The 288,358-nt window shown below is 45.1% G+C and overlaps 1 protein-coding gene across 2 annotated transcripts; it reads left to right on the top strand.

Annotated features, from left to right (window-relative positions):
- Nucleotides 1-98,969: 98,969 nt before the first annotated feature.
- On the top strand, nt 98,970-287,520 carry EGFR (epidermal growth factor receptor). 2 transcript variants are annotated; one of them, XM_030871307.2, is made up of 28 exons: nt 98,970-99,113; nt 225,038-225,189; nt 226,298-226,481; nt 229,559-229,693; nt 233,209-233,277; nt 234,035-234,153; nt 235,433-235,574; nt 236,940-237,056; nt 240,471-240,597; nt 240,698-240,771; nt 241,526-241,616; nt 243,918-244,117; nt 245,129-245,261; nt 247,022-247,112; nt 249,008-249,165; nt 252,834-252,872; nt 254,876-255,017; nt 255,772-255,894; nt 256,519-256,617; nt 262,063-262,248; nt 271,583-271,738; nt 272,574-272,649; nt 275,670-275,816; nt 277,202-277,299; nt 278,764-278,931; nt 279,329-279,376; nt 280,063-280,165; nt 280,803-287,520. In XM_030871307.2, the coding sequence occupies exons 1-28, from the start codon at nt 99,026-99,028 to the stop codon at nt 281,162-281,164; spliced, it is 3,627 nt and encodes a 1,208-aa protein (XP_030727167.1). In that variant the 5' UTR covers nt 98,970-99,025; the 3' UTR covers nt 281,165-287,520. The 2 variants fall into 2 exon arrangements, with proteins under 2 accessions (XP_030727167.1, XP_030727166.1); XM_030871306.2 differs by having other exon boundaries at nt 280,060-280,165.
- The last annotated feature ends 838 nt before the right edge of the window (nt 287,521-288,358 follow it).

Genomic DNA, 288,358 nt, shown 5'->3' with positions numbered 1-288,358 from the left:
ATTTTCAACTTACTTTGAAGTACACCAAAAAATAAGATGAATTGATGGACAGGTAGATTTATTATATATGTGGGTTAGCTAGAACCCGGGAAATTCCTTTGGGCCACATCCCTATCAATTTCCACCCTATATACTTCCTCCCTCCAAAAGCAATCATGGTTCTGATTTTTTAATTTTACCATATATTATTTTTTCTATTTTAGAACTTTGTATATATGGAATCATACAGTAAGTGCCCTTTGGTAAATTTTACCTAAAACATTAGGAACCAGAAAAAAAATATGATAAGACAGTTGAAATATTTAAAAGTAAAGCATACTGTTATTTGCAACTTACTTTGGAGGAGCAAAAAAATAGGATGGATTAATGGATGGAGAGATTTATTATATATGTGATAAAACAAATGTAACAAACTGTTAGCAATCATGGGACCTAGGCTGTGGGTATGTGGATATTCATTATTCAGTTATTTCAACTTTTCTGCAGAGTTGAAAATTTTCAAAATAAAATATGAGGAAAATATCTTTGGGCACACTTCAGGGGCAGCCCGATGGTGGACCCCTGGATGAAGCCTCGCACCATAAGCAGAGGTTGAATGACCTGGACTTTAAGTGGAATGAACAGTTATGAAACATTTAAGAGGCAGGCTGTCGTGTGCTTCAGTTTCCAGTAAGCACTGTCAATAGTGGAGGAACCGAAGGTTGTTCACGTAATGCGCATGATTCCCCATAAGCAGCCCCACCGCAACTCTGGTCTCATTTGTGTATCACTTGGTGTTTTAATTTGTTTATTATTTTGCAGTTCATGACCTAGTATTGTCTTATGATTTGGATATGAAGAAGATGAAGTACGAAATTAGTTTTTAATAACTTATGATATGCCCTTTAATTCTTTAAAAAAATTTAGGTCAGAACTGAAATACCTCACAAAATGGTAAGAAACAATAAGCATGGGCTTATTGGTTAATATTTTGTCCATTGTATAATGGTTCTAAACACCTCTTAAGATGTTCCAAAATATTCATAAGACACGATTTGATGATTCATACATGAAATAGTGTAACGTAAATACTTATTTAGAAAGATCAAAAACATTTTTAAAGTGACTAAATACAGTGTTTTTTAAAATTCTAGAAAAGTTCAAAAGTATACTAATAGGAAAAAGGTACATCAAGAGTGCAAAAATAGTCTAAACGGATACACCAAGTTTTTAATGTGACAGCAGCTAAAGTACGATTATTAATTTTTATTTAAATCTTAGATGGCAATGCCTTTAGAAAACTGGCCAAAATATCTTTGAAATGTTCAGAGGTTAGAAAAATATAAATAGGTATATTTAAAAAAACTTTCAAAAGAGGTTAAAACAATCCTGTTACATATAAAATAAGAATAGGTAATAGTATGGGGTAAATATAAATTTTAGGTAAATGTACCAGTCGCCTAAATCTGCTTTAAGTGAATGGGTTTTTGGCAAATTAGCCTCAGGCAAATTGGTTTACTCCTAGTTTGGTCACAGTAGGAATTCAATAAAGGTTTGTGGGAAAAGGCAACTACTGAATGGGAGAATTGGGAGTATTTGCAAATTATAAGTCTGATAATTAATATCCAAAATATATAAAGAACTCAAACAACTCAGTAGCAACAAAACCAAGCAACTTGATGAAAAAATGGACAGAGAATCTGATTAAACATTTTTCCAAAGAAGACATTCGGATGACCAACAGGTACACAGAAAGGTACTCAACATCACTAATCAACAGGAAATGCAAATCAAAACAATGAGATATCACCTCACACCTGTCAGAGTGGCTAACATGAAAGAGACATGAAATAACAAGTGTTGGTGAGGACGTAGAGAAAAGGGAACCCTTGTTCACTGTTGGGAATGTAAATTGGTGCAGCCACTGTGGAAAATGGTATAAAGTTTCCTCAAAAAATTAAAAATAGAGCTACCATATGATCCAACAATTCCAGTTTTGGGTATTTATCTGAAAAAAATGAAAAGCATTAATATAAAAATAAATATGCACCTCCACGTTCATAACAGTGTTATTAACAATTGCCAAGATATGGAAGCAACCTAAGTGTCCATCAATGGATGAATGGATACAAAGGATGTGGTACATATATATATATATATACAATGGAATCCTATTCAGCCATTAAAATGAATGAAATTTTTCCATTTATAATAACATGGATGGACTTTGAGGTCATTTTGTTAAGTGAATGTCAGACAGAGAAAGACAAGTACTGTATGGTCTCACTTGTATATCGAATTTTTAAAAAACGGCAACAATAAACAAGCTCATAGATACAGAGAACAGATTGGTGGTTTTCATAGGTGAATCATTACGTTGTTCACTTGAAAATAATATAATGCTACATGTCGATTATACCTCACCTTTTTAAAGTAAATAAAAAATTTTTTTAAATATCTGTAGCAAATTGCAGAGAAGGAGCTAAGCTAATTTTTTTCTGTTACTTTTATTTTAAGAAAATTTAACACGATTCAAATCCCTTTATATCACAATTTGATAGTTATAGTACCTGAAATCATGGGGTTTTAGTCCATAATGTTCATTAAAACAGATTTTACTGAAATGCGAATTGGAACAGTGAAAAATCACTATTGCTGTATAATAGAGTTTAGCAATTAGCTTAAACAATAGTTTCACAGAAAGTATTTTGCTCCTGGTCACAATTCAAGAAAACATATTTCAGTGATTTGCCAGGCACTATCAGACATAAAGATCATTAAGAAATGGTTTTAAGCTTCAGTGAAGTTGTGATTGAGCAGGGGGCAGAGGGGCATGGAAGTAGACGGCACACTTAGGTACCAATTGGGATAAAGCCAACCCCAGCATGTGTGATGGTGGAGATACAACAGAACAGGGGGCGCCCAGAGAACAGAGGAAGGTCATATAATGAGAAAAAATTCATAAAAGAAATAACATGTACATCTGACTTTGGAAATGCGACGAAATTTCACAGGTGGAAATGGCAGAGACATTCTAAGAGATAGGGCTGAAAACCTCAGAATTAATGAAAACAATCCTCTCATTCAGGAACTATATTAAACACCAAATAGGATAAATAAAATTAAGTCCAATACTTGACACATTTCAAATTATACTGAAAAAAGCCAAAGTAATAAATGATCTCCAAAAGACCAAGTGTGAGAAGAGAGAGTACCTGCAGGGCTTGACACACTGAACTGACCTTGGGTTTCTGCAGGGAAACATGAGGTCCTAGGAGACAGGTATCTGAGAAAAAGTAACTGACTCCTTGGAATTTTACATAGAGCCACACTAGGAGTCAAAAAAGAGGATGAAGTTAATGTATTTTCAAGCAAAACTTGAGTTTACCACCAACAGACCCTTTTAAAGGAATTTCTAAAATATGTAGTTTATTAAAAAGGAAAAGGTGATTTAAAGTGATATCAGTTCTTAGGAAAAAGACTTAGATGCAAAAAGTAATGGTAAGCAAATGAGTTATAAAGCATGTGGGTAAATCTAAACAAATATTAATGTGCAACGCTTTAGGAATAATAATTATTTGCAAAGAAGGTAGAGGTAGAAATAGAGTAACTTTAAACTATGTTAAGTGTGCAAGCTACATTTAAAGGTGACCAGTAAAACAATACGGTAGAATACATAAACTGCAAACTAGTATGATGAAATTGGAACTTCAATCAATCAATTCAAAATAAGAAAGGGAGAAGGCAAAAAGAAGAAAGATCTGGGCAAATAGAAAGAAGATGGTAGAAAAAATGCAAATATACCATTAATCGCAGTAAGTGTAAATGGGGTAAACTCAAATTAAAACCCAGAATTTGTAGGATGGGATTTCTATAAAGTCTAATTAAATGCTACTGAAGAGAGACATTTGAAATTACTATACAGAAAGACTGAAAGTAAAACAATGGAGAAATGATAACTAGGCAAATACTAGATAAAAGAAAGGTTAAGCAGTAAGAAAGTCAGATAAATTAAATTTTAAGGCATAGCCTTGCTGAGTTGAGGAGACAGACATCGGCATTCAGCAAGTCTGAGACAGCTAGATTTGCACACTATAGTAGAAAAGATGGAGAAATGTAGAGCTAGAGTTCCAGAAGTCTATATATAGTCTCCTTAAGTCTTTGGCTGAAGAGAAAGCTGAACATTCAGAGAGTATGGTTCCATGAGACTAAACAGAAAACTACCGCAAAAAGAACAACTACTATAAAGTAAAACCGGACAACCACTGGAGCTTGCACAGGGCAGACCAGTCAGAGTGTAGAAAGCTCATTAGACACCAAAGACATCCAGTAGAGAGCCCAGGAAAGTCGACCTGAATAGCAGAACTAACACGGGGTTGCTCTAAACCTGCCCTAACAAAGGATCCAGCTGATCCAGAAGAAACATAACTGCCTGCCAAAAAAATTCTGTACTCTTTTAAAAAGACAACAAAATCCAGACATGAACAGCGTCTGAAATCCAGTTCATTATTTAAATCCAGTTCATTTAATTAAAACACACTGAGCATGTGAAGAAGCAGGAAACTGTGACCCATAACCAGCAAAACACATCAGTGAATCAACACAGACCCATGAGGGACAGAGATGATGGAAGTGACAGATAAGGACCTTAAAACAACGGTTGTGTCAAGGTTTTAAAGGAAAATATGAACATAATAGCACAATAGAATGAGAATTAATATCGTGGAATCCAAGCAGGTCAATGCATACACGTGAATGTATCTGTCAGGGTGCACATGTCAACATTAGAAATGAGAGACATTTATTCTCTAAATCTGAAGGAAAGGAGGATAGGATGGATGATAACTGGGGGGAAATGTGATTGTATCCAAGAAACAGTAAGAAAAATTCACATCTGATGGCCTTGCTCTGAGTGTAAGCTTCACGGTAAAATTTTTAAAACTCTGCTGGAATTAAGAGGAATAAAGTAATGGGCTGGGAAACAAATGATAGCACAAAACAAACAAATATATGATGATATGAAAGATACACACTACGTTGGACCTTGTTAATTTCCAGCAGAAAAAGCTAACATATCACATGACTTTCATCATCAGGGTTTTAAAATCGGCCAATATGGTGCCAGGCTCATCAATAAACAGAATCAAGGGTGTTAGTCAAGGCAAAAGCTATGTGGGAAAAACTCAGGACACAAATGGTGTAATGGAATACTAGAAAAATATCAAGTTCTTAGAGATTATAGAAATGGCAGAGCTGATTCAAGAAAATTGGGGGAAAGCCAACAGGACAGATGACTGTGTCCAAAGGAGCAGACCCACCTCAGATAGGTGATCTAGCATATAGGTTATTGATTAGAAGTGACATAAGGTTGGATTGAAGTAAGAAAATAACGGAGCTGATCAAAAACATGGCAAAGTGTCAGGGTAGAGACAAGTAGAGGAACTCATGTGCTAAAGTCTTTGGGGGATTCTGAGGACCTTTCTTTCTGTTGGTGAGTGTGTCATAAACAGGTCACATGTTGCTCCTTGGGAAGGAGGGCAGGGAGAAGACCCTCACTGAGGCATGAGATACACAACCACTCATACTTGCCTGAGAAAGGCATCTGGGTGTTAGGGTAACAGGAAGGGGACACTAGCCACAAACCACACTTCTCATGTCCCCAGCCTGTCCTACTCGCACGCCAATCTATTAGGAAATCTTCATCTTTTAGCTTAAGGTTTACTTTCCTGTTAAAATTTAAAAAGCTCTTGAAAGGGGTGTTCATTCAACCTGATCCTTCATCTTTTATGGAGCTGATAAATTTCTCAAATCTTTTTACTGGAAGCAGTTTTAATAAAAAGAGAAGGAGAAATGCTAGTTAATAGAGAAGTTCCAATGAGAAGAAAAGAGTGCAGCCAAAAGGAGCCTGGGAGCATGTCATTTATGATTTCAGCTGAGATTGCTCCTGCTGCCACACCTTGTACATACCTGGGCGTGCAACTCTAATACAGGTGTGGCACCAGTGTCCCAGGATGTGTCCAGGCAAAGACTTTTCCTGAACCCCTGTCAAATTTACTACACAAAAAACTTGGGTTTAATCCAAATCCCCTAAAAGAAAAGACGTCATTCACTCAATAAACTCAGTTTCCCCCCTTTCTCAGCAATTGCCCACAGAAGACTGAATGGAAAAAAAATGACTACATATAATCTCTGGGTGTGTCTGGGAGGGAGGCTGGGGGAAAGGTGGGAAAGAGAAGAGGAAGGATGCCTGCTATTTGGTTGACTGTATCCAGGGAGTTAATCCCTTTCTTTGAACAAGTCAAAATGATTTGACAGCTATGATTAAAAAATAGGCTCTGTCCTTGTTTGAACTGAAAACCAGATAAAAGTACATTTCCAACTTTCCTGCTTGAACATAAAATATCACTACCTGTCCTTTATTTTCATCTGTGTGTGAGTTTCCATAAATGAAGTAACAAAATTTTTAAAACTCTCCCTCTTGTCCAGAGTCACATAACAATGGGAGGCAGTAACTATGTCACAGAAGAATCTTGACCTTCATCAGTTGCTCAGAGTTCTGAAGCTCACCCTGTACTTGTAGGGGCAAGGAATGGCCTCCTCATTGCCTCCTAAACCTTCATCTTTGTCCTAGAGAGATTAGAAGAGGGGTGCGTGAAAGTGAGATTAGGTGTCGGGAGTGTGTGGCATGCAATTTCCAGCTCACTGGTTTTGACAAAGCTTTTCAATCATCCACATCAGTTGTGTTCCACTTGCCATTTATTATGTTATTGTAATGCTTCAAACACCAAGACTTCCTGAGCACAGTCTCTAAAATTATGTGACTTCATACAAATAGTAGTTTAACTATGTAGTAATCTATGGCATTCAAGATTTAGACTTAAATGTTTATTTTTATAATAAAAAATAAATTTAGTGAGTGATGTCGGTGAAAATGGCAGAGTAAAAAAATCCCCCAATCCTCCTCTCCATAAAAGCAATGAGAACACTGACAAAAATTGCCAGAATTGACGTTTTCAGAACTCTGGAAATTAACCAAAATTCTTTCAGCAATCTCGGAAACATTTATTCTTCATGTAACTGCTGAATTTCAGGAAGAACAGCAGGATACATGGCATTTCAGCGTGGCCTGTCCCCATCTCCTTCCCCAACTCTGTAGTAGCCTGGAACATGACAGCCTGCAGTCACCGTGGAAACCAGTAGTCTGGCAGCCAACAGAGGGAGAAGAACATGGTTAGAGCTCCTTCAGAGTCCCATTTCCAGATTATTGTCATTATTTGACCTTCCTAAGTTTCTTGGAAGACCCTACTCATACCCTCTTTCTTTCACCTGACTTGGAGATTGTGCACTGCAAAAAGCCTTTTCTCCACAGATGTGTGTCAGAAACAGTCAGAGAGAGAGAGAGAGAAAGAGAGAGATTGAGAGCAAGCAAAGACTCACATTACTAGAAAAAGAAATGAAAGAGGGGACATTACTACCTAACCAACAGGGGAACGAAAGAATTATAACAAACTACTATACAAATTTATATGCTAAAAATGAGATAATGTAGATGAAATGGACAGATTCATAGAAAACCACAAACTACCAAAACTGACTCTAAAAAAAATAGACAATCTAAATAGACTTATGGCAAAAGAAAGGAAATTGAGTTATTTGTAGTGAGGTGGATGGACCCAGAGTCTGTCATACAGAGTGAAGTAAGTCAGAAAGAGAAAAACAAATACCGTATGCTAACACATATATATGGCATCTAAAAAAAAAAAAGGTTCTGAAGAACGTAGGGGCAGGACAGGAATAGAGACACAGACATAGAGAATGGACTTGAGGACATGGGGAGGGGGAAGGGTAAGCTGGGACAAAGTGAGAGAGTGGCAAGGACATATATACACTACCAATTGTAAAATAGCTAGCTAGTGGGAAGCAGCTGCATAGCACAGGGAGATCAGCTCAGTGCTTTGTGACCACCTAGATGGGTAGGATAGAGGGTGGGAGGGAGACGCAAGAGGGAGGGGATATGGGGATATATGTAGATGTATAGCTGATTCACTTTGTTACAAAGCAGAAACTAACACACCATTGTAAAGCAATTATACCCCAATAAGATGTTAAAAAAAAAAAAAAGCTATTGGAAGGAGTACTCTGCTAAAACAAGAGTAAATCAAGAAAAAGGAGGACTTGGGATACAGGAAATACAAAAGCCAGCACAGGAAGGAGTAGCAAGCTGTGTGCAGATGCCCGGGGCAAGTGGTCCAGGAGAGAGTATGAAAAGTTCTCCAAGGAGACGAATCAATACCTAATGTGTCTGAATATATGAAGGAAATTTAGGCCACTGGAGATGAGTTTGGAGTTGAAACGATAATAATACAAAACTAAAAATGTAAGGCAATTATTAACACCAGGGAAAACAAAGAGTGGTGCAGGGAAGGAGAAGTAATCATCATTAATCATCATTAGTTCAAGGCTCAGCTATAAATAGGATTTATATAATCACAGTCAGAGAAAAGGGATCTAACCAAAATTATGATATATCTATCTTGAGAGTAGCAGTGGGGACAGAAAGGGTGAATGTGTTGTGAGGAGGTGTGTGGGAAGACAGACAAGGGTTAAATCTTCATCTTCTCTAGCAGGAAGTCATTAGCTAATTCCTCAAGCTCCTAAGTCAGAGAGCAGCAAGATACTGTGTTATTTTAAAATTTGAATGTAGGGCTTCCCTGGCGGCGCAGTGGTTGAGAGTCCGCCTGCCGATGTGGGGGACACAGGTTCGTGTCCTGGTCCGGGAAGATCCCACATGCCGCGGAGCGGCTGGGCCCGTGAGCCATGGCCGCTGAGCCTGCGTGTCTGGAGCCTCTGCTCCGCAACGGGAGAGGCCACAACAGTGAGAGGCCTGCGTACCGCAAAAAAAAAAAAAGAAAAAAAAATTGGATGTAAATACCAAAAGAATGTGACGAAAGAGTTTAAAGTGAGAGCCACTGGGGAGTGGAGAATGAAAAATAAGGGGATGGAAGACTGCTGGAGGGTTTTTTTGTTTTTGTTTTTATTTGCGGTACGCGGGCCTCTCACTGTTGTGGCCTCTCCCGTTGCGGAGCACAGGCTCCGGACGCACAGGCTCAGCGGCCATGGCTCACGGGCCCAGCCGCTCCGTAGCACGTGGGATCTTCCCGGACCAGGGCACGAACCCGTGTCCCCTGCATCGGCAGGCGAACTCTCAACCACTGCGCCACCACGGAAGCCCTGGAGGGTTTTCTTGGTAACAAATCTTTGATTATGTACATGCATCTATAATTTATTTGTATATATAACTACTGAAAATAAAATACATATGCATAATTTTAAAAATAAATAAATAGACTTCTGACAAGTAAACAGATTGAATGAATAATTTTTAAAAACAACACACAAAGAAAAGCCCAGGTACAGATCACTTCACTGCTGAATTCTACCAAACATTTAAAGAAGAATTAATACCAATTCTTCAAAAACTATTCCAAAAAAATAGAAGAAGAGTGAATACTTCTCAACTCATCTTATAAGGTCAGTATTGCCCTCATACCAAAACCAGGCAAAGACATCACAAGGAAGGAAAACTCCAGGCCAATATCTCTTATGAATATGTGCACAAAATTCTTCAACAAAATAGTAGCTAACCATATCCAGCAACATATAAAAGGAATTATACACCATAACAAAGTGTGATTTATCTCAAGTAAGCCAGGCTGGTCTGGAAATCAATTAGTATAAAGCATCGTATCAATAATTTTCTTCAATGACAAGATCATCTGAATCGATGCAAAAAAATTTGACAAAATCCAACATCCTTTCATAATAAACACACTCAGCAAACTAGGGACAGAAGGGTGTACTCTCATCCTGATAAAAGGCATTTACAAACACCCACGGCTAACATCACACTTCATGGTTCAGGACTGGATGCTTTTTTCTTAATATTAGGAACAAGACAAAGATGCCCTTCTTGCCACTTCTACTCAACATTGTCCTAGAGGGATTCTAGTCAATACAATTAGGAAAGAAAAAGAAATAAAAGGCATCCAGACTGAAAAGGAAGAAGTAAAACTATCTCTAGTCACAGATGACACATTCTTGTATATAGAAAATCCTATGGAATCCACTAAAAAACAATTAGAACTAATAAATGAGTTCAGCAAAGTTGCAGGATATAAAAATCAATTATACGTCTATATACTTGCAATAAACAATCAAAAATTAAAGAAGCAATTTCACTTCCAATAGTATCAGAACGAATAAAATACTTAGGAATAAATTTAACGGAAGTGCCTGAAAGCTTATACACTGAAAACTACAAAACAGTACTGAAAGAAATTAAAGAATATCTAAATAAATGGAAAAACATCACATGTTCATACATCAGAAGACTTAACACTGTTAAGAGAAACACTCTTCAAATTAATCTACAGATTCAACAGGCAATCCCTGTCAGAATCTCAGTTGACTTTTTTGTAGAAATTGACAAGTTGATTCTAAAATTCATATGGAACTGCAAGTGATCTAGAGCAGCCAAAACAATCCTGAAAAAGAATAAAGTACAGAGACGCGCATAATCTCAAAACTTACTACAAAGCAATGGTAATCATGAGAGTGTGGTACCAGCACGAGGACACACAGGTAGATCAGTGCGCTAGAACTGAGAAGACGCAAATGAATCTGTGTCCTTGGCCAACTGATTTGCCATTGAAAACCATTCAATGGGCAAAGAATAGTCCTTTCCACAAATGGATATCCACATGCAAAAAAAAGACGGTTGGATTCATCTCACACCATATACAAATTTTCTTTTAAATTAGATCAACAGCTTTATGGAAAGACAAAGAGAGCAGAACCCCTCCCCTCTACCCACAGTCCTAGGGCCTTGGCCTCAGGCTCTGAGCATTCAGCCATCCTGCAGCCCAAGAGGACTGTATACGAATTTTAATGCAAAATTTATGAAAGACCTAAGTGTAAAAGCTAAAACTATAAAACTCTTAGAAGAAAACATAGGGGTAAATCTTCATTACCTCATATTTGACAATGGTCCCTTAGATGCAACACTAAAAATGACAAAAGAAAAATAGATAAATTGAACTATTAAAATTTAAAAATTTTGTGCATCAGAAATACAATCAAGAAAGTGGAAAGCAACCCACAGAATAAGAGAAAATATTTGCAAATCATGTATCAGATAAGGATCTATTATCCAGCACATAGAAAGAATTCCTATAATCCAACAACAAAAAGACAAAGAACTCAATTTAAAAAATGGGCAAAAGGGGGCTTCCCTGGTGGCGCAGTGGTTGAGAATCCACCTGCCGATGCAGGGAACACGGGTTCGTGCCACGGTCCGGGAAGATCCCACATGCCGCGGAGTGGCTGGGCCTGTGAGCCATGGCCGCTGAGCCTACGCGTCTGGAGCCTGTGCTCCGCAACGGGAGAGGCCACAACAGTGAGAGGCCTGCGTACCGCAAAAAAAAAAAAAAAAAAGGGCAAAAGACTTAAATAGACATTTCTCCAAAAAAGATATACAAATGGCCAATAGGCACATGAAAAAATAATCATCCTCATTAGTCATTAAGGAACTGCAAACCGAAATCACAATAAAATACCACTTCACACCCGCTAGGATGAGTATAACAAACAGGATAATGGAAAATAGTAAGCATTGGCAAAAGGATATGGAGAAATAGGACCCTAATACATCGCTGGTCGGAGTGTAAAATGGTGCAGTCACTTTGGAAAACAGTTTGGCAGTTCCTCAAAAGGTGAAACACAAAGTTAACATATGACTTGGCAATTCCACTTCTAAGTATATACCCAGAAGAAGTGAAGACCTATGTCTACACAAAAACTTGTACACTAAGTTTTTAAACACTTGTGCATTGCAACATTGTTCATAATAGCCTCAAATTGGAAACAACTCAAATATCCACCAGTGGTTAAAAGGGTAAACAAACTGATATATCTATATGATAGATTATTATTCAGCCATGTAAAGGAATGAAGGTCTGATTCATGCAACGATGTGGATGAACTCTAAAAACATTATGCTAAATGATAGAAGCCAGACACAAAAGGACATGTATTATATGATTTCATTCACATGAAATGTCCAGTATAGGCAAATCCATACAGACAGAAAGCAGAATAGTGGTTGCCATGGGCTAGGGACAGGAGAGGAATGGGGAGTGACTGCTAACAGATAACGGGTTTCTTTAGGGGATGATGAAAATACTCTGGAATTAGATCGTGGTAATGGTTGCGCAACTTTGTGAAAATACTAGAAACCACTTATCGCAATTTAAAAATGAGTTTAGCTTTTAAAATATGTCCAACTAATATTATTAAAAATACATGCTACACTCTCTCTTGCTCTTTAAGTTATCGTCACTTTTTGCCAAAATTGATTCCTAGGCAAAATCTTTATCCCTGGACAGGCAACTTCCTTTCACCAATCCTGGGGTCGCTGATTCTATTTTAGAACTGAAAAACAAACTTATCAGCTGGATAAGTAAAGGCATCTAAGTAAAATTCTTTGGCTTTAAATATTTTAAGCTATTTCTCAAACCATGGCTAAAACTACTACTGGTCTATTTGGGTTCATATCTTAGAGTCAGAATTCTCTTTATATGATTTATTTTCTTTCTTTTGGGGGTGTGAATTCTAAAAGGTGACTCCATAAATCTAGGAACTTACATTTTTCTCATCCATTTGTTAGGTATCCTTAACTATACAGATTTTGCCCCAGCAACAGTGGATGTGCTCATCTTTCATGTTTTCCAGAATGGTTACATTTTCATTGAATTCAGAGTTTCATTTCATTCATGAGAATTTGAGAGGCAGGTAAGGCAGCCACATGTGCCATGGTTACCACTCCAACTTCTGTGTCCAGTCTTTTACATGGACTCCTTCTACTGGACAAGATTCCTTCAGTTGAAAGTGACAGACAGAAGCCAGTTTTAGGGGGAAAAGGCAGAGGTGGGAGAAGAAGATGTACGTATTCACATGACTGGGAAATCAAGGCACAGCTGGATCTGAAGATTGGAACACTGCCTTCTGATCTCTGTCTTTCTCTTTTCCCTTCTGCTTGTCTTCATTCTCCACATGGCAACAGGATGGCTTCTGGCAGCTCCAAGCCTATACCAGCATCACAGGTCATGATCCCGAGCCCAAAGAGAGACCCTCTCTCTGGCAGCATCCGTCTTCCATATCCCCTTAGGAAATTCTGGCTGCCCGGTGTTGAGTCATGTGACTCACCCTGAATCACCAAGGCCAAGGAGATGGATACTGTGCTCGTGTTCACAGCTATGGGCAGTATTTGGGGGCTGGGAAAGTTGAAGAAGGGCCAACCCTATCCAAATACACAGAATGGGTTCCCCTGTTGTAATTATGAGTTCTGAATCTAGAAAAAGAACAGGATGTTGGACAAGTATTCACCTGTAATTAACAAAACCATGAGTTGGATCACAATATCTAGAGTCTAGAACAGACTATCAATGAAATACATAAGTTTGTAGAAACAAACCAGCTGCCTATAAGAAAGTAAGCATATTATAAAAGCAGTATTTCTAATAAATGGGGAGTAGCTAGAATGTTAAATTAATGGTGCTGGTACAAATGAATATCTGTTTAAAAGAAAAAAGTTAGAATTTCTCTTCACTCATTAAACCAAATATACCATGTGAAACCCAAATTGTGATGAAAAAAGAATGAGATTTTAGCCTCAGCGTGGAGGACTTCCTAAGGATCTCTTGAGTCAATACATATCTACTGAATATCTTCTACATGCCAGGGACTTTTTAGTTATTGGGATACATCTGTCAACAATGTAAAAAACCTACCCTAATGGAGCTTACGTTCTAGCAGGGCAAACACATGATTAAAAGAATAGACAAAATAAATAAGTTATGCAGTGTGTTAAGAGATGAGACACACTATGGAAAACCAGAACTACAGCAGGATAAGAAGGTGATGTTTAAGCAGAGTTGAGGGAGGTGAGGGTCAGGGATTGGGAAATGCAGGGGAAAGAGCCTTCCCGGTGGACACCACTTGGGCAAAGTGCCTGAACAAGAATGTCCCTGGTGTGTTGAGAAGCAAAAAGAGGCCAGGATGGCTGGGAGGGAAGGAGGAAGAAGGGCAGGGGCAGGAGGTGGGGTCAGAGAGTACGGGGAAGAGATTACAGGTCCTGCAGGCCACCGTAAGACTTGTGCTTTCAGTCTGAGTCGATGGGGTCGGCTCCAAGCAGACAGAGAAGGAACCCTCTGACCACTGCGTCGGCTCGACCTTGAGGGGAGGAGGGGAGGAGGGGGAGTGTGCCCAGTTAGGGGCCAGTGCCGGATGAGAGAAGACGGATGGCTCAGAACAGGGTGTCTGCAGCAGAGATAGGGAGGAATGGCCAAAGGTCGGGTGCAGCCGAGGAGAGAGCCAGCAGACTTCCTGAGAGACTGGACTGGGGGTTGAGAGACAAGGATAAGTAATGATGAATCCTGCTTTGGCCTGAGCAGCTGAGATGGGGAAGCGGACGGCGGTGCCGGCCTAAGGAAAGATCAGGAGTTCAGACATTCTAAGTATAAAATGCTCGTTTGACAGCTGAGAGGGGCTATCAAACAAACAGCTGGCAATGCAGCCTGGGTGTGGGAGACAGGTCTGCCCAGAGTCACAGATGGGGCAGACGTGGCCACACAGGTGACACAGAGCCTGAACTGGATGCACGATAGAGACGGCTCGGGGCTGAGGGCAGACAGAGGAGTTTGGGTAAAGGAGGACACAAAAGTGAACAACATGAAGGAAAACTTAAGAACTTGCCTGCTGAATAATGTAAAACTTCTTTGCATTCAAAAAGTAAAATATAAAACAAAATGGAAAATAAATGTGAACCACATATGACAGACATAGGATGACTTACCTTACTATACAAAAATGACTTAAAATCATAAGAGAAGGACAACTACATCACTAGAAGAGTGGGCCAAAGACACCAGGGACAAATGATTAAAACCAATAAAAGAAAGTGATCAACAATAAGATTTGATGTAATCCTAAATAATAAACAAATAAATGCAAGTGGAAACAGCCATATATTCTATGCTTCTATTATCAAATGAGACATTAGTTTTTATGATAAAGCACTTGGAGAAGACAAAATAATCTCCATACTTTGCAAAGTGAAAAAGCAGGTTGCAAAGCAATATGTACAGAATAACTCATTTTAATAAAAAATAAATATCTATTTATACAGTGTTGACCCATCATAAGATATGAAGCTACATATACCATATGATATAAATTGTAAAGGGGAATGTGTGTACACACACACGCACACGCACACACACACACACATTTGTACACGTGGAAGGAGACAGGCCAAAATGTGGATAATGATTGGGAAGCCCAGGGTTTTTTTTTTTTATATCCTATAACATTGTGTTTCTCAAAACGTCAACCATTAGCATGCATATTTTTGGTAATCAGGGAAACAGGTGTTTGATAAAAATCACTGAAAACAAAAATTCCAAATAAATACACAGCTTACAAAAGCATGACAAGGGGCTTCCCTGGTGGCGCAGTGGTTGAGAGTCCGCCTGCCAATGCAGGGGACACGGGTTCGTGCCCCGGTCCGGGAGGATCCCACATGCCGCGGAGCGGCTGGGCCCGTGAGCCATGGCCGCTGAGCCTGCGCGTCCGGAGCCTGTGCTGCGCAACGGGAGAGGCCACCGCAGTGAAAGGCCCGCGTACCGCAAAAAAAAAAAAAAAAAAGCATGACAAGGCATTAGCTGAACGTAAAAACAAATAGTAGTGAACAACGCAACCACAGTTTAAATTTTCTCCTCCAGCTACAGATAATGTACTTCACCCAGATTTGCAAGGCTGTGTTATTTCTGTGTGTCATTGTTATATTTATACAACTAAATTCGTTTAGGTCTATGATATCGTAGGGACTGAATGAACAGTATCGTTCCATAGAGAAATGGTAAAATAAATTGAGCAAACTGTAATCTACCCATGTGGTTTATAAAGCCCCCATCCATTTCTTTTTCTTTTTTTTTTTTTTTTTTTTTTTACGGTACGCGGGCCTCTCACTGTTGTGGCCTCTCCCGTTGCGGAGCACAGGCTCCGGACGCGCAGGCTCAGTGGCATGTGGGATCTTCCCGGACCGGGGCACGAACCCGTGTCCCCTGCATCGGCAGGCGGACTCTCAACCACTACGCCACCAGGGAAGCCCCCCCATCCATTTCTTGTTCAAATATACTTGCCTCTGTCTCCTGAAACTCCCATTATTTGGGTCGCTCCTTTGGATTACATGAAGCAGAAGCACATGCTTCTGGATGAGGGGGAGAAGCCCAGGACCTCTCATTTGCACAGTACATGGGTTAGTCCCTGAGCGTAACTAACTGCACCTACAGAAGGAAACACAGAATCTGGCCTGAATGAAGACCCCAGTGCCCACGTTCTGGGTAAGCATGGTGGACTGAAACTGCAAATTTATCTTCAGGCCTTTCTGTAGTCCCAAGAAGTTTTTTAAGAAATTGAAATTTTATCTCTGTCTAAATCTCTCCAAAAGGAAAAAGAAAATGAGAGAGGGGAGAGAGTAACTGAGAGACACTGAGACCTATTCGGATGCGGAAGGCCTGAGACAATGGTCACCGGCTCAGTGTGGGGAGGTCCACCTGCAGTGGGGTAGAGGCACCAGCGAAGGACACACTGGTTGGTGGCCCAGGCCCTAGAGGCTTAGCAGTTGACAGCAGGGCTGCCTCTAAAGGCTGGGTTCAGAATGTGGTTGAAAATGAAGGCTTGATTAAAAGTCCACACGAAAAGCACTCAAATTCCCAGATTTCCAATCCTGATTCCCGATCTCAGCCTCCACAGCGAAGCCTGCTCTCTCTCCATCCTCAGGAGTGGACAGACCACCTGCCACAGAGGTTCCTGAAGCAGCATAGAAGGAGCTGAGAGGTTTATCTTAACACAATCTCTCTCTTATAAATCAGACGGGTCCAACGAACAAGGGTGCTGTGGAAGAATTTCAATCTAAAATGGAAACACCAAAAATCAATAGGGACTTCCCTGGCGGTCCAGTGGTTAAGACTCCGCACTCCCAATGCAGGGGGCTTAGGTTTAATCCCCGGTTGGGGAACTAAGATCCCACATGCCGCACGGCGCCGCCAAAAGAATAAAATGGAAATGAAGACATGAGTTGGGAAATCTCACACGTGTGTCCTCAGGAAAACAAAACTTCAGGGCTGAGAGATTGATTTTCTGTAAATGCCTGATTTACCAAAAAAAAAAAAAAAAACCCTGATAATATTCAAATGTTCTTATTGATATCACCTCATATCAATCCTGGGAAGTTTTGCTTATGGTTTTCAGAGGCATGAACAAGAAGTGACCCAGATCGGGTTGTTCTGACAAAGTAAGCTGAATTGAGCTTTGCTGTTGCTGCTGGACTGGTTTTGTCTGCTCAGGGAATTTTCAAAGCTGGTTTCCGTTTGTTTCTGATTTTAGTAGATTGTAACTGAACTCTCCCTTCTTTACATTCCCGGCCCATGTATGCAGCGCCCCGAACTCTCAACGGACGCGCTGCAGCTCGCTACACTTTGCTGTCTCAAATTGCAATTCCCCCCGTTATTCCCAAATAAACTCATCTTTCTGACCTTTTGAGCTGGCCTCATTTTACCTTTTTATGTAGGTGGACAGTGCACAATCCTGAGATTCGAGATACCGAAAGAGATGACGTGTGCGTGGACACTTGAAGCATTTTAGAGGACACTGTTACATACTGATCAACAAACCTCCAGGCTTTATGACCTCGATGTGTCAAAATGAAAGAACAAAACCAACCAAATGAAATGGACCATGAAGATGCTTGAATAAAGCAGGACATAGAATTGACTGAAAATTTATACAAAGCCCTTGAATTTATTAGTTGCACTTTGTAACAAAGGTGAACACGTGCCACATTGCCTTCACTTATTTCCTTAATACCAAATTAATTTTAGCAAAGAGGAATGAAATTCCCAGCAAGTGTCTGGTACGTACTGGTACGTACTCTATCTGAGCCAAATTATTTAGTCTTCCTGGACCTATCAAATTCGTTTACTTTTTTACTGGTGTATTCATAGTCCTAGCTGTTTATTCATCTTACTACACTAAATGCACTGAAAATATCTTCAAATTCTGAATAATATTACAATAAGACGTTGTGTGTGTAATCTTGTATCAGTATTGCATATATGGCAGAGAGAGAGAGAGAGAGAGAGAGAGAGAGAGAGATTGATTCATTCCACAAGTATGTTCTGGGTTTGGTTGGGTGTCTGCCTGATGCTACCACATAGCTGGCACATAGTATATAAAATACTTTTCTCCCACCTTTTCAGTCATGCCACCAAATTTAGCCCTTTTACAAATAATGGTTATACTGTCTGCTGATGTATTCTGGTGTGGATAGAAGAAAATATTTTATTTTATTATTTTATTTAATTTATCTTATTTTATTTTATTTATCTTATTTTATTTTATTTTATTTCCTGAGACTTGAAAGTAGCCACACCAGGCTCCCCTGGTAAGAGCGGATTCCGGGGTAACTTTGAGAAGTCAGTTGACAGGGAGATTGGAGGAAGCAGTGTCTGCCGTAGCGCAGAGGAGCAAGAAGCAGCCGGGAAAGTGCGAGGCTTGCCAGTCGTGGGTTGTGCCACTCCGGGATGCAGAAATAAAAAATTAAAAAGGCCAGTCCCGGCCCCTGTGATTTCCTTTTCTCTGGGTCCAACACTTTGGACTCCAGTCAAGGCCAGCAGCTGGCACCCCAGACGAGTCTTAGTAGGTCAGGTTAGAAGGCTGGCTGTTCCCACTCAGCCCTTCATCTGTACCCACCACACACAAGGGGCATCTGAATGAGCACTTAAGAACCAGAGCTCTGCCTATTCTTCATTTGGGGCTAGATTCATCTTTGTGCCTCAAGACAATGGCTGTGCTCCTTTCCCTCTCGCTTGAACTCTTGGCAACCTACAAAGAGCAGGGCATCTGCCTCTGTGGTCTTAATTTCCCACTGAACACACTTTGTTCCGCTGCATACATCAGGTCTCCAAATACATCTGAAATGTATTTGTAGCTCTTGGATGAATACCGTGAACTTCGTAGCCGATGTGCATGTCCCCCCATCGGCCAAGTGGGTGTGGGAGCTCATGGTAACAGCGTGGGTCCATCATGAGAGGCTGCAGGACCAGAAGCAGGGATTCCAATCAGCAGACAGGCCGTGGCTGCCGGCCACTCTGAAGCAATTTTCCTCTCCCCTCACCTGGTTAAAGTGAACATTGATTAGGGAGGAAATATTTGGTGGGCTCCAATATGAATCAGGACAACGCATGGTTGCTCTTGTAAAGTCAAGTAAGACGTGATCCTGGCCCTTGAGGATATTTCAGTTTAGTGAAGAATATATTAGTCTGTGACGTCCACTTGCTCACTGAAGAAATGTATATTGCGCTCTGGCCACGGGCCAGGGTTAGGATAGGTCATCTAGCCCTTGCTTCTTATTTTTTTCTCACCCCCAATCCTATCTGCTTTAGATCCTGTCAGCTCTACCTTCAACATACAGTCAGAATCCACCCTTCTCATCACAACCACCATCTGCCTCAAGCCATCAGCATCTCCCGTGTGAATTATTCGGAGAACCACCCAGACACACATACTGGTGGCCTCGTTCTCCACACAGCAGCCCAGAGTGCCTCTTTCAGACATGAGTCAGTGATGAGATACCCTTGTCCAGAACACTTCAAAGGCTCCCAGATAGACGAGAAGCAAAAGCCACGTCTTCTCACTGGCCCGCGAGGCCTTAGGAGACTGAAATCACAGCTGTGCGTCCAAGATCATTTCCCACGGCTCTCGCCTCCCTGCCCTCCGGCCACCCTGCCTTTCTTGCTGTCCTGCAACGTGCCTTCGTGGCAAGTCCCAGCTCAGGGCCTCTGCACTTGCCATCCACCCCGACCCCACCTGGAACTTTCTTCCCACAGACAGGCACACAGGCCACCACATCAACTCCTTCAAGTCTGTGTTTAAATATCACTTTCAGGGACTTCCCTGGTGGCACAGTAAAGAATCTGCCTGCTAATGCAGGGAACACGGATTCAAGCCCTGGTCCAGGAAGATCCCACATGCCGTGGAGCTACTAAGCCCGTGCACCACAACTGCTGAGCCCGCACGCCTAGAGCCACAAGAGAAGCCACAGCAATGAGAAGCCTGCGCACCACAACGAAGAGCATCCCCCACCCGCCGCAACTAGAGAAAGCCCACGCGCAGCAACGAAGATACAACGCAGCCAAAACTAAGTAAATAAAATGTATTAAATAAATAAATATCCCTTTCACAAGGAGACCTTCTCCGACAGCTTCCAAAATTCTCATCTCATTGCCAATCTTGTTTTACCCATATCCCCAGCAATAGATACCCTAACCTATTACTATTTTGAACTAAATATCAGATACCATATCTCTTTACCCATAAATGTTTCAAAAAGAAAGACACTGTTTTAAAAAATAACCACAATATCTTTATCACATAAAAAAAATTAGCAATGATTTCTTAATGTTATCCAATATCCAGTTGGTATACAAACTTCTCCCAATGACCAAAGAAGAATCTCTCTCAAGGCTTTTTTTTTTATCCTCTCTCGCTCTCTCTCTCTCTTCCTCTCTCCCTTCCTTCCTGCCTCTTTCTCAATTTATTTGTTGAAGACAGTGAGTGATTTGTCTTGTCGAATTTTACAAACTCTAGATTCTGCTGATTGTACACTATCCTCTATATTTCTGCAAACTGGTAATCAAATTTAGATGTGTGATCAGATTCAAGTTCAAATTTTAATCACACAGGCGATGTTATATATTTCCATCACGAGGCACCAAATGTCTTCTTGCCTCCCCTTTTTTGATCTTAGTGGCCACTGTTAGACTCAGCAATGCCTGGACCTATGATCTCGTTAGAGGTGAAAAGATGCTGAAATTCAGCTCTATCAATCCTTCCTCATGGAAGAGATAACAGTAAGTCAGGAAATCATTGTGCCAGGTTTGGATGAGGTCATCCAGGAAAAAAAAACAGAGAGAGAACTCTGGGGAATGTCAACATTTAAGGAGAAAGGAGAGGAGAAGAGGCGAAAGGGACTGAAAAATAAAAATCCTGAAAGGGAGGAGAATGCCATCAAAGAAGCCAATACAGAAGAAACGTCTCAAGAAACAAGAAGGAAGCCACAGTGCCAGAGGTCACAAAGACATCAAATAAGACAAAGGATGGAACAAGGACCACTCAGAAACAGCAGCATGAAATTATGCTTCTTACCACAACTCCCAGTGTTATATTTGAAGACATGAAAGGAGATTGACACTTATTTATCACCTGATTTGACACCTCCCACTTCCAAAACTGACTTCCAGGTGAGGTCTCTACCACGAGGGGAAGTCGACTTATCAGGCTAGCAGATACAGCTGGTGCCACTTTGGGAAAACTTCTGACAGTTTTTCTAAAGCTAAGCCTACAAGTACCCTTGACCCAGGAATTTCAATTCTGAGTATTTATCTAAGACAAATGAAAATTAATGTCCACAAAAAAACTTGTACACAAATGTTTGTAATAGCCCCCAACTGGAAACAGCCCACGTGTCAATTTGTAGGTGAACCAATAAATAAATTGTGGCCTATTTCTAAAATAGATTACTACTCAGGAATAAAAAAGAACAGATTACTTACACACACACACAATTGTTTGATTTCATTGACACGAATATCTAACACAGGTGAAAACTGTGTTGAAAAATGCAGAACAGTGGTTGGCTCTGTGTGGGGTTACAGATTGGCTGGAATGAGGCATGGTGATGGTAATGGTCTGTGTAATCGCAGGGATTTGGGTTGCATGAGTGTATGCATTTGTCAACCTCAAATCATATACTTCAGACTTATTCATTTCATTGTATGAAAATTTTACCTCAAAAGAAATAAAGGAACCACAAAAAACACCAAACTCTGGCTGATAATGCATGCTGAAGTAATTAGGAAGAAAGTACAAACGTCTTCAAACTATTTCAAAGTGTATCCAAATATTTGTATCCAAATAACAAGATAGATTGATGGACGGATAGAAGGATGCATAGATGGATAAATATGTGAAAAAGCAAGTAAGGTAAAGTGTTAAATTCAAATCGAGGTGGTGGTGTATAGTGTTCACGGTCCATTTGTTCAAATTTCCCATATGTTTAAACATTTTCATAATAAAATTGTGAAAATTTTGCTGTTACGTTGAAAAATTGTGTCACAATATAGCAGCAAAAAGATGAAGATATAACAAGACACCCTTTGCAAAAGCATTGAGAAACATCAAATACCTAGGAATGAATCTAACCAAATATGTACAATACATCTATAGAAAAAAAACTGAAACATCATTGTTACAAAATAAAGAACACCTTAATATACCAAAGAACCCATTATAGTCATGGTCTGGAAGGTAAAATATTGTAGACACGTCAACTCACCTCCAGCTGATCTGTAGATTCCACGAGATCTCACTCAGTTCCCCAGAAGGTGTTTGTTGTTGTGTTGAAGTCGACAAGCTGATTCCAAAAACTTACTTGGAAATACAAAGTAAGACCCCTCCTGGGTCAAGAATAGATAAGTCAATCTTGAGAAATAAAAACAAAGCTGGAGGAGGTTTAGGAAAGATGGCGGAAGAGTAAGTCGCGGAGATCACCTTCCTCCCCACAGATACACCAGAAATACATCTACACGTGTAACAACTCCTACAGAACACCTACTGAACGCTGGCAGAAGACCTCAGACCTCCCAAAAGGCAAGAAACTCTCCACGTACCTGGGTAGGGCAAAAGAAAAAAGAATAAACAGAAACAAAAGGATAGGGACGGGGCCTGCACCAGTGGAAGGGAGCTGTGAAGGAGGAAATGTTTCCAAACACTAGAAAGCCCCTTCGTGGGCGGAGACTGTGGCTGCGGAGGGGGAAAGCTTTGGTGCTGCGGCCGAGAGCGCAGCAACAGGGGTGCGGAGGGCAAAGGGGAGAGATTCCCGCACAGAGGATCAGTGCCGACCGGCACTCACCAGCCCGAGAGGCTTGTCAGCTCACCCGCCAGGGCGGGCGGGGCTGGGAGCTGAGGCTCGGGCTTCGGTCTGAGCGCAGGGAGAGGACTGGGGTTGGCGGCGTGAACACAGCCTGCAGGGGGTTAGTGCACCACGGCTGGCCGGGAGGGAGTCCGGGGAAAAGTCTGCACCTGCCGAAGAGGCAAGAGACTTTTTCTTCCCTCTTTGTTTCCTGGTGCGCGAGGAGAGGGGATTAAGAGCGCTGCTTAAAGGAGCTCCAGAGACGGGCGTGAACCGCAGCTAAAAGCACGGACCCCACAGACAGGCATGAGATGCTAAGGCTGCTGCTGCCGCCACCAAGAAGCCTGTGTGCGAGCACAGGTCGCTATCCACACACACCCTTCCGGGGAGTCTGTGCAGCCCGCCACTGCCAGGGTCCTGGGATCCAGGGTCAACTTCCCCAGGAGAACGCACGGCGCGCCTCAGGCTGGTGCAACGTCACGCCGCCTCTGCCGCCGCAAGCTCGCCCCGCACTCCGTGCCCCTCCCTCCCCCCGGCCTAAGTGAGCCAGAGCCCCCGAAGCAGCTGCTCCTTTAACCCCGTCCTGTCTGAGCGAAGAATAGACGCCCTCAGGCTACCTACATGCAGAGGCGGGGCCAAATCCAAAGCTGAGCCCCTGTGAGCTGTGAGAACAAAGAAGAGAAAGGGAAATCCCTCCCAGCAGCCTCAGAAGCAGCGGATTAAAGCTCCACAATCAACTTGATGTACCTGCATCTGTGGAATACATGAATAGACAACGAGTCATCCCAAATTAAGGAGGTGGACTTTGAGAGCAAAATTTATGATTTTTTCCCCTTTTCCTCTTTTTGTGAATGTGTATGTGTATGCTTCTGTGTGAGATCTTGTCTGTATAGCTTTGCTTCCACCATTTGTCCTAGGGTTCTATCCATCCGTTTTTTGTTTGTTTCTTTGTTTGTTTTAATTTTTTTCTTAATAATTATTTTTAATTTTAATAACTTTATTATATTTTATCTTACTTTGTTATTTTACTTTATCTTCTTTCTTTCTTTTTTCCTTCCTTCCCCCCTCCCTCCCTCCTTTCTTTTTCTTTCCTTCTTTCTTTCTTTCCTTCTTTCTTTCTTTCTTTCTTCCTTCCTTCCTTTCTTTCTTTCTTTCTTTCTTTCTTTCTTTCTTTCTTTCTTTCTTTCTTTCTTTCTTTCTACTTCTACTAATTCCTTCTTTGTACTTTTTCTCCCTTTTATTCTGAGCCGTGTGGATGAAAGGCTCTTGGTGCTGCAGCCAGGAGTCAATGCTGTGCCTCCGAGGTGGGAGTGCCAACTTCAGGACACTGGTCCACAAAAGACCTCCCAGCTCCACATAATAGCAAATGGCAAAAATCTCCCAGAGATCTCCATCTCAACACAGCACCCAGCTTCACTCAACGACCAACAAGCTACAGTGCTGGACACCCTATGCCAAACAACTAGCAAGACAGGAACACAACCCCACCCATTAGCAGAGAGGCTGCCTAAAATCATAATAGACACCCCAAAACACACAGACACCCCAAAACACACCACCAGATGTGGACCTGCGCACCAGAAAGACAAGATCCAGCCTCATCCACCACAACACAGTCACTAGTGCCCTCCACTAGGAAGCCTACACAACCCACTGAACCAACCTTAGCCACTGCAGACAGACACCAAAAACAACGGGAACTACGAACCTGCAGGCTACAAAGAGGAGACCCCAAACACAGTAAGATAAGCAAAATGAGAAGACAGAAAAACACACAGCAGATGAAAGAGCAAGATAAAAACCCACCAGACCTAACAAACGAGGAGAAAATAGGCAGTCTACCTGAAAAAGAATTCAGAATAATGATAGTAAAGATGATCCAAAATCGTGGAAATAGAATAGACAAAATGCAAGAAACATTTAACAAGGACCTAGAAAAACTAAAGATGAAACAAACAACAATGAACAACACAATAAATGAAATTAAAAATACTCTAGATGGGATCAATAGCAGAATAACTGAGGCAGAAGAACAGATAAGTGACCTGGAAGATAAAATAGTGGAAATAACTACTGCAGAGAAGAATAAAGAAAAAAGAATGAAAAGAACTGAGGACAGTCTCAGACACCTCTGGGACAACATTAAATGCACCAACATTCGAATTATAGGGGTTCCAGAAGAAGAAGAGAAAAAGGAAGGGACTGAGAAAATATTTGAAGAGATTATAGTTGAAAACTTCCCTAATATGGGAAAGGAAATAGTTAATCAAGTCCAGGAAGCACAGAGAGTCCCATACAGGATAAATCCAAGGAGAAATATGCCAAGACACATATTAATCAAACTGTCAAAAATTAAATACAAAGAAAACATATTAAAAGCAGCAAGGGAAAAACAACAAATACCACACAAGGAATCCCCATAAGGTTAACAGCTGATCTTTCAGCAGAAACTCTGCAAGCCAGAAGGGACTGGCAGGACATATTGAATGTGATGAAGGAGAAAAACCTGCAACCAAGATTACTCTACCCAGCAAGGATCTCATTCAGATTTGATTTAGAAATTAAAACCTTTACAGACAAGCAAAAGCTGAGAGAGTTCAGCACCAGCAAACCAGCTTTACAAGAAATGCTAAAGCAACTTCTCTAGGCAAGAAACACAAGAGAAGGAAAAGACGTACAATAACGAACCCAAAACAATTGAAAAAATGGGAATAGAAACATATATATCAGTAATTACCTTAAATGTAAATAGACTAAATGCTCCCACCAAAAGACACAGATTGGCTGAATGGATACAAAAACAAGACCCGTATATATGCTGTCTACAAGAGACCCACTTCAGACCTAGAGACACATACAGACAGAAAGTAAGGAGATGGAAAAAGATATTCCATGCAAATGGAAACCAAAAGAAAGCTGGAGTAGCAATTCTCATATGAGACAAAATAGACTTTAAAATAAAGACTATTAGAAGAAACAAAGAAGGACACTACATAATGATCAAGAGATCGATCCAAGAAGAAGATATAACAATTGTAAATATTTATGCACCCAACATAGGAGCACCTCAATACATAAGGCAAAACCAAAACCAAAACAAGATACCAAAACCAGAAAAGGATGTCACAAAGAAAGAAAACTACAGTCCAATATCACTGATGAACATAGATGCAAAAATCCTCAACAAAATACTAGCAAACAGAATCCAACAGCACATTAAAAGGATCATACACCATGATCAAGTGGGGTTTATTCCAGGAATGCAAGGATTCTTCAATATACACAAGTCAATCAATGTGATAAACCATATTAACAAATTGAAGGAGGAAAACGATATGATCATCTCAATAGATGCAGAGAAAACTTTCGACAAAATTCAACACCCACTTATGATAAAAACCCTCCAGAAAGTAGGCATAGAGGGAACTTTCCTCAACATAATAAAGGCCATATATGACAAACCCACAGCCAACATCGTCCTCAATGGTGAAAAACTGAAAGCATTTCCACTAAGATCCGGAACAAGACAAGGTTGCCCACTCTCACCACTCTTATTCAACATAGTTTTGGAAGTTTTAGCCACAGCAATCAGAGAAGAGAAGGAAATAAAAGGAATCCAAATCGGAAAAGAAGAAGTAAAGCTGTCACTGTTTGCAGATGACATGATCCTATACATAGAGAATCCTAAAGATGCTACCAGAAAACTACTAGAGCTAATCAATGAATTTGGTAAAGTAGCAGGATGCAAAATTAATGCACAGAAATCTCTGGCATTCCTATACACTGATGATGAAAAATCTGAAAGTGAAATCAAGAAAACACTTCCATTTACCATTGCAACAAAAAGAATAAAATATCTAGGATTAAACCTACCTAAGGAGACAAAAGACCTGTATGCAGAAAACTATAAGACACTGATGAAAGAAATTAAAGATGATACAAATAGATGGAGAGATATACCATGTTCTTGGATTGGAAGAATCAACATTGTGAAAATGACTCTACTACCCAAAGCAATCTACAGATTCAATGCAATCCCTATCAAACTACCACTGGCAGTTTTCACAGAACTAGAACAAAAAATTTCACAATTTGTATGGAAACACAAAAGACCCTGAATAGCCAAAGCAATCTTGAGAATGAAAAACGGAGCTGGAGGAATCAGGATCCCTGACTTCAGACTATACTGCAAAGCTACAGTAATCAAGACAGTATGGTACTGGCACAGAAACAGAAATATAGATCAATGGAACAGGATAGAAAGCCCAGAGATAAACCCATGTACATATGGTCACCTTATCTTTGATAAAGGAGGCAGGAATGTACAGTGGAGAAAGGACAGCCTCTTCAATAAGTGGTGCTGGGAAAACTGGACAGGTACATGTAAAAGTATGAGATTAGATCACTCCCTAACACCATACAGAAAAATAAGCTAAAATGGATTAAAGACCTAAATGTAAGGCCAGAAACTATCAAACTCTTAGAGGAAAACATAGGCAGAACACTCTATGACATAAATCACAGCAAGATCCTTCTTGACCCACCTCCTAGAGAAATGGAAATAAAAATAAACAAATGGGACCTAATGAAACTTAAAAGCTTTTGCACAGCAAAGGAAACCGTAAACAAGATGAAAAGACAACCCTCAGAATGGGAGAAAATATTTTCAAATGAAGCAACTGATAAAGGATTAATCTCCAAAATTTATAAGCAGCTCATACAGCTCAATAACAAAAAAACAAACAACCCAATCCAAAAATGGGCAGAAGACCTAAATAGACATTTCTCCAAAGAAGATATACAAACTGCCAACAAACACATGAAAGAATGCTCAACATCACTAATCATTAGAGAAATGCAAATCAAAACTACAATGAGATATCATCTCACACCAGTCAGAATGGCCATCATCAAAAAATCTAGAAAGAATAAATGCTGGAGAGGGTGTGGAGAAAAGGGAACACTCTTGCACTGCTGGTGGGAATGTGAATTGGTACAGCCACTATGGAGAACAGTATGGAGGTTCCTTAAAAACTACAAATAGAACTACCATATGACCCAGCAATCCCACTACTGGGCATATACCCTGAGAAAACCATAATTCAAAAAGAGTCATGTACCAAAATGTTCATTGCAGCTCTATTTACAATAGCTAGGAGATGGAAGCAACCTAAGTGTCCATCAACAGATGAATGGATAAAGAAGAGGTGGCACATATATACAATGGAATATTACTCAGCCATAAAAAGAAACGAAATTGAGCTATTTGTAATGAGGTGGATAGACCTAGAGTCTGTTATGCAGAGTCAAGTAGGTCAGAAAGAGAAAGACAAATACCATATGCTAACACATATATATGGAATTTAAGAAAAAAAAAAGTCATGAAGAATCTTGGGGTAAGACAGGAATAAAGATACAGACCTACTAGAGAATGGACATGAGGATATGGGAAGGGGAAGGGTAATCTGTGACAAAGCAAGAAAGAGGCATGGACATATATACACTACCAAACGTAAAATAGATAGCTAGTGGGAAGCAGCTGCATAGCTCAGGGAGATCAGTTCGGTGCTTTGTGACCGCCTGGAGGGGTGGGATAGGGAAGGTGGGAGGGAGGTAGACGCAAGAGGGAAGAGATATGGGAACATATGTATATGTATAACTGATTCACTTTGTTATAAAGCAGAAACTAACACACCATTGTAAAGCAATTATACTCCAATAAAGATGTAAAAAAAAAAAAAAAAAAAAGCTGGAGGGCTTACCCTGCCAGTTGTCAAGACCTTTTATAGAGCTGTAGTAATTAAGACAATGTGAAATTGGTGTAAAGACAGACAAATTGGCCAATGGAATGAACAGAGAATCCAGAAGCAAAACCACACAAATACAGCCACCAGGTTTATAATAGTACATGGGGCTGGGCCAGCAGGAGAAGTCTCTTATGAAAAAATTTACCCTTGGCGCCTACCTCACACTATACACAAAAAAGATCAATTCCAGATGTATCATAGACAAATATGGAAGGCAAAACAACGAATTTTTTTTAGAAAAAAGCAAAGTAGGACATCTTCAAGAACTTAAAGAATGCAAATATTTCTCAAACAGGACACAAAAAATACGAACCATATAAAAGAGAAAAATAATATATTGGACTGTTTTAATTTAAGAAAATCTATTCATCAAATATACTATAAAGGGTATGGACATGAAAGCTGCAGAGGGGGGGAAGATGTGTGTATTGCATATTTCCAACAAAGGGCTGTGTCTTGTTCAGCTGTAGTATAAAGAACTACAGCTCAATAATGAGCTGTAGCATAAAGAACTGCAACTCAACAATGAGTTGTAGTATAAAGAACTGCAGCTCAGTAAGAAAAGAGAAATCCAATTTTTTAAAAAGAGGGTAAAACTTGGTCAGATTCAACATCACAGGAATTTGACTCACTTTCTTTTCCTCCTCCTGGGCTTTTTTTTTTTCCCTCCAGTTTTACTGAGATATAATTAACACATATCACTGTATAAGTTTAAGGTATACAGCATAACGGTTTGACTTACAAATATTATGAAAGGATTAGCAATGATTACCAAATGATTATTAAGTTTAGTTAACATCCATCATCTCATATAGTCACAATAAAAAGAAGAAAAAGGACTTCTTTTCCTTGTGATGCGAAATCGTAGGATTTACCCTTTTAATAAATTTCGTATACATCATAGAGCAGCGTTGTCTACAGCAATCATGCTGTACGTTACATCCCTGGCACTTAGAGAAACTTCTCTAGCAGCGAACAGTAGAAATGATCCCTGAAAGTATAGCCTTTCCAGGGCTTCTTATACTTACTCACGCTTCTAGGTTATTTGAAATTGCACTAGGAATTATCTTAGATATTACTATCAAAGTTCTCTTCTATCTCTTCCATCAGTTTTGTTCAGTAAAACCCTTCTATTCAGAGACTCCTCAGTTGTGTTGTAATTTTTTTTTTCCATCCTATCCACTCATAGGGGTTTCCTCTCTACCTGTATAGGTCAGATGATAAACTGTAAAGCAGCCTGAAAACTTGGACCCTTCAGATAAAGTGTAGGGAGTGTTTGTGGGTGGAGGAACCTCACTGTTCTCAAGTTCTCTGGGCACAAAAAGAGAAAGGCAATCCTCTGATAATCACCTGATCAAATAGGAATTCAACTCAGTGCTGCAGTTCCCTTTAACCTGCTGGGGCCAGCAGGATGAGGGTACCACACTACTTAAAGTATTCCATACAACAAACCCCTTTCCCCAGTCTACTGGTTGGTATCTCTTGGGAATCTCTAAAATATGAGCTTTTCCAGGGTCTCCCCCTAAGAGGAAAGCCTTCTCCCTGATTCCTGGATCCAAGTGTGCACCCTGGGACCACAGATCCACTAGAGCACTTGGGCCTCCAGGTCTACTGCTTGTGCAAGCATGGAGTTTGGAAGGAGATGATGCCACAGGTGTGTGTTTGGGGTTGCGTCTTCCCAGTTATCTTCCATGACAAAGGCTGACCTTCAAGTGCAGACTGATACTTCCCACCAGCTCCATTCACAAAACTCTTCTCTCAGCTCTCCCACAGGTGTCCCCTCCATCCACATGAACTTTCTGCCAACCTCCATTGTGCCCTTTGCTGTCTAAATACGCAGCTCTGTCCTGAGTCCCACAATGTTCTTGGCCTCGACTTTAATAACCCACCACATTTACTGTCACCTACTAATTTGAGTCCTGCTTCAACCCTAATTGACACTAAAGCTGAGATCTTGCTGCTGGTCCGCAGAATGAAGAGACCCTCCCCCCTTTACACCAGGATGAAGCTTAATGCAAGTTGACCTTAAATTATGTGTGCTGTTGGGTCGCCCTCTTGGAGTCCAGTCCATCCTAAACCTCATACTATTGCCCTACTGCTCTGTCCCTCTTGGTTTTGAGATGCCCCTGGGTAGAGCCAAAGCACATTCTAGTATCTATGACTTTTTGCTTTTAACTGAGAACCTAAGGAGGGCGCCATAATTGACTTTTTATTGTGATAAAATATCTACCTATATATATAATAAAATTTGCCATTTCAACATGCATAATTCAGTGGCATTGATTGCCTTCACAATCTTGTGAAACCATGGCCACAATTTATTTCCAAAACTTTTTCATTACCCCAAGCAGGGATTCTAGACTCATTAATCTACTACTGATTTTAAGTGATAAAAACTTTCATTTCCTGGATTACTGATTTGAGATAAGGTAGATTCAGCAATCACTTAGTTAAAACATTTTCTTATAGTCCCTTCTCATGGGAAGGGAGGAATGACAATTAATTTGAAACCTGCTGCAGTGATCTTCCTGTTCTGGAGCTAACCTTGTCTTCAGAAGGGTTAGATCTCCTCCAGAACCATGGCATGAACTGCATCCTCTATTTCATTATAAGGTTCCTTGGACACAAAATCTATATTCCATCCACTGGGACAGATAATGAAACAGGTTGAGAAGATGTGTCCAGGGAAAATATCTCATGGCATCTCAGCAATGCCACTCAGCCACTGACACACATATATACCCTGTCCCTTTAGTAACATCATCACTACCTAAGCAATGTGAGGCAGGTCGGAGGACAGAGCAAAATGTAGATACCATGAGTGAGAAAAGGGTATTTAGTGCTTTGATGCCAGGATATCTGATTTGACTTTTCAAAGTTTTGTTTGTTTATGTTGGTTGTACACCACACAGTGCGGTGTTTAAGTACCCAAGTGGACCCTGGAATTAAGCTACCTAGGTTCAAATTAGAGCCATGGAATTTAATAAGCCTTAGAAGTTCCTAAGACTTTTACTTACTAAGGCAAATTAACAAGCCTCTAAGTCTCAATTCTCTAAGCTGTATAATGCACAAAGAAATCGTAACTAAGGCTGTCATGAGGAGTTAATGAAGTATACCTTCTAAATTGTTTAGCTCAGTATCTGGCCCATACTTAGAGCAATAGTTATAATATTGAAAGTATAAATGAAACAGATCAACAAATAATTTTCAACAAATGAAATATTTAGGTACTGCTTTTGAGATGCAAAAACATGACAGAAAAGATATGAGGGTTTTAATTAACAAGACTGTTCAAAATGTCAACTTTACAGATTATCAAACTGTTTCTTTAAATAATATTTGGATGTCAAGTTTCTTCATGGAGCAAATTAAACATTCTTTTCATAGTTTTTCCCTTTCGGTTCCAAGATGTCAACTTTCAGACAAGCACCCGAATTCCAAGTAAAAATCTAACATAGCCCCGGTATAAGGTGCCTACATGATTACTCATCTATAACCTGGATTTAGTCCATTTGTTTTTTGTGGGGAGAGGGGTTTGCATTCAATAGTTATGTGGGGAGTCCAGAGAAAATGTCAAGTCTGTGAGAAGTTTGTACTTTGTACTGCTTGATGTTATTCTGATTCCAGCAGAACATCCTATTTCTGTGTATTGCAACAGCCAGGGTGATTGCACACCTGAACGTACCCTTGGAATGTGCCGAGCCACAAACAGATGCCAACTATTCCAGCTATGTCTCCGTAGCTCAGCACACGTATCTTTTCACAAACAAGAACCGAAATAGCCCCTGGTCCCATTGCTTGAACGTGTTCGGGAACCTCATGCTCTCAGGTCATCATCTCCCATCTCAGGTCAAGCAGTAAACATCCATAAATGAGGATGACTCAGACTGAAAGCTAAAAAATAAATGAATAAGTTACCCAGGAGAAGTCACAGTATCCAGTGCAGAGTTTTTTAGAGATGGTGGACAGAACAGTAATTGGGTCTATTCCTAACTAGATCAATGATTTCCAAAAACCTAAATATTGTATATCTAACGGATGTGACAAACTGTAGACCTCTATAGACTGGGCAGTCAAGAAATGTGATGACAAGTGGAAGAGGAGAGCTCAGTAGCAGTTCTTGACATCTGGGGGGGCAGCCACAGTCCAGACTTGATTCCAGACACAAGAAGAATCTAGCAGATTCTTGATTCCAGACACAAGAAGAATCTAGCAGAACTTACAGAGCTGAAAAAACAAACAAGAAAACAAAATGTAGTTCACCGACGTGACCTGGAGTGTAAACCAAGACCTAGAACGTGGTAGGTTGGTCATATAACCTGACCACACCTGGTGATGGGGATAGACAAGGCTGACCTTGTCTCCTGCAGGCACTGCCAACCCTATTCCCAAGATTTGGCAGAAAACCATTTGCAGCCTTCATTTTGCAAGGGGCAGCTGCCAGACACCCAGGTGTGTGTATTGTAGGCTCAGAAGGGCTGAAAGCACAGGTGGCAGCTTGGGGTTGGGAGAGACAGGGACTGACAGTCACAAAGCCTTTTAATACCATCAGTACCAGTGATAAGGAATTAAAGTTTATTTACTATTACATATGCCACATTTAATAGCAATTCATTTAATACATGGATGTTTGCTTCATTGTTGTTAAATTAAGTTGATGCTGCTATCCCATTATACCATATTATTTCCATTTTTCTGTTGCAGAAGAAAGGAGAAATGAGTTTATATTTTGCTTTTATGTCAAGCATTTTCATGTGGCATAAACTCTATAATTATTATTTTAAGTTCCTTTTTTTTTTTTTGATAAGTAAGAAGTGGACTTATTTAGAGAAAAACACATTCCACAGACAGAGTGTGGGCCATCTCAGAAGGTGAGAAAGGCTATTTTAAGTTCTGCATCCTATAATTCACTTCCATTTTAATTTTTTGTGGACTATTAAGGTTGATGCCGATATTTTGTATCAACATCTATTGTGCATAAATACTACAGTAATGATCTTTATACTTTTAGATAAAGTCTTTAGTTTAAATTCCCAGAAATAGGATTCTGATCAAAAGGTATTTTTTACTTGTCATTATGTATGTTCATTTGTTTGTTATGTTTCTCATGATAGATGCTGTTAAATTAATGGCAAGAAGCATTGTGTTAATTTACATCACACATATTACGGGTGAATGTACCACCTTCATCTCTAACACACCAGCCATTTTACCATCTCACTAAGCTTGAAAGACAACTCCAAAGTCTTTAAAATACAATCTCATTCATAAATAACCATGCTGACCACTGTTTTACATTTGCATATTAAAAATATTTCCTACTAGGTAAATTTTCTGTACTCAAACTCAGAGATTTCATTTGATTCCTACTCGTTTGAATAACACTTTCCCATGAAAACTGAAAACAACACAAATGTCTTAGAAGTTCTGGAGGTCAGAAATCCAAAAGGGGTCTGTATCTGTTGGCAGGGCTGTGCTCCTTCTGGAGGCTCCATGGGAGAATCCATTTCCTTGTGTTTTCCAGCCTGTAGATGCTGCCTTCATTCCTTGGCTGGTGGCCACCTTCCTCCATCTTCAAAGTCAGCAACAACAGGCCAAGTCCTTCTCAAGCTGCCATCATTCCACCCTTCTGACCCCCTTGACCACTTTTAAGGATTTTGTGATTACACTGGGCCCATCTGGGTAATTCACAATGATCTCGCCATCTCGGCATCTATAAATTAATCAAATCTGCAAAGTTCCTTTTACCATGTGAGGTTAACACACTCATAGGTTCCAAGGATTAGAATGGGAAAAATATTGGGGGGGACATTGTTCTGCCTACCATAGTCCCTAAATCTGAGGTACTCTCTAGGGCCCGACCAAAAAGGATGAACAGCCTCTCTAGATGAACACATCCTCAGTCTAAGTCCACAGGATTTACACAGAGGAAGACCAAGCTTTGAGCCCACAATCAGTGATCAGTAAATACATGAGGAAACAAGTCACCATGAGTGAGAGACAGCAGAAACAACAAATAGAAGACTTAATCCCCAATGAATTAGCATAAAGAGATTATCAGGAATCATCATAAATAGTAAGAAGACTCAAAGAAAGGAAAAAACAATTGTTGAAACGAAACACCCTGCACCCCCCCCACACACATATGTCAAACTGGAAGATAGAGTAGAAGACACTACCCAGGATGCAGCACAGAGGGGCAAGGATATGAAAAATATTTTTTTAATTGAAGCTACGTAAAGAAAAAATTAGAAGTTCTAAATCCTGTCTTATCAGTCACAGAGAGAAAGAAGATAAAGGGGTAGAGAATAGAGAAAGGAGAGTATTTGAAAAGATAATTGTGGTGCTCCAAAGACAAAGAACAAGATAAACTGGAAGAGCCAACATTGCTGGGACAGAGAATTACTGTACTCTTATCACTCTGTCCCTAGCAACCATTACATTATCCCTGAGCCCTCCCCAGCAGCATGCCCTGTCCCTTTCCCGTTCCATATAAGGAAAGCTATTTGCCCTGTTCTCTCGTTCAACACACTGGAAGTATGCATACCCTACCCAATCAGCAGATGATTTGCTGGTTCCCTTGTTCCCTGGCTATAAAAACAGACCAGTAACCCAAGCTCGGGGTCGACTCTCCCTGACTACCAGGAAGTCGGCCCACTGTTCCGGCAGTGACACTTCCCTTTAATAAATTCTACCTTCTTTATATTCTGCCTGGTGTCTGGAAATTCTTTTCCAACCCGCGTTCGGACCACGACAGTAATAGCTGAAAATTTTCCAGAAATTCTGAAAAACAAAATCCATAGATTCAGGATATATAACATACATAAAACTGAAGGAACAAAAATAAAATGTGTAGGACACTTCTTGTGCCTCATCTCACATTTTCTTGGCCACGTTTTACCCAGTCATTGCTGTAGCAACCATCTTTCTTCAGGCATAACTGACAGCATCTTGCCTCAGGTACAACTCACAGCTTTTGCGTTCTGTTCTGGCACTTCTCTGGTACAGGTGCGAACCTGACAGAGACCCACTTGTGCATCAGTCCTGAAATTGCAAGGGAGTGTAACGCTTCATGGAATAATCCTTGACAAGTGAGGAACAGGAACTGGTGGATAAATGCTCCCAGGTGCATCTCCACACAGCCACTTCAGAGGCACATTCTAAAACCTACCTCCGAAAGTCCCAGAGAGCTTGAGTCCCAATTTTCTATAGCAGCAACCAGATCGATAAGGTGCCCTTGCACTGGCTCTCCCTACATCCTTGTTTCATTTTTTTTTCTACTCCCACTTTTCTTTTCCCTCTGATCAACTGAATAAACAACCTACTCAAGTCTATATCTCAGGATCTGCTTTCTGGGGGGAGGAAGAGATCAAGGTTCATAGAAAAAGTCATCTCCAGGTATATCGAAGTATAACTGCAAAATAACAAAGATAACAGAAAATCTTAAAATTATCCAGAGAGAAAAGTGAAATAATATAAAAAGAAAAGACAATAAAACTGACATCAGATTTCTCAATGATATAAGCACAAAAAACAGTAGAATAATACTTCAAAAGGCTGGGAGAAAGCAGCTATTAATTTACTCTGTACCCAGCAAAATCATATTTTAAGAGCCTGGGAAAAATAAAGAAATTTATAGATAAATAGAAACTAGAAATTTTGCCATCAATGTGTCTACTTTAAAGGAACTTTTAAAGAATGTTCCTCAGGAAGTAGAAAAATAAACTCAGAAAAATGTTATGAGATGCAAAAGAATGGCAGGGGAAAAATTGGTAAACATGTATAAATCTAAAGAAATATAACTCTATGACATAATAGAAATAATGTCTAATTTGAAGGCTAACAAATAAAAAGAACTTAAATTCTGGGAAACAATAAAATAAGGAAGAAGTATCAATCAAAGCTAGTATGTTCCAAGTTTCCTGTAGCATTTGGTTGGGAAGCTAAGCTATTAATTTTGAACTTAGTTAAATATACATGGTAGCATTTAAAAATTTAGCACAAAAATAGAAATAGAATTTTAAACTTCCAACACATCAAGGGATAAATGGAATATAAATCAAGTAAAAAGAAACAGCAAGTGTAATAAATGGAGAGCAAAAGCATAAAATGAGAGAGACTGGTAATAAATCTGTGATCATAATAAGTAAAAATGACCTAACTCTCCCACTAAAATACAGAGAATTTTTTGACTTCCCTGGTGGCACAGTGGTTAAGAATCTGCCTGCCAGTGCAGGGGACAAGGGTTGGATCCCTGGTCCAGGAAAATCCCACATGCCATGGAGCAACTAAGAGCCTGTGCACCACAACTACTCAGCCTGTGCTCTAGAGCCCCCCAAGCCACAACTACTGAGCCCACATGCCACAACTACTGAAGCCCGCACACCCTAGAGCCCACACACCACAATTGCTGAGCCCACACACCACAACAGCTGAAGCCTGCATGCTCTAAAGCCCACATGCTCTAGGGCCCGCATGCCGCTACTACTGAGCCCGTGAGCTGCAGCTACTGAAGCCTGTGTTCCTAGAGCCCATGCTCCACAACAAAAGAAGCCACCGCAATAAGAAACCTGCACACTGCAATGAAGAGTAACCCCCACTCGCCGCAACTAGAGAAAGCCCGTGCACAGCAACAAAGACCAAACGCAGCCAAAAAAAAAAAAAATACAGAGAATTTCTTAACAAATAAAACGGCTTAACAAATAAAACCACAACAAGCCCATCTGTGTTGCTTGCAAAAGCCTTACCTAAATCATAAGAGCACAGAAAATTTGAAACTAAAAGGATTAAAAATTTTACTACGCATATACTTCCCAAATGTTTATCTCTAAGTGCTTACAACAGAAGAGAATAAATCCAGAGAAATTTAAAAGGAAAAGAGATTAAGATTAGGAGAAGAAATCACCTAAACAGAAAACAAATATAAAATGGAGAGGATATGCAAAGCCAAAAAAAGTAGGATCTTAGAAAAGACTCATAAAAGAGGTAAGATTTTGTTGAAATTGACCAAGAAAAAAGGCTCGAATAGAATATTAGAGCAGAAAAAGTAGATATAACTTCAGATAGATCAGAGACTAAATTAGTTAAAGTACTAAGAACAAACTTATTCTAATACGGCTGAAAAAAATTAAATGAACAAAGTTCCACAAAAATATAACTAACCCAAATCAAGATGAAACAGAAAATCTTAATATTACTGTAACTGTAAAGAAATTAAATTATTTAAAAATATTCCAACAAATAAAACCACAGGTCCAAAATATCCTACTGATAGGTTCTACAAACTTTCAAGGAGCAGATTATTTCAATCTTATAAAACTTTTTCCAGGAAATAGAGAAGGAGGAAATACTCATAGCATGCTATGAAGCCAATAAAATTTTATAATAATACCAGATATGAACAGTATAAAAATTCAAAATTAATCTTTCTAGGACTACCCTGGTGGCACAGTGGTTGAGAGTCCGCCTGCCGATGCAGGGGACACGGGTTCGTGCCCCAGTCCGGGAAGATCCCACATGCCGCGGAGTGGCTGGGCCCGTGGGCCATGGCCACTGAGCCTGGGCATCCGGAGCCTGTGCTCCGCGGAGGGAGGGGCCGCAGTGGTGAGAGGCCCGCGTACCGCAAAAAAAAAAAAAAATTAATCTTTCTTTATAAACAGGAAAAATAAATTTTAGCTAAAATTATAAATCTTTATTAAAACCATAAATAAAATATTAGCAGCTAAAGCCAAGAATATAGAGCAATGATAATAAATATATCATGCTCCAGTTGAAATAGGCAAGAATGCAAAGTGACTTTAGCGTTTTTTAAAAACTATAAATATCACTCAGCACATTAAATGCTTAAAGAGTAAAAATTATATAACTACCAACAAATGTAAAACAAATATTTGACAATTCATCCAACAGGTACATGAAAAGATGCTCAAAATCACTAATCGTCAGGGAAATGCAAATCAGAACCACAATGGAGAGCACCTCACATCTGTCAGAATGGTTATTATCAAAAAGACAAGAAATAACAAGTGTTGATGTGAAGAAAACGGAACCCTCATACACTGCTGATGAGAATGTTAATTGGTGCAGCTACTATGGAAAACAGTATGGATGTTCCTCAGGAAAGTAAAAATGGAACTACCATATGATCCAGCATTTCCACTTCTGGGTATTTATCCAAAGAAAACAAAAACACTAATTTGAAAAGTTATCTGCACCTCCATGTTCACTGCAACGTTATTTACAACAGCCAAGATATGCAAGCTAAGTGCCCACCAATAAATGAATGGTTTAAGAAGATGTGGTATATATATGTGATTGACTACTACTCAGCCATAAAAACAGAAGGCAATCCTGCCATTTGCCACAGCATGGATGGACCTGGAGGGCATTATGCTAAGTGAGATAAGACAGAGAGAGACAAACACTGTAGGCTTTCTTACATGTGGAATCTAAAACAAAAATAAAAACAAAAAAACCAAGGCCATAGGTACCGAGAACAAACTGATGGTTACCAGAGGCAGGGGAGAGGGAGTGAGTAGAATGGGTGAAGGGGTCAAAGGGTATAACAAACTACCAGTTATAAAATAAATAAATAAGGCAGAGGATAATATGTACATAATGTACAGCATGGTAAGTAACCACAGTTAATAATACTCGATTGCATATTTGAAAGTTCCTAATAGAGTAGATCTTAAAAGTTCTCATTACAAGAAAAAAAATTTTGTAACTGTGTAAAGTGACAGATGTTAACCAGACTTACTGTGGTGATCATTTTGCAATGTGTGCAAATATTGAATCATTACATTGTACATGTGAAACTAATGTAATATGTCAGTTATACCTCAATCTAAAAATATTTGATAACGCATCACTATTCACAATTTTTAAAAACTCTTAGCAAACTCAAAATAGAAAGGAACTTCCTTAAGCTGAAGTGTTAGTTACAAAAAAATTATACAGAAAACACCAGCCTTTGATGGCAGTATGTTTGAAAAACCTTTCTAAAATCAGGAGCAAGATAGAGTATCCATTATCACAATCCCACTCAACACTGCACCGTAGATCTTACCTAGGACAATAATGCAAGATATAGAAATGAAGCCATAAAAATTGGGAAGAGACAAAGCTGTCATTATTTACAGATGATTTGCTACATATAAAACCCAAAAGAATATATGGAATATTATAAATCATAAGAGCATTTACTAAGTGGCTGGCCGGTAATTGCATGATGTGTGCCATCAACAAGCAAGTAGTATTGCTTAAAAGACACAATTCTTAAAAGCGTGGTTTATATACATATACATTTATAGCTGTATAAATTTATATTCATATATACATATTAGAAATATTAAAATCCATAAGATACATAGGAAAATACTAAGACGTACAAGACGTGCAAAATTTATATTGAAAAATTTTCAACACTTGATTTAAAACATTAAAGAGGGGTTTCCCTGGTGGCGCAGTGGTTGAGAGTCCGCCTGCCAATGCAGGGCACACGGGTTCATGCCCCGGTCCGGGAAGATCCCACATGCCGCGGAGTGGCTGGGCCCGTGAGCCATGGCCATTGGGCCTGCGCCTCTCCCTGTGCTCCGCAACGGGAGAGGCCACAACAGTGAGAGGCCCGCATACCAGAAAAAAAGAAAAAATTAAAGAGGACAAGTAATGACCACGTTTCTGGATAGGAAAACTCAGTATGGTAAACGTTTCCTTCCTTCCCAAATTGAAATACAGATTCAAAGAAATGCCAGTTAAAATCCCATAAGGTTTATTCTGAAACTTGACAAGCTGATTTTAAAATTTACACTGGAAAAAAAAAAAGGCAAAGTAAAATTAGCCAACACTCTCCTGAAGGAGGAGAAGAAGAAAGAAGAGAAGGTGGGCAAGGGGTAAACTGCTTCAACTGATTTCGGGGTTTTCTGTAAGGGTCTGGCAATTAAGATAGTGTGGTACAGGCAGGAATAGAAACATATACCAGCAGAAAAGACTAGAGATCCTAGAAGCAGATCCAAAAATATACAGGAACATTATATATGAAAGAGTTTGAACTGCAGACAATTTATAAAGAAGACTGTAGAATTAATAGACCTGGGAAAGTTAGCTATCGATTTGGGGGAAAAAAAATCAATGCCAGCCCAGATTTACTCAAAAATTTTTTAATAAATTAAGGACTAAAACATGAAAGGCGGGCTTCCCTGGTGGCGCAGTGGTTGAGAGCCCGCCTGCCGATGCAGGGGACACGGGTTCGTGCCCTGGTCCGGGAGGATCCCACGTGCCATGGAACAGCCGGGCCCGTGAGCCGTGGCCACTGAGCCTGCACGTCTGGAGGCTGTGCTCTGCAACAGGAGAGGCCGCAGCAGTGAGAGGCCCACGTACCGCAAAAAAAAAAAAAAAAAAAAACACCACGAAAGGCAAAATTTAAAACCTTTAGGGTGCAAGCATCATAAAAAATTTGAAAAGATAAGTCACAGTCTGAGGGAAGACATTTGTGATATATACTGCACAAAGGGTTAACAGATTAAATATATAAAGAACTTTATAAATCAGTAGGAAAAAGACCAAAAAAAAAAAGCAGTAGAAAATGGGCAAGTGACATGAACAGGCATTTCACAATAGATGGACTACTAATGGCAAAGAGAAAAATAGTGAAAGGGAGGGAGGGAGGGAGGAAGGTCAGTTCTCAATGGTGAAAAATTGTCCCTCTCTGGTGGGGAAGGTGGACATAGTGGAGGCTGTGTATGTGTGAGGGCTGAGAGTACATGGGAATCTCTGTACCTTCTTCTGAATATTGCTGTGAACCTAACAGTACTCTAAAAACAAAAGTCTACTATTTAGAAATAACCTGAACAGTTAACCAAAACAAGTTCACAGGTAATTCGTGAAGTAACTCCTTAAATAGGTTATGCATAAGGTAAAGACTAATCACTGAACAATTCCGTTACAATATGGGCCCTAAATTCCAGACGACATCACCAAATCTGGTAAACAGAGAAAGAGGATGAAAAAGCACACTAAATACTTCCTTATGAAGCTTATTATCCCCTTAAATGCTAACCCTTCACAATCCCTCCACCAAGCATCTCCTCTCCAGACAGGCAGCTAGTCCAATTACTCCCACAAGGACCTACTTCTGCCCTCATTGGGATGCCCTGTCCTGACCTACCGGCCCTCCAGATGTCCCCTTTCTTGACTTTTCTCTTTATTCCATTTGATTCCTTGGGCTATCATGTCACTAGCATTTTTGTTACTACCTTAAAATGTATTTCCATTATAATCACCTGGAAGAAACAACATAGGATGTACCTGCTTCACGTGAGCCTTTGCTCAGGGAACAGGGCACAGAAGAGTCCCACAGAGATTCACATCGGTGTGGGTATCAGCTGGGCCCTTGACTGTCACTATAGCTACTAGCATCACACTTTCCGCTATTTCAAATCTGTCCCTCTCTTACCAAACTTCTAATTCTGCTCTTATCCCCAGCACTTTCAACAAATTCTTTCTCTTTTTACTTTAAATAAAAAATGGAAGATATCAGCTATTACTCCTTTATCATCAAAACCTGAAAGGTATAAAAGTAACCTATAGATTCGTGCATCCTTTTCCTTCCTATTGGAGAAATTATATATCCTCCCATCAGTTCACCCAGGCTTTGTAGCTACTCCATCAGAAATAATTAGAAGCCCTTGTTGCTTTTGTATATTAAACATTTTCCTCTCAACAGGGCAGGACCAGCTACATACTTTGCTCATCCCAGTGCAAAATGAAAATATGGGATCCCTGGTTCAAAAGCTATTAAGAGTTTCAAGATGGCAACAGCAGATTTCATCAAACCAGGTGCAGGTCCCTACAAAATGCAGGACCACCCCAATTACATGGGTTTCCCATCCACAAAGTCAGCCTTACAATCAGATCTTTCTCATCACATCTTATATATGCTCCAATAGGATCCACTTAAAAAACAACACTTGGTTGAGGATTTTATTACCAATGGCATTTTCACAGAATTAGAACAAAAAATTTTACAATTTGTATGGAAACACAAAAGAATCTGAACAGCCAAAGCAATCTTGAGAAAGAAAAACAGAGCTAGAGGAATCAGGCTCCCTGACTTCAGACTATTCTACAAAGCTACAGTCATCAAGACTGTATGGTGGACTTCCCTGGTGGTGCAGTGGTTAAGAATCTGCCTGCCAATGCAGGGAACACAGGTCTGAACCCTGGTCTGGGAAGATCCCACATGCCACGGAGCAACTGAGCCTGTGTGCCGCAACTACTGAGGCCACACTGTAGAGCCCGTGAGTCACAACTACTGAGCCTGTGTGTCAAAACTACTGGAGCCCGCTCGCCTAGAGCCCATGCTCCACAACAAGAGAAGCCACTGTAATGATAAGCCCGTGCACCACAATGAAGAGTAGCCCCCACTTGCTGCAACTAGAGGAAGCCCGCATGCAGCAACAAAGACCCAACACAGCCAAAAATAAATAAATTAAATAAATAATTTTTTTTTAAAAAGACTGTATGATTCTGCCATAAAAACAGAAATACAGATCAAGGGAACAGGATAGAAAGCCCAGAGGTAAACCCACTAACCTATGGTCACCAAATCTCTGACAAAGGAGGCAAGAATATACTGGAGAAAAGACAGCATTTTCAATAAGTGGTCTGGGAAAACTGGACAGCTACATGTAAAAGAATGAAATTAGAACACTCCCTAACACCATACACAAAAATAAACTCAAAATGGATTAAAGACCTAAATGTAAGACCAGATACTATAAAACTCTCAGAGGAAAACATAGGAAGAACACTCTTTGACAAAAATTGCAGCAAGATCCTTTTTGACCCACCTCCTAGAGAAATGGAAATAAAAACAAAAATAAATGGGTTCTAGTTAAACTTAAAGGCTTATGCACAGCATGGGAAACCATAAACAAAACAAAGAGACAACCCTCAGAATATTTGCGAATGAACCAACCAACAGGGACTAATCTCCAAAATATGCAAACAGCTGATGCAGCTCAATATCAAAAAAAACAAACAACCCAATCAAAAAATGGGGAGAAGATCTAAATAGACATTTCTCCAAAGAAGACATATAGATGGCCAAGAAGCACATGAAAAGATGCTCAATATCACTAATTGTTAGAGAAATGCAAATCAAAACTACAATGAGGTATCACCTCCCAGTCAGAATGGCCATCATCAAAAAATTTACAAACAATAAATGCTGGAGAGGGTGTGGAGAAAAGGGAACCCTCTTGCACTGTTGGTGGGAATGTAAATTGATGCAACCGCTATGGAGAACAGTATGGAGATTCGTTAAAAACTAAAAATAGAGCTACCATATGACCCAGAAATCCCACTCCTAGGCATATATCCAGAGAAAACCATAATTCAAAATGATGCATGCACCCTAATGTTCACTGCAGCACTATTTACAATAGCTAGGACATGGAAGCAACTTAAAAGTCCATTGACAGAGGAATGGATAAAGAAGATGTGGTACATATATACAATGGAGTATTACTCAGCCATAAAAAGGAACAAAATAGTGCCATTTGCAGAGACATGGATAGACCTAGAGACTGTCATACATAGCGAATTAAGTCAGAAAGAGAAAAACAAATATCATATATCTCTTACATGTGGAATCTAGAAAAATGGTACAGATGAACTTATTGGCAAAGCAGAAATAGAGTCACAGATGTAGAGAACAAACGTATGGTTACCAAGGGGGGTTAGTGGGGGAGACATGAGCTGGGAGATTGGGATTGACATATATACACTATTGATACTATGAATAAAAATAGATAACTGATGAGAGCCTACTGTAGAGCACAGGGAACTCTACTCAGTGCTCTGTGGTGACCTAAATGGGAAGGAAATCTAAAAAAGAGTGGATATATCTATACACAAAACTGATTCACTTTGCTGTACAGCAGAAACGAATACAACATTGTAAAGCAACTATACCCCAATAAAAATTTTAAAACATCTGTCACAAACAGAAATAAAAAATGAAGGCAACAACAACAGCAAATCAGCCTCTATCATCCTATTCCTGTCCTGCTATGAAAGACTCTCCCCTCCTCTTGAAAACCTATCTAGTTTGTCTAAATTTGTCATCTCCAGTGTCTCACTCATGCCTCCACCCCTCCCAGCTGGCTTCTCCCATGACGTCACAGAAAGGGTCCCAGCTGCTCCCTCCTCCTTCATGCTCTGCCCTTGGCTTCCATGAAGCCACAATTCCTGTTGTTCTGCTGCCTCTTCACCAGCTTCCTTTTTTTCCTTCTTTGCAAAATCCTCCTCCTCTCCTAGCCACTTGGCAGTAACACCGTTCCATCGACCTGCCCTCTTCTCTCTTCTGCGTGTGATTTCTTCTGCCATAGCGCTGAGCCTGCACCTTCAGTTTTGACTTCCCTTATGGTGATCTCACGACGTAGAATTTGTGTATTTTTATATAGCTAAAACTGATTTTTTTCCTTTTTTTCAATAATTTGCTGGCCTGTTTAGGAAGCCCTCTACACCCCAAACATAGGAACAGCCTCTTATTTATTTTTTACTACTTTCATGGGTTTTTATCCTTTTTTGTTTTTTTAAAACATTATTTCAACAAAATTTATTTTATATGTGATATCTAACATCTTGATAAATTATCTGTGGGTTCCAACATCATCTCCCTAGTAATTTGAAATCTCACTTAATCATCATTTTTTACAATAAACATATTTTTATCAGAGAAAGTAACAAATTTTAAATAAGAAGATAATGTATATAATCAAACTGGTTTTTCCTTTATAATTTGTTTTTTTTCACTTACAGTAAGAAAAGGTAGAAACTGATTAATTCTTCATTATAATTTCTGATAGCTTTTCAATCATTTTATTTTCTATTAAACTTTTAAATAAATTATAAAGTTTTTACATTTTTCCCCACTTCAGAATATAAGCTCTGTGAAAGCAGGGGTGTTATATCTTTTCTTCAATGCTATATCCCTACTCCAGTGCTTAGAACAGAATGGCAGGAAGAGTTTAATATGTATTTGTTGAGTTAATAATTAAATAAGTAATTGAACAAATTAACTATTTGCTAACCAGTCTCTCCACACCTGTATTTTTTTTTTATCTTTTGAAGTGTTTTAAATGGCCTTCTAGAAGTCAATTATTAAATTCTAAAGTCATTGGTCTATAATTACAATGGTAATCCCTATTGGTTCCACTAATAGAAACATGCCGTATGCCTGCATCCCAATTACTATGCCCATGTATTATGTTTTGGCTAAGATCTATTTAAACTAATCTTTCAGGACAGTTTTTGATAGTATCATAATTAGATAAATGTGAGAATCAGTTCGCTGTGCTGGACAAAAAATATTTTATGACATATTTGACTCAAATCTATTAATTTGTAAAAAATCCATTTTTTTACCCTATCCATCTGTACAGTTGACATTCCGGGATCCCAGGTGTCTGCCAGGAGCAGTGTTGGGGAGGAGCCTCAACAAGAGAGAAAAGAGCTGAAGTCCAGTTAGCTGGGAGGGGTTTCTACCCAAAAACCCCCTCCCACAGCATCGGTGTGTTCCAACTAGAAATGGTTGTTGAAAGCAGAGCCTCACAGGAGCCAGGAAGAGAGAGTCAGACTGCATATCTAAAAGGCAAAGCGGGGGGCAGAAAGGGGAGGAAGAGCAATGGATTAAAAGTTGAAAGCAAGAAATAACTGGCATCAAAATAAAGGATGAGGGCTTCCCTGGTGGCGCAGTGGTTGAGAGTCCGCCTGCCGATGCAGGGGACGCGGGTTCGTGCCCCGGTCCGGGAAGATCCCACATGCCGCGGAGCGGCTGCGCCCGTGAGCCATAGCCGTTGAGCCTGCGCGTCCGGAGCCTGTGCTCCGCAACGGGAGAGGCCACAACAGTGAGAGGCCCGCGTACCGCAAAAAAATAATAATAAAATAAAATAAAATAAAGGATGACAAAAGGATTTGAAGGGATGTCAACCCTTCAGCAAGAAGACAGGGAGTATGGGAAGAAGGAAAGAAGAAGGAGGAGATCCTTTTCCATTTCCTTGTGTTTTCTGATCAGAAATATTATGTTTAGTGTAGGGAAAATAGAAAACAAAGCATTATGAGAAAGAAAATACAAGTCACCCATAATGGGACAAAAGAGGAATAATAACTTTCTAATATATTACCTTGTAACCAATAAAGTCAAATATATTTTTGTTTATATTTTTATAAATAGGTTCGCCCTTTCACCAGCCATTTCCTGGATATAATATGTTCATCTCTTTTTTCCACCTTTCTTTATCATATTTTAGATCCTTCCTTAAAACAGAATATAGATACGTTTCATTATCTTAACACAATCTGATAGTCTTTTATGATCGTCAAGTTTTTTTACACTTAGTTGTGACATATCTGTTGCTGCTCAAAAACTTACCCCAAAATGTAGTGGCTTATTATCTCACAGTTCCTCTGGGTCACGAATGTGGGAGTGGCTTATCTGAATGCTTCTGGCTAAGGGTCTTTGACAAGGCTCCAGTCAAGATATTGGCCAGGGCTTTCGTCATTACTATGCTCAACTGGGGAAGACCCACAACAGACGCTTCAACCAAGACCCCTGGTTTTTGGCAGGACTTGGGTCTTTTCTGGCCCTTGGTGGTGAGACACTGAGTATAGAAACAGTCAATGCAAGACCATATGTAAAAATAGAGCTCTGACCCCCCACCCGCTGCAGCCCGCACAGGGAACCGACCTCTCATCCAGAGTCCTCCACAGGAACCAGCCCAGGAATCAGCCTGCTGTCTCTAGTGACAATGCAGAAAGTCAAACAGTAACCTTTGCAACATTCAGCCCCAAATGCCCAGGACCTGATGAACGAGCGACAGCACACTTTTGTCCCTACTTCCAACTTAGGACCAACCAGAGGAAGCCAAATATGTCCCTCTGACAAATCGCATAGGATGCCCCGTCTAGTAGCCACCTCCAGCCAGGGCACGCCTGAAACCTTCTACTTCTTCCACTATAGAGCTTTCCCCTTCCTCTGCCTGCCTTTGGGTCTCTGACAAAATGTAAGGGAAGATGGTTGACTCTTTTGCTGCAGCCAGCTCTGCGTAAATAGCCTTTCCCTGTTCTCACATGGGTGCTCTTCATATATTTTCACGGTGGGAGACATCAGTTCCTTGACACATGGCCCTCTCCACAGGCAGCTCACAATATGGCAGCTGGCTTTCCTCAGAGCAAGTGACCATAAGAACGAGAGAGGGCAGGCCGAGACAGAAACCACAGTCTTTTTGTAACCTAATCTCCAAAGTGACATCCAACCACTTCTATTCTTAGAAACAAGTCACTTGGTCCAGCCCACATTCAGAGGAGGAGATTACACAAATATGTGAATACCAAGATGCAAGGGCCATTGGGGTCCATTTAGAGGATGCCCGCACTTAGTGCAGTGACTGAAGTACTTAATACCATCCCGTAAGTCATTTTTATGTTATTCTTTTTTTGTCTTTTTTTATGTTTTTAATACCATTTCCACATGACTGTTTTGAATTTTCACTGTACATCTCCATTTCATTAATCGTAATTTTCCTTTTCTATGCTCTCAGAGATACATATGATGCTATTTTTTAAAAACAAGGGACAAGCTATTTCCCTCCATGAAATTCTAGTTCATCACTATCTCATCACAGAAGCATGAGGGTTCCTTTAAAGTAGATCCATTTCCCCACCCCTTGAGTCTCATCCTATTGTGACCTTTACAACATGGTGGGGGGGGGTGGGGGGGGATGAAATGGGAGATTGAGATTGACATATAAACACTATCGATACTATGTATAAAACAGATAACTAATGTGAACCTACTGTACAGCACTGGGAACTCTACTCAGTGCTCTGTGGTGACCTAAATGGGAAGGAAATCCAAAAAGGAGGGGGTATATGTACATGTATGGCTGCTTCACTTTGCTGTACAGTGTAAACTAACACAACATTGTAAAGCAACTATACTTCAATAAAAATTAAAATAATGATAATAAAAATAAAACATGGTCATATGCCCCTCTCTCTGCCCCACCCCCAGGCAACTCTAGTGTGTTGCTAGAATAATTTAGTACTTATTCAGGTTTCCCTCAGGGGTTGTCTCTTTGTTTCAAGAGTTGTCATTTATGCCTCTATTTCCTCTTCCTAAGATGCATAATCTTATCCACTTACACATACACAAATACACACACACACATACACATGGTTGCCAGGTTTATTTTCCACTGCTCTTTCCCCTGTTTTTGCAATCTTCCATCTGAAAGTCTCTGTTCTGATGGTTTGTTTTTATATGTTATCAACTTTTCATTGAGGTATATGACACATACAGCAGAGCACACAAATCAAAAGTGAACAATTTGATGACTGATCACATCGGTCACTCACATCACCTTCACCCAGGTCAGGAAATAAGATTTTGCCAGCACTCCAGAAGCTCCACCCAGGCCCCGGCCAGTCCCTACCCTCTCCGTCCACTCAAAAGGAACCACCATGCTGACTTCTAACACCAGAGATTTGTTTTACCTGGTTTTGAATGTATATCAAAGGAACAATGCAATATTTATTCCTCTGAGCCTGGTCTCTTTCACTCAACATTATGTTTGTGAGATTGAGCCATGTGGCTCTAGTTCTTCATTCATTTAAATTAATAGATAGCATTTCCTCATATGAATTACCACAATGTATTTATCCATCCTACTCTTGGTGAACAATTTGGTTGTTTCTCATTTGGAGCCACTACAAACAATGCTGCTATACTTTGTGCGTCTTTTGGTGCACACGGGCATGAATTTCTGTCAGGGCTATATCTAGACGTTAAATTTCTGGTTCACAGGGAATGCATTTTTCACCTTTAATAGATAGTTCCCATTTCCAATGGTTGTACCACTTCAATTCCCACCAATATTGTGCAAAAGTTCCTTGGTTAATTTGTTTTGTTTTGTTTTAGTTAACATGTGTTAAGTTTACTAAACACTTATTGAATATTTGCACCTAAGACAAAAGGATTTCAGAACACAATTCTACACTTTGCAATTATTTACCATGATTCTACCAGTATCCTCAAAAAACCAGACCGGTGCTATTGTACCTTCTGTGCCCAGTCCTGTGTTAAACACAAAGAATAGGGTCAATCAGAAAACCCAAAGAACCTGATGCTATGGTGGTCAGATTATTTTTGCCACCTGGAAGTTCATTTATTTCTTCTTCCCCATGAAATTTCAATAGTAATTACAATAGTTAAAATCTGGCAGCCCTAGAAGCTTAATGAAGATAGCTATATTCTTACAACCAGAATTACTGGACTATAATGATCCATTTATTTCAGCAATTTTCACAGTGAAGAGACATTATTAGTGGTTCACTTACTTGATGTATATATGAGCAATTCAGGAAATGATGAAAACATCAAATAAATTCTTTAATGGGTCACTCAGCCATGGTTGTCAGAGCCAGTCTTGGTTATTCTTTTAGCTGATTGCGGACACTATCATTTTCTGAGACTTCTGCTGAGTAAAGAAAATAATTTATTTGTTAATTTACTCATTTGTTCAGTCATTGAGGAAATGCTGTCTGCTCATAAGTGGACCTGAACTTCAAACCCATGTTGTTCAAGGGTCAACTGTATTTGACTATATAGATTAACCCAAAATAAACACATTCAGGAAAATCCACAGCAAGATACAGCCAGTGAAATGACTGTATTTCAATAATAAAGAATTATGAAAGTATTCAGGTAGGAAAAACAAGTTACATTGGGCCAGTTTCTATAATAACTAGAAATGCCAGAAGAAAATGAAGCAATGCCCATCAGAGTTGATGCCCAAAATATTCTCAACCATGTAAGACTATAGGAACTACTACATCGATATGATTCTTCTTAAATGATTTTTAAACACAAGGCACAACAACAAAAGTGCTTAACAAAATCTATCCACCTATCTAAATGCAGCATTCACGGGTGTTGAGTTTTCAATCTATTGAAGAATACAACTACAGGAAGAAATAATTGTGGTGAATAGTGATTATAAGAAAAGATATAAATGTTATTGCCATGGACATCCAAAAATACTATATGATAATAACTAATGCTTGCAAGGATGCAAAGAAACTGCATCACTCACATATGGTGAGTGGAAATATAAAATGGTACAGCCACTCTGGAATATGGCAGTCTCATACAAAACTAAGACACGTTGCCTACCATACAAACAAGAAATTCCTTCTTAGGTGATTTCCCAGAGAAATGAAAACATGTTCACTGAAAAACTTGTACATGAATATGCATAGAATTTTAATTTGTGATAGTCTAAAACTGGAAATAATCCAAATATTCTTCAGGGGGTGACTGGTTAAATAAACCGGGATCCATTCATACTATGGGTAGTAGTGATACAGAGAGTAAACTATGACACACACAACAAGTTGGAAGTATGTCAAGGGGATTATACTGAGTGGAAAACAAAAGGCAACATCAAAAGTGTACACAATGTATGGGTCCAATCTATGTTATATTCTTGAAATGACAAAATTACAGACATGGAGAACAGATTCTTGGTGCAGGGGTTTGAGGGATACTTGTGGTGGAGCGATTCTGTGTCTTGACTGTTTTGGTGGTCACGCAGATTTACACATGTGATAAAATTACATAAAACTAAACACACACACACAAGGGCATGGAAAGCTGGTGAACTCTGAATAAGATTGATGGATTGAATCAATGTTGATTTCCTGTTTGGGATATTGTATATATATGCAAGATGTTATCTTTGAGGGAAACTGGATAAAGGGTAGACAGGATCTCTCTGTATTGTTTCTTACATTTCTTTGTGGATATGAATCTATTATTATCTCAAAATAAAAGTTTTCAAAATTTCAATAATAATAAAAATAAGAAAAATTTGGAGTATGGGAGAATAAATAACTAAAACCTAATGTTGAAACATTTATTTAACTCAAATAATCACTTTGGTCTTTTAAGGCTTTTTACAACCTTTCTTTAAGTGTAAAGAGATTATTTAGAATTATTAGAATTTAGACAAAAATAAATTTCAGTTCTTTCTATTTCACTTAGTTTCTTTTAAGTTCAAATAAAATTAAATGTAATGTAATTTATTTTGAAATAGAATGGGTAATTTGATTCTATTTTTCTAAAATTATTTCTGTTCGTTTTTTCTATCTTTATATCTGCAACTACACAGTGAGATGTTTAGAAAAATGTGCATCTAGTGCCAGAAATAGCTACTTCTCATTAATGAGATTTGAGGTAAGTGTTTTTTAATTTCTTTTTGCATTCTTGTATGATTTTTAAATTGTGGATATGTGCCATTTTTAATCCTAAACAAATAGCAACCAAAAAAAATTTTTCAAGAACAATAAAAGCGCAGTCCCTGAGCTTGAAGAGGTTATCGTCTTGTAGGATGACAAGCAAGTAAACGAAAGATTTAGAAGGAGGGTCAAAGTTTCCATGAGAGACACAAAAGGATGAAACAAAAGCTGCCTTAGCTCCAGAATGAAAGAAGACTGCCCAGGAGTGATGAAGCATTTTATCATATTGTGTTTTAAAACCTTCATTCCTTGGTAATTTTATAAGTTCTGTCTGGAAAAGGCACACCATGGTAAAAACTGTTTCAAGTCAGGCTTTCCACTGTAAAATCCACTTTGGTTAGTTTTGATAGTTTATTGACAGGACTGTGTAAAAGATGAGAAACTGCAAGTGGAACAGTATGGACTTGGAGGCCAAGGTGTTGTTTATTTATTTTAATGAAGAATAGTCTAATAATTAGAACCTCACTTGAATTTTTACTCTTTCAAAAATTCATTTTCACCAGTTAAACCATCATTTTCTTTTTATCTTTGTAAAAGATGCTATTAAAGCCAAACACTGCAGTGTGCTAGTAACCTACTGTTTTCATTTATATATGAAGTAAAAAAGAGCATTCAGATGTTTAATTTTCACAATTAGTTGGGAATTTTCCCAATAATTAAGGAGCTGGTATTAATTTGTCTCTTGATTTTAATCTCTGAACACACAACTCGTGTATTTTTACTCTGGCCTTGGTGTCGCACCAAGAACTCTTGTACTAGCAGGGAGACAGGCTCTCCATCTTTCACTGAATCTATGTCTAATATTTGTACAGTTGACTGTGTATATCACCATCTATTTACATGTCTTAATTGTGTAATAACATAATTGGCCATCATAAAAACATGGAGTAGGGCACTCATCAGGCCAATCTTGCCCACAAGCCTAGCTACCCTGACATATGGTCACTCAGCTCCTGCCTAAACACCTCCAGCTTCAGGAAACTCACCATCCACCAGGTGCTCAATTTTCACAATTGCAAAGTTCTTCACAGTCCAAATAAAAGATGTTTGTGGTATTACTCATTACTCTATAGGCAGACCTTGTATATTTTATACTATTGTATGTACTTTAATCTTGCTAATTCAATTGATTTTCCCTTTTCCACTGTTGCCTAGTGGACTATTGGCCAGACACAACTATTGCTCGTAAGCTGCTCACTGGCAACGCCTGTATTATACTCACAATTCTCGGTCAACACAGTGCACATGTAGTCTCTTCATGCCATTTTGTATAACAATGAAAATGTGGTTTGAATCACTTTCACAAGTTAATAACACACGAGCAACATATAATTGCAAAATTGTCTACATACCACACAAAAGAACTGTCATTTTGAAGACCAGATGTGATGATGTTTGTGGAGTACTTAACTCAGAATACATATCACACGGCCGAGTAGTGTTTATGAAAGCCTCATGTTGTATTTCTCAATGTGTGTATTAAATGTGTCTGTATTTTGGAATGTACATGTTTTCATTTCTTTTATAAAAAATAGAGTGGGGTAGGGACAGGAACAAGGACCTATTTCACCTTACAGTGACTGGTTGATGAAAACCACATTTTAATACAAATATTATTATAGAAACTCAATGTGTTTGTTCATTAAGGAACAATATTTGAAGTTCATCATCACAAGGGGCATCCAGACGTGCTCAAGAACAAGCAAATGTCACATCAATGTCAACTTTTCCATGTCCCTGGCAGCCTCTGCTGTTTTTCCTGGGTACTCACTCACTCACTCCCCCACCTCCCTGGGTCTCACAGCTCTTGCCAGTCCTAGGTCCCTTCTCCTCTGAAAGAATGTAGCCCTGACCAGGGTATTTCCCCAGGACTTCCAAAGCCACAAACCATTTCAATACACTCAACCATTTCTACTCACTTCAGGCATTTCTTTCTGCTTGCCCACGCTCCACACTGCCAGGGAATTATTTTATAGAGTTACCTTTAAGAGTTAGAGTCAATATCTCTCTTATTTCTTGCAGTGACAGAACTCATGTAATATATACAAGTTCCTTAGAAAGGATACGCACGTCCATCAGAACACAACCCTTGTCTTCCTCTCCAGCTGTATCTACTGCAACTTCCCTATCCCTAGAAACTTATGGTCTAACAATACCAAAAACCTCACAGGCGCTTCCATCCCTCTTTCCTTTGTGCATGCTACTCTTGCCCTATCTCCAACTCTGTTCCAAAGGAAGGGCTGAACATTCACCTCCTGCATGAAGACTGAGAGGATCCTGGAGGAAGATTTAATCTTTCCTTCCTCTGGACCCTATGGTTTGTCTATGGTACCTAATCAATTGCATTGTTTATTTTGCTTTGTTTTTAATTTAGATCTTTCATACTAGCCTTCTCTTCATATGCTCAGCCAATTTTAAAATTCCTTTGGAAATCCCTACCACCTAGCAGGGTGTCTGACACGTAACTGACATTCCATGAATAATTGTTTTTGTTTTGTTTTGTTTTGTTTTGATAATTTCAAGCCAACATTTATTGAGCACCTATTTTATTCCAGCTAGGTGTTGGAAATACCACATTGAATAATACATGGATTTTTTTGTTTTTTTGTTTTTGCGGTAGGTGGACCTCTCACTGTTGTGGCCTCTCCCGTTGTGGAGCACAGGCTCCGGACGCGCAGGCTCAGCAGCCATGGCTCACGGGCCCAGCCGCTCCGCGGCATGTGGGATCTTCCCGGACTGGGGCACGAACCCGTGTCCCCTGCATCGGCAGGCGGGCTCTCAACCACTGCGCCACCAGGGAAGCCCAACAATTGTTGAATGAATGAATGAACAAATGACATTCATCAAAAGAGCTTGGTCTAGAAGGGCCCATCACCATGGGGCTCTGTGTGGACTGAGCTGAGGTTGCTCTTTAGACCAGCACTGAGATCTCTGGGCATCATGGATGTAACAAATGACTTAAGAGGTAAGAGTGCCTGGAGAGGCACAAAGAGCAGTGTCATAGGAGCCTGCCATCAGCCTCCGTCCTCTCAGTGCTTATTCATTGCAGGTGCAGCTGCTCACGACCTAGTTTCATTTGTGCTTCCATCCTCAGTGGTCTCATTAGCTCCTGGCAGCGGTCATACCCCGGAGCATCTCTTTCTCCAAATGCTCTAATGAGAAGGCCCAGCAGATTTCATCATTTGGAAATTAACAGAAGCATTGGATGCAGAGCAAGTGCCCACCCCCTCCCCAAAGGCATCACCTCAGCCATCTCTCAGGGAAAAGAGAGAATGTTTTCAATATACTCCCCGTCAGAGAGCGAGAAGAAACATTTTCCCACCAGCAAACCAGGGAGCGAGAAGATCTCACTGGGGCATTCAGTGGGCAATTGAAAACTTGAAATGAAATCCAGCCTTCATATTTTAGTGGTGGGCAGTAGCAGGAAAAGGGTTAGAGCTAAAATTAGAATAACAAAAACTAACTTTATTTGAAATATAGAGTGAAAGAAGTATTGAATAAGAACCACTGTAAATAACAAAAAATGAGGAATTTCAAACCAAAATGAGAGTTTAATGACCCTTTTACTGCTAAAAAGAACAGAGTCTTTTTTTCCAATTTCTTATCCTACAGAAGAAACTGGTATGTGGAATATCCAATGCCAAAATTCCAGCAAATCATTTTAACTGCTGAGTTTTCTAAGTGTAGAGGATGTCTTTTCCAAAAGGCTATTTCCTAAATTCTGCTAAATAGAAGAGTTTTCTTATTTTCTCTTTCTGTTACCACTGTGGCCTACGAAATTCAAATAACTCACCTAGATTAAAAAATTTCTGAAAAGACTACAAAACTGAATGCTGCCTTTGCCTCTTTCTGTTAAAAGCAAGTTTTTGCATAGAAATTAAATATCTAATGCAAATTTTTAGGGATAGATGTGAAGCAGTTTTCAAGATTCCTTAATTTGGCCCAGACGCCACAGTACTTTTGCTGCTATTAATGTTGGGCATAAAAGATATTCACCTTGTGCTTCAGTACAATATGTTTCAAAATACTAATCACGGGGATAGCTTCAAGATGGTGGAGGACTAAGACGTGAAGATCACCTTCCTCCCCACAGATACACCAGAAATACATCTACACATGGAACAACTCCTACAGAACACCTACTGAACACTGGCAGAAGACCTCAGACCCCCCAAAAGGCAAGAAACCCCCCACGTACCTGGGTAGGGCAAAAGAAAAAAGAATAAACAGAGATAAAAGGATAGGGATGGAACCTGCACCAGTGGGAGGGAGCCGTGAAGGAAGAAAGGTTTCCACACACTAGAAGCCACTTCGCGGGCGGAGACTGCGGGTGGCAGAGGCAGAACCTTCGGAGCCACAGAGGAGAGCACGGCAACAGGGGTGCAGAGGGCAAAGCAGAGAGATTCCCACACAGAAGACCGGTGCCGACCAGCACTCACCAGCCCAAGAGGCTTGTCTGCTCACCCACCGGGGTGGGTGGGGGCTGGGAGCTGAGGCTCTGGCTTCAGAGGTCAGATCCCAGGAAGAAGACTGGGATTGGCTGCATGAACACAGCCTGAAGGGGGCTAGTGCACTACAGCTAGCCGGGAGGGAGTCCTGAAAAAAGTCTGGACCTGCCTAAGAGGCAAGAGACCATTGTTTTGGGGTGCGTGAGGAGAGGGCATTCAGAGCACCACCTGAACGAGCTCCAGAGATGGGTGCAAGCCACAGCTATCAGCAAGGACACCAGAGACGGGCATGAGATGCTAAGGCTGCTGCTGCAGCCACCAAGAAACCTGTGTGCAAGCACAGGTCACTTTCCACACCTCCCTTCTCGAGAGCCTCTGCAGCCCGCCACCGCCAGGGTCCCGTGATCCAGGGACACCTTTCCCAGGAGAACACACAGTGCGCCTCAGGCGGTTGCAACATCACTCTGGCCTCTGCCACCACAGGCTCGCCGTGCATTCCATACCCTGCCCTCCCCCGAGCCTGCGTGAGCCAGAGCCCCTAATCAGCTGTCTGGGAGGGGAACAGATGCCCTCAGGTGACCTACAAGCAGAGGCGAATCCAAATCCAAAGCTGAACCCCAGGAACCGTGTGAACAAAGAAGAGAAAGAGAAATCTCTCCCAGCAGCCTCAGGAGCAGCAGATTAAATCTCCACAAGCAACTTGATGTACCTGCATCTGTGCAATACCTGAACAGACAACAAATCATCCCCAAATTGAGGTGGTGGACTTTGGGATCAACTGTAGACTTGGGGTTTGCTTTCTGCATCTAATTTGTTTCTGGTCTTATGTTTATCTCAGTTTAGCATTTAGAGTTTATTATCATTAGTAGATTTGTTTATTGATTTGGTTGCTCACTTCCTTTTTTCTATATGTATATATTTTCCTTTTTCTCCTTTTGTGAGTGTGCATGTGTATGCTTCCTTGTGTGATTTTGTCTGTATAGCTTTGCTTTTACCATTTGTCCTAGGGTTCTGCCTGTCCATTTTATCTGTTTGTTTGTTTTAGTATAATTTTTAGTGCTTGTTATCATTGATGGGTTGCTCTCTATTTTTTTTATTACTTTATTTTAATAACATTTTATTTTATTTTTTCATTCTTTCTTTTATTTTCTCCCTTTTCTTCTGAGCCGGGTCACTGACAGAGTCTTGGTGCTCCAGCCAGGTGTCAAGCCTGAGCCTCTGAGGTGGGAGAGCCAAATTCAGGACATTGGTCCACCTGAGACCTCCCGCCCCCATGTAATATCAAACAGCAAAAGCTCTTTCAGAGATCTCCATCTCAATGCTAAGACCCAGCTCCACTCAACCACCAGCAAGCTGCAGTGATGGACACCCTATGCCACACAACTAGCAAGACAGGAACACAACCCCATCCATTAGCAGAGAGGCTGCCTAAAATCATACTAAATTCACAGACACCCCAAAACACACCACCAGATGCAGTCCTGCCCACCAGAAAGACAAGGTCCAGCCTCATTTGCCAGAACACAGGCACCAGTCCCCTCTACTAGGAAGCCTACACAACCCACTGAACCAAACTTACCCACTGGGGGCAGACACCAAAAACTATGGGAACTACAAATCTGGAACCAGAAGAAAGGAGACCCCAAACACAGTAAATTAAGAAAAATGAGAAGACAGAGAAATACACAGTAGATGAAAGAGCAAGGTGAAAACCCATCAGACCAAACAAATGAAGAGGAAATAGGCAGTCTACCTGAAAAAGGATTCAGAGTGATGATAGTAAAGATGATCCAAATCTTGGAAATAGAATGGAGAAAATGCAAGAAAGGTTTAACAAGGACCTAAAAGAAATAAAGAGCAAACAAACAATGGTGAACAACACAATAAATGAAATTTAAAATTCTCTAGAAGGAATCAATAGTAGAATTATTGAGGCAGAAGAACAGATAAGTGAGCTGGAAGACAAAATAGTGGAAATAACTACTTCAGAGCAGAATAAAGATAAAAGACTGAAAAGAAGTGAGGACAGTCTCAGAGACCTCTGGGACAAAATTGATTGCACCAACATTCAAATTATAGGGGTCCCAGAAGAAGAAGAGAAAAAGACAGAGACTGAGAAAATATTTGAAGAGATTATAGTTGAAAACTTCCCTAATATGGGAAAGGAAATAGTCAATCAAGCCCAGGAAGCACAGAGAGTCCAATAAAGGATAAATCTAAGGAGAAACATGTCAAGACACATATTAATCATACTATCAAAAATTAAATACAAAGAAACAATATTAAAAGCAACAAGGGAAAAGCAACAAATAACACACAAGGAAATCCCCATAAGGTTAACAGCTGATCTTTCAGCAGAAACACTGCAAGCCAGAAGGGAATGGCAGGACATATTTAAAGTGATGAAAGAGAAAAACCAACAACCAAGATTACTCTACCCAGCAAGGATCTCATTCAGATTTGGCGGAGAAATTAAAACCTTTACAGACAAGCAAAAACTAAGAGAATTGAGAACCACCAAACCAGCTTTACAACAAATCCTAACAGAACTTCCCTAGGCAGAAAACACAAGAGAAGGAAAAGACCTACAATAACAAACCCAAAACAATTAAGAAAATGATAATAGGAAAACACATATTGATAACTGCCTTAAGTGTAAACAGATTAAATGTTCGAGCCAAAAGACATAGACTGGCTGAATGGATACAAAAACAAGACCTGCATATATGCTGTCTACAAGAGACCCACTTCAGACCTAGGGACACATACAGACTGAAAGTGAGGGTATGAAAAAAGATATTCCATGCAAATGGAAATCAAAAGAAAGTTGGAGAATCGCAGTGCCGTGAAAAACACTGCTGCACGGAGTGTGTGAGATGCAGTGTCCCACGCGGCTGTTTTGCACCAGGAGGGCCAGAGGAAAGGCCTCTGCTCTGGGCCCCCTATGAGCAAGGAAAATTAGACAAAGCACAAAGGAAAAGAAAAAAAAAAAAAGAAGTGTCTTGGTTTGGATGATAAATTATATGGCGTCACAGATGCTTCATTCCACCCTTGAATTCCTGCTGACCCTATTGATATTGTTACACAAAAGGATCACCTGGAAAACTTCTTTAGATGCAAATGCCTGGGTCCTGCTCCAAGATATCCTGCTGATTTAACACAGACCAAGAAACTTACTAAAGAGGACTCTTCAGGAAATTCTGAGGATGTTGACCCAAATGGGAATCTTTTAGGCTATTGATCCAATATATGGTATTTTGTATGTAAGATGCCATCAACTATACAGTGCATTTTTCAGTATTTCTAAGAAAGAAAAAAAAAGATTTCAGTTATACAATCTCATTGATTATAAGATACATCTTAATTTTAGAGAAGTTAAAATGCATTATTCATCTTGGATTGCTGTAATACTATATCACTAATCTATACCAAGCTTTTGACATAATTGGATAGCAGTTGATTCAAAATTAAAAACTCTAATAAATCTCTACTTGAACCAAAAAAAAAAAAAAAAGAAAGAAAGCTGGAGTAGCAACTCTCATATCAGACAAAACAGACTTTAAAATAAAGACTATTACAAGACACAAAGAAGGACACTACATGATGATCAAGGGATCAAGCCAAGAAGAAGATATAACGATTTTAAATATTCATGCACCCAACATAAGAGCAGCTCAATACTTAAGGCAAATGCTAACAGTCATAAAGGGGGAAATCGAAGGTAACACGATCATAATAGGGGACTTTAACACCCCACTTTCACCAATGGACAGATCATCCAAAATAAAAATAAATAATGCACATGAAAGAATGCTCAACATCATTAATGATTAGAGAAATGCAAATCAAAATTACAATATGATATCATTTCACACCAGTCAGAACAGCCATCAAAAAAATCTACAAACAATAAATGCTGGAGAGGGTGTGGAGAAAAGGGAACCCTCATACACTGTTGGTGGGAATGTAAATTGATACAGCCACTATGGAGAACAGTATGGAGGTTCCTCAAAAAAGTAAAAATAAAACTACCACACAACCCAGCAATCTCACTACTGGGAATATACCCTGAGAAAACCATAACTCAAAAAGAGTCATGCACCACAATATTCATTGCAGCTCTATTTACAATAGGACTTGGAAGCAACCTAAGTGTCCATCGACAGATGAATGGATAAAGAATATGTGGTACATATATACAATGGAATATTACTCAGCCATAATAAGAAACAAAATTGAGTTATTTGTAGTGAGGTGGATGGACCTAGGGTCTGTCATACAGAGTGAAGTAAGTCAGAAAGAGAAAAACAAATACCGTATGCTAACACATATATAAGGAATCTAAAAAAAAAAAGAAATGGTCATGAAGAACCTAGGAGCAAGATGGGAATAAACATGCAGACCTACTAGAGAATGGACTTGAGGATATGGGGAGGGGGAAAGGTAAGCTGGGACAAAGTGAGAGAGTGGCATGGACATATTCAGTACCAAATGTAAAATAGATAGCTAGTGGGAAGCAGTCGCATAGCACAGGGAGATCAGCTCAGCGCTTTGTGACCGGCTAGAAGGGTGGGATAGGGAGGGTGGGAGGCAGGGAGATACAAGGGGGAAGGGATATAGGGATATATGTATATGTATAACTGATTCGCTTTGCTATAAAGCAGAAACTAACACACCATTGTAAAGCAATTATACTCCAATAAAAATGTTAGGAAAAAAAAACAATGCAGCCAAAATAAATAAATAATTTTTTTTAAAAAAAGGAAAATAAATAAGGAAACACAAGCTTTAAATGATACACTGAACAAGGTGGAATTAACTGATATTTATAGGACATTCCATCCCAAAACAACAGAATACACTTTCTTCTCAAGTGCTCATGGAACATTCTCCAGGATAGATCATATCTTGGGCCACAAATCAAGCCTTGGTAAATTTAAGAAAATTGAAATCATATCAAGCACCTTTTCTGAACACAACACTATGAGATTAGAAATCAACAACGGGAAAAAACGTAAAAAACACAAATACATGGAGGCTAAACAATATGTTACTAAATAAACAAGAGATCACTGAAGAAATCAATGAGGAAATCAGAAAATACCTAGAGACAAATTACAATGAAAACACAATGATCCAAAACCTATGGGATGCAGTTCTAAGAGAGAAGTTTATAACAATACAAGCCTACCTCAAGAAACAAGAAAAATCTCAAATAAACAATCTAACCTTACACCTAAAGGAAGTAGAGAAAGAAGGACAAACAAAACCCAAAGTTAGCAGAAGGAAAGAAATCATAAAGATCAGAGAAGAAATAAATGAAATAGAAACAAAGAAAACAATAACAATGATCAATAAAACTAAAAGCTGGCTCTTAGAGAAGATAAACAAAACTGATAAACCATTAGCCAGCCTTATAAAGAAAAAGAAGGAGAGGACTCAAACCAATAAAATTAGAAATGAAAAAGGAGAAGTTACAACAGACACCACAGAAATACAAAGCATCCTAAGAGACTACTACAAGCAACTCTATGCCAATAAAATGGACAACCTGGAAGAAATGGACAAATTCTTAGAAAGGTATAATCTTCCAAGACTGAACCAGAAAGAAATAGAAAATACGAATAAACCAATCACAAGTAATGAAATTGAAACTGTGAATAAAAATCTTCCAACAAACAAAAGTCTAGGACTAGATGGCTTCACAGGTTAGTTCTATCAAACATTTAGAGAAGAGCTAACACCCATCTTTCTCAAGCTCTTCCAAAAATTTGCAGAGGAAGGAACACTCCCAACCTCATTCTATGAGGCCATAATCATCCTGATACCAAAATCAGACAAAGATACTACAAAAAAAGAAAATTACAGACCAATATCACTGATGAATATAGATGCAAAAATCCTCAACAAAACCCTAGCAAACAAAATCCAACAACACACTAAAAGGACCATACACCATGATCAAGTGGGATTTATTTCAGGGATGAAATGATTCTTCAATATATACAAATCAATCAATGTGATACACCATATTAACAAATTGAAGAATAAAATCCATATGATCATCTCAATAGACGCACAGAAAGCTTTACACAAAATTCAACACCCATTTATGATAAAAACTCTCCAGAAAATGGACATAGAGGGAACCTACCACAACATAATAAAGGCCATATGAGACAAACCCACAGCCAACATCATTCTCAATAGTGAAAAATTGAAAGCATTTCCTCTAAGATCAGAAATAAGACAAGGATATCCACTCTCACGACTATTATTCAACATAGTTTTGGTAGTCCTAGCCACAGCAAGCAGAGAAGAAAAAGAAACAAAAGAATACAAATTGGAAAAGAGGAATGAAACTGTCATTGTTTGCAGATGACATGATACTATAGATAGAGAATCCTAAAGATGCCACCAGAAAACTATTAAAGCTACTCAATGAATTTGGTAAAGTTGCAGAATACGAAATTAATGCACAGAAATCTCTTGCATTCCTATACTCTAATGATGAAAAATCTGAAAGAAAATTAAGGAAACACTCCCATTTACCATTGCAACAAATGGATAAAATACCTAGGAATAAACCTACCTAAGGAGACAAAAGACCTGTGTGCAGAAAACTATAAGACACTGATGAAAGAAATTAAAGATGATACAAACAGATGGAGAGATATACCATGTTCTTGGATTGGAAGAATCAACATTGTAAAAATGACTCTACTACCCAAAGCAATCTACAGATTCAATGCAATCCCTATCAAATTACCAATGGCTTTTTTCACAGAACTAGAAGAAAAAATTCTTAAAATTTGTATGGAGACACAAAAGACCCCAAATAGCCAAAGCAGTCTTGAGGGAAAAAAACGGAGCTGGAGGAATCAGGCTCCCTGACTTCAGACTATACTACAAAGCTACAGTCATCAAGACAGTATGATACTGGCACAAAAACAGAAATATGGATCAATGGAACAGGAAAGAAAGCCCAGAGATAAACCCACGCACATATAGTCACCTTATCTTTGATAAAGGAGGCAAGAATATACAATGGAGAAAAGACAGCCTCTTCAATAGTGGTGCTGGGAAAACTGGACAGCTACATGTAAAAGAATGAAATTAGAACACTCCCTAACACCATACACAAAAATAAACTCAAAATGGATTAAAGACCTAGATGTAAGGCCAGACACTGTAAAACTCTTAGAGGAAAACCTAGGCAGAACACTATGACACACAACACAGCAAGATCCTTCTTGACCCACCTCCTAGAGAAATGGAAATAAAAACAAAAATAAACAAATGGGACCTAATGAAACTTCAAAGCTTTTGCACAGCAAAGGAAACCATAAACAAGACGAAAAGACAACCCTCAGAATGGGAGAAAATATTTGCAAATGAAGCAACTGACAAAGGATTAATCTCCAAAATATACAGGCAGCACATGCAGCTCAATATCAAAAAAACAAAGAACCCAATCCAAAAATAGGCAGAAGATCTAAACAGACCGTTCTCCAAAGAAGATATACAGATTGCCAACAAACACATGAAAGGATGCTCAACATCACTAATCATTAGCGAAATGCAAATCAAAACTACAATGAGGTATCACCTCACACCAGTCAGAATGGCCATCTTCAAAAAATCTACAAACAACGGCTTCCCTGGTGGCGCAGTGGTTGAGAGTCTGCCTGCCAATGCAGGGGGCACGGGTCCGTGCCCCGGTCCAGGAAGATCCCACATGCCGGGAGTGGCTAGGCCTGTGAGCCATGGCCGCCGAGCCTGTGCGTCTGGAGCGTGTGCTCCGCAACGGGAGAGGCCACAACAGTGAGAGGCCCGCGCACCACAAAAAAAAATCTACAAACAAAAAGTGCTGTAGAGGGTGTGGAGAAAAAGGAACCCTCTTGCTCTGTTTGTGGGAATGTCAATTGATACAGCCACTATAGGGAACAGTATTGAGGTTCTTTAAAAAACTAAAAATAGAATTACCATATGATCCAGCAATCCCACTACTGGGTATATATCCTGAGAAAACCATAATTCAAAAAGAGTATTATACCACAATGTTCATTGCAGCTCTATTTACAATAGCCAGGACATGGAAGCAACCTAAGTGTCCATTAACAGATGAATGGATAAAGAAGAAGTGGCACATATATACAATGGAATATTACTCAGCCATAAAAAGGAACAAAAATGAGTTATTTGTAGTGAGGTGGATGGACCTAGAGACTGTCATACAGAGAGAAGTTAGTCAGAAAGAGAATACAAATACTGTATGCTAACACATATATATGGAATCTAAAAAAAAAAAAGTGGTTCTGAAGAACCTAGGGGCAGGACAGGAATAAAGACGCAAACGTAGAGAATGGACTTGAGGACAGAGGGAGGGGAAGTGTAAGCTGGGACGAAGTGAGAGAGTGGCATGGACATATATACACTATACACTACCAAATGTAAAATAGATAGCTAGTGGGAAGCAGCCACATAGCACAGGGAGATCAGCTTGGTGCTTGTGTCCACCTAGAGGGGTGGGATAGGGAGGGTGGGAGGGAGACTCAAGAGGGAAGAGATATGGGGATATATGTTTATGTATAGTTGACTCACTTTGTTATAGAGCAGAAACTAACACATTATTGTAAAGCAATTATACTCCAATAAAGATGTTAAAATAAATAAATATATATATATATACTAATCACAAAATAGTCAATACTCAAAGAAAAATATAAAAATTCAGAGCAATAGAAAAAAGAAAAAGCACTTCTTAGTTCCGTCCTCCAAATATAACTGTTTTCAAAAGGGTACATTTCCTTTCTTTCCAATCTTTTTTCCTATGTGTAAAGGAGTCCTCTTTTCATAGCTATCATCACCTCTACGTACTGTATGATTTATGTTACGATTTTATATGAAATACTTTCATTTCAATTTTAAACATAATGATAGCAATAACTAAGACTATCAGCTGGGAGAATTTTCATATGGAGGCCACATTGCACATGCCACCTCTAACCTACCCAATCCTCTAAACTACTTAATGCTGTATTGGCTTCGACATCCGTATGTAAAATATCTAAATGAATTTTAGAACTTCTGTAGGGTCACTGTAGATTTAGATTGACCCTAGTAATGCCTTATTTTTCCACATAATCAGGTTTTCCAAGCTGGAAAGTCCATAACAATTATTAAAGTGCAATCTCATTTTTTAAAGGAGGAAATCAAGACCAAAAGAAATTATATAATTTTGTTCAAAGTTGCACGAATTAGTTCCAGGGTCAACCATTGCCCCTGGGCCTCTTAATTGCTCTCTGCATTGTCCTTCCACAGCACTCACTGCCTGTCAATCATTTGTCACCAAAATTAGTGTCCAGAGGGTGAGGCTCCCTGAAGCTCTCCCAGTCTCCCACACCTCTTTCTCAATTCTTGGGCTAGGTTGGCTTTTCAGAGAGTTGTAACAGAAAGAGTACATAAATACTACATTTCTGTCTTGAATTCACCGATAGTTTCTGAGAACTTGTCCTGTAACTCTTGAGTCCTCTCTGGGGATGAACTCTTCATTTTCTGAGAGAGAGACATACTCTGTAATTCAACTACAAAGTCAAAAAGTTCATTTCAATAGTGAGAATAAAATCCCAAAATTGGATCTATCCTTTGTTCTTCTGTCTCTCTCATTGGCCCTGACTTGGAGTTATCTGAAGCAGGGCTGGTATTCTTGGAGTAGAAGAGATTCTAAAAATAAGAAAACACTATCCTGCGTGGGAGATGTTGTAACAAAGGGGCAAGAAACACAGTCATTCCCATTTCTCTTTAAGGATAGAAAATCATTTTAGGACTTGCTTCCCTTTTTCTCACCTCCCCATCACCAAGCTCTCCTGTAGGAGGGGAAAGTTAATGCCATTTGAAACTGTACACCCTGGAAGAGAGGGTGCTAGAAAAACACTCCTTCTAAGACTTTTCTCCAAAGAAGAAATACAGATGGCCAATAAGCATACAAAAATATGCTCATCACTGCTAATTATTAGAGAAATGCAAATCAAAACTATAATGAGGTACCACCCTACACTAGTCAGAATGGCCATCATTAAAAAGTCTACAAATAACAAGTGCTGGAGGGGGTGTGGAGAAAAGGAAATTCCTACATTATTGGTGGGAATGTAAATTGGTGCAGCCACCTTGGAAAAAGGTATGCATGTTCCTCAAAAAACCAAAAATAGAGTTGCCATGTGATCCAGAAATCCCACCCCTGAGCATATATGCAGACAAAACTATAATTTGAAAAGATAGATGCATCCCTGTGTTCATAGCAGCACTATTTACAATAGCCAAGACATGGAAGCAACCTAAATGTCCCTTGACAGATAAATAGATAAAGATGTAGTGTGTATATATATATATATATATATATATATATATAAAATGGAATATTACTCAGCCTTAAAAAAGAATGAAATAATGCCTTTTACAGAAACATGGATAGACCTAGAGATTATCATACTAAGCGAAGTAAGTCAGACAGAGAAAGACAAATACCATATGATATGACTTATATGTGGAATCTAAAATACAATACAAATGAACATATCTATGAAACAGAAACAGACATAGAAAACAGACTTGTGGCTGCCAAGGGGGAGGGGGTGGGGGAGGAAAGGATTGGGAGTTTGGGATTAGCAGATGCAAACTATTACATATAGGATGGATAAACAACAAGGTCCTACTGTATAGCACAGGGAACTATATCCAATATCCTGTGATAAACTACAGTGGAAAAGAATATATATATATATATATATATATATATACATATATATATACCTGAATCACTTTGCTGTACAGCAGAAATTAATAAATCAACTATATTTCAATAATTTTTTTAAAAAACAACACTCCTTCTATTCTCTCTTCTATGTGCCTTTTCAGACTCAAGTTCAAATATATAACAGGCAACTCTGAGCTTCTAAAACAACGCTTAGGGTCTTCCCTGGTGGCGCAGTGGTTAAGAATCCGCCTGCCAATGCAGCGGACAGAGGTTCAAGCCGTGGTCTGGGAAGATCCCACATGCCGTAGAGCAACTAAGCCCATACGCCACAACTACTGAGCCTGTGCACTAGAGCCCGCAATCCCCAACTACTGAGCCCATGTGCCACAACTACTGAGGCCCATGTGCCTAGAACCTGTGCTCCGCAACAGAAGAAGCCACCGCAATGAGAAGCCCACGCACTGCAACGAAGAAAGCCCATGCACAGCAACAAAGACCCAATGCAGCCAAAAATTAAAATAAATAAATTTATTAAAATAATAAAAAAAATAAAACAACCCCTAATGATCAGCCTTGAATGTGACTTAGGAGGTGAGGCACTTGGGCATTCCTCTCATCCTTTTTCCTCTCACTCCAAACACAGTTCTCAACTAAGAGGAATGCAAAGATAGAGGTCCTAATGAGAGGACATCTTATCATGGGGTGGAAGAGACAGCCACTAATGGAGGGACAGAAAAACCACAAAATCAGAAAGGCAACTAGTCATTCTATTTGCCCAGGGCCCTCCCAGGTTTAGTTAATCCTTTGCACGCTAGGGCTCTATGCAGATTCAACTGGTCACCTAATTTACAAAGATAACATGTCATAATTGCTTATGGTTGCACAGCATCCCTTCTCTTGCCCAGAAGTCACCTTCTCTGAACCCTACTTGTCAGAACTTAGCCAAGACTCCAGAAGAAAGACTGGCCCCCAAGACACTTGATGAGCTGCTGCAAAGTTAAGGCTCTGAAGTTTAGGTACTTTACTCATAAGAGAGGACTCATCCAAAGCCAATTTCATTTTCATCTTTGTGTGTTTCTAACCAGCATGATTCTAAAATTTCTCAGCCCACAAATAGACTCGAAACAGCAAATATTTAAAAGGTGATTGACTTGATCAACTGACAGATGGTGAAGGAGAAAGAAAAATACTACAAGTTAATAAGGCATAGCCGCCTAGATGTGGATTCCGCGTAGAGGCTAATGTACAAACACACTTCATTAGTTCCTCGGGGACCTCTGTGTTATAGCCCAGGCTCTCAATGAAGGTCAAAATGACAAATGTCCTTCGTTCCTTCATGTCCTTCAGATGGCAGCTTACACATCAAAGGCTAAGAAAAACCTCCTTCCAATGACTCCACTTGAAGCAGCCCTAACCCACCATTCTGTTTCTCAGCACCTTTTATATTTCCTTCCCAGCACATATCAAAATTTACAATCATGTTATTTATGACTTTACTATCTTGTTACATTGCCTACCTGCTGCACTAGATTATGAGTTTCATGTGGCAAAGAGCCATGTCCTTCTTGATCATCACTGACTGCCCAAATCCCAGCTCTGTGTTTGTCACATAAAAGGGTCTTGACAAGTAAATGTTGGGTGAAGAAAGCAATGTCACCAGGGAAGCAACTACATTCCCTGATTACAATATATCACTTTAGAAACATTTCTTTAAATTTAGGAATACTCCTTAGAAAGATGCTTAAAGGGATATTATTTCCTGAAAGGACAGAAAAGTTGGGGGAATGTAACTACCATTTATTGAGCAACCATCATGTACCAGGAATGCTAATCCTCACAACGACACAGTAGAATAGGTATGATTAGTCCTCACTTCAATGATGAGGAAACTGAAGTTAAGCAACTTTCCAATTCTGTGCAATTAGTGGTAAAACCTGGATTCAAGCCTGAAGTCCACATCTCATTACTTTGATGGGTAAAACTTCAATTATCTTCACTTAAGGAATAGCTTATGTGTTGTCTGGGATGCTGGCTGGAGTAGAACCAAGAATTGGGTTCCAAAGGGACTATTAGGAAAGAAGGAAGGTCTTGTAGATTGGGGCTGAGTCAAGTCTGATAGTCAAGACAGGGAGACCAGGTTCAAAGGGCAGACAAGGAATTATAAATGGACAGAATCAAAAGTCGGGAGTCCTATGAAAACAGGATCTGAGTCATGCTTCAGCCCACGTAAATCTGGCATCCACCCCCACCCCAGACTTTCCCAAAACAGCTGTCACTAATGTTACCAATGACTTTGACATCACCAGATCCAATGGGTAATATTTACTCTTTATCATGCCTGGCTTCTCCGTAGCATTTGGCATTCTGACCATTTCCTCCTTTGTGAATCATTGTTTACCTTTGGCTTCCCCACCACACTCTCTCCTGGTCCTTCTCTTACATATCTGTCTGCTCCAAGTCTGTGTCATTTGCCACTTCACCCTCCTCCCACTTGGCAATAAATGTGGGGTTTTTTCAAGATCAAGACGAGACCTCCTTCTCCTTTGTCTCTCGGTCTCTACTGTCTTCCCTCTGGGTAAACTCACGAATTTCCATGGCTTTAAATATCATTGATATGTTGACAACTTTTCAGGCATTTATTTCCAATTCTACAATACATTTCTGAACTTCAGGCTTGATTTCCAAATTTGCCTACTTGGCATTGCCGTTTGGATATTTTAAAAGTAGCTCAGGGCTTCCCTGGTGGCGCAGTGGTTGAGAGTCCACCTGCCGAAGCAGGGGACACGGGTTCGTGCCCCGGTCCGGGAAGATCCCACATGCCATGGAGCGGCTGGGCCTGTGAGCCATGGCCGCTGAGCCTGCGCGTCCGGAGCCTGTGCTCCGCAACGGGAGAGGCCCGCATACCGCAAAAAAAAAAAAAAAAAAAAAAAAAAAAATGTAGCTCAAATGTAATATATTCAAATACAAATTCATCAGTTCAATCCTGATGATTGAACCCATGTATCCACTCAAGCAATGCAGAAACTTGGCATGATCTTTTTTTTTTTTTTCCTGGAACCACAGCTAATTGGTCTCTCCACCTCTACTCTTGTTCTCCTCCAATTCATTCTCCATGTTGCCACCAGAGACATCTTTTTAAAATACAAATCTCACTACATCATACCACTAACCAGGGTAAAACTCCATGCTTATACGGGTTCTATATATCCCTGAATAATCAGACTTCTGCCCGCCTTTCCTGGCCCACGTGAATCTATACCAATTCTCTATTTCTGGGTTTCAGCCACCAAGGATCTTCTTTCAGTTTGTAGAATCCACGATGCTCCCTTTGGCCTCAGAGCTTTGATGTATTCTATCCTTCTTTCTGGAACATTCTCAGCCCTGTGATCACCCCTCGTCTGGTCATCCTTAGGTCACAACTCACATGTGACTTCCTCAGGAATCCCTGTACCTTTTGGATCCCACCCCCCCCACACACACACCCCGACACACTGGATCAAGTTCCCCTAATACCTAATATTCTTGTTCATCGGTACCTACACATTGTATAATTTGATTAATGTCTCTCTTTCTCAATGAAATGTAGGTTCTGAGGGGGCAGGGGCTGTGGAGATTGCTCATCACTGAATGCCAGGGGCCAACACAGTGTTTTGCACAAAGATGATTTACAAGTATTTGTAAAATGCAGGAAGGGAGAAAGCAGGGAAGGAGTCCTGAGAGGACCTGGGAGCATCCACAGCTCATATATATCAGGCAGTCCCTAAGCAGCATCCAGGTGTGTCCGGCTTAAAGTAAAGGTGATTTGGTGTTATCAGTGGAGAAATCGTGTAATTTATTTATAAGGCAATAAACATTTTACTTCATCTTTAGATTGTTTTGACTTTACAAAGTTGAATTGTGGCTAACACATTTTTATTGTTGGGACTGTTGCTGTTTTGCTAAATCATATTTCTCCATTAACTTTTAATTCCAAATTTAAGATATATTTCCATTATAGCAGTTTGCAATAAATTTTTCATTTGTTAATTTTTTTCAGGATGCATTTTATTTATTTCTTTACATATTCATTTATTTTTAATTGAAATACAGTTGCTTTACAATATTATATTAGTTTCAGGTGTACAATATAGTGATTCAATATTTTTATAGATTATACTCCATTGAAAGTTATTATAAAATATTGGCTGTATTCCCTGTGCTGTATCCTTGTAGCTTATTTATTTTATACATAGCAGTTTGTACCTCTTAATCCCCTACCCCAATCTTGCCCCTCCCCCATTCCCTCTCCCCACTGGTAACCACTAGTTAGTTCTCTCTGTATGTGAGTCTGTTTCTTTTCTGTTATATTTATTCATTTGTTTTATTTTTTTAGATTCCACAGATAAGTGAAAACATACAATATTTGTCTTTCTCTGTCTGATTATCTCACTAAGCATAAAAACCTCCAGGTTCATCCATGTTGTTGCAAATGGCAAAATGTCATTCTTCTTCATGGCTGAGTAAGAGTCCATTGTTTACATCTACCACATCTTTTTTTTGGCCACACCACACAGCTTGTGGGATCTTAGTTCCCCACTCAGGGATCAAACCCATGCCCCCTGCAGTGGAAGTGCAGAGTCTTAACCACTGGACCACCAGGGAAGTCCTATACCACATCTCCTTTATCCATTCATCTATTCATGGGCACTTAAGTTGTTTCCATATCTTGGCTATTGTAAATAGGGCTGCTAAGAACATTGGGGTGCATGTATCATTTCTAATTAGTGTTTTCATTTTCTTCAGATGTACACCCAGGAGTAGAATTGCTAAATCATATGACAGCTGTATTTTTAGTTTTTTGAGGAACCTCCTACTGTTCTCCATAGTGGCTGCACCAATTTACATTCACATCAACTGTGTACAAGGGTTCCCTTTTCTCCACATTCTCACCAACATTTGTTATTTGTGGTCTTACTGATAATAGCCATTCTGAAAGATGTGAGGTTATATCTCACTGTGGTTTTGAAAAACCACAATGATTTCTTTTCTAAAAATCAATTCTTGGTTTCATTGATCTTTCCTATTTTGGGTTTCTGGGGCTTTTCTTGGTCTCTATTTTATTTATTTCCTCTTTTATCTTTATTATTTCCTTCCTTCTGTTGACTTTAGGCTTGTTTTTTCTTCTTTTTCTATTTCTATTAGGTTGCTTATTTGAGATTTTTCTTGTTTCTTGAGGTAGGCTTGTATCACTGTAAACTTCCTTCCTAGAACTGCTTTTGCTGTGTCCCATAGATTTTGGAAAGTTGTATTTTAATTTTTATTTATCTCAAGGTATTTTCTCATGTCCTCTTTGCTTTCTTCATTGATCCATTGGGTCTTTTTTAGAAGTATGTTGTTTAGTCTTCACATGTTTGTGTTTTTCCCATTTTTCTTCCTGTAATTGATTTCTAGTTTCATACTGTTGTGATCAGAAAAAATGCTTGATATAAGTTCTGTCCTCTTAAATTTGTTGACACTTGTATCGTGGTCTAACATGTGATCCATCCTGGATAACCTCCTATGTGCAATTGAAAAGAATGTGTATTTTGCTGGTTTGGGATAGAATGTCCTGCAGATATCTAATAAGCCCAACTGGTCTAATATGTCATTTAAGACTACCATTTCCTTATTGATTTTTGGTCTGGATGACCTGTCCATTGATATAAATGGGTGTTAAAGACCCCTACTATTATTGTGTTATTGCCAATTTCTCCCTTCATGTCTGGTAATATTTGCTTTATCTACTTAGGTGCTCCTGTATTAGGGACATATATGTTAGCAAATGTTATATCCTCTTCTTTTATTGAACTCTTTATCATTATATGTTGCCCTTCTTTGTCTTTTGTATAGACTTTGTTTTAAAGTCTAATTTGTCTGATGTGAGTATGGCTACTTCAGCTTTCTTGTTGTTTCCATTTGCATGAAATACCTTTTTCCATTCTCTCACTTTCAGGCTGCATGTGTCTTTAGCTCTAAGGTGAGTCTCTTGTAAGAAGCATATAGATGGGTCTTGGTTTTTTTTTTCCATTCAGCCACCCTATGTCTTTTGTTTGGAGCATTTAGTCCAATGACATTTAAGGTGATTATTGATAGGTATGTACTTATTACCATTTTGTTACTTCCCTTCTGTTTGTTTTTGTAGTTCTTCTCTGTTCTTTTTTTTTTAAACATCTTTATTGGGGTATAACTGCTTTACAGTGGTGTGTTAGTTTCTGCTTTATACAAAGTGAATCAGCTATACATACATATATATCCCCATATCTCCTCCCTCTTGCGTCTCCCTCCCACACTCCCTATCCCACCCCTGTAGGTGGTCACAAAGCACCAAGCTGATCTCCCTGTGCTGTGTGGCTGCTTCCCACTAGCTATCTATTTTACATCTGGTAGTATATAAAAGTCCATGTCACTCTCTCACTTCATCCCAGCTTACCCTTACCCTTCCCTGTGTCCTCAAGACCATTTTCTAAGTCTGCGTATTTATTCCTATCCTGCCCCTGGGTTCTTCAGATCGATTTTGTTTACTTTTTATTTTTTTTAGATTCCATAAATATGTGTTAGCATACAGTATTTATTTTTCTCTTTCTGACTTACTTCACTCTGTATGACAGTCTCTAGGTTCATCCACCTCACTACAAATAACTCAGTTTTGTTCCTTTTTATGGCTGAGTAATATTCCATCGTATATATGTGCCACATCTTCTTTATCCATTCATCTGTTGATGGACACTTAGGTTGCTTCCATGTCCTGGCTATTGTAAATAGAACATTTACAATGAACAATGAACATTTTGGTACATGACTCTTTTGGAATTACGGTTTTCTCAGGGTATATGCCCAGTAGTGGGATTGCTGGGTCGTATGGTAGTTCTATTTTTAGTTTTTTAAGGAACCTCCATACTGTTCTCCATAGTGGCTGTATCAATTTACATTCCCACCAACAGTGCAAGAGGGTTCCCTTTTTTCCACACCATCTCCAGCATTTATTGTTTGTAGAGTTTTTGATGATGGCCATTCTGACCAGTGTGAGATGATATCTCATTGCAGTTTTGATTTGCATTTCTCTAATGATTAGTGATGTTGAGCATTCTTTCATGTGTTTGTTGGCAATCTATATATCTTCTTCGGAGAAATGTCTATTTAGGTCTTCTACCCATTTTTGGATTTGGTTGTTTGTTTTTTTGATATAGAGCTGCATGTGTTGCTTGTAAGTTTTGGAGATTAATCCTTTGTCAGTTGCTTCATTTGCAAATATTTTCTCCCATTCTGAGGGTTGTCTTTTCATCTTGTTTATGGTTTCCTTTGCTGTGCAAAAGCTTTGAAGTTTCATTAGGTCCCATTTGTTTATTTTTGGTTTTATTTCCATTTCTCTAGGAGGCGGGTCAAGAAGGACCTTGCTATGATTTATGTCATAGAGTGTTCTACCTATGTTTTCCTCCAAGAGTCTGATGGTGTTTGGTCTTACATTTAGGTCTTCAATCCATTTTGAGTTTATTTTTGTGTATGGTGTTAGGGAGTGTTCTAATTTCATTCTTTTACATGTATCTGTGCAGTTTTCAGAGCACTATTTATTGAAGAGGCTGTGTTTTCTCCACTGTATATTCTTGTCTCCTTTATCAAAGATAAGGTGACCATATGTGCATGGGTTTATCTCTGGGCTTTCTATCCTGTTCCATTGATCTATATTTCTGTTTTTGTGCCAGTACCATACTGTCTTGATGACTGCAGCTTTGTAGTATAGTCTGAAGTCAGGGAGCCTGATTCCTCCAGCTCCATTCTTCTTTCTCAAGGTTGCTTTGGTTATTCGGGGTCTTTTGTGTTTCCATACAAATTGTGAAATTTTTTGTCCTAGTTCTGTGAAAAATGCCAGTGATAGTTTGATAGGGATTGCATTGAATCTGTAGATTTCTTTGGGTAGTAGAGTTATTTTCACAATGTTCATTCTAAAAGCAACTATATGCCAATAAAATAGACAACCTGGAAGAAATGGACAAATTCTTAGAAATGCACAATGTTCCGAGACTGAACCAGGAAGAAATAGAAAATACGAACAGACCAATCACAAGCGCTGAAATTGAAACTGTGATTAAAAATCTTCCAACAAACAAAAGCCAAGGACCAGATGGCTTCACAGGCGAATTCTATCAAACATTTAGAGAAGAGCTAACACCTATCCTTCTCAAATTCTTCCAAAATATAGCAGAGGGAGGAACACTCCCAAACCCATTCTATGAGGCCACCATCACTCTGATACCAAAACCAGACAAAGATGTCACAAAGAAAGAAAACTACAGGCCAATATCACTGATGAATATAGATGCAAAAATCCTCAACAAAATATTAGCAAACGGAATCCAACAGCATATTAAAAATATCATACACCATGATCAAGTGAGGTTTATCCCAGGAATGCAAGGATTCTTCAATATATGCAAATCAATCAACGTGATACACCATATTAACAAATTGAAGGAGAAAAACCATATGATCATCTCAATAGATGCAGAGAAAACTTTTGACAAAATTCAACACCCACTTATGATAAAAACCCTCCAGAAAGTAGGCATAGAGGGAACTTTCCTCAACATAATAAAGGCCATATATGGCAAACTCACAGCCAACATCATCCTCAATGGTGAAAAACTGAAACCATTTCCACGAAGATCAGGAAGAAGACAAAGTTGCCCACTCTCACCACTCTTTTTCAACATAGTTTTGGACGTTTTAGCCACAGCAATCAGAGAAGAAAAGGAAATAAAAGGAATCCAAATCGGAAAAGAAGAAGTAAAGCTGTCACTGTTGCAGAAGACATGATACTCTACATAGAGAATCCTAAAGATGCTACCAGAAAACTACTAGATCTAATCAATGAATTTGGTAAAGTAGCAGGATACAAAATTAATGCACAGAAATCTCTTGCATTCCTATACACTAATGATGAAGAATCTGAAAGTGAAATCAAGAAAACACTCCCATTTACCATTGCAACAAAAAGAATAAAATATCTAGGAATAAACCTACCTAAGGAGACAAAAGACCTGTATGCAGAAAATTATAAGACACTGATGAAAGAAATTAAAGATGATACAAATAGATGGAGAGATACACCATGTTCTTGGATTGGAAGAATCAACATTGTGAAAATGACTCTACTACCCAAAGCAATCTACAGATTCAATGCAATCCCTGTCAATCTTCTCTGTTCTTTTCTTCTTCTTTTAGTTTCTCCCTTATGGTTTGCTGATTTTTTTAGTGGTATGCTTGTGTTCCTTTCTCTCTTTTTTTTGTTTATCTATTGTAGGCTTTTGATTTGTAGTTACCATGGTGTTCATAGGTCTTGACCTAAAACTATAAAACTATAACTACTTGTTTTAAACTGATAGTCACTTAAGTTCAAACACATTCTAAAATATCTACATTTTTTACTCCGTTCTCCCACATTTTGTGTTTTTATGTCATATTTTATGTTTTTGTGTTTATCCCTTAATTGTTTATTGTAGTTATAGTTGATTTTGCATTTTTCTTTTTTAATCTTTATACGAGCTTATTGAAGTGGTTAATCCATATCCTTTATTATATATTTGCCTTTTCTAGTGGGATTTTTCCTTTCCTATAGATTCTTACATCTTGTTGTAGCCTTTTCTTTTCCACTTAGAGAGGACATTTTAACATTTCTTTTAGGGTTAGTTTAGCATTGATGAATTTGGTTTTTGCTTGTCTGAGATGTTCTTTATCTGTCTTTCAATTCTGAGCGATAATCTTGCTGGATAGATTATCAAGTTTGTAGTTTTTTTCCTTTCACCACTTTAAATATGTCATATTAAATATAGCATGCCACTCCCTTCTGGCCCGCAACGTTTCTGCAGAAAAATCAGCTTATAGTTCTATTGGGGTTCCCTTGTATGTGACTCTTTGTTTTTCTCTTGCTGCCTTTAGAATACTTTCTTTAACTTTTGTCATTTTATTTATGATATGTCTTGATGCAGGTGTCTTTGGGTTCATCTTGTTTGGGACTCTCTGTTCTTCCTATACATGGATATCTGTTTCCTTCTTCAGGTTCAGGACGTTTTCAGCCATAATTTCATCAAATACATTTTCAACCCCCTTCTCTTTCTCTTCTCCTGCTGGGACCCCTCTAATCCAAGTGTTAGTATGCTTGAAGTTGTCCCAGAGGTCCTTTAAACTGTTCTCATTTTTAAATTTATTTTTCTTTTTTGCTGTTCTGATTGGGTCATTTGCATTATTCTATCTTCCAGATCACTGATGCATTCTTTTGTATCACCTAGTCGGCTCTTAATTCCTTCTAGTGTGTCTTTCAATTATTGTATTCTTCAGCTCTGACTGGTTCTTTTTTATATTTTCTACTTCCTTGTTAAAATCCTCACTGTGTTCATCTATTCTTTTCCCAAGTTCAGTTAGCATTCTTATTACTAATGTTTTCAACTCTTTATTTGGTAAATCATTTATCTCTGTTTCATCAGCTATTTTTTCAGGGTTTTTTCCTTGCTATTTCATTTGAAAAAAAAATTCCTCCATCTTCTCATTTTGTTTAACTTTCTCTGTCTCTAGGAAATGCGGTGAAACAGTTACCTATCTTGGTCCTGAAAGGATGTCCTTATGTGGGAACATCCTTATACAGACTGCATGTGCCCAGTGGCTTTGGTGGGAAAGCTGGATCTGAAGTGAGCACAGGTCACATTTTTCCCCAGGGTGTCACCATGGTGGAAGGTGGCCCTTGAGATGGAAGGATTGGAGCCCGAGCCAGGAGCTGAGGCTTCTGCTATGCTCAGTGTTGTTACTGCCCTATCAGGAGTGGGGTGCCTCCCTAGGTGCTGGAGCAGAAGCCCTGAGGGTCAAGTCCAAGCTGGTTCTGTTCCTTCGAAGTGTGTGCTCTTCCCCAGAAAATGCACCTTTGCCCCAGTTGAAGCTGTGCTAAAACAAGTGGGGCTGGAGTGGGTGTCCAGTGCCAGCTAGGGTGTGAGCACTGGGTTAGTCCCAGGATGCCAGTCAGAGCTCAAGACAGCTCCCCAACCAGCACCTCTGCAATCACCAACAAGGTGCTCACAGCTGGGTCAACACAACTGTGCTCTCTCCACAGCAACAGCAGCTTCACCCTCGTGGGGAGCTGTGCCGGAGCTGGAGGGGTTAGGGCACAGGTGCTCAGCACAGGCAGGGAGTACCCTGGGACAGTCTTCGGAATCAGGCCAGAGCCCCAGGCAGTTTCAATCTGCTTCCTCCACCTTGTTTCAGGAGTGAGCAAGTGTGCACACTCTTCACAAGTGGAGTTTTGGTTTCCTACAGCCCTCCTGTAAGCCCCACTGGTTTTCAAACCAGCTAAGGGGGCTCCCCTTCCTGGTGTTGGATGCCGGGGATGGGGTGCCCAATATATGGGCTCGAACCCCTTGCCCAGGGAGGATCCCAGAGCCTGTATAATCCCTTCTTCTTCTGTGTCCTCTCCTGGGGTGCAGGTTCCAACCTCATCGCTTCTCTTCCCTTCCTACCGAGTCCATGTAGATCTTTCTTACAGCCTTGGTTGTAGCAGAGACTTCCTGCCAGCCTTCAGGTTGCTTCAGTGAGAACTGCCCCACGTGTAGATGTATTTTTGATGTGTGCACTGGGGGAGGGGAACTCAGCATCTGCCTACTCCACACTCTTGATCTCCTCCAACTTTTAATTTTTTTTAATTTGGGCAACAGTGGAGTTAAAATGTCTGACAATTGTGGGCTAGATGTAGGGCTGGAAGCAATTTTGTGTAGATCTAAGATGGATAATTTGATCAGCTCCAGACTGTCTTTCCTATTCTTGCCCCTAACTTTTCCTTTCCCCATAAGAGAAGTTTCTTCCAGACCTGAAGATCACCTACAGTGGATTCAGATTGCTTGGGTTGGTCCAATATCCAATGCTCTTTCTGATAACAGCACCTAAACACACTGTCTCAGCATACCAGCTCTACTCGATCTACGTGCTTGGGGTGGGGCAGATCCACCCCAGCTCCACGGGTGGGCAAGTGACCCAAGTCTGGGCAGTCAGAGCACATCCCCTGGCCAAGGTGACTGACACACAGATGGCCACAGTCAGGCCAGTGGGACTCAGTCTGGTTCATTGGACTGCATGAGAAAGAGAAACTCTTCCTCTTTCCCTGGCTGAGAGAATAGGAAGTAAGTGTGCTTGGCTTTCTGCCCTTTGTCCTCACAAGATGAAAATGTAGCCACACACAGAAAAGAAATAGTGGGAGATAGTGAGATGATGTCAGTAGAATAATTTGAGTGCTTCCAGGGCAGGGGTGAAAACTTCTGGAAAAGGGCTAACTAGTAAATAAGTTAGGCCTTGTGGGCCTGTGGACTGTACTGTGACTACTCAGCTGCCCTCACAGCACAAAAGCAGCCAAGGACAATACGTAAACTAATGAGCAGAGCTATGTTTCAAGACACTTTTATTTACAGACACTGAATATAATTTTTTTTTTTTTTTTTGGCTGCATTGGGTCTTCATTGCTGGTACGGGCTTTCTCTAGTTGTAGCGAGTGGGGGCTACTCTTCGCTGCAGTGTGCGGGCTTCTCATTGAGGTGGCTTCTCTTGTCGTGGAGCACAGGCTCCAGGCATGCGGGCTTCAGGAGTTGCAGCACGCGGGCTCAGTAGTTGCAGCACATGGGCCCTAGAGTGCATGGGCTTCAGTAGTTGTGGCTCGCAGGCTCAGTAGTTGTGGCTCACAGGCTCTATAGCGCACGCTCAGTAGTTGTGGCACATGGGCTTAGTTGCTCCACAGCATGTGGGATCTTCCCGGGCCAGGTATTGAACCCGTGTCCCCTGCGTTAGGAGGCAGATTCTTAACCACTGCCCCACCAGAGAAATCCCTCACATAATTTTTATGTGCCCCGAAATATTATTCTCTTTTGATTTTTTCCAACCATTTATAAAGAGCAGAAACTGTTCTTAGCTTGCTGGCTTTACAACAGGCCATCAGTCAGAGTTGGTCTAGACTACACTTGCCAACACACACTCAATTTTTCAGTAACCCAGCCTGTAAATTCTCTTTTTTGCCTTAAGTTATTCCAGGTTTGAGGGGTTTTTGTTTTCTGGGTTTTTTTTCCTGATATTTGCAAGTGAAAGAGTCTTGAACGTCTTATCCCTTGTTTGCTACGTGGGCTTTAGTTTCTGTCCTTCTGAGCCTGAACAAGTGAGAGGTCTGAAAAAGCGAATAGAAGTGCTGTCTGAGAAAGTCTTTTCACATTTGCTAAGGCAGAAAAAAATGTTTGATAACATCTTAGCCATAGTAAAGCTGGGACTGAATGCATTGCTTCGACATCAATACAAAAAATTCATTAATAAAAATAACCAAACAGTTATAAATTTACTAAGTTCAAAGTCTGACATTTAATGAAAAGAAATTAGTTGAGAACGGCATATGAGTGTTTGACTCTTCCAGATTGATCTCCCATGATTAGAAAATATATTAGACTTTAATAATTTTTGTCATTGCCTCAGGTGGAATTTATTACCAACCCAGAATATAGTGTTTTTAACAATACCTCATGCGTTTATTCCTCATTTAAGTTATCGAAGTCAACCCTCCATTTGTCTCTCTTTCTGCTCGTTACCTCTTTATTAGTCATTAAGTTCATTCTTAGTGTTTTAAAAACTGACCTTTTAATTTAGAGGAAAGTAGCAACAAAGACAGATGAACAAATAATTCTAATAAACTGATCTCTACGCCAATAATTAACCCAATATACTCTACAAACTTGAAATACTTGCTTATAATTACCTTTGAGAAGAGGAGGTTGACTTTGCTGCCACAGTGCACACCTTAAAGTTGACACTTTACTCAGACGTGCAAACTAATGATCAAAGGAGATTTGAATCATGCACTGAAACACTGAGGAAGTCTTAACTTTTTAAAAAATATCTAATAATGATATGGTACCCTCTGTTCCTCTACCCTAACAAAATCACTACTTATATGTTTGCATGTCATCTCCTAAGAAGATAACTTTTACTCTTACGTTGTTGTAATCATTGCATCCAAATTGCTGTGTATGTTTCTATTTTAACTGGCACTGAAATTTTGCATTGCCTCATGTTTCTACACAGTCTCCATAGTGACCATTTAATCGGCAACATTATATTACAGCACAAAATATTGCAGTTCCTTTATAGAGCAGGCAGAAAGATTGTATTTCCTTGATGTTATAGAAAGTGCATCACTGAATGTGTGTATTTCTTGGGGTGTCTGAATCCATTCAGTCTCTGAAAACCTCTAAAGAGCTCCTTTCCCATTTCCTTTCTGGATATTACACATTTCCTTCTTGATTTAGTAACTGCCTTATTGTCTCCCTTCTAGATCATATAGGTTTGTTCATCCACTTTATGTGTATACCGAAAACAAAAGTAGTAATTCCATGTCCCTTAGCTAAACATAGATTTACTGCTTTCAACTGAGTGCACTTGTTACAGCCAGAGCAGCGGGTGCACAGGGAAGATGGCCTCCAGTTCGTGGGAGACTGAGAGCTCTGTGACTTTGCAAGTGCATCCTCTTCTCCCTTTCTCTCCCCTGCCCTGCAGTCCAGGTTGTTCGGACGTCCAGCCGGGAGGGCAGCCACTGAAGCAGCAGCAGCCTTGGTGATCTGATGTCTGGAACCAGAGTCCCTGAACCTCGTAAATACCACGGTTTCTTTCACTGGGTCACTTGTAAAAGTTTCTGTGGAACTAGAACACTGTTCAAGCTCCTCTAGGCTCTAAACAGTCAGAAAGGAGTTGTGAACAAGCTCTAAGCATCAGGGAAATGAGACTGAGGCTTCATCCCACACCAGGAAGGACAATCAATGCCCTCCCCACATCTCTGCATAAAGGCCAGCTTACTACACTGCAGACTGACGCTTCTCCCTGAGAGGTTAGAAGGCAGAGGGAGGACGTTGGAGTGTCTATTTGTCCCATGCCTTGGAGGTAGCATTTGGATGACTGCTACAGAATGAATTCCTTTAAGAGTAAACATGGCAGCCCTACCAAAATACATCAGCTTTATGGTGGACATGACTCAGCAACAGAAGAGGAATAAAGAGCAGGACAAAATGCATTTGCCCTTCAACTCAGCATTCTCCTCCTGGGTATTTACCCAAGTGAGATCAACACGTCTGTCCCTCCAAGGACTTGTACGTGAATATTCATAGCAATTTTATTGATATTGATAATAGCCCCAAATTGGAAACAATTCAATGTCCAACAACTGGTGAATGGGTAAAAAGAACGTGGTATGTCCATATAACGGAGCACTAACTACTAACTCAGCAATAAAAGGACCTACTGATAAAACCAACAGCATGGATGAATCGCAAAATCAATAAGCTGAGTGAAAAAAGCCAGACACAGAATACGGTTGACCCCTGAACGTTGAGAATGGACTTGAGGACACAGCGGGGGAAGGGGAGGCTGGGATGTAGTGAGAGAGCAGCATTAACATACATACACTACCAAATGTGAAATGGATGGCTAGTGAGAAGCTGCCGCATAGCACAGGGACATCTGCTTGATGCTCTGTGACCACCTAGAGGGGTGGGATAGGGAGGGTGGGAGGGAAGCTCAAGAAGGAGGGGATATGGAGATATACGTGTGCATATAGCTGATTCACTTTGTCGTACGGCGGAAACTAACTCAACATCGTGAAGCAGTTATACTCCAATAAAGATGTATAAAAAGAAAAGAAGAACAACACAGGGGTTGAAAATTCACATATAACTTTTGACTCCCCAGAAATGTAATGACCAATAGACTATGGTTGACCAGAGGCCTTACTGATAACATAAACAGTTAATTACCACATATTATATATGTTATATGTATTGTACACTGTAGTCTTAAAATAAATTAAGCCTCTGGCTTAATATAAAATCTTAAAATAAAATCTTATTAAGAAAAAAAATCTTATTAAGAAAACCGTAAGAAGAGATAATACATTTACAGCAGTGTACTGCATTTATCGATACCCTAAGTTTACGTTGCCTGTTTACAAGATGAATCATCTGTCTGTCAGTACCTACGTGATACTGGCTTATGCAATAAAAAACACTGTAGATGTTTTACATATCACTAACACTAGACATCAAAAATAAAAAGATAATGTAGAAAAGAAATTCATATGTATTTACAGGTAGAATGATTCATGCATTGATAATGAAACAGCAGCAATATGATGGCTTCCCGGTCGCCCAGTGTAATCAACGTCAATTGCTTCATGGTAGCCTAGTCTATACACTAATGAATGAGTTGTTACCAAACTTTTATGGCATACAGTAGTACAGTCATATTCATAATGCAATATTGGAAATGTTGTTACATTTTTTAAAAAAGACCCTTACCTGTGATGATAGACTGATACATAGTTTCTCTGATTGTAAGAGAGAGAGGCATGCTGTGTGGTAATGTAATTCTTTGAAAACAATGTTATAAGACTGTAAGAAAACCAACACATCATTAATTTTGTATTCATTATCTCTCACCTTCTGCTTAGGTAAGGATAGCCTATCCACTTCATTACAAGTCTTGCACGTGATGTTCTACACGACGAATACTCAGGCGTTGATGATGATGACACAATAAAAGTCTCATATAGTTCTTGCTGTACAGTTCTTAGATGTTCACACAAAGACACACATACATAGTTAATAAACAGATAAGTTTATTAACTGTGTGATACGATGATGATTTACTATTCATTAAGTAGAAGTGGGTCCTCATAAAGGTCTTCATCCTTGCCGTCTTCACGTCGAGTAGGCTGAGTGGGAGGAAGAAGAAGAGTGTTGGTCCTGCTGTCTCTAGGGGGCGGCAGAGGTTGAAAAGGTGGAGGAATTGGGAGCGGAGGCTGAGAGGCAGGTGCACTCGGTGTAGCTTCATGGAAATTCGTCGTAATTTCTGTCTGGCGTTTTTGCTTTTCCACTTCTCAAAAAATGTTTCTGGATAATATCAATCCTTCTTTCACCATTTGCTTTAGTTTCAGTGCCCATATCATAGAGGGTCCAGGCTGTAAAGTGTTGAAAGTGGTCCTGAGTAATCAGAGCCCTTCTGCCCTGTTGTCCAGCATCAACTTGTTTCTGGGCGCTGCTTCTTCCTCGTCTTCTTCCTCATCGTCTGGCCCAGGTTGGGAAGTGCTCTTCTCCATCTAGTCGTCTTCTGTCAATTCCTCTCACGTGGTGTCTATTAGCTCTTGAATATCTCTAGGATCTCTGTCTTGAAACCCTCCACCTCCCACCCTTTTTGCCATATCCACAATCTCTTTCATGGTTTCCTTGATTGGCTCTGTCGTTAATCCTGTGAAGTCATGCACAACGTCTGAACGTGGTTTTCTCCAGCAGGAATTTATTGTTTTAGGCTTGATGGCTTTCATGGCTTTTTCTATAACAGCGATGGCATCTTCAGTAGTGTAATCCTTCCAGACTCTCATGACGTTCTTTCTGTTGGGTTTCTCTTCCATAGCTTGACAATCCTTTCCACAGAGTACCATGTATAATAAGCCTTAAGGGTCCTTATGACCTCCTGACCTATAGGCTGAATTAGAGACATTGTGTTTGGGGGCAAGTAGACCACTTCAATGTCTTTGGTGTTGAACTCATGGAGTTCTTGGTTGTCAGGGACATTGTCCTATATCAAAAGAACTTGAAAAAACAGTCCCTTACTGGCAAGGTACTTTGTGACTGCAGGGTCAAAGCATCGATGGAACCAATCCAGAAAAAGTGTTCCCACCGCCCAGGCCTTCTTGTTGTACAACCAAAAGCCTGGCAGCTGGTGTCTACCTTTTCCTTCAAGGCTCAGGGGTTAGCAGATTTACAGACAAGGGCCGTCCTGATCATACACCCAACCGCATTTGCACAAAACAGTTGAGTTAGCCTATCCCTTCCTGCCTTAAACCCTGGTGGCTGGCTTCTCTTCCTTACTAATAAATGTTCTTTGTGGCATCTTTTTTTTCCAGAATAGGGCACCTTCATCTGCATGAAAAACCTGTTCAGGCAGATATCCTTTCTCTTCAGTGATTTTCTTAAAAGCATCTGGTAACTCATCTGCTGCCTCTTGCTGGCAGATAGATAATAGGTTTTTCCTATTATCTTGACATTTTTAAAGCCAAATATCTTTCTAAAATTATCAAGCCATCCTTTGCTGACATTAAATTCTCCAGCTTTAGATCCTTCACCCTCCTTTTGCTCTAAGTTTTCATATGACTTCGCTTTCTCTAGAACATATTAGAGTCTATAGGTATGCTTTTTTAATAGCAATCCTGCACCCGCAGAAATGCTGCATTTTTCAGTACAAGATGAAAAGGTATTCCACAAAAAGTGTAAGGTTTTTGAGCCTGCTGGAATAGCAGCAGTGAGAGCTTCACAATTTTTTTCCTCCTTCTTCCTTTTTTTTCTCCCCCACAATGGTCCTTACACTGGATTCATTTGTCTTGAAACGGTAGCAACTGTAGCTGCAGACATCAACCTACCATACATATCAAGCAATTCAACCCTTTCTGTATGTCCAGCATCACGAGTGGCACTTCATGGGTCCCGTTGTGTTGTTTAAGGTTTACGGCATTGCACTAAACATGATGAAAAACACAGGAGAACCCTGAGAGATCACTTTTTACTGAGATATCCAATTTACTGGAGAGACACACTGCTCAGGGGGAGCTAATGGGCGTCACAGGGAGTTTTAAGCAGATACAACACTTGAGCTCACATGAAAGCAACAGAAGGGGCTCCAAAGTATTACAGTAGTACAGTGTGTACTACAGTTAATTTTATTCAGCTTTGCTTTAATGCTGCATCTTTACATTTGTTTACGTTTCTCTTAACTGCAAATGGTGCCTTGTGTGCATACATTTTGTTAGACTTCAACAAAACTTTTTACAATAGAGTTGCTTATATTTCATGGTAGTAAATGATAAAATAGACTAGCATCTACAGATATTTTATGCATTCATGGCATACCTTTTTCTTAATTGATTTGTCTAGGCTACTTGGTTTGTCTGCAAGTTTTTACAAATTGTTGCAAATCTCAAAAAATTTTTCTGATGTATGTATTGAAAAAAATCTATGTAATATAAGTGGACCCACAAATTTCAAACCAGTGTTGTTCAAGGATCAAGTGTACTTCATACAGTATAATTCCTTTTGAAATTCTAGAAAATGCAAACTAGTCTATAGTGCTGTAGGGGTAGATCAGTAGTTGAGTGGGGCAAGGGGCAGAGAGCTGGGGTTTGCCAAGGAGCATGAGAAACCTTTCGGGGTGATAAAAACGTTTGCGTCTTGACTGTGGTGGTGATTCACGGGGCTTGTATTGTACACTTTGAACAGATGCAGTTTATTATATGTAAACAATACCTCAATCTAGTTGATAACACTTTTTTCCTTTTCTAAAACTTTTATTGGAGTATCGTTGACTCATAATGTTGTGTTAGTTTCAGGTGTACAGCAAAGTGAATCAGTTATACATATAGATAATACATTTTTTTTCATTGGCAAGAGACTTAAAACAGATACTTCACAAATGGCCAATAAATACATGAAAAAAAGCTCAATACCATTAAACAATAGAGAAAGGCAAATGTAAACCATATAAAACCATAAAAACGTGCATTTCATTTCATGTAAATTATACGTTAATTTTTTAAATGCAGATCTTAAAAAGAGAATTTAAAAAATTTTATTTTTAAATCAGAAACAAAATACTCAGAAATTTCACTTACAAATGCATAAAACCAGTGCTATAGGTTATTCATTGTTTGGAAGTATTCAAAATGTCCTTCAATAGGGAACTAGGTAAATGAATTATAGTACAAACGTAAAAGGAAATACGCTACTATGGAAAGAAAGAATGAGGAGATGTTAAATACTGACGTGAAATAGTTCCACAATGTATTATTACATATACTTTTTTTTTTTTGCGGTACGCGGGCCTTTTACTGTTGTGGCCTCTCCCGTTGCGGAGCACAGGCTCCGGACGCGCAGGCTCAGCGGCCATGGCTCATGGGCCCAGCCACTCCGCGGCATGTGGGATCTTCCCGGACCGGGGCACGAACCCTTGTCCCCCGCATCGGCAGGCGGACTCTCAACCACTGCGCCACCAGGGAAGCCCTACATATACTTTTTAAGTGAAGAAAGAACACTGTGTATACTGAGAGTATTGGAAGAACCATTCCTGGAAGGAAAACCGCCTGACTGGGAGGACAGGGGTGGGACAGATTTTCACTCTACACATTTTTAATCCTGTTTAGTTTATTTATTTATTTTTTTAATTTTAGGCTGCGTCAGGTCTTTAGTTGCATCAGGTGGGATCTTTGTTGCGGCATGCAGGATCTTTCGTTACGGCGCGGGCTTCTCTCTAGTTGTGACGCGTGGGTTTTCTCTCTGTAGCTGCGGTGCGCAGGCTCCAGAGCGCATGGGCTCTGTAGTTTGCGGCATGCGGGGCTCTCTAGTTGAGGCACGTGGGCTCAGTAGTTGTGGTTCGCGGGCTTCGTTGCCCCGTGGCATGTGGGATCTTAGTTCCCCGACCAGGGATTGAGAACCCGCGTCCCCTGCATTGCAGGACGGATTCTTTACCACTGGACCACGAGCAAAGTCCCTAATCCTATTTAATTTTGAACCATGTGAACTTATTTACTCAAAGTTTAAATTAAGTTCACTTAATAAGTAGACACAAACAGCCCACCAATCTTCATACCTAAGTGTATCAAAAGCCATTGCCTTTTGTCAAGGGTCCTTGGAACTCTCACCTCCTTCCAAGCCAAGCCAGTGAGCAGAGCTCACCCGCCCCCCTCCTTTCTCCTTCCCCCTCCCAGCTCCTTCTGATGCTTGGATCTGACACTTGTTCTCTCCCAGACCTTCTGGCTTCCATTTCCTCCAGTAGTTGCCCTGAAGGAGTAGCCCGGCCCCTCCCTCTGCCCTCCTTCCACAGATACCTTTCAGATCCCGGCACAGCAAAATCATCACTTGATGTCTGCCTATGAAATAAAGGGGGGGAGAAAAGACATACGAGAGGGAAAACATTATTTTTCCGAATGTGAAGATTTAATATTATCAGCAGGTGGAGAAAGTATTTTAAAGAGGTCAGTACTTCTTAAATATTCCTATAAATTTAATAAAATTTCAATCAAAACCCCACTCCAATCGGACTCTCACCCCACCACTCTAGTGAAACTTCTTCCTGACAAGGACACCAGTGACATTCCGGTGCCAGATTCCACTGAGGAATCTGCAGCTTTTGATGGAGCTGATTAAAGTCTCCTCTTTGAAGCCCCACTTGCCTCCAGGACAGTAGATCAGGCCACTCCTTCTCAGTCTCCTTGATTTCTTCCTCCTTATCTCCTGTGTCTTCACAATGGAGGCCCCAGGGCTACTTGCGGTTTATATTTTCTTCTAATCCCTTTATGACCTTATTCAATCTGAAGACTTTAAGTAGCATCTGTATATGGATGATCATAGTTTTTATCTCTTGCCTGGACCTCCCTCCTGAAGCTCAAACTCATAAATCCAACTACTTCTCCAGTATCTAAAAGTATCTCAGACATAGCAAGTCCCAAATCAGACTCTCAGATGTTCCCTTCTAAAACTCTCCTCCCATCTCAGTAAACACTACCATCAACCCCTTGCTGACCCTCGCCTTTCTCTCACACCCAGATTCATCATTATTTTGTGCCAGCTCTTACTGCCTGCCCCTCCTCCGTGCACTCAGGGGCTACCTTCTCAGGGAGCACACGGCGCCCCCCACCCCCACCCCGGTCACCACCACCATCTCATTTCAAATCCATGGATCTTCCTGCCACTTCCTTCCTTCCTTCATTGTTCTGCACAGCACTTACCCTAGAATGCCTATGTTTACTGGCAGTCTTCCACCCACTGCAATATGTGTGCTGAGCCCGGTCCTAACAATTGGAAGATTGAGCAGTAAGCGGTGCCCAGCACACAGCAGGCTCTCAAATAATGCATGCACGCAAGTATGGTGACCGAGGAGTTTACTACACAAACCAGACAACTTCACATTTAATTGGGGCTAGCTGAAGGCCATCTTCCACTCACTTTTCTCCTTAACCCCAAACAAGTGTGGAAACAAGGGCAAAGATCAAGTCTTCCTACCTCCGTGTCCCACATCTGGTGAAGAAGTGACAGATCAATGGGCTGTCTTGGGAGGTGACCAGAGCACATTCTGGTTATCGCTGGAGAGAAAGAACTTGGCGATTCTGTAAACGGCCTTGGAGAAGGCACAGCCTGCTGGAGCTGGTCCTGGGTTAACCCAACAGTCTGTTTGGTTAGCAGTGGCATAATTCCCTGCCTCGGGGTCAAGTAACATTTCCTAGCTGGAATTCTATGCCCAGGAATGCCTGCAGGGGCTACGAGCAGCTGGAACTTGACATGAAGCAGAGGATCTGCTTTTTCCAGAATATTTTATACCCCTGGAGGCCCCCTTAGGTTCAGGAGAAGGTACTCACTGACCAGATTGGTGCATGAAAGCTGATGCCACAGCTTACTTACTCCTTATCTTACTCCTTATCTAGAACTTGAGGTCATTAGGTGTCCTAAGGCTTGGTAAAAGTGTCCCATCCAGTAAACACACTGTCAGCTGACCTGTGGGAGGGCTTGCAGTGTGGGAACTGCCCCGACTAGATGACAAGGACCTGGTGAGAGCTTCTGCAGAGGTGTTTGTTTCCTTCAGAAGATGTGGATCTCTTTAAGGTAGTTCCAGCCTTGGTCGAATAACAGTCGGTTTAGAGGGACTGTGCATGGGGGTGACCAGGATACTAAGGAGGGAAGAAAGCAGGGCACAACCTTTAAAAGGATGACAAAGCCATTAAAGACATGACACAAACTGGTTAAAACCAACTAGGTCCAAGACGCTGGAAGATTCGACTTCCAGTAGACCTTGAGCCTCATTATACAGTCATTGTAATACATTAGCATCTAAAAGACACACCCACAGGTGCCATGACAGTTCCAGGGAAGACGGTGAAAGGCCAAAATGTGGGCAATGGCCCAATTCCTGGAAATCCCCACCCTTTCTCCAAGATAGCTGTAATAACCCTCCCTCCTGTTAGCCTATGAATTACCCAGCCCATCAAAAGTAACCACATCCACGCCTCCTGCTTTTCGCCTTTGGAGACAGACCATGTTCTGTGTATGGACCGTGCATCCCCCAGGGCCGCCTCTCGCCTTCTGGGCAGGCCCACACCCTGTCTGTGGAGCGAGTATCCCTCTAAATAGATCTATTTTCACTTTACTAGGGTCTCCCTTTTGAATTCTTTCCCGCGCAAAGCCAGGGACCCTCACTTGGCGCCCGTCGCAGAGACCTGGTACAGGAACATTCTCTTGAGCCCCATTTTCTCCTGCAACACTACCACGTGGCACTTCCCTTGATAGGACTACGTCCAAAGGACCAGGTCTGTCCCATCACACCTCTAGGAGGAGGAGTTGAATTTGCTCCACCCGGCGGGGCTGGACGCTCGGCGCTGCTCCTCCCTTCCCAGCCGCCGGCAGAGCGAGCCCAGCCAGGTTCCCCAGACCTCGGCGGGTCCGGGCGGGCGTCGGGTGTCTCTGTGGCAGATGCCGGGCACAGACATCGCGGGAGACCTCGCTCACTGTTTGTTTGTTTGTTCGTTTTTTCTTTTTTTTAACATCTTTATTGGAGTATAATTGCTTTACAATGGTGTGTTAGTTTCTGCTTTATAACAAAGTGAATCAGTTATACATATACATATGTACCCATATCCCCTCCCTCTTGCGTCTCCCTCCCACCCTCCCCATCCCACCCCTCTAGGTGGTCACAAAGCACCCGGCTGATCTCCCTGTGCTGTGCCGCTGCTTCCCACTAGCTATCTAGTTTACGTTTGGTAGTGTTTGAACAACAAACTTGAGGATCTCCGCAAATCTCAGAAAAGAAGGGATAACAAAAGCAGTCAATATTGCCCTCCCTCGTCCTGCTGAAATCATGGAAAACCCAATTCTCCCACTAGGCCTGCTTCCAATCCCTCATTTAAAAGTTAAATGTTTTTTTTAAAAGCACACAAAAGTTTGGATAAGGTGGGGGGAGAGGGCAATATAGTAAAAACACGCAGTTACAATGAAATCTTTACCCGCAAAATCACAATACAGGGTCAGACCATCATCTCCGGTCAAATCAAAGAGCGCCGCACGGGCAGCACATCCCAAAGCGGCCCAGACGCAGGGCCGGGAGAAGCCGGAACAACTCCAAGGGCGACCCGCCCCGCCGCGCGCTGCCGAGCTCCGCGCGGCCTCCCCTCCCCGAGCCAGACCGCCGCTGGGTGGCCGCGCGGGTCTGCAGTCGGACGGCCCTCGGCGCCGCCACCGCGAAGGGGGAAGCGGGCCGCAGGGCACCCGGGAAGGGAGGCGAGGGGAGCCGCTGCGCGGCGCCGGCGCCGGTGCACCTGCACGGCCGGCTGAGCGCACGGCGGGCGCTAGCTCGGAGGGTCATTGCCCGTTTCCCCCTGCACCTGCCGCAACCAATAGCAGTTCTTTGGAAGGCAAGGAACACCACTGGTCGTCCAAGTTCATAATTAGAAATCTCAGGGGAAAAAAAATCATTGTTGCTAACGTGTGCCGTGGGGAGGCTGAAGGGGTCTTTTTTTTTTTTTTAACTTTTAATGACGAATTCTATGTTTAGATTGTTTATATGACCGTGAAGACTAGCTGAAGGATAAATCTAATGGGCTGCGCTCCACCGACTGGGCTCAGAGCTGAGCCCATTAACTGTGTTTGTTTACTGCTCTGTCTGCATATGAGGAAGGCTTAGAAAATCTCCAGGGAAATGAAAGAACGTTATATATACAACCCATAGCTCACATGCACACAGTGTATTTTTTGTCATTTGCTATCTGCTAGGTGCCTTACCTACATTAATTCAAGTCATAATAATCCTATGTGGCAAGCATTAATGACAATTTACAGAGACAAAAACTAAGGATTTTGGTTGGAAAGACTGAATAAATAAAACATGCTCAAAGTCACATTTAGTTAATGGCAACTTTTAGATCGCTGTTCATTTGGTTACTTCACACCCACCCCCCCCGGCCAGTATATATATTTGTGTGTGTGTAAGTGCGTGTATAATATATATTATACAAAACACACATGTATAATATATATGTATGAATACTTATGTATCAAATGTAAAATAAATAATTTAATATAAATGATTCATAAAATATATCATTTAAATATTTAACTAGGGGTTTAAGTCCTTCTTGTATAAATTAAGTAATGCCAGGGTATAACGGAGTAAGAAACAACCTGCACATCCAGGTAGCCGAACAAAGGTGAGTGTCTCTTCCACTCTTCCTGTGCATCGTGTAGACGCGACCAGCTGAAGGGTCTGCTCCCTGCCGGCAACCTTTCTCCAGGCCCAGCCTGAGAAGCAAGCCACTCTCTGGACCATTACCGACCAAGGTAGAGGAAAGGGCGTCATGGGGAAATGTACCCCACTTTTGAGAGTCTGCCCAGAAGGAACATGAATCCCTCCATTAACATGTTATACAAGTCGAAGGCTGATTTCCAGGGGACCAGAAAGTACCATCCTCCCATGGAGGTGAGGGCAGGCAGACCCTGCGGGACTGGGCTACAATGAACTGGTCTCCAGTGAGACTACTGAAGAGGAGAGGCAGCAGTGCCCTTGCCAAATGATCTCAGCGTGTGACAAAACTAAATGCCACCCTCAGAACAACTCACCAGTCTCCAGTGACACAACAGTAACTTCCCTGAATGCAGGCATTGAGGATTCTAGTTACGTCTGACATTTATTTTTATAGTGGAAGAGTAAAACATCCTATTATTTTGGTGGCATTGAAAAATCAGTGAAATTGGTGAAAACTAAAGAATAGAAAGGTTTCTATTCGTACATGCACGCAAACACACACACACACACACACCCCTAGTTAGTCTAACTAATCTTTTACAGGCTGATTGTAAGTTCTATGAGGGCAGGAACTAGTAGCTGACCTCTGTCTCCCAGCCACTTTGTACTCAGTAAGTGAGTACTTAGTAAATGCCACTTATTCCAATTCTGAAGATTAATAAAATTGCTAACAACCCTGAAAAGTTCTATGTGGTTTATTTTATTAACAAGGTGTTTTTTATTATTCCTTTCTCTCTCCCTGAAACAATTCTTTTGGACAAGGTGCTTACCTGTCACCTATAAAATGGCAGGGCCGTATCTCCAAGGTCCCTCTTACCTCTAAGCTTCAACCTCAGGCTTTCCTGTGGCTCAGTTCTACGAAATTAACACGTGCAAGAATTTCTGATTTTCCATTCAATTGCAGAAACAGAAAAGCAATTTACCTTGGATTGCTCTAGCCCTGTTAATCATTTTTAACCTACAATATTCTCCCCCTTGCAGACCCTCTAGATCTACCATCACCTAAAATGCCACTTTGAATCTAACTTCTGGGGACTTTCTCAAAAGTGACCTGCTCCCTTTCACAGTACTTCTCTTACTTAAAGACAATCTAAAGGAAGTAGTTTTCCTGGCCCTTTTGAACTCTTCGTACACAGTGTCCATTTGTTTGGGGTGGGGGGTGAAATCTCAACTAAAACACGAGAGAACACTTTAAGACTTTCAAAAAATTTCTCTGCATCTATATTCTTTGTGAAGAAAAATAAACTGATACCATTCTCTCTCTTTAGTCTCTTTAGTTGTTTCCTAAGAAAGCACGCATTCTATCATTTGTTACAGTTTACTATGGACAAATCGGTCAGACAAAACTTGTTGACCTCCTAATGCTCCACCCCCTTCCCTGGGCTTCCTCCATCGCCAGCTCAGGGTCTGTTCATGCTCATCACACACACGTCCCATAACCGAGAGGTAGAGCCTTCTCTCTCGGCTCTACGACAGGGCTGCATTTCTCCCCAGCAGTTTTTAATTGGTTAAATTCAATTCTATGCCTCAAGAATGTCAACCATAATAATGATAGGGTATAATCATGAGCTGTGATAAACATCTGTCCTTTTACATTATTCCATATTTGAAATATACTAATTTAACATAAGGTCTATCACGGTATTCAATGCATTATGACCTCTGGACCAAAATCTCTCAACAAATAGATATGCACACACAAACCACGAGCCAGAATGAGTTGGATAGAGAAAGGAAGGGAGAGGTGAGAGGAAACCACACCTAAAAAGTGGCAGTAGCACTATTTAATCAGTGCTGCATAGGCTAATGCCTATAGTAGCCACGCAGGCCCCATGAACTGGTGGGTCAGGCTTGGTGGTGTCGGCGTGAGCTGAAGACCCAGTGTCCTTTCCGAAGGGGACAGGGATCACCCCGCCAAATGCCAGCTTGCATGAAAGCACACCCAATTGGCGAGCACTTTCCATTTTTCAAAAGAAACACAAAATTCACATTTTATATATGAAATCTCCTGATTTTTAAATGTTGCTATTAACTCAAATAGAAGAAATATTAAATAAGCCCCACAAAACCACATCTGTATCCTGAACTTGGTCTGCCGGCCACCAGCTGAAACCTCCAGGCTAGTGTTTCTAGTTATAACTATTCCCTGAGACAAGTGGTGACACCTTGGACAAAATATTTAGTGTCAGTTTTAAACCCTTAACATAGGCAAGGCATTGTACAGAGTCCAGAAACCTCCTACAGGATCCCTGTGCAAAGTAATTAACAAACATCTCAACAACGCCAGAAACTGGCATTCAAAACGCGATCCTGCTTTTTGAGCATTACGTAACCCTCAACCCTAGAGATAAGGAAGAATACTAATAACATATACTACTACTAAGAATACTAATGACAAACGAAGGCCTCAGCACTTTGGTGTCAGCGTACGATCCCTGAAAAAGAAGCTGCTGTTTTCTATTCTGCCAGAGATAGGTCTCAACTCAGAGTCAAACGCAAATAACTCGACTCAAAGAGAGAGGAAACCTGGAAAGCCTGCCACCAGCACCGCCCAGGAACCTCGACAGGCTTTCTGAGGCCACTGACTCCTACGTCTCAGAAGCAGGTAATGCCTGCTCACAGCGTAAAATTGTAAGTGTGTAAAAGGACAGACATTTGAAAGACAAGTCTCCTTCTAATTCCTGACCCCCAGCTACCTAGCTCTTCCCCACAGTGACAATTCTTGTGTCTTCTTAAAATATATCTTTAGAAGAGCTGTTGAGTGCATGTACATTGAAATGGGAACCTGTTTTAGACATGCATGTCCTTAGAGAATTTTAGGATTGGAAGGGATCTGGTTCAGCCCTTAATTCACAGCTTCCCTTCGCACTCTTTCTGCATACAAACCTCTCTATGGATGGAGAAACACTTTCCACTTGGAGGCAGCTCATCCCACTTTTAGATAACTCCAGTAGTTTACAAAAGACATTTAAAAAAATTCTGAAATCTGCCACTCTGGTGTTTCTTCCTCTTCAATTCCTGCTTTGACCTCAAAGGCCAGAGAAAACAGGTGGTCAAATGCCTTTTGCCTAAAATGGAACTTAAAATATTTGAAGCCCTCCCACTGTCACCCTGCCAAATAACCCCGGCTTCTCCTCCCCTTCCACAGGGTGTGTGGTTTCAGGGGATTCACTGCCATGTTCCTTCCAGAAAGGATTAAAGTCTTATTTAAAATACTCAGAAACTTCTTCAAAGAGGAGAACTGCTCATTAGAGGAGGGAAAAAAATTTCCGATTTGCGGCTAGCAAAGTAATGAACAGCCTGTGTCATGAAAATGGGTGGACCACAGAAGATTTAATACGGGATGTACTACAGTCTCAGTGCATACTTGGTGTGCACAGATGCTTTATGTAGGAATTTGGGGGCCAAGTAGAAATTTTGGTTGTACCTCCTCTAAAAAGTTTCCAAGATATTCTGAAATAGAATTTGGGGGCCTCAAGTCTCCATGTGTCTCAGGTCTGGAAGAGTGGCAGTATGAGAGTGACAAAGGACGTGGCCAGGGTTTGAGTTCAAGGCTGGCCTCATGACTAGCAAGGATGCTTTGGGACTTTGGACAAGTTATTTACTTAACCTTTCCCAGCCACAGCATCATCTTCCTATAAAAGGCAGACAAAAGCGTAACCTAGCTCATTGGTGGTCAGATAAGCTAATTTCTGATCAGTACTTAATACAGTGGAGTCAAGGTTGCTCCTGCTATGCCTGTGGTGGTGGTAGGGGCAGCTTTTGCTCGGGATATGGCCCAGGATGTGACGTGGGATCACTTTTTGCAGAGGCTGGGTGGTCAAGCATCCTGTCTACAGGGCCCAGTCTGGGCAAAGCTCCGTTCTCTCAAGAGGATGTCCTTTCTGTTAGCTCAGCCACACAGGTTTTTTTTTTAACAAGTAACACATTCATGAGTACACTCCACTCCACGTACCTGTCAAAGAGCATAAAGTCATCCTGAATGTCACCCCTCACATCACAAGCTCAGAGGAGAAACGGAACCTTCACATACATGTCCCAGGAGGATGCTGAGCCTCCCCATTCCTCTCCAGTCACTGGGACCAACCCCGTATGGGTTCGTGTGCCTGAAGTGGCACCCTGCCTCTTCAAGTAATTGTTCTCACAAAGCTCTGCTTCTTGAGATGCCATCAGGTCGTATGGAAGGATGTACTATGAAGGTTGTTGCTCTCTCCTTTTGGGAGAGTCATGGGAGAAATCCCTGTGCGGTCTTAAATATTTGATGTAGCTTGAATAGCTTGGTGTTTTAATGGAGAGTATTCACGTGCTACCACACAAGTGTTTCCTTGACAATGGCTTAGGGCCCAGTCTGTGGCCCTTGTGGAGTAAGCGCACAGAATTTCTGTGAGCAGATCTGCTACGAGACGCACCCTTGGCTGCATTCTGTGCCCCCACTGCTGTGTGCCTCGGTGTCCTTCTCTAGCAGGTTGTCCTTTCCTGAGGTTGTTTCTTTACAAACCACTTTAAGTCCTCGTTTGGAGCGTGTGGAGTGGACCGAAGCCACAGACTGCAGAACGTACACAACCCTCTTCATCCAGGGGCTGGATGAGTTCAGCAGGCTCAGTGGTCGTCCTGATTCATTAAAACAAAGAAACAAACACAGATGACTCCAAACTTAACAGAAGTCTCAGGTTCCATGGACTTGCTGCCTGGGAAGGAAAGATGCAAAGTTCTGCTCCTCTCACCGTAGGAAAGGTCCTGCTTTAACTCCACTTACTGTAGGTTTGTGATTCCTGCTTAAACAGCAGGGAGACCAGAGCTGAACCGCCTGAATGTCACAGTGGACCTGGTGAGGAGAGGGAATCTGGCTGTAGACAGGCGGAAGACATCTGTCCTGCGGGCTTTGCTGAAGGAATTTAGCTTAAAAAGTTCCTGCAGGGGCTTCCCTGGTGGCGCACTGGTTGAGAGTCCGCCTGCCGATGCAGGGGACGCGGGTTCGTGCCCCGGTCCGGGAGGATCCCACATGCCGCGGAGCGGCTGGGCCCGTGAGCCATGGCCGCTGAGCCTGCGCGTCCGGAGCCTGTGCTCCGCGATGGGAGAGGCCACAGCAGTGAGAGGCCCGCGTACGGCAAAAAAAAAAAAGTTCCTGCAGCCTGAGAAAGCCAAATTTCTTCTAGCCGAGTCCTTAGTGGTCTCCCTGGCTTTTCTCCTGCCTGAGTTACAGCGTGGTTGTCTCTGGGCAGAGGGGCACCTAGTTAGTGTTTGTGCTGAGCCTTGATTCTCAGCGCTTGACTTTTTGAAGTGATTTACTGCATGCATTTGCTTTTCAGGTACTCCTGGCACATGAAATGCTGCGGGCTCCTTCGGTGCCCACGCACTCGTTCAACACACATTTTTCCAAGGCTAGTCTCTGTGTCAGGAGTTGGGTGCCTTTATTTCAGATGACTTCGAGGGTGCCTGACGGGATCCGAAGGACCCTCGGACTTGAGAGCGCATCTCAAGAGGCCAGGCACCCACCGCATCCACGCGGGCGCGGCTAACTGCCTTCTTGGAGGCCAGGCCGCCGCTGACCCCCCCCACTGGGATGCCGGGGTGCTCAGAGGAGTTGGGGGCCAGAATAAATCGGTGGTTTCCCCCTAAGTACCATCATCCGGCCTTGGCCTAAGGCTCGGCCAGTTTGCCCGGAGCTAGAACAAGTTTGCTCGGCAAGTTGAAGGGAGGAAGAAGGGAAACGGGAACCCTGGCATAAAAGTGGCTCGCAGTAGGCTGGGTCAACGAGACAGCAGGCAAGTCCGCGGGGACGCGTCCCGAGGGACAGCGCGAGGAACGCCCGGCTCGGCAATGAACTCCCGAGGCCTCGCTCGGCTCCGCACGCCCCCTCCCCGGGCACCCGGCTCCCGGGGCCGCCGCTGTCCGCCTCCCGCTGTCCTGCCGGCCGACGCTCCTCCCGCCGGTTCCTCCTCCGCTAGGCGCGCCGTCCGCCCCTCCTCCCGGTCCCTCCTCCTTCGGCTCGGCCTCCCAGCGCCCCCGCCCCCGCCCCAGAGAGCTAGACATCCTGGCGGCCGGCGCAGCGCGCAGCCTCCGCCCCGGCTCGGTGCGCACGCCCGCGGCCCCGCGCTAGCCCCGTCCGCCCCGCGCCGCCGAGTCCCGCGCCCCCTGCACGGCCGCCGCTGCGTCCCGACCGAGTGCGGAGCCCGGCGCGATGCGACGCTCCGAAGCGGGCCGCGCCGTGCTCCTGGCGCTGCTGGCCGCGCACTTCCAGGCGAGTCCGGCGCTGGAGGAGAAGAAAGGTAAGGCTGCCCGCGCCGCCGTCCTTCCCGTCCTGGGCGGCCGCGCTTCTGCCGGGCCGCCGAGGAACGCGCGCCTCGGTTCCGGGCGGCGGGGCACCTCGGGCGCGAGGCGCGGCGGGCCGAGGAGCCCGGAGCGTGGCTTTCCCGTCCGCTCTCCTGTCCTCCGCCGGGTGGAAGCCCCGGCGAGCGCTTGGTGCGGGGCGGGTGCGTCCCGGCACGTGCGTCAGCAGTCAGCCCGGGCCCGGGGGCCGAGAAGAGGCGCGGGGTCCATCCCGCCCCCTCGGACCTCCGGAACGGGAGCGGCCCTCCGCACCCGCGCCCCGCCCCCGGGCCGGCTCTCCGACCCAGCGAGCCCTCCTCCCGGCGCACCCTTGACCCTGAGAGCTCGTCCCGGACACCAGCCACCTGTGCTGCGCGGCTGGGAGGGCCGCCCCTCCCTTCGGCACGGCCCGTCCGCGGCCCCCCTGCCGCCGCGAGCTGCCCCCGGCCGTCCGCGCCCTCCCAGACGGTGGGCTCTCGTGAGTGGTGGCTTCCCGGGACTCCCGAGACTCGCCCCCACCTGCAGCCTTTGGGCCGCGTGTCCGCGCTGCGCGGTGGAGTGGACAGAGCGGTGGGACCGGCCTCGGCGCGACAGCCGGGTCCTGGTGCGAACGCCCCAGGGGCGGAACCCTTCCTGGCCGGGGCCCCGCGGTTTCAAAACAGGACTCACAGCAAGCTTTCCTCCTCAAAATCCAGAGATTTTTCTCTTTGGGATGTGTCTTCTAGCTTTTTGAAGAATTTGACATTAGGCCAACCAAAATATTAAACTTAACTAAAAAAAAAAAAAAAAAAAGGATTGATGTCCATGGTTCATGTGTGCCCTGCCCAGACCCAACATGAGCGAGTCTGGCTTCGTGACTACCGACCATAAAGTCGCTTGACGCGAGAAACATGCCTCAGAAGGTTTAATTGCACAATTTGAAGATCGAGCAGCCCGGGTTCCGAGAGTCAGGTCTGTACTTGCTGTTGATGTCATTGGCACAGGGAGTTGGGTTTGGGGCTGAGCGCCTTTGCTGTGGGAGCGCTAAGGCATAAAGCAGTGGTTCCCAAACTTGGTTGCAAATTAGAATCACTTGGACTTTAAAACAAAACACAACAAATGATGTGTGGCTCCCACCCGCAGACTTTCTCATTTCTCTGGGCTGGGGTGAGATCTGGCATCTGTATTTTAAAAAGCTCCTCCGGTGCTTTTGTTGGACAGCTGGGTTTGGCAATCACTGGCAATGGAGGTGGAATCTCTGGAGAGATTACCTGCCCATTTACAAAGCTCTTTTGGAACATCTGGAGTTTTAACAGTCTTGCAAAAATATGGGAACGAGGACGTGGGGGTGATGTCAGTAATAAGGGATTAGTCTTTTCACTGACGGGCTCCCCTACTCCATGCTGTGAACCCGGGAGGCTGTGGTCCTGCGCCTGAATCAGTTGACAATAGGGTTCTTCTAGGCAGGTGGCAAGGGGACCCCATCCTTATTTTAAGTGAAACTCTTGGAGTGCCTCCAAAGCATGGTTTTTCTCACTCCAGAAATGTTCCCAGCTCCTTGCCGTTAGCCCTTTGAACGCTACTGTTAGTGCTTGGCGATTTGTTTCTAAGAAATATATAAATACCACTTAATTTGCCTGTTACTCCCGTGTTTGTTGAAAACAGAATCCTCCTGGATAGAATAGTGAGAGTAGGTGGGCAAATGTCATTGGGTTAAAGTAACATAAAAAGACCAAAGTGTAAGGGGCAGATTATTAACAGAAAGTGTGAAAGACCCATATCAATCAAATTTGGTCAGTTCTGTTCTAGAAAATTTACTCATTTTAGAGAGATTTGTTTGGTTCTAAGATATGGTGTCTTTTGTTCTTCCTGCACTTGGTCCTGTCAGACACCGTTTTAAGTGTCCTCTTAATCCTTACATCGACCACACGAGGTGGGTCCTCTCATTATATATGGGGAAACTGAGGTACAGAGAAGCGACTTTCCCACAGCCAGCAAGAGGCAGGATTCAAACTCAGGGCTTCCCCCAGCCCCTGCCTGTGCTGTCCTGTGTGAGTTCTGGTTTCGGGGGAGCCCTGTTGGTGTGTGTGATGTAGGAAGCTGGCAGGGGAGGAAGAGGACCGGGGATGGGGAACCCACCTGGCGCGTGGCCTGGATTCCTGCTGCCCATCCTCAGGAGACACCTTTTGTGGAGGAGCTCGATCACCAAGTAAGCAGTGACCGTGGAGATTGCTGGACGGATGTTGAGCAAGCCCCTTGCTCTCGCAAAACGGAAAGGTGAAGGCGCTACTCCGGAAGTGATCCTGGGTGGTATTCCCAGCCAAGCCAGCCTGCCTGGCCCCTCCTCTGAGGACATCCTTGGTTCAGTAGGTCTGGGCTGTATTGAAGAGGACAAACTCAGGGATTCCAAATTGTATCCAGAGTGAACCCTCCTTCCTCTAAGGAGACCAGAGGACTGCCACTCAGTACTGGCCTGGAGGCCAGGAGCCTGTGTCCTTATTCCCACTCTGTGTGAAGGTGGACATGTCCCTTGCCAGCTCCAGGTCCTTGAGCCCTCATTGCTCAATTCAACAAATATTTATGGAGTGCACAGAATGTGCCAGGGACTCCCGAGACTCCTGGGCAGGGGTAATCTTAATGGTTTCTGTTGTTGCTTCCAGAGTGGTTCTTTGGGCCACTAATTAAGTATTAGTAGATTGCTTTTCAGATCTGAAAAGGAGACCAGTGTCTGTGTGTCTGTCATCTGTCCACACCCGGGTAGCTAGCAGTAACAGGCTGATAGCTCCCATCGGCTTTGGACTGCCATTTCAGGCTTCATATGTTTAGTTTTATAGTCCATAGATTTTCAGAAACTTATTCTGAAGTTGGAAGAAGGCGGTTGCCAGAATCCATTGTGCTGTGTAATTAGACTTGGTCCATGGGATGGCACTAACATGTTTTAAAGTGTTTTTAGAGGTAGTGTCAGTAATGAGGAAGAATTCTGCCCTGTTTGAAAAGAAAATACTCTTTGTTTTTCCGTTGATCAAAGCTCCAGGACCAGCAGCTAGTGTCTGAAACTTTCTTGACAGGAGTGGCAAGCCAGCTCTAACATTAAATTGATGATCATGGTGTTTAAGAGAAGATAGCCCCATGCCGGTGCCCCAAGCCCTGATACGGGAGCAGGATCAGAGTGTTGCGGACACACGGCTTGTTGAAGGACACCTAAGAAATCGGCTGGCACTCGCCCTGTGGCTTGCTGTGAAAGTTGTGCTTGTGTGTGTGTTTGTGTTTTCATTTGGACTTAGTATAGTAGAAACGGGCTTATGGTTTTACCAACAGAGGTATGTTTTGAGAAAAGGTCCAAGTTCTAGAACATGGCTCACCCATGTGTTGTTTCCTTGTGGACACAATTTAAAAATTATATTATGCCCCTCAGATTTCTGCTGAACAAGTCCCATTTTTGTTTTCTTCTGTCACTTGTGGACATTCAAAATTATGATAAGAAACATTTTTGGTCTCAGTTAATTATTACTGGCTTATTTCTGAACCATCCACACACATGGAACAGAACTTACATCTTAGCTTATTCTCGTAGGTCATTCCTGTTTGCATCAGAGCTTCTGCCCATACCTTCTTTCTCATCTCCCTTCTAAAAGCTTGTCTTTTCTGAGAAAATTCCGACAGTTGTCTCTTTGCACAGCATCTAAGGATAGTCTGCCATCCAGCCCATGGGCGTAAGCAGGTGAGCTTGAATTCGGGCAAGGATCCAGGCTTTGAGACTTACGCCAAATAACCGGTTTGACGGAAATTTTCACATTTTCAGAGTCATCAGGTCCAGCCTCCTTGCAACAGGTTTAGATAGAAACACTCGATTCAGTTGTCTAGAAAGTTCCCTGAGCCAGCTGGGGCAGGAGGGGTAGCTGGGGCCGGCGAGCAGTGGTGGCTTGTTTTCTTAGCCTCATTAGAAGCTAAGAACTGGATTTGACATTTTAATCTCCGAAGACGCCGAAGTATAAGATCAAATGTCTGACCCTGCTGACTGAGCATCTGTGAGTTGCATATGCTTAAAGTAAACTTTACTCCTACCAAATTTCAGCAGCTTTTGCTTAAGAAAGTCGTCTGTGAAAGCTTGAGTGTGGGGTAGAGTTTCCTTCTCTGCCCCACATTATATCCCATTTTGGTGGGTTCTCATGGAAAAACCCAGAGTCCAAGTATCTTTTCTGGCTCTATCTGGAACTTGTCATTATCAAGAGTCTCAAATTGCAATTGAGTGGACTCAGGGTTAGGTGAGAATGCCTTGTACACAGTTCTTGTTATAGCCACAATTGCACCTGTTACTAGGGGGCCAGCAAACATGGCCTTGATTTAGTTCATTTAATTGCGTTTATTTAATTATTATTACATAAGTTAACCACTGTTGTTTTTCCTTCGACTAAAAGGATGAGTATTGCTGTGTATTACAGCCTTGGCTTTTATTTGCTTTTTGTTCTTTACGTTCGAGCCATGGTGACAGTTTGTGCTGCTCCATCCCCATTTTGAACTCTAGGAATGAATCTGACTGGATACTTGCCTTTAAGTGTCTAGAAGTCAAGTATGGGAAGAGAGATCTATAGATACCAAGTGTGAAGATGTCACAGAAGCGATGATAGAATTCCATGCAGGATAAAGAAGTCTTCTGGCATTTAGTCCTTGCTTTGAATTCTACCTGGAGAGGGGGCCAGGTATAGCCCCAAATGGAAGGGATTACTCATTTGAGCCTGCAAAGAGCTATGGGTATTTCCCCAGAGACTATGATGTATGATGTGAAGGGCATTCCGAGAGAAGTGCCAAGAGTGGCAGAGTCCTGAAGAGCCCTGGTGATTCAGCGTGATGGGAGGGGAAGGGAGAGCTGCCGAGCCTCCAGTGCGCGGGGAGCTATGTGTGAAGGGAGGGGCACCGTGGAGTTCGAAGCTAGGAACTGGTGTGACGTGTTCGGTGTTTCGGAAAGATGAGTCTAGCAGGATTGTGGGGGATGGATTATAGGGGCAACGGTAGCACTAGGGAGATGGGTGACTCCTGCAGGTGAAATGATGTCGCAGGACCAGTGAGGTTGCAGAACAAGAGACTCGGGCAGATCTGGAGGTAGAACTGATGGATAACTGTGTGTAACGAGTGTAAGAAATGGAGAATCCCAGGATGCCACACAGGCTTCTGACCCGGAAGCCTGGACAGATATAAATCCGTTCACGGAAGCTGCAAACGCTCCAGGCGGGATGGAGTTGATTGGTGGGATTTGCAACGCTCAGGTGGGAAAAGTCCAGGAGGCAGTAGAGCATACGGGTCTGGAGCCCAAGGGAGCCGTGTGGCCTTGAATTGTTGTTTTATTAGACGTTTCGATTGCAGGCATTGTCTTTGGCTGTAGGACAGCTCGCCCCAGCCTGCTTTATGCTCACTGTCACCGTCCACACTGAGCCTGGCCAGGTTGTAGATCACCAGCTGCTTCTCGGACTAGGCTGCCATGGTGAGCAGCCTGACCGGGGCGGTTATCAGCAACTGATGAATAATATATCGTGCATCGAAGTACGGTGGGAATTGTATTTGTGTAGCACTGCACATCCTCAGATGGGGATCCGCCGTGTCTTATTTAGGACAGCATCAGATTACTTGGTTTTGTACGTTAGTGACTGAACCAAAAAGACCAGGAGGTGACTCCTTTTTTAAAAAACACAGCAGCCTTTCCACTTTGAACATTCCTTAGAATCACCAAGGAGCTTCTGAAAAAGAGGATGCCTTGCTGCGCCCTAGGCCAGTCCAGTCAAAATTTCTGGAGGATGGAACACCGGCACATACTTCTGAAAACTCCCTAGGGGGTTGTGATGAGTGGAGTAAGTGGTGTGTATAGCTTGCAGCAGAGAAGAAATTTTGTCTTTGTTCTCGGATTCCCATGTTTTACTCATTACATCAGCTTCCTCAGGAGTGAGGGGCTGGTTTATATTTCGTTAATAAATGAGTCTCTGAGTTGCATTTTTTTCATGAATTGATACATGAGAAGTCTACTACAGTGGCTCTCAGAGTATGTCCCAAGACAGCGGTAGTAGCGCCTTGAACTTAAGAGAAATGCACATTCCTGAATCCCCAGCCCGGACCTCTGAATAAGGTACTGGGGGTTGGGGCCAGGGTTCGAGAACTGCTAACATGCTGCCCGCAGGCCTCGAGCTGGGTTCTGGGTACACACTCGAGGAACGCAGGAACTGTGCTCGGCCTTACTGGATACACAGTTTGCAGGGCTGAGCTGGGGGAGGGGCACGTGTAGCACAATGTCTCATGATAGACGTGATGGGGGTTTCGGTGGGAGCCCAGAAAAGGGGCTGCGTCTATCTCTGGGACAGCGGCAGTGTCTCAGCAAGAGGACATTTAGCTGGAGCTCAGAGAATGAGGTTTTTGTCTGGTCTCCATGCGAAGGGAAAAGAGAGAGATGATCCTGTGGCTGGTAGTCCTGCAGCAGGCCCGCCATGGCTGGCCACTTCATAAATGCACAGGTGAAGGCTTTAGCATTTCCTGCTTCCTTTTCTGAATGAGCATAAGGAAACTTACAATGTCAAAAGTAAAGTGCCCGAGAGCTGACACATTTTATATTTAAAAAATAAAATGGTCATTTGGTCATCTTCTTAAAAATTAACCAGATGTGAAGGATTGAACTAGAATCTGGATTATAGTTCATAGTTTTAACATTCTCCCCAATAGCAGGATTTGTCCCTAAAACTTGTTGTGAATAAGAAAAATGACTTCGTCCGATCCTTTATTTAACTCCTACTACAGAAAGCAAGGAGAAAATGGCAACAAAAGTCTGCATAATTCTAGACACAATAAACACGTGTTGCATCACATTGAACTCAGAAAATCTCTCAAATTAATCGAGCCACTATCACTTACGAATTAGAAGACATCTATTTCCTGATTCACTGTTGAAAATTGCACAGGTCTACCTGTTTATTTGCAGAGCTCATTTGGAAACAACCAGGCAGATTTGGAACAGGGGATTGATGACTGCGAAATGCTCCCTTGTGCACTCATGCCTGCCTTTAAGTGGAAGGAAATATGGAAGTGGTTCTAGACCACTGTTTACTTAGCAGTTGTTGTAAGAGCATTTCTGAAGGATTTTATTTTGATCGCAGAAATGTGATACCTGAAGGTTTTACTGCTATGGACGTGCAGGCCTGCACATGGTAGATGATGTCATGATGGCCTTAGCAGTTGTAGTCCTTTGCACATGCTATCATTATGACCACTTGCTGAAGTTCCTTTCTTTTACTCTAGGTTTTGGAGAAAACTGATGCATTGCATATAGTCTCTCAGTTTGACAAACTGAATGTATGTGAAAAACTGCATGCTTTAGTTTCTTTGCCCTCAGTCATAAATTCATCTCTACTTTAGTGTCTGGAATAAAAACAGATCATTTATTGAATCTGTGCAAGTCCTTAAGGACAGGCAAGTGTTCCCAGAAATCTCTTATAATTGTGAATGGGATTTCAGAAAGTTTTGCAAAAAAATTTTTTTTATATCAGAAACCTGGTTTTACTTATTTACCAGCACATGTGGAATACCTGAAGTCTGTAGGGAGATTTTATGGCCATACCCCTTCTGCATTTACGTAGTCTCTCTTAGTTCATTCGTATGCATCATAAGCTAGAGTAGATGGCTAAAATTGTGCTGAACAAGATAAACCATTTTAAGTTTCTTCCAGTACTAACTTGTAAGATCCTTTCTTTTTTTTTTAACTAAAGTATACTTTAACATAATATTAGAAAGTTAAAAAATTATCGCCTCTTTTCACAAGAAAAGAAAAAAACACCCCACTACTTTTGATTAAGTCCAGATGAATGACAGAAAAGCAAACGGTGGTGGTCTAGTCGAAGCATTATTGTATCACCTGTTGGTATTTAAGGTATTGATTTTTAAATACAATGCATTTCAGACTTTTTCTTGGCTTTGATTTGCTACAGAGTTAATAGAGAATCAGAAACCTTTCCTTACAGTTACTTCCTGATTTCTTTCTCTTGCCATTTCCTGATACTTTAATAGACTTTATGCATGGAACATATTTATGAGTGAGAATCATGTATTACCTTAATCTGTCCTCCCTCCCTTGCCCTGTTTGCGTCCTTCCTTTCCTCCTCCCTTTCTCTCTTTCCCTCTTTTAGGAAGTTGTTATGAATAAGCGTTTGCAGAGAAAGAAAACTTCGACAAAAGATTGCAGTGAAAAACTTTGAGGAGTGACTGCAATAATACACTATGTAATTTTTTTTTAAGTTAGAAAGTATCAAAGACATTCAGTATTTATGATTTTTTTGTACAAATAAGCATATTCTTGTATCATTCCTTAAAAGTGGTGTTGCTAAAGTTTTCCTTAGTATGTAGCTTAATGTATTTTCCCCCCAGTAATCTGTTGTTAGTTACAATAGGAAGAGAAAACAGATTAGAATCTACCTTCCTACTTTCAACTTCCAAAAAACAACTAAACCAGATGGTTCTGAGCCTCCTGCCAGCTGGAACTGTCTATGAAATTAAAAGCAAATCTAAATGCATGCAAGATATATATTTAAAGATGTCGATAATAAACGTATTGTCCCTATAATTTAGATGCTAAAACATTGATGTCATAATAATAATAACACCTTGCATTTATACATCACTTCACAGTTTACAAAATGCCTTGATATCCATCTTTCCTAGGCTCCCAACAACCCAACGGGATGAAGATAATTATCCACATTTGAAGGTGCGGGACCCAGGCTCACAGGGGTTCTGCAGTTTGCCCATGGTTACTGGGCTAGTCAACACTTAGGTGCCGAGAGCTTTTCCTGCTTCACAAAACACACTGTCTCCCGACATGTGTGACACATCTGACACAGGTGACACATCTGATACGGGTGACACGGGTGACGCATCTGACATGGGTGATGCATGTGACATGGGTGATGCATCTGACACCTGTGACACATCTGACACAGGTGACGCATCTGACATGGGTGACACATCTGATACGGGTGACACGGGTGACGCATCTGACACAGGTGACACATCTGACATGGGTGATGCATCTGACACCTGTGACATATCTGACACGGGTGACGCATCTTACACAGGTGACACATCTGACACAGGTGACGCATCTGACACGGGTCGCACATCTGACACGGGTGATGCATCTGACATGGGTGACACATCTGACATGGTTGACACATCTGACACTTTTGACACATCTGACACGGGTGACATATATGACACCTGTGACACATGTCACACGGGTGATGCATCTGACACCTGTGACACATCTGACACGGGTGACACCTGTGACACATCTGACACAGGTGACACATCTGACACAGGTGACACATCTGACACGGGTGACACACTGTCACCCGTGTCAGATGTCCCACACACTCTCCTTACCCCTCCTCTGAGATGTCCCTGGTTCTTCGCTGTTGACGCTTCCTATCATTTTTAGTCCTGCTTGTGAATCAAAAAACTAACATAGAGCATTCCTCAACATTTCTGTTATACATCTATTACTTGTCTTTAATGCCCCTCACAATTCCTGCTCTGTATTGTTCCTTTCCCACTTTTCCTCTTGTTGTGAAGTATTTTTGGAGAGTTTTCTCTTATATATGTGTTGTAATAGCCTGTTGCATAAGATACAGGCATTGAACTTGAGCCTTGAAGACATTTACTTTAGAAATTAAAAGTATAACTTTATTTTAAAGAGTCGTAAGCTTATGTAAATTTGCCAGACCTGTAAATACTTGAAGAAAAAATCAGGGGAGAAAGCACCTTGATGTAGCAGTTGGGTCAGTTCACAATGCGTGTGGCAAAGTGTGCTAATTTACTTACACAGTTGTGCAAAGAATCGTATTCTGTGATTTAAATGAAGCACATACTTCAGTTCATTAGGGTGTGTAAACAGCTATGATGAAAAGAGACACACTTAACAAACAGTGTGCTCTCCAGGGATGCTCACGTCTACGTCATACCCTTTAGACAAAGCCAGTCTGGCAAGTATCATCCTTGGAAGTGTGGACTTAAGGAGAATGTATTACAAAAATGAAGCTGCCCCGCTTTGAGGAGCTTTGTCGGTTAAATGGATGGAACAAGGAACATGATGGTGGGTGGGCCCCTCATTGATGGAGAGACACCTTTCCTCAAAGAATTTCCAGATACAGTGTTCATTCTCCTCCATTACAAAGGAAAGAGCCTTTTTCAGTTATTGTTTATTCCTAACATAGTGGAAACTTTTAGTACTCCAGCAGAAATTCTCCAAGAGCATGTTTATATTTCATAATTATCAAGTGAAATAGGGAAAATTCTGTATGTAAGCTGAATACTTTTTTTTTTACTTTTTAATATTTATTTAGGCTGTGCCGGGTCTTAGTTGCAGCATGTTTAGTTGCGGCATGCAGACTTTTTAGTTGCGGCATGCGTGTGGGATCTAGTTCCCTGTCCAGGGATCGAACCCAGGCCCCCTGCATTGGGAGCGCGGATTCTTACTCACTGGACCACCAGGGAGGTCCCTGTAGGCTGACTAACTGATCTGCAGTGCAGCCTGTGTACTCAGGTGTAGGGGCTGTCACTGAGAACGTGATTTTTGCAGCCTGAGATGGCATAGACCCTTACAGTGAACAGGCAGCTAATATATGGATTTCAGGGCCACTTTAGTAACTGAGCCTCTAAGTCTTGCAAAAGTTACTTGGGCAAAAGCTATGCCATTTCACTTTCAATCAGCAAAGTCTTCCCAGCCAAGGCAGAACAGACAGTTAAGCAATTTGATGAAACGGGACAACGTAAAGAGTCAGATGAGTTGCTCAGATTTTCACTTCACTTTCAGCCTCCAGAGACTTTCTCTTGTTTAAATGCAAATTTAATGATGTCCCTGGCTGGGGGAGGGCATTAAGTGAGAAAGCCCCAGGTTGATGGAGGACTTGGGTGGGTACCTGAGTCCATGTTCCCTCGTGACATAGGGATTGTCCTTAAAGTCTTGGCTAGAAAAGCTAGCTTTTTAGGTTGAGCAACGGCGACTAAATAGTCATAATGTTGCCCAGTTGCAGAAACGAAACATTCAAACTATAGCCAGGGAAAGAAGCAGTCGAAAATTCAAGGTCTAAACCATCCTAGGAGCCAATGAGGATGGGGTGTTTGATGCCACGGTGGGGACAGTTCTCAGGAGTGCGTTCTTCTGTTGCATTTTTTCTTTCTTCTTTGGACTTCACTTTGGGGAGACGTTGGACTTTATTCCCCTTCTAGGCTTGCATCCTCTCATCTAGGTGACAAGGGAGAGGTAGACCGAGGTGGCAACCACGGTGCAATGCAACGGTGGTGAGCGCAGGGATGCTGAGTGCATGTTTGTTGAAGTTTCACAGGCCGGGTGGCTTTTGGACACTATGTACAAGGTTGCTTTTTAATTAAGAGAGAACCACTGGGTACCACGTAATGTAATAACAGTACGCAGTCCTGATCTCATGACCGTCACGTGTCCTGTTCACGAGGCGTTCTGTCGAGCCAGAAAAGGCATGGGCTGAGTTTAAAAGGAGCTTTAAAAGTAACAGATGATAATAAATTAACACCCAGTGGTTTTGAAATGAGCCATCACAATGCCAACTCAGCAGTGTCTCTCAGAGATGGGGAGAGGGTGGGATGATGAAGCCCGTCTCTGTCTGAGGAAATGGCTTCGTGCGGTGAGGTGGGAAGAGCGTGTCTGCAGATGAGTTTCCTCAGCGTTTGATCGGTGAAGTTTCTTTCTGCATAGACCTCCGCGTGCACACACCTCTGCCTCCTGGTGTGTCCTGGCTGGCCCTGACAGGTGGGCGTCGTGTGCATCCTGACACACGCGGCTGGGACGTTTGCAGGTCGGCGGCACGTGTGTGCCACCTCCAGAGACGTGCGACCACTGCCCTCTGGCCGCCTGTGACTGTCCTCGCCGTGTTGTTGGTGTCATTTTGCCGCAGATGCTTCTGGTCACTTATCAATGTTCTGTGCCCACTAGTTGGTATAGAATTGATTCTCCTGAAGAATCTGTATCCGTTTATATTTGGGGTGCTGTAAAGTGGAATGTGTATGTCATTTATTAAAATGTCATTATTAAATGGGGAAAATGTTCTGGGGTTTCTTGACTCAAACAGGGAAAGAGGACACTTCCTTAGCCAAGAATTGACTACATTTGTGGGGTGAAGAGGACTCACCAAACCAGAGGTCAAAAGGCCACATGTGCCCATTGTTCAGGGCTCTTGGAGTAACTGCCCTGAAAACAAAGGCTTCCGTTAGGTGGATGTTCGTGAATTTCACTGGTTCTGTGTCCAAAACGATCATGTCTATGAGTAATTTTTCCAATCTAAACGTTATTATAGTAAGCTGAAGAATGCATTCGACCAGCGAGTCTAGGACTAGTCATCACCGACATTTGACGGATGACTTTTTCATGCTAGAAAAGGCAATCATGACGTTCGTTATTATTCGTTATTATTATTATCGCTATCATCTGTTTGATGTTCAATTTTTTGTAAACAGGAAAAATAAAATGTGTACATGGGACTAAACTATAAATATACAAAACAAGGAATATATCGGAAAGTCTCTAGATCTGCTGTGTGGTTCTTTTTCTGGGCAAAAGTTACTGACTGAGGCTCTGCATCCTGCACGCTCACAGGAAGGTGTGGGGTCTGGGTCAGTCTCCCCGTGGTTGCTGGGCACGTTGGCCAAGTTGAGTAACCCCATGAGTCCTGTTTTCCCCATCTGTAGCGTGGACACAGTAATGGTGCTTATCTCCTGGGGCTGCCCAGAGGATGAAAGCAAATGGTTTGTTCAGAGGATGGAGTGCATTCCAGAAGAGCTCACTGTTATCGCTGTGTGAAGTGCCGCTGACTTGCACTCTGACCTCTAACCCTCACCACGACCTTTATGATCCCTGTTGTCGGTGGGGAACCTGGGGTGGGGCAACGTCACACTGCTTACGGAGCTCATCCACCCAGGCAGCGTGGCCCTGGCCCCTGCCCGGGAGCCGGCGTCCTCAGCAGCTGCAGGTCTCTGCCCCAGATGCCCAGCCTGGCTCGGGATCCTCAGGAGGCCATGGGGTCCAGGCAGGGAAGGCTCAGTGGACCCAGTCAGGGCCTCAGTTTCCCTCGGAAGAGCATTGTTGCTGTTTGCTCCTGTACGGTCCTGTGCTGTTTTCACATCAGCACTTTGATTACAGCCACTGTGAAGGCCCATTTCTCGTCCGTTTGGCCTGCTCACCCTCCTTTCATCACTGCAGCGCACATGGCAGTGATGGCCACACACGTTTCCCCCGCCTTTATGTCTTCATGGTCCCCTGGACAGATGCCCTGCCGGGAGCCCTTGGCCCTTTCAGCCACAGTTCAGTTTCTAAAGAAAGAAAAAAATGGGTCTGTATTCCCCCTTTCAATTATTATTTGATCTGAAATTAAGCTGTTTCAGGTAGTGCTTAGTGCACTTGTGGTGGGTCCTGAGCTGCAGCATGTCCTGCCCGGGGGCCGCTGCCTTTGTCTGTGGCATCAGCCTCAGAACTTCCTTCGCTTTCCGATTCTTTACCAAGTTTGTACTAAGACCTGCAGGTGCTCTTGTGGGACCAGGAAAATGTACCAATTATCTATCTATCTATCTATCATTTTATTTATGATTGTTTTTGAATTTGCAAGATAACAGATTGGTCATGAATGAACATGCTAGAGACTTGCTATTTCCTAGCAGCAGCACATAAAAGTTATTTTTAAAGTTGTTTTAAATCTGTGAGTAAAAATAAATTGCTTTTGCTGCAAGAAACACCAAAAATGGAAAAGCTAACAGTCCAAAGGCGATAATTCATCTCATAGGCATTGTTAGCAGCGTAGCTGCTTTAAACAGTGAGAAGATTTATGAGACGCTTGATTTACAACTGGGTTGAAGGGCGTTCTAACCTTCATGCTAGGTCTCGCCATCCTTGAGCTCTTTGGAGTCACACAGCACAGTCGTGAAGATGTGGCTTGCCTGCGAGCGGGCCATTTGAAAACAGGCAGGACACACAGGGAAGCAGTGAGCGCTCCTGACACGTAAGCCTTTGGGAAACAAACATTTATTTTCTGAGAAAATTAGCTTTATGGTTAGCTCTTTTTTGTTGTTTTTTTTTAAAGCATGGGAGAAAAGAAAACGTGCAGTTAGGAAAGTTAGGATTAAGGAAGTAAACTGCTGTACCTTCCCTAGATAACGTTTGAGAGAATAAGTTCTTCACTTTCAAAACACACTTCAGGGCTTCCCTGGTGGCGTAGTGGTTAGGAATCCGCCTGCCAATGCAGGGGACATGGGTTCGAGCCCTGGTCTGGGAAGATCCCACGTGCCGTGGAGCAGCTAAGCCCGTGTGCCACAACTACTGAGCCTGCGCTCTAGACCCCCGCGAGCCACAACTACTGAGCCGTGTGCCACAACTACTGAGCCCGCGAGCCACAACTAATGAAGCCCATGCACCTAGAGCCTGAGCTCTGCAACAAGAGAAGCCACTGCAATGAGAAGCCCGCGCACCGCAACAAAGAGCAGCCCCTGCTCTCTGCAGCTAGAGAGAGCCCACGCACAGCAATGAAGACCCAATGCAGCCAAAAATAAATAAATTAAGTAAATAAAATTTTTAAAAAAACACACTTTAGAGTAGGTATTTGTCTGAACTTAGTATTTGGATCTTATTTTTTTCTCAATAATTTTTTGTTTTGTTTTTACTTAATAGAGATGTTCAGAAGGCTTTTGAAATTGTTGTAGTCCTTAGACTAAAAATAAAACACTGACCACCTTATGTAAATATGAATGGTGGTGTGCTGCAACAGCAAAGCTTTCTGTTGTTAACTTTTTCTTTTTAAAGAATTACAGATTCACAGGAAGTTGCAAAATAGGCAGAGGGAGGTCCTGTGCACCCACCCATCCCCAACTGCCCCCAGTGGAACATCTTAACAGAGTTTTAAATATTTAGTTTGACGTTTTTATCTACAATAACCTAGGCTAAATGCTCACTATTTTAATTAGCTAGTAAGGTGGTAATATAGAAATCATAGCCTTCACTTACTATTTAGAAGTTAATTTTTTTTGTAAGAAAATTTTGGTCTTTAAATTTGGAGGTCATGGAGGCATGAGGAAGGAAATGGAATGAGGGATGGAGGGAGAACGTAGACAGACAGACAGACAAACAGAGAAACAGAGAGAGCGATAGAGAGATAGATTGCTTTCTTGCTTGATTGATTGGACAAGCCAAACATTCTCTTCTAGTTTTGGGGTTAATTTGCCAAGTTTATATTGTGTTCAGATCATAAGTGGTTGGGTTTTTGTGTGTGTACCGTTATGTCCAACCCATGTTTATTCTCATCTGTTTGGTCTATTTTGCCTTCTTTAATTATCGGTGCCCTAGATGAGGGTCTTCTGGATCGCTGGTGGTGTCATGTTTCTTGATTCAGATGCTGATTCCACAGATGGAATCACTCAGTGAGGGATTCGTGGACCTGCATATTTTTGATTTGTACACTTTTCTGCGTGTACGTTATACTATACTGAGTTTAACATACTGGACTCACAGTCACTAGGTAGAGAAGATAAAAAACCTATAGGGAAAGCCAAGATTTTATTAGAAAATTCAGGATCTCAAGGACAGTATTGGACTTCCAAGTCAAGGCATTGCATCTGTTCTTTCTTTTGGTATAAATAGCAAAACGATCTCTTCAACTCAAAGGGAGACTGCTCTTCCTGTTACTTCACTTTAAGTTAATTACAAATTATTTTAAATATAGGGTTGGAAAAGGATAGCATTAGAGTGGCATATTCCTTCTTCTTACATATATATAAAATTCCCCCCCAGGAGAAAGCCTCTTTTAACAGGTACTCACCAACTGCAGAATCCTTGCAGAAGGACAGTGTCATTGGAGGGTAACCACATCTTCCTTCCCTGTCTGTTACCTCCCATTGTCAGGGTCTCATGGAGCTATATGTAGACCCACACAGGGAAAGAGAAGAGAAAACCAATCCCATGGTCAAGACAGCTCCCAGTGCACACAACAAATGCATTCCCATACCGCAGATCCTCTTGTGGGAGTCTCTAGAGATTCCCAGATCCCCAAGCATGCTGAGCCCTGGTTCTTACACCTGTTCCAGTGCACAGCCATCAACTGTGCTCGCAGTACAGCAGGGGCGCTTTATCTTAATGGATTGGTATAATTTAGCAGAATCATATTCATGTTTCATTTCCAACTTTTCAGTTCAGTTCAACTCAGTAGGCATGCATTAAATGTTTACTGCATATATTGTGTACCAAGAAGCTGCTGGGGGCCGGGTTCCATAGTCAGAAAATGTAGCCTCTGCCCAAACGAGCCTGCAGTCCAGAAGCCCATTCCTTCTGTCAAGTTTCCGAAAGTGAGAATTTGGTCTCATGTCGTTGGTGAGTTCTTCAGAACTGGAGTGACAGTCGCAGGAAACCTGAATGGGTTCGCTGGGATGCTGGTGTGTGGCTGTGAATCAGGATGTCTCTTTCAGAGCCCCTCACAGCTTTCTCAGAGCCTTTGGCACACTTTATCTTGTTTGAATAATCATGCAAGAATAGCCTCATTTCGGGGACTTCCCTGGTGGCGCAGTGGTTAAGAATCTGCCTGCCAACGCAGGGGACGTGGGTTCCATCCCTAGTCCGGGAAGATCCCACATGCCGCGCAGCAGCTAAGCCCGTGCTCCACAATTACTGAGCCTGCGCTCTAGAGCCCACAAGCCACAACTACTGAGCCCATGTGCCACAACTACTGAAGCCCGAGCGCCTAGAACCCGTGCTCCACAACAAGAGAAGCCCCTGCGATGGGAAGCCCATGCACCGCAACAAAGAGTAGCCCCCGCTCGCCACAACTAGAGAAAGCCCACGCGCAGCAACGAAGACCCAACGCAGCCAAAAATTAATTAATTAAAAAAAATAACCTCATTTCCCTTTTTGATCTCGTTGTCAGGGTGATCCGGTAGATTACAAGCCCCAGCTTCTGTGTTCACAGAGCCGAATTGGTTCAGAAAATCTCTGAACTCTTTTGACATTTCTAAGTTGACATTTAAAATTGTTTACCATAAGCTTAATAGTTGTAAGAGGTAAGATTTCAATCCTTCGGTAAAGCTGCCAGAAAGATACTGACTTCTTTTTCCTGCTCAAAACACTTACTACTTTCCTTAAAAGACCTATCTCAGTTCTGAATGCCGATTCTAAGATGGATACTTTGACACTTGATGGGAAGCTGGGGCAAGGAGCCGTCAGGGACTGGCTGCAGGGAGGGAGTCGCCAGGCTGTCTGCAGTATTTCAGTGCTGGGTCCAGCACCGTGCACGCGGCTGTCCTTGCATGTGGCACCTGGGAGGGTTTTTACAAATGGGGCCTGAGATGGGCCAGGAGGGTGGTTGTGAACGGAGAACCTGGCTTCAGGTGGGTCGGCGTTAGGAAAGAGCACACACAGGCGGGGAGACCCTGGGAAGTCCGGGACCGTGGGGGCCACAGCCCCGGTGTCAGACTAAAAGGACAGAGCAGGCAGGAGTGTGAAAGTGACAATCCGGAAACTGGAGGAAACACACCCTGCCTGCAGCCTTTTCCTCAACAGTGAATCTTCCTCGAGAGGGAGGGAGGGGGCTGTGAACAGCATGACCGTTCGCAGGAAAAGGGCTGAGCGAACCCATCACAGCGCAAGTGCGCTGGTCCCTGTGACAACGTTGAGCCCACTGTGCATCCCCGCCTGGGGCTGCTGGGGAGCAAACCCGCTCCCTGTCTCGAGCTTAGTAAGTAATGGCAGCAGTTACGAAGCTGCTCTAAAGTTGCTTTCTCAGACTTGGGGGCCACAGATGTACCCTTTGGGGGAAGAGCCTGTGGACTTTATGAGATTTTTAAATCTTGTTTATTCATTTTGAGGATCATCTAAATTCTTTTGAACGTATGTGCGGACTGAACCATTTTGTGGCAATAAATCACAGCCCGGTGGTACGCATGTGTGTAGGTAAACCTCACCCTCCAGGGATATCTTAACAGTCACTTGTATATAAGGACATTACGAGGAGAAAAGGAAAGCTGTTATTTTATACTGACCCACCCATTTACCATGCGTTTCCCTTCTCTTCTGTCGTTCAGCCTTGCACTGACCAGTGGCTGCTGCCTGACAACAGTTGCCTCAAATATTTCACTCAGTTTTCTGGTGGTTTATAGCAGGAGGACAATCTCCTACCAGTTACCCAGAAGTGGCCAGAAGCAGAGGTGTGTGGATGGAATTTTTATAATTTCAGTGTTTCTCCAGGTGGGGGTCCAGTGGCAATTGTTTTTCTGTCAAAAAGGCCCATACGGTATTAAATGTGAGAAACCTCACTCTAAATGAATGAGGCTCAGAGGAACGAACAGGTAGGTGCCTTGTTCAACGTACTGTACTAGGGACCTGATCATCAAACACTCAGCTGATGCTGGGTAGCAGAACTAAACCAAGTATCGAAAGTTCTGTTTGTACACGCCACGCTTTAAGGTGTGAGGGGCAGTAGAGATGGCAGGGTAGTGTGGAAGCCTGAAGGACAGTTATCACAACCGAGGATATGTAATGGGAAGGAGAGGAACTTTTAGGGGCCACACCTGCCTCTTCAGGTTGACAGGGAGAGGAGTGTGCAGGGCTGAGAATGGACAGCAGAGGCCCGCGGAGGCACGAGTCATTTCAGCTCTGTCCGGAGAGGAATGTGCTTGGGTGAAGCAGAGCCCCTCTGTCCCGGGGCTGGTCGGAGACGGAGCAGTCATTTGTGGGGTTAGTACTGAGGCGTTCGTTTATAGAGAGAGGCTAGGAATGCTTGAGTGTGTAGATATTTAAGAAATACATTCTGCGCATCCCATGTTTTTCCCGTACTGTGTCGTGCTGTCACAATGATTGCAAAGGAAGCACTGCCTGACATGAGCCCCCCACCCCCACCCCAGGCCTGGGAGCAAGGAACTGTCCCTAAACTACTGAGAATGAAGGAAAGAGATGGGTCCTCTGTGGGTTTGCTCCCAGCTGATACCTTTGTCTTTCTTAGACCAACTGATTAAGCTCTGACACATGACTGTCCTCTTAACTAATACTCTGAGAGTGAAGCAGAAATTCAGAGCTCCCTGAGGGTCACAGGGTGTTTTTAAACAAGTTTTGTATGGGGTAGATCCAGACTTGTCTCCCCTGGCTCTTGTTACAACAAAGAAAGCTGCTCATCAAAAAGTTCTGTTGTAAGGGTGCCTTTCTGCATCAAGCTTGGAATCTGGCCATGTGGAGGTCGGAGGAATGAGCCCCCTAGGGAAGTATAAAAGATGGATCATGCCTCTATAGCTATAACACTGCCTGTAAGATTTCTGCACAGAACTACTGTATATGTATGTACTGCATTTCTTCAAAGAAATATTAATCCTGAGACCCACAGTCAAGTAGGATCCAGAGATGCTTAAGAAGACGGTGAGCTTGGAAGATCTGCGTAGTTACATCCTCTGTGTGCTGTGACAGTGTGCTCCATCAGGGAAAACCTTTGGTAAATACAAAATGGGTGAATCAGACCTTTGCGATGCCTTTTACTTACGCATGGCTGTTTTTATTTCAAGGCTGGTTTGAACGACTACAAAGTAATGTTTAAAAGTGCTTTCCTCACTCTTCTTTGCTCTGCAGTTTCCCCATCAGATCACTACGTAACTGGAGAGAGATGTTTCTTGGTTTTTGTTTTTCAGCGTCTACTTATAACACATGTTTTCTGGACAACTGTGTTTTAGGGACAGCATGCCTTTTCCCAGAAAATATCAGGCTAACATTCAATAGGCACTGGATGTTTATCTGATCTTGTTTATGGGAGCTTGGGAAATTCGGTAACCTTTGTATATACTTGACGCTGTTAACTAGGTAGGAGGTCATTGGAACATTTAGAATTCCACTATAAACTTCTAAAATTATCAGGTGATGATTTTATTTGCATTGCATCTATATCAGAAGATGTTTGTTATTCATCCAGGAATGAAATTAGCCATGTGACAAAGAGTATGTGTGGCTCTGTTTGGAAATCTACATTCAGTGACCAGCAACTGCATGTCCTTCAGGAGTTCACAAGGCCATTCTGCACCGTCCAGCATGGTGGACGCCTTAGTAAATTAGCCTGGGCCTCTGTGGTGGGAACTGTCATAGCTACACCCATGGAGTCAGTCACTGATGATGGAAGAAGTTACATGTAAAACCATAGAGTGAGCCTGAGGTACTCTGCACTTCTTTTAGGACATTCTGGGTTATTTATGTTCTGGTACAAATTTCTCACTAGATTGTCAGCTTCGTGTGACAAGCAGCTTCTGGTTCATTCAGCCCATAACTCCCAGCACCGTGCCAGGTACGTAGAGAGCAGTAAATACATACTGGCTGCAATGCATCGAACATATCTAGGGTACGATTGCATTTCAAATAAACTTCCGAAATCTGAACACGTCTTTATTCACTAAGAAGCACGAATGTATTTTTTAAAAAGGGGGGAGGACTTTCTAAACCAGCCAATGATTAGATTATAATGATCTCAATTCGTAAATTTTCTCACTGGCCTTCTTTATACTTAATTTGGAGTACATAGGAAAGCAAGCATGTCTGAAGGAGAGTGCCAAGTGTTTTCTTCTTTTACATCTCAGAGCATTCATCTCTAAAGTCAAGAACATACATTGGTTTAAAAGTATTTTTAAGGAATTAGTAGTTGGATGAAAATTGAGTTATCAAGGAAAAACATATCTTAACGTCATGCATTCATGATTAGACCTCTTCATATAGAAGGGTCTGAGATCTATCTGCCGTATTCACCATCATCCGAAGAACTCAGGGGCATAGATTTTTTTTTTTTTTAATTAAAGTTAGTAGAAATTGGCAGGCAGTTTAGAGTAACATCTGATCTTCAGAGCTCCCTTAGCAATTAAAAGAAGACTAATTATTTTTGCATGGAATACGATAAGGTGACTTTAAGTGCATATTAAAAGGTCATAACCATGACAACTCTTAAATATTACAGCCAAGAAAAATAAGTTTGACTCTCATTTATTTTGGAAATAGCTATTAACTGTAACCCAAGAAACATTATGAACAGTGAGTTTGCTTCACGCCAGAGTGTTGTGAAAGTCAAGTGGCTAGTGGTTATTTATTACTGACAAGAGGCAGAAGTCATGTCCTGTCTGTCTGTATGTCTGGATCTGCCCCAAGTTGGTACACGGATGAGAAGACCACAGGTACTAAATGAGGGGCTTCAATGAAATAAAATTGAATTTCAAGGACAGGGAAAGCAAAGTTCATTGGATTCTGTGACGCATATCCCAAGGATCATATGCTTTCTTACGCTCAGTGCAGGATTCCTGTTTCATTTTATATTTCCGTGTAGCATGGATGTGGGTGAGAGTCTCCTTTACAAAGGCGGTTCATGTAATTTACTCTACGTAAGTGTATGAGGAAATTATAAAATTTTGAACCATCGACCAGATAAATTTTTGAATCTTCAAACCGGAAGACATAAAATAGAGGGAATCAGGAGAACTATCTAAACAAAATAATGATAGCAGGTCACACTTTGCTGCCACACATGAGTCTGGGGAGGAGCATTGGTCTTGGCTTTGCATGCACACGTTTAACAAATAGTTCTTTCTTCTTTCCCATTTACCTCTGGAAATGGAAATTAGCGTCGTCAGTGACTTTACTGGGAAGTAGAAGCTGTCTGTGAACTTCCTTTTGTTGTTTTTAAAACAGACTATCACATTTACATGTCAAATATGGTAAGCTGGCATCCTTTAGAAATACCTGTTTCAAATCAAATGGTATCTATCCTTCAAACTACCATTTAATGACTGACTACTATACGCAAGGTGTTACCTCCAAACTAGGACTTAAGCTGCAAATCAAGTTAACAGATTTCAGGAATATGCAGGTCCCGACCAGTGGTTCTCTACCGGGGACAGTTTTGCTCCCTGCAACCCCCAGTCCCCTTCAGGGAACATTTGGCAATGTCTGAAGCAGTTGTTGGTTTTCACACTGGGGTGTGTTATAGGCATCTAGTGGGCAGAGGCCAGGGCCAGTCCCTGCCATAAAGAAAAATCCCCAGCCCAAAACGTTAGTGGTGCTGAGGTGGGGAAACCCTGGGCTAGGCCAAGCCAACCGTATTCAGCTCTCACTCATCCGTCTTTTTCATATCACACCAGAATACACTCACGGGCTTTATTCCTCCTGGCTTTGAGTTAATTATTCCTTCGCCTGGGTTTTCTGTGTGCCCGCGGTGCAGCAGCCGGCTTGGAGTTTGGCATTCCTGATGATTGCACTCGAGCCAGCATTCCACCTCCACCTGCACCAGCCTGTCCAACCTGAACGCTTACCGAGTGAAAGCAAGAGTCATGGGAAGACGCCTTAATTATACCCACCCATAAACTTGCTTAGAAAGGAATCCGCGAGGTCCTGGAGTCAGAAATTGGCTCTATCACTGTTGTAGAAACAACATAAATTTAACAGAAAACACGTGCTTTTCTCTTCCCTTCTTTTGTCCCCCTCCTGGCAGTGCAAGAGCGCCATTAGGTGAAGAAATCTCTCCCCACGCCGCTCCCCAGAACCAGAAGAAAACCCAGCTTGTTCTAGCCCAGCTTTGTCATGGAGAGAAGGCAGCTGCTGCATTCTGAACTAGCCTTTCTCTGATAGCAGCCTGCCCAAGGATGAAATGCGTTTAAGAGTTTGAATTACACAGTGCGCCGTGAATGCATGCCTGTTTCTGCTTTATGGTACTTGAAAGTGAGGCTGTGTGCGCTGAGGTTTTAGATCCCTACACCTACTGGCCTAGCAGAGGGGGAGGAAACCTTCTGCCAGGCAGGGATCACTGTGTCAGTATTGAGGTGCTGGCCCACCAGCTGCCTGAGACTCCCGAAAGGGCTAAGTCACCATGCTCTTGGCCGTGCCTAAAGGGAGTTACTAGAGTCTTGGAACAGGGCCACACACCTGTGGGGTGTTCCCTGGGCATTTGGGCAGGGCAGGTGACCAAGGGTCCTGTTGGAGTTGGAGGCCAACTTGAAAGCACATCTGGCTGTGAGCTCAAGTTCAGTAACACTCCCCACCCCCCATAATTCATGTGTGTCATAAAACACAATGATTTCTTGAACTTTAAAGTCATGCCTGTAATAGCGCCTGGCCTACAACAGGGGCTCCATAAGTATCTGTTGAGTGAATGAATGAGTTCAGAACTGACGGGCTCTTGGTCCAACTCTCACTTAACGGAGAAAGAAACTTGAGGTCCACAGAGATTCTACGATTGCCAGGTGAAAAGGTTGCTTTCATGGGCATGGTTTGCAGGGCCCTGTGAGTTATGTGCTAATACAGACCCCCAGGAAAACACCCACTCAGCAGAAAGTGCTGGCTTGGGCACCCTCCCGCTTCTGCTCCCAGCTTTCTTTTAAAAAGAGCCTCCAGGCTTGCTTAGGCTTCAAGCTCCCCTAAATCTGCCTCACCCTAGTTGAGAAAAATCAAGGAATAAATAGAACGGGGCTGAAGACCTCGACATAACTATTAGTTCTAAAACAAATGTAAGACTTTTTAAAAATGTTTATTATATATATTAGTTCTTGCCCTCTCTATATGAATGTAATAAGTGTCGCTCTCTGAATAAATTAATAAGTTTTAGAGAGCCAAACTGATAACGTTTTTTATAAATTAGACACATTTAATCAAATTTAGTGTGACTACACCCAGCTACGTAACTGATTGAACTTAATTTGAATTTCTGTATTATATGTTTTCTCCCAGTAATTGACCCCAGTTTTCCCATCTGTAAAAGGGGGTCAGACCTCACGGTAGCTAAGGTACCTGCCGAGTTTAAGGGAAATGGCCTAACGGGAGGACTCTGGACCGTGTCCACAGAGGGTCCCGCGGCCTCAGAGTCAGCACCATCACTTAGTGACTGTGTGACCTTGAGAAGCACCTCTTTGTGCCTCCGTTTCCTCACCTGCCAAACACCAGCACGGTGGCAGCTAGGGCTTAGGGCCACGATGAGAATTCAGGGAAGTGATGCATGAAAAGTGCCTGCCATGTAGAAAGTGCTTAACAAAAATTAACTATTTTATTGCTGCTGCTGCCGCTGTGGTTATTAATATGACTTCTAGACCTTTGCCATCCAATAAGGTAACCATGAGCCTCATTCAGTGGCTTTTGGGTACTTGAAATGTGGCTTGTCCGAACTAAGATGTGCTATGTGTCGAAAGTATGTACTGGATTTTTCAAAATGTTAAAAATAAGATTTTTCTCATACTTTTTCTTGTACTAAGTCAGGACAAGAAAAAGTATGTGAAAAATCTTAACACTTTTTAAAATTAAGGACACCTCGAAGCAAAAATATTTGGGGTATATTGCATGCAATAAAAGACATTATTAAAATGTATTTCAGCTGTTTCTTTTTACTTTTTTATTACTGTGGCTACGAGAAAGTTTTAAGTGTCGTATGTGGTTCGAATGGCAGTACTGGGCGGTGCCGTGGGTACTGCGGGCAGCCAGGGTCCCAGGACGGTGCGGCAGATTTTATCACAACTTGACCGTAGCTTCTGGTCTCCTCTACCCAAGCCCTCGCAGTGTGGGCCTGAATCTTTAGACTGGTAGGCTTTATCTCTCGAGAGGGTTGGCCCGAGTAGATTGAAAAGAATAAGCATCTAAGCCACTGAATTTCATTTGCTCTCTGACTGTTCTGCTCTGGCCAAGGGGAGGCCCTCTTTAAGCGTCAATCTGCCCCCAGTAAATGAAGGGCGATCTAGTTCCTTGGTCCTCAGAGGGTCCACTGAGAAAGCGTCACTGACCTTGCTTACGGCTCTCCTTTCAAGGGCAGCACGTGGCCTGGTGCTTCTTCAGTCTGTGGTTCCCGGCTTTGTTCCTTAGACCCATGTTAGTGTGAATAGTTCTTGGAAAAAAGCCTTCAGTGGAAGGCCCTGCATGTACCAGGCTACTTCCTGTGCACATGTCATGTTAAGGACTCTGGGTAGTCCTGCAGTAAGGAGGCCTGTCTGGTGTTGTCATGACCTGTGGTCACTCAAGTTTATTTGACCGCAGAATCCTTTTCAAAGAACACCTGTAAGACACACCCCAAACTGAGACAGTTTCAAAAACACTCTCTTAATGAAAAGGGTCCTTTCACATGAACAATGTTTTCAGGGAAGGCAGGCTGAAACGGTCCCCCTGGAAATGTGAGACTGCTTCTTACTGATTGCCTTTTGCTGGAAGAAATCGCCGATAACTGTGCTTCTCTAGAAAGAGTGAAGGGGGAAAAAGTAATTGCTCTTTTACTAGTGTGTCAACCTCTGATTCATACCTTTCTTATTTTTGGTTTCTCAGACAATATTGAAAGAATGCCTCGTTTAGATCAATAAAATAAGGAAAAAGTTACAAAAGGTTTGCCTTCAATTTATATTTATTTATAATTAGTCTATTTCCTGAAAGTAGCTGAGACATGAGAGTTGCAAAACTAGGGCCATTCCAGCGAAACTGTGAAGTAAAAAGAACGCAGCTATACAGGAGGAGGCGACCCCGCCGGAGACTGCAGGCTAGTGGGAGTCATACAGCCAGGCATGAGCACACGCTCGGAGCCTCCTGGCCGCAGGGAAGGCCTTTGCAGCGTCATGGTCCCAACCCCAGGCCTGGTAGATTGCTGCCTAAGTCATAGCAGCAAGGCCAGCTCTGGGGGGGATCTCCTCCAGCATCTGGTTACTGCAGATGTCAGTTTAGAGGATTATGCACTATCGGAGTGTTGGTATACAGAAAAACTTCTGTATAAAAAGGCCTGAAAAGAAAAAACCTAATATAGTCAATCCAGATGTTTTTTAAATGAAAAAATGTATTTGTGTACTTGATCTGGCTTGCTCTTTTTAAAAGATTAAAATTAGGGTGAAAGAAGTCTGTGTGCAACCAGATGTCTGATAAAGGGTTAATTTCCAGAATATATAACTCAATAGCAAAAAAACAAGTAATCCACTTTAAAAATGGACCCAAATAGATATTTTTCCAGAGAAGATATACAAATGGCTAACAGGTACATAGAAATGCAAATTGAAACCACAACGAGTATCCCCTCATACCTGTCAGAATGGCTATTATCAAAAAGACAGGAAGTAACAAGGGTTGGCAAGAATGTGGAAAAAAGGAACCCTCGCACTGCTGGTGGGAATGTGAATTGGTGCAGCCATTATGCGAAACAGTATGGAGGTTCCTCAAAAAACTAAAAATAGGGCTTCCCTTGTGGCGCAGTGGTTGGGAGTCCGCCTGCCGATGCAGGGGACATGGGTTCGTGCCCTGGTCCGGGAGGATCCCACGTGCCGTGGAGCGGCTGGGTCCGTGAGCCATGGCTGCTGAGCCTGCGCGTCCGGAGCCTGTGCTCTGCAACGGGAGAGGCCACAACAGTGAGAGGCCCGCGTACCGCAAAACAAACCTAAAAATAGAACTATCACATGATCCAGCAATTCCACTCCTGGATGTATACCCAAAGAAAGGTAAATCAGTATCCCAAAGAGATATCTGCACCCTCGTGTTCATAGCAGCATTATTCATGAGAGCTAGGATGTGGAAACAGTCTAAATGTCCATCGATGAATGAATGGATGAAGAAAATGTGATACAATGGAATATTATTCAGCAATAAAAAAAGAAGGAAAGCCTGCCATTTGCAACAACATGGATGAACTTGGAGGACATTATCCTAAGTGAAACAGGCCAGACCCAGAAAGACAAATGCTGCATGATCTCACTTATGTGTGGGATCAAAAAAAAACCCCAAACAAACAAACAGTGAGCTCGTAGGACCAGAGAGGAGAATGGTGGTTGCCAGGGGCTGCGGGGAGGGGAAAGTGGGGAGATGCTGGTGAAAGGATACAGACTTTCAGTTATAAGATGAGTAAGTTCTGAGGATCTAGTGTACAGCATGGTGACTATAGTTAATAATATTCTCTTGTCTAGTAGAAATGTACTAAGAGAGTGAATCTTAAACTTTCTCACTACACACACAAAAAAGGTAACTGTGAGGTGAAAGAAGGGTTCCAAAAAATCATCTGAATACATATTATGTGTATTATCACAGGGCTAGAAAATAATCAGTCAAATAAAAATTCATTAACATATTCATTAACTAGGAAAATACTCCAATGAGGAACAGAAACTTCTATTTAATTTTTCTCTCATCATTTTCTGTTTCCTAATACATAACATGTATTAGTACAGCTACCTATGTGCATTGTAATTAAATAATCATGTATTACAGGGATGTTCTCAATACGTATTTTGCTAACAGGGATGCTGACCCAGACTCTTTTAGGCCTTCCCGCTCTAGCCTTGTCCACTGGTTTTCCAGCAGTAATGAGGGGTATTTAAAATAATTTTTTGTAATGACACATGGCTTCTCTGGGCCAGCGTGTGAGCAGTAGGTGACAGCCGTGTGCCTTGTTAAACTGTGTAAGCTGGCTCCAGGGCCCTGCGTGGAATTTGAGTTACAAGTGCTGATGAAGTTGGTGAAGTTTAGGTAAACACAGCTGGGACTGCCCGATGGCCTTAGCGTGACCTTGGACATCACTGTAATTTACCTTTGGAGATGTGCATGTGCATCTTCCCTGGCACGATAGGACCTTCCATGATGCTTTTAAAGTGGTTTTGTCTGTGTTTTCTTGGTTACCAGACTTTCATGGAGCCAATTAGAAGACAGTGGTTACAGGCATCTCTTTATAGACAGACTGGGCTCAAACTGGCCATGGGACCATGGGCACGGCGTCAGGAGTCCTCGCTTGGGATTGAGGGTAGAGCCTCCGCCTCTGTCAGAGCACCGAACGGGACACTGCATGCCGAGTAGGTAGGCACTCACAGCAATAACTCCGTGCCATCTGGGGCAAAGGTGAAATACGGTAGCAGCTGATCCAGAATTCATCCAAGGAGAAAAGCAAACTAAATGACCCGGAACAGATTTTCTTCCTTTGAATGTCTCTATAGCATAGAATGCCGGTTATTCTCAGGAAGGAGCTAGGTACATCAAATACAGCTGCCTCTTAATTAAAGGAAATCCAGACTATTAGCACAAACGGTGTAACCAAGCCGTTAGTACACGGTAAACCACGGCCCGGCAAGGCTCTCCTTTTTCTGTTAGTGTTTCCCAGACTTTCCACTCTGATTGTTGGTGCAGACACCAAGTAACCCTGGTTGTCTGCCCTGCTTTCAGAATACTTTGTAAGGATCCCCACCAAGAGGGGAATCATTGGTGTGATGGGCTGGGTGTTTGGATTATACTGTAAAGTGGAAATAAAATCATCAGGCCTTTGTTGCCTGAAGTTGGAGCCACTACAGGTAATTCTTTTCCACGAGTATTTTGCTGACGCTGGTTGTAGCCTGGCTGTTCATGCAGTGTCTGTGGAACACACAAAGGGTGACCCTGTATTGAAAATCGACCCCAAACAAGTTTTTGTTATCCTTGTCTTTGGAGGCCCCTTATCCTCTGAATGGTGTCACAGTAGGGAGTGTCGTCTTTTTTTTTTTAACATCTTTATTAGAGTATAATTGCTTAACAATGGTGTGTCAGTTTCTGCTGTATAACAAAGTGAATCAGTTATACATATACATATATCCCCATATCTCCTCCCCCCTTTTTTTTTTTTTTTTTGTGGTACGCGGGCCTCTCACTGTTGCGGCCTCTCCCATTGCGGAGCACAGGCTCCGGACACGCAGGCTCAGCGGCCATGGCTCACGGGCCCAGCCGCTCCGCGGCATGTGGCATCTTCCCAGACCGTGGCAAGAACCCGTGTTCCCTGCATCGGCAGGCAGACTCTCAACCCCTTCGCCACCAGGGAAGCCCCTCTCCTCCCTCTTGCGTCTCCCTCCCTCCCACCCTCCCTATCCCACCCCTCTAGGTGGACACAAAGCACCGAGCTGATCTCATTGTCCTATGTGGCTGCTTCCCACTAGCTATCTATTTTACGTTTGGTAGTGTATATATGTCCATGCCACTCTCTCAATTCGTCTCAGCTTACCCTTCCCCCTCCCCGTATCTTCAAGTCCATTCTCCACTAGGTCTGCATCTTTATTCCTGTCTTGCTCCTAGGTTCTTCTGACCATTTTCTTTTTTTTTTTTTTAGATTCCATAGATATGTGTTAGCATACGGTATTTGTTTTTCTCTTTCTGACTTACTTCACTCTGTATGACAGTCTCTAGGTCCATCCACCTCACTACAAATAACTCAGTTTCGTTCCTTTTTATGGCTGAGTAGTATTCCATTGTATATATGTGCCACATCTTCTTTATCCATTCATCTGTTGATGGACACTTAGGTTGCTTCCATGTCCTGGCTATTGTAAATAGAGCTGCAATGAACATTTTACATGACTTTTTGAATTACGGTTTTCTCAGGGTATATGCCCAGTAGTGGGATTGCTGGGTCGTATGGTAGTTCTATTTTTAGTTTTTTAAGGAACCTCCATACTGTTCTCCATAGTGGCTGTATCAGTTTACATTCCCACCAACAGTGCAAGAGGGTTGCCTTTTCTCCACACCCTCTCCAGCATTTATTGTTTGTAGATTTTTTGATGATGGCCATTCTGACCGGTGTGAGATGACTTGTGCTCTAATTGATCCAATGCTTAAAATTGTTCTCTGAGATTAAATTTTACAGGAGTCATATCACACCTTTCCAAATGCTTACTGTGTCAGTTTTAAACTGCATACCTTTCTGGAAATTTTAATCTATATTTAATATTTTTTTAAAAACGAAAGTACTCTGTTACGAGTGTTTGTTATGTCTAAGACTTATTCGTCTCACCCCCCCATAGCGTTAAAAGTAAGCAAGTGTGGTTATGCTTGTGATATGAGAGGTATTCAACAAGTCCCACCTATTATCCACATACACACTCGCAATTCACCAAGAATAGTAAGTCTGAGAAGCAGTTTGAAATTCTTGTATTAGAAAAAATGTGCTGTGTCAGTATTTTAATTCCCTGTGAATGATTGGTGGAGATGTGTAGACAGAACCACTCATGCTTTCAGAGCTTTTATAGAACTGGGTGCTGTCTGAGGCACTGGTGTCCATAGGTAACATGGTCGGAGGACCACGTGACCAGTTAATGGAGCGTTGGAACCTACCCGGATCTTTCAACCTCAGTTACTTCTGTAACACCAGAAGGAAGAAAGCCAGGCTAGAAGGATAACAGGAAACGGAAACCAGCTAGCTTAATTCTCACCAAGAAGATGTTGAAATGAGACAGATGCCTGGAGTGGCTGTGCTTTAACAATTGGAAACACAAGTGTCCCACAGTACATTGAAGATAGGACTCGAAACTCAAAAGGCTATTTTAAAATAATATGTTCCACCCCTTAAAATAAGTGGAAGTGTTACTTACTTTTAGTATGTATGCTTTAGCCACGTGAAGTATTTTGATGCCGTTGATGCAGTACAATATTCCATGACTTTTTCTACCCAAATTAGCTAAGTATGAATTCCATCCGCATGATCTCAATCAACTTTAATACGATCTTTACTGATTGTAGCAATACATAGGGATGATTATTGATATGTGTCTAGAAAGTTCCACCCCAGCTTCACAACCCCCTGTGGGAGGCCCGAAGAGAGTATCATTTTAATGTATCTTCTATTAGGGAAAACCTGGAGCCACCATGCCCTCCCGGCCCATGGACTCGTGAGCGCTCAGCCCCTCGTCGCTGTTTCCCAGGACACACCACAGGCCACTGCTGCACGGGCAGACCTGTCAGCCGTTAGACGGCTCTGGGGACGGAAATCTGACACTTGACTCAGTGTCAAAATCTCACTTTTGACAGTTGGGGATTAGCTAGCTGTAGCTGAGCGTGGGCTCCTTGCTTCACTCGTCCTCCTGCAGACCTTCCCGTGGCAGCCTGGCCACGGCCCCCTGGCTGTCCCTCGTGGCCTTTCCTGGGGCCGCAGGTACGAGGCTCTGCACAGCGTGGAACCGACGGGATGGGGTCCGGCAGGGCCATCTCAGGAACAGGGCCTCAGGGAGCCGGGGGCTCTTTCACATATGGAATGATAAGCTCAAACAAAATCAGGACTGTGTGTCCACAAGCTCAGAGGAGCGTAAACCCCTTGCTTGCATGCATCATGGCGGCAGATTCTAAATCAGCCCGAGTGGGAATCTGCCCGTCTTACCTGCAGAATTCCTACATGCCCTCACATCCGTAGACTCCCACGTGGCCTCTGAAAATGCTGCTTGAATCGCCCCTTCACCTGCTCCCACCCCGACCCAGCTGTCACTGCGGGCGAGCGATGGACAACCTCCCCAGTCGTGGGCCATGCCTAGGAGGTCCGGGCGTGATCGGGGTCACCCTGCTCCCTCTCTCTCTCTCCAACTATTTCTAACTGTGACAAAACATACATAACACAACATTTACCACCGTAACCCTTTTTAAGTGTGCAGTTCAGTGGCATTAACTACATTCACGTCGCTGTGCAGTCATCACCACCATCCATCCCCAGCACTCTTTTCATCTTGCAGAACTGAAACTCTGTCCCCAGTAAACAACTCTTCATTCTTCCCTTTCCCCAGCCCCTGGCAACCACCATTCTGCCTTTTGTGTCTATGAATTTGGCTACCCTAGAAGTCTCATATAAGTGTCGTCATACAATATTTGGCTTTTTGTGACTCGTTATTTCACTTAGCGTATCTTTAAGGTTCCTCCATGTCACAGCATATTGCAGAATTCTCCTTTTTAAGGCTAATATTTTATTGTAGATATTTACATTTTGTTCATCCATTCATTCATCAATTGACACTTGGATTGCTTCCACCTTTTGGCTGTTGTGAATAACGCTGCTATGAACATGGGTGTCAACTGTTCTCTTCTAAAGCCCAAATCTGATAAAGTCACTCCCCAGCTTAAAGTATTCCCCAGCTCCCTGTGCCCATGGGATAAAGGCCAGGGTCTCTTGTAGTTTTCTCCTGCCAGCCCTGCCCTGAGTTGTCTGGCCCATCACTGTGGCTGGGCCTTGCATCTCCATAGCCCTCTGCCTGTGTCCATACTCTGCCCTCCATCTAGAATGTGGTTTCAACATCTCTACCTGCTGAAATCTTGTTTCCTCTTTCAAAAAAAAACCCAAACCCCAAAATCCAAAGACTTCAAGTGGGGCTTCCCTGGTGGCGCAGTGGTTGAGAGTCCGCCTGCCGATGCAGGGGACACGGGTTCGTGCCCCGGTCTAGGAGGATCCCACGTGCTGCGGAGCGGCTGGGCCCGTGAGCCATGGCCGCTGGGCCTGCGCGTCCGGAGCCTGTGCTCTGCAGCGGGAGAGTCCACAACGGTGAGAGGCCCGCGTACTGCAAAAAGCAAAAAAAAACAAAAAACAAAAAAAACCCAAAGACTTCAAGTGTCCTGGCCTCTGCCTGGGGTTCGGCACACGCCTGCTCCCCTTCCCTCCTCCTGCGTGTGTCTGTGTGTCTGTGTCACCTGTAGGATCTGAGCCCCTAGAGGGTGGGCACACCATCTGGTTCAGTTTGGAAATCCTGGTCTTCCCTAAGTGCCTAACTCACTGGAAATGTCCCTTGAGCAGTGTGACAGCTCCTGACCCTCAGGAGAGCCCTGCTAAGTCATTCCTTTGCAGATTACTGATGCTGCCCAGGTCACAGCTCTTTGCATGAGTGTATCTGGTCCCCAGAGAGTGACCTGTGGGGCAGGCACAGCCCTAGGAAGCCTTTACACAAAGATGAGGCTCTGCCTTCTTTGGTCCAGTTAGGGTCACGACCCTCTGAAGTCTGCGTGTCTAAGGTTAAAGGGAGGCTTTTGGAGAGCTGCGCTCATGCACATGTCCCCACCTGTTCCCCAGTGTCATGTTAACCCGCTGTCCCCCAGCTCAGTGGGCTCCAGCCTCGCTGGCCACTGCTTAGTTTCTCAAGCTGAAGTTCTTACTCCGCCGGGGCCTCTGCGCGAGCTGTTCCCGCTGCCTGGACAGCTCGTCCCGGATCTTCCATTGTAACGTCCTTCTCACCTTGTGGAGTGTTTGTTTGCTCTTTAAATATCTCTCCAGCTGGACCACGACGGCAGAGCTCTCACCTGCTTCCTTCACCTGTGTACTCACAGAGCCCAGCACCACTGTACGTTGACTGACACAAAATGCACGGAGAGTGAAAAAACCCTGAATCCCAGCTCCGCAGCGCTTGCTTTAGCTGAGTACGTTTGCTCAAGTCCCGTGTCCTCCTTGGGCCTTAGTTTTCTCTCCTGTAATACGATGAAGATTCCCCTTGCTGGCGTCTCTCGGGGGACTACACGGACAGGCACTGAGCCAGCGCTTTTGCTCACTGACGATGAGAAACAGCTCCGAGCCTTGCAGAAGAGACTTACACGCCGTCCTTCCTCAGGCACAGTTTATTCATTAATTAGTTATGTGTTGAGAAATGGGTTCTGGGGGAGCAATGTGGTGTCCACAGCCCTGATTGTGCGCCTTGGTGTCTGATGGCCTGGCCTGGACCCTCACATTTAAACCCTTTCTATTCTTCAAAAATTAGACTTCTTTCAATAGTTTCAGTAATCAATCAGTAGTAGTAGTAATAATAATAACGATAATGAGTAATCCTGCCCCATGCCGGCTGTGCTCCACTGAAAGCAAGCTAAATGCTGCTCTCCCCAGAAACCTCGGGGGTCTGTCCCGCCCGGGACTGTGGCCCTGTGGTGGAACAAGGGAAGATGCCACCAGGTAGAGAGGTGCCCCTGGCCGCCCAGGCTGGTAGCGGGGGATGCTGGCCGGGCTCTTGCACCCGAGGGCTGACGACGTCAGTGGCCAAAGTGCAGATGCCGGGCAGGCCGTGTGGAAAGGGGCGAGTCCACGGCTCCCGGTGGGGATGCAGTGGCTGCAATGCGACGGAGGTCAGCGGGGGCCGTCCTGGAGGAAGGGCTGGCCGGGGCGAGCGTGGGCTCTGACCCCCGCACCCAAGCCGCTCAGCTCTCGGCGACCCTGAGGACAGCGCCACGTGGGGACTGGGAGAGGAGCCAATAAAAGAAAACGTGGGTTCCCAGCACCAGGAGAGGCCCTCCTCCAACTGTGCAAACAGTGCCCTGCAAGCATTTCAGGGATACGGTTTTGAGGAGAAGTATGTTATTTTAGCTTTCTTAGGTCAGGGAGAGAATGCAGCCCGGCGCACATTCCTCAGCGCAGACTATTCTAATTATTACCAGTTTAATATGGGTTCTGCTTATCTAGGGAAAATCCCTGTGGTTCCCTGACATGTTTCACTGTCATAACTTAGTGTTGGAGTAAATAAGACTTCACGGCCCGGCGCCTGGAGGAGCTCAGCCCTCGGCGCTGGGGGCTGGGAGACCTCCGGCCCCGGGAAGTACGGAGGCGTCCCTAGAAATGAGCCCAACACCGCGCGGTCCGGCTGCGAGGCGGTGCCTGGTGGGCCGGTGCGTGCGCAGCTTGCCAAGATGTTCTGCGGCCCGAGAGTCCCGAAACGTCCCAGCCTGCGGTCACCAGAGTCGCCTCCCGCCTGGCCACGCTTTCTCCTCCCGGGGTTTCCCACGTGATCCCAGAGCGCTGCCTGTTTCATTCAAAGCTCGGCGCGTACTGCTTCCCCTGAGAGACGGCCAGGCGGCGGCTGGGCGAGAGGGGAGACGCAGTCCCTGCAGGGGAGGCCCGCGGAAGCCCTGGGAGAACCGTGGGTTATGCAGTCGTTTACTAGCTGCCCCGGGGCCAAAAAGCAAGTTACAATTGAAATGCAAAGGATCTCACACCGGTCAGAATGGCCATCATCAAAAAATCTAGAACCAGTAAATGCTGGAGAGGGTGTGGAGAAAAGGGAACCCTCTTGCACTGCTGGTGGGAATGTGAATTGGTACAGCCACTATGGAGAACAGTATGGAGGTTCCTTAAAAAACTACAAATAGAACTACCGTTCGACCCAGCAATCCCACTACTGGGCATATACCCTGAGAAAACCATAATTCAAAAAGAGTCATGTACCAAAATGTTCATTGCAGCTCTATTTACAATAGCCCGGAGATGGAAACAACCTAAGTGTCCATCAACAGATGATTGGATAAAGAAGACGTGACACATATATACAATTGAATATTACTCAGCCATAAAAAGGAACAAAACTGAGTTATTTGTAGTGAGGTAGATGGACCTAGAGACTGTCATACAGAGTGAAGTAAGTCAGAAAGAGAGAAACAAATACCGTATGCTAACATATATGGAATCTAAAAAAAAAAAAAGAAAACAATGTCATGAAGAACCTAGGGGCAAGACGGGAATAAAGACACAGACCTACTAAAGAATGGACTTGAGGATATGGGGAGGGGAAGGGTAAGCTGGGACAAAGTGAGAGAGTGGCATGGACATATATACACTATGAAACGTAAAATAGATAGCTAGTGGGAAGCAGCTGCACAGCATAGGGAGGTCAGCTCGGTGCTTTGTGACCACCTAGAGGGGTGGGGTAGGGAGGGTGGGAGAGAGGGAGACGCAAGAGGGAAGAGATATGGGAACACATGGATAAATATAACTGATTCACTTTGTTATAAAGCAGAAACTAACACACCATTGTAAAGCAGTTATACTCCAATAAAGATGTTAAAAAAAAAAAAAAGCAAAGGTTGGCAAATCCGAGAGGCTCCTGTCCCAGCCCAGCTGCCCCTGTGTCCCAGGCGACCTGAGGTGGGTGGGGGCTGCATGTCTGTGGACACCTGATGCCTGGCCCTTCCTTCAGGTGATTCACATGAGCTCGCACTCTTTGGTTTTTTTATTGATTGATCGATTGAGCTCTTAACCGATCTGCTTTACAATAAGCTGGTTTTGTTGGAAGCGGACAAACCCAGTTCCTAAGGGACATTGATGATTTCTTCAGTCTCTGAGGAAAAGTTTTCATTTCCCTCAATTTGTGAAAAAGGCAGGTGCCCTCCCTCTCCGTCGGTGGACAGTCTCCACACCCGTCGACGGGTGCCGAGTGCCGCGGCATGGGGCCTTGTCCACCCCGGAAGAGGAGAGCCTGCCCATCGAGCTGCCTGTTCCCCGTCTGTCCTCTGCCTGGACTCCCATCCGCCCTTTCTGGAAGGTCTGAAGGCCTGGTGCTCCACGCTTCCCTCCCTCAGATCGCCTGGCCCGGATCAGGCGGCTCCTGGGCCGAGCGCCCAGCCTGGAGCAGGAACCTGGCCGTCCAGTTCCCCCCACCTCGACCTTCGCTGACCTTGAGCAAGTTTCTCAGGTTTCACCTTTGATGAAACTTGAGCAACTTTCACCCCCAGGTCGTCCTTCCGTTGGCGTGTGCGGGACCAGGTGAGGTTGCGTGGAAGACAGCTGAGGACTGAGGGCGCGGGGCTGGCGGGCTGGGCTGCCTTCACCCGGGCCCAGAGCCTCGTGCCTGCCTGTGCCCCGGCCTCCTGCGGGGACCCAGCTTCCCAACACAACCGCTCTGGACGGGTCAGCGAGGCTGTCTCACACACTGATGTCCTTTGTTCCCAAAATGAGGGCCCTTAGTCTCAATCACAGCTTGACAGCGAGCCCGGATGTGTGAAATCTGCTTGGGAAAAGTCTGGAGCACCTGGTGGCCAAAACCCTGGGCACAGTAGGAAACCAAGCACCTCTGCTCTCACACCCCTGCCGCGGTGGCAGGTCCTCAGGGCATCGTTGCTTTGATTTTCATACCGTCTCCATCCTTGTCCCTCCCGTCCTCCTTGCCCTCAGGACTCTTCTCGGCACTCACGGCCCCTGCCGACCCCGGATGCAGAGCCTTCACCGTGGCTGGGCCTCACGTCTGCACACTTGTGTATAGAGCCCCTTGGAGGTTGCACTGGCAGTTCCACAGCCACTTCAGGTTCTGTTTACACATGCACCAGAGTCACACACCAGAGCCGTCCTTAGACATCCCCATTCTCCCCACTGCGTCCATCCTGTCCTTGGTCCCCACGATGACCTCTTGGGTCGGCCCTCACCATCTCCCGTGAGGACAGTGTCATTGCTTCCTCCTTGCCCCCCTCCCCTGCTCTTTCTCAGAGCTTCTCGGCACAGCTGCCGGAGCCATCTCTAAAACAGTGGTTTGAAACCTTGGCTGCACATTGGAATCGCCTGGGGAGCCTTAAAAAATCCCAGCGCTGGCCCCAGTCCCTGGTATTCTGCTGTAATGGGTCTGGAGTGGACGTCATGGGTGTTTTGTGAAAGTTCTCCATGTGGTTTAGCTAGAATTGTTCTGAAATGTCCTAAAATGCTAATCACACCAGGTCACGAGCTTCTTAACTTGTTAGGTGACCCTTCTGTCTGATGTTCAAAGTTGAACATGTCTGGACTCAGTGTATACATTTACACTTGTGCATTAACTCATCCAGCCCAGGGACGTTGTTTAGGAACTGGTTACTATAGCTGCATATGACACATGACTGTTCTCCTCATAAGCGCATGACCTGCGGAGAGGTCTGTCCTTGAAGTAACCACATTCAGCTGTGCGACGTCTTCTCTCCCCTTCTTTCCCTCCTCTTCCCCTAGCAGTTCCTCCCTCCCACTCAACAGACACACACGCACACTGACACACACCAGGATCAGTGTCATCTATGCTGAACCGCATCGTCTGCGTCGTGAACTCTTCTGAGTTTGAGTGACTTACTCTTCTGTTCACTGTTGTCTGGTCAACTAGACTTCCAACTACTCGAGGTCAGTTCTTGAGCTTTGTGTGTTCACGGGGCTTATGAGCACAGAGCTGAACATGCCTGAATGAACCAGGGTGCTTCTGGGAGCCTCAGTGTAAGAAAACATTGGGGTTCTCCAGCTCTGAGCTTGAGTTTGCTCTTAATAATTACATGATTCTGTGACAGTTTGTTGGTTAAGAAGGGAATACAAAAGGTGAGTTAGACCCTTGGCACCTGAAAAATATTCACAAAACATGGAAAACCAGATGGGTGAGGGCAGAGGGAATAAAGGCATCTCGTAAGCGACATTGGTAGCTTAAGAGTTTAAGGAAAACTCATGAGTGTTTTCACCATTTAAGTAAAACAGATGGTCATCCTGTATTTATGTGTAGGGTAATACCTGGAAAACTAAGGAGCTTGTCTCATGTGTCAGTCAGTAAAGCAGCTACGAGTGCTACTTACATAACTTCTAAGAATAACATTTTGAACTAAAAGATGTGCTTTCCATTGATTTTCAAACCGGCGACAGTCAGAATCTGACTCTTTCTCAGCAATCTACTCTGTGCCCCTCCAAACACACGCGTCTGAGCATGAGGGTGGGACGTGATGGGACTTCACCTCGTTGTCTGCAGTGCCCCCTCCCACGTGACACTGGGACTCTGCGTGGCTGCTTTGCCTTTAACAACTAACTGATAATAACAGTTAACTTTTAACATGGAAAAATTTAATTTCGGGTTCACTTGTAGGTCAGAAGTCCATGTGTTTCCTTAGTCTGTTTGTTGCCCAATCATCTTACGGAAAATTGTCTACTTTTGGACATTTTTTTCTTGAAGGCACTATTTGTTGAATGACTGGCAGAATGAAAAAGCACCAGTTATGTAAGTGTGAAGAAGATGGGGTGTTTTCGTTGGCTCAGGTTAAGTGTGAGCCAACAACAGTGTGGTGTGGATGCAGCAGCATGTTGGTGGAAGCACAGGGTCCTGACCCCACGAGGTGAAGGTCCAGTGCCCGGTGCTGGGCAGGGGTGAGTAGACTCTGCTGGCTGATTCAGGGCACATCTTAAAGGGACCATGGCGAGTGGGAGTTTGTGGAGTGGAGTGTAGCCAAGAGGACAGTTAGAAACCATGCATGAGTAATTCAGCTTGATGGAAGGACTCGTGGTGATAACAGCCATCCTCAGGTGTTCGCGGTGCCGATATGTACGGGGTTAGGTAGGGTTCTGATTTCATTCTTTTACATGTAGCTGTCCAGTTTTCCCAGCACCGCTTATTGAAGAGGCTGTCTTTCCTATATTGTGTGTTCTTGCCTCCTTTGTTATAGATTAGGTGACCGTAGATGCCTGGGTTTATCTCTGGGCTTTCTATCCTGTACCACTGATCTGTATTTCTGGTTTTGTGCCAGTACCATACTGTCTCAATTACTATAGCTTTGTAGTATAGTCTGAAGTTGGGGAGCCTGATTCCTCCAGCTCTGTTTTTCTTCTCAAGATTGCTCTGGCTATTTGAGGTCTTATGTGTTTCCATACAAACTGTAAGATTTTTTGTTCTAATTCTGTGAAGAATGCCATTGGTAATTTGATAGGGATTGCATTGAATCTGTAGACCACTTTGGGTAGTATAGTCATTTTCACAATATTAATTCTTCCAATTCAAGAACATGGTATATTTCTCCATCTGTTTCTCTCATCTTTGATTTCTGTCATCAGTGTTTTATAGTTTTCTGAGTACAGGTCTTTTGCCTCCTTAGGTAGGTTTATTCCTAGGTATTTTATTCTTTTTGTTGCGATAGTAAATGGGATTGTTTCCTTAATTTCCCTTTCTGATCTTTTGTTGTTAGTGTATAGGAAGGTGAGGGATTAATTTTGTGCATTAATTTTGCAGCCTGCAACTTTACCGAATTCATTGATTAGCTCTAGCAGTTTTCTGGTAGCATCTTTAGGATTTTCTATGTATAGTATCATGTCATCTGCAAACAGTGATACTTCTTCTTTTCCAATTTGGATTCCTTTGTTTCTTTTTCTTCTCTGATTGCTGTGGCTAGGACTTCCAAAACTATGTTGAATAAGAGTGGCCCGAGTGGACATCCTTGTCTTGTTCCTGATCTTAGAGGAAACGCTTTCAGTTTTTCACCATTGAGAATGATGTTTGCTGTGGGTTTGTCATATATGGCCTTTATTACGTTGAGGTAGTTTCCCTCTATGCCCACTTTCTGGAGGGTTTTTATCATAAACGGGTGTTGAGTTTTGTCAAAAGCTTTTTCTGCATCTATTGAGATGATCGTATGGTTTTTATTCTTTAATTTGTTAATATGGTGTATCACATTGCTTGATTTGCATATATTGAAGAATCCTTGCATTCCTGGGATAAATCCCACTGGATCATGGCGTAAGATCCTTTTAATGTGTTTTTGGATTCTGTTTGCTAGTATTTTATTGAAGATTTTTGCATCTATGTTCATCAGTGATTTTGGTCTGTAATTTTCTTTTTTTTTGATATCTTTGTCTGGTTTTGGTATCAGGGTGATGGTGGCCTCGTAGGACGAGTTTGGGAGTGTTCCTCCCTCTGCTATTTTTTGGAAGAGTTTGAGAGGGATGGGTGTTAGCTCTTATCTAAATGCTTGATAGAATTCTGCTGTGAAGCCATCTGGTCCTAGACTTTTGTTTGTTGGAAGATTTTTAATTATAGTTTCAATTTCATTACTTGTGATTAGTCTGTTTATACTTTCTAATTCTTCCTGGTTCAGTCTTGGAAAGTTGTACCTTTCCAAGAATTTGTCCATTTCTTCCAGGTTGTCCATTTTATTGGCATATAGTTGCTTGTAGTAGTCTCTTATGAGAGAGTCTCTTAGTCTCTTTGTATTTCTGCAGTGTCAGTTGTAATTTCTCCTTTTTCATTTCTAATTTTATTGATTTGAGTCCTCTTCCTTTTTTTCTTGATGAGTCTGGCTAAAGGTTTGTCAATTTTGTTTATCTTCTCAAAGAACCAACTTTTAGTTTTGTTGATCTTTGCTCTTGTTTTCTTTGTTTCTATTTCATTTATTTCTGCTTTGATCTTCATGATTTCTTTCCTCTACTAACTTTGGGTTTTCTTTGTTCTTCTTTCTCTAGTTGCTTTAGGTGTAAGGTTAGATTGTTTATTTGAGATTTTTCTTATTTCTTGCGGTGAGATTGAATTGCTGTAAACTTCCCTTTTAGAACTGCTGTTTCTGTGTCCCATAGGTTTTGGATCATCGTGTTTTCATTGTCATTTGTTTCTATGTATTTTTTAATTTCCTCTTTCATTTCTTCAGTGATCTCTTGGTTATTTAGCTGTGCACTGTTTAGCCTCCATGTGTTTGTGGGGTTTTTTCCTGTAATTGATTTCTAATCCCATAACACTGTGGTCAGAAATGATGCTTGATATGATTTCAGTTTTCCTAAATTTTCCGAGTCTTGATTTATGACCCAAGATGTGGTCTATCCTGGAGAATGTTCCAGGTGCACTTGCGAAGAAAGTGTATTGTCACGCTTTCAGGTGGAATGTCCTATAAATATCAATTAAATCTATCTGGCCTATTATGTCATTTAAAGCTTGTGTTTCCTTATTAGTTTTCTGTTTGGATGATCTGTCCATTGGTGTAAGTGAGGTGTTAAAGTCCCCCACTATTATTGTGTTACTGTCGATTTCCCCTTTTATGGCTGTTAGTATTTGCCTTATGTACTGAGGTGCTCCTATGTTGGGTGCATAAATATTTATAACTGTTATGTGTTCTTCTTGGATTGATCCCTTGATCATTATGTAGTGTCCTTATCTCTTGTAACAGTCTTTATTCTAAAGTGTATTTTATCTGATATGAGTATTGCTACTCCAGCTTTCTTTTGATTTCCATTTGCATAGAATATCTTTTTCCATCCCCTTACTTTCAGTCTGCACGTATCCCTAGGTCTGAGGCGAGTCTTATATATGCTGCATATATATATATATATATATATATATATATATATATATATATATTTTAATGTGGTTTGGATTCTGTTTGCTAATATTTTGGGATTGGGATTGACATTTATACACTAATATGTATAAAATAGATAACTAATAAGAACCTGCGATATAAAAAAACATTAAATTAAATTTAAAAATGTGTGCCTCATTACATTTTTTTGTAAAATGTGGGACTTTGAAAAATCAGCATCACATTGTGAAATTCAAAAATTTACCATGAGACTGCAGTAATTTCACTTTCTGAACTACACCCCAAGGACCCATATATATATGGGTCTTGTTTTTGTATCCATTCAGCCAGTCTGTGTCTTTTGGTTGGAGCATTTAATCCATTTACATTCAAGGTAATTATCAATATGGATATTCCTATTACTATTTTGTTAACTGTTTTGGGTTACAAATGAATGATCAAGGTAAAAACCTACAAGACCAAATAACTGAAGAGGAAATAGACAACTTACCTGAAAAAGAATTTAGAGTAATGATAATAAAGATGATCCCAAATCTCAGAAATAGAGTGGAGGCACAGATTGAGAAAATACAAGAAATGTTTAACAAAGACCTAGAAGAATTAAAGAACAAACTAACAGTGATGAACAACACAGTAACCGAAATGAGAAATACACTAGAAGGAATCAATAGCAGAATAACTGAGGCACAAGAACAAATAAGTGAGCTGGAAGACAGAATGATGGAAGGCACTGCTGAGGAGCAGAAAAAAGAATGAAAAGAATTGGGGACAGTCTCAGAGACCTCTGGGACAACATCAAACACACCAACATTCAAATTATAGGGGTCCTAGAAGAAGAGAAAGTGAAAGGGTATGAGAAAAGATTTGAAGAGATCATAGTGGAAAACTTCTCTAACATGGGAAAGGAAATAGTCACTCAAGTCCAGGAAGTGCAGAGAGTCCCCTATAGGAGAAACCCTAGGAGAAACCCACCAAGAGATACATCAACCAAACTAACAAAAATTAAATTCAAAGGAAAATATTAAAAGCAGCGAAGGAAAAGCAACAAATAACATACAAGGGAATCCCCATCATGTTATCAGTAGATTTTTCAGCAGAAACTCTGCAGGCCAGAAGGGAGTAGCAGGATATATTTAAAGTGTTGAAAGGGAAAAGCCTACAACCAAGATTATTCTACCCAGCAAGGATCTCATTCAGATTCCACAGAGAAGTCCAAAGCTTCACAGACACGCAAAAGCTAACAGAATTCAGTACACCAAACCAGCTTTACAACAAATGCTAAAGGAACTTCTCTAGGAAGGAGACACAAGAGACAATACATTATTATTAACTGAAGTTCACAGTTTACTAGTGTTCACTCTTGGTGTTGAACATTCTGTGGGTTTGTACAAATGTATAAGGACATGACTCAACCATTACAGTATCACACAGAATAGTTCCACTGCCCTAAAAATCCTCTGTGTTCCACCTGTTCACCCTTCCCTTCCCAGAACTTGTGGCAATCACTTGACCTTTTTCTAAATGTATTTATTCCTATGCTTTGTGTTATTCTATGCTTACCACATTCTGATAATGTGAAATTACATGACCTATAGTAGTGCTCCATAAATATTTGTTGAATAAATATTTGTGTGAATAATCAGAGTTTTACAAGATTTCTTACCCATTACATCATCACTATGAGAAAACAGTGTTTTCACAGAGATGCGCTGAGGGGACACTGGGCACGTTCTTGACCCAGAGAACGTCTGGGCAGAAGTTGAACTGGAAGCATGGAGGTCTGCGCTCGTGTCCAGGTGTTGCTGGGCCTCCGGGAGCCTGTGCTGGGTGCCCACTGGTGGCTCAGGGGTGTAGGCTGAGGTGGGTTCCCCACCTGCCCTGAGCACACAGGGGGTTCTGAGGGGGACGTGCAGGGGTTGCTTCCACCCCACAGAAGAACAGCCTGATTCTAATTTATTTCTGTCATTCTAAGTTTTCTTACCTTTCCCAGTGAGCCATTTTATTGCTCTTAATCACAGAATTGCCATTTAAAGTCATATGATTTTATTTCATTAAATTTACGTATTCTAGTTTGTTCATCCATCCTTTTACTGGGCCAGTTGTGTGGTTTCTTGATATTTCTTTTTTTATTAGTGCCTCAGTAGTTTTACACACAATTATTTTTCTCTTTTGGATTATTTCCTTGGGGTGTAGTTCAGAAAGTGAAGTTACTGCAGTCTCATGGTAAATTTTTGAATTTCACAATGTGATGCTGATTTTTCAAAGTCCCACATTTTACAAAAAAATGTAACGAGGCACACATTTTTAAATTTAATTTAATGTTTTTTTATATCGCAGGTTCTTATTAGTTATCTATTTTATACATGTTAGTGTATACATGTCAATCCCAATCTCCCAATTCATCCCACCTCCACCACCCGCTCCCCCACCCCGCTTTCCCGTCTTGGTGTCCATACGTTTGTTCTCTACATCTGTGTCTCTATTTCTGCCTTGCAAACTGGTTCATCTGCACCATTTTTCTAGATTCTACATATATGCATGAATATACGGTATTTGTTTTTCTCTTTCTGACTTACTTCACTCTGTATGACAGTCTCTAGGTCCATCCACCTCTCTACAAATGACCAATTTTGTTCCTTTTGATGGCTGAGTAATATTCCATTGTATATATGTATCACATCTTCTTTATCCTTTCGTCTGTTGATGGACACTTAGGTTGCTTCCATGTCCTGGCTATTGTAAACAGTGCTGCAATGAACATTGGGGTTCATGTGTCTTTTTGAATTAAGGTTTTCTCAGGGTATATGCCCAGTAGTGGGATTGCTGGGTCGTATGGTAGTTCTATTTTAAGTTTTTTAAGGAACCACATACTGTTCTCCACAGTGGCTGTATCAATTTTCATTCCTGCCAACAGTGCAAGAGGGTTCCCTTTTCTCCACACCCTCTCCAGCATTTGTTGCTTGTAGATTTTCTGATGATGAGGCACACAAATTTTTTTTTTTTTTGCCGTACGCGGGCCTCTCACTGTCGCGACCTCTCCCGTTGTGGAGCACAGGCTCCGGACGCGCAGGCTCAGCGGCCATGGCTCACGGGCCCAGCCGCTCCGCGGCATGTGGGATCCTCCCAGACCGGGGCACGAACCTGTGTCCCCTGCATCGGCAGGTGGACTCTCAACCACTGTGCCACCAGGGAAGCCCCACACAAATATTTTTAAATAGACCTTTTCTTAGTATCTTTTCTGTCCGTTTTTGTAGGGGAGTGCCAGACTGTTTCAAGAACCCAAGACCTAATACCATCCCCCCATGAGCAGGGCCACAGTGAGCTTCTCATTGTCTCTATTTCAGGAAAACACTGTAGAACTTTTCATCTTGTGTTTTGGGAGCCATAGAAGGTTATGATAGACACCATAGTTTAGAAGGTTATTTGGGCTTGTTCCCAATGTAACAATGCAGTTTCCTCTGAATAGTAGATGAGCAGGTTTGAGGACTTAGGATGCTGCGTGGCCTGGAGAAGGAACCTGGCTTTGGAGCTGGAGAGACCTGGTCTCGGTCCAGCTCTGCCTGTTACCAACCGTGTGACCACGTGAGCCTTTGGAACGATGAGCGTAGAGTGGGAGGCCAGCAAATTACTGTTTTTTCCGATGATGTTAAACAGACATGGCCCAGTCTACTCTACTTCCACTTCTGCCACATGTCAGCCTTTTAAAGTAACCCTAAAGAAGGTGAACGAAACAGTGGGAGACACTCCTTGCTCTTTAAACAAGACGTAAACTACAGCCTAGGCACCCATGCATGCCACTCCTGACTGTGTTTCCACCAGCAACATTTGGGAACACAGGCCACTCTGAATCGTTTAACGTGAACCCAGTGGATTTCGTTCGTGATGTTTAGTAGGCCCCCTGGGACTGGACATGTCGGTCTCTTGTGTGGATGAGATTCTGTCTTCCATGTAGGTATGTGTTGCTGTTTAGCTTTCAGGTCCCACCCCTGGGAAGGCTGCAGGGCCTTTACCAAGTCGCCCACCCACACTAAGGAGAGCAGTGTCCAAATGTGGAGAGTTTGCTTCCCACTGTTCTCAGCTGCTTCCAATTAGCCCCGATCTCCATAACCCGGCTTGTGTCTTTATCAGTACAATTCTCCCATGCCCGTGCAGATTCTGAGCCACAGAGCGGGGGAACAACCGTGGATGATTTTTATAACAGAGCTCTCCCCTCCCCTCACTGCGGTACTCAACACTGCACGGATTTCTTTGCTCTGATTAGACAACGTTGCATATCCCAGATTTGCTATGAGAGGCACACTTCTCCCTACATGGGTCTCAAAGGATGTCATATATAAAAAATCCCTATAAATATACACATCTCTCTGTGTGAAAGATCATTGTCCGTATGTGGATTGTTGGAACCAAGACAAATGAGCTTAGCCAAGAGGCTGTAAAGGGCAGACCAACTATGATCTAATCTCCTTGACCTACAAAGCATTTTATACCTTGATTGACACAGTTTGTGCAGCACCTAAAAAGCGAAGCTGTTTAAGCCTCACAGACACCACTGTCTCTATGTGGGTACGACGGCTGGAGATGCGGGGCTTGGACTGACGGGTTCTCACAAGCTTGAGCACGTGGTGCGCACTGTCACTCTGGGCGGACCAGGGGCTGGGGATCTAATGGCTCAGGGTCATGGGACTCTAATCTCAGCTTCAGGGGAATTTAGGGCCCTGGAGGAGGAGCTACGAAACCCCGTGAACCAGGAGAGGAACTGATGCTGGGGAGATGTGAAAAGTAAGAAATCTAGCCTAAAATGAGAGAGCCCGAGGCTAAAAGCCAGAAGTGGAGTAATGGCGGAGCGAAGGACTGTTCTAGAACTAGGTCCCAGCTCTAGCAGCTCCCAAGACATGGTAGAAAAGGAAACTTTTTTTTTTTTTTTTTGCAGTACGCGGGCCTCTCACTGTTGTGGCCTCTCCCGTTGTGGAGCACAGGCTCCGGACGCGCAGGCTCAGCGGCCATGGCTCACGGGCCCAGCCACTCCGCGGCATGTGGGATCTTCCCAGACCAGGGCACGAACCCGTGTCCCCTGCATCGGCAGGCGGACTCTCAGCCACTGCGCCACCAGGGAAGCCCGGAAACTTCATTTTTGAATTAAGATTGGTCTTCAAAGACAGGCGGGGGATTTGTGATTCACCGTGTGAGAAAGAGGCAGGAGTTCTGGCTTCCAAAGTATCTGAATTAAAGTGGGAGTAACAGGTGGCCATGAAAGGGAGGAACAGTAGAGCAAAGGACTCCACACCCCAGGTACCCTTTCTTAACCGTTCATTTAAGATCGTAGAAATGACCCTGGAAATAAGTTACAGTAATTGACTGTTGATCATTTATGCCTGTTGCTTCAACGGCCATATTTTCTCTTGCATCACTGCTTATTTGCACGGAATAGTGTACATGGGTTTCTGAGTATAGTTTTGTGGTGTTCCTCTCCACTGTATTTGTGCCATTTAGATCGTATTTGATAGGCAGGCGAACAGTATTAGTCAGTATTCGTCACAGTATTATACAGTATTATTATTATTCAGTATTATTTCCCAGTAGCTTTCTTTCCTTCCCAGTTCTTTGGAAATAATCAGGAACTGACTTGTGGCATCACTGAAGAGCTACTTAATGTAAAGCTGTGCTCTGAAGTCGACAAATGTACTTTTAATACCAAGTCAACGGAGCCCTTACTGCTCGCATGAGACGAATCTTACCATGCTGTGGTTGCTTGCCCCATGCTAGGCACTGTGCTTTAAGCCTGTGTGCTTAGACTCCGCCTGCAAGAGAAACGTCATGGCTCCTTTTCACCGGTGAGGAACAGAGAGGTGGAGTGACCACTACAAACCCACAGAGCCAAGCCCGAGCCCTGAGCCGGCTGCTGCCAAGGTCACTCTGCTTCTCCACACCACACTGCATCTCCATTCTCATCACTCAGGGTCAAATGGAAAGAACAGATGGGGTCAAGTTTCAAACATAAGAGAAATCAGGAAATCTGTGCCCGGAAGCCAGACCGACTGGCCTCATCAAACTGGTCCAGTCGCCTCCTCTCATCTCCCACCTTTTCTGCCTGTGGCAGATCTGCTCTCCCCCGCTTTTCCTCCTTGATCTTCCCTGGTGAAGTCATTAAGGTCCAGGCTTTGTTTCACTTCGGTTCATAATTTAGATGGACCCACATGGGCCGATGCAGTTGGAAAGGTGTGGAATTCTCTGGACAGCAGTAGAGTTGTGGACGGGTCCAGTGTGTGTTTAAGATGAAAAGACCAGGCGTGGGGGAGGAAATAGAACGAACAAAAAATAGATGTTTTTCCATGAATACTAAACCTACACTTAACTGGAAAAGTTCTCTTCCCACGAGATCCCCCCCAAAGTATTTTACCATCAGCGCACGCAGACCTTACTCAGAGTGGGGCCATCTCGGGACCATCTGGGCCGCACGTGGCATCAACCAGGCCAACAGAAGTGCATCGTGAGCTGGCAGTGGGTGAAGGGCTGGGTCTGCGCAGCGAGGGGAGCACAGCAGTGGGTGGGAGGGTTCGTGAGACACGCTCTCCATGAGGGTGACGTAGAGGAAGCAGAGCGGTGCCCCCAGGACTGGAGGGACTTCTCAGCTTGTCCTGGGATGTAAATTCCAACTGCTCTCTTCTTTTTTTTTTTTTGTGCGGTACGCGGGCCTCTCACTGTTGCGGCCTCTCCCGTTGCGGAGCACAGGCTCCGGACGCGCAGGCTCAGCGGCCATGGCTCACGGGCCCAGCCGCTCCGCGGCATGTGGGATCTTCCCGGACCGGGGCACGAACCCGCGTCCCCCGCATCGGCAGGTGGACTCTCAACCACTGCACCACCAGGGAAGCCCTGCTCTCTTCTTCAACTAAGAAATAAGGCTGAATCAGCCAGCACAGGAGTTCTTGGGCTTCTTTGCTTGGTGCTGCACAATTTCCTTGCTTTCGTTACCTTTCACCTCCACACACAGCCCTCAGGGAGTGAAAACCTAACATGGAAAATAGAGGTTTTAGTCCATTTTTGTCATCTGAGCACCACTGCCCTTCACTGCTAATGGAAAGGCAGTTCCCTTCAACCTTCTTGTTTCAGCAGCGCTTCGTGATGTGTGATGCACAAGAAACCAGAAAAATTGTACCGGGTGTTCTGGGTTTATTTGCCTGAACATAATAGGAGATTTTTTTTTTTCTTTTAAAAGAATGATCTTTCCTGGACTAAAGGAAAACTGCAAAGCACAAGTAAACATCAGTTTTTGATGTATAACAATATATTTCTTCAAACTACGTCTTTAATATTCAGAGTTTAATTTAAAAATGCATGCAGGCTTACGTACGAACCTATCGATATAGCATGAATGTTTAATAGTAGGTCGTGTGTATTATTCACAGGCCTGTTTGACTGTCAAGTAGAAGTAATTCCAATTCATAATAATTGTGTCAATTATTCTTCTCCACCAGTAAGCCAATTTAATGGAAAATAATTTAATGTAGTGTCTGTCGGTTGTAATTTCAAAAATCCAGAACTGGGTATTTTTCACAGAGCAGCCTGTATTGCTTTGTTAGGAGAATATATTAGAATCCAGACATCCAGAAAGGGCCCCTCACGTTCTCAGAGTCCATTTTCCCTTTTTTGAACAACCCGGGGGTTAGGGTCACTGACCCCCGCGCGGTGGAAAATGTGAGTATAACTTTACAGTCGGCCCTCGGTATCCGTGGCTTCAACCAACAGCAGATCGTCTGGTGCTGTAGTATTTACCATTGACCGAAACCTGTGTGTAAGTGGACCTGCACAGTTCAAACCTGGGTTGTTCAAGGTCCACTTTACGGAAAAAAACACATAAATAGATGCAAACCAAACAGAGATCTTAGAGTGATCCCACTGATGTTTATGTACTTTTGTTCCCTCATTTGGTCCTTCAAATTCTCACTCAGTGGCTATTTGCTCTTATTTTAGGGACAATTTAAACCTAATTAGAAACCAGAAGCTCTTACATGTCCACAAGGGATTTAAAAAGTTTGACAGCAGCAAGAAAAAATAGTGTAGCAATTATATAGCAAGGTAAAGGCTGCTAACAACACGAGGATAGAATTTCTCATTGATCTTAGACTTCTGAATTTAGAACTTCTCATAACAACCTCTAGAACAAAGAAAAAGTCAATGAATAAAGGACATGAAAAGGAGACATAAGCCTAGTGGGCAGGTCATCTGTGTGACAGCAAACAGCCCACACAGGCCAGAGGCCAAGGAGGTTGGTGTGTCCCAGCCTTGTCTACAGAGGGGGTCACCTACACGCCAAACCACAAACCAAATATGGTGACATCGGAAGGCTCAGAGCAAATGTTTTACAAATATTTATCCAAAAGCATTGAAGTAAGCATTCTCAAGACTTACAGAGGTCAACCTGAGTTATCTGGAAGGTGATGACATTTTTTTGGAGATTGCTTGATCCTTAATAAATGGGGGACCAGATGAGGATTTTCCCGTCTACTGTCTCAGAAATGTAATTCTGGAATTCCTTAGCTTCCTGGAGATTCTTGCTGCATTCTGGGCTTTTCCTGTATGAATACTTAGATGTTCTAAGTAAGTAACTCCCTAGGGAGGAGAGGGATGCATGAGGAGTAACCTTTGCTGATGACTCATGTGCTGTGTGGAAATTCCCCGTGCAAGTGAGCTGTCCTGGGTGAGTCTAAAGAGTTGATGCACTTTCAAAAGCCTCTGATTATCTAGGTGATACTAACACACTTGTAGCCTTTATAAGATCAGTTTTTTTTGTTTTGTTTTTTTTGCGGTACACGGGCCTCTCACTGTTGTGGCCTCTCCCGTTGCGGAGCACAGGCTCCGGACGCGCAGGCTCAGCGGCCATGGCTCACGGGCCCAGCTGCTCTGCGGCATGTGGGATCTTCCCAGACCGGGGCACGAACCTGTGTCCCTGCATCGGCAGGCGGACTCTCAACCACTGCGCCACCAGGGAAGCCCAGATCAGTTTTATTTTAAGATCAAAAGTACAGAGCAACGGCTGGAAAGTCATTAAAAACGGACAGCCAGTTTCCCATTTTTGAAAGTATTCATTAAAAGGTTCCTGTTGCAAAAGGAACAAGAAATAGCTTGGGATCGTGGCAGCATGAATCGTGTTGTCAACACGTTAACTCCGGCTGGAGAGATGTCTGCAAATCAAACCAGAGGTGAGATGAAGCCTCACCAGAAGGTGCTGTGGTGTAGGGCACGTGGACCGTTATTTCCTCACCTCTCTCCACTACTAACATGTTCTGATATTCATGGCAGGGGTGAAAGCACTGGGGACACAGGGTAAGTGAACTAATTTTTCTGCAGAATGAAGTTGAGTCATATAGCCTCTGTCATTCCAAAACTATTCTCTGCTGCCGCATTCTTCTGTAACTCTGGAGACGGGTTCCGGAAGTCTGTTCCTATCATGGATTATGAAAAAGATGAACTGTTCCAAAAAGCTGGAGATCGTTTCTAGCCTGTGTTTTCCTAGCTGTGGCTACATGACTGAAGTTCAGTGCACACGGGACATCTGAATAAGGTGCTAAAATGTCCCCATGAGCGTGTGGAGAACCGCCCTGTGGAGGCTGGCTCGTTTCTTGCTTCTCTTGTTTTGCAAGTTAACACATTCCTTCGATTTGGAGAGACTCCTTTTCGTTCGGTGGTGTTCTTACCTTCAGAAATATAAAATAAAATTTGCGAATCACCGTAATCTAGTTTGACTTTGGAGAATTACAGCCCAAGTTTTAGAAAATCACAGAATTGATAACTGAAGAATCACAATATTGTAACACGGTGGTTAAAATATTGTGGCATTTGATAGAAAACGAGTTATCGCCATGCCTCCATTATTTTCAGACTTTCGCAGCCCCTTTTCAACACAGAGACAGTTCTGGTGGAGGAGCCTGGACGCGGTGGGTGGGTGGCAGGTGGCCGAGGCAGGGGGTGCCCGGCGGTGCCCGGACGCGGCGAGGGCTGGCGCGCGTCTGCCGGAAGAGAACCCAGATTCTTGCAGGAGATTAGATCAGAACGCACGATAGCGGACTGTCTTCACGACCGCATGGAGGCATCTCTTTTCACCATCAAGTTTGGTTTGCTGAATCACAAAAAAAAAGGGCAGGTCAAAAAAACTTTGATATTTAGATTGATATTAGGAAGGTAAGATAAACTGTGCCTGGCAGGTTGTTCCGGCTGTTCCTGGGGTCGGTGGCACGTTCCTCTTCTTTGAAATGGACCCCAACAGAGACTAATGATGTGTGCGCCATTCCTAAGTTTGGAAAATGATAGAGCAAGAAAAAATACATGATTTCACACTGACGCAGACCTTCTGAAACTTAAAACTAATTTACACGTTCACGTAGAGTTGAAATGACAGAACTCGAGATTGAGTCGGCAGTTCCTGGAGCGGGATGGTGAGCCCCACGTGGCTGCAGGGTGATAGCGCCTGCTTGGGCTCAGCTCCGCCGCCTGTTGACCACATGATCTTAGGCCGGCTCTGTACCTCTCAGGGTCTCTCTCCTGCAGCCCTGCTGCGGGATGCTGTGAGGTGAGGATGCTCGGCACTTACTCAGTGCCTGGTGCATCAGGTAAGTACAGTTCTGTGGCATCAGAGTAGATGAGGAGGGTCAGAATTTTAAAAGCTGGAGCTGGAAAATGCTGTTGTATCCAAAATGCTTTCAAGATTCATTAGGGACACGAATGAGGAGAGAAATGGAACCCACAAGGAAGTTATTTCAAAGTATTACATTTATTAGAGGAAGTCATCCAAATGGAAAATGTACACTAAAGCAAATAAATGCCTTAACAAGCAAGCAAAATAATGATGAGTCCCTGAAAGGTTACTTACTGGTCCATGACGTTCAAAACTTAAAGTGAGGACCCCTCATTGCTCTGTGTCAAAAGAACAGTCATTGTTTTGTCTTGGCTTTTGTTTTGAAATATCAGAACAATAATAATTTTCCAGACAAAAATCCTCAATGAACACTATTTTTCTGTCTCATATATTCTTTTCTTTAAAATCTTATATTGAAGTAAAGTTGATTTACACTTCTGTCAGTTTCAGATATACAGCATAGTGATTCAGTTACTTTTTTTCAGATTATATTCCATTATAGGTTTTTATAAGATAATGGGTATAATTCCCTGCACTATACAGTGTATCCTTGTTGCTTATCTATTTTATGTATAGAAGTTTGTATCAGTTAATACCACACTCCTAATTTGTCCATCCCTCCCTCTCCCCTTTCGTAACCATAAGTTTGTTCTCTGTATCTGTTAGTCTGTTTCTGTTTTGTATATACATTCATTTGTATTATTGTTTAGATTCCACATGTAAGTGATATCATATAGTATTTGTCTTTGTCTGACTTATTTCACTAAGTATAATATTCTCTAGGTCCATCCATGTTGCTGCAAATGGCAGTACTTCATGAATTTTTATGGCCAAGTAATATTTCATTTTGTGTGTGTGTGTGTGTGTGTCTATTAAATCAATCATCTGTTGATGGGCACTTGGGTAGTTTCCATGTCTTGGCTATTGTATATAGTGCTGCCATGAACATTGGGGTGCATGTGTCTTTTCAAATTAGAATTTTTGCCTTTTCTGGATATATTCCCAGGAGTGGGATTGCTAGATCATATGGTAGTTCTATTTTTAGTTTTTTAAGGAACCTCCATACTGTTCTCTGTAGTGGATGTACCAATTTACATTCCCACCAGCAATATAAGAGAGTTCCCTTTTCTCCACGTCTCTCCAGCATTTATTATTTGTAGACTTTTTGATGATAGCCATTCTGACTGGTGTGAGGTGATACCTCATTGTGGTTTTGATTTGCATTTCTCTAATAATTAGCTATGTTAAGCATCTTTTCATGTGCCTGTTGGCCACCAGAATGTCTTCTTTCGAAAAATATCTATTCAGGTCTTCTGCCCATTTTTATTAGATTGTTCTTTTGATATTGAATTGTATGAGCTCTTTGTACAATTTTGGATTCTAGCCCTTCGTCAGTCACATCATGTGCAAATATTTTCTCCCATTCTATAGGTTGTCTTTTTGTTTTGTTGATGGTTTCCTTTTCTGGCAAAGATTTTTAAGTTTAATTAGGTCCCATTTGTTTATTTTTGCTTTTAATTTTTTGTGCCTTGGGAGACTGATCTCAGAAAATATTGCTACAGTTTATGTTAAAGAGTGTTTTGCCTGTGTTCTCTTCTAGGAGTTTTATGGTGTCACCTCTTACATTTAGGTCCTTAAAATATTGTAAGTTTATTTTTGTATGAAGGAATGTTCTAATTCCACTGTTTTACATGGAGCTGTCTAGTTTTCCAAGCACTACTTGTTGGAGAGACTGTCTTTTCTCCATTGTGTATTCTTGCCTCCTTTGTCATAGATGAATTGACCATAGGTGTGTGCATTTATTTCTGGGCTGTCTGTTCTGTTCCATTGATCTATGTGTCTGTTTTTATGCTACTACCATGCTGCTTTGATTACTGTAGCTTTGTAGTATAGTCTGAGGTCTGGGAGGTTTATACCTCCAGCTTTGTTCTTTTTTCTCAGGATTGCTTGGGCAACTTGGGGTCTTTTATGGTTCTATATAAATTTTATGGTTATTTATTTCTATTTCTGTGAAAAAATGTCCTGCATATTTTGATAGGGAGAACATTAAATTGTAGATTGCCTTGGGTAGTATGGCCATTTTAATAATATTGATTCTTTCAATCTAAGAACATGGGATATATTTCCGTTCCTTTGAATCATGTTCCGTTTCCTTCATCAGTGTTTTGTAGTTTTTAGTGTATAGATTTTTCACCTCCTTGGTTAAGTTTATTCCTAGGTATTTTATGTTATTCTTTTTATGTTATTTTAAACAGGTTTGTTTTTACACATTCTCTTTCATTGTTAGTGCATAAAAATGCATCCGATTTCTGTATATTAACCTTGTATCCTGCATTCTTGCTGGATTCATCTATTAGTTCTAATAGTTTTGGGTGGAACTGTCTCATATAGTCCTCATAGACTTCAGGCTCGATATTGAAATTTTTTTTCTGAAAATAGAGAAGGATACAAAGACAAGATTCAAAAGAATCGATGTCAGGCCGCTTCTCTTTTATATCTTGTTTCCTGCTCCCTCAGTTTTCCATGGGGATGGTGTTTCTGGTTGTTTCTGGTAGCAGCACATCCACATCAGACAATGGTTTTCTTCACAGATAGTCTGCAGTGAGACACCGAACGAGGTCAAAGCAAAGATTGCTTAGACACTCCCTGGGGACTTGCCCTGGGTGGTTACCGTCCTCTCCTCCTGCCAGTCCTCACCGAAGCCGTGACCACAGTGCATGGTGAGAGTCACTGTGTCAGTGCCTTCGGCCAGGAGGCAGTATTCTGTCAACATCTAGGAGCAAACTTGGAAGAGCTGAGAGAAGAGAGAAGCTCACCTCCACGCTCGTGTTAGAAATGTATGGAGGTGAGCAGATGAGTAGGGCTGGGGCGGGGCAGCAGGGGAAGAGGGTTAGGACATGTGTTCCAAGAGGAGAGGTCTGGCTTTGTAACGGAAAGTCCGGGGCCCTTTGGGAACAGTAGCCACTCCTTTTTGCTACTGTTTCTTTAGAGAAAGGTCGTGAGACTAAAGTCTCTTATGAAGCAGTTTTGAGACATTCAGTTCCAGACTGATTACAGAGATGAGTATGAAGCTTATTTTTACTGTATTTTTTTAATGGAGTTCTCATTTCAGGAAAGGCAAAGAAACCAGTGAGAGCTCTGCAGTTAATATTTCTTCTAAAATCAGATAATTAAGACACATGGGCACGTGAAGAGAAAAATTTACACTGGTGGCCCTGGAGTTCCATGTGTTCAGCTACAAAATGAAGTCACTTATAATCACCTATTTTAGCCCTTGTCATGGCTCTGCTCTGCTACACATATATGTCCAATAAGTATTTGTTGAACGAATAATAAACAGCCTCGGAAGAAGAGACAGTGGGAGGTGCCAGGTCTAAAAGAGCCCCTCGCTCCACCCATCCTGACTCTCACCGGGGTTCCCACAGGCCAGACTGAGCAGACTCGTCAGACCTAGGTCCTGCTCAGTCCTGGGTGCTACAGAGTCCAGCAGGTACTCTGCCCGCCAGGACCAGACTCCCTATTCCCTACTCACTTGGTCCTCCTCTCAAGGATCGGAGACCTTCTAGGTCACAGTACTGTGATGAGCACCCACCTCCCTGTGACATTGCTGACTAGAGTTTAAATGTTAGACTACTGACAGTGGGGTCGGGTAGATGCGCTGAACCCAGGAAGATGCCTGAAAAGACTTCCCTAGTGTTTGAGGAGAAAATCCTTACAGGGTATGTGCCCCAAACGGATCTACCTGCTACCTACACTAGTCACAGGGGTTCGATTACACACACAAATATGCATTCTCTCTCTCTCTCTTTCTCTCCCCACCAGCCTCCCCTGCCGACACACACACACACACACACACACACACACACACAGAATCTGGTTGCTTAAGTTTCAGATAGTCTACTTTCAGAAGAGTTTCCAGAAATACATCGTGTACCAAACAGAGATATTACCTGAGCTTTTTTTTAGTTCTAATAGAGAGCAACACAGGCTGCATTATTTTTCAAATATCACGCTTGAAAAGCACAGACAGGACACAAATATATTTAGAAAAATAGGTTATTAAAATTCTTTTAAAAGGAGAATAATGCTACATGCCTTATCCCACCTTTCTCTGAATGTGACATTTCTCCCCTGTCCCAGGCTGCATCTAAGAAAAACGAAAGGGAATACGCTGTGTCTTCTTTTTTGAGTAATGAAGCTTCGGTTTTCCCCACCTTTTCAGTGCATAGCACCTTCTTTTATTTCTGGTCAGACAGGCGTAGGTCTTGATCCCTGAAGGGTGCTCTTCTGAGTCCCCTAATATCACTGACTGACTTATTCTCATCTAGGTCATCGTAAGCATCACCAACTTTCCTGCTTCAGCAAAACCTCCACTGCTTGAAATATAGCAAACGTATCCATTTTGGAAAGGACCGCCATAACTGGAGTGGGAAAAGAACCGAAGTGTTGAACTTCTTACCTAACTTCCATTTAGCGTTCTGGGATTTAAATACATACGTGCACACACACCCACATGCAAGAAAGTGACAAAAGCATTTTATTTATTTTTTTAAAAAACTTTATTTATTTATTTATCTTGGCCGCACGGGCTCTTTGTTGCGGCACGCAGGCTTCTCTAGTCATGGTGCGCGGGTTTCTGTAGTTGCGGCACGCGGGGTCTAGAGCACATGGGCTCCGTAGTTGTGGTGCGTGGGCTTAGTAGCGGTATGTGGGATATTAGTTCCCCGACCAGGGATCTAACCCCAGACCCCCTGCATTGGGAGCATGGCGTCTTAACCACTGGACCCCCAGGGAAGTCCCGGCAACAGCATTTTTAAAAATGATGAGATGCTGGAGTTAGAACAGGGGTTTTCAGTCTCCAGTTCAACGCTCCGCTTTTACAGATGAGAGAGTTGAGGCCTGTGCAGATGGTCATTGGCAAATGATCCTCCAGGCTTCCAGTTTATGTCGTAATTGACAGCGAGTGCTGATTTTAGCAGCAAATGAACAAACGTGCAGGAAGAAATCACACAGACTGTGGCTTGGGTAACCTCCTATCTTGGTAGGATCGTTGAGCAGTGTTGCATTCCTCTCATTCCCCCACGCCAGTCCCGCAGAAGGGCAAGGAAGTGGAGAAAAGAAAAAGGAATGAACAAAGCTGATGGGCTTTCGTCCCAGAAGAATCCTGTTTAATCCCAGCTTTATAAAGTTTTGCTTTATTCCATGGCAACGTGGGTGTACACATCCCGCTGGATGTTTCAGTTGCTTGGAGCAGGTGAGGTCTATGCCGAGTTCAAGCAGGAGGCAAAGTGGAGACGGGCCCCAGAGGTAGATGCTGGGCCTGTCATCCCGTCTGTGCCTCGGCCTTTGCTGTGAGATCCAGAAGGATCCCCTGACGCTGACCATCGAAGCAGAGCAAACGCTGTGTAGGCAGCTTTCCGCGTGGCCAGGAAGGAGAAGGGAATCGGGAGACTTGTGTCCTGTTCACAGGCAGGAGGTGAAGGGGCTGTCCCACCCCACTAGTTGTGTGCTACAGTGGAGAACTTATAAGAGATGCAGTTTCCAAAATTGACTTTGTATGTTTTGGGGTTAAGGCTTTTGGGGGCAAGAGGAAAGAGTTGTTTTGAATATATACTTCCTTTTGCTTCTGTGACTTATAATTGTGTTTTGCCTAAAAATTCAGAATCTTCAAGAAATAGATGAAAAGTTCTCTCAGAATGTTTTGATTGAAAGGAGAATTGAAACCGGAGAGCCTGAGGGTGTCCGTTAAACCAGGGCCGGATGACTGTCTCTTCACAAGCTGCCCATGTGTGTTGGCAGAGTCCTGGCAACTCAGTGGCTTCTTGGGTCTCTTCGTCTCTTTCAGACTGTGACCCTCCTTCCCTTCTAACCACTCTTAACCCATGTGCCTGCATGTACGTGTCTGTGTGTGCTCACGTGTAGCTCACAAGAACTCTAAAGAGATATAGTTCTGCTTAAATACTGGTATGTTTGCAGTCTACATTTCAAATCAGTATAGAATCACAGGATTCTCTCCAAGTTGTAGTTGAAAGAGAAAACAAAATTTATCTTACAGATATACTCACGGCACACGCAGGTCACACATACAGAGATGTTCCAGAACGTAGCTTATCTCTTGAGAGACAATTGACATGGTTTTCTGGACAAGGCAAGGCAAAATATTCTGTAACTTAGCAACATAAACAGAATAGAGCCAGTGTTGCAGCACACTTTTCTCTTGGACTGGGCCAGAAAGTAACACAGGGAAAACAGTGTCGAGAAAGCTGAAAGACTCCTGCAACCGGTGCTGGGATTAGCTCTGTCCCCGCAGTAGGGATTCCGCCAGGTATGCACCAGTGCCAGCACCTCCTTGACCACGACATTGCGTGCAGCTCTCTCTCCCTTTGTACGTGACCTCCAGGAAAGTGAAATGGGTATGCTTTATAAAGTTCCAGTGCCTACTTAACTGTTACTTTACGGAACATCAGTCCAGGTGTCATAGCTATTACTAGCAAAGTAATTTGGGGGTGAGTTCCTCAGGGAACTTTGCACAGACTTCAGCACATACAGCCCGGCACATGGTGTGTTGACCACTGTCATTAGTGGTGCTGGTTTCCCTTTTTAAGGAAGTGACTTTTCTATGCAAAGGCACCAACTACATAAGGACAGCTTCCTGTCAGCACATTTGCCCATTAATTGCTTCCACTAATAGGACCAGGAACGGTTGTTCAGCCTTTTGATGACTCGTGGAGGCACCGTAGTCAAATTGCTTCGATGTGTTTAGATAAATACTGATAAATGCTTTTAACAATGTGCTGTTTTGTCTCCTTAAAGAGGTCCTTGAAAGATGACAGCACAGGTGAAAAGATGCCAGGAGTCACCTGACATCTCCAAGTGAACCTGTTTTCTTTACTTGTGAATTTGCCAGCTTCTAAAATGTCATATACCTAGGACTTTCATTAATTTTTTTAGGTACATGGCTACAGTTCAGTTTAATTCACCATCTGGAAGGTTCCCCACCAGTCAGACTAAAATTTCTCATGCTAACGTCTCACTACTTGTACATAAGCGCTCAGGCTTTGCTCTGTGTGATCACTTTCACTCACTCCCCGATCCCCTTGTCATCATTTTCCTTCCAACCTGTCGGTCTTTCTTCTGTCATGTAACCACTCAATTATCTCTGATTTTTCCAAAAACTGAAGGAATTTCCTCAGTTCAGAGAGTCCCGGATCAATGAAGGGCTGATTCAGTCCTGGGCAGCCTGAGTGTGCTGCGTGCTGTCGTCCACATCAGCTTCCCAGGTCTCCCACTCAGCGTGCTCCCTTGTCTGTGGAAAGCTGTGAGTGTAGTGCCTTCCTACTAGGATTTTTTGTGAGAATAAAATCAAATACTCATTGGAAAACTTTAGCACAGTGAGTGGCTGAGGCACGTACCACCGACGGAAGGGGTGTGCAGTGTAGGTGCCGTAGCGATGCATACGTGTGTATCACCCCAAACTCCCCACCGCAACTTCGAGTGCAGCTCACACTTTGTAGGTGGCCCATGGGGACGTGAAATGTGTATTATTCCGTAATGTTCAAGTGGGAACTCAGTTTTGAATTTATATAACATTATGGGCTCTTAGCTGCTGTTAAGAGCATTTATATCTACTTTGTCCCGTTTTTCCCATGAGGAAACCAAGGAGCAGAAATTAGAATACTTTCTAGAATCATCTGAACCACATCCCTGTTAAGTAGAGAGAGGCACACCTACATCAGATTTGGTTTTCCCCACCTCTTAAGATGTTATCAGCTTCATTTAAAAAAAAAAAAACGCGGGGGGGGCCTTCCCTGGTGGCGCAGTGGTCGAGAGTCCGCCTGCCGATGCAGGGGACACGGGTTCGTCCGGGAGGATCCCACATGCCGCGGAGCGGCTGGGCCCGTGAGCCATGGCTGTGGCCTGTGGAGCCTGTGCTCCGCAACGGGAGAGGCCACAACAGTGAGAGGCCCGCGTACCAAAAAAAAGAACCACAAAAAAAAACGGGGGGTTGGCCCTGGCGGTCCAGTGGTTAGGACTCTGCGATGTCACTGCCGAGTGCCCAGGTTCAGTCCCTGGGGACTGATCTAAAATCCCACCACCCTGGCGTGGGGTGGCCAAAATGTTTTTTAAAAGGCAAATATGTTGTTTACTCTCACTTAGTCAAGCAATTATAACATATTTTTCTTTGAAGACTGTGTACTTATTGGGATGTGTATCTTCCACAAGGAATAACTTTTAGGCAAATTACGGTTAAAATACTGTTTGCATCTTTTCCCCTTTAGAATTGAAATAATCACGTCTTAGATTGAGTTAAACTAGCTCTTTCTGAGAGAGTGAGTGTAAGCCACACCCTTCGCCTGGCCTGGAGAGGCAAGTGGGCGGAGCCACTGGGTGTGGGCGGGTCTCCTCTGGTGCTGGGCGTGGCCGGCAGTCCCTGGCGCATGCTCTCTCTGGTTTCCTGCGGGTCCACCAGGGGCACAGGCTCTGCTCCTCCTGAGGGGCCCTGGCTCAGTCTAAGGTGCTCACTATTAACCCCAAGAGAAAACCAAGAGGCTGGCTCCCTGCCCTGCCCACTTGCTCTGAGGCATGCTGAAAATGTTTCGGAATATCTGTTTTGACCATGAGTCCCCATCCAGATCCACAAAAAAACTTGTGTGGTGTGTTCACGTGTTCACTGTGAGATCCCATTTTGAGTCTCCTCCTGGCTAACCAATTACTTCTTGACTTTAATACCTTGCTGCATTTACATCCTGGCGGTCTCAGTTAGAGCTGAAAGTTATGAGGATGTCATCAAACTAGAGCCCTGGTTTACAGCGGATTCCCCTTGTCTGGTTAGTGTTTATAAAATAGAAACAGAAAGTGTGAGTAGTGACATTCTTTTTTTTTTTTAACATCTTTATTGGCATATAATTGCTTTACAATGGTGTGTTAGTTTCTGCTTTATAACAAAGTGAATCAGCTATACGTATACATATATCCCCATATCTCCTCCTTCTTGCATCTCCCTCCCATCCTCCCTATGCCACCCCTCTAGGTGGTCACAGAGCACTGAGCTGATCTCCCTGTGCTGTGGGGCTGCTTCCCACTAACTATCTGTTTTACATTTGGTAGTGTGTATATGTTCATGCCACTCTCTTCACTTCGTCCCAGCTTACTCTTCCCTCTCCCCGTGTCCTCAAGTCCATTCTCTACATCTGTGTCTTTATTCCTGTCCTGCCCCTAGGTTCTTCAGAACCTTTTTTTTTTTAATTCCATATATATATGTGTTAGCATACAGTATTTGTTTTTCTCTTTCTGACTTACTTCACTCTGTATGACAGTCTCTAGGTCCATCCACCTCACTACAAATAACTCAGTTTCGTTCCTTTTTATGGCTGAGTAATATTCCATTGTATATATGTGCCACATCTTCTTTATCCATTCATCTGTCGATGGACACTTAGGTTGCTTCCATGTCCTGGCTGTTGTAAATAGAGCTGCAGTGAACATTGTGGTACATGACTCTTTTTGAATTATGGTTTTCTCAGGGTATATGCCCAGTAGTGGGATTGCTGGGTCGTATGGTAGTTCTATTTGTAGTTTTTTGAGGAACCTCCATACTGTTCTCCATAGTGGTTGTATCAATTCACATTCCCACCAGCAGTGCAAGAGTGTTCCCTTTTCTCCACACCCTCTCCAGCATTTATTGTTTATAGATTTTTGATGATGGCCATTCTGACTGGTGTGAGGTGATACCTCATTGTAGTTTTGATTTGCATTTCTCTAATGATTAGTGGTGTTGAGCATCGACATATTCTTTCACTCAGTGTGAAAGGCCACTCAAAGTCTTTTCAAAATTATTTTTGAGACTAATATGGATTTTTTTTTAATATCTAATTATTTTAAACATCTTCTTGCCTGTTCTCCAAATACACGATGTTCTTACCTAGGATGTATCAGGGAGAGGATAATTTCTCCCTACCCCTCTTGAGTTCTTTAGGCTGGTCTAATAATTAAATTGACACAAGACAGATTAACAGGAGGAAAAAACCAATTTAATTCATATGCATGAAGGTCTCATAGAAATGGGACCATCGAAGTGACCAGAGCAGACAGTTTTTATATCATTTTTAAACTAAGAAACACTTGTGAAGATTTAACAAACAAAGGGGCTTGTGCTTGGGGCAGCAGCCTAATGAAGAAGTGGCCAGATTTTGTTTATACGGCCTTCTTAGCCTTGATTTCCCTAAATCCGGTGCCAAGTATGCCCTCTATCCTCTTGGTACAGGAAGGACACCGTCACATGGGAGATTATTTATTTCCCACTTTCTGGGGGAAAGAGGAGGGTCAGAGTGTGGGGTTTTATACCTTTTTTCCACCAGCTGTTTGTTAAGTAACTTTAATTCAAACTAATCAGTATGCCTTTGAGGCATGTTTTGGGGTGGCCTGCCCCGGGGCCCAACAGATGTATAGTGTTACTAAAGAATATCTAATACTTAGGAATGCATATTTTCATGTTATAAACTACTACGACAACGAATTGACCCATTCATTGAAGTCAAAAGAAATTTGTAATCAATGAGTAAGCTTGTTGGCTGTCAAAATCGAGGTTATATTTTCTGAAGGTAGCTAACCTATCATTGCAATTACCAAATAAAGAGCTCTCTTCTGAAGAGTATTTCAACAACACCTTTCCATCCAGAATTTGAACCATGAGGTTGTATTTCAGAAGTCTATTTTAGACAACTTTGGTGAAGATTCTAACAGTTACGTTAATGGAAAACCGATATAAGAACAACCTCAAGAAGACATTTCACAATACTAGTGAAGTTCCTTTGTCACCCTCTTAAAACTCTTACGGAACATTTGGAAGTCACTGAGTGAGGGTCAGGGGTGTCCAGGTGGCTGCACGGTCAGCCCGCTGCTAGAGCAGGGTCAGGTGGCTCCAGGCTGCGGGCTCGTGATTGGCACGGTGAAGACAAAGCTCAAAGGAGCCAGTGTCAACTTCACCAGCCGGGACACCAGCTTTGACGACCTGGCCTTCCTCGCCCGTGCTTCCTGGGCACCTACAGCCACATTCCTTTCGCTCAGCCCTTCTCCTGGAGGTCATTCTTTCAACTGAGTTGTAAGCACCGTGGCAGAAGTTCTCATCTCAGGGCTTTTGGAATAGAAACAGTTTTCAGACCGTGCTCACGGCGGGGGGTGGACTTAGCAACGACAATAACACAAGCAAAAAAGAAACCCGTGTGTCTTGGAACACATTTGGCAATCTGAATTTCTCCCCAGATTTGGTCACGCTCACGTCGCGGCTGATACGTAGCCGTGTCCCTCCCAGATCTTGGGAACACATCTTCTTGAACTCGCTTACAAACGGGCTCCCTGAAGCGCGGGCTCCTCTGACAGGGACACCCCAGGGCAGGGCCAGAGGCAGTGGGGAGACGAGGCGGGAGCTCGGGCCCATCACAAGTGCACCGCAGCTGCCTTGGCTGGCAAGCGCTGAGCTACACGATGTACTCCGGGATTGGAACCCTTTTTTTTTTTCAGTTGGTTTGTAAATAGGATTGCACAAAAATCCATGCAAATCAACTCTCCGGATCAGAATTTGCTGAGCTAAGAAGACCGTTGAATCAGAGGGGCTGCTTTCAGAGGTGGGACTGTGACAGAGTAGCTCTGCAGGGCAGGGCTTTAGAAAGACAAGCTCACTGCGCGGTAATTTCCAATAACCTGGAAATGTCAACACTGTTTAGCTCGATTAATTGTCCTTGTTCACTTGTCCAGCCTAGCAGTTATCCATTACTAACTAGAAATGAATGGGGTGTTTGCTGTTAGAACATCTCATTTAAGTAAGGTGCTGCTACTGCGTATTATGACATTCTATTAGCGATGTTTCATCAGCTTGAAAGGTATTACAATCCAAACTCTGTGTGAGTTTTATTAGTTTTTCAGGTGGCATACCTAGCTAAAATTCTAATTGAAATACGATTTTCATCATAGTTGAATAAATAACCGAAATGGTAACACATGTTAAATACCCGTAAAACGTTAAGAAAGACCTGTAAGTTCCTTCAATCTGAGGGGCACTACAAGACAGTTTTGTTATCAGACTCAGGGTCCCAGTGAAAGCTGGATGCATCAGTTAGAGAGAATCCCAGTAACCCCTGTGCTTGTTCAGTTTTTTTTTTTTTTTTTTGGTTTGATAGCTCATTTTTTTTTTTTTCTTCTTATTCAGTTTGATGATTGAAGTTTCCAGTATGTTATGTGGCCTGGACTTAGGAACACAATTAACGTCGAGAGAAGAATTCTCCTTTTTATTTCTCTCATCTAGTTCACCTATTTTCACACACACCAGCCAAAAAGAGCCAAGCGAACACACACACGCACACACGCACGTTCACCTTTTTCATCTGTATCAATTTTCAGAGCTCATCTCAGTAAGACCTGTTTCCTACTTGATCTCTGCTTCTTCCACAGTCTCCCCTGCAAGGAGGTAGTTTCTTCTCCTTTGTATTTCACTTGTAGAGGATACAGCTCATTCACCCTTGAGGAAGAGTATTGTCCCTCCCCTACTGTTCTGGTTATGTTCTATAACACCCATGGAGCTCTGAGCACCCCTTCATTTATTCTGGACCTCTGTAATACCACCCCATCATTGGCGTTGCCATGTAGGATGTCAATAAATATATGATGAATAAAACAGAGAATGAGGGAAATTGACTTAGCAACCGAAGTCCTGAACCTTCTCTGCTTTGGTGTTTGAAAACCGAGTTCACTACCATCACAGGACATATAAAGGCAGAATGAAAATTGTACAAAAATCTGTGTTGCTACCAATGTCTGCACGGTTGTTGAACAAACACCCGTGTAGTAATAGAGGAGTTGCTAAGTCATCCAGTGTCTTGGTGAGATCAATTACAGATTATTATTTAGACTCAAAGATTCCAAAGAAGATATTTGGATCAAATCTTCATTCTTTGTAAAGCTAGGTGGAAGTTGGCAGTTTAATATTCTGTGCTGGATGTGGTATTTTTAAAAACGTTATCAGTGTGCCTGGCATAGGACCTTGGCCACATAGAAATTCCCTGATAATCGTTGAATAGAAGTTCAATGCAAAAGATCACATTAAGACTGTGAAATTATTTTCCTGGGTGGTTAACATAGTAAATAACTAAATATTTTGCACAACGTAAGCTGTAGAACAGTTTAATTGCTTAATTTTCTAATCTCAGTCTTGGTATTTACTTGGAAAGTAAAACTTTGGCTTCCTTCTCTTTCTTTAACCGTGAAAAGCATGTGTGTGTCATGTGCCCTACTGCACACTTCCTAGTCTAATATCCAGATCGACAATGCGTGATTGTGATGTAATTAAATGACAGAAATGTTGACTCGCGAGTGGAACCAACCCAGGGGAAGCCAGGCTGGGCAGCCTGTAGACTGAAAGATCCAGGGCTGCCAGAGTGCCAGAAACAGGCCAGAGCAGGAACCCAGGTCTCTGGGCAGGAGTGGAAACGTGCTGTGAGGCCGCAGGGGCTCTCGGGCGCTAGATTTAGTGAAACGCTCTTGCAAAAGGCTTGGAGAGGTGCTCTTCTGGGTGCACCGTCAGCTTTTCTTTTGAACTAAGGCAGTGACAGAGAGCTGGACGTTCTCTCCTGGGCTGGGGGCTGCAGAACAGGCTCTGACGCCCTCGGGCTCTGCTTGGTTTGGTTCACAGAGCTGCACAGGATCGCGGTGTTTCGCCAGTGAAAGGCGATGGGTGGTGAGCCAGGATGCTGTGGGTGACGGAGGGAGCGGGGCGGGCACCTTAGCTGCCTCTCTTGGGGTAAAGTACACAGCGGGCCTGCTGCCTTTCCTCCCTGGGCGGGAGAACAGCCTAGAATAGGCTTCATATGTTCCTCCTGGCTTTCTAGAAACTCTGGAGTGTTTACCCTTCCCCTGCAGTATGTTCCAGTGCCCGGGTGTCCCCTTGCCTGTGGGCACGGGGGGAGGGGGGGCAGCGTGACAGCTGTGGGGCCGGGGTGGGGGAGGGTGGTTGAGGGCCTGCCTTCCACGCCGGCGTATCTCCCTAAAGCCCACAACAGTGCCAGAAAGGTCCCTTCTCACAGCCATACTTTAGGTACCCCACTTCTCCAGAGGTGCCGCACTTTTAGAGAAATACTTTTCTTTTGCTTTATTTTCCTTAACACTTAGACTCTATGCTGATCGTACTAAGTCAAACAATACCTAAGTGTGCAAAGAGTCTGTAAGCTTCCTCCTTCCTTCATCTGGTCCCAACCCGCTGAGGAGAACCGTTCTTACACGCCGTTGCGTGTCTTTCCACCTGTAGAAAATGTTTATCTCTACCTGTCAGCTTGGGGACCACACTGATGCTGCAATTGCTGAATCTGTCGGATTAAGGAACTGCCAGTGTGGCTGACGTGGTGAGAGCCTGGAAGCCGTGATGGGTCCACGGTGTGGGGCTCTGCTCAGAAGGACGGAGGCGTGGGCAGCCGCGGGCAACACTGGGTCTCTGGGTCCCAGAGTATCCCCTCCGTCACCTGGGCATCCTCCACAGAGACATGGAGTAAGCAAACGGTTCAGGAACTCTGCTGTTCCGTGCAGCCCTACATCCTTGTATGGCCTAGAGCGTGGTAACAAGCACAGGGCACCAGACTCTCCTCCACCTCCAGGTACCAAGTACTTGTGTTCAGTTTCGGTGTCAAAGGGAGAAGAGAAAATAAGGTCGGCACGTAGGGGTTCTTCTTCACTCTTTTCTGCCGTGAGTGACAGGCTGTTGCCAGAAGTGAACATTTGTGTATTTTGAGAGCTCTTCCTATGTTCTGTTTATGAGTCCTCTGTCAGATACGTGGTTTGCAGTGTTTACCCCCAGTCCGTAGCTTGTCTTTGCAGCCCCTTAGAAGGGTCTTTGCAGGTGACGTGTTTCTTTTAATGGATCATGCTTTTGGTGTCATATCTGAGAATTCCGCACTGAAGTCCAAATCCTGAGGGTTTTCTCTTACGTGATCTTATAAAAGTTTCATAGTTTTGCATTTTAGACTTAAATCTTTGATCCATTTTGAATATAAAGTGTGAGCTTTAGGTCGCCATTCATTCTTTTGCCCCTGAGGTCTAGTTGCCCCTGTGCCATCTGTAGAAAAGACGCTACCCTATTTCAAGACATATTACACAGCTGTAATAATCAGTTGTTTCTTTGTGTTTTGATAATAAATGCCGGTCACTGCGACGTGGACATGGTGGGGACAAAGAGGGGACGTTCCTCCCTGTGGCACTGTGACCTCAGGGTGACCCGGTGGTTGGGGTGCTGGTGAGTGATGACAAGACCTCGCCACAACCCAGCCACCAGACACTTAGAAAAATGCCCACAAAAGGTGCGCTGCAAAGCATGAAAGCTCAATTCTGGACTTTAAATGCTTAAAAAAAGTACATGGTTGGGCTTCCCTGGTGGCGCAGTGGTTGAGAATCTGCCTGCTAATGCAGGGGACACGGGTTCGAGCCCTGGTCTGGGAGGATCCCACATGCCGCGGAGCAGCTAGGCCCATGAGCCACAACTACTGAGCCTGCGCGTCTGGAGCCTGTGCTCCGCAACAAGAGAGGCCGCGATAGTGAGAGGCCTGCGCACCGCGATGAAGAGTGGCCCCCGCTTGTCAAAAAATAAAAGTACATGGTTACCCAAATGTAAAATCGATAGCTAGTGGGAAGCAGCCGCATCGCACAGGGAGATCAGCTCAGTGCTTTGTGACCACCTAGAGGGGTGGGATAGGGAGGGTGGGAGGGAGGGAGACGCCAGAGGGAGGGGATATGGAGATATATGTATACATATAGCTGACTCACTTTGTTATACAGCAGCAACTAACACACCATTGTAAAGCAATTATACGCCAATAAAGATGTTAAAAAAATAAATAAATTTTAAAAAAGTATATGGTTACCACGTTTATATCAAACAGTTTTTCAGGTGGAGTTTTTCCTAACGTAAAACAAAAGCAATCTGAACAGAAAGCGTTTTGAAACACGCTTTTGGTGGGGCTCCTTGCAGATAGGGAGTGGAAATGATTAACAGGGCGGTTATCAACTGTGGACTTCCGGCAGCAGAGGCAATGTTATTTTTTGACGTAGTGTGGGCCTGAGGCACATACCCCAGACATTCGATTTTGTGGACAGTCTCTTTCCTCGTCCACGGCAAGGAACAGGAGGAAAATGCAGTGCTGGCAGAGGACATGCGTCTTTTTCTTGGTCATTCCTGCTGCTGGTAGGAAGCAGACGTATTTAGCCTGGCTCTGCTTTCTGCTTTGCTGTGTGTTGCAGAACCCCAACAGAGCCCCTTCCAGGTCCCCAGGAAGCTGGGGTGTGGGTGAACTCAAGCTGCAATGCCGGAGCGCACCTGCCCTTGGCCACGGTGCAGAGCGGGGGCGGGGGCAGCCTCTAAATTCCCCGTGGGCAAAGCCTCCCCTTGGCGAGCAGGCCGTCACCAAGTTACCCCCCAACCTAGGGTAACAGTGGCTGTTTCTACACAACTCCCTGGTGTTGCTGGGAAGAGAAGGGCAAAGAGATCATTTTGGAGTGGTGAATTTTCTTTCTTTTTAACCTTCCAGCTCTTCTCCTCTCTTCAGAACATGCTGTCAGTGTTTTCTTGTTTATTCTATAGGAGATTTTGAAGCCGGTCGTAGACTCACAAAAAGTTGGCACAGGAAAGGTGTCAAGATAACATTTGGTTCAATGGCTTTCAAACATTACCAAACTGAGAAATTCATTTTAAAAATTATGACATTTACACATGACTATATGTGAAGTTTCATGAAATAATACCGTCTTTATAATATCACTCTGATACTGTCCATTTTCTTTTCTTTCCATTCTATTTCTTTTTCTTGTCTGTTATGCTGGTATAACAACCCACTAAGATGATTTCCCAACACTGCTGGGTTGAGACCCACAGTTTGAAATAGCATCTAGGGCATGACTCTTACGTACAGAACAAGAAATTGAGGCCCTTAGTAGATAAGTGATTAACCCAAAGTTGTTTAAAACTAGTTACAAAGTGGCAGAATCTGGATTAGAACTGTTTTGGCATCAGGAACTTGGGTCGTTCTTGGTACTTCAATGAGCAGAAAGATAGTCTTTGAACCTCACACATGGATAGAAGATACAGTACCTTACATTATTCCCCATTTTCCTTTTCTCCTTTCTGCCACCAGTCATTGGATTAGGACCCACCCCAGTCAGGTATGACCTCATTTTAACTTGATTACATCTTTAAAGACCTTATTTCCAAATAAGGTCACATCACAGATACCAGAGGTCAGGACATGGACACCTCTTATTGAACAGTTCAAGTCACAGCACAGTCATCTGCATATTCCACTTGGAGACTTTGCTCTTGGTGGTCGTAACCACTGCAATGTCAGTGTCGCAGACAGCTTGAAGCATATGATCTCTGAAATGCGTTGAAAACATTGTGTTCCCTTCCTTAGTCTGCAGTCAGCCCGCCTTGAACTCCAGTGAAGGGCTTCCTTTGGATTTTCTTCATGACTCACTCCACTGAGCCCTCCCCATATTCCAGAAGGACTGTAGCAGATACCTTTGCCAATGGTCTAGAGCCCTCGCTGAAAGCTTTCTTTGGTGAATACAATGTGAGAATGACACACAGTAGGTCACTCTTGCAGGGGAATGACAGCTTACCTGCAGTATAACAAAAAGAGTGATATGGTGAGACACTGTATAAATCCCAAGTTTTACATTACAGCTAGGCTGAGTGGAGATCTCTGCTGGGTCTACAGATGATAACAAAGACTGAGGAAAGGGAATCCTTTTATGCCCTTCGAAAATTGCAACTCATTAATCAAACTTGTGTTTTCAAAATATGTGAAGAGGAGATCAAGATGGTGGAGTAGAGGGATGTTGAGCTCACCTCCTCCCACAAGTACATCAAAAATACATCTACACGTGGAACAGTTCTCACGGAATACCTGCTGAAAGCTTGCAGAAGATCTCATACAACCAAAGCTGCAAAAAAAGGTCCCCATGTAACCAGGTAGGATGAAGGGAAAAAGGAGAAGAGGAGGAATCGGGAGGGGACCTGCACCCCTGGGAGGAAGCCGTGAAAGAGGAAAGTTTCCCTCACCCTGGGAACCTCCCTCGCCAGCCAGGAGGTCAGCCTGAATAGATGGGGAGCATCAGAGGCTGGAGAGGAGAGTGTGGGAGCTGGCCTGTGGCCCCACAGGGTAGAGAGAGACCAGGATAGACAGTCCTGGCCACATCACTGCACTTCCCAGCCCAAGACGGGCACATGCTGGTGTGTGCTGCAACTGGCTTCAGTGGACAGACCCAGGGAGAGGACTTGGTTTGGCCACTCGGAGACAGCCCCAAGGGTCTGGAGTGTGGCCACAGAAGGGAAGAGGTACGATTGTCATTGTATGTAGATCTCTATATACTCTATATAGAAAACCACACAAAAACTATTAGAGCTGAGAAATGATTTCAGGAAGGTAGCAGGATACAAGATTAATACACATAAATCTGTTGCAGTTCTTTACACTGACAATGAAATATCAGAAAGAGGAAGTGAAAAAAAAACAAACCTGTTTAAAATTGTGTCAAAAAAATAAAATACCTAGGAATAAACCAAGGAAGTTTCTGAAAGACTTATACATTGAGAACTATAAAACGTTGATAAAGGAAATCAAAGATGATTCAAGGAAATGGAAAAATATCCCATGCTCTTGGATTGAAAGAATTAATATTGTTTAAATGGCCACACTACCCAAAGCAATCTACAGATTTAATGTGAGCCCTATCAAATTACCCATGATATTTTTCACAGAACTAGAATAAATAATTCTAAAATGTCTGTGGAACAACAGAAGACCCGGAATTGCAAAAGCAATCCTGAGGAAAATGAACAAAGCAGGAGGCATAACCCTCCTGGACTTCAGACAATACTACAGAGCTACAGTAATGAAAACGGCATGGTATTGGCACAGAAACAGACATATGGATCAATGGAACAGAATAGAGAGCCCAGAAATAAACCCATACACCTATGGTCAATTAATTTTCGACAAAGGAGGCAAGAATATACAATGGAGAAAAGACAGTCTCTTCAGCAAGTGGTGTTGGGAAAGCTGGACAGCTGCATGTAAATCAATGAAGTTAGAACACACCCTCACACCATACGCAAAAATAAATTCAAAATGGCTTAAAGACTTAAATATAAGACATGCCACCATAAAACTCCTAGAAGAGAACATAGGTAAGACATTCTCTTAAATAATCTTAGCAGTGTTTTCTTAAGTCAGTCTCCCAAGGCAATAGAAATAAAAGCAAAAATAAACAAATGGGACCTAATCAGACTTATCAGCTTTTGCACAGCAAAGGAAACCATAAACAAAACAAAAAGACAGCCTTCAGAATGGGAGAAAATATTTGCAAACAATGTGACTGACAGGGGCTTAATTTCCCAAATATACAAACAGCTCATACAACTCAATAACAAAAAAACAAACAACCCAGTCATAAAATGGGCAAAAGACCTAAATAGACACTTCTCCAAAGAAAATATACCGATAGCCAATAGGCACATAAAAAGATACTCAGCATTGCTAATTATTAGAGAAATGCAAATCAAAACTACAATGAGGTATCACCTCATACTGGTCAGAATGGCCATCATCAAAAAGTCTAGAAATAATAAATGCTGGAGAGAGCGTGAAAAGAAGGGAACCCTCCTATGCTGCTGGTGGGAATGTAAATTGGCACAGCCACTATGGAGAATATATGGAGGTTCCTCAAAAAACTAAAAGTAGAGTTACTGTATGATCCAGCAATCCCACTCCTGAGCATGTATCCAGAAAAGATGAAAACTAATTTGAAAAGATACATGCACCCCAATGTTCATAGCAGCACTATTTACAACAGCCAACACATGGAAGCAATCTAAGTGTCCATCAAGAGATGAATGGCTAAAGAAGATGATGTGGTGTATATATATACATATATGTGTATATATACACACAGTGGAATATTACTCAACCATAAAAGCAGGTGAAATAATGCCATTTGCAGCAACAAATGAGATTATCATACTAAGTGAAGTAAGTCATACAGAGAAAGACAAATATCATATGATATCATGTGTATGTGGAATCTTAAAAATAGTACAAATGAACTTATTTACAAAACAGAAACATAGACACAGAAAACAAACTTATGGTTACCAAAGGGGAAGAGAGGGGAGGGATAAATTGGGAGTGTGGGATTAACAGATGCACACTACCATATATAAAATAGATAAACAACAAGGATTTAATGTATAGCACAGAGAACTATATTCAATAACTTGTAATAAACTGTAATGGAAAAGAATAAAAAAACAAATATAGATATATACATATATATATATTACTGAATCACTTTGCTCTTTACCTGAAAGTAACACAATATTGTAAATCAAGTATACTTCAATAACAAATTAAAAAATAAATAAATATGAACTATAATGCAGACAGCCATTAGTTAAGTCTACTGAGAAGTCTTTGGTGAAATGAAATCCACTGTCTCTGTATATTACTCACACGAGTCAGTAGGCGACATGTTGGGAATCTGTATTTTCCTAATACAAGAAATGATGAGGGATTCGAATATACAGGTTGGCAAGATCAGGGCCCTAAAACACGAACCACAATGAAGGGAACAGAATTAGGGAATTCATTCACAGCGAGGTCAAGGCAGAGCCAGCTGCAAAGACACAGGATGGAGGAAAGCGGCTTAACAGATGCATCCATTGAAGGTGAGGCTTACTTTACCATAAGGAAGTAACAGCCCCACCTGGGATGTTGTAACAAATTACTGCAAGTGCTGTGGCTTAAAACAATACACATGCATCATCACCCGGTGTGGTGCCTGGGTTCTCAGGGGCTCACAGTGCTGTTATCCAGCCCTCCTCCATGCTCATCCCGGTTGTTGGCAGAATCCACTTCCTGGAGGTTGTAGGACTGAGGCCCTTGGGCCCTAGCAGCTGCCTGCCCATTCACAGCAGGACTGTTTGCTTCTTCATGACCACAGTGTCTCTGCCAGGAGAGACATGTGTTAAGAGCTGTCACCTGATCAAGTCAGGCCCACATAGATACTCTCCCTTTTGATCTGGGACCTTAATGACGTCTGCAAGATCCCTTTGCCTCTGACTTAAAACCTACTCACAGGAGTGCTATCCAGCATGCATTTGGATCAAGTTGTATTAAGGAATAAGCAAGGGACATAAAACTGGATAAGCTTATATTGATTGGACGTGCTCAGCTCCAGGACTGCACTTGGGAGGGATGTTTGCAAATTGAAATGGGCCAAAGGGTGGGGAAGGCACTCAGAAAAGTCACAAGGACAGACGAAGATGGCCTGGGGCTGCTTGTTTGGGAGAAAACTAAGGGAGGATATAAGAGTTATCTTCAAATATTTGAAGGGCTATTATTGGGAAGAGGAATTTGACATACTGGCTTTTGGCCTTTGGAAAGGCACCATGAGACATCTGGAAACATCCATCCCAGCGCAGCACTCGCCTGCCACATTCCTTCCCGGCTCCCCAGTTCAGTTGCTTGTCTGAATTCCAGAGGAGCACAGCCCTGGCCTTCAGCAATCACACATACTGTGGACACTCAGGAAATAGGGAAGTAACCGTGGCAAAGGCCCATTTCCATCGGAATGATCTACTGAAGCGCATGCTCCAGTCCAAGGAGGGTGTGTCCTCCCCTTCATTTCTCTAGACCCTCAAAGGGTCAACTAGCACCAGAAAATCAGGACACCAGAAGCCTTGAGAAGTTTCCGGTGCCTACGTGGACCGTAGTCAGCTGCCTACAATAAAACACATCCACACAGGTATTCTGTATTTAATCATATAAAGAATACATACCACCTTGAAGAATTGCTGCAGGTATGTCTTACCTGAGGCATCAGAGTTGGCATTCAGTTGCCCCTTTCCACTGCATTCATGCAAATTCTTTTAATATTGCAAAAACTCAGTATCATTTCCATCTTCTTTAAGTTTTCTGCGTGTGTCTGCTTTTCCATGGGATGGCGTGGCGGAATGGAAAGCTGGTGGGCCCTGGGGTCAGGTGGGCTCTGGTTTCAGGTCCCAGGTCACTGTGTGCTCCTGGACCCGTAGGCATCTGCTCTGTCGCACTGAGCCATTTTCTTTCCTATAAAATGGGGATGATTCTGTCTCTAAAGGAGTCCGTGAAAACTTAATAGAGCAACACAGAAAGAATAAAGTATATAGTTGGTGCTTTATAAACACTTCTACTTTCTGAAAATTACTTCTAAAATAACTAGACAAGAGTCCTTGAACATGTAGAATTTTCATTTTAACCATATACCATAACGTCAACAGTGTGGTGAAATTCTGCTAAATGTGATCTGCTAAGTATCAGGCAGGGAGAAGAATCGACACCCAGGGTCCCTGTGTCTCCTGGCACGGTGCTGGGTTCTTTACCCAGCGTGTCCTTGATTCTCACAGGTGCCCCCAGTGACACAGTGGCAGATGCGATGGCCAAGCTCACGTGTTTTGGGCTCCATGTTTTGTCCACTGAACGTGCTGCCCTGAGTCTGACAACGTGCAGGGCTCCGTAGGGACGTGCCCCCTGCCCCTGGGGAAGGCGACCCTCTTCCACTGCTAACTCCTTGTGCGTCTCACACATAGTTTAAAAGCAGTATTGATAGTATTATAGTAGCTGCTGTTTACCAGGTGCCAGGCCCTGTGCTGGGTAATTATTATGAGTTATCTAATATCTATATTGCCTCACAATTTTCCTGCTTCAGTATCTCCACTTCACAGGTGAGGAAATTGAAGCTCAGAGACTGAATAACTTGCTTTCGTTCACACAGCCAGGGCTTCCAACTCCGAACGTTCTGAATGTCTTAAAACCAATCATTACAGGTTGTAAGATTTACCCCCCAAAAAATGACAGTCTGTGGTAATCCAGAAAAGTGAGCTTATTTGGCTCCCGTGGAGGAAGAAAGAGCGCTGGAAAGACGTATTACCAGAGCGTGGGAAAAGTGAAACTACGGCTTCTCTGTGAGCCTGTTCTTTCCTGGCAGCGTCTTGGAACAAAACCAACTATAGCAGAATTTTCTGTTTTAATATGAGCTGCAGGGTGACTTTTTTTTTCTTTATGCTTCCACCTCTCTCCCCGTCTCTGCCTAGTTAATTCCGAGGAGCCCCTGCCTGGCCCACCGGACAGCCGTGCAGCTTGCAGTGCCCGGGGCCAGACTCCGCGGCACAGGGGCCACTGGCCTCTGCTCCTGCCAGGAGGCCTAGAGGCCCGCACAGCCCGGGGTGGGGGTGGGGGTGGGGAGGCGGCAGCCGCTGGCGGGCCGAGCAGGGGGTGTGGGGGGCTGTGAGCTGGGGGGTTGATGGCCCATGAGAGCACTGAAGTCTTGCCTTTCTTTTCATCTCCCCTTCTAAGCCGTGAGTCGACCCCAGTCTCCCCCGACTCTGTCCCCTCTGCCCCTCTCCGTCCGTGCCCCGCTGCAGCCTCGCGTTCTGTGTACACAATGCTGTCCTAATATTTCTCTTTTCTCCGGGCAGGAAATGAGAAACTCATTTTTTAGAGCCATTCAGGAAGTTGTCCAGAGTTATAATGGCCCATTATCTAATGGCCAGAGTTTACTTAGGCTTTCACTACTTCCACTGCCCACTTGAAACAAGGAAAACCATTTCCCCCGCTGCCGCACGTGTGCCGTTGACACGGACCACAGGCACCCGGACGCCCTGCACGCTCCAGGCTAACCCTGCTTCGTGCTCTGAACATTGTGCTCACAACCCCCTTATTTAACCCGTCATTCCTTAGAGAGTCGATCAGCCCGAGCCGTGGCGCTTTTAAAAATGCGTATTCCTAGGCCCGCGGGGGGAGGGGACGGGGGGTCTCCGGAGCGCTCATTCTAAGCCTCATTCTCTGCACCCAAAAGAGGCAGAGCGCACGCTTCAACAAAAGGCGGTTTGCGCCTGAAGCACGTAAAACGTTTCAGATGTGTGGCAAGATGCATCTTATTGGCACCAAAGATTTTTTATTTTTATTAGGAGCATGAATGACAAGCACTGACTTTGAAGGAGGATTAAGAGAGCAGCCTTTTCTTACCTGCGCTTTGTGCTGTCGGGACAAGTTGGAAGCTCCCCTTTGGGGTTCATCAGTGCGTGAGCACCCACGCCCCCAGCTGAGACCCAGCCCCGTGGGCCGTGCTCTCACCCAGGATGTGGGAAGGCCTGGCCATGAGTCAAGGCTTACAGGAACCCATGCAGGTGAGCGGGGAACATTCCAGCACCTGGTGTGCAGCCGCCCTTCCCAACGGCACTCCTCCCTCGGTGCAGCACTGGCCGCGGAAAGGAACCCACAGTAGTAACTCTGGGTGTGTATGTCCCTAGCTGCTCGAGCTGGGCCCACGGGGGAGGTGATACATGGAAACAGGGATCTCCTTCCTCAGATCCTGGCATAACGCAGGGAGTGAAAGTGCACCCGCTCCCGCATGCTTGACATCTGCCACACCTGCTCGGTGCCCGTTCCTCTCCCGTCTGGATGAACAGCCCCACAAAGCCCAAGGTACCGAGAAGGCAATGAGGTGGCCACCTCCGCGGAGAAGAAAACCTGGTTTCAGACTCTGCACTCACCTTCCCCTGCCCTGCTCCGAAGGTGGGGTCCATCAGGGCAGGCCCCCTTGGCACAAAGGACCCCATGAAAGAACCTGAAATCCAGTCTGTAAAACTGCGAAACAGATGCCAGCAATGTTCCTAGGACGTCTTCGTGAGTCAGAACACAGGTGCCTTCAAGAACATTTAACTTCTCGACCAGTGTGTCCTGAGTATGTGCACTCTCCCTGGACCTGGCCACACTTGTGGTTGTTCAAATTACAGGGGTGATTTTAGAGTAATTTAAAAGTCAACTGCCGGGCATCTGCACTTGCAAACTGAACGCCTGGCACACGACTTGGTTAAGGTCATTCCAATACAAATTACAGGGGCGCACCTGGGCGACCTCCACAGTCATCCAGCTCCTGTGATTACCAAGGGCAGTCACCTTCCCTCTCAGCCCTGATGAAAGCCTCCGTCATTCTGCTAATGGGGCGCAGCCCTGTTATCAGCCCCATTTTTTTTTTTTTTTTTGAATGCTGACACTGTTTTCTTTCTGGAATGAAAGGCCTCTGCCCACCTCACTCCCGTCCCTTTGAATGTGAAGACAGCAAGCTCCGGAGGTTTGCCAGTGTGCCCTTCCTGCACTCCATCATCCTTCGTCTTCCCTCCCTCCACCATTCTTATCTGTCTCCATTTGTTTGGCTGTATTTTAATTCTTTGATACAAAAACGCCTCCTCCTTGTAACAAGTTCAGTGGTCGCAGAAAGTCAGAGAATAGAGGGGGTCTTGCTCTCCACCTCCCAGATCCCACTTCCACTGGCCAGAGTTTGGGAGGTGCCTTCCAGAAGTTGTTCTCTGTATTCTACATACAAACGTATGCACAAATAAAAATACTCTAGGTTTGGTTTATAGTTTTATGCAATGAGTTTGTATGATGCAAATTGTTTTGCTACTTGCTCTTTTTTTTTTTTTTAAACTTCACTTTAACTGAGAGCTTTCCAAATTGCAATCTGTATGAAACAGCCTCATCTGTGTAATTGTCCCTCGTCCTCGGGGTGGCCTGCCGCTGCTGGTGGGCATTAAGATTGCTTTGGATTTGTTAGCCAGAACAGTGAGGGCTGTAGTGAACATGTTTACACAGTTTTTCTCTGCACACAGAAAGGGGTTTTCCAGAAGAGAGCTAGAAGGTAAGGACCATTCAGTGGATTTTTCAATCAATTGTTTTAAAAATTTCCATTATACCCAGAAGTTGTTATACATATCCAGAGCCCCAAATCATCAAGATTATTTCATCATCTATCCTTTCATTTCTGAAAAAGTTTAAAGCCAGTCACGTCACACCAAGGAATAATGTCATTTCACCACACCATCCTTCATTATGCATCCCTGAAACCGCGAATTTTATGTCATCCCAAGAAGAGTGTGGAAACAGTTCAAGGAATGCTCAAGCTGTTGGTCAAAAGAGCCCGGACTGTGTTCTAAATGTGGCCCTGAGTGGTGGCAACTCTATCAGAGCTTGCCTTAGACAAGGTCCCTCGGCCTTCTGCAGAGCTGTACACAGGTGACAAGACCCAGTCCTAACTTGGTGTACACACCCATGACTGAAGTTTGGCAAAACAACGTGTACAACACACACCCTTAATGACTAAGCTGCCTCTGTTCTCCCACTGTGCCCATGATTCCTGCTGTGCTGGGAACAGAATGGCCTGAAACACAGTATTGTGGGTGAAATATCGCAAACTGGCCCTTGCTTCACTTTGCATTTGGCCTGACAATTCCAGTAGATGCTGAGTTCTGCAGATTTATTTGAGGAGGCCAGGAAATGCCCTGGAGGCCGAGATTAGGTGCTCCCCGTCGTGGAGCAGTCACCTTAATCGCTGCGGCAAGGTCTGAGTCAAGAGCATCGGCGCAACCTCACTGCAGCCCTGGGGTGCAGCGTGCCCCGCGGAGGCTCCGGTGTCCTTGCAACCGCATAGTCGGGGGCACTTGCAGATCCAGGCCAGCCCGAGAGCCCGGCACACTCACATTTCACCTACGCCCGCGATTGCAGCACATAAATGATCCCGTTTTTCGTCCCCGAGGACTGCTGTTTTTTCTATATTTATTATGACCGTATAATTGGTTCTGAAGAAGGTGTTCAAATTGTGTATCATGTGGAATACGGTTATGGAATCAAGTTGATATACCTTTTTCACCGGTTCACAACAAGCTGTCCTAGCGAATGTCACCAGGCACAGTGACGAGCAGGTCACGTCATCCCTGTGCCAGGCTAATTACAGCTGCCTGCCCTGGCATCAGCCACCGGGCAGGGCCAGCTGGTGGTGCATCTCCAGCAATTTGCAGATAATAAATGTGGTTTTGATGATGTTGCTAAAGATCTGTCAGTGTAGAGAGGGATCAGAGATGAGGAATTTGGAGGGCTTCTACTGCTAGCATTTCTACAAGTGACCAGTTAGAGGACTGAGTCCAGCCTGCACACCTATGTGAAAACCTGTAATGGACAAAGTTCACTTAATTGGCTGCGTTGGGCCTTCATTGCTGCACACGGGCTTTCTCTAGTTGCGGCGAGTTGCGAGATGGTGGCTTTTCTTGTTGCGGAGCACAGGCGCTAGTCTCATGGGCTTCAGTAGTTGTGGCACACAGGCTCAGTAGTTGTGGCTCACAGGCTCTAGAGCACAGGCTCAGTAGTTGTGGCTCACGGGCTTAGTTGCTCCGTGGCCTGTGGGATCTTCCCGGACCAGGGCTCGAACCCGTGTCCCCTGCATTGGCAGGCGGGTTCTTAACCACTGTGCCGCCAGGGAAGTCCCTTAATTGGTCACTTTTATGTGTCCCGTCTTTCTAACTTGCCCAACATTTTCACATGTTTTAATTTTAGTCAAAAGAATCCAAACTAAAATGGGACTTGGAAAAATTATTTACCTTATGTGTGTCTTAATTTCCTCAACTGACATCTCAGAAAAAGAAGATGAGCTAGAGGGTCCCAGGGGTCCCCTCCAGCGTGCATGCCTGTCAGCTCCTCACAATGGGCAAGGCTTCAGGGCACTTCTGTTGGTCGTGTCCTGTGAGAACAGATTTACCTTCTACCCTTTTAGTTCTACTTTCCATGTTTGAAATTATAGAGGTCATGTGTCCAGGCTTTTTAAATGAAATCGCCTTTGCGTTGGTGGTTGTATTGGTCATTTTTTACTCCACTTAGTTTTGGAATCCCTAGCTTGGCCAATTCATAACCAAAAACTGTAGTTTACAGTTAGTAATAAATCCCACAGATGACTCCATATTCTCTTTCCACGGCTCATTTTCAGGTTTTAGTCCTAGTTAATGATTAACAGAAACAAAAGCCTTTCTCACCCTGATTGTGCAGCACCTCTGCACTACTTTTCCTCGTCCTTTCATGGTATTACACACGTTTCTCTTCTGGAAACAGGAATTTCTGCTTATATCTGTGGACAATCAATAATGAAAAAATGATTTTTTTCAAGGAGAAAACTGTATTTATATCTACTCTAATTTTGATGGAAACTTTCTCTGGAGACTGGGGTTTTGTTTTTAAAGTTCTTTTCTTTTAAACATAGGAGAGTTTTTGCATCTGTTATCCAAGGATTAACCTAAGTTTCTCTTAGGCGGTGTGGTTTAAGGCTCAACGTTTGAATCCAGTCCACTCCTGGCGGCGGTGTTGGTCTTCCCGGTCACGCTGTGACTGTTCCTGGTGGCCCAGGGAGTGGCCAGGGAAGCACGGGAGGTGCCGACAGGCACAGAGCAGTTGTCTTCATAAAACGTCAGCTGTATCGCAGATGATGGCAGAACCAGGACAGGAAGTGCATCCACCGAGCACTTACAGTACAGCCAGTGTGAGATGCACATAACATATAAAAAATGAAACTGTGGTACCCATGCAGTGCATTGCATAGGCTTGTATGTTTTCCCCATTACAAAGGAAAGTTTGTCTTTAAGAGGGCTTGCTTGACAGGATGACATCTGGCGATAACATTTTTCGTTTGGAAGTTAACCTTAGAAGCGAGTTTCCATTGACTGGTGAGGAGAAGAATGAATTGTCCTAACCCAGCGTCCAGCACTGCATCCTCGGGAGAGAGAGCTCTTGGTCGGTCCTGAGAGGCAGCTGCCTTGTGCCAGCACCAATTCTGGGAGGTTTGCCTAGGACTCTTCCTGAGCATGGCAAAAGGGCCTCGTGGACGTGGCCCTCCTACTGTCCAGGTGATCGTACAGGACAGGCTAGCCTGTCACATCAGGAGGCCCAGTCAGAGAGAGGTTTTCAGGCATCTAGTTTGGGGGCAGTCGATAGAGCAGTGCTTGGAGACTCCTTAAGTCGGTGACCAACATCTAGGTCATAGTTTTCTACTAAGAGTCCATAATGAAAAGAGGAAGAGGAAGCTACTCCGGAGCATTCTAACAATTTTCTTTCTAACTTCATCTCTCGCTAATGCTAGATACTAGAAGACTTTGCGTCCATGCAGCTATCTCAGATTGGTTTGGGAAGAGGGTAGAAGAAGGAACGCATAGTGCTTTAGGTTGTTTCTGGCCATCGTAATTGCTCAGCACGACATGTTCACGGGCGTTTATTTTGCAGGCTCCAGACAGACCCTGCTTTTTAGCAGATACGTAGTTATCCTTGAAATATTAGAAAGGTCCCAGCAATTTAGCAAAGGCGTTTTGGATCATTCAAAACCATGACTCATAGTAATGCAAATTCATGACTCTGACTTCAGTTGAGCAAAAGAAACAGAGTTCTGTGGGGACATCCAGACTTGGGAAGTTGCTCTGAAGGCTTTTAGGGACTTGGAGAGGGGGCTCTGGGCCTCCTCCTTCAATGGTTCTTTCAATCCCCTTTCTTCAAATTGAGGCTCAGTGTCCCAATAATTCTGAATCGTCCTTTATCCTTTTCCAGTTGAAATGCCTTGCAAATGTGTACCAAAAGGTGGTCATTTCCCTGAGGATGCGGCTTGATCCTCTTATTCTTTTGTAACTCCTGGTGCCCAGGCTTGTGGCACTAAGGGCGTGGTCTCTCCAGCCCATCGCTGTGCCCTCGAGGGTGCATTCCCTTGGGAAATGCTGGGGGAACGAATTCGTCACCTTGGAAACTTAGAGCTGCCTCCAGCTAAAACAGGAAAGTCAGTGGTGAACACAGGGTGATCCTGGGGCTACATCCACTCTTTATGTTGGTAAGGGATAGATTTCACAGGGAAAGGAGAAAATAGTATTTTAAAACTCAAGTTTGTATTTTCTCTTGCTTATGATTCAGTAAAGTCTACAGAGGAGCCTTAGAAGTCACCTTGTGGAGTTGAATGTATTGTTTTTCAGTTCCTCGTGGCACATACGGAGCCATCACCACTTTTGAGAAAACATCTTGTTTAGGCCTCACAGTGGCCCTTCTCACTCGCTCTGCCTTCTGATCCTCTGCTTGAAATCACGGACGTTCCACTGTGTCACCCACAGACCAGATATCCTGGCAGGCAAGCCCTCACCAGCAGGTCTGCCGGGAGCTCCTACCACCGTTTCCTGGATGAAAAGTCAGGGTGCGGCAGGGAGCTGGGAGAGCCTGGTCTCCTGAAGAGACGGTGGTACAGACACAGCGTGGGTTCCCGGGGCGCAGCCAGGGGCCCGCTCTTGACTGTCTGTTCCTGACTCTGCACCCTTTGTGGCGCTCGTTGCCCGCCTGCGCTGACCCCACCAGCCATGGGCACGCGCTGTCTCTGGTCTTGTCTGGTATCCACTTTTCCCTCCGTCATGCAAAATTCAAAAGGTCAGATCACGTCACCTTCCTAGACTCAATTTCCTGCACCCTAGAGGAGGAGAACGAGGTTGGCATCACTGCCTTGTCCCCTCCGGTCTCCCGGCTGGTGCAGCGGCCACCTGGCGGTGATCACCCCGCGCAGCGCACTGGCCCGAGTGCAGGGCAGCTTCCCGATTTGTGCAGTGACCACAGGGTCCCACAGGCATGTGCGGGCGCGCACACACACACACACACACACACACAGAGGTAAGGTGATAGCGCCTAGTTAAGGAGGAGAAAGTAACGCTCAGTCTCTCCTTTTTATAGAGGGGGAAATGGAGACTCCGTTTGAGGTGAGAAAGCACGGCAGTGAATCCCGGGCTCCACCTCAGCCTTTTCTCCATGAAAGTTGCCCTCACTCCCACTGTACACATACTCAAATATTGTTTAATGTCTTTTTTTCAACTCTTGGTCCTGTAGGGTCTGATGGCAAGAAACGATTGTAAGTATGCAGCTTACTTCAAAGGGACTGAGGATAAATGTGATAAGAAACCCAGTAATGTCTGTGGGAAGCAAAAGCCGAAAGAACGGTGACAAGGGCACCGAAGGCGAGATTGACAGCAGGGCATTGTGAAAACAAAGTAATTACTCATTGCCTCTGTCCTCATAATTAAAATACACACGCACACCCAGGCACCCTTGTCTAAGTCCTGGGCCCACATAATATCCGGCAGCTGGGAGCACACACATCGGCTACTTCCGTGCAGCCAAGTGGACGGCAGTCCGGGGTCAGGCAGCTGACCCTCAACGACCCCAGCCAAGTGGTTCTCAAGGCTGGCTGTTCACTGGAATCCTCTGAAGGGCTTTCAAACGCCCCTGCTACCCCAGCATGACTGACGTGCAAATAATATCGTTTAAAAGCCTTACCGTGACTTGCTGAATATCTGACCCAATGATTTGGTCAATAAGTTCTTTCCCTTTAATTTCCTTGTTTGTAAACGCAGGCTTCCCACCTGTGTCTTCTAGGTATGGCAACTTTGGGTTCTAGTTCATAGCAGTGCTGGCTCTGTCGATCAGAATTCACCTAGGACTCCTTTCTAGAAAATCACGGGGGACGGAATTTGTCTCCCCGGCAAGTATGGAAGGGTGAATGTGTGCATCAGTAGGTTTCTCCTTATGGATTGCAGCTGTCTGATGACTGCGCAGCAGTTCCGTTTCTGAGCGGTTTACAGTCACGCTGGGTTAAGCACACGCGTCAGCGCACCCTGAGGCACCATCGGTGGTGGCTACTGAAGGATCCGTCCCCTCGCTCATTTATTCCGCAGGTTTCTCTCAGGGGCCTGCTGCGTGTTTGCCGATTGTTGGGTGCTCAGGCACGAAGCAGGCACAGCCCGTTCATCTCCCTGGTTGGTTCAGGTGCTCAGTGGGTTGACTACACCTCTTGGTACCGTGACCAGCCTTATTCTTGACTCCCCCGCTTGTTGTCGACCTGAACCTTACCTTTGGGGCTCACTTTCTTCATATGTGACATCTACATGCTAACAGATGCTGCTGGCGGGGGCCTTAACCTGCTCCGTACGCATCCCCTAGTCCGTGCCCCCCAGCTGCCTGTCGTCTCTCCCTCTCCTGCTCCGACTGCTAACGCGGCCCCTCCCCGGTCCATTTCCCTGTGTCTGTGCCGCCCAGGCCCGCATTAAATCTTGAACCTATTCACTGACCACTTGCTCTGGCTCTCCTCTGAAGGGCTCCGCAGTCGCTGCACCGTAACTCATATTTCGGGTACCGAGGTGCAAAGAGGTGTGCGAAGAGGCATCTCAGAGCTCTCAGCTGCTCTCAGTGGGACAATCTTAGGTACCCACTTCCTCATCCTTGAGGTATATCACTCAGTGCCCTTGAGGATGACATTCAGAACCCCAGAGATCTGCACCTCCAAATCACCTTTCCTACCTACCCCCATGGCATTGGAGCTGTTTCACCTCAGAAATCTTGAAACCTAATATCAGAAACAGAAATCTAACTCTCGTTTTACAGTGCTTTGCTCTGTCACGCTTCCGAGACACTGCATTTTTTATTTTTTATTTTTTTTACAAATTTAAGGTTTGTGGCAACCCCACATCAAACAGGCCTTTCGGTGCCATTTTTCCAACAGCATTTGCTAACTCTGTGTCTCTCTGTCACTTCTGGTAATTCTTGCAATATTTCAGACTTTATCATTGTTGTATTTGTTATGGTGATCTGTGATTAGTGACCTTTGATGCTATTATTGCAAAAAGATCTCAGGCTCAGATGATGGTTAGCATTTTTTAGCAATAAAGTATTTTTAAATTAAGGTATGTGCATTGCTCTTTTAGGCATAACGTTATTGAACACTTAAAAGATTATGGTATAGTGTAAACATAACCTTTATATGCACTGGGAAACCAAAAAAATCTGTGTGACTCGCTTTATTGCAATTTTCACTGTATTGCAGTGGTCTGGAAGCAAACCCAAAATACCTCCAAGGTCTGCCTGTTCTCTGGTTTAAAAAAAAAACAATGGGGGCTTCCCTGGTGGCGCAGTGGTTGAGCATCCGCCTGCCGATGCAGGGGACACGGGTTCGTGCCCCGGTCCGGGAAGATCCCACATGCCGCGGAGCGGCTGGGCCCGTGAGTCATGGCCGCTGAGGCTGCGCGTCCGGAGCCTGTGCTCCACAATGGGAGAGGCCACAACAGTGAGAGGCCTGCGTACCGCAAAAATAAAAAATAAAAAAAATGAGCAGCTAGGGGTGCACCAACACCTCATACTATTTTATTTTTTCATAATGAAGCCTTGTCCCCTCTTATAAGAATGTCGCCCCTCTTCTCTACTGGTTAAATTCTGGTGTTCCTTCCGGTCCCCAGTCTCTCATCATCATGTTTCCAGATGTTATAGGGCAACCTTCCTTTGCAGTTTTGGTGAAGACTAAAACCTGTATGCAGTTAACTTACCATCACTGGTTTGGATACAGGCCTGTCTGGAGCGCAGTTCCTCCCTGTGTTCTCGGGGCACTGCCTCTGTGTCTCTGATATACGTCTGTGGGCTGTGTTGAAAGTGCCCCGGCCCGCTAACTGCCGAGGGAAGAGACAGGTTTGGACGAGCTGACCAGACACGTCTGCTGTGCTCAGCTGCTCAAGCATCCTCACGATCACTGTCATTCCTCCTGCGATTTGAAGCCCTGTTTTTTTCTGCTAATTTAGAGAAAATTTCCTTTGCAAATCCTTGATAAAATGAAGACTTCAAACTTGTAGTTGATTTTCCAGTTATGTAGTTGTATGGACCAAAGTTCTTGGTAACAGTTCAGAATCTTGTAAAACACACCTGTGTGTACGGAGATCTGTTTCTGAGTTAACTCTGGTACACCAGCGGACGAAAGCCTAAACCACGTCATGGGGGTAAGCTGTCTTTGCCATTCATGCTTAGTTTTTCTGCTCATTTATAGAAAATTCTATCAAGCAGTGGGAATTAGATGACAGAGATCACCCGTTATTTTAAAAAATTCTATCTATGGATATTTTACTTGCAGGAACACGTGAAGCATCATGATCTCAGGGACCACGAAACCAAAATATTTTTCCCACTCGGACATAAATTGATTGATCAGGTGTTCCAGGGCCAGCTGCTCCTTACTCAGCTTCCAATTTCACATCTGTCGACTAGGAATGTACAGGTTCCCTTGGAAAAGGAGACCTCTCCTTTGCCTTGCACTGGTGACAGAGTCTGTGCTGCGTTCCTGCCCACCCGCTCAGGGGCGGCTGTGAATGGTGGCTGTGTCCTTGCTGGGGCCAGGCAGAGCACTGGGGTGGCAGTGTTTCTAGATTGCTCCCTTCCCGAAGTTACTTGAGGTTCTGCCTAGATTAGATGTTAATAAAGCTGCCCTGTGGGCTTCCCTGGTGGCACAGTGGTTGAGGGTCCGCCTTCCGATGCAGGGGACGCGGGTTCATGCCCTGGTCTGGGAAGATCCCACATTCCGCGGAGCGGCTGGGCCCGTGAGCCGTGGCCGCTGAGCCTGTGCGTCCAGAGCCTGTGCTCCGCAACGGGAGAGGCCACAACAGTGAGAGGCTCGCGTACCGCAAAAAAAAAAAAAAAAAAAAAAAAAAAAAAAGCTGCCCTGTGCCAGGCTTGTGCAATGGAGCTAATGGAATGGAATGAATGTAATGTGAATTCATTACCGCAGCCCCTCACCAACCCTCCAGATGCGTATTATCATCCTCCTTTGCCCGATAAAGAAAGGGAAGCAAGAGAGAGTGTGACTTTCCCAAGGCCGAGCCTGTGCTCTTTCTGGAGCTTGAATAACTGGTTCTAGAATGTTAGCATGCAGAGAAACTCCTGAGGACGTTTGTCAAAAACGCAGACTTCTGTGTGCTGCCCAGATCTACAGAGCCAGAATCTCCCGAGGGGGCTTGAGCCACTTTCCCTGAGGGCTCTCAGATCCACCGGGGGAAGGAAGGCAACACAGCCACTGTGAGAATGACCTCAGCTGACAAAGCTCCCTCTCACACCTCCCACCCAGTGTTGTTTTAATAACACAACAAAACAAAATAAAACTGACCAGCCCAAAATATCCATCAGAGAACGAATGGATAAGTAAATCACCTAGAGGGAATTTACTGGAAAGCTACAGAAACTGAAGCTCCTTCCAAGGCCCTGGGTGGTCCTAGCAGTATGCTGGCAGGGCCTTATGGTTTATGAAATTTGCATAAGGAAAGTATCTTGTGATTTTTCATTCCAAGTATTCACTTGCACTTTGTACCTAATTTTATATGCATAAGTCTCAGGGCCCACAAACCCTGTGTCCAACTCGGGGGCCACCTGGGGGGATACTGCCCAGCAGGAAACAGAAGGCAGTAGATCACAGTGTGTCTGGTGAGTGATGGCCAAGATGGAGTCTGTACTTTGCCCACAACATCCATAGGACAATCCCATTTGTGAAGAAAAAGGAAGTGATATATTTGTGTGCACGTAAGCACCTCAAAAAAATTATTTAGCCCTCTACCTTTCCGTACTCTTGATCTTGCCGCCAACTTCAAAAATGGTATTGATTCTATTATTTCTCCTAAATAGAAAAGGATACATTTTTATAGAAAGCTTGAAAATAATTAAAAATGTGATGAGAAAATATTCTCAAATCATGCCTCACAGTAATAACTACTGTAATGTATTTAAAATTGGCGTTTCTTCCAGGATAGACCCCAGAGCCGCCCTATGCCTTGATGGTGTAGTTGCTGAAACAAAGAATCCCCTCTACTTTAAAAAACGAGGGTGTAGATAGCCTTATTAGAAATGGAAAACTCATTGATTTTTTTTTTCCCCCACACCTAAACAGCCTGTGTTTCTTTGAATAACCAATTTGTGACCTGGCTGGGACCAGGGGAGGGAGCGCTCCTGTTCACCTACTGCGAGCGCGGTGGCAGACCTGAAAACATGCATGGGCTCCAACAGTGGAGGACCCGTTACATATGTAACTTGACTCTATATGACGAAATACTCCTCTGCCAGTAAAAAGTATTTTGTAGATAAATATTTATTAAAATAAAATACTTGGCAGTCTATTAAATGAAAAAAGGCAAGTGAAAAATTATGTGTAGTCCCATTTTTATAAATAAATTCCCTACCTACCCGGTATGCATAGAAGGAATTCTGAAAATACAAATACCGTATGAAGATCATTGGTTCTGTCTTTTTTTCCTGTTTGCTTATCTTTAAGCCAGTCATGCTTCAAAGAACATGTTCCTCCAACAATATAAAAATGAAATAATTGAACTATTTTATTTTTTTTTTGCGGTACGCAGGCCTCTCACTGCCGTGGCCGCTCCCGTTGCGGAGCACAGGCTCCGGACGCACGGGCTCAGCGGCCATGGCTCACGGGCCCAGCTGCTCTGCGGCATGTGGGATCTTCCCGGACCGGGGCACGTAATTGAACTATTTTAAACAAGGGCAGGCAAACCTGGCCCTCCAAGCTATCATCCTTCTGTGATTTGAAACTTCAGTTTTCGCACTTGATAAAAAGATTCAACAAGGTATTGAAATAATATATGAATAAATAAACCATTAAAGGGGTGGAGGTGTTGTCTATGAGCCGAATTATTAAGTGATTTGATTCCTTTGAAATCGCAGTCTTCTGATTGCCAGGCAGCAGTGGCTGCCCCAGGAGCTGCCGTCTCCAGGGGGAGCAGGTGAGAGGGCCCGAGAAAGGCCCCCAAAGCACGCGGCCCTCCAGCCTCTTCTCAAGTGCCTGTCTTCTCCCCTTCTCACTCCTCTGTCCAGTGGCCTCAAAGAGGAAATGGAAATCATTCGAGAAATACCCCGGTGTTCTCTCCAACCTGCTCTGCTCACGTGCACATAGGTGGCCTCCTCTGTATCCCTCTGTTGATTTATTCTCTGGAGGTCAGTGGATCGCAATCCCATCCCCGGCACGCTGTGAAGATTGTGGTGAAACTTCCCCACATCTCCTCAGTTACACAGACATTTCAGATGAGCTAACAGATGCCCGTTCTAGGGTAGGGTGGTCCCATTTGACTCCTTTTTTGTTTGGGGCCAGTGGGATGGGTTATATATTTTTTTAATGCTACATTCTTTTAAGCATTAAAGACCACCGTTTGACTTTCAGAACTGGAAGGCATTGTGATGGTAGCACCATTTGACTTTCAGAATTGGAAGTCAGTGTGATGGTGAGGGCCACATTCCTTTCTATGAAAAGATGAAATAATTGCTTGGAATAGCTGAGCAGGACACTTGGTCCCAGAGGCACAGGAGGAATTCAGGCGCGAGGCAGGAAAATAACACTTTGCACTTAGCCACCTTGAGGGCTGTGATCAGCCACTGCAGGACCTGCTGCTGCCAACGCCACCTTCTGGAGGGGTGCCCCGCTGTCACCAGCTGCGGCTGTCCCCCGAGGGCAGTCTCACCAGGCTGCGCCTGCACCAAGGCATGCTGGGGTGGGAGACGTCCTCTGCTGACGGCTCTGTGTGCCCCCTCCCAGGGTCTGATTCATGAGAAAGCACGGATTTCACAATTTCTCCCAGCGTCTTCTGCCAACTTCTGTGAACAGATGTGGAATTAAAAAAAAATAAAAGCAAAGGATCTCCATTCTCAATAACTGGGATGTTTCTTTTATATATATATAAAAGAAACATAAAATGTATATATATGTACATTTTTAAAAATTTGTTTAGTTTTGGCTGCACTGGGTCTTCGTTGCCACGCGGGCTTTCTCTAGTTGCGGCGAGCAGGGGCTACTCTTCGTTGCGGTGCGAGGGCTTCTCATTGCCGTGGCTTCTCTTGTTGCAGAGCACAGGCTCTAGGCGCACGGGCTTCAGTAGTTGCGACACGTGGGCTCAGTAGTTGTGGTGTGTGGGCTTAGTTGCTCTGTGGCACGTGGGATCTTCCCGGACCAGGGATCGAACCCGTGTGCCCTGCATTGGCAGGCAGATTCTTAACCACTGTGCTACCAGGGAAGTCCCAACTGGGATGTTTCTGATAGAAGAAAATAGGCTAATGATTTGTTTAAAATCTCAGAGATGGAACTGATGCATTAAATGCACCGGTGTTTACAGATACGGGCAGACCTTGTTTTATTGCAGTTTGTTTCATTGCACTTCAGAGATACTGTGTTTTTTTTACAAATTGAAGATCTGTGGCAACCCTGCATTGTAAGATGATGGGTAACATTTTTACCAATAAGTACTCTTTAATTAAGTACATTTTTAATGTACATTTAATGTACATTTTTTAGACATAATGCTATTGCACACCCACTAGACTACAGTGTAGTGTAAACATAACTTTTATGTGCACTGGGAAACCAAAAAACTTGTGTGACTTACTTTACTGCCATATTCGCTTTATTGCATGGTCTGGAACGGAACCTGAAGTATCTCTGGGGTCTGCCTGTGTTACAAGGTGGGCTGCTTATGATTGTAATCTTTTCTTTTAAAATTTTTCTGAGAGCTGCTGGGTCTAGGAGCTCTCCGTGCAAGCCAGGTTTGTCAAAAAGAAGTGGGCTTTCATCGTGGCCTTGGTGGCCAGCGTGCACGGCTAGCCAGCCTTGCAGCACCTCCAACCCTTCCCCAGGGCACGTGCTCCTCGAGCGGAGCCTTGAGCACCCTCCCATGCTCCTCGAGAAAGGAAAGCACTAGAAGATCACAAGCCTTCACCAAGCAGCCACGGGCCTGTTTGCTAATGTTAACTATGTCGAGTGCTTTGAGAAGGCCCTGCTCCCTGCACCGTGGGCTGCCGGTCGAGAAGGGCTCCAATCACAGCTGTGCCGTGTGTGCCCCATCCCCTCCGAGCCAGGATGTTCCGTGTAAACAGTGGTGTGTTGATTCCATCTGGCCAGCTCCCCTGGGCTCGGTGGGCGGGCCCCCAGGAGAGCCGAGCCTACAGGGCCTCCCCTCCCCCCTGCTGTCTGCTTTCTGAATTGTCTCAGAGCCACCACAGCTGTGCACTGCGGTGACCCTGCTCACAGCTGTGGTGCGCGAGGCCCAGGAGGGGGATCGTGGCTTCCGCCCTCTCAGAGCGCGGGGTCCTTGGGGTCCTGGACTTGCGGGACACGCGACAGGAAGCAGCAGCCTGGGCGGCTTGGGCCTCAGGTCTGGGAGGGCTGCCCGGGGCATGAAGTCCGTGAACTCTGCCGATGGCAGGGAGCTCACCGCTACCCGAAACAATCTGTGTTCCACCTTTTTCAGCAGCTCTAATAATTAAAAAAAAAAATTTGTCATTAGTACATTATCTGTGTCCCCGCCTCACCTTTCTTCTGGCCCTCCGACACCACATATGACGCCTTCTTTCTTTGTGCCAACCCCCCAGTTTAAAGACAGCTGAGCGTCCTCTTCCCGGGGCCGAGAAGCCCCCTCCCTGCAACCAGCTGATGGCTCCTGTCACACTTTGTCACTTGCCCAAGGGACCCCATGCTTCCCAAGCAGCCCCCCGACCACTCCTGCCCTCTCCCGGCTGCTGCTAGCTATCCTGGTATGTCGGGGTTTGGGAACCTAAGTAAAGCACTTGTCATCTGCCCCTTTTAAAATTAATGCTGTTATCAACACTCCTTCATTCTAGCTTCTTGAGGACACCTGGGATCCGATCCTGCCACCTGGCACATACAGTTCCGAATCCCAGTGTTTCATAATGATTTCTGTGGCTTTATTTACTGGATCGTGGCACAGATGTTGACCAAGGCTGAGTTGTACGTGGTTAACTCCGCTACCCTCATCTGCTTCGAAATCAACGCTCTGTCAACAGGCTCTGTTTACCCTATGGGAATCCATGAAATCCTATCAGCCACCACATCTTTGCTAATTAATATTATGGTTTAGTTAACTAGATGGCCTCATTGCAGTTCATAATTTTAATATGCCTTAAAATGTCTCTACATTCCTAACACTCTCTAATGCGTTTTTGTAAAGATACCCTTGCAAAATTAACTGGACATTCACGAACCTGTAGTGTCACATTAAGAGATGGAGTGAAAGCTGGCATATTTCACTTGAGGCTCAGTCTGAGGAAGAAAGTTTGTATAGACAGAGCTGTGTAGGTAGCGTGGTTTGGAAAGAACAAGGTACCAGTGGATGGTGGTGTCTGAATCTGAGCAAGGAATATCGTCAAGGAAATTTAGACATCAGACTACGTTCTTCCAAACACAAGAATCTGTAGAATAATGTCCTGTAGGAAACGTATAAATTTTCTGGAACCTGTCTCTTCATTGGGAGCTATTCATACAAATTTTGTCATCTCTGGTTACAAGAATAAAGGATGCCGTATGGGAAGTTCACATCTTTTAATTCACAAAAATTAATTTTTCTTGAATGATATAGTTCCTAAAAATGTATTACTTGCATTACATTGTTTTATTTTTTCATGCCAGAGGGTAGAAGTGCCTGTGCTCATATTAAAAACAGCAGTGTTAATCTCTGCCTGAATCAAAACCCAATTTATAGGATCTGTAATGCTTATGCCCACCCAGAAGCACCCATGGACGTGCTGAGGATAAAAGAACATCTGTAGCTAATAGGAATAGGAAATGTTTAGCAAATGCTTACTGTGTGATAGGCACCGGCATGTGAGCTTTAGGGTCTCATTAACAACCCTTTGTGGCAAAAAGCATTGGAAGCAATTCAGCAGGAGAAAACTGAGGCATAGAGAGTCTAGGTCAATATACCAAGGCCACGCAGGAGACAACCTGCCAAGCTGGACTGAAGCCCACACACATGGGTTCCAGCTTTTCTGCATGGCTGCCGTGGATGAGTGACATCTGGGTAGATGGAGTTTTGAAGTCACGTAGGATGCTGACTTTAAATCCCACCCCAGCTGCCTACATGCTCTGTGACCTTGGCAAGGTCATTTCCTTGAGTCTCGTTTTTCTGATCCATAAATTAAGAAAAACTAGGGCTGATCATGGAGGTAGTTATCTTAAGCATTCCAAGGATGTGCATGGCACTCAGTACCCGGTATGTACTACGCGGTCCACGGTGGTTAGCATCGCTTTGTATTCTCAGGGCAAAGATGCTGGGTGTGTTGGGTCGCAGCCAAGTTGGCCCGTCTGCCTTCTCCCAGCTCCCGCCCCGTGGTGAGGCAGGGCTCAGCCCAGCAACTCTGGGGAAGCGCTGACTCCTTCCATTCAAAACGCATGTCACTGACCCTGTGGAGTTTGTTTTTTGAGTGTTTGTTTTGTTTTTATTTTTGTTTCTTTCCGTTGCTTTCCAGTGAAGTAGGAAGTGGGCAGCCTGGCAGGGAAAGTGATTTAGAATCATTTTATTGTTTATGCTTTGACTTCATGTGATCTAAGACAGATCAGCTGCTCTCAGAAAGCTACTCAAATGCAAGAAAAGTGTCGGGAGGGTGGGGGGGAAGGGAATTTGGGTTAGCAAACTTTTGCACGATAGAAATAGTATTAATGATTAATAACAAGTTTTTTTTGGTTAATATGGTCAACTTATAATACAATGATGCCCCTTTAAAAATTAATTGTACAGGGCTTCCCTGGTGGCGCAGTGGTTGAGAGTCCGCCTGCCGATGCAGGGGACGCGGGTTCGTGCCCCGGTCCGGAAAGATCCCACATGCCGCGGAGCGGCTGGGCCCGTGAGCCATGGCCGCTGAGCCTGCGCGTCCGGAGCCTGTGCTCCGCAACGGGAGGGGCCACAACAGTGAGAGGCCCGCATACCGCAAAAAAAAAAAAAAAAAAAAAAAATTAATTGTACAGTGGATGTTTGCTCTTGATTTGAGGATTTGGAGTATAATCGGTATTTTAAATTATTGTTATGATCTTGCAGTTGTTGCATCCTTGCCCTTATTGCGCATTTTTAGCTGTCGCCCCCGATGTCAAACACTCAGGCAGAAATAACGCATTCGATTACAGCGTGGCTCCATGTACTTCGGGAAACCAAGGAAAGGGTGTGTGCCTTCACTGCTTCAGGTACTAGAGGGGAAACTAGTTGACTTGCTGTTTTACTTTGTTTTAAATCTCATTCTAAGCGGTTTTGTAAGTCAGTTTCCTGTTGTTAGAAGAGAGGGATTTACTCTATAACTTTCTTGTAAAACAGAGTGTTAGACATCCCTTCTACGATGAAAGAGAAATTGGGTCGGAGGGAGGGGGAAATGGGGAGATGTAGGTACAAACTTCCAGTCTCAGGAGGAGTCTGTTCAGAGGATATAAAGTGCGGCTTGGTAACTGCAGTGAATAACACGGTATTGTATACTTGAGATTTGCTGAGAGTAGATCTTAGGTGCTTTCATCACACAGACAAAAAAAGAGTTTCACTGTGTGAGGTAATCTTGATCTTGGTAATCGTTTCTCAATGCACGTCTGTATCAGCATCACAGCATACACTTGAAATGTATGCAGTGAGATTCGCCAGTTATGCCTCAATAAAGCTGGCGGGGGGAGAAGGGAGAATCCGCGTCTAGTAGTTTCAGTGCCTACATGTAGACATGAATTGTTTCTCTCCTTTTCACCGTGAAAACAGCTCCTGCATAAGTGGTACATGTAGTGAATAAGGCACGGTCACAGCATGAGGGGCCCTCAGAGCGCTGGGCGCAGAGCTGGACCACCTGTACCTGTCTCTAAAGGGGCTGACAACGTCCAGGTAAATCACAGAGCATAGGTCCACCCACGTTAGAACGCAGAGCCCGTGCATAGAAAAGGAATCCTGATTTTACTCTAAAGTTCATTTATATGTAAGGTTATTCCAAATGTATAAACTTTTAATTTAGCTGTTTTGGGAGAAAGATCTATTTGATAGATAAGACATAACTTAAAATAAATGTTCATTTGATGAGTGGGTTATTTTTATTCTTTCCTCTGAAAGAAGTAGGATGGTGAGAATAAGTAATAAAAGTTTTAAGCATGAAATAGGAAGGCTGTCACGTGAATTTCTTAGTTCTTTCTTGATAACAACAAAATTCAAGACTTTGTTAAAGGAGGTGTTTGAGGTAGTACATAGAGGACCCAGGAGATCCAGAGACCCAGGTCAGGGCTGAGCTGGACCACTTCAGTAGAAAGCCAGGGCCACGGCCATTCTGAAGAGTAGATAGACCCATTAGGTCTTGTTAATTAGTCAGACTATTTTCCACTTTTGTTGCTTTGTTTTGTTTTCAGTAGCTTTGTGTCCAGACGTGGAGCCCAGAGACTCGGGTAACTCTGATAGTACATGGCCGGATAGTGAAGATAAACATGGATTCTTACTTGTCCCGTCCCAGCACTAGCTGGGGGCTCACTGTTTGTTCACGCCCACTCTCAGTTCAGGGATGAACTAGAGCACTTCTGGCCCTGAGTCAGGAGTCACCAGGAGTGTCGTCCTACCTAGATGTCCCACCAGTGGGCCATGCCCATCTTTTCCCTTCTTATTTGCAGCTGTATCTCTGTATTTCATGATGCATTTTGCCCTGCTCCTAACTTGAGGTCGATCTCATTTCTTTGGGCACCAGATTGTCGGGTGGTTGTGTATCAGTACTCAGTCCTGTTTCCTTTAAGCATCACTCTGCACGTCCAGGGAATCACTGTGTGCTCCACGGTCCACAGGCCTGAGGGAAATTTTACCTTTATCAAAGACTTAAAGTAAAACCTTTCAAATTAATCATCTCATGTGAAAGTCTAGACTTGATTAATACAAAGTGACTTTCCAGACTTTAATTCTAAGACGTTTTCCCCAAACTCTGGAATTTTGTTGCATCCTATCAATACGTATCCTTAATGCAGCAGTTTATCAATTATTCCTCAACACCTGCGTTGTCAAATGCATATTTTACAATCAGTTTTTAACAAGTGGTGTTTAGAGATCTTGTTAAAAGTCTAGGGGTCAAGACATTCCCCTATTAACCATGGAATTGTCTTCAGTTCTAACTCAGATGTTCCTGAATTCGTTTTCATAATGAACACGTTAAATAGATGTATAATATGTTTGCATATAAAACATGCATATGTATTTCCAACCTTGTGCTTTTCTGAGTAAAATTACAATACAGGAAAAGTAAGTCTGCTTTGTCAGAAATAAGATCTATTAAGCATAAACTGGCAGCATCTGGTTTATTAAAGCCCAGGCATGCTCACTGTTTACACAAGATAGTTCATGTTGTAACAAATGTCTTTCCTCCCGTCTATCACTTCCTCTTTCTCCCCATTTTTTGTTCCTGATACTTGGTGTATATTTTTTTTCCTATTTCCGTTGGCAAGCTGCATGACAAGCAAATGATCACTAGAAGAATACGATTCCTCAGTGAAGGAAAATGCCCATTAGGTCTTGTTAATTAGTCAGATAGACTATTTTCCACTTTTGTTGCTTTGTTTTGTTTTCAGTAGCACCTATAGAGTTAAGTGATATAAAAAATCGATTACTGTGTCAGGTGTTCATGTTTAATGAATTTCATGTGAAATGTTGGCATTATAACCCCAAAGAAAGGGACTATGTGAGGAGTGAATGCTGCAGCGAGTGGGAGATGTCAGAGTTCCTATTTTTCAGCATCTTGTAATGTCCCAGACACGTCCTGCCAGACAGAGTGCATCGTAAAGCACAGGAGTGAAGTCCGCTTGTCCAGAGTACGTTTGACTTCCAAATTCCAGAGGCCGCAGATTTGGAGATTGAACAGCGTTTGCATACGAAACTGTGGGATGATTTTTGCACAAGTACCTATACATTATCTGGAGAGAATTTGCCCACTCACTAGATTTCCCCCCCGTTATCTGAAACAAACGACTGAAAAGACTGGTGTACTTGCAAAATAAATGATTTGCAAACTAAGAAAAATATTTAAAAACCATGCAAATGGTCATACTGTGTTACACTATGCATAAAAATGTCAATAAGCAAAGAATAACTGGAAAACAACTCCACTGCTGTGTAAATGAAACATCTTTTTACTGGATCCCACTGGGTTTCTTACAAAGCTCTGTATTTCCTCTTCAGGCGTTATCCTTGAAAGATGAAGTTGAAACAAAAGTTCTATTCTTTTTAAGTTGGCAGAACTTCTGAAAGGTGATTCTTCGCTGTACTGTGACTCATTCCAAGTACAAAATTCTCTGACCCTGAGCTAGTCTATTTTTCATGTAGGAGCCTAGAAAAGCCACGAGCGATAGGAAATGGCTATATGTGGACTCTTGCCTGCAAGCTTCGTGCAGACTTACTCTCTGCGTTCCAAAACACACCTTGAGCTCCTCTTATGAATTAATGGAAGGATGGCTGGTGTTCAGAGCAAACGAGGAACTGGGGCTGGCCTGCTTCCCTCGCCAGACCTCTCCTGGAGTAACACTTTGCTTTTCTGATATTCCAAGTTACCTTATAATTATATATACATATATATTTTTAAAACTTCAATAATTATGGAAATATATGACATAAAGTAAAAATCCCCATAAACCTATCCGCACACAACTGAGAAATAACAAGTTTGTAGCTTTCCCCCAGATTTTGCCTTTCATATAGCATATATGTGTGTGTATGGAGACATATATATATGTGTGTGTGTGTATGTATATATGTATATACGTGTGTATATATAGAGAGAGAGAGAGGTGTGTATACATAATGAATTTTCAACAAAAATAGAATCATATCCATGCTCTAACCTATAATTTAGAGTTCGTAACTCATGTTTGTAATCGTGTTCTAAAAGTTCCTTTTTTCTTTTTAACTTCATACTACAACTTGAGCAGATTCCATGTGGATGCATGCTTTTAATAGCCGCCCTGTATACCAGGAGTAGAATGTGCCCTAATCTGTCTGACCAACCTTCTGTTGTTGGATATTTGGCTTATTTCTAGAAAAGGTTGCATACTTGTTCATACATTTTTATGCACTTAGGTAAGTCTCTGTTGGTTAATTCCTGGAAGTGAAACCTGGTCAGAAGTTTGTGAGAGTTTTAAGTGTTACATTTTAAGAAGGTGTGAAACTAGGCGAGGACTGAGGAAACGTAGCCTGCCCAGGATTCATGAATAATAATTCAAAGAGCTGAGGCTATTTAGCCCTGACAGGAGACATTGGGAGTGGGCTGCAGACAGGACAGCCATCCTCAGATCTTCAAAGAGCGTTTCTCCAGGGCAGGAATGGACTCCACCTGCAGGGAGGCGGGGCTGGGGGTGGGCGGGGCCGGGGCCAGACTCCAAGCTATGGGGCTTCCATAGGCTTAGAAAGGATGCACAGAGCACCTTGGCAGCAGGATCACAGGCCTGGCCAGTTGCCTGCTCTCGTGGAGCTTGCATTTTAGTTCGGAAAACAGAAAATGCAGAAGTAAACTTACAGAAGAAAAAGGAAATTAATGATACTGGTCAATGATGGTTGGAAAGAAAACAGGGTCCTGTGATAGAGTGACTAGAAGGGAAGAAGGATGAAGGGCAGCATTTAATAGGATAAACAGTAAAGGCCCAAATGAAGAACAGTCTGCCTTATTAGGCAGTAAATTCCACAGCCTTGGAAGTTAGAAAGGGAATATATTAATATACACAGAGGATGAAATTACGGGATCTGCAATGTTATTTAAAGTCTCTTTCAACATAAATTATATGGATGTAATCCAAACAAAAGGTATCCTCAAGGACTCATATTCTTCCCAAGGATCAAATTTTACTGTAGTTACACTGGGAGACTTACATCCGTGGCGGGTGAATCGTAAGGAGTATCTAGAGGAGTGAAAGATCTTCGGGCATTGCACTGTGTTCCCAGATAACAGTAACTGCAGGCTGATTTCTGCCTTGAGGTTGTGGCCTCATGGCCGTCTTCAAAACAGCCAAGGGCCGGTACAAGGCACAAAGCACAGTGCTTGGTTACAAGGGATCCTATGGCCCGAGACCAAGCAGAAAGCAAGATGAGACAGGTCCTGACGCAGTAACGCAAAGCCTTCCTCTCTTTCCCATATGAGTCATTGTTAGTCAGAAAATTACCTTTGCAGAAGGACTCAAATCCTTTTCAGGCTTTAAAGTGATTCTTCCTCTTGACTTAGGTGTAAACCTTTGTCTCAAAGGATAGATTCTATTAATCTGTTGAGCCTAGGACTGTGGGTGTGTGTTTATTTGCATGACAAAGAGGCCTTTGGTATTTCAACAAACAAAAACAGGCATATAAAAACATTCTCTTTCTGAATGAGTACCAAAATTGTTCTCCAGTGAACTTCTGAAGGAAGAGAAAACCTGGGTACTACTCCAAGGCTGGTTGTGTATTTTCCTTGCAAGAACTCCAGCAAGCTAGCCCTTCGCTGAGAACAAGGTCACCTAGATAACCAAATGGGGAAGTACGTTAGGGGGTGCAAAAAGATAGAGGAAATTGAGAGGTATAACAATGCAAACAGATATCAAGAGGTGTGATATTATCACTGTAAGAGTCTGTGGGGGAAGAGGGTAGGAGAGAAGATTTTCTATGAATCTCATGAGAATTTCCAGAGAGAGACAAGGGGTCTCGATAGAGAGAGATGGCTCTGTGAATCCATCCCCACTAATCTCCATTAGGTGATAGTGCAGAAGTGTGTGTCTGTGTCCCTACAACCAAGCCCGTCCAGCCTTGCAGGGACAGCCCGGCTGCTGGGTCAGCCCTCCCAGCCCCAGCAGGGGAAAGGCAGCAGAGATTGAGCACAACCAAGGTTTGCATCAGCACTGCCCTCAATCATCTATAGGCCTTTGTCTTAAATCTTAAGTTTCTTAAGATTATTTAGTTATATATATAGAGAGAGAGCTCAATTAACATGTATCCATAACCTAAGATATTCGTAAGAGACTGTATCTGCATGAACAGAATCAAGGATCCAGGCCACTCTCAGTCCTGTAATTACTGCATTTCCATGTTGCTTCCTGTTCACACCCAGAAGTCGAATCTCAAATATTGCTTTCCAGACAGTATTTGGGACCAATTTTAGCTCCGCTTTCCTTTCTCTTGCCTCTTGCTGGCCATCAGCCACCAGACTCTGCACAATGACCAGCTGGCCCCTGGCAGATCTTGGGCCCAGGTGTGAAGTAGCTAGAGAAACGTTTCAGAGCCAAGAAGGGAGTGATTTCATTTTCCATTGGCAGTATGCAGAACTGAAGGGGATTCAAGTGCCTTCAGAAAAGCTTCCTTCCAGTGAGTAGAGTTTTGGGGAGTTTCCAGACTTATACTGCTTTTATTCTTGGAAGCATCATTGTGCCTTTTCCCCCTTCCATTTATATCCCAGGAACTGATTCACAAACCATAGCAATTGGATTTGGACTTGCTGAATGCTAGCAGACAGCTGCCCGCACTCTTCCCAAGATTCCTGCCAGCTGGGTTAGGTACCAAGTGCGAGCACCCCTGAGCCAGCCGGCCAGGTCCTCCAGCTCCAGCCGTGCGACAGCAGAGTGACCAGAGCTGCAGTGCTGTGCTTCGTTCGTTAGACACTTTGTGGTTTGATTTCAGTCAACCAGGGTATGATTTCAACCCCCAGTAACGGGTTTGGGGCGGCTGCCCAGTGAGGCAGGTTTCTTCCTGCTTCCTTAGCTGTTTTTTCTTACCTCACACCTTTTTCTTATTAGACTTGGATTTCCGTTTCCTGAGCCTGTTGTTTCCACGGATTCAGACAGGCTTCCGGGAGGACCTACCAGCCTTCTTGAATAAAATGCAGCAGTGAAGGTCTTAGGTTTAAAATTGCCTAAAATGTGGTCTAAAAAGTACTAAAAATATTGTTACCATCCGGATTGAATAAAATCCTATAGACGTGAATTCCTTGACTTGAACCGTTAGGTGAGCTGGCCTCACCTCAGGAGTAAATGTGTTCAGTTAAATGAGATGAGATCAAATAGAGGAGTGTTACCCTGGGAAGCGGCCTGGCCTCTTACGTCAGCAGCCCCCCAGGTAAACACCGTGGAAATGCCACATTTAGGAGGGCTTAGGATGGTGCCACTGAAAGGAAAGGTTTTTAAAACAGGGAAAAAGTGCAATGTGTACCCCAATCACAGCTCCCCTGTGCCAGGCATTGTGCTAAGTGCTTTCGTCCACATCGTCTCCCTCAGCCTGAGGGCACCCCAGAGCTGCTGTTAGGGGGTGCAGGGGCTTGGGGGCATGGGGTTGGAGGGGTGGGTTGGCAGCTCGCGCTAAAGGCCTGGCAGAGCTAGAGCCGGGCTCTTCCGTGACCGCTGCCGACCCCGGCCTTACCTGCAAGCCCTCCGCTGGGCAGCGCACAGGATTCGTGGGCAAAAGGGCAGCTGCCCTTTGCCTCCTCCTTTTCAGGCTGGAAAAAGCCCACTGCAGTAAGAGCAAGCCTTTAACCTGTGTGCCACAGTGACCTCCCAGAGATATACGAAAAAACCCGCACCACGTGAGCGTTCCGCCCTTCTGCGTCTCACGGATATTCACGGTGACATCAACACGATCTTGGGGACATTCTGACGGCCGCCGTTCCGTGTCCTCCCTGGTCCCGTGGTCATGGCGGGCAACAGAATCTTGGGCCAACCATGGGGACACGACAGCCCGGTGACCAGGCAGCTGGTGGGAGGGGGCCATTGCTCAAACCCGTAATTCGCAGTCAAAACAAACAGACGATTAGCTGGGGGTTGTCACTTTCAGTCAAGGCCTTTAGCATCGTCTGGACGTGGCCTCAGAGTGAGCCCCGTGGGGCTCCTTGGCAGGCTCTGCGCAGATGGGGAAGCGTTGAGGAAGGAAGGGCTGCACGGATTCAAATCAGAAAGCCCACCTGGGCCTCGGTCACCTCACACGAAGAGTGAGAGGGGGTCTTCCTACGAGGCTTGCCGCTAGAGTTGAAAAACAAGAAAGAGTGGCTGCAGGATACCGTCTGAAATGTGACATCACGACGGTCCTTGTTAGGCTATGAAATTCCTGTCCAGCGGGCTTTTGTAACCGGCCCAGGTCGCCCGGGCACTTCGTGGCAGAGCCAGCCCTGGAGTCGGTCTCCTGACCTTCAGTCCTGTGTGATGTGCATCAGACGCGCAGCCTGACGGTCACACAGGAACTGCCGCCCAGGTCCCTGGGTTCCAGCCCCGTCTTCTAAAGATAGGTATCATTTTACCCGGGTGATCCTGGGGCAGTCATCAAAGGAAGATGAAACGATGGCCTGTAGATTCAAGATGTCCATACAATTTCCCCCTCCAAACTAGCACACTTTTGCGAGTGAAATGAGAGGATAACTGGACCAGACCCTGGAGCCAAAGCGCTAAGAGAAGCGCCTGGGCGGGCAGAACAGTGATTCCCACACACCCGGAAAGGTTCACGCGAGTCAGGTTTGTCACTCAGCTTCAGTTACATGGAGAGTTGAGTGAACTGGCACAGCTCATTGCCTAAGCATTCTGACTGCTCGTGACATAGTCCGATAGTACAGCTCGCCCTGTCTCACGGTCATGGTGACTAAATAAGGTAGCGTGTGTGCCTCCTGCCCAGGGAGTGCTCAATAAGCATGTTCATCCCATGAAAACACTTCCTAGTCAAGTCCCCTGGCATCCAGGCAGTCGCTTGTCTCCCGGGTGAAGTGTACAGTGAGATGTATGCCCAGCTCTTGTTCTCCTGGGTGTTGGCAAGGGGGTCCTTTTGGTCTCCTTTTTCCTCTGAAAGTGTGAAAAGCCTTGGATGTGTATAAACGTTATGTTTTTGCCCTGTAGACAAGTAAATCACCTTCTTTCCACATTCCCGATATTTTTTCAATGGATGTCCTCCAGTGAGGAATCAATAAGGGGAAATTCATTGAAAGCTTTAATTAGGTTCACTATTGATCCAAAAACATACCTCAGAAATCCAGCTTTTGTTCAACATTCTAGCCCGGTATATTCACAGAACTTCAATTCTGATACAAGCAATTTATCTGCGACAAGGTGAATTGGTAAGAAGCAGGGCTGTGTATGGGCTCTGGAATGTTTTGGTAGGAGTTCAAGTCCCGCCCAAAGGCCCGCAGACCTCTAGAAAGCAGGACACTTGTCTTACTATGGTAGCCTGGGGCCACCTGGGGAGCTTTGAAGAAACGCTGCTGGCCCAGGCTCACCCGACCCGACTCGCTGTTTCCCAGGTCTGGGCCCTGCCTTGGGGGCGGGGGTTTGAAGGTTCCCGGGGTGGGGAGAAGTGGCCCCCCGCCCCGAGACACTGAGAATGGTGCTTCCCTTTCTCTCAGCACTTAATACCTTGTCTTCTGTCTAAAAAGTAAGACATGGGGCTTCCCTGGTGGCGCAGTGGTTGAGAGTCCGCCTGCCGATGTAGGGGACACGGGTTCGTGCCCCGGTCCGGGAAGATCCCACATGCCGTGGAGCGGCTGGGCCCGTGAGCCATGGCTGCTGAGCCTGCGCGTCCGGAGCCTGTGCTCCGCAACGGGAGAGGCCACGGCAGTGAGAGGCCCGCGTACCGCAAAAAAAAAAAAAAAAAAAAGAAAGGTATCATTATTAAGACCTTAATTTCATAATATTGTCTAATCTGATAAGAATATGAATGCTGTGAAATGCAGGCCTTTTGAAAGCCTTCTCTAATACTACACTGAGTACTCTGTTCTCTGCATGCACAGTCTGTGTGATGGTCTGCAAGTCCTTTCCCATGAGATGTAACACAGTGAGATTACAGGCTCAGAATTCAACATCAGACTCTCCCTTTCTTTGATAGGATAGGATATGACCTAAGTGTCTGATCCCAGTGCAGCGTTTGGAGTGTTTAAAAGTGCATGGTGACTATAGATAATAATACTGTCTTGTGTGCTTGAAATTTGCTAAGAGAGTAGATCTGAAGTGTCGTCACCACACACACACACACACACACACACACACGGTAACTGTGAGGTGATGGATGTATTAACTTAATTATGGCAATCATTTCATAACATGTGTTATTAAATCATCACATTGTACATCCTAAATAGATACATTTTTTATTTGTTAATGATGCCTGAGTAAAGTTGGGGAAACTATATGGAAGTAATGTTGGCTCCAAAGTTGTATATCTCCAACAAATGTTTAATCCTTGGAAACTAGAATTTCAAATTGCAAGGTAGTCAGAGATGGTCTTATCCCAGCAAACGTGAGAAGAGACTGTCACTGTGCATTTTCCCCTCCTAGCCAGTGTGTGCATTTCCTCAGAATATCATCCGTGCGTTCTCACCGCGCCACTGAAACTCCTCTGGGAAAGGTTCGGAGACTGCCTCCGTAGTTGAGATCTGGTCCGTGCCTTTCCTCTCACCGGCTCCAGGCTTTTGCAGCTTTGGACAACGTGGTGTCTGCTTTTGCCTCGTGGCCTGGGGGACCGCCCTGTCCCAGCTCTCCCGTCTTCCTTCATCTCTCCTTGTTGGTGGTATATTTTAACAAAAGCCCTCCAGGGCTTGAGATGCGGTGTCCTGAGCTCCTGGAGTACGAGTATTGCTGAGGTCAGTGCTCTAATCGGGTGGCTAGGTATGACTGGGGACGCTTTTTCTTTCGTGTGATCCTGGATGGGCCCAAGGCCATCCACCTGGCCGGAGCAGGCTTGCGTTCTGGGTTTTTCCCTTGCGTTGTTGTGTCTCTCCGTCCTCCCGCCGTGTGTGACAGCGCGCTGCAGCGGCTGCATCTCCCAGGTTAGGGGCCCACGGGGGTGTTGGGCAACTTGATGAATAGTAAAAGGAAGTGCGTGCTTTCTTGGACAAATAATCGCTTCCCCTCTTTCATTTGAAAGTCGTTCACATTGATAGAGAAAAGAATATATGACCTCCATGAGGACATTTTTGTGGCTACGACCCATCTGGAAAGGCATCTACTCATTGCCCTGCAAATCAGCTCATCAGTGGTGGTGTCAGGAATCCCCAGCTGTATTTAGCATCGGTCTTTCTTCCCAGACTGTCAGCTCCGTGAGGGCGAAGACCGTTCACCCCTCCAGTAACAAGCACAGGGCCTGGTGCACATTTGGGGCCAGTGAACGTTTGATGAATGACGCAAGAGCTCGTTCATTTTCCTGGGAACTTCGCTGGTAATCTTCAAACACTCATTCGGAACAGAGGCTGCTTGTCACGGGCTGCCAGTTATTATTGTTTTATTTTCCACTGGTTATGGAGTCTTCAGACTTAAAAGGCATTATGAATATTGCTTGTAAGAAGAAATGTTGATGGAAACGAGGCAAATGGCATTATGGTTAGAAACTTGCCAGGTGTCATTTTTGGGAGATTAGATAACTGTGTTGTCTGGTCGAGTGAATTGCCTGTTTGTTACAAGTTAGGACTTTGCTGGACTGATTTACGGGGCTGAGGGGAAAGAGATAAGTGAATCTTCTAGTGAGAGGTCATCTGTTTTGAAAGTGGGGACGATTCCATGAACCCCATCCAAGTGTTACAACATAGGGGAATGTCTCAGACCGTTAGCGTAAGGAAGCCCCCAGTTGAACGTTAAAGCAAAAATTCTTCACGCTGTCCTCTTTGGAAACCCCATGCGATCCAGACCTCTGAGTGCACAGTCGTGAGTAGATTTGGGGATGAAACTCTGATGCCACAGAAAAGGTGAGCTTCTTCCATCAGGCACCCGAGAACGAGGCTGTCCTGCTGTCCTTGCCGCTGGCGTTCGGAAGCCGTTTCAACAGAGGAGGTCAAAAGCAGACGGGACTGCCCCTCCCCGCATGGGACCAGGGCAGGTAGGGCGTGTCCTCTCCATGGCATCATGCCATCTCTTCCTGTCAGGTAGTGACTTGGCCATTAGAGGAATGTCTTGGACATCTTTGCATATTCCGTGACAAGAAGAGCAGAAGATCCTGCCCTTCTAGAGATTGCACTCGTCCTCGTAGCCAGCGGGCTGGGCCGTGCTTTCTGCGGCTGTCTTCCGCTCCATCCCCCGCCCGGCCACCACCCCTATTACTTTCTTTCTCTATCTGAATTCCATTCAGAGAATCACCATTAAAAACAGACAAGAAGTACACCACTCTGCAGCATAATGGGTGGTTTTTATCTTTTGTTTTAGATTACCAAGCTTTCCTGGATAACGTCAATTAATTGAACTTAATATTAGAAGGCCCTCCCCGTTACCAGACTAAAAAGGTATTTCAGTGATGCCGTCAAGTGTGTGCTGTAATTAATTCGACATCTAACAAGCGTATTTGCCGGGCTCTGTTCTGTGCAGGGGGTTCCTTGCCGTCCGATCCCATCAAGTGGCGTTGTATTGTGCGCTGAAAACCGGTTTGGAGGATAGGTCTCAACGTTAAATGTCTTAACACGATACAATTTTTAAAAATTAAATAGATACACTGTTAGATTTCTTTTAAGTCAATTCAGACCCTTAGAGTCCATCCCGAAAAGATTTAGAGGGTGGATCTGAGCCCACTTCCTGAAAGAAATGATATCAATTTACTTAGGTACTCTGTGAAACAAGCAGTATGGGAATCTCCTCCCTAAGAGCCCTCTGAGACCTCACCATGACCCAGGAGGCTCCGCCTCTGAGACCCCAACACCCACACCTCTCACTGGCCTCCTTTGCTCCCAGCCCTCAGCCTCCCTTGTGGCACCCAGGCCTCGTCCTCCCTGCCCTCTGGCAGCGCGCACGGTGACGGCGGCCCCTGCCTGCCAGCCAGCCAGCCAGCCACATGCCCTCCCCCCACTGCCAGCGCTTTGTGTGCTCCTTGCTTCTGATCAGTGCCCGGCTCACTCCTGGAGCTGCTGTTCCGGGCTGGCATTCGCTCAGCGGATGGACCTATGTCTCCCTGCTTCTTCCCGCCCCCTCCGAGTCTTCTCATGTTCCGTTCCTTTGTTCTGTCTCCCCTGTGTTCCTCTGCACAAGGAAAAGCCACTCTTCACAATACACGCAAGCATCAGCTCCTTTAGGAAGCTTTTGTTTCAAAGGTGCCCTCTATCCTCGCTTAGCTGAGAATTAGCAGCCTGAGCAGTTGCCGTAGCTTCTTTCCAGCATATCGCGTCCCGTCTCTGCCACGGACGGAGTTCCTTCAGGGCAGGGGCCAGTGCACAAGTGCCTTGCGTTCAGTATATGGTGACAGATAGATTAATTGATTGGTTAATTAATTGTTTACAGTAGCACAGCTTCGATGCAAAGATCACATTAACATAATCCACATGCTGGGTTGTTCTAGAGTGATGGCCTATGATCAGGAAAAAAGTCACAAGACTAGGTCACGAATTCCTTTTTAATCTACTGGCTTCCTATAGAAGATATTGAAAATGACCCACCTGGTTCCTGCAGTTTTACCAGGCTGTGTCTCAAATCTCTTGTATGGAAAAAATGTGATGGGCGGCTACAGACCCTTCTCGGCGTGACCTAGTACGTTTCAGGTGAACTTGTGGAATGATGGTGATGCTGTGGTGAAAGCAGAGGTATTTTTTGCCCATAAACATCTATTCAAGCAATTAAGAAATTAACATTCAAAATGCACTTATAGTAATCAGCATCATCATTCCCCTGATAAACAAACATGAGGAAAACGTAACTAAAAATACGGCATGTTTCTGCTCAAGACTGTATTCCCAGAAAGGATATATTCTTCTTACGGTTTTTGGTCTTTACTTTCTGTTTAGAATAGAGTCTGTGGGCAAATGCCTTTCTTCATACTTGAAGTGTACCTCCATGTGAAGTGTTTTCAGAGGTTACTTATGTAACAGACAACTGCTGGCGCTGTCCTGAAGAGCTTCCCCCCATCGGTCTATCATGGGCTTCATTTCATGAGGCTTTGTAAGAGCAGCTTTAGAACTGCAGTGTCTCACTAGTATAAATGTCAGTGTCAGTTTAAATCTAAGATGCAGTTTCTGAGAAGGAAAGCCTATAGGATAAGACAGAGAGGGATCAAAATATGGGGAAAATGTAACGAAAGACGAGAGCAACTGAACTTGCCCAGCTCACGGAATTAAAGCTCTCTCTGTGTGTGTGTGTGTGTGTGTGTGTGTCTAAAGCCTAATTAGAGAGCGTGCATGAAGGAATAGGGACATGAATAGGAAAGCTATAGCTTCAGTTACAGGAAAACTCTTTGCTCTAGATCAGACATGGTTTTAAAATGTTCAGACTTGTCGATATTTTCCCCCGTGCTATTGGCACAGAATGCCCCTGTGACATTCCATACCACTTCCATCAAATCTGGAAGCTTTGTTTCAGCATGTTTATTGAAATCAGTACGTTTCAGATCTCTACCAGTTTTTGTATAGGTACAAGTAGGCCTTAAATTGGCTCAGTTATTCGCGGTGGAGGCTGAACCCCACACAAAGTGTGGACCCAGGCTCTGGAGACTTGTTTGACATGGTTGGTGTTCCCAGAATCTCAAAATTGCGCGTTTAAACTCTACAATCACGATGTTGTTCGGGATGTCCTTTGGTTGTGGCCTCCAGTTAGAAAGCTATAGGGGGTCCTATGTGAATACCGTGGATCTGGGGACTTTTTTGAAGTCTGCATTGTCACGATATGCAGGTTTGGACGCGGCGTAACTAACTCAAAGGACGGACCCTCGTGGGCAGTGCACTTGGCTGGCGGTCAGGAGCCATCACCACCTTGCTTGTCCCTAGGATGCACCGCTGTCATCTGCAGCCCGAGCTCCATGTAAGGCGGGCGGCCCCTGTCGCCTGGTCTGGACTGAACGCAAGGTCTTTCCCTATTATCTAGGCCTTTTGTTTTTCCTTGCTGCCATGACGAGCTCAAAACAATCCAGATATTTACTTGGAAAGGCCTCTTCTGTGCTTCTATAACAAGCTTCCCCAGTTCTGTGGATTCAAACTCTAACACCTGTGGGGGTTGCCCGTGACCCTGCCACCGTGCTAGCGTCGGGCATGGAAAGCTCAGTGCAGGGGCATCTCCTAGAGACCTTGTTAAGATTCTGATTAACATTCTGATTCTGCGAGTCTGCGATGGGCCCAGGACTCTTCATTTCGAACAGGCTCTCCCAGGCGAGGCCAGCGTTGCCGGTCTGCAGACCCCACTCTGCGTCTTGAGGCTCTAGACTGTTCTGCAGCTGCCTAACGGGTCTCCCCACACTGCTCTGGAGACCTTCTCCGCGAGGCAGTAAGGCCTTTTGTTTAAGTTAGAAGAGGGAGATTATTTAATTTTACGAAGGTGCGACATGGCACAGAGAAAAATAATTCTTGTGCACCGTAGAAACCACGTGCTTGTGTAGCACAGGAACTCTACTCAATGTTCTGTGGTGACCTAAGTGGGAAGCAAATCCAAAAAAGAGGGGATCTGTGTATACGTGTTGCTGACTTACTTCGCTGTACAGCAGAAACTAACACAACATTGTAAAGCAACTATACCCCAATTAAAAAAAAAAAAAAAGGATATGGTAGTCTTTAAAAAATAATCATGGCTTTCCTCTTTATAAGAAAAACTCGCAGCGTTTGAAAATTACAAGCTCTTGATATCCCACTTAGAGGGGAAGAGTCCCCTGTCACCAGGGCACGGCCAGAAGCCAGGCTCATGACCACCAGCACTGGGCTGCAGCCTAGGGCTTTGGCTTTTCCGACAGCTGACACATTCTAAGGATGACAGTTCCTGCCAGACTTCTGCCTTACAGCTTGTGCTTCTGAAAAAGTAATGTCATTAAACTTCTTGTTTTGGGAAAAGTGGAAGCTCACATGTTGTGAGAACTGGCACGGAGAAGCCCAGTGCAACCTTTTATGTCGTTTCCCCAGTGGAGCATCTTGCGACACCAGGATGTTGGCACAGAACATCCCCTCTCACAGGACCTCGTACGGACACGCCCCCTTCGGGGCACCGTCTAGGTCCTGCTCCAAAAAGCAGCGGGTTTTTCTTTTTCTAACATCTTTATTGGAGTATAATTGCTTTGCATCGTTGTGTTAGTTGCTGCTTTATAACAACGTGAATTAGCTCTACATGTACATACATCCCCGTATCCCCTCCCTCTTGCATCTCCCTCCCACCCTCCCCATCCCACCCCTCTAGGTGGTCACAAAGCACCGAGCTGATCTCCCACTGCAGGTAGTTTTTAAACACAAATCTGAGCGTGTTCCTCCTTGCTTGAAACCTGTCGGTGGCTTCTCATCCCTTTAAAATGGAATGGAACGTCCTCAGCAGCAAGCCCTTCGGCGGCCCCCCTGCCTCCCCTTTCGCTGCTCTCTGGGCTGCATCTCTGCTAGGCTCACGTCCTGCCAGGGAGCCTTCCACAATTGCACCTCCTCCTACAAGAAAGCTCCCCAAGCCCTTCCCCACACTTGGCCAAGCTCCTCTTGTCCTTAAGAGCTCAGCTGAACGGCCGAGAGCTCAGGGAATCCTGCCAGGGCCGCTTTGACTGCGTCAGGGTCGACCCTCTACACCCACTCGCAGCCACGCTGCAGCACCAAACTGATCCATGATTTGGTGGCTGTCTGTCTCCCCACTGGAGCGCAGGCTTCACGAGGCAGGAACCGTGTCCGGCCTATCTCAGCCGTGTGCCCGGACCTCACGTGTGCCTGACACACACTGATGCTACAGTGACAGTGCTGATGACAATGATAACAGCGATGGCCTCCGTGAGCAGACACGGTCTTGCAGACGTTAACAATTTCGTCCTCACACCGACCCCAGGAGGGTGGCACTTTTACCCCCATTTTACAGAGAAGGGAAAGCGAGGCTGAGCCAGAAATAATTTGCCTGGGGTGACCCCACTGGTCCCCTCACAGCTGGCTCAAAGGCAGGCATCGGAGCTGGAATCCTTGCGCTCAGACAGGAGCATTCACCACAGGCAGCCTCTGCGCTGGTCCCTACACACGGCGGTCGGGTGTCCAGTGGGCATCTGCCGTACAAATGCTGAAGGGAAGCGGTCCCCGCGCTGCCCTCACTAAGCGGGGTGCAGTCACAAGGGGCTTTCATCCTAGTGGGCTAGATTCTCAGTGGTTTCCTTATTAGGTTGATTTTCTTTAGTAGCTTAAGTATTAGGTAGAGATGGATTAGAAAGTTGAAATTAATTGCAAGTGCGAAGTATAATGCACTTTGTAAATGTAATTCTCTTTGTAAGTGGATGAGGGTATAAGGAATATGACATTCATTATATGAAAAGTATTGTGGGATTTGGGGTATAAAATTGACTTAGGAATTGTCCTATGAAACAGCCACAAACATCCAGTAATACCCAAACACCCCCTTTTAACCTCAAATCAACACTAAATAAGAAGTGACTAGACTTAAGGTGGGGGGTAGTGCATGTGTATTTCTAGTGGTAAAAACCATTCCCCAGTGAAAATTAAATTATTATCTAGTTAATAAGAGTTCCCCTGTCCCTTAGCACATTAATACTTGCTCCCAATTGCTATTTAATAGTTTTGGGTTTGTATGTCTTTTGCTAATTGAGCTAGCATTTGATGAATGGCTAGGTTCTGCTACCCCAACTTTTGGACTGTTTCCCGCATAAAAATTACAATTCCAGATAATCATGCCACAAAGATCTGGGTCTCATTAGGAGGGAGGGATGCTGGGAGGTGGCCCAGTCTGGCCTCCCCCAAACCAAAGAGCCATGGCTTTCTCTCGTCGTCCTACAAACGATTCAAATTTTTCAGTAATTCTAAAACCTGATGTGTTCTTTCCATGCAAGGAAGTGTTACAGCATTTTCCAAAGGGGGAGGATCTCTATCCCTGCTCCTTTACCCTCTCATTCCCACCCCCTCACCAACACCCACACAACATCTGTAGTTCCTAAACGAAAAGCACAAATTATTGTAAAACTTAACTGAGCCTACAAAGAAATGTTTGTGTAGGAAACTTTCTCGGCTTCAAGGAGAAAAGTCTGGTTTGCATGGCCATTCCACAGGGTAGAAATGGGTTCACTGGAGGCATTCCTACAGCCCCACTGGGTAACCCCTTCTGCTGCCACCAGCCCCTTTCTGCAGATTGGACCACGTGCCAGATTAAACAGCTTCATGATGAGTCCTCAAACCATAAAGTGCACACTTACAGTTTTTCGCTTCTCTGGTTACTGGCCTCAATAACCAGAGAGTCAGCTGAAAAAGCAAAAAATAAACAAACCCCAAAAGTACTTCAGGTTACAGATTACCAACTTACTGAAATATGTCCATTGCACCTAGGCCCCCCGGCCATTTGAAAGACCTTGGACACCATCCTCACACAGCACTGGCCTTGCAGGGACCTGCAGGGCCCCAGGTTGCCAGGAATGACTTGATGTCTGTCAGCATGTTCTGTCGGATTGAATGGGACAGCCCAAGAATCCGGGGCTGGCACGAGAACAAATAAAAAGTTTTCCCATCTCCTGGAGTGAATTGTTGAACCTGGATTTGGTACTTAGACATAGAGTGCAGGTCAGCAGCTTTCACTTGCGGTGGTTTTCCAGACCCAGGTACTTTGCTCCAGCCCCGTCACCCCACTGCTCTCCCTTAACGACCAGGAGTGACTTAGAGTCACAAGCAAACAGGCGGAGGCCGTCTTGGTGAAGCCTTGTAACTTCACTTACAGTACCTGCATTTTGCAAGACACTAACAGTGATCAAAAGCAGCATATGTGGCTCCAGGAGATGAGTCTCCGATTTTCCCCAAGGGGAAAACATGCAAATAGTTTCCCACTAAGAGATGAGGCAACCCCACTCCAGGATTCTTTGGCCTAGAATTATTTTCATGGTGGAGCAGTTTCACCTTGGTCATTGAGCTTAAATGAAGGCTATTTTAGAAAGCTGAGCAAGGGAGAGAATCTTCTGTGAGTAAGAGAAAAGCAGAAGAGAGAAGTTGGAGGTAGGAATTGTTTCAAAAGAAGATAAGAAGTGTGTTTTGTGAATCCCCTGTGTGAGTTATTTTTATGTATTCCCTTGGGTAATCATGAATAATGCAGCAAAGAGGGCAATGATAAGTTTTCTTGTCTGTTATTCTAACAGACCATGTGTTTGGAAGACATCACTCTGGTTAGATCCCAGATACATTCAGTCAGAAAGTGGGCTTTCAACAACAGAATTCTGTACCTGCAGTCAGGAGCAAATCCAATTCCATTAGGCCAGGAGGATGTAATAGAAACTAAAACCTAAGAGAGACCCAAGCAAGGAAAACGACTTCCTCATCCAAGCCTGAGAGGAATTTACGGTCAGCCCTACTATTAATAGATGCAGTGGAGATTCCATTTTCATTGCCCAACTGCCATTTTAGTTATTAAACTTAAAGGAGTGAAGCAAGTCTGCTGAAAACTCATATATGATGTTAGTACAGATAGTAGTTTAGCAATATTTATTCAGCCCTTATTGCTTGCTGAATTTCTCAGCGTAATAAGCTAAAAGGGGAGCCAAAGGAAACAGCATGTTTGCTGTCGTTCTCGGGTGACATATTATTCTTTAAAGAGACAGGATGTGCTGTGAAACAACAGAACGCTTTCACCACCCAAGTATGAGCAAGTGCACATCCACAGAGGCAGCCGGGGCTGAGAAACCAGGACAGGAGGAGAAGCTGATGGGGAAGCCTCTCTGGAGGGTGTAGCTGTGAAGGGAGACCACACACGTGGAATTCCCAAGAGCACTTGGGAGGTGGAGTCAGGGTGGGGAAAGCACTGCGGTGAGAACAGCAGTGAGAGGCTACTGTTGTCTTCAGTATCTGCAGGGCCAGTTGCATCTGTGTTAAGTCAGAGGAAATTATCATGGGTCTAGCTTCAGATCCGTGTCAGGACTAATTCTGGGATAGAGTTGTAAGTCAGGAGTGGGCTGCTACGCAAACTCTCTTAGCAAGATTAAAACTCTTAGTCACTCAGAAAGACCAGCAGGACTTGATAACCATTTGTGCTGAATAGGGAAAAAGCCAGGGTTCCTGGATATGGAGTTCTTATGGATGTCCAGTTCTTTTTTTTTAAACATCTTTATTGGAGTACAGTTGCTTTACAATGGTGTGTTAGTTTCTGCTGTACAACAAAGTGAATCAGGGCTTCCCTGGTGGAGCAGTGGTTAAGAATCCACCTGCCAATGCAGGGGACACGGGTTCAAGCCCTGGTCCGGGAAGATCCCACATGTCGCGGAGCAACTAAGCAACAAGAGAAGCCACCGCAACAAAGAGTAGCCCCCGCTCGCCACAAATAGAGAAAGCCCGTGCGCAGCAACAAAGACCCAACTCAGCCAAAAATAAATAGATTTATTTAAAAAGAAAAAGTGAATCAGCTCTACGTATACATCTATCCCCATATCCCCTCCCTCTTACTGATGTCCAGCTCTAAGAGTAGATGACGTAGCTTTGCACAGAACCGTAACCTCACCGCCCCAGACACATAAATGACAGCTTCCAGCCCCGCACTTCCTTATAAGTTCTTAGTACCGTATATCTTCATTTCCTCTATTTAGCTGAGGATAAAATAGGAAGAGCTTAACCCTAAGAAAACCCTTCTGGAGTTTGGCCTTGGAGCAAAATGACTCACTTTAACCAGGTTTATCTTCTAGAAAGTACAGAATAAAGGGAATTCTAATCACGTGCTTCCCCACCTTCTGTCAGGCCTTCCTCTAAAACAGAGATTGGCAAAGTACAGCCCAGGGGCCAAATCCAGCTGCTGCCTGTTTTGCAAATAAAGTTTTATTGGCGCACGGTGGGGCCTGGCTGGCATTGCTTGTTGTCTGTGGCTGTCTCTGGGCCACAGCAGGGTTGAGTGTTGGGACAGAGGCCCTGTCATCTGCAAACCCAGAAATATTTACTCCGGCTGTTTTCAGAAAAAGTTTGCCAGCCCCTGCTCTGGACCAGCATACAGGATGCTTCAGACTGTATTTTCTGGACTCAGACCTGCAGGGTGAGAGGCAGCTCTGGTTGGCATCACTCGTTCATGCATTTTTCCAGGCACGTGACCCATCTAATAGCAGATGCTTCTGTAGGAAAACTATTACCTTGAATTGCTAGGTCCTCGTGGAGAGCTTATATGTTCTAGAAACAGTAGTATCTGAGCAAAATCAAGATTCTTCTGTGGCAGAAAGTTGGCTCCGGCTTCTTCTGAGTTAACTTAGAAGTTTTTAGTGATTTCTGAGTCAGTATTTCCTAGTCACTGAGCCCAGGAATTGGGGTGGGCTTTGGGTCACACTGCAAACCAAGGAAAGAGAGGCTGCAGGCCTCCCCCACTGGGACCATTTTAAAATGAAACTTAAAAGGAATATTTAAATTAAGTAGGAGTAAGTGAAAAAAATGGTTCATTCTAAAACAAGCGTTAATTGAAAACACGTGCATACACACAGCACACAAATCCAACCACCACAAAGGGTCAGGCGAGGCTCTCTTCTAAATGAAAGATAACAACAGCAGAGAATGTTCTGAGCAGAAAGCTGGAGCCCTCCTCAGGGAGTTCTTCTAAAAGGCGCACAGTAGGTGTGGCCTCCTCAGCCTTAAGTGCCGGCACAGACCCCCTGGTCAGATACGGACCCAGATGCCCCCGCTTTCAAGCCCTGGGCTCGTCCCCGTGGCCGGTTAGCTGTGGTCAGTGTCAACTGCCCCTTGCCTCAGTACAGGAGCCACGGCTGCTCACCAGGCCACAGACGGCCACGTGAGCAGAAGGCGGAGGGGTCAGCCTCTGGGAGTTCTTGGAAGGAAGGAAGCAATTCATTGGACTGGACCCAGTCCAGATTTAACTCAGATTCAAGTCGTAGTAATATTTACTGAGTCTACCACGTGTCACTGCATCCTCCCAAGAGTCCCTGTTTTATAGGTGAAGAAAAGGAGCCTCAATGGGATGGAGAAGTGACCTCCGTAGTGGCGGGACCAGACCGTTGGTCATTGACAAGTCATTGTAAAAGTCGGTGGGGGTTGGGGGGCGGTTGACTTGCCCCTTTTCTGACTTTTCAAATCCTTTATGACCTGAGTAGGAAAGCACTGGTTCAAATAGTTGTGCTGAGGACCCGACATGTTTCAGTAACTTTAAAAAACAAGCAAGCGGCAGACTCTGCTCGTGGGTGAAATGAAGCCCATCATCTTTTTAGGGAGATTACTTTTCTCCTTTCACCGCTTCTGATTTGTTCCCAGCAGCAAAAAGGATACGATGACTCCCCCGCAGAGAGCAATTCCAACCTGAAGCAGCACAGTGCAAGTTCAGACTAGAGAAGTGACTTAGAAATCTCAGCCGTGTTAGCTTTGTCCCCTCCACACTCGCCCCCCCAATCCGCCCTTTCCCAAGCAGCACCCCCGTAGACCGGCCTCCTTCTGCACCTCTGCTTCCTTTCCGTGATCCCCGTTCCTGTAGGTTCCCCCGCAGGAGTGTCAGAGGTCCTCTGTGACCTCCTGCGTATCGTCTCCTCTGGGCTTTCCTGCGGTTCTGCAAAGGCCGCCTTTGGAAGTCTTCACACAGCAAAGGCCGGGCGGATCCCAGACGCCACGGGGCAGCTGAGGAACTAGACCTAGCCTTACCGTGGCCCGTGCTGCCCAGGGAGCACAGCGGGCGGTGCTGGGAGCATCTTGGTTTTCAGAAGAAAACACTGTTGTCATGGCCTCTCCCGGTGTCTTAGTGATTACTCCCTTCTTTGGATTTTCGTTGTCGTCATTTGCTTTGGGTTTTTGTTTTTTGTTGTGGTGGGGGGTTTGGGTTTGGGTTTTTTTCTAATGCTCATGAGTAAACCAGCTTAAATGTGTGGATGTTTAGAGAGATGACCTTGAAACACAGTTGTGCCCTAGAGACTGATTTCTTTAAAACATGAGTGATAACAGATGAAAAACTTTAAAAGGACATTCAGACCATCTTGGGGTGGAGGGTAGGCACGCACAGCCGCATAGAACCCAAACACAGTGCTTCTGCAGAGACATACTAGCCGGAAAGGTCCTTACCTCCCATTCTGGATTGGAAACCTTTTATTTCCTTGCAAATTACAAATCTTTTCCAGAATTTCCTTCAATAAGAAGAATGCACGGAGAAGTGATTCGTAGAGATAACTGTAAAGGACCCAGGAAGGATCACTTGTATCCCCAGGTGGCCCAGAGGAGGGGAATGCAGCGGGGGAAGGAGGAATGGACGAAACCTTATTTTCTTCGTGTAGCAGATTGTGTGACTGGGTACCGTGAAGTACAAGCCCAGCACCTGGCCCGTGTAGGCAGCCTGCTCCTTACTGGGAACGTGGGGTAGCGTGGCTTCATTTGCTTGACGGTGAGAAACGCGAGGACCGTTCCCGGGTAGCTCACGGCCGGCGACTTCTCTTGTCGACCTGGGTTCCTTCAGCGGCTCTGCACCGCTTGGCTGTGGGATGTCCTGTGATTCTTTCATAGGTAAAGTCATCTCCCCAGAGGACTAACGCATTTCTTCATGGCAGTGAGCACTTCGGATGCATTCCTGGCAACTGTTATAGAACCATTTTATTAAATATGAGATAGGTATTAGTTGAAGAAGTGAATGATCAGAAAAGCAAACAGCCCTCGTGGCCCTGGTGCAGACCACAGAGCAAGAGGGAACCAACCCTCGCTCGGTGGCCAGCGACACCCAAGGTGATGGCTCCCCAGGCCAGGGCGCTCCTAGGCCAGGCTGGGATGAGTTCCAGGGGGACAGCTCCCACTGCGGGGCGTGTTACCCAGCCTTTGTCATTAGAGGGAGTCATGCAGGCCTGAGCAGAATGGAAAGCAGAAGGGATGTGAATTGGGTGGGGACGTGTCAGCCTTGCCCCGCCGTACCTCCGCGCCATCTTGCTGGGAATGACACCGATTGTGGGCTCGCCACAACCTTCCTGCTGCTTTCTGCTCACCAGGTCTCTGCTGAAGAGGGTCAGGCCGAGTCAGAGGTGAGAGGTGGTGAGGGACAGCGTGCAGTCTTAAGTCAGGCTCTGAACCGTCACGTCACGTTGTGACCCTGGTTTCGAGCAGTGGTCTTTGACACCAACCCCGTCCGGGATTTTACATTTCCCACTTCCTTAACCAGCCCTCCTCTGGGCTTTCCTCTGTGCTAACCACCCGCGTCCCCTTTTCCACCGCACCCCCTGTCCCTCCCTGCTCTTTCAAGTCTCCTAGCTTTCGGATGGGCAGACCATCCCATTCCAGTGGGTGCTTCGGCGGTGAGAGAGGATAACTAGCCCTTCCTCGTCCAGGTGACAGGCAGGTCTCCGCGGTCGCCTTCTTGAGGAAGAGCTTTGCAAACTGTCATTGCAACTGTGCAGTGTCCAGTACTAATCTTACCGTGGACTCTGTGCTGCCCCACGCCGGTCGGGCTGCAGTCATCACCTGAGAACGCGCCGGGGCTCTGAAGAAATGGGTCAGAAGCACCAAAATCGCTGTGCGGGCAAAGCGTCCAAGCAGTGGTCTGGCCAGCGGACCTTTGGAGGGGAAGTGGCGTTACTCACTTCAGAAGTATGCCTGTGTGCAGAGAGAGAGCCCTGAGCATGAGTAAGCAATAGTCAGTCCCCAGCCAGGAGATTAGAAAAACAGAACCCGGGTCGGGAGGAGGCGCTTACTCACAATATATCTAGAAAGGAACAGCCAGACACACTGAAGTCACTCGTGTTATATTTCCACATAGAGAGATTTTAAACCAAATCCAGCCTTCTGTCCTTTCCTCGGTGCACCCTGCTCAACATTCAACATTCAATCAAGGAACACTCCAGTCCCATAGAGGTCTAGTTCTATGTTACCTGATACAGATTCTGATGTATAATCTGACCTGTTTCGTTCATCCATCCATGAATTTTCATTCAGTCCATGTCCATGTATTTAAAATACAGATGACCAGAGACAGAACGTGTTGCCAAGTCCTCCAAAGAGATGTATTGGACTGAATGAATAAAAGATGAGTATGGCTTTCTGAAATCTTCTCCGGTCCAAACCCATTCCTGGTATTCCAGAATAGGTACAATTCATTTCTGATCTACCAGCCATTCAACTACCTATAAAAATGGAATTGATGGTCAGCCCTGTGATTCAAGATTTTTCATGTCCACTGTCAGGACCATTCTCTGGACAGCATCCTATAAAAATGAAAAGTGATATCTTTAATTTCAGAAATTTAAAGCATCCCAAATTTCCACACAACTCATCCAATTCTGTGGAGTGCATTTAAAAAAGAAATCCTGGGGGGGTAAGTGGGGGGATAGTTTGCTGGTATCCTTGAAGACACATAAGCAGAAACAGACTGCAGTGGTTTGGCTACTGTGAAGACTGCTATGGTGAAGCCTTAGTGTCAGACGTGATTTGTATTTCGAGAGATTTGTGATTTATGAAGCACGTTCATGTCCACGATCTCATTACTTCCCACAACTACCCTGTCAAATGCATCAAGCTGGTCTGATTTCAACCAGCGGGAACACCGAGACCCAGAGGGTTGCGATAACTGGCTGGAGATCATCCCATAATGATACATCACCATCTTCACAGTGATAGGGCAGATGTTTGATGCTGTCACTGGAAACCTTCCACAATCCCTCCCGGGCCTTCCTGGGATTCATAAACATCAGTTAACTCCCAAGAAAGCGGATATATTATGCACAGGTGTCCTAACTCAGTATATTTTTTAAAAGTCATAAACTGGGCTTGGGCTTATTTTCATGGCTAGGAGGAGAATCAGGAGGAAGGAAGTCAACCAGTTTGGGTATTCTGTGCCCCAACTCAAAAATAAAATAGGTGTCATTTGAAAGTCTTCTGCTTGTGAACTTAACTAGAGCTACCTGAGTTTGCAAATGTCTTGGACGTGCCGAGGCTTGGCATGTTTAGTCCAATAGGCGTATTACAGTGCACGTGGCAAATCATCAAGTATTTAAGAGGACTTTCTGAGTATTACATGTGCATATTGCAAGTTGCAGTGTAGATCGAAATTCAGTTTGACAACAGTCTTCGGACGCCTACAAACTGAGAACTATTTATTAGTTATGAGATCAAATATGATCAAATAAGGAACTCCTGATAAAATATAAAGTGTTGGAAAATAAAGAAACATCTTTTTCAAAATCATAATGAGACTTTTCCCCTTCCACACAACCTTTGATTAAACACACAGTGAAAACTTAAATACTGTTTTGTATTAACGCTTACTATTCTCCCAATTATTTCATTATAACTGAACCGTAGATCTAGTTTCCTACCAACTGTTGTGTGTATTACATAAGTTTCACAGGCTAGTCGGGTGCCGTAATCACAATTTATAACATTTTTCTATGGGATAAACTTACTCTCTGCTCCCCGAAATGGAAAAGTGTATTGATAGATCAGGAAGAAAATGGAACTTGGGAACTCTTCACTTCTGTCATCATCTGAGGAGAAACCATGTGTGTACGATGCATGGCGTCTCCCAGGGGCTGCCGTATGCAGCTGTTCTGAACAACACTGATGTGCTCAAGCTGCAGCTTACTCGCCTTTCTAACACTTTCTATATATAGTACTTCAGTTATTTCTAATTTTTTTTTTTTTTTTTTTTTTGCGGTACGCAGGCCTCTCACTGTTGTGGCCTCTCCCGTTGTGGAGCACAGGCTCCGGACGCGCAGGCTCAGCGGCCGTGGCTCACGGGCCCAGCCGCTCCACGGCATGCGGGATCTTCCCGGACCGGGGCACGAACCCGCATCCCCTGCATCGGCAGGCGGACTCTCAACCACTGCGCCACCGTGGAAGCCCCTATTTCTAATTTTTAAACCGCTTTCATAAAGCCGTTTAACATGCAAAACTTTGAAAATCATTTCTCCATTTTTATGAAGTGTATTTTATTATAAATGTCCTTCTTTTGGCCTTGTTCAACACAGATTTTTGTAAATTATCTCCTCGATAATGTTTTATTATAAAGAACTATATGGTCACTATAGAAAATTTGAAAAATGGAGAAACTGTAAGGAGGAAATAAGAAAAACCCAGAATCTCACTATTCATAAAAGACTGTTGTTAACAGCGTTTGGTGTATTTTCCTCCTGTCATATTTCTGTGCATTTTTGAATAGTTGAAATGTATATACATGCACGTTTTGAAATTGCCACCATAATACAGTTTCAATAAGGCAAAAGAAATGATAAATCCTGATACGATGAAACCTCTAGCAAACTCGGAGTATCTTTTCCTTATTTATTTTTAAATCCATTATGTAAATATCTTATTTGAGATTTCCTTAAACCTTTTCAGGACGAAAGTGGGCAAAATCTTCCTCTGGCTTTTAAAGCTTAATCAAATATGTTACCTAGCCTAGAAAGATTTTACGATAACCCTCCAGGAAGTTGTGAGGACTGGCAGTCTTCTGAGACATCCTGTGTCCTCCTCCACCACCACCAGACACACGGAAACAGGAGAGGCAGAGGGACCCGTGTCAAGTCATCCAAGACTTTGGTCACGTGGCCACCATTGACCCATTGCTTCCACGTCTAAATGTAAATGCAACATGTGTATTCACATCCCAGCAGTCAGTCCAATGAGATATATCTGTACATATTCCACCTCTCCCCATTCTGTGTGTGTATTTGCATAAACAAATAATAATTTTAAGTAGTGATAAATGCTAAGAAGAAAAATCAGGAAAATGTGATAGAATGCAATGGTGGGGACTTAAGCTATTCTGGTTCCAGACAGGCTTTTCTGAAGGGATGTCATGTCCATTGAGTTGGAATCTCAGTGATAAAAAGGGAGACAAAGATGCAAAGAGCTGGGGAGAAAGGGAAGAGCATTCCAAGCAGATGGAACAGACCTGAAGGGAGCAGGAACCTGGCGCCGGGGAGAAATGGGGGCAGGGGGGTGTGTCGGGGGAGAACATACGTGGCTGGGCCGGTGGACGGGGGAGGGAGCCTGAGAGGATGTGGGGAGGCCGCGGGCAGGGGCCCGTCCCGTGTTCTGATGATACTGGGAAACCTGGATCGTTCAAACCAAGAGCAGTGCAATGTGATTTCTGCTTCAAAATGAGGTGCTCTGTGGAAAACGGGGTAACAGTAAAAACAGACAAGTTCGGAGAAGGGGATAGATTGGCAACAGCCCAGTGACTTTGGTTGCAGTTGAAGTGTAGAGAAAACAAATTAAACCAATTATGAGTTTACTTAGGCAATTCCACAAGCGTCTAAGTGGATTTGGAGAAATCTGGAGAAACCTGTTTTCATGTTGTGTCTTAATCAGCCATACACAGTTGCCCGGGCTTGTGGGCAAAGAGAAGGGCCCACTCCCACACTGACACAGGAAAGCCACAGGCTCTCCCCCTCACATCAGGGGTATCTCAAGACTTAAAGGAGGCAGGTTGTTTTATTTTCAGTTAAGATAGTTTGGGGGGTTCTTGAGAAAACGAACAGCCTGACTCTGGATCAGCTCTCAGTGTCCGAGTGTAATACGCAGATAACTTCCCGTAAGACTCCCTGGAAGCCACGTGAAGCCCGGCACCAGGATGAATCTCAGAAACGCCTGCTGTGCAGGGGACCTGACACCAAAGGACGGTGCAGCGTGATTCCAGGAGAACGAGGTCCCCAAACAGGCAGAACTATTCTAAGTGAAAACAGATCACGGTGTGTGGTGTCTGGGGCAGGGATTGTTGGGGCGGGGCTGTGAGGGAGCTCCTAGGGTAACCGTGATGTTCCAGGGGTAACAGGTTACACGGGTGCATGCATTTGTTGAAACTCATCAATGCTACACTTAAGACTGATTATCTCACTGTTTGTGATATTACCTCGACAACAGCTGTCCACTCATGTTGAACTGTAACCAGTGGCACGTCAGGGTGAAGGGTACCGACATCTGTACCTTACTTTAAAATGCATCCAAAAAATAAGATGGATAGCTACGTGATAAAGTAAACGTAGTAAAATGCTGCTTTAAGGATGTTCACGGTACAGTTCTTTTAGCTCTTCTGTCCGTTTATGAATCGTCGTAATAAACTGTGAAGGTGAAAAGCTAAGTGCTTTGCAGGGCCCTACTGTTCTTGGTTCAGTAGGATTTGTCTTCACATTTGCAGGAGGGAGAGCAAATCCCTAGTATGCTGTACGGAGCTTGACACAAACACTTTTAATTGTCTGGTTTTCAACTTCATAGCCCTAAGGTCCTATTAAATTTCTCTTTGAATCAATTGCTTAAATACGCCTAAATGCATATTTTAATGAAATTCTTAAAGTACAATGTATTTCTTTTTCTTTCTTCTTAGGATTGGATAAATATTCTTCAGACAAAGAATAAAGTAACTCTGTTTAATGCCCAGTATTTGAGTAAGCCAATGGGCAGATTCAAACATGCCCAGTTCAGACAGCACCTTAGGACAAGGACACGTCCACAGGGGCCCCCAACGTCTGTCCAGAGGCACCTTATGTCAAACAACCGTCACAGTTCCCAGTAGTTGGCTGTAGCAAAAGAAAGTTGAAGCTTTTGTGTTCATTCCATCCCCAGAACCATTCTGGGAGGCCAGAATTGTTTTCACCAAGTCAGTACTTGAGGAAAGCGTGGCGTAGAGCTCGGGGAAGTCGTTCAGTGTTGCATAGGGATGAAGGGCTGACCAAGAAACTTTCTCCCGGCTGAGCTAAGCGCTCTCACTCTTGCAGTTTTGTCTTAAATCTGCCTCACTAGCTAGTGATTTTTACTTTTTAATATGACTGATTCAATATTCTCACATTGAAATTTTCTCACTGCTTTATATTACGTAACATGAGATATTTGGTATAAAGACGGAACCAAGATTATACTTTGTTCAGTCAAGAAACCTAGGCCAGGCCATTCCCATCCTCACCCTAGATTTGCTGTCTCCTTCTGGGCACATGACAGGGGAGGCCTCAGAAGAAACAGCCTTGTAAAATTTTCTTTTGATACTTTAGCAATTAACCCCAGAACAGAACTCAGGATGGACTTGCCTTACGCTGAATCAAATAGGTGTCAACTGCTTTTTCTCAAGGACAAACATGTTGGACGGTTGGACCATTTTTTGCCATTATCAAAAAATAAATCAACATCTTGCCTGACAGTTTAGGTCTATTTCCTCAAAATAGGTTTTCCAAAGTGGAACATCATGACATGGAATTTAAGCATATTTATTTGTTTACACAGGTTGTCCAGTTGCTTCTCAGAAATGTTTTACAAATTAACCTTCCTATCCATAATGTGTAATGTCGCTATTATCTTCCAGATACAGGATCTTTTATGAATGTAAAAGTAATTCATACTAATTGTAAACAGTGAAGGGTCATGGTAGGTATTCATCAAATAAATACTCGTTCAGCACTTTCTGAATGAGTGAATGACAACACAATTACAGTCTTCTTGCAATTATTTTCTTCTATAACAGGCTAAACTGACATGGCATGTTTTCCTTTTCTACTGATGAAAGTCACTTTTGCGTGATTTAATAATAAAAATTCTTTGGTTCAGCGAAGAGAAATTTACAAGCTAGTACCCCTGATCCTTTAAAATGAAAGTAGATGGGATTGTTTTCATCCTTCCGTGTACAGAAGAAACGCTTCAGAAATGCGCTCCAACACCCAGTTCTAGTCAATACTGGTCACCTGGCTGGTGTGAAGGGCATGATGGATACTTGGGGCTCCCTAGACCAGAGCTGACCAGTTAGGCTGAAATTTAGAGACCATGGTCTGTCAGCTGGAAGGCAGCTTTTGTTCCAAGGTGTGCCGACAGAAAGGTCACCCTTTATCGTCAAAACCCTGTACCTCCGTTGGTGGTGGCGTCTTTAAGGTCCTTAGAATTGGGAAATCAGTCTGGCCCCATCCACGTGCATTGCAGCCAACTGTGTACAGCGGTTCCAACTTGAGGTTCCCATCAGAGCGGTCCACACTCTTGGGGGAAAGCAGCCAGGGGTGTTGGGTCCATCCCGTGTTATGGTTGGAAGAGTGATGGAATCACTGTGCCCTGGGGCCACTGCCGGGGGGCTCTGTCTTGTGGGCCATCGCAGTTCCCGTGTGAACGTTCTCTCTACCACCAGATTTGAATGAGACCACAGAAGGGGAAAAGAGGGAAATCCCCACACAGTTAAAGAGGAAGTAAGGGTTGCTTCATATTTACTGTTGGTGTAAATGCTTTGCATTGACTGTGTGGTATCTGAACACGTGCTCGCTGCCGTGGCACTAAAATGCAAGAGCGGACGGTGATGCTCTTCGGAACACTTCTGTGGGGAGGGGACGAAGGACCTATCAAAGAGGAATGAAGACTTGAGGAGAGTTCCTGCAGGGAGTCCCTGCATATTGACTCTGGCCTTGGTGTTGTTCTCAACCACCTGGTTGCAGGTTGCATCCGTGGAAGAGCCTGGCCTGGTCTGAATCTAACTTCCAAAGCCAGGGGCCCTATTTCTTCACTTAGGATAATTTGGGTTCAAAGTACAGTCCCTTAACAGCTCCCTGCTTCAAAAGGCCCGAACCTCTTTGTTTTCTTATGCTTGCCTGTACATGTTGTTCAAAGAGCTAGGTTTATAAACATGGCTTTATTATAATCCTCTCCTTTGCTTTTAAAGATAGACTACCAAACGTATTTTCATAGTCTAACTTTGTCCCCTAATTTAAAATGTTTTCCTATATTAAGTTTGATACCTGAAAACATCAGGGAGTTAACCGTGCCAAGGCCACATCCCGGCAGGGGATGCAAAACCCTTGTACCTGCGCCTGGGTGGGTGGGCTCCTTGGAGTGTAGGCAAACACAAAGGCGTGTGGTTTCTTAGTAGCTGAGTGTGTTTTTTAAATATATGTTTTCATGTCGTCATTTTCTCAATGTTATATAATATTTGATTTCATTCTTTGGTGCATTCGTTTAGAATATTTTTCATCTCCAGCCAGTGGCTTTCAATTTACACTCTTGTCATTGATTTTAGGTTGTACAATGTTATGGTCAGAAAATACGTTTGTAAATATTCTTTGAGCACGCAATAATGTGACATGCAATTTTTTGCAAAGTAAAAAGTTCATTATATAGTTGTTAATTCATCATTGTAATGCTGAGTTGCATATTATGATATATTTTTTGTTTACTAAAGCTTTTATAGACTGTTTTATCTTAAAGATTTTCACAGAATTCCCATCTATTTCCCCTTCAACTTTTAACAGTTTTAAACAATTCCACGCATTATAGAGATGAACTAGTCCTTATTATGAACTGCACCTTATATAAACTTTTAAACATTTTTTGTCACGTTTGTCCTGAGTGGCCTTCGATCAGAATACGTCGTAAGTCACTGAAGTGTGCAGTTAGTTGAAGACTGCGAATATCGTTTTACTTTAGTTTTGCTCTTCTACTTGGCATTTCATGTGATACCTTTTTTCCTCTTGTTTCCAGTTTGCCAAGGGACAAGTAACAAGCTCACCCAGTTGGGCACTTTTGAAGACCACTTTCTCAGCCTCCAGAGGATGTTCAATAACTGTGAGGTGGTCCTTGGGAATTTGGAAATTACCTACATGCAAAGTAGTTACAACCTTTCTTTCCTGAAGGTTAGTTCAATGAATTTGATTCTTACCCAAATATAGTAGAAGTAAATATAAGTAGATAAAGGCCTTGGCAGAATTGAACTGGCAGTGTATTTACTTTTGCTGTGGCAATTATAAGTCCTAGGGACCTACACATGCAAGTTTTATGAAAAGGCCACTTTACCAGCTAGGGTCAAGTTATAGCTATAAAAGAACAACAAAGAGAAACAGACTGGTCTGGCATTCCGTGATCATCGTGGACACTAATCTTTTAACCATCACTTCAACCATGGTATCCTGACATACTGGCTCTTTTAAAAAAAGAAAAAAAAAAAGGAAAAAACTCCTGCTTTGTAGCATTTGTCTATTTCCTGGGTATAAATACCCCCACCATGGTTGATTTCCAGCTACCAAGAGTTTAACAACTCATTCACAAAATTCCCAAATGTTTCACAGTAGGCTCTAACGAGCCAACGGGAATCAGCCCTGAAGGCTTCTGAGTTTGGTGTAAACTTAGGATTTGATTGGTTTTCTTCTGGGTTTGTTTGGTTTTTTTTAATAGGAAAACCTGCAAGACAGATAGAAAATAAATTAATAAAACATTTCCATTTTCATCTCAGTGTGTTGAACAGCAAGCAAAATGAAAGTCACAGCATTCCTAAGTAATACACATGGTCCTTTGTTATTGTTATCAAGCTCAAGAGGCAAAAATGCAGGAATCAGGGCTTCCCTGGTGGCGCAGTGGTTGAGAGTCCGCCTGCCGATGCAGGGGACACGGGTTCGTGCCCCGGTCCGGGAGGATCCCACATGCCGCGGAGCGGCTGGGCCCGTGAGCCATGGCCGCTGAGCCTGCGTGTCCGGAGCCTGTGCTCCGCAACGGGAGAGGCCACAACAGTGAGAGGCCTGCGTATAGTAAAAAAAAAAAAACCAAAAAAATGCAGGAATCATTGTAAATTCTGTCATGAGATCATGACAGATCTCCCATGAGATCCAGTGGTAATCACCTGCCTGCTTTGCATCTGTCAAACACTCCTGTTCAGCTAGGTGTCCTGGGCTCTCTGGACCCGTTTCAGATCTTGCATTTGTGAGTTCCTCAAAAGAGAAATAATATGTTTATGTTTTATCTCCTTAGACCATCCAGGAGGTTGCTGGCTATGTACTCATTGCCCTCAACACAGTGGAGACGATTCCTTTGGAAAAGCTGCAGATCATCAGAGGAAATGTGCTCTATGAAAACACCCATGCCTTAGCGGTCTTATCCAACTACGGTGCAAATAAAACGGGACTGAGGGAGTTGCCCATGAGAAACTTACAGGGTGAGAGGCCAGGGAATGGGGAAGCTGTAAATGCAGAGAGTGACCTCGGATGGTACCCAGCAGACTTGGTGCTTTTCTGAATTCCATTCAGGGAAGACATTTATTCATCAGACACAGATGTATTTGCGTGCCAGCCATGTGCAAGATACAGCAGGTGGAAGTCGCTAGGAAGATAGTAGATGGTGGGGTGGGAAGGGAAGATTTAAGCCAAGTACCAGTTCTCCCTGGTTCGTGGAAAAGTATCCAGGGAGTTCGTAAAAAGTGGTAAAGGTTCCGGAAAAAAGAGTATGACCAGGTGACCAGAGCTGGAATGCTTAGGTAGTCTGCCAGTCTTACTACCTGGACCTCAGGTATAAGGGACATACATTAAAAAAATCAACCCTTATTTGAGACGTTTTCCAAATTAATGCTGATATCTAGAAAGCCATTTTTAAGTTAAGGATAGGGAATAAAGGTATTACAGGAGAAGTTTGAATTCTCGTGAGTAGGGCACTTGTGTGAGTTCTGTGAGAGGAAACTACAGAAGATGAAGAAAAGACGTCAAGTTGATTTTTAAAAATTGAGGGTAACAGTGATCGTGCCCTCACCACGCAGCAGGTGCAGTGCCAGCTGTGTTAAATTGGTAACTTCACTTCATGCCCACAGCCTTCCTTGAAAGCAAGTGGTAGCTCTGCCACTTTCCAGATAAAGAAATGGTGGCAAAGTAACCCTCCTGAAGTCCCACGTGAGCGAAAGGACGGCCGGGGATGGCCACCCAGTCTGTGCCCCCAGAGCCCTTGCCTTCGCATCTTCCACGCAGCTCTGACGAGCTGGGGGGCCGACCCCAAATGGGGGATGAGAGCAGAGGATGCACGACAGAGTGAGGGTGCTGGGCAGGGAGGGGCCTGGTCCCAGGCCGCGGTGCTGGGATGGCTGAGTGTCCAAGCCCCACAGAGCCTGACGTCTGCTGTCCAGGTTGCCTCCTGGGCTCTGCATTCAGGAGGCGGCCTTAGGGCTTCCCACACCCTCGCCTGCTGGGCGCAGCTCTGGCGCTGGGTTGTGCTGTCCGTGCTCGGTTGTGCTCCGCCTGCCTGGATGCCCATCTTGCCTCACGCTGTCGCTGTCTCGTGGCGACAGGCAGAGGCAGGTGGGAGCGGACTGGCGGGTTCCAGCCCCGGCTCCATTGCTCACCAGCCAGGCACCCGGGAGCGTGTTCTCTGTGTCTTCAAAAATGGGGATGGGGCTTCCCTGGTGGCGCAGTGGTTGAGAGTCCGCCTGCCGATGCAGGGGACGCGGGTTCGTGCCCCGGTCCGGGAAGACCCCACATGCCGCGGAGCGGCTGGGCCCGTGAGCCATGGCCGCTGAGCCTGCGCATCCGGAGCCTGTGCTCCGCAACGGGAGACGCCACAACAGTGAGAGGCCCGCGTATAGAAAAAAAAAATGGGGATTAACGATGGTGACAGACTTCCGAGGGTGGCTGAGAAGACTAAGTGAATTACTCCAGATAAAGCGCTGGGCAGACGTTTCTTCGCCTGGTATTATTTCCGTTGTGGGTATTGGGGTAGTATCAATCCCGATTATTTCATGTTATTAAATAATCCTCTAATGTGGATTACTGGACGAGAATTACACACTGTTATTGATAAGTAATGCGGGCCTCTGCTCCTCGCCACGCTGCCCGCGGCTTCTGTCGGGCCCTCGGCCTCCCCGCTGGCGCTCTCCCGGCCCCTGATCTGTCGTCCCGAGGGTCCCGCTGCCCTGACGTCTCTCTTCTGCGTCTCCAGTGCTGACCTCTCATCAGTTTATCCCTTGACTCTGGCTCCTTCCTGGTGAACGTTTTCACTTGGTTGTCCTGCTGCCGTCTCTGACTTCGCATCCAAAGCTCCCTTTCCGACCCCCCAGCCTGCCTCTGTAGCCCCTGCCCCACCCCCACCACCCCACCCTACTCCCATCCCCCCACCACCCCACCCCCCACACCCCACCCCTGTCTGCCGAAGGAACCTACCCCCTGAGCCCTTGGGGCCTGTGCTGCGGTTGTGTGTCCACTGGAGCCCGCAGCACCCGCCCTCCCTCAGGTTCCTCCACGTGCTGCCGCCGTCAGCCTTCAGGAAATGTCATTCTTTCCATCAGCCTCAGAGAGCTTCCCAGGGAGAACCCTTCCTCTGCCACATCCTTTTACCGCTGTGGGATGCTGGGCATTACCTATGTATCTAGATTTGAGTTACAGCCAGAGAACCGTGTGAGGATTAGCTCAGGTCATGAGTATAGCCCAACTGGCCCCTGTTGTGAGTCGTGGTCCGCTGTGGACGTGAGGTCATTAACTGTGTCTCCCACGCATGTCGCTTTTTAGAAAGGGACCAATAGAAATCACTCATCTCCGCTGACCCCGCAGCTCTTGGTGCTGTGCTCTGTGTACACAAGTCATTCAGGAAATGTTTACACAAATGTCATGGATAAAACACTTGTCCTCTGCTCAGGCTTGACTTTTTGTATCACCGCTGATTTTTCATGTCCTCCCAGCTCTTCCTTTGAACAGTTGAACAGGTTTACATCTTGGCATTCCCGGCGCCCGTCCCGTCTCTTCCTCACACGTACACACCCTTCTGCTGCACCTCACTCCCACCCCCTTTTCTCCAATGAAATACTGCCAAAGCCCCTCACAGCATCCTCCCTTCCACCCGCCCTTCCTGTTGCATCTGCCCTTTCACATCGTCATCACACGGTCACTCCAGTTCTGCCCTTTCACATCGTCATCACACAGTCATTCCGGTCCAGCCCAGACCAACCTCCCCGGCAACCACCGACTCACTGTACACTTGTCGTTTATGCTAAGTGACTAAAGCATTATCTTCTTTCCTCCCCATATTTCGAAATTCTGATCATTCACGGTTCAAAGACCCAGGGCAGGGGAACCCTGACTCTTCCACAGAGGAGTCCATCAGGTTATTTTCCACTGCCCCCGGTGGAGTTCCAAGGGGAGTCTCGTTTGCAGGTTGCCATCTTTTAGCAGAAGGCAAAACGTGAAGAGACGCATGCATACTTCAGGAGAATTTAGGAGAGATGGCGCGTGTGTTCATGGTGGTTCCTTTCTCACGCAGAGATCCTGCAAGGCGCCGTGCGATTCAGCAACAACCCTGTCCTCTGCAACATGGACACCGTCCAGTGGAGGGACATCGTCAACGCCGACTTTCTAAGCAATATGTCGATTGAATTTCAGAGCCAGCTGAGCAGATGTAAGTGTTCCACATGACCCCTGCCCCCAGCCTGCAGCTCTTAAGGTGGGCAGAGCTGTGGAGCTGGGGTGGGGATCAGGAAAGCAGAGTTAACATTACGTTACATTAATCTAATACAAAAGTAAATATTGATAGTAAACAGATTATATGCTCACTAGAAGACAGAGGGGAAGAAAACCTGTTTTTCATGGTGACACCTCCCCTGCTGGCAGATCACCCGCCCCCACCCCCACCCCAGGACAGCTAAGCCCTCATGGGGCATTGAGAAGAGCCCGGCCTGTCACCCCTGGCGAGGGGCCTTCTCACATCTTGTGTGAGGAGACTGCCTAGGCTTTTGTGAGCTTCTTATTTGCTGCTGAGACTCAAAGTAGCGCCAGGCCCTCTGGAAGCTTTGGGGCTGAGCTCTGTCCTCCTGCTGCCGGGCCTGGGCACTCCCACATGGAGCCCGCAGCAAAATTGGGGAGCATACGGCGAGAGTTTGTCCATATTTAACTAGTGCCCGTTACCTAGTCCCTGCCATTCATCAGTAAAGCAGCCCATGCAAGGGAGAGGCTGGCCAGGGCCAGGCTGCAGGTCAGGGCTGCCCCATTAGCGCTGCTGGCAGTGGGAAACTCCGAGGACTCTAAGCTCCGCTTAGCCGGCTGCCTTCCTGATCTCGCTGACCTTTCGGTCTTGAAAATAAGAAGCCATCGTCGTTTCCTGTTTCTGTTTCTCTACAACTATGCAGTGGATGCGTGGGTGTTTGTTTTTGCTTTTGGGGGGGTTTGGGGGGTTTTTTTGGTCTCAGAATTTGGAGATGATACGGATCTTCAAAATCAACTGGAGGGCTTCCCTGGTGGCGTAGTGGTTGAGAGTCCGCCTGCTGATGCAGGGGACGCGGGTTCCTGCCCCGGTCCGAGAAGATCCCACATGCCGCGGAGCGGCTGGGCCCGTGAGCCATGGCCGCTGAACCTGCGCGTCTGGAGCCTGTGCTCCGCAACGGGAGAGGCCACGACAGTGAGAGGCCCACGTACCGCAAAAAAAAAAAAAAAAAAAAATCAACCGGAGCTGCTTTGTTTTTTCTTTGATTTGATTGATTGATTATGATAAAATACCCTTAACATAAAATTTACCATCGTAATCATCATTTTTTAAAAATAAGGACCTTTTTTCCTTTTGTGTATTTTTGTGGTGAACTTTTTTTCTTTAATATTCTTTATTTTATTTATTTATCTTGGTTGTGCTGGTCTTAGTCGTGGCAGGTGGGCTCCTTAGTTGCGGCTCACTGGCTCCTTCAGTTGTGACACGTGTGCTCCTTAGTTGCGGCTCACAGGCTCCTTAGTTGTGTCATGTGAACTCTTAGTTGCGGCATGCATGTAGGATCTAGCTCTCTGACCAGGAGTAGAACCCACGTCCTCTGCATTGGAAGGCAGGTTCTTTACCTCTGTGCCACCAGGGGAGTCCCCATCTTAACCTTTTTTTTTTTTTCGGTACGTGGGCCTTGTTTATAATAAATTTTGAGAGCAACTTATGTATTTAAAAAGAAGAGATTGGTTAAATAAATTGTGGTTCAGCCATGCCATTAAAAATTCATGTTAGGTAGAAAGATATTTACTTTTTTTTCAGGTTTTTCTCTTTTTTTTTAATTTATTTATCTATTTTTGGCTGCTTTGGGTCTTCATTGCTGCGCACGGGCCTTCTCTAGTTGCAGCAAGCAGGGGCTACTCTTCGTTGCGGTGCGCGGGCTTCTCATCGCGGTGGCTTCTCTTGTTGCGGAGCACGGGCTCTAGGCGCGCGGGCTTCGGTAGTTGTGGTGCACGGGCTTCAGTAGTTGTGGCTGTCAATCTGTAGTGCACAGGCTCAGTAGTTGTGGCACACGGGCTTAGTTGCTCTGTGGCATGTGGGATCTTCCCAGACCAGGGATCGAACCCACGTACCCTGCATTGGCAGGCGTATTCTTAACCTCTGCGCCACCAGGGGAGTCCCAGAAGGACATTTTAAAGGCATGGAAAAATTGTCATAACGTTTTATCAGTTTTTTTTTAAGTTATAATACAGTGTGTAGTGTGATATTAATTCTTATATGTAAATATACTTATATGCCTATATTGATTACCTCTGGATAGTCTCATTTCTTCTTCTTGCTTTTTTCTATTATCTGTATTTTAAATAATGTCTAATTCTTTTTTTATCACAGAAGGTTAAGAATAGAATCATAAGCAGACTTTGAATCCCTTGATTGGCAGATGTTTTCCTGTGTTACAGAAAGATGCCATTAAATGTTTTTACTTTAAATATTTTCTTTTATAAACATATTATATGCTTATAATAGAAATTTGGAAAATATGGGGAAGTATCAGGTAAAAACGAAAGATAACGTGATATCATTGTACAGACACAACCACTTTGAACATATCTATGTGTTACTCTGGCTCTTTCCTCTTAAGTTTCTTTCTCTCTTTCTGTCTCCATCTGTCTCTCTTCACAATGTACAACCCGCACCATCCATTTGGGGCTCGTCCTCCCATCCTTCAGGATTCTGAGAAGTACCTGCATTGCACTGATGCCTTTCACCCCTGGGAGCGATTGTAAACCTTGTCGGTCTTATTGAAGGGGTGCCCTGGTCCAACAATCACTTGGCAAATCGTCAGCTCTTCTGTTTGAAACCGAAATTCTCCCAGAGACTGAATTCTTCCTGACTGGGGGAGACTTTGGGACACATGTTAAGTCCCTTGGTTACTGTGTCTTTGCGATGGAAGTGATCTGCATGGCTGATCTCTTTCTAACAAATTTGGTGGTCAGCTCTTCTCTATGTCTGTATATAGAACACTTGGTCCTCAGACTTCTTAATGCCGATGAAAACAGAACACAACTAATGAGATTAAAACCCTTAGTAGCTGTCATTTATAGTCAATCATTTACAAAAACTGCACGAATGGATTGATCAATTACAGATATTTTCAGACAGTAACTTGCAAATTAGTAGCTGAAGTTTTAGATAATCAACCAGGTGACACAGACCGTGCACGTCCTACCCTTTGTGTGGCATCCAGGCCTCTCTCTCTTTGGCGTGGAGTCTGGGAGTATTTATTTACAGGACCCCAACTCCTGGGATCACTGAGGATTGGACACGGCACGAATGTGGTTGGTACATACCCATCCCCCCAGATGAGGCATCCTTAACATCATTGTGGGAGATGCTGGAAAATTCTCCAAGCCTAAGCAGATTTGAAATGTGGACCCATGAGTCCATTTAAATCCCAGTTTTCATGGCCTGTGACAAGTCAATAATCGCTCTCCTCCTCAGTTTCCACAACTGAAATGTAAATAAAAGCAGTACCTGGTTCTTTTTTTTTTCTCATGAGAGTCTTTTTTAAATCATCTTACAAACCAACCAGTTGAACAAACAGAATAAGAAATTGGAAAGCACTTCCTTGTTTCTAGGATGTGACTTTGCCTAGGGCCTTGAGAAGGGGCCATCAGTTTCTTGTTCCCTTTCCCTAAAATATGAATTTAACGATTACGTTTATATTTTAGGCCCAAAGTGTCATCCAGTCTGTCTTAATGGAAGCTGCTGGGGTGCAGGGAAGGAGAACTGCCAGAAACGTGAGTCGGGGAGCAGAGTTTCACGGGCCATCTTCTCCCCTTACACTTGCATTTGTTTTCCCTTTGAAGACTCTGAAAGCATTGTTGATTTTAAGGCCCTGTTGTAAGTCAGTGCAAGTGGGCCACCCGTGTACCAGCCATTCTCTCTGAACAGTATGTTTGGCAAGTTTTCCTGGGAATGGGGGCTTGTCTGTGTTACCTGAGTCATGGCATCTCTTACGTCCTCGCCTCTCCTGCCGCCCCCCTCTCTTGAGTACCCACCGCCAGAGAAGCAAGAGTAGCTTCTTCTTCAAGGGGTTTTTCTGCGGGAATCCTAGTTCGGGAGCGTGAACGGCCAAGGAATCTGGGGACGTGTCATCTTGAAAACTTTAAGTCTAATTGTGATGTGACTGTTACGTCCTTTTAAACACTACTTTCTGGCAGGCGTCATGCTATGTGTACATGCTTTCTGTTACCCACCCCCAAACTCAATTCTCATCGGTATCTAATTGAGCAGTCTGAAAGTCCAGAGTTGGTCTGAGTCAGTTCTCCTAAGCGATGAGAAACAAGTAGAAAAAAAAAAAAAAAAGTACAGTAAGAAAGATCAAGACTCCGTTGAATTTAGCAGAATGTGAATGTTGGGGAACTTAAGCCGCAGAATCACCAGATTGATCCATCTTTCATCCGCTGTTTGCAAGTGCTCTGCGAGGTCCCGGGGAAGGCATCCTCCCTCCCTCCCGAACCCTTCAGCTCACGGATGGCCTCTGCTTCTTTCCAGTGACCAAAGTCATCTGTGCCCAGCAGTGTTCCGGGCGCTGCCGCGGCAGGTCCCCCAGCGACTGCTGCCACAGCCAGTGTGCCGCCGGCTGCACGGGGCCGCGGGAGAGTGACTGCCTGGTAATACCCACCCCAGCGGCTTCTCTGGCCCGAGACTCAGAGAGCCTTCCTGTGACTGAACCGTACTGACTGACGTCTGTAGCCGCAGGGGTGACAGAGCATCTTTTAGTGTCCTGCCTTCCTTCACCACTTACTTGGTGACCTTGGGCAACTTATGTGACCTCTCCGTGCCTCGGTTTCCTTGTCTGACAGTGGTGGAGAGTAAAGTACCTACCTGTTAAGTGCTCTAAACGGCACAGTGTGTGTGGCCTCCATACCCAGGACCTGGGCATAGAATGAGCCAAACGACGAACTGTGTGTTATGGGCCCCTAATGTCTCTTGTGGCCAGCACCCGCCTCGTCTCACTGTTTACTGCTCCACTCGATTCTCATTACAAACCTAGGGCGCTGATGCCGCAGGGACCCCTAAGATGTGCACGGAGAAGTTAAGGGGCCACACAGACCCCGAGTGGCAGGACAGCTGCGACTCCATTTGTGCCTTTCGCCCCTAAAGCCTCTGCTCTTTCCACCCCGGCTCAGAGACCTCCTGCGCATATCCCTCCACGCCCACCCCCCACCTCCTCGCCCCCCGTGGGGTCCCGATGCCCTCGCTGTTGTCCCTGTTACTGCAGAAAGCTCAAGTGAGACCTACTGTCCCCGTGGGCCGCGGGGGCCACACATCTGATCATGGGCGCCTTGTGAGTCCCGAGACACCAGGGCGGACAGACGGGGTCCCAGAGTCAGAGCTGAGCGAGCTCCAGACTGGGAGACTCACCTTGGATGGGATCCAAAAGAGTCTGGTTTTCAGGAACAGGGAGGCTAAGTCCCAGAGGCTGGTCTGGGCCGGTCCTGACGTGCAGCTTGAAGGAGACGGCCCGAGGCTGTTGGTCAGGGCCCCTCTGTGCGTGGTCTGGTCCCCTCTGCACCACACCCCCTAGTCCAGGTTCTCTGCGTTTGGCAATAAATTCTAAAATGTATCCTCAAGTGTCGTTTAGGAGGGAAACCTGACGTAAGTTAGGCCGAAGAATAATTTCACCGTAGAGTTAACTACTCTCGTGTGTGTACTCCTGCCTGGTTTTGAAAGTTAACGGAGACGTATTTTTCCCTCATCATAATCCATAAACTCTGACAGCTGGGACAGTGGATTTAAGAAAAACCATGCTTATAAGAGAAAGGTCTTTCTGACTCTACCGAGAGTACTTTGCTAGACGTGTGTGCTCTGACCAAACACCTGGACGCAGAGAACCGCGGCCGCAGCTCCCCGCACGGAGTCTAACAGCCGCCGCCCCTCCCCTGACAGGTCTGCCGCAGGTTCCGGGACGGAGCCACGTGCAAGGACACATGCCCGCCACTCATGCTGTACGACCCCACCACCTACGAGATGAAAGTCAACCCGCTGGGGAAGTACAGCTTCGGCGCCACCTGTGTCAGGAAGTGTCCCCGTGAGTGCCCCTCGTGGGGACCCTTTCGTTGTCAGGCACCCCGTTACCTGTTCTGTCTCCTGCTGGCATCCCCGCGTCCCCCGCTCACGTGTCCTCAGGTCCCTGTGTCTGCCTCAGCGTCAGGCAGGTGAGGGGACAGCTGCTGCTCCGACCTCGAGTCAGTTCTTGTGTCCTGAGCCCCAGCCGTGGTCGCCCAGAATATCCCATCGTCTGATGGGCACAGACCCATGACCACTGGGCCATTTTCCCGTTTAGCTCTTTGCAGGTATTTAAACGGCCTAAGTGAGAGAGTAGTTAGAAGACCGGCCTTCTTTAGTGGTTAACAATCTGGTGAAGGTTGTGCCCTTAGGAATACTGCAAAGGGGTTTTTGCTTGTCAGTTGGCTTTGTTTAATCATTTGGGCTTGGGTTTTGCTTATTTCAATTTGTGCTTTACAGATGACTCTGGTATTTAGGGAAATGGCAACATGAATTATTTCGTGGTAGAGGAAGTGTAGAATTGTCTCATTAAATTGTTTTAGAAACCAATCTTGATTTCCAAGAGGGAAGATGAAGGAAAAAGAAAAAAATGTTTAAGAACAATTGTGAGGGGGAGGTTTGCCCTACCAGATCTGTGAACATGAAATTTTATCAATTTGGAACAGAAAAAAGAACACACAACTAGAATAATAAACCACTGTAAGGTAAAGGACAAGCTAAGAAAAATTCGCCACAGTCATGACACAGACATATACTCTTGGAGAGACAGCTTAACGGGCAGAGTTTAAAGTCCACAGGAAACCACTCAGAGCCTCAGAGAACAAAAGTAGACAGTTTTCAGAAGGAAAATGACAGATGCCCAGCAAATAGTTTTGAGAATCCACTTGGGAAAGTTGCAAGGAACACATAGAGTTCCTGAAAAGTATAGACTGATATTTGTGTTAATAGGTTATTAACACAGACACGGCAGCCACGAGACAGTGACCGGCGTCGGGGCTGGTGCCAAGCATGGGCACCGCCACCCACGGTGGCCGGAGGGGATGAGGGCAGCCCCGGGTGTGGCAGCCCCAGCGGAAGCGTGGTCTTTGTGTAGCTTCCCATTTTTAAATCAATAGTCAAGCTTCAAGGGCAAGTCCTGAAGGTAGACCCTACGGGAACACAGGCTGCAGGGAGGGGGGGACACGGTGACCAGCGAGCAGGCAGCAGCAGCCCCACACTGCGCCTGGCGGGGAGGCCCTGAGAACCCGTGAACCCCGCATCCCTCTCTGTTTGCAGCCTTTCATTCTTTGTCCTTAAACAAAACCAGAGGATCAGCCCATCATGGAGGGTCCTGAGGCCCAGGAACACCTGGTGCCGCCTTCGCCACCTTCCTTTCACTGTCCCCCAGGTAACTACGTGGTGACGGACCACGGCTCGTGCGTCCGCGCCTGCAGCTCTGACAGCCAGGAGGTGGAGGAGGACGGCGTCCGCAAGTGTAAAAAGTGCGACGGACCTTGTGGCAAAGGTGGGCAGCCGCCCAGTGCGGGCGAGGGGCTGTCTCTGCTCCCTGCCCCCAGACCTTCGGCGTCACGCTCAGACAAGATGGGAGGGGATCTCCAGGCTCGGAAACGTGTCCCTTCCTTTACGCTCTGCCCTGTTTCTGGGTGTCCTCAATGCCAATTTATCCCTGCTTATCCTGTACTTTATGTTTTATCGAGAAATTTTTCAAACAACACCCAGAAACGTTGTAATGAACACCCATATGCCCTGCACTTAACTTTACCAATTTTCAGTAATCGCCACGTTGCTCTCCCTCTGTGTCTGTGTGTGTGTGTGTGTGTGTGTGTGTGTGTGTGTTTTCTGAGCCCAGTGACAATTACAGGTGTTATAACACTTCACCCTACATTCGCCAGCACACTTTCCTACACACAGGACATTCCCCTAAGTAACAAAAGACAGCTTCACTCTCATCTCGAGTTTAACATCGATTCAGTGCAATTCTAGTTTTCAGTTTAATTTCAACTCCCCCACTGTCCCAATACATCCTTTTTAGCTGCTTTTCGATCCAGAGTCCAGCTGAGGGCTGTGGGTTCCATGCTCTCCCTTAAATCAGAACCATTTCTCAGCCCCCTTTTCCCCGATGCTGTGCAGAGTTGAGGCCGGGTGTTTTGCAGGATGTCCCTCGTCTGGCCTGGGCATGGTTTTCCTCCAGGCGGGACTCAGGTGGGCAGGAGCATCTCCCCTCATTGCGTCCCACCAGGGGGCACAGCCATTTCATCCCGTTACCACGATGACAAATTCGATGATTTGCTTGAAGTAGCGTCAGTCAGATTTCTTGGTGGTTATAAAGGAGTGATTTCCTATTTCTTTCATGTCTTCTACATTTATTAGTTGACATTCTTTTCTAAAATAGCTTTTTTAGTACCCACGTGAGGTCATTGAATCCTTTTTTTATTCAGTTTATGGTAATCCCTCCTGTCATCATTCACTTTGATGTCCAGACTGACTCCCATGGGGCCTGTGGGAGCCTCCCCAGTTGGCACCTGAGTCCTTTGGGCACGTGGCAGGCCTAGACCACGTCTTCCAGTTCCGCATCTACACTCTTTGTACCTTGCCACTTAAACTTAGCATACCCTGGAGATAACTTCGTATGAATCTTCCTCATCCTACTTTGCAGCTGCTGGGCGCTCCCCGAACCCTATCCATAATCCCCTATATCCTATCCCCTCTACCATAATTTATCCAGCCAGTCTCCCTGTATATGGTCATTTAGATTGTTTCCGCTGTTTTGCTGTTAAAAAAAAAATGCCTCAATGAATAACTGCTTATCTTGAACATCTGCGTCAGAGGCCACCGTCCCTAAGAAGCATCTGTGATTTCAGCTGAAACTGATGATACCACCTCTGTGCTCTTGCATTGCACGTGTGTTCTTTCACGGGGCAAACTCAGCCTCCGTGCTCCACGTCCTCGAGTCCCTCCAGCCCCCCTAGGGGGTCTGTGCCATTACCATCCCCACTTTACAGACCCACGAGCTCCCAGCGGGTCTCTCTGGCCACCTGGCCTTGTAGCTCCTGTGTCGCAGGGGTGTCGGGGCCCTGAGAGATGAGTGTCCTTTGGCTCCAGGAGACCTCCCGGCAGAGGGGACATGGAAGGAGGAAAATAAGAACCTGGGGCAGTGCCTGGCACAGAGGAAGTAGAAGAGTTAAGCCCCTGAAGAGAGAGAGGGTTATACCGTCAGCATCCTCAAATGCATCAATAAAATCAGAGATGATTTTTGTCTTTCTTCTGTTAGTTTTGTGTTCAACAAACACTTCGATGCTCCTGTAATCATTATGCTCTATTTTCTACCCACCCCCAGTTCATATCCTGGAGTAGTGGCCAACTCAGATCCCTTCGGGTATAGGGCGATGCCAGGAAAACAAAGTTTGGAAAATGCGTGTGTTGATGGTCTACAACTTCTCCAAATCTGATCGGTCTAGGGGTGAATGTGTAATTTATCTCCAAATTTAGGAATTCAGGTAACCCCACCATCACCATCACACCTAAACAGAGAGAGAATGGATATTCTTTCAAACATGTGGAAATCTCTTCCGAACCTGTAATTAAATGGCAAGTCCCCGTTGGCAGGCATCTGCCTCAGGGCTTGTTGTGCGGAAGCCAGCCTCACTCTGTTGTCAGCCAGAGCCTTGGAATCCTAAAGCAGCCTCGCCCTCCCATTCCCAAACCCACAGCGAGGCAGATGCAGTGCAAGGCGAGCCTGGAGGTCCAGGGGGGCTGATGGGACAGGCCCCACTGCCAGGTGGCAACCCAAGCAGCAGGGACTCTGGACAGAGTGGAGCAGAGGGAGACGGAGGGACCGGGGGACCTTGTCCCCAGGGAGGCCTGGGTGAGGCCAGGGGAGGACCTCACCCTCATCCTTTCATCCTCCCCTTTCAAAACCTCATTGAAAAACAATGAGATAATCCATGATTATTCTTCAAAGTAAGATACGATCTGAAAGAGAGGTACCAAAGATTGCACTGTGAATTCTGGAAGTACAGCCACAACAGATAAATGGGCTTTGGAGGGAACTGGCATCAGAGATGGAAATTCGGGAGTGAATGTAAATTCATAAATGGGCTCAGAGTGTGGAAAAAGGCATCTGAGACTGACGTCACAATAGGACACAGATCAAAGCACATGGCTTAAGTAAACGCTGTGGAAGAAAAGCAGTTTATCTGATAAGAGTTATTCCAGTATTTCTTATGATGTAACATCAGACGGCCATTAAAAACCATGTTTGTGAATGGTTTTAATGACAGGACAAATGTTCACAGCATAAGTGGGAAAAAAAAAAAAACAGCTCCATATCTAGTGTGACGTAACCATGGAGGATAGCTAGAAGGAAATTTTCTAAAATATCAAAGGTACATAGGAGAATTGCTTGTCATTTTGTTCCCCTTTATTCTGTGTTTTCAAGGTTTTCTCAGATGAATGCATCTTGCTCTCTCCATTAAAAACAAAAATATCTATGCATATTGTTTCTTTCAGTTAGAAGACCAAGCCGCAGGCCCAGTTAGGCGAGGGGAGGCGTTGAGGGTCAGTAGGGGCACGCGGGTGAGCACAGGACAGCACTGACGGCGCAGGGCACACTGTCATGGAGAGGAAGCTGGAGTCCTCAGGAGCAACTGTACTCTGGCCCAAGTGGGGAAAATGAGGAGGAGAAAGCAGGTTCCTTGAGGACAGCCATAGCGTCTCCTGTAACCACTGCAGCCCCAACCCCGCCATGGTCCCTGGGCCCTAGCAGGCCTAGCAGTGTTTTTTGAGTGAATGAATGACAGCATGGCGGCAATAGTTCCCACGGCTGCAGTTTCCTGCCTGCTCCCCTCTGCCTGTGGAACACTAGCTATTCTTAATTCAACAAATGCGAGTGAAATAAACACCTCCCTTATCTTTACAGTTTGTAACGGAATAGGAATTGGTGAGTTTAAAGATACACTTTCCATAAATGCTACAAATATTAAACACTTCAGAAATTGCACCTCGATCAGTGGAGACCTTCATATCCTGCCAGTAGCATTTAAGGGGTAAGTAAAGATTTTTAAGTTACTGATATAATATAGAAAAAAACGAAATCAGCTTTGTTCACCTGCAGGTTGTTACTGATCGTCCTGTTCCTTGTTTCAGTGATTCCTTCACACGTACTCCACCTCTGGACCCAAAGGAACTGGACATTCTAAAAACTGTAAAGGAAATAACAGGTGTGTGCCGCTAACATATCATATGAACATAAACAGGAAATCAGTGTTTTATGAAGAGAACTTTTAGCAGTATTTTCTTCTTCTTTGGCATAAAAACATTTATTCTGAAATTCTACCATTCATGAGTAATCAGTTCTTCGATATTTTTCAAAAATGCAGTTTCCCCTGCACTCGAGAGGTGAGCTCTTTAAGCAAAGAGTTAGGTCATTCATGACGTGGTGCGGACATGTCTGCTGTCTCACCGCCCAGCCCAGGCCAGCCGTCCGAGGACCAGCCCAGGACGTGGTGGGTAGAGGGAGGGGGGCAGCGGCGAGCGGACAGCAGGCTCCCGGGCCTGGAGACGCACTTCACATCCTGCTCTGCCACCGGCAGGCCTGGGCCCGGGACCCGTCAGAACTCCACTTCCGACATCCCTAAAAAAGAAATAATCAGACTAAATAGCAAGGTTGTTTGGAGAATTGGAACTAGATAAGGATACCACGTCAGCCTCCTTGGGGCGCTACAGCTCGGCACTGGCCGCTGTCATTGAGCACGGCAGCCTGCTTGGGGTCTCGCCCTTGGAGCACAGCCTGCGGGGTGAGAGTCGGGCGGCGGCTGGTGCGCAGCGACGCATGCGTGCGTGTGCTCGGGAAGATGACGAGAAGAACGTTCACCTCTCCTGCTCGTCGACACTCCTGAAAATCCTACAATAATGTCTCACACAGAATAGACATTTCTAAGTGGTGTGTGCCTGAACCTTCCTTCTGCCTTATAGGGTTTTTGCTGATTCAGGCCTGGCCTGCAAACAGGACTGGCCTCCATGCTTTTGAGAACCTGGAAATCATACGTGGCAGGACGAAGCAACAGTAAGTGGACCCCAGCCAAAGCCTGGTAGACCCTTATTTTTTGCTTTTGAAATAAGACTTACAGAGGTGCTGCAGAGACACTACAGGGAGTTCCCACACATCCTTCACCCGGCTGCCCCGATGGGGACACCCTGCATCAGCGTGGCAGGAGAATCAAGTAAAGAAATCGGTAGTAACTGAACTGCAGACTTTCTGGGATCGTGCCAGGTTTTCCGTGAACGCCTTGTGTGTTCCGTCAGCCCACGCTGCACGCGGCTGTCACGTCTCCTTGGTCCCTGCCGTCGGTGACAGTTCCTTTGTCTTCCTTGTCTTTCATGGCCTTGACCCTTGTGAAAAGTATTGGTCAGGCATCTTGTAGGATAGCCAGTGTTTTCTCCTGATTCAGCTGAGGTTTTGCACTTTTGGCAAGAACAGCACTGAGGTCACACATCCTTTTCAGCAAGTCATTTCAGGGGACCTGAGAGGCTGTTTAACATGCAGTGTTTCTTTCAGGATATCCACTTTTCCAGCTCCAAGAGTGAAACACACCCACACACCCACGTGCACACACACACACACACACACACACACACACACACACACACAAGCACCTTTAATGTAATAAGGGTAATGAAGAGTTTTGTGGTGAGGGGAAGTTTGGGACTCTCTTGTTCAAACCTGCCTTGGAAACCGTCTGGTTCCGAGCACTCTTTCCCATAATTGACTCCTCAGAGGGCTACACAATATTGTGCAATATTAAAGAAAGTCAGACGACAGCACATGTGAAATAAGCATCACTTTCCAAAAATTGTCGTGGCTTTGCATCGCTGATGCTAAACTGGCAGCTCATATCACTTCCCAGAAAGGCCCCTGTGCTCTGAGTTCTCAGGAATACTTCTCTTGCCCAAAGTTCATACAGAGATGAGAGATTTAGGTTAGTTTTCTTGGGTGACTAGCATATACCTCTCAGCTTAGTTTTAGGGATGTAAATAAGATAAAGATGACTTTTTTTCCTTTTCACATTTGCTGAGGAGTCCAAGGATGGACCGTCCCTCCTGGGGCAGTGTGACCCCTGGTTCTCAGCAAAGCCAAACCTGCCCTGCAGGGAAGACCTCAGCTTTGTCTCTGCTGGCTTGCCTCCCCTGGGCACAGTTTGGGGGGATTCCTGACAGCAGGGGCGCAGGTCTAATACACAGGAGCCAGGCTGTGGGAGGACAGAGGGAGGAAAGAGTGGGGAGAGAAAAAGAAACAAGGAGAAGAAGGAGTTTCCAAATTATGCTTTGCCTTCTGTCATCTCACGCCTTCATTATCACTCTCTCTACTGTACTCTCAACTGGCCCATTCCACATCCTGGTGTCCAGTGAGCTTCCTAAAAGTGCAAATCTCCTTCCTATGGTTTCCCATCATTTGCGGACAAAAACCTCCTCCGTGTGGTGTCTAAGGTGGTCCATGCTCTGGCCTCTTCCTCCCTCCCAGGCCCCCCTCCCAGGCCCCGCCCACCTCCAGCAGTAGTTCATGGTTCTCAGTGCCTGTCACGTTCTCCTGCAGGTGGTTCAGGACTTCCTTCCATTCAGTCGGAATAACTTCCACCTGGTCACTTGATGAACACGTACTGATCACCCCGTAGGATCCTAGCACAGGGTTGGGTAGCAAAGAAAATATCACAGTTCCTGCTCCCGGGGTCCTGACAATCAGGCCTCACCCCTTCCGGGAGACCCCCTCCGCAGACTTGTTTAGACCCCTACTCTTTGCCTCCGCGGTACCCCTGCTGGGTTAAAATTATCTACTCATATGATTGTGTCATCACTAGACAAAAGGTTTTTTGAGAATAGGAAACACACACTTAACCTAGAATTAGAATGAGTCACATGTTACCTCAAACGTTTGTTCAATAAATGGATGGGTGGATGGATAGATGGGTGGATGGATAGATGGACGGATGGGTAGACGGATGGATGGAAAAATGAACCTGTGATCTCTTAAGTGTATTTGGATATTTGAGAACTTAGAACATGTTCTCAATTCCCAGGCAAAATTAAAATGCAGCCAATCAAATAATGACATTAAGACATTTATTCAGCCCCTGGTCTGCCACTGGGATTAGAGATAACTAAACGAACAAGGAACTAGCTCTTCCCTGAACTAGCTTTAAAAAGCACTTGCAATTTTCCAAAGTTGCAGTACATACCTTCCACAACATGACTTAACAACCCGTGGAAGGCAGTTTGTGGTAAATCTAAAGTGGTACAGAAAAGCAAAGTTTTTAGCGATGCTGTGTTTTCATAATTTTTCACGACATTGTTTTTCTTCTCTCCAACTTAGTGGTCAGTTTTCTCTGGCGGTTGTTGGCCTGGATATAACGTCCTTGGGATTACGCTCCCTCAAGGAGATAAGTGATGGAGATGTGATCATTTCAGGAAACCGAAAGTTGTGCTACGCAGATACAATAAACTGGAAAAAACTCTTTGGGACCTCAAGTCAGAAAACCAAAATTACAAACAACAGGAGTGAAAAAGAGTGCAGTGAGTCACCACTTTGGTCCATTGTGGAGATGGTTCCAGCGGGTCATTTATTTTGATTTAGAATATTGAAGAACCATCCCCAAACCTTAAAATTACTTTTTACATTCATGAAGAAGCAAATTAAAAGAAATCTGTATATTCTTAACTGTGGAGTTCATCAGAATTGTTTCTAGATCATTCTCATTTCATAGGATGAACTTGCCTTGAAGTCTAGGCTATCAATTATTGGGAATTTACAGAACTAAATTTAGTATTAATGATATTGCATTTTTTAAATTTAATTTTATTTATTATACAGCAGGTTCTTATTAGTTATCTATTTTATACATATTAGTGTATACATGGCAGTTCATCCCACCATCCCGACCCACCCCTCTTCCCCCAGTTATATTGCATTTTAGCTGTGTGTTCCTCCCTGCTCATTTCATCCCCAGTGACTGTAGCTAGACACACACGTGCACGTGCACACACACACACATGCACACTCACACACACACACCGGAATGGGATGACTGTTTCACACAGGCATTTCCAGTTCTGAGCCATAGTCAGCTTTTGAAGCGGGGCCTGCACCGGCATAGCCTGTGCTGTGAGACCCCGGCCAGCGGCAGAAGCAGACCTGAGTTCACATCCTGGCTCGAGCCCTTCCTGGCTCTGAGACCTTCATCAGTTTACGTAAATCTTTGGGCTTTGGCTTCTTCATCCATGAAATGGAGGTAATAATGATTCCCACACCGTAGTGCAGTTGAGAGAATTGGTGCGATTCTGTGTGCCTCGCACACGGCAAGGAGCCACACGCTTCCCGTGCCGTTCTGGCAGCTCTGAGTGTTTCATCCAGGTACACTCAGCCCCCAGCAGGGCAAAGGGGACTTGCGGTGGGCCTCCGGAAGCCCTTTTGTGCTTGCATCACTGCTTCTCCCAGGGGGCCCAGCATGTGTTTGAGCACCTCACCCACAGGGCCCTTGGCCACTGTTCCTTGGCTGACCCGTGTGGCTCACCCTGTCTTCGCAGAGGCCATGGGCCACGTCTGTAACCCGCTGTGTTCGTCAGAGGGCTGCTGGGGCCCGAAACCCGAAGACTGCATGTCCTGCCGAAACTTCAGCCGTGGCAGGGAGTGTGTGGAGAAGTGCAACGTTCTAAAGGGGTAAGAGGCTTTGTTTTTTAATCCCTATGTTTTGATTTAAAAAAAATAAGACTTAAGATTGTTTTATAGGTTTATGGTTAATCAGTCGGATTATTTTCCTTTTCCTTTGTTTTTGTGTGATTGACAACTGTTAATCACAAAGGGAAGTGAACAAACTTTTTTCATGACTTAATCCAATCCAATTTATAGAGTCTCTCTCTATCTGGAAATATCTTATATTTTTCCTAGCTGCACAATGTTCCCAAGACAAACAGAACAGTCTTCCATGGTTCAGATGGCCAAGACCATGGCCACTGTAGCACAGCATTCCTGCTGTGTCAAAACACAGCTCCTGGTTAATTTTTGTTTATGTTCAAGACACACTGAACAGTGCAAATAACTTCAAATATACCCATGGACAAAGAAATAAACAGTTGTATAACATTTGTTGAATTTATTGCAATCAATAAAAAGTACAGTCTGTTGATTCTATAGGAATTTTGATATTGAGTAAGGCTTTGAATGACCACAAATAATGACTAAAATAAATTAATAGGAAAGTAAAATGGAAGGATAGAGACGGGCAGAGGCAATTTTTTTTTTTAAATTTAAAGAAAAAGAAATTTCATGATAGAGAAGAGCGTAGGAGTTACAGATGGCTCTAGGAAATCTTCCTTTCTGTTTCACTATCAGGGCTTGGGCTACAGCTCAGATCAGAAATATTCGGAAGCAGGATGAGAAGACCAAGTTCAATTCTGTAAGAATCTTTAGCTGATAGGCTCATTAGCCTAACAGTAATTTGCATAATTGATAGTATTGTTTCAACAAGTAAGAAATATTGGTGCAGTCCTTACAGCTGCAAACAGACACTAAGCTCTCATGTCTTCAGTGCTGACGTCTCTTTGAAGCGACAAGGTGATTAAAATAGCCACGGCGGTGGCGCCCGGGTCTGCCCATTAGAGAACCCCAGTGCCCAGCAGCACCTGTTCCACTTGCAAGGCTGGCTCCTGCAGTAGGTGTGGTAACCCAGAGAAGCAGCACAGGGAAAAAGTCCCACGGCGTATTTGGTTTAATTGATGCCGTCTGCCTGAGAGGACTCACGGACCACGTCTTTGGGTGTAAACACTCCTTGTTCACTGCCTAGTTAATTACCAGTCGTCTTAACACCTGCCACAACTACAGTGTCTTTTCAGTCAAACATCAGCTTGTCGCTTAACGTTAATCTAAGTTTGAGGAATGGTTAAAATAGTACAAGCAAAATTTTTCACGCCTGTGTTCCCTACTTGCTGTTTTTAGGAATAACCACTGAGGAAACGTTTAATAGCTGTCTTTCCTTTTCCCAGGCATTAGTCTAGATACCATTTCTTTGCAGCTTAATTTAAATATCCATGAATCTGATATTGGAGGGGGTATCTTAAATCTTAAGGACTGATATCTTAAGGACTGTTTTCTTCTCTTTTTTTCCCACGTGTTGCCTTGCTTATCTAATATTGAAAAACTGCGCCTGGAGAAAAAATGTAGGGAAGATGTTTTGATTATAACGGAAGCTGATGTTTTTGTTCCAGGAGAAGATGACCAAAGATTCCGCTGACAAGAATCAGTTTATTACATTACAGTATAGTCCTAGATTCCCGGCCATTCGACTTTTACCTAAAACTGTTTTGACTTTCTAAGAGAGGTGATTTGTCTCATCTGAGCTCTCAGACAGGCGAACCCAGACAGCATCCTGCAGCAGGGTGTCCAGGGACAGCACTGACCAGTTTCCCGTCTTCTCCCGTCAGAGAGCCCAGGGAGTTCGTTGAAAACTCCGAGTGCGTGCAGTGCCATCCGGAATGCCTGCCCCAGGCCATGAACGTGACCTGCACGGGACACGTAAGGAGCATGTTTAATGTCACCCCACATGTCAGCCATAGCCCGCAAGGATGACCCTCACCCCCGTCACCCCGTGCCTGCCGGGACGCGCGTCCAGCGCACTCCCCGTCCACATCTCACAGCCGTCGGGGGCTGTGACTGAGGGGAAGTCAGCACACACCCTGCTGGCACGGGCATTCCCCTTCTCTGTCCAACCGCAGATGCAGGTGGTGATGCCCGTCCTCACACCACAGATCAGGGTGCCCTGTGGACGGGGCACACCCACAGGCAGCCTTCAGTGTTCCTGACATCTGTCTTCATTGCTTTATTGTCTTAATCAAACATCACCAAATTCTTATTTAACATGAGTTTATCGTTATTTGAAGAGTATTTTTTTTTTTTTTTTTTCCGGTATGTGGGCCTCTCACTGTTGTGGCCCCTCCCGTCGCGGAGCACAGGCTCCGGACACGCAGGCTCAGCGGCCGTGGCTCACAGGCCCAGCCGCTCCGCGGCATGTGGGGTCTTCCCGGATCGGGGCACGAACCTGTGTCCCCTGCATCGGCAGACGGACTCTCAACCACTGCGCCACCAGGGGAGCCCTGAAGAGTATTTTTTAATCACAAAGGAAAGGTTTTCAAAATTCAGTTTCACATCTACATGTTCAGTAATAATCTTTTAGAGAGTGTGAGAATGCAGGTCCCTCTCACAACCGTGTGCCCATGTTGTTAATTCTCAGTTTATTTATATGAGGAGCTCTGTTTGGATTTGAATTTCAACAGCCATATCTAAATCTAGTAACGGAAACCATTTCTCAGAAGTTCTTTAAATCAGACAAAAGACGGTAAGGCTCAGTTTTGAGGTACAGGCTGCCAAAACGGCTGGTTACAAAGGAAACCACTGGTTTTTAGGTTGGTGTTCGGTTAAATTTTCATCAGTGAAATAAAATAACTGGTGATGTTGACTGACTTAGTCATCTGATTGTTCTGGCTCTGGGAATACTCAGTCTTTGAGACATGAGAGCACTGAGCCAGCAGGCAGACCCTCCCCTACCCACGTTATTTCAGCCCTTTGTGAAGTGTGCGGACACAACCCAAACAGCCCCAGTGCATTCATTTCTGTGGGTTTTACCGACGCATTCACATTGGACCAACAGAATCCAATTTAGCATGTTGCACAGTTAATTATGCAGCCATCACTGCACTTCCATGTGCCACCTTCTCAACACTGGAGAGATGTAGGTGTGGCTTTTCTCAGCTTGGCCTTGGTGAGTCCAGCTTCCCACAGAGGCCCCCTCAACTCCAAACACGATTCACAAGGAAGTCCTTCTGACTGATAAGGATATAAATATACATGTAGGCCAATCAGGAATGCTTTGACAAGGAAAGATGCCCACAGTGTATCGAGTAAAATGTAATAAAGCACATAGTACAGTTTCTCTCATGTTTTATATATATATATATATGTATGTATATAAAGTACACATTTAAAGTCAAGAAGACTTTATTCTCAGCTGTTAACAGTGGTCACATCAGGCAAGCACAGTCACAGAAGAGCTTGTCCACTTTAAGAACTTCCACGTCGTTTGATTTTTTTTCATGATAAGCATTTTAAGTAAAAAGTTACTTCATTCTGGGGGTTCCCTGGTGGCGCAGTGGTTGACAGTCCGCCTGCCGATGCAGGGGACACGGGTTCGTGCCCCGGTCTGGGAAGATACCACGTGCCGCGGAGCGGCTGGGCCAGTGAGCCATGGCCACTGAGCCTGCGCGTACGGAGCCTGTGCTCCGCAGCGGGAGAGGCCACAACAGTGAGAGGCCTGCGTACCGCAAAAAAAAAAAAAAAAAGTTACTTCATTCTGAAAAAGAGAGAGACATAAGTAAATGTTTGATTTATGAAACGGTTTTTCCACCTTGGTGCAGGGACCAGGCAGCTGTGTAAAGTGTGCCCACAACATCGACGGCCCTCACTGCGTCAAGACCTGCCCTGCTGGAGTCACAGGAGAAAACAGCACCCTGATCTGGAAGTTTGCAGATGTCAATCACGTGTGTCACCTGTGCCACCCCAGCTGCACCTACGGGTGAGTGCAGGAAGTGCTGGGTCTGCAAAGGAAAAGGCAGAACAGGGTGCTTCCCATCTTGCAAATTTGTAGATTGAAAATGTCTCCGGACTTTCCAGTCAGTCAAGTACAGAGGTTTGTATCTGAGTCAGTTCCTCCAGGTGTGCTGGACCCACGGCCACGGCAGCAGCAATGATACGCTCGTGGGCAGATCATGGTGCTGGCGGGAGAGCCTCTCAGCCTCTCCAGGTGTGTCTCGTGCCAGGGCCCTGTTCTGCGGTGCCAGCATGTCCCAACAAGAAGAATAAGGGATGGGGGAACGAGAGCAGAGGTCCTGCCCCGTCCCCAAAGGTGTCTATATATATATATATATATATATATGTATGTATATATATATAAAATATCTTTCCAGATGACTGGGATTCTTGTGGGAATCTTTTATTGGTTTACAATTAATAGAAGATAACATTGCCTGGAATGTTGCCTAAAGGTGCTTTTTCTTTTAGCTAGTTGATTGCTAAGCTGTTAATAGGGAAATTAAAACTTTTGACTGTAATTAGTGGAAGCACTCAGAAGGTATATATCTTATTTACTAACATGATAAATTTGACAATGAAATTGGACTACTAGAAATCAGAAGGAGAAGTTGTCCCATATATTTCACATTCCCTTCTATCTCATAATCCTCAACTTTATTTGGCACAGTTACTCTTCTCTGGAGCCATCTCTTACTAGCTGTGTGGACTTGGAGAAGTGTCTTAACCTCTCTGTGCTTCACTTTCCTTACCTGTAAATTAGGATAATAAGACTGCATCGCTCACAGGATTTTTGAGATCTTGAGTTAATACGTGTACTGTACTTAGAATAGTGCGTGGACCACACGAGCACTCAATCAGCGATTGCACAGATGGCGGTGCGGAGCTGGTGACGAGGTGGCAGTAACGATGGTGGCGGTTATAATGCTGGTGAAGGAGGTAACGGTGCCAGTCCTGCTGGTAGTGACGGTGGTAATTATGACCGTGACAGTGATGGTTAGTGTTCTGAAGGGGTGCAGAACCTTCCAGTTAGACTTCTAAACATCAGGAGTTTTGAAAATTTTCCGAGTATGTCCTAAGTTTTTACAAAAAAACTATTTTAACTGCATTTATATGGAAGAGCCTGGGCCTGGAGACAAGTGATTTGGGAATGACTGGTACCCTGGTCAACTTCCGTCGTTTCACCTTCCTTCTTGAGTTTCAGCCATCATGAGGGTAAATGGAAGGGCTCCATCATTCCATGACCCTGTGGTCCAAGAGTTTCAGTCCCAGGCAGCTGACTCCCCAGCTAACATGTAGGAAGCCTGGGCATTTCCTGTGTGGTTTGCATGTGACTGTCTTCTCCCTCTAATCTTAGTCTAAGCCATTGGTGTGTTGCAAGTGATCTGGAATATTTTACCAAGTTTAACACACACACACACACACACACACACACACACACACACACACACACACACACACACACACACACACACACACACACACACACACACACACACACACACACACACACACACACACACACACACCACTAAAGCCAATTGATTAATTTGAGTAGGGCTAACATTTTTACAATATTTTGTACTCCCAGTCAGGAAATGATAATTTCTTCATACATTCAGATATTCTTTTTTATATTTCAGTAAAGTTTTAGTTGTGTTCTTTCATGTTCTGCCTAAACATTTTATATTTATTTTTGCTACTGTGAAGTGGACCTTGTTTTCTAGTATACCTTCTCATTTATTATATCTATTATTTATTATATCTAATATATAAGATAGCCTTTGATTTTTTTTGGAGGAGGTGTATATTCATCTCGTATTGGTGGTCTCTACTGAACTTCCTTTGAAATTAGCGTTTTAGTTCATGGTCTTGAATTTTCCAGGAAAACAATTATATCGTCTCCAGTAATGGTATCTGTATCTCTTTTCCAAAAGTTTCAAATCATATTACAAGGGCCAGAATTTCTAGAATAATATCAGATACAATGGTAGTGGACATGAGAATTTTATATCTGATGGTGGTGGAAATGGCTGTAATAAGTCACCATTAAGAACAATATTTGCTATTAGTGTGAGATTCTTATTATCTTGTTAAAGAAACAGTTATCTATTCCTACTTTTAAACTCTTTTTTTTAAATCCAGAATGAATTCTGAACTTTACCAAATACCTCCTTGGTAGGAATTTCAAGATTTTTCATACTTTTCCCTTTGGGTATACCAGCACACTGGTTATACGGACCACTCTGCAAACTCTACAAAACATAGTATAAACTGTAATTTGCTAGTTTTTCACTTAGTCTATTTTTTTCATATTCCCCAAAATAAGCAATTTCAGAGCAGATTCTCAAAAACAGAATTATACTACCTATATAAAATAAATACATTTTTCCTGTTTTTTCTATCTTTGGGAAATAAATGTGTTTCTATATGTGTGTGTGTCTGTGAGCATATAGCATTGGTAGAAAAATATATAGTTTTCCGTAATCTTGTTATTACTATCTCTATCTTCTCCCAAAGGAATTACGTACTAAAAATGGATTTAATTTTTTAAATATGGAGAAATATTGATGAGGTGAGGGGAAATAAGAAAACATTTCTTTTATTGTGTATCCGCGATGTGCACAGCATCATCAAACACATAGTCTCAACGATGACTAAGAGCGAACGCGCTGCTTTCCCCATTTGTATTGTTAAAGAAACACTTAGAAAGGCTCTGGGGTCACCACGACTCATCAGCCAGCAGTGAGAAAGCCCAGGTTACAGGTGCATGCTTGCTTCCAGAAGCCGTGCCCTTCCCACAGGGCAAGTCTGCTTACCCCAGGGAATGGGTCAGCAAACTTGAAGCAAATCCACTTTTATTTATTTTATTTATTTATTTTTTATTTTGGCTGCGTTGGGTCTTCGTTGCTGTGTGCAGACTTTCTCTAGTTGCGGTGAGCGGGGGCTACCCTTCGTTGCCGTGCATGGGCTTCTCATTGCGGTGGCTTCTCCCGTTGCGGAGCACGGGCTCTAGGCGTGCAGGCTTCAGTAGTTGTGGCTCGTGGGCTCTAGAGCGCAGGCTCAGTAGTTGTGGCACACGGGCTTAGTTGCTCCGCGGCATGTGGGATCTTCCCGGACCGGGGCTCGAACCCTTGTCCCCTGCATTGGCAGGCGGATTCTAAACCATTGCACCACCAGGGAAGTCCGCAAATCCACTTTTAAACGGAACCACATTTTATAGTAAGTCGTCAGGGGATGGTTTCTTTGAAATTTTATGCCAATAAATTAAACGAAATGACACGAAATTTTGCCTATTTTAATTACATGTAACAAAAAATAATAAATCAAGTGGGAGACAAGGAATAATTTTTCTGACAAAATTAAACGATAGCATGATATGGCCTCTTTTGCTTGATATTTGACAATCATTTCTGCAGAATTATGCAGGGTACCACCAGCTTTCCCAAGGACCCCTTAATCCTTTGACACTCAGGTGGTTCCCTCTTAGGGCACCTGTCCAGTCACTACCCTTGTCCATCAGCTCTTCAAATGTAAACTGGCTGAGCTCTCCCTATGAGCGTCTCCCTTGTCCATAGCTTCTTGCTAGAAACCCCATAGGTTTCTAAAGAAGTAAAATGATCGAAATGTGTATTTCTCTTTCAATTCCTACAGCTGTGCTGGGCCCGGTTCTGAAGGCTGTGCAGTGAGTGGGTAAGTGTGACACTGTATGCGATAACCTGATCAGAAATGACCAAGAGCGCTGTGGGCGAGGGTAGTGCTTTCCCTCTTTTCCGACGGCCCTCTGCCTTGGCTGGTTCTCACTTCACCCTGGGCCAGCCTGGGCATTCCTAGCAGAGCTCACCCTGCCCACGCTGCTGGCTGTGCTTTGGGGCCAGGGGGGAGGGCAGGACAGGAGTGCTGGGCCCCTCCACGCGGACCCAGCCTCACGGCCCAGCGCTTCTACACGCAGCCCTGCTCCCTAGGTCACCAGGGTTGTTGGGTCCTTCTCCTCTTCCAGCTTCCCTCCTCTTTCCTCGCTGACCCAGTTGGCCCTACCACAAACCTGTGTTTGAATGACCCGTCTGTTCAATGACAGAGCTCCACCTTGGGAGACTTTCTCCCCTTACTTCCTTTCCTAAACACAGGACTTACTTCAGCATTTCAGTTGTGATCCCTTTGCCGTCATTGCCTGAAATGCTGCACAGAGAAAAGCAGAATTGGGACTTCCTGTTCAGACTCATCAGGAAAGAGTGATACTACCAATTAACAATGTCTATTGAAGAATCAGAATTATACACAAGACACTGACCAGTTATCCCCAAACAGCAGCCAAACGTCCAGGAACCTCTGCCATCTCCAGTAATGTTTACAGAATTCCTCCCCTCAACAACCTTCCTCAATGCCAGTCAGCTCAGTCTCTTGCCGAAGAATTAGCCAAGATAACTGATCCCTCCTGCTATCAAGTGAGACATGAAAGACAAATAGGGCAGTTTCTCAAAGATAAAGATTTCCTTTTACGCCCCTCTTCACTTGAGCCACGAGGACACCAGCAAGCTTCGTCCTCTCTTCGTGCTTCAATCAGCGTCTTAGTTATGAGGTTTTCCGTCACATCCCCACCCTGAAACCGGTCAATGACCATTCTTTGTTATATTTTTACCCTTTTAATTCTTTTCTTCTCTTTTCACTCCCCCTACTTCCCATGGAACACATACTCTGTACAAATTATTCCTTATATCTTTCAGTGTCCCCTTCAAAATGGGAAAAACCCATTAATTCAAACTGTATTAATTGGGAAGATGGTATAACTCAGGAGATGACTTTTGCACTTGCTAAGAAGAAAGTGTCATCAATACCATTTACGTGAAGTACATTTGACCCACTTATGAGAAATCTGTAAGAACACTGGCACATTTTTTTAGGTGCAAACGGTGCTACTGATTAATCTTTGATATTCATTAACATTTCTACCTGAAAATATGAAGTTTGCCAGAAGCTTAGATGGCACAGGTGCTGGAGAATAAAAGCTTTATGAAGATTCTAAATTCAGAATCTACTAATTCAGACGGTTCTTTCCCCGTGAGCTTTAGAACCTGAGTTTTGGGTGTTTGTTGACCCGAGCTCTATGGGGGGAGGGGTGGCTGCAGGATGACATCACTCATCCCTGACAGCTCTGCTGTCCGTGTGGAAATCCTGTCACTTCCTCACCCCCTCCACACTCATGCTACAGCACTTCCTACGGCTCTGGTCCCATCTTGAAAGCCCCGGACCCCTCGGGAAGTCTCCACAGGTTTGAAAGGGTCCCTCCTTCCAGCCTGGCCAGCAGACATCGCAAGTGTCACGGAGGGCGTGCCTCAAACGCGTGGAGACACTCCGGGGGGCCACACAGATTCATATGAAAAGCATGACTGAACTCTGAGTTACTTTTTAAATGATGTGTTTTCTTAATCAACAGATGAAAAGTATGATCCTGTAGGGAGAAGTCCAAATGATACCTCAGTGTAAAACATGCGACAAAGCAGGCTCCTATACTGAAGGAAGTTGGAAACCCTGCCCTGGGGCTCCAAGTCCGCCCTCCTTTCTCCTTTACGAGCTGCGCCGTATTCCACTTTCTGAGCTAGCCCTAAATGACGTCATGCTATTAGAACGTACGGGAAATATGTGAAATGCCAAGAAGGTAACAAACCTCACCCCTTTGCGTGTCCACCTCGTTCCAGGCCCAGGATTCCGTCCATCGCCACCGGGATGGTGGGCGCCCTGCTGCTGGCCCTGGTGCTGGCCCTGGGGGTCGGCCTCTTTCTGCGCAGGCGCCGCATCGTCCGCAAGCGCACGCTGCGCCGGCTGCTGCAGGAGCGCGAGGTGAGCGCCGCGCGCGAAGGGGCGGGGAGGCGCGGCAGCCCGAGGCTTGCGTCTTGAAGATGTATTACTGTGCTCTTTTTATCGCGAGGAAAAAGTCGGAAGAATCTCTGAATGTCCAGTTATAAGCAACTCCATGCACATGTTAGTACTTGTATCCAGGGGAATGCAGCTGTGTCTAGGGTAAGTCCCACGGCCGGTTACCAAGCCGGGGCGCCCGCTGCCCACGTGGGGCGGGTGCTCGGGCCGGCCAAGGGGAAGGCTGGCGCGCAGAATTGTGAGCTCACGAGGTGTTACTTTGGAAAATGCCATTGTCCACACCAGCGGCTGCTCCTTTTGGAGCCACATTTGTGACCGTGTTGTCCGTGGTTTCTCAACCGGCATCCGTGTCCGACAACGTGTCAGAAGCCAGAGGCCCTGGGAAGAGGGACCCACCGCAGCTACAGCAAAACGGCTGTGAGGGGCCCGACCGATTAGCAGAGTGACCACCACAGAACACTGTCCTTCCCCAAGTGTTCTCGGCCCGGACACAGAAATAGAAATTGCACTATTGCAAAGGAGCTGTTCTGTTCAAGGATGCCTTTTTTTGAGGGGGGGAGGGGTCAGTCCTTGTTCCTTCCGAGCGTCTCACCAAGTGCCTTAGAACAGGCGTCCCTGTCTCCAGAGGGAGAACCGCGAGTTCTGTCCCCTGGTGTCTGGACCTGCCACCCCTCTCCCCGGCCCGGCAGGCATCGTCTCTTCCTCTTGTCTGTCACAGCTTGTCGAGCCTCTGACGCCCAGCGGAGAAGCTCCCAACCAAGCTCTCTTGAGGATCTTAAAGGAGACGGAATTAAAAAAGGTCAAGGTGCTGGGCTCCGGAGCATTCGGCACGGTGTACAAGGTGAGCCCCCCGAGGGTCCTGGGCGCCTTCCGCGGCGGTCTTTATCGTGGTCACATGCTCTTTGTGTCACTGAGGGTTTAGGGAGTGCCAGTGTTTTTCTCAAGTTGTCTAGAGGAAATCTTTTATAATCCCAGTGACAAGTAACTGGTGCGGTGAGATCTGTACACAGGCACAGACATTTTCAGGAGTTCAGTGTGAGCTTTCCGAGGGGTGGGTGGCACAAGTCCGTCTGAGAGAGGGTTGCCTGTCACGGCACAGCAGCATCTGAATAAAGCCCAGCTCAGAACAGCTTCCTCTTCATTTCTCTCTCCTATATCCCCATTGCATAGTCTGATTGCAGTTAGGCCTAGACCCGGAATCTCAGAATTCTGGACAAAATGACTCACACTGACTGTGTAACTGGCACGAGCTTAGGGGTTTTGTCTAACTACTCTGGTTTCTGGAATGTGATAGCTAAAGAGCTGCTGAGCTGTCGTGACTCCCAGCACCGGTGGCCTTGGGTGCAGAGCCGTGCTCGAGCCCCTCGCCCTTTGAGGTGGGGTCACTAATGCCCAGCCAGCCTAGGAGCCGCCTGTTACGTGTATGACGCTTGCCAGCCAATGTCTTCACCTCTCTTCGTCACAGGGACTCTGGATCCCAGAAGGCGAGAAGGTTAAAATTCCTGTGGCTATCAAGGAATTAAGAGAAGCCACATCTCCAAAAGCCAACAAGGAGATTCTTGATGTGAGTTTCTGCTTTATTCTCTAGCTCTCTGCAGGCCTGGAAGCCAGAAGCCACCTTTCTTCGTGGTTGGCAGCACATTGCTCTGTTTTAGACTCTGTCATCACCGCATTCTAAATGGTCGCTTTTCCTGGCTTTTTTCCTTCTGGCTATAGTTGGTATAATTCTCTCTCGTAGGGAAGACTCACTCTTCCATTCTCTTATCGGCCCCCGAAAGTACGGAAGCCTGCGGTCCCTGGGCATCCACCGGGGGCCGTCCCCGTGCTCATGGCTTTACCCCTGCTGTCTCAGTGACTGCCGCTGGCGGGCCTGTGCTGCTCTAGGTGTTGTGCTCGCCAAGCTTTCAGTGAAGAAACGGAGGCATGAAGCAGCCTGATGCTCAGGGTCACGTGGCTGGGGGTAGGATTCCAGCACGTGGTTACTTCTGACTCTGAAATGCATGTTCGTTTTCTTCCACCAGCTAGCTCATCTTTGAAATGGCTTTGTAAAGGTGCCTAGGATTAACACTGTGATGCTCTATGAACTCTATAATCTCTTGTTCCCCTTCTGTACTTTCTCTCAAAGTAATTTAAAGGTTATTTCCAGCATCTGCTGGTTGCTACTTTATGGACTCTTTGAAATACTCCACAAGATTATTGTTACATGTGTTTACTTGCGATTCTCTTGAACTTTTTCCACCTTCCCCGGACCCTCACTAGCCAGTGAGGGGGCTGCACAGTCTTAGAAAGAGGCTGGATGCAGGAGGGGCCAGCCTGGAGCTGGGCAGAACCCTCTGCAGGTAGAAGCTCAGGAAGCTCCGGTGGACACACCCTTGGGGTCCCGGGCTAACAGCGCTGGCCTCCGCTTGCCGTGGTGGATGTGGGTTTCTCTTGCTCTTGTCCCAAAGCAGAGCCAGTGAAAGAGGAGCTGGAGGGGCTCAGCAGTGAATTAGGGCAACAGTCAATGAAAAAGGAAAACGACTGCCTTTACTGAGTCAAAAATCTAGAGAACTTAGTTCGTGTTACAGCCACGAAGGACAAAGGTCAAATATAACATTTCCCCACTCTTGTATCTAACCCACAGAATATACAGTAAGCAAAGCAAACATGGGCCTTTTTTAAAAAGTTCAGACAGTGAGCTTCCCAGGAGCGCACTCTCTCCAACCCCATTTTCTCCAGGCAGCCTCCTCTCCTTTCATCGCAGCAGGAAAGTCCCACCCCAGTATCTTCTACTTGAAGGATGATGTATTAACACAGTGCAACAGAAGGTCTCACACACTGATGATAGCTTACCAGGCAACGTTATCTTTCATTTTCACAGTTTACAAATTAACGTACAGTCTGTTAACGTAACGTCGACTCCTGTTTCCATAACCACAAGAAGTACAGCAAACAAGTGATTTGTGAAGTCTCTTCACTTTCAGCCTCTAGCTCCTTCTCCTACACTGTGAAAAAGAAAATCTTTTTGCAGAATTGGCTTCCTTAATTCATTTGTTACTCATTTAAGACATTCTAATAACTTTCACAAAACGGTGTTGAGATGTGAATTTTAACAATATTCACTACGCAGAGTAAGGGCGATTTTGAAGACAGTAGCTATACTTTGGGAAGGAAGTAGGTTCACTGAGAAGGACCCTCCAGGACCCCTAAAACTGGAGGAAATCTGCGTTCGTGGGCCAGAGTTGGGGTAGAAGATAGAGAAAGGAAAGACTGACAAGGTAAAAAAAAAAAAAAAAAGTGTGAAGTCCCATTTCGCCTCTTGCGCTGTCTCTGTCCTGCTCTCCTTCTCTCCCTGCGTCCCCCCACCCACCCCGGTTTCTTCCTCCTGCTCTAACACCTGTCCTGTGGCTGTAACCAGAGGGATGGCAGCCCGAGGCCCTCCGCCTGCTTTTCCCGAAGCTCCCTCTGCCCCACATACACAGGGAGCCTGTCCTCGCAGGGTGGGCGCAGCCGTGGGGAGCCCCTGAGGGAAGGGAAAGCTGAAGCAGCCGCCAGTGATTTGAGGGACAGTTTCAACAGTGAGTTAAAAGGCAAGTTAATTCTGTGACAGGCAGCCCAGGGGGCTGAGCGTGGGCTTTTTTTTTTTTTGGCGGTACGCGGGACTCACACTGTTATGACCTCTCCCGTTGCGGAGCACAGGCTCCGGACGCGCAGGCTCAGTGGCCATGGCTCACGGGCACAGCCGCTCCGCGGCATGTGGGATCCTCCCGGACCGGGGCAAGAACCCGTGTTCCCTGCATCGGCAGGCAGACTCTCAACCATTGCGCCACCAGGGAAGCCCTGAGCGTGGGCTTTGAAACACTCACACGCACTTGTAAATGGCTCCAGCAACCCGTACTCTTATTCCCCTACCCAGGCCAGCACTGAGGTCCAGCACACACACCCTCCAGCCCTGGCGCACGCTGCGGTCAGTGGTGGCTTAGTTAATGGGACACTTTCAGAAATATTCTTAAAGTTAAGCGTCTGCCTCTCCTGAAGGAGTTTAAAGTCTAGTGGAATCCTTTTTCCCCAATCTTTAACGTAAACTAGTTCACAGATGAGGGAGACGGCAAGAAGGAAGGCCCCCCAAATTTCAACGGTTGGACAAAATAATAGACTTCCAAGGTCACCGAGCCTCAGAGGCCCTCCTGCCACGTGACTCTGACCTCAGCCTTGGGAGCCTCCGAGCGTGGGCTCTGCCTGCCAGTCTGCACGCCTGGCGGGGGTGGCCGATCAGAGGTGGCTGGGGGAGATACCAAGCGTTCTTGCCGTAGGTCACAGTGCACCTTTGAGATTCCAAGAAAAACAAAGCTAAGAACAAAGCTCACGTTAACTCCTGCACACACTGAACAGGACACACCACCAGACAGCATCCCCATTGTGCCCGGGCTTCGGGAGGCAGAAATCTGCGGCTGTACCAGATTTTAATAGGAGCGGGGTCCTGGCAGGGCTCCAGGCTCTGTGTGGCCGGACACCCACGCCCATGCTCTGCTCCCCGAGCCCCAGGTCAGCTCCCCACGGCCCGCAGCAGATGGGCCGCTCAGACTGCTCTGATCTGCAGATTTCTCTCCCCTCTAAAATGAATACAACATGTTTCCAAGTCTCCACCAGATCTTAAGAAAATAAGAACAGCCAGGGGATTTCTTTGGTGTTATGGTTGTACAGTTTCCCAGACTGGGGGAGAGACGTGATTTGTGCTTTTCTGGCGATCGCACGGCCTATTGATGTTTCCATAGACTTTCCAGTTTAAATTTAGGGCAGGCAACAGAACGAGAATGCAAAACACATTTATATGCGTGCTCTTTCTGTGTCATAAGGTGTGGCGCTTTCTGGTAGCCCATCTGCCGGAGCACTCAACAAGGCCTCGCGGTGCGTGGGGTAAGCGGGGGAGGGCCTGGGTCGGGGGAGCCCCGGGTGTGGGCCCCGCCCTGACATAAGAAATGTGGTCTCTGGTCGTCGTTCACTGGGCCTCAGTTTCCTCTTCAGACAAATAACGGCTTGAGAAGAAACCACTTGCAGGCCTTCTCCAGTTTTAACTTTTTATCAGTAGCCCTTCTCAAAGGTGAAGAGCTGTCAGAAGGTCCATAGCATTAAACACCTGCTCTGCTGTTGTGATGCCGCGTTTGCAACACGGACGAGGAGAAAGGCCGACTGCCTGTGAGAGCAGGGCGTCTCCACTTGGGGCAGCGTCCAGACAGACGGTGGCTCTGCAGCGGACGTCAGAGCTGTGGGTTTCTTTCCGTAGTGGACGTGGCATGGTCTCTGTCTCGTATGATTTCAGTGTCGTTCGGCCGTGGTGTTTCTGAGGCAGCTCTGTGCCTGGAGATGTGTTGGGCACCACGGGAATGACGTAGCAGGAGCAGGTGTTGGGGAGGTGAGGTGATAAGCCCCAGCTCCGTGCATCTCACACGGCACACCTGCCCCGGGTGAGGCCCGAGGGTTGGTGTCTCTGGCAAGTTCGCAGGCCGTACGGAGCCTGCTCCCCCGAGGGAGAAACTGCAAGATGCCAGGAGAGTGTAACTTAGATTGGGGCTCAGGGATGCCCTCTGAGGAGGGGTCAGCCAGGGAAAGAGGAGGTGGAAGGGCATTCCAGACAAAGGCCCTCCCGGGTGCGGGCGAGCAGAGTTGGGGAGCAGAGAAGAAGGAGGACCGGGGGTCTGTGGGAGGAGAGGCTGTGCGAGGCCTGGCGGGCTCCCCAGGAACAGTGAGGCCAGGGGAGGGGTTCAGGCCATCACGTTTGTGTTTAGGGATGTGTGCACGTGCCCCTCCACCTGTCTGTCACCACTGTCACCTCTGGCTCCTGCGGTGCCTGCCCCAGCATCCCCCCGGCGTGCCTTCACCTGGCCCAGGCCGTGTTCCCTTCTGCACAGAGGGCCCACACCCCCGAGCACAGCAGCGGTCAGGTGGGGAGAGGTGCCTCTGAACTTTCTCTTGGAGACCAGGTGGTCCCTTCTGTGTCTGTATAAAATGTCACCCCCCCTTTAGATTCTAAAGGGAAAGAGATGGAGTTTCTTGGTGGAAATTGAGGATTCCCTAATTCTTAGACAAAAGCGAGGCCCAGTTATGTGCATGGTTGTAAATGAAATCCGCTTCCTCCGCCCAAGGATAGCAGAAGGGTTCAGATAAAGTCCATGGCTGCGGGTCTGTGCCGGGCTCCCGCCACGGCAGCCTCCGAATTAGCAGGGGCGGGGCTGTGGGGAGTGGGTTCTGCAGAGCAGCATGGATTTCCCTTCCCAAGACTGAGGCGGGGCGACACAGACCACCTCTCCAGAAATGAATCCTGGGCCGCCAGCAGAGTCTGCGATCGCTGTAGGTGTAACATCCTCCGTCCGGTTCAGAGCCAGAAACGGTGCACTGAAAGGGCTTCTCTGCTGTGCGTGGCAGCGGTTCCCGTGGTCCCGGCAGTGCGGGGGGGGCGGGGTGGCTCCCCCCTCTGCCCCCGGTGCTCTGTGGGGAGGTGAGGTCCCCCTCCCTCTCCCGACCGCCCCCCCCCCCAGAGCTCTCAGCATCTCCTTCCACGGTGCCCAAGGCCGGGGTTCCGGAGTCAGCGGGCAAGTCTTCACCAGGGTGTGGGCCCCAAGCACGGGTTCCCACCGGCCCTGACACCACTTTAAGCGGCGGCATCTTTGGCTTTGAGGTGGAGGTCTTCGTAAGGACTCAGCAACGCCCAAACTTGGAGACGTCAGGTCTCATTTTCACCCAACGCTTTGCCGATGGCGAGCGCGGCCCGGGCCTCTCTGTGATGCAGAATCCGCACGTGCACTCAGAGGACGCCGTCTCCCGTCAAGCCACTCCACAGCCTCGCGTGCAAGAGACCCCACGGGAACGTCCACTGCACTAGACGTTTCACGGGCACCCTTGTCCTCCACACGCGCACATTTCCAAACTCAAAATCGTGTTCGACTTCTGTACCCGGAAATGGTCTGTCTGCCTGTTCCTTTAGCCACGGCGGGGAGCCCTTCTGATGCGCCCTCTCCTCCTCTCCCCCCAGGAAGCCTACGTGATGGCCAGTGTGGACAATCCGCACGTGTGCCGCCTCCTGGGCATCTGCCTGACGTCCACGGTGCAGCTCATCACGCAGCTCATGCCCTTCGGCTGCCTGCTGGACTACGTCCGCGAGCACAAGGACAACATCGGCTCCCAGCACCTGCTCAACTGGTGCGTGCAGATCGCAAAGGTAAATCAGAGGAGCGTGCTCGGAGCAGGCGCCCAGCTCTGCAGGGAGGGCAGGCAGGGCCACGAGGCAGCGCTGGTGGCTGCCGTCGCTTCGCCGCCCCAGCCTCACCTCCTGGGATGATGCGATCCTGAGGGAGAGCCCCGGAGAACAGCGGCAAAGGGGAAATAAAGACACCCGAGAAATTAATCATTACGTTCTCCATCCTCGGACAGCATAGAGTTTGCCAAGAGGGTGTGTGTATGTGTGTGCACGTGCATGTACGTGGCATGCAGTCTTCTTTAGTTTGGATTGAATTGAATCGGTTGTCCTTTGCATCAGATCGGTGCCTATCCCACTGCACGTTGGAAATCTAATTATTCAGCTACGTTTGCACAGTTTTCTCTGCACTGGGGGCTCTCAGTATGGTTGACGTTAGTGTTCTTGTTTCCCTGGCATTCTTTTTGTTGACTTTGGAGCAGAGGAGGAGGTGTGGCTTTCACCCAGGCAGGACTTGATCACAAGGCCAGCAAACCAGGCCAAGGCTGTCAGGTGACAGTGGCCAGGTGGACAGACAGGTGCTGGCTCTGACGTGCGGTGGCAGGAGGTGAACAGACGTTTCTGCTGCTTCATGGGGCTCCGTACACGTCCCCCTGTCGACAGGCTAGATCTGGAGCAAGGGAGGGGCTGAGGGGGCAGACAGTGGCCAGGTGGGGCTGAGACCAGGAGCACAGCAATGAGCCAGGTGTTAGCTGCTCATACGGCCTCACAAGGACTGTTCTTCCATTTCAGATCTCCCTCTCTTCAGGCCAGTAGTGCATCAGTTGTCTGCAACCCAACTTGCTAAATTCTGTTTCTCCTGACAGTGGGTATACCGTTCACTCCGCTGAATGAATGGAATCTGTGGGCAGGCCCCGCCCTCAGCCCCGGGGCGGGTGTTGGGAGCCTGCAGGAACCAGGGAGGACAGGGCGCCCCTCGTCCCCCAGGCCCCATCCAGGTCCTGGTTGCTCGCCTCACCCAGGGCGGCAGCACCCTCGGTCCTGCAGATTCACTCCTGAGGATGCTCTGAACTCGCTCGCTCAACCCCCAGCAGGCGTAGAAGGTGACTAAAGACACGACAACGTGTTCTGGGCTCTGCTCAGCCTGCAGCTGCCTGAGACGCTCGCTACAGGACGGGCTCCTCTGGGGTCAGCGGTGCAGGGTGAGGCTGGCGGTGGGAGGCAGCCTCAACCCTCTTCTTCCAGTGCCCGTCGGGGTCGCTGTCTCAGCCACAGCCCCGGAGGCTCTGGCACGCGGCGGTGTGGGCGTGCCTCTCGGACGCCTGCCCATCGCGTGGTGCTCTCGGCCGTAACCCCGGTCACAGAGCAGAGGAGTCACGTGGCCGCTGCTAGGCAGTGGTCCTGGTAGAGCCTGTGCGCCTCGCGTGCTGTGGTCTCATGAAAAGCCTGGTTATTTCTCTGTCTGACCGTGTGAGTTTCCTAGGGCTGCCACCAAAAAGCACGACAAACCTAGTGGCTTACCACAACAGAAGCTTACTCATAGTTCTGGAGGTCAGAAGTTCCAAACAAGGTGTCAGAAGGGCCGTGCCCCTCCCAAGGCTCTAGGGGAGAATCCTTCCTCCCTCCCCAGCTCTGGTGGCTCCAGGTCCCTCCCGTCTCTGCCCGGTCTTCACGTGGCCTCCTGCCTTAGGCCTAAGTCCAGATCACCCTCTCTCTTAGCAGACACCAGTCATTCCTAAATCCAGGAGGACTTCATCTCAAGGTCTTTAACCGATTAGATCTGCAAAACCCTATGTCTAAAGAAGGTTACATTCTGGGGTGCTGGGTAGGCGTGAGATCTGGGAGGACGCTGTTCAGCCCAGAACAGAGGCTGGGGTCGGGGAGGAGGTCGTTAGCCCCAAGTAGTTTTCGCTGAATATGGCATTTTTCCTGGAGGTTTACTCGTGTCCTGACTCCTGTCCCCAGAAATTCTTCCTTAGTCTCTTCCCTGATGAGCCAAGGCAGGAGAATCACCAAAGCTATCCCCCTCCACCCCAGGCAGCCTCTGTTACCTTGCTTAACTTGCTTTATGTTTTAAAAACACATCTTGCTACCTGCGAAGACCTGGTTTATTTACTTGTTTAACTTGAAACGGGGAGGTGAGCTCCGTCAGAGCCGGGCCTTGGCTGCCGCTGCCCCGGTCAGGCAGGGCGGCCAGAGCTCTGCACGCCTGCCTGGGTGAAGAGGCCCAGCTCACCAGAGGCTGCCTGGGTATTTAGTATATTCTGATTATCTTGTGTCAGTTGGCAGCTCCACAAAAGTGACTTCTTACGTGATGCGACGCATAGCCTTGGCAAGTTCTGCCCGGTACGGAACCGGGCTTGTGACTCTGGGAGATTCACAACTCAATTCTGGCTTTTCTTCGGCGAGTTGTCTCTCTGTGGCCGCAGAAGGGCCTCTGCCGTCTGTCCTCCCGGCAGCGAGAACGGTGCTGGGTAGCCTCTGTGAGGTGCCCACTCGGGCCCCAGTACGCACCCCATGCTCACCTCTCTGGTTTTCTCGCCATATTTTGACTAATTTAAGTTAGATTCGTGACGAAAATCTAAGCTGAAACATTGTCTCATTCTGGTTCTATATCGACTTTCTCTCCCTAGAGCAGCGTCTCCTATTTCCGGTCCTCTCTCGCTCATGAGCTTTTCCCCTTCTCTCCTTGGCAACCCTACATTCAGATCTGCCTGCTCACAAGTGTCTGCATAGATGGAAGTTTATTTGACCCCAAAAATCAGTCCTCTGCCAGCACGAGGAAGAAACAAACACCTGGCCACGGCAGTGCCCGCCACAGGGCGAGTTCAGCTGTGCCCGGGCCCTGGTCAGCCATGAGTTTCCAAAGTTCCTGAGTTGACTTTCCAGGGCCTGCAAGTTTTCCAAGACAGTGCTCTATATAATATTACTCAGAATTTCACCTTGTTATTTCAATCCACTGCTCTGCCTGTTGAACTCTGTTTAGGTTCACTTTCATCCGAAGTCGGTTCACGTTGCAGCTGTTAGATTTGTCTGCGACGGAGCTGCTCCCTATTTCACAAGAGAAACCTAAGGCACTGTACTTGAATAGCTGTGGCGCTGCGGTGTCTGTCCTTGCAGGGAAAGGAAAGTAATGGTTTCTTCAGCTGTAAAGAGAGAAATTTGCTCTTGGGTTAGTGACTGTTTACCTAAGGATTGAACAGTTTTCTCTGTAAAAGTTAGAAGTGAAACTACCCAGAAACACTTAGTGGCTGACCAGAAACTAATCTTGGTGGCGTTTTCGAGGTGGGATTTATTGACTTACAAATGTCCTCCCTGATTCACAAAGGCACAGGCTCTCTTGGGAAGTTTTCCAGGATTGATGGAGACCTGGGTACCATTACGCAGGTTTATTGTCCTGGCTAAACTGCTAAGAGGACAAATAAAATTATATCACGGGCAAGAGAAAAAAAGAAAAAAAAAACAGAGGTGGCCTAGTGGGGAATCTTGCTGGGGTTGGGAAAGCAGAGGTGCCCTTCCACACAGGGTGAGAGTGGATTCTAGACTCAAGTCTCAGGAGGCCGTCGAGACGTCACCTGCTCCCTCATCACCGCTTCCTAAGCTCCTGGCTCGGGAAGGTACAGGGGGCTCTCACTCACGGGGAGTGACTTAGGTGCTTCGGAAAGTGTATGCATTCTTCCTGGCTGCATAAGCCAGCTAGTGAATCCCAAAATAATTAGATGGGATAATAATGTAGTAAAATGTTAGCATGCAAAAGATGCTGTCTGTCATCAATTCAGTTTAGAGAACACCGCTGCCGCGCCAGGCTCATTCCTCTTAGAGCACCGCAGAGCACGTGACTGCCAACTCCTGCATAAATCAGCTCTCTAGGCTGTGATTAATTTCACATTTTCACAAACCTTTGGGACCACAGAGCTTTCTTTCACCTAACTTGGATTAAGATCTCACAGAAGTGAGTTTTTAGAGAGACGATATACGTTTCAGATACTTGACCAGGCCCTGGTGAGGTTTGAAGGTAGCTGGGGGCTGGGGTCGAGGGGTGGGTGGATGCTGTCAGAAGGAAACCGACCACAACTTCACAAGCACTGAACTACACCTAGTTCATTCTATAAGATGAGACTTAATAAGGATGAACTTCAGAAAACATTCCATTCGAAGGATCCATTTTTTAAGCAGATGGGATACTTAGTTTGGTCTAAACTCATCTGAAAAAGCCCCAGCGTTTTCACTGCTCAGACATTTATAGGCGCTTTCAGGGCACGAGAGCAGCGAAGGGAAGACCCATCCGGGTGAGGAGAGGAAGGTGGTCCTGCCGATGACGTAGCAGAGCATGCTGGCCACTCGTGTCTGGGTCTAGGTCATGACACCCACATCGACAAATTAGAGCCTGGTCGTGAGAGATGAGCAGGGGTGGGAGAGAATGAAAGTCATGCTGGAAGAGGGGCTGTTGTCTGTCAGCCTCGCGCAGCCTTCGGGGGCAGGGGGAGACGCTGACCGGCCTGTGCACGGCCTCCTGTCTGGGCCCAGGTGGCTCTGGCCTTCACGCCCACGTCTGCTCCCCCATCGCCTGGCTTTCCTGTGCGCCACATCAGGACTCCTGGAGGTGAAAGGTGAGGTTCCAGGCAGCCCCCACCCTGCTGACTAACTGTGCAGCCTGAGGGTGATGATTCAGCCTCCGGCCTCCAGCCTCCATCCACCCGGCTAGAGAGGAAGACGCTTCCTAAGAGCTGATTCAGCGGCAGAGCAGGTACCTGCGTGAAACCCTGGGCGGCAAGACCGCAGACAGGGACACAGCCACACAGCAGATCCGGTTACCAGATAGTCTACTTATTTGAATTATTTTTTTATTTATTCTCACATCGTTCCACCAGATCACAGTTGAACTTAACCTAAACGATCACTTTACAGTATGTCACTATAAAGCCAAAAGTTGTCGTACTGTTAAAGCACATTCATCAACTTCTGGTCATTTCACTTGGTGATTTCTTGAGCATATATCTGTCAGTATCAGGTATCATGTGAAATACTTATATAAAGAAGGCAGAATTTCCTATCTCCCCAAACTTGCAAACAGATGAGGAGAACAGATCCATACAGAGGTAACAGTGCAGCAGGAAATGAGTGGGTCAGAGCAGGAGAGCCGAGGGACCAGACTCCCAGAGGCTGCTCTGGGCGTCACATGGGCATGGCCAGGTGGGCTCAGTCGGCCAGCCAAGCGCCAGGTGCGGGGACGGCAGTGGTGAGGCAGCCGCCCTGCACCCTCGGGAGCCTGGACGTGGCTCTGGTGCTGTGCACACGAGTGAGAGCCCGTCCCTGTCCTGGGGACCATCTGAGGCAGCAGTGAGAGGTGGCCAAGAGACACTGAGGGCTGCCGGAGGGGAGGGGAGACCCCGCAGGAACCCACAAGCGCAGCTTCATCACGAAAGCAAAGGGCGCCGCGCGGGAAGTTATTCGTGATCAGACTTCGTTGGGAAGTGTAGCAGGACGTGGCAGCAGCCTAATTCCAGGTCATGGCACAAGGGGTGGAGAAGAGAGGATGGATTTCACATTTAGGAGGAAATGATGGCAATCAGCACTGAGGGAGGACTCTCTGGGCCCCGTCCTAAGTGCTCCATGTTGATGAACTCACTTAATCCTCTGAGTAGCCCGTGTTACATATGGGGGAGAGTGAGGCAAGGGGTGTTGAAGTAACTTGCCCAGGTCTCAAGCTAGGAAGTAGCAAAATCAAGATTCCACCCCAGGGCTCCTTGCTCCCAAGTCTGTGCTTTTCCCCAGCACTTGATGTCACGGGTCAGAGTGGAGCCCACAGGCTGGTGAGCCTAGCAGGCCTCCTGTCCCTACACAGCAGGAGGTTGGGGCCTGGAATAGGAAATTCGGACACTCCCCTGCCTCTTCTGAGGGCAGGGGTTCGGTGGTGTGGACGCCGTGCTTTGCTTTACTCTGCTAGAACCTTCTGCCTACCCCTCCGCTTCCTATCCTGCCACCTCCGTAGTCACCAAGTCAGTGTCCGCCCCCACTACCCACCACTTCCCCACATGGTGGTGAAAAAATACACTAGAAATGCAGCGCATTCCTGCCTCTTGCTCTGGGCGCCTCCTAAGAGTTGCAGGATGCTGCGGGGCCTGGGAATACGGTCCGTATGTGTCACACCCAGCCCAGGCCTCTCTCCTTCCCCGGGTATTGTGCGAGGAAAGTCTTTAAAACCCTCGTGAAGCGTCCTGTGTCTCCTGTGCGTTCAGGTCCCAGGGTGGCTCTTCAGATCCCCTTTTAACCTCAGGATTGCCGCATCCATCCTAGCTGTCCTGTTAACTAGCAAAATAAATACGTTCCATTCAGTTAAAGTGAGGATCTCAGAGAGAAGGCGTTTCCGAGAGGCCCCATGAGGCTGACGCTGATGATATTGCTTCCTGTGGTTCTGTTTGGATTCTGAGAGTTTACGAGCGATGTCAGGGCTCTTATCTTTGGTGCTGGTTAAACTATAACTCTGCTGGGCCTAGAGTTACAACTGAGATGGCCTTTCAAACCGCCATATTATGTGGGACAGAGACCAAGGAATAGAGTTTTATCTGAGTTCAAATGAGTCTAATCTTGTCCCAAAATTATGTCTGATTTAAATCCCTCTAGCTGTGTGCTCCAGACACGTACTGCTCTTTCCTGCCCTTTCCCAAGCCTTCTCTGAAGGCTGGTGTTACGAGAAAACGTTGCAGTGCATTGCAGTTGCTCTGCTCCTTTAAAAATCTGAGGCGGGTGGGGGTGGGTGGGGAGGGAGGGGCAGGGGTGGAGCTAGTTCCTTTGTTAGATTCCCATCCACCTGCCCTTGGGCACGCTCAGCTTGGCGGCACAGGGCCAAGATGCTGGGGTGTGGCATCCGTCGGAAGCAATCTCTGGGTCTGCAGACAAGTCTCACTTGGAGGCCCCAGCAGGAAATTAAGGGCACGGTCCCAGTGGTGGCCTCAGAGCTCTGGGGCCCTGGGGCAGCTGTCGAGGCTGTTGTGTGGGTCCCGGACCTCCCAGCACCAGGAGCGGCATCTTCGCAGGTGTGTTTGAAGTGCCTGGCTCGGAACTGTCGGCCGCTATTATCATTCATTCATCCCTTCCTTCCGTCATCTTCAGCGAGCTTTTGTAAAAAATGTATCCAGTGCACCAGATCCTCTGTTAGGCACGTAAAGAGGCAGAAAGAAAGTTCACGATGATAGTTAAATGTAGCTGGAAATGCCCTCTGAAGTCCTCCTGTGGGCTTAGTGAACAAATTCTCCTTTTTGTGCCCCGTGAAGCCCCGTGAAGCGGGGGAGGTGCCAGGGAGTAGGAAGTCCTCCTCTGCTAGGAAGCCCTGCTTCTGTCTCCCTCTCCACGCTCCATCCCGAAGGAATGATTCCTAACCTGGAAGTGCTATTCCAGGGAAGCACCTGCCCACCTCCTCTTGAATAGACATGAGCCCATTAACCTTATTTCCCGACACCTGAGACATCTTAGAAAGGAACCATTTAAATCAAACAGCATCTTAAACATTCAGGAGCTTTCTAGATAATACAGTGGACACATGGGAATCTTTTTCTTTTCCCCCAAGAAAAGAAAAACATTAAAGGCTTCGAAAATAGCCCTCAAAGACTAACTCCTGGGTAGTGTCTTTATAAGATCCTGTTTTCCTGTGATGGCTAGTTTAACTCTAGAAGGAAAATTTGTAAACTTCACTTTGATGTGACAAGTTAATTAGTAATTTTTACCTAATATCTTATGCAAAAGGAAGCAATGAATTTGCCAGAAAATTTGGGATCTATCCTTATCTACAGAGGTATTCCCTGCATTTGCACTAAAATGAAGAGAGCTACATGCAAAAGGCTCGAGAGTAATGCAGAGTTGGTTTTGCCCATTCATTTCCATTTTGTGCCCTTCGGTAAGCATTTCTGTGGTGTCTGCCCTTCACTGGAGGAGAGTTCATGAGTGTCGGCTGTAAAGGAGGCTGGAAATGTGGTCCACCTCCCTGGCTGGGGAGAGGAGAGGCGCCTTTGTGAGCAAGTAGGAGAGGACGTGGTTCCAGCCACACGGGCCGTGTGCAGAACTTGACCCTCCGGCTTGGCTTCTCCTGCCTGCCCGTCTGGCCCTGCACAGGGGCGAGGGCTGCCAAGCTCATGTCAACGGGTTAGAGCTTGCGAGGGTCCAAGGGAAGCTTGGCTCAGCTGGGCAGGCTTCAAGCCATGAATAGGGGCAGGAAGTGAGCCCGCCTGTCAGGGGAGAAAGGGCAGGTGACAGAGACACCAAGGAGGCTGTGGACAAGGGCTAGAGGTGAGGGGTCACACAGTTAGCCCTTCGTAGCCGGGGTCCTGCATCTGCAGAGTCAGCCAACCATGGATCAAAAATATGTGGGAAGAAAATTACAGAAAGTTCCAAAAAACAAAAGTTGAATTGGCTGGATGCAAACAACTGTTTACATAGCATTTACATTATGTTTACAAGTATGTACATTGTAGGAGGTGTTATAAGTAATCTAGTGGTGACTTAAAGTATGCAAGAGGATGTGTGTAGGTAACAAACACTTGCTCCATTTTTTAGAAGGGACTTGAATATCTACGGATTTTGGTTAGGGGGGTGGCAGGGAGAGGGGGTCCCGGAACCAGTCTCATGGGTACCAAGGGCTGACGGTACCTCCGAGGATTCACTATGTCTCGGGCACTGTGCTGGGTACTTCTCAAGTATTCTGTCTTTCTTTCTCTTCCAGCCTTGATTCTGATTACAGCAGTTGTGGAGGCAGCCAGGGAGGGGGTAGGGAGTGGCACCTTGTATCCATAAAAGCAAATTCAACATCCATGTGATTTCAATTTCAAAAAGAGAAAATAAAACAGGACCGAAACCTTCACTGGTAGTGAATCACGTACGACGCTCCAGGAAAGCGTGATGAGAGCCCTGGGTCCTGCGGAGGTGGCGCCCCAGACGCGCTGGCGCAGGGAAGGCGAGGCCGGGCAGGTGGGGTCGGCCGTCCCCAGCAGGAAGCAGCGTGTAACCAGGTCACGGCCCGACGGCGGGGCTCCTGCTGCGTCACTGGCTTCTTCTATTTGTTCAGCTGAGTTTGAAACTTGAGTAACTGGATGGAGATAAGGTAGTAAGTCAGCAGCTAGTTATGTCTTCATCTCTTCCCCTTTTCGTCCGTGGAGCAGGTAGACTCTGGTCACTGATGTTACCAGGTGCAAGTCACTGTGTCCGTGGAGGGCAGTCCGTCCGCAGGCAGGCTCCGGCTCGGAGGCTGTCGCGTACGTGACGCTGCACCCTGCGCTGGGGCGCCCGCCCTCTGTCTGATCCCCGCCGCGCCCTCCAGGGGAGCCCGCTGAGCACCCGCCCCTCACCGCGCCCCCCCGTGTTGCAGGGCATGAACTACCTGGAAGACCGGCGCCTGGTGCACCGAGACCTGGCGGCCAGGAATGTGCTGGTGAAGACGCCGCAGCACGTCAAGATCACGGATTTCGGCCTGGCCAAACTGCTCGGCGCCGAGGAGAAAGAATACCATGCGGAGGGGGGCAAGGTAAGGCGCGGGCCTGTAAAGGGCGAGCACTGCCCTGCCAGCAGGCTGACCCGGGTGGGGCCACCCTCAGGGCCTGCTGGGTGAGCTCACAGCTGCCACCAGCACCTGGGTCCAGCCAGGCTCTTCTGGCCGTGCAGCCAGAGCTGCCCGCGGAGCAGGACTTGCTGGGAAGGTGCGTAAAGAGGTTCCTGACACACCCAGAGGCCAGAGGCGGTACACGTGAGCTCAGCTCCATCTCCATCGCTAGGTGACCGTTAGCCAAGGGTAGGTGTCAACCTCCCAGTCCTGGGTAAAGCCCCTCTCAGAAGAACAGCTGGGAGAGCGGCACGGAAAGGGCCCCATGTTGTTCCAGCAGCTCCCGTGGGGCGCTGGCCGCGGCCGCATTGGCTTCTTCCTCTCGGGCGGGCCCGGGGCTTCTCCAGGGGGCTGTCCCAGCAGCGAGGGGTGCGGGGGTCCTGATAGGCCCTCCAGAACGCCCTGGCTCAGCTGCTCCCGTCTTCGCTCTCACGGTGGCCCGCACGGCTCCAAGCAGCTAGCCCTGCAAACAGCCACAGACGCAGGGCACAGCCAGGGCCCCCAGCCGCCAGCACGTGCACCCAGCTCAGCAGAACAGCCACGGACCAAAGGGCCTCAGCTCTGGGCCTGACAGAGGCCCTGTTCTCTACCAGACTAAACCTCTCCCTACCGGCTGGGAAGGTGCACTGGGCTGGGCTGGGCTGGGGGTGGCCCGGCGTCCTCACCTTTGTTGCTTGTAATTTATTCCGGTGTGATTTCCTTTTTTTTCAACAGCGGGGAGCTAACTGTTGTCTTCTTACTTTTCTCTCATCATCCCAAGGTGCCTATCAAGTGGATGGCTTTGGAATCCATTTTACACCGAATTTATACCCACCAGAGTGATGTCTGGAGCTACGGTGAGTCGAAATCCCGAGGCTGATGAAGCAGGGCTGGGGCTGCACTGGCTTGTGTTGTTCACGCACGTTGTGCGCTCTGCCGTCCAGGACAGTGACTTAACAATCACATGATCACCACTGTCTGTCTGTTGTACTAGAAAACGTGAAAAAGGAAACTGAGTCTAACTCCCGTACCAAGTGTCACTGGAGAGAACAGTGAGCTTGTCAGGAGAGCGGGTAACGGGAGGGAAGGAACCTGAACCTAGGAGACGCCTGTACCCCCAAATCAAACCAAAGGTGACCTCTTGCCCTGAATCTGAAGTGAACCAAAGGGAGATGACAGATCAGGTTTCATGGGGAAGAGTTTCCCGATAGAGAAATGTGGTTTTATGATGGACTAACTTGCGGCAGTTTTGGTTTCATATAGTGAGGGGTCATCTTTGTGTATCAGAGAGAATGGCTTCAGGAAATGCACTGTGAGGGTGTGTTTGTGGGGAAACGTGAGGAAAGGGAAATAGTTACTGTTTCCAGCTCTCGTGAAGGCCGTCTCGTCGGGGTCTGATTCTTCTTCCTTCAAAGCCCACGCAGCCCTGTGCTCCGTCCTCTGACGGGCTTCCCTGTCTTCAGACACACCTTTCACGCTCTCGCCTCGTCCTCTGTACAGAGCATTTCCTGAGTCCGCAGGGGCCTTGCCTTCCAGGAAGGCATTTCCACTGGCTGCCGTGCTGGGGTGCTTCCACCTCTGTTACTGCAGGCAGTCCTCCCTGTCACCCAGAATCAGCCCAAAGGTGGCAAAACACCTGATCCGCATTGAACTATGTATGCATCAGCAGCCTATCCCAGCTATGAACGCAACAGAGGTGAAGGGGTCACCCACCTCCATGGAAACGTGTATTTGGGGAGAGCAATAGTGAAAGGAATCTCCAAGAGGAATTTAGCCATTATCACAAAAACAAAATCATTCAGGAGATTGTCCATTTAGCATTTCTTTCATAGCACTATTAACTTCCTAATATTCCAAATGCATCTTTAAAAATTGCATGGGTCTTTGTCTTTTCTGCTATAATGTAAGCTTTACAAAGACGGAGATCTTTGTGAATGAGTAAGTGGATTTTCATTTATACCTGTGAGCTGAGCTGCTCACAATGAACCGGATAAGGAAGTAAAGCTATTCTGATGCCTTATTTTCAGTCATGTTCACGAAATGTCTACTCCCCCAGAGGGATGGGAAGAAATGCCGCTTTCCCATTTGTGGTCCTGCCCAGAGCTGTCATTGTCATTGTCACAGCCCAAGCCACCCCACCCCCACCCCCAGTGACACCAAGGAGGGGCTCCTCCTGGGTCTTCTCTGGGCTTGTTTTACACCCACTCATCTATTCTCCAAACAGCAGGAAAATGTATTTTTAAACTACATTAGACGTTCGCTTCTCTGCTTAACATCCTTCTTTGGTGTTCCACATATGTTCCAGATAAAACCTGAGCCCCTAACCGTGATCAGTTAGGATCAGAAGTGGTCTGCCTTTCCCAGCCTACCGGCTGCACTCTCCCCTGGCCCTGTGTGTCCACTCGCAGCGCACACTTGGGCCACGTTTGTCCAGTAAATGAAAACTCTCCGACTCAGTGACTTAATCCCTGTGAATGATTACAACCGACATCAGAAAGTCAGCATCACCACGGGGGCGCTGTGTCTTTCGTCTCAGTGGAAATCATGTTGTCAGTGATTCTAATCTGCTGTCCTGGCAGTACACCAGACCTGTTACAACATGAACCTGAGTTTTTAGGCTAAAAACATATCCTGTTACTCCACTGTCTAGGCTCCAGTCGAGGCAAAATAGTTTAGTCAGTTAGGGACCTATGAGTTCCGCTTAGGAGTTGAAAAGAGAGAGAATTCATAGCACCTTCCAGCCCCACTCATACCCCACAACCGGGTACACACACCACCCGCTTTCACCATTTGTTCTGAAACCTGAAAAGCTGCCTTCCCGCAGGAATTCATTGTGTGTGTTTAAACGCAATGTCTAAACCTAGTTAGAGGAGGACCAATCGACTTTAAAGATCTGGACATGAGATTTTCTTTCTTTCATCAAGTCCATATGGACTCCGTGGTGGGCAGGACAGAAGAATCTATTTTCTTGTCCCTGGACCACTGCTTTCCTTCATTCTTCAGCCTTGCATTTTGCGTGTTAGTTCAGGTCATTCGGTTTTGGAATGACCTCTGAAAAATCTATGCAGATCCGTGGTGATAGGCATTTGGAAGCCAATCTCAAGAAAAGGGGGGGTTAGACTAGTTGGAGACCAGGAAGGCCCCGGGTTCCTGTGTCTGGTCCCTCCCTGTGTGGTCTGGGAACCCAGGCTCAGGCCCACTGCACTCATCGCTAGTGGCACCTTGCTGTCCAGGTGGGGACACACTCCCCACGGCATTTGTGTGTTTCTGGAGCAGAGAATTCCATCAAGGGAGGCACGGAGATGGAAGGACCATCAGAACTTCGGAACAGTCTTAAAAAACACCAATTCTAAAATTACTCCTGCTTTGACTTTTTTAATCATGACGATTGATGGATGTTGAAATTAAAAGTATGGGGTTTTTATATTTATCAAAAGGAACACAGGGGTTTTTTTTCCAATTTTTCTATTCTTTAAAAACACAGTTTATAACCTTGCTGGTAAGTCACCTGGGGCCGATGATGTCTGGGTGTGGCACTCCAGCTCCACAGACCAGAATCCGTATGTTTCAGAGTGGTGGTATTCCCTTTGCTGTTATTACTAAAGTTTACTATTTGTGGGCTGCTTACTATTTGCCTGGGATCGTCTGAACATTGCAGTTGTGTTATCTTGTTTGGTCCTCGCAACTGTCCTATGAGGCAGATGCTGTCATCACCCCCCTTTACAGGGAGCTGAACTGAGACTTCTAGCATCAAGCAAATTGCCCAAGGCCACAGACATGGGTTTTTAAACCTTAGAAACAGTATGTCAACAATGATGACTAAAGACAAGGTGCAGTGATTATTATTGACTCACACAGCAACGCTTCTTCCTCTTAGGAGTCACCGTTTGGGAGTTGATGACCTTTGGGTCCAAGCCTTACGACGGGATCCCCGCGAGTGAGATCTCAACCGTCCTGGAGAAGGGAGAACGCCTGCCTCAGCCGCCCATCTGCACCATCGACGTCTACATGATCATGGTCAAGTGTGAGTGGCTGGCTGCACCTGGCCCTGGGCTGCCCTGAGCCAAGCGCCCCAGGCCTTCGACGCCCTGAACACATGCTGTCACGGTCCATAGGCAGGCACATCTGTAAACACCCCCTCAGACACTTCTGGAAGCACTTACCTGACGCACTGAGCGCTGTGAGCTGACGTTTGCCCATGTTCACAAGCAAACAAGTAAAATCCAAGTCCCCCATAAGCCATTGCACCAAAATATTCTTCTCTCTGAGTTGCTCAGTGAAAAAGCTGCCCCACTTTTTGAAGCCTGTTACCAGAGAGACTGTTTTTAAATGCCTAACAATGAGTAACCACAAGAGGTTAACAGAATCGGCATTTCTGCTTTGACGTGAACCTTTTCAGATAGTGGATTTATGTGAGGCCTTCTGCAGTGGGAGCAAGTAAACATTTTAATCCATGTGTAGCTTGACGGTGACACTACCGCGCCATCAGAATCACGAATTCAGTAGGCTCTGCGGGTCACATTACATGTATGATGAGCTTTTATACAGAAGGTAGCACGGGGAATGTGATCGAGTTAATGTAAATATTAAGCCTTTCTGAACTTTAGACCACAGAGTTAATCATTTTTAACGTCCTTGCTTAAGGTTGCGGAAGCTGGGATCCAGAGAGGTTACATGATTTGTGTCAGGTCACATAGCAGTCTGGCCCAGAATAGCTTGACGTCCTGCTGATAGAAAATAAATAACCCTCAGGAATCAGGAGGATTTGCAGTCGATAGCTGTTCCTCCAGCATGTTTAATCTAGACTTGGATCATCGTGTACTCAAATGCACTGGCACGGCTGACAGAAGTATCCCCACCATGGAAGGCACCGAAGCACCCCTGTCACGTGCACATGTGATTGCTTCAGTGTGTGATACAGTGAAAGCACCAGGGTGTGGAATTCCCAGACGCCGAGGTTCTTAAGAAAGTCCCTAATTTTCCCTAAACCGAATCTGGTTTCCAGCTTACTAGACTGCTGAGTGAATATGGATGAGGGTGAAGGTCAAGGGAGGGCTTTACTGAGAGACTTGGACTCAGGGCACCCTCCAGTCCGAGCGGTTCACAGAAAGCAGTGCATATCCTGCAGTCACTTAAGGTGATGACACCAGAATGCTGGCCCTTGGAAGGGGAGGTGCAGGAACTTAGAGCATGTTGTTGTCATTCTGACTCCGATATGTGATGGCATCATGGTCTTTAAACAGTAATCAGTGCTGGTTTGCCGAGACTGAAAAACCTGTCACAGATTAGGTTTCGTCCTCGTTTATTTGTCTAAAAGAATCTCACCGTAAGTGCGTTCTCTCAGCGATGCCATCTTTATCACTTCTTTCAGGGCTCTAATTGCACTGACTTTCCTCCTTCCTTCCCCAGGCTGGATGATCGATGCAGATAGTCGCCCAAAGTTCCGTGAGTTGATCATTGAATTCTCCAAAATGGCCCGAGACCCCCAGCGCTACCTTGTCATCCAGGTACCAGATCCCAGTCTGCACACCCACTGGGAAAATCCGTCTAATATGCATCAAATGTCACTGTGCTCCGTCCGGTGCCGACACAGCCTCCCCGTCTCGCAGGTCACACCATTAATCCTCAGTGCATTAGAACAAGCGCAGCCCAAGCTGTGGACTAAGTGGAGTGCGCCGTGGGGCCCCCAGCTCCATCTGCCACCCCTGTGAGCCCCTCACACTCAGCTCATATCATGGTCCCCTTAGCCAAAGCCTTATGTTGCTCTCCTGGAGGACCAGGGCTTTGGTGTCGGGCAAACCTGGGGCTTCAGATCCCTGACTCTGTACTTACAACGTTAGGTTAACAAAACTAAGCTCGCAGAGCTGCTTTAAAGATTCAGTGAAATAATACATGCAAAACACTTTGCAAAACGCCTAGAGGTTCTGCTCAGCAATCGCAGGGTGTGTGTGTTGGAGGGGAGGGACCCCACACCACCAAGCAAGCAGTTCTCCAGCACCAGCTGGTGTCCTTCAGTTCAGCTCGATCTGACACTGTCCACCTGGAGACAGCGTCAGATCCCACAGTCCTCCAGGGCCGCTTCCCCTCCCCCCAGTTCACATGCCCGTCCCAAGTCCAGGTTGTCACCTGGGCATCTGACCATCTGGCAGAAGGTTCCCACAACCCCCTCCTTGGGTTCCATTAATTTGCTAGAGTGGCTCTCAGAACTCAGAGAATCTTTTTACTTACTGGATCACTGGTTTACTCTAGAAGGGTATAACTCAGGAACAGCCAGACAGAAGAGATGCAAGGGGCGAGGCATGGGGGAAGGGCGCAGTTTCCGTGCTGTCTGGGTGCACCACTCTCCCCAGATCTCCAGCGGTTCACCACCCCAAACCTCTGAACCCTGTCCTTTCGGGGTTTTATGGAGGCTTCATTACATAGGCCTGATTAAATCATTGGTCATTGGCAGTAGCTTCGACCCCTAGTCCCCCGGCGCTCCCTGGAGGTTAGGGGCGAGACTGAAAGTTCCGACCGTGTGATCCCATGGTTGTCTCCACTGGCCACCAGCCCCCATCTTTAGGTGCTTCCAGAAGTCTCCTGGTTAATGTAAGAGACACATAGGGAATTCCAGGGGCTTAGGAGCTCTGTGCCAGGAGCAGGGAAGACGACCAGATGTGTACTTCTCATCGTACACAGCACAGCACTCTGAATGCTGCAGCTTTGGCCCTTCCTTTTTCCTCCTGAGCTGTCTGCATTTCCTTTGAGGACTTTGAGACATCAGGGAATTTTCAGTGTCTTAGTTCCAGGTCTGGGGACATGGAAGGAGGAGCTGTACTTCACAGACCCGGGCAGGGGGAGGGGGGACGAGTGTATTAGAACTAAATTGGCAAACACACAAGCACCTGCTGACAGCAGACCTGCCTCGACAGCCAGTGGGTGGAACAGCGGCTCTCTGGACCTTTCTAATGGTCTCACAATCTCTGTGCCAGGGGGACGAGAGGATGCATTTGCCAAGCCCCACGGACTCCAACTTCTACCGCGCCCTGATGGACGAAGAGGACATGCAAGATGTCGTGGATGCGGACGAGTACCTCATCCCCCAGCAGGGCTTCTTCCACAGCCCCACCAGCTCCCGGACGCCCCTCCTCAGTTCTCTGGTACCAAAGTCACTCTTGTTCAAGCTCTGCCTCCTGGTTTGAACAGGTTGAGTTTTAGCAAAAAATGATACCCGTCTTGTGGAACTCACGCAGAGACAAAGAAGTAGACGTTAACCAGACGGTAAAGGCAAAATCAGAATGAAGCAATTCAGTGTATTAATTATCTTACTGCATTGCAACAACTGGGTCATACCCTCTTCTGGTCCACTAAGGAACAGCGTTAAGTCAGAACTAAATCTAGTTTTTCTAAAGCTAACGAGTCAAGACGGAATCAAGCCCCTTTAACCGCGCCCACTCCCGGAGCCCCGCCCCCCCCCCCCCCCCCCCCGCTGTCCTGCTCTCAGTGGGGATGGGCGAGCGTCCACGTGCACCGTAAACAGCTGTGATTCTTTTTCAGAGCTCCACCAGCAACACACCCACTGTGGCTTGCGGTGATCGAAACGGGGTAGGTATCAACCCCTGTAAAGCAGAATTAAATAACAGCTCTGTACTATGGCTCTATTAGACATAAGAAATGCCCACCCTAACTCAGAAAGCTGGGATTTTCCTTTCTGTGTTGTTTGATCCCTACCCTAAGGCCAGCAATTAGCTATCACTTATCAAAATGCTATTGAAGATAGAGTTGAAGGACAGCGCGTCGTGCAGGTCATGGACCTGGCAGTTGTTAGAGATGCGAACGGTCGGGCCAGCACCCCGCACCTGCTGACTCAGGATCTGCGGGGAGGGGCCTGGCCGTCTGTATGTGAGCCCACCTTGCAGGTGATGCTGTTGCTTGGTGTGTGAAGCCTTGATTAGACCCACACTCACCAGTGCAGCAGCCACCAGCCACATGTGGCTGCTTAAGTTACAGTTTGAAATTCAGTTCCTCACACATGTGGTTAGTAGCTACCGCGTGGACGAGCACAGACTACGGAACATGTCTGTCATTGCAGAAAGCCCTGCTGGACGGCCCCGGCCAGGGCCGTGCCACTTGCCCTGGGGTCTGTGGGCCGCCTGTGGGTGGTGCGGGTCCTCTCCTAGACCTGCTGAATCATTATCTGCAGGTGAACGGGCTGTCAGGTGATCCTGATACCGCCCGCCGAAGTGAGCGGCACTGGCTGGAGTAACCTTGCCTCATCTCCTCCCCAGCAGAGCTATCCCCTCCAGGAAGATAGCTTCTTGCAGCGGTACAGCTCAGACCCCACTGGCACCTTGACCGAGGACAGCATAGATGACGCCTTCCTTCCAGCACCCGGTGAGTGCCTCACTCTGGAAGCAGCCATGCCCCTGAGCCCCCGTCCCCAGTGCCCCGGCCAGCTGCTGCTTTCGAGCTGGTCCGGAGGTGGGGCCCATGGCACACGTGCAGACACGATGGATGGAGGAAGAGGCCGATCGACAGAAACCGCTGGGCGTGTGCACGGGTCTCTGAGGGGCTCAAGGCATGTCCAGGCTGTCTATAGAATGAATCTGCACATTTTCTAAAATTGAAGCAAACAGCAGAGATATACATGTGTCAGTGTGTGAGCATGTGTGGGTGTGTGTGTGACACATTTGATCTCTGTTCTCTCTCCTGGCTCCATTCTTGGCCTGTGAAACATGTATTTCCCTAATCTAAGCTTTATCCCCAGACACACACACACACACACACACACACCCCTCAAGGGAGGCTGTCCTCTGAGGACTTTAAATTGGCAAACGATAAACGTGCCCATTGCTTTGAGAAGGACAGAAAACAGCGCAATTTATTTTAGCCAGAGAGTCGTCTCCCCAGGCTTCCCTGCTTCTGTCAGTCACCCGTTGCCTCACTGAATATTCACGGCTTCAGAATGAGCCGTGGAATCCTGCTTAGGATGATGCTTTGCTGATTACGTCTGATTTCTTTTCAATTTCAGAATACGTAAACCAGTCTATTCCCAAAAGGCCCGCGGGCTCTGTCCAGAACCCCGTCTATCACAATCAGCCTCTAAACCCGGCTCCAGGCAGAGACCCTCACTACCAGAATTCCCACAGCAATGCCGTGGACAGCCCTGAGTATCTCAACACCACCCATCCCGCCTGCACCAACGGTGTGCTCGACGGCCCTGCCCTCTGGGCACAGAAAGGCGGTCACCAAATTAACCTGGACAACCCTGACTACCAGCAGGCCTTCCTTCCCAAGGAAGCCAAGTCAAATGGCATCTTTAAGGGTTCTGCCGCTGAAAATGCAGAATACCTAAGGGTAGCACCAGCGGGCAGCGACCTTACCGGGGCCTGACCATGGTGGACGGCCTCAGCCCTAAAAAGTCCAGCCCCTTCATTCCCCAGGACCAAGCCACGGCAGCTACTCAGTCCCGTCAGCCATTCACATTAACTCTTGGACCCATGGACTGGTTTGGCCACATCTGCCGTGATCAGCCCATCTTTCAGCCAACAAGTGCCCCCGACTCGGATGCACTTAGGGGAGCTGCAGGGACGTTCCTTTGTCTTCAGACTGTGAGGCTTCCACAAAAGGCATCCAGAAAGAATGTTGTCCATTTGGGCAGAAGTTCACCTTTCAATGAGGTATATTTGAAAAACACTAAACATGTTTAAGGAGTTTTATTGCTTGGGGACCTCTGGGGTTTTGTCATTGATTTTGCTCTCAATGGGCTTGTCCAATGAGGGACAGTCTTGCTCGTAGCACCTGTGGCACTGAGTTGACCCAGGCCCACCTGTGACCGAGAAGCAAGGGTCAGCCTTCCAGCTAACACTTGATTCCATTGGCTCCGCTTGGAGACTCTTCCACTGCAAGACAGTTGAATAACGAACCAGTCCTCTGGATCCTAAGCAGGCCCGATTGGTACTATATCAAATCACGGCAGGTGCAAGAGGATAAGCCACTTGGAACTCTTCCTGGGCAAGGAAGAAACAGAGGGGGTAGAATTCTTCCTCAGACTTACTTTTATATGAATGTCTCCATGGTACTTAACTCTCCATTGGTTGACCCGTGTTTTCTAATTACAAGTATCAGATTTGTTTCTTTTCCATTCCACTGCAGTGAAATTCAGCATGCTTTCCCTGTCAGCAGGAGGGGACGGTAACCAAGACCGGCTCATATTTCATTCGTCAGCATTCAGACCAGTTGCCTTTAATTGAGATGGAATGACAGTGCAAAAAGGGACCAATCCCCCAGATGTGAGTCTCAGAGGAAATACATCAGGTCCTTTGGGGGTCGGGGACAGGCATGTATCGGGAGACTGCAAGAACGAAGCTGCTCTTACAACTTCTAGCTCCCCCTGACAAAAAAAAAAAAAAATTTGTTCAAGCTACTCACGGAAGATAGTTTTCTTTTTATTTCACTTCCAGGCTTTTTTCCTCCAAGGGTACTTTGCCCCTCACTGGCAAGCGGCCCCGAAGCTCCTCCTTCCCTTGGTAAGCTGAAGGGTCCAGGCTCTGGGGCAGCTCTGCGGAAATGTCTCGCCCTCACCACCACTGGCACGCTTTAGAATAGAGACAGCAGTTTGTGTCGTGTGGAATTCAAGCGGTAAATATGAAATTTAATTTGATGATACTGCCTTCATAGCATCTATAGGCATGTGAGAAGAAGAAAACCATTTCCCCTTAAAATAACTCCCTGTAATTGGAGGACCTGCTGCTTAGGACACCAGCATTTTCTCACCCGTGTCCCCGCACCCTGACTGTTAACACCCTTCTTGGTAGACAGTGTTATAAACACTCTTAGTCAACACCCACCTCAGCCAGGAAGAAGTGTTTCAGACAATATTTTCAGCCGCCCATCCCACATCCCACATACACGATTTTCCTTTAGCTTTTAAGTTATTTATTGACTCAGATGGATCAGGGCCCCAGTTTTGTTACCAAAGTATTTTATCTTGTCTCAGTGGAAATATAAACTATATTCAATTCAATTCCATCACATCGTGTTCCAAATACCCTTGAACACCTTACCAGCCTGGCATAGGTACTGAAGATAAACAAAACATAATCCGTGATTCCACGAAATTCACAATTTAGCGAAGAAAACTGACTCACAAACGCCAGCCTTAAAACGATATGACACATGCCAGACGTGACATGTCAGCCCAGCACCGTGACAGCACAAAGCAGGGAGTAAGGGGGACCGGGTCCTGGAGGAACAGTGGTGGAGTTGGGTTAAAAGACCCCCCCAGGGCGTCAGCCACTGGAAAATGGAAAGTGCATTCCCAGCAGAGGGAGCCTCAACCACGGAGGCATCTGCCGCAGGAACCACTCGTGCAGCCGGTCTACAGGCCCACTGCCCCTTCCGGCCTGGGAGTTACATTCCCCAGGGGCCCTTCGGGTCCGTCCCCACGGGGGATTTGAAAATGATTTGAGGAAAGATTAAACAACACCTCTTAAGAATCTGAAATTTTATGTCCTTGTCAGTAAACCACTTTCATTATTTATTCACCTCAGAACATAAATACTTTAGCCCACGACTTATCCAGCCCTGAGAAACACAACGATTCACATTCTGCTGTCACTTACTTGTCAGGAAACAGATGGTGAGGGAGGACCACAGGGTGCTGGTCCAACTGTAGCGCTAAAACCCTAGTATTTTTGTAATTTGAAATACTTTACTATAACATAATAAAACAGCGGGAACTATTCAGCTTTTTTCTTCTTTGTATTTCAGTTTTCCTGCATAAAATGTAGTTGCTAAATTCTCTTAAAGATTGTTTCCTAGAATGGTCTCACTATGTCTGTCCAAGGAGGTGCAGGGGGGCCTGTAGATGCTTCAGAGCCCAAGAGAGCCTGAGTCCAGTCCGGGGGTCCCTGGGAGGTCAGGAGGGGGGCTCCCAGGGCTCCAGGATTCCCACATCATGGCTCTGACTGGCCAGACCTCAGGGCTTAACGCTCACCCCTTTGGTTCCTCCTAGTTGACACGAGGCCCCGAGGTCCCACAGAGAGCCTGTCTTCTGTTTCCTCCCCAGCCATCCCTGGAACCCTTCCCCACGGCTCAGCTCCAGACCAGGCCTTTGGACACAGGTCAGGGGGAAGTAAGAGTCGGAGGCTAACATTTACAGCTGACCCTTGAACAACATGGGTGCGGGTCTCTTTAGGCATGGATTTTTTCCCTAGTGAACATGGCAGTTCTACGCGAGCCCCAGCTGGCTGAATCCTCACATAAAGAACCGGAGGCTGCAGAGCGCCGACTTGCTAAAGTTACTGGCGGGTCCACTGCTCAGAAGGGTCAGCACCCCAGCCTGAGTCATTCCAGGGTCAGCTGTCCAGTGGGCCTGACACACATCTTCTCACATAATCTTTAAGGAGTCCCTGTTGTCACACGCTACGAAAAATTGTTCTGTCACCTCAGGAAGACAGGCGAATCTTCCAAACTCTAGGTTTGCTCTGGTCCGAGTTGTCACTGATTCTACAGCTAGGGGCACAGTGGTGGAGACAGCAGGTTGCATTCCAGCTGACACTAAGGCTTAGGTATTTGTTGAAAGTTCTTAATTTTGAGCTTTAGTCCTCCCCCGCCCCCACTGCAGACAGACGTGAACCATGAATTGCAGAAGCACAAAGGTCGTGGTTCTCAGGCTGGCTGCCCTTGGGAGTCTCCTGGGTCCCAACGAAAAAGGGTCTGAATTTGCCTCAGGGCAGCCTGGGCCCAGGGAGTTTCAGAGCTCCCCCAGGTGACTCTACTGAGCACCAGAGTTTGGGAAGCAGCCGTGCTAAGGAAAGGCTCTGCAGGGGAGACTCAGCCCTGGGCCGGCGGCCTCCCGCTCGTGGCGTGCTCAGCGTATAGGATGCGGCTGCTCGCTTTCAGTGCCACGGTTCTCACCCTTGCTGCCCACCAGGACCCCCTGTGAGCTCAAAAGGACCAAGTGAATGGGAATTCTACGGGCTCCCCATGTGACTGTAATGGGCAACCGGAGCTGAAACCCTCATCTCTAAAGTCACCTTCCCTTGTACAAGCCTAGGCGTCTACACCGTGCCCCCAAGTCAGGGCAGAATCAGAGAAACTGTGTGTGTGGAAGAGATTCCTGAGGCAGGGCCAGAACGAGCCCACAGTCCCTGGTGTGCCTGGAGACTCAGCCACTGGTGGCCATTCCAGAAGCCTCTAATTCCTTGTCACCAGCAGCTAACTGATCCTGAAAGTGGCAGATACCCAAATCTGAGCCTTGAGAAAGCCCTGGACAGTTTCATTTCCTAAGAAGTATTAGAAAAATCCATCTCCTGCTGCAGGGAATGAGCTGCTCACCCAAAGCAACAGCTGTTGAACTTGCCCTTAACATCTACTCTGCATTTCTCTCCTGGTGACGAGCACATTATTACAACATAAGGATCTGTGTTTTTTCTTTGCTGGGGCTGTAAAACCTTAGTGAATAGAAACCCCTACCTCTGTCACCAATCACACCGGCTGCATCAGGAGCACAGATTTTTTACTATTAAAGACACATGCCAACAAGATTTTTAAACGTAAGCCTATTTTTGTAACTTTTTTCAGCACTGAACTTTGTAAGGTGTATTTATAGGAAAACTCACTTTTCTACTAAAAGAAATAGCTTACCTTAGAAAGACTGCAAGAGAATCAAAATTTGAAACGGAAATTTTTGTTTAAAGGGATTTGACTGAAACAAGAGGAAATTCTCTTCTCTCTCATAAAAAGGCACAACATCATTGCAGAGCTAGGCTAGGTCGTTGTCCTGATGAAGAGGAGACTCGTTTTTATATCTATAAAGTGAGAAAAAGGTGGAAAGCACGTTTAGTTTCTTGGTCTGAAGCAGGTTCATTTGACTCTGGGGCAGTTCAGTGGGAAAGAATCGCTGTTACGACTAATACACAACTTCAGCTGCATGCCATGCTCCACCCATCTGCCAACGGGACCCTGTAAATGTGGGAAAAACAATAGCGGAGCACTTTGTTGGTTTCTCTATCCCAATCTGACTTTGATGCAAAGGATTTTATTTTTGTATTTACCATTGATATGCAATTACAATATAGACGAGAAATACCAGCAGAGCCCTAATAATGTTTAGCATGTTTGATGAATGCCACCAAAGGTCTTCCAAACTAAGCCGTTCCCACACCCTAGGGATGGGGTTCTCAACGCCGGCTGCACAGTGAAATCGAGGGGGGAGCTCTTGAAATCTTGAGGCCCAGCCGTGCCTCAGGCCAGCGAAACCCAGGATCTATACTTCGTAAAACTCCTAAAATCATTCTGATGTGCAGCCAAGGCTGAGAACCACCTGCCTAGGGATTAGCCACAGGTGTGTGGACTCGCAGGCAGATTCTGCAGTTGTAGACACCTGAGGACTGAGAGAAGTCCCAAGCACAAACACCCCAGCATCGGACTTCCCTGGTGGTGCAGTGGTTAAGAATCCACCTGCCAATGCAGGGGGCATGGGTTCCAGCCCTGGTCTGGGAAGATCCCACATACCACAGAACACCTAAGCCCGTGCGCCACAACTACTGAGCCTGTGCTCTAGAGCCCACGAGCCACGACTACTGAGCCTGTGAGCCTAGAGCCCCTGCTGGGCAACAAGAGAAGCCACCGCAATGAGAAACCTCTGCACCGCAACGAAGAGTAGCCCCCGCTCGCCACAACTAGAGAAAGCCTGTGTGCAGCAACGAAGACCCAACACAGCCAAAAATAAATTAATTAAATAAATTAATTTTTTAAAAAACCCAGCATCACTTGCCGAGCGTCAGGAACCTGGCTGGATGGGGAGGGTCCAGGGCACGTGCCCAAGCACTAGAGGGGAGAGGGCCAAAAGGAAATACAGAACAGACCCCTTTTTTCCATGTCTTCCACTGAAAGTGGACTGATCGTGAGCATCCTTGCTGCTTGTGCAACCAGCTGGCTGCCCTGCCTGGAGCCGCTGTGCATCCTTTATTGCCCAGGGAGGAGGGAAGCAGTTAGCCACAGAGGGAGCCGGCAAGGAGACTGCATGAGTAGTTGGATGGCGTTGGTAAAAACCAGAGCCAATGAGAGGATGCTTGCTTTAAGAAACACGTCTTACATTTTTTTTCTATATTACATCTGGGATAAAATCTGAAGCAATTAGTACTGTTTTCTCTTCCACAAGCACAATATGCCTTCCGAGATTACACATTCCCATCTGAATTGCCAGCAGAAGTACTAAAAATCCCCACCCTATCACCTGGTAGATAAAACTACACACTTTTAGGTGCGTTTACTTATTTATTTTTTTAAAAACAGAAACCCTTTTGACTTAATTTGGCTACAGAGTAATCTTGCTGTCTAATATACACTCTTGGAAACAAAGACATGCTATGGATCTGATGACTGATACTAGAGGTGATGATGTAACTGATTAGCCTCAGACACCAATAACTTCGTTTTGAAACAAGCAATACTTTTTATAGCCTCTATCTATGGTACGTTTTAACATTGTAAAGTTTTGCTATGATGAAAGCAATATTTGTACAAATGGAAAGCAAGGTTTTCTTTTATATGGTTTACACTGTTGATCAAAACATGTTGATTGTATATGGAGTATTAAAAAATTAGATGTATACTATTCATTGTTCGTTACTCATACTTACCTTATAAAAAATAATATTGCATTCCTGTTAATGCAGTGTTGATATTAGTTATTAATCATATCTGACCTACTGTAGATGCTCTTTCCTGACAACTTTTTAACGTTCATTAATAAACTTTATTTTTAGAGCAGTTTGAGTTTCAACAACTGCAAAACCGAGGAGAAATTATGGAGAGTTACCGTATGCCCTCTGCTCCCCAGGCTTCCCGCTCCCGCCGTCTACACCGTAGGGCCTGATACGCTTCAGCGAGTGGAGCCGTCTCAATGCCGTGTCGTGCAGGGCACACCTCCCAAGATCTCCCCTTCCCAGATCTCCTCCGAGAGAGGCCTCCTTGTGGAAGAGATGAGTCTGTAGCAAGGTTGTGTTTCCTCGGGACACCAGAAGTTTGTTGTTGCGATTCTGCTCCGTAATAAACACTGAAAGTCAGAGACGTTCACAAACCACAACCCTGTGCTCGGGCGTCGGGCCCAGCTGCTCCAACTCTCTCCCCATCGCCCCCCGTACCACGGGGAAGACCTGCCTGCCCACCCTGCGCCATTTCCTCACTCGCCCGTGGAGGAAACCAGCAGCGCTGAGGGAAGATGCTGTGTTGAGGTTAAATCCTTGAGCGGCTCAGGGAACCGGAGGGGGTCGGTCATCTGAACTGGCCGTAAGGGGCAGCGGGTGGTGGGAGGGAGCGCCCAGGCAGGGGGCGCAGTCACCCGGAGCTGTGCCACCCTCCCGAGGCCACCGCCCAGGCTCCCCGTGTCACAATCTCCCTGATGCTGGCCGCGTAGGCGCCCGTCACTTCCAGGGGAGGCGCAGCTTTGTTTGGTGCGGTGCTTCCCGGAGATCATTTGTCACCTGCGTGCAGCACAGGCTGAGGGGCATCTGTCACTCAGGTGGCAGCAGGACTGCAGGATAACCAGGTTCCGGAAGCATAAGCGGATCCAGGGAC

Source organism: Globicephala melas, chromosome 9 (assembly GCF_963455315.2).
Source record: "Globicephala melas chromosome 9, mGloMel1.2, whole genome shotgun sequence".
Lineage (NCBI taxonomy): Eukaryota > Metazoa > Chordata > Mammalia > Artiodactyla > Delphinidae > Globicephala > Globicephala melas.
Note: the sequence above shows the minus strand (reverse complement) of the source record. Positions and strands in the feature narration are given on the sequence as shown.

What these genes read in the sequence shown, in the direction of transcription:
- EGFR (XM_030871306.2), top strand. Translation starts at nt 99,026, where the DNA reads ATGCGACGCTCCGAAGCGGGCCGCGCCGTGCTCCTGGCGCTGCTGGCC. An exon ending in ACGTGACCTGCACGGGACAC is followed by an intron (nt 247,113 to 249,007) that starts GTAAGGAGCATG and finishes ACCTTGGTGCAG; the next exon opens with GGACCAGGCAGCTGTGTAAA. An exon ending in CGCCCCTCCTCAGTTCTCTG is followed by an intron (nt 278,932 to 279,328) that starts GTACCAAAGTCA and finishes ATTCTTTTTCAG; the next exon opens with AGCTCCACCAGCAACACACC.